We start from the raw sequence: 239,974 nt of genomic DNA, 5'->3' as shown, positions 1-239,974 counted from the left end.
AGCCTGACATTTAGATTGGCCGCTGAACATTTGAACATGGGCCAGTCTATTGACTTATCTACTGGTTTCCTCAGACCAGCACCATATGACTGTTTGCACTGGATCCTTGTCCCTCAGTTGCTGCTTCTTAGCCAAAGGCAGGAACAAAGCTTGATGGTCAGATTTTCCAAACTGCGGGCGACGATTGAAATGGTGGGCATCTTTGTTGGCTGTGTAGCGGAGGTATACATGTCAGTGGTTTGTACAGTTTAGCCTAATCCTATCCATTACACACACGCACACACATGCACATCACCCCCCCCCCCCACACACACACACCCAACACACTCAACACATCCAACACACACACACACACGCACACACACATGCACACACACACACACACCTCCCAATACATCCAACACACACACACACACACATTCACACACACACACACCCAATACATCCAACACACATACACACGCACACACACTCCCAATACATCCAACACATACACACACGCACACACACGCACACACACGCACACCCTCACCCAATACATCCAACACACACACACACACACACCCAATAGATCCAACACACACACACACACACCCAATAGATCCAACACACACACACAAACACACGCGCACACACACACACCCAATACATCACACACAAATACACACACACACACACACGCACACACACGCACACACACACACACACACCCAATACATCCAACACACACACACACACACACAAACGCGCACACACACACACACCCAACACATCTAACACATCCAGCACACACACACACGCACACACACACAGATACACCCACACACACACACACACATACATACACACACACACACAGTGGTGATTGCATGATTGTCATCAATGACTTTTCCTTTAGTCAATATCGCAAAATCCAAGACCAAGGTTGGTAGACACAAAGTGTTGGAGCAACTCAGCAGGTCAGGCAGCATCTCTGGAGAAAAGATATAGGTCCACTGCCTCCTTCACTGTCAGAGGCCACACAGAAATTGGAGGAAAATAACCTAATTTTTCACTTGGGCAGCTTATAACCCAGTGGCATAAATATTGATTTCTCTAATTTTAAGTAACCTATGCATTCACTCTCTCTCTCCACTCATCTTAGTCGTCTTGCTAGTTCCACTGTTTGCATCCATATTTCCCTTCGTTGTTAGCTCATCCATAGCTAACAATGGACCATTGTGAGTTTCACCTTTCCTTGGTTATCGGAGCTGGTCCTGATTTATCCTGAACCTTTTCAAACATCTGGATTCCCTCTCCCCTAACTCTCAATCTGAAGAAGGGTTTTGACCTGATGCGTCACCTATTCCTTTTCTCCAGAGATCCTGCCTGACCCGTTGAGTTATTCCAGCATTTTCAGTCTATCTTCGGTGTAAACCAGCTTCTGCAGATCCTTCCTACACAAGCCAAGGTTAATGGCCTTAGGCAAAAGAAAAACCGCTGGAGGAACTCAGCACTCAATGCTGTCTAGCGAACCAACACAGGACATGCTGGTCTGCACACATCTCCACAACTGATACGGGAATTTGATAAGGTTCCGCCTGAGCTGTTCTTGCATTTTAACTCACAGTTTGATTATCTGAAGTGTCTACTCACTATTATAACTTGGTCACGCAGATTATTCCAGTGGATAAATTGCTTCAAGAGTCATCTCTCTGTGCCGGCATTTATATGAGATGTGCATTATATATGTTAGCAAGGACAGCTAACAGCATTCAATTTAATTGCTGCCATTTGGATGCCTCCAAGTGAAAGTCTTCTATCATTTAGAAATTAAATAACAAAGAACTGATGGTTTCATTTTTCATATTTTTCTCCATCTATTTTGCATATTTCTATTCTTAATATTTCAAAAAAAAATTATGCTACAATTACCATTGGTTTTCTCAGGGCTTTGTCTTTTCTTAATGAGAAAATAGTGTGAAGGAGTTGAATTGATTTCAGATACAGTTATTAACCCAGTAGAGCTGTGGCATCAATTGTTTGTTATTCAGCGCTACTAAGCCTTTCATGCGAACACTTTTAATATATCTGCAGCATAACGCATGGGTGACCTTAATAAGGGAATAGTTAAAATACTTAATCTGACTAGCTTGTGAAAAATTAGCTGCTCTTAGCTGGGCAAATTACAGGCCTTTGCAATGAGATTGCTGCGATGTAAATGACCATTGAACAAGGCGGCAAACATGACAATCATAAGAGTGCAGATAGACACAAAATGCTGGAGTAACTCAGCGGGACAGGCAGCATCTCTGGAGAGAAGGAATGGGTGACGTTTCAGGTCGAGCCCCTTCTTCAGAATCATAAGAGTGCATCCAGTGCATAAGAGGGCGGCACGGTAGCGCAGCGGTAGAGTTGCTGCTTTACAGCGAATGCAGCGCCGGAGACTCAGGTTCGATCCTGACTACGGGTGCTGCACTGTAAGGAGTTTGTACGTTCTCCCCGTGACCTGCGTAGGTTTTCTCCGAGATCTTCGGTTTCCTCCCACACTCCAAAGACGTACAGGTATGTAGGTTAATTGGCTGGGTAAATGTAAAAATTGTCCCTAGTGGGTGTAGGATAAGTGTTAATCATATCATATCATATCATATCTACACAGCCGGAAACAGGCCTTTTCGGCCCTCCAAGTCCGTGCCGCCCAGCGATCCCCGTACATTAACACTATCCTACACCCACTACGGACAATTTTTACATTTCCCCAGCCAATTAACCTACATACCTGTACGTCTTTGGAGTGTGGGAGGAAACCGAAGATCTCGGAGAAAACCCACGCAGGTCACGGGGAGAACGTACAAACTCCTTACAGTGCAGCACCCGTAGTCAGGATCGAACCTGAGTCTCCGGCGCTGCATTCGCTGTAAAGCAGCAACTCTACCGCTGCGCTACCGTGCCGCCATGTACGGGGATCGCTGGGCGGCACGGACTTGGTGGGCCGAAAAGGCCTGTTTCCGGCTGTATATATATGATATGATATGATGATAGTCATTGACTGAAGCTTGCGCTCCCTCCACCACCCGTTGCACCAGCTTCTCGTTTTCACACAACAAACAGCAATGGCCTGCTTCCTTTATCATCGTAATTTTTTATCATATCTTTCATAAATCTTCCCAGCTGTCATCGGGCAACTGAACCATCCTATCACCAACTAGAGAGCGGTCCTGACATACCATCTACCTCATCGAAGACTCTCGGACTATCTTTAATCTGACTTTACTGGACTTTACCTTGCACTAAACGTTATTCCCTTTACCTGTGCAGGGTGGACAACTTGATTGTAACCATGTACAGTCTTTCCACTGACTAGATAGCACGCAACAGAAAAAGCTTTTCACTGTACGTGACAATAAACTAAACTCACCATTGGGTTCAGCCGACATCAGGAGCTCCGGCAGCGGCAGCGTGTTCGCCCGCCCCGGATCGCGGGGCTTGGGTCGCGGACATTTCACCGTCCGGCGCGGCCTAAGATAGGCCGCGGGATATTTCTCTGCTGGGCGGGGGCTTCAATGTCGGGAGCCACGACCGCCCCGACGTGCAGCAACAGCGGCAGCGTGTTCGCCCGCCCCGGATCGGACTTATCATCGGCGGAGCCGGCCGTCTTCGGAGGCTGCGGGAGCGGCTGCGACTCGCCTTAGGCTCGGGCCGCTGCGGACCGTCCGGCGCGGCCTGCAACCACAACAACCTGACTGCAGGAGAGGACGGCAGGAGACGGGAAAGACATTGTGGCCTTCCATCACAGTGAGGAGAGGACTGGAGGAGACTCACTGTGATGGATGTTTTCTTGATGGATGTTTCTTTTGTGTGTTTTGGGGGTTGTGTAATTTTAATGCCTATTTTGATGCTTTTGTTGTTGGACTGTGGGTGACTGAATTTCGTCCAATTTGGATGACAATAAAGCTATCTTGAATCTTGAATCTTGAATCTTGAAAAAAGATTAACTGCAATTAAGGTCAGGTAAACACCGCTTAATATTTGACCTGGTACCGTGACCCAATAATTTATGTGCACAGCCACTTCCTTGTTCTTCTCTACACACTGTGTACATAATTATTTTAGTAGCATCTTTAAATTCCTCCATTCATTATTTCAAACCCATCAGGAAGATTATAACACGCTGTCTCTATGTATTAGATGTGTGACCATGAAGTAAGAAGCATGGATAATGAAAGTAAGGCTCTTATTCATTGTGGATAATAGAGGGCTCAGTCAATGAATAAATTTGTACAGCAATATGGTGCTTGAAGAGACAGTTGGCATTTGGAACACCCACGCGCCTCTTTACAAGGAAAGAAAATGTTTATAGAAATGTTCTCATCAAAACTGCTAATTATATAAGCAGCACAGGTGGGAAAGGGGTTGAATTTGTGATTTATTTTCAACTTTCTCTGTTTTGACACTTTTTACTTTGTTGCAGTAAACTTTGTTTAATGCAGGAGACATTAATAAATTAATATAAATAAAATGATTACCATGGTATTTCTTTAAAGGGGATCACCTTGAAATTAGAAATAGGCTAAATGTCCACTTTATTTTTACCTTTGTTAGATGTGGTGCAATATGGAGAGATGGCATTTGAAGGGTTCTCCTTACTTAGAGACAATCTATTGCTGGTTTCTTTTGCACTTTGGTGGTGAAGATTGATAGCCTTTAGGGAAATGAAGCATTATCTCGTTAGATTAACGAAAGAGATGAAAGTTAAATTGGCCAACCTCCAAAAGTAAGTGCAGAGATCACTGCCTGTGATTTACCTGTAGCTGTTCATTAGAGGTGCTGCACAGAACCTAGCATCTAAGCTTTAGACTTTAGACTTTACTTTAAACTTTAGAGATTCAGCACAGAAACAGGCCCGTTAGCCCACTGAGTCCGCGCCTAACACAATAAGTCCTACACACGAAGGACAATTTATAATTTTACCAAAGTCAATTAACCTACAAACCAGTATGTCTTTGGAGTGTGGGAGGAAACCAGAGCACCCAAGTGGTCACAGGGAGAATGTAGAAACAGACAACATCCATAGTCAGGATGGAACCTGGGTTTCTGGCGCTGTAAGGCAGCAACTCTACCTTTGCCCCACTGTGCTGCCCAAAGCTGAGCTACATCCTGTCATCATTGGTGGACAGTCAGGACCTTTTTCCCAGGGTGGACATGTCTAAACGTAGAGGGCATAGCTAAAAGATGAGAGGGTTTAGTTTGGTTTATTATTGTCACGAGTGCTGGGATACATTAAAGTCCGATGGAGTCCAATTAAAGAAAGCGCTAAGGTCTCCAATGAGGTAGATGGCAGTTCAGGATCACACTCTAGATGATGAGATATTTAGTTTATATAGAGGAGTAAGAGACAATAACTCTCATAACACTGCGCCTAATTTAGAGAGTCATTGGAATAAATCGGGCATCACAGTGGTGCAGCTGATAGAGCTGTTGCTTCACAGCACCAGAGACCTGGGTTCAATCCTGACCATGGTTGCTATCTGTGTGGAGTCTACATGTTTTCCCCGTGACCATTTGGGTTTCAACCAGGTGCTCCAGTGTCCTCCCACATCCCAAAGACATGCGGGTTTATAGGTTAAGTTTACAATGTAAATTGCCCCTAACATGTAGGGAGCAGATGAGGTAGTAGGATAACATAGAACTAGTGTAAACGGGTGATTGATGGCCAGTGCGGACTCGGTGGGCCGAAGGACCTGTTTCCATGTTGTAGATTTAAACAAAACTAAACTAAAATATTCTATCTCTACCCGTCATGTTTCTTTCATTATTTGGAGGCCAATGGTACCAAGGGTCCCGACCCGAAACATCACCAATCCATGTTCACCAGCAATATAATATAAGAAAATAACTGCAGATGCTGGTACAAATCGATTTATTCACAAAATGCTGGAGTGACATCAGCATGTTCATCAGCAATGCTGCCTGACCTTTATGTCCTTTTGTACAAATCTATTATACCAGTAGATGTCACTAGTTCACTTCTTAGTAATGTCCACAAAGTAATTTACTGACACAAACCCAGTAAAGGCAACATTTTAGGAAAATAGAAAGAGTCTTGAACAACTTTCATGGTACATGTCTGTAAACAATTTCCAAATGTTCAATATGGTAGATAGGAAAAATAATCTTCCAATCTACTATATTGGTGGTTGCACTTGTCAGCATCAACAGCTGGGAAAAACCGAATGGATAACTTATTTAGTGTTCGTCAGTTTAGACTTTAGACTTTGGAGATACAGCGTGGTCCTTTGGCCCACCGAGTCCGCGCTGACCAGTGATCAGCCCGGTACACTTGGCAATACTACACACTCGGGACAATTTTGTTACCAAAGCCAAATAACTGCAAAACTGTATGTTTTAGAAGTGTGGGAGGAAACCAGAGCACCCAGAGAAATCCCAAGCGGTCACAGGAAGAAGGTACGGACTCCTCACAGACAACACCCGAGGTCAGTATCGAACTCGTGTCTCTGACGTTGTGAGGCAGTAACTCCACCGCTGCACCACTGTGCCACCCCGGTTCTTGCAAACTTGGTGTTGTCATCAGACTGATATGGCACTCAGCCACATGGGCAACACCAGAATGACCCTCTACGGCACAAGTTAAAGAGACCATGCTGAACTTTAAGATTAGTGGCAAATTTGTATTTTTAGATTGCTGACTAATTTCTAGATATTTTTCAATGGGTCTTATTACACTGGAAAGTTTATTTTATCTACTCAGATACAGGAAGTTCTGCCATAATGTGATAATTGAAATACTAAGAAAATGTGTGTAATGGAAAAATCGGGTTATATAAATAATTGTATCAATGGGAAAAGGGGGGGTCGGGGCCTGAGGGAATTCAGATTTGCAATAACCCCCCCCCAAACACACACACCTCCACAGGAGTTTCAAAGAATGGTATTATTTGAATAGTTGTAAGTTTATACAAGCAAAAAAGAACAAAAGGCTATTGTTTAACAAAGACCAGTTGGGCTAAAGGGCCTGTTTATATGCCATATGATTCTTATGATATTATGATCTTTGCACAAGTATCAATGGAAGTGATTACTTGTCAATTTCATTGCCCATGTGCTGTGAAACTGACAGACTGTGTTCATAAATGATAATGGTGCCTGATCACTGCATGAAAGTTACATAGAAGCAGTTTCTTTGTCCCAGACTGTTTTTTTAAAATAATTGCAAGGCAGTATTTTTTTCTGCTGTCAGGTTCGAAAGTAACCTTTCAGCGGTTCTCTACTTCTGATTAAAATTGTGTTATAACCAATTTGGCCTGCGTAATACTAATAGATTTTTTTCTAATTCATGAATTGCGTTGCACAGGATCGAATTTGTGATATGGAAACAGGCATCATAGATATTGTTGGCATTGCTCTGTTCAGTTTAACTTAGATGAGTTTTGATTATTGTCACGTGCATCGGGGGAGAGTGAAAAGCTTTTTGTTGCATGTTCTCCAGTCAACGGAAAGACCAATCACGATTACAATCACTGTCCACAGTGTCCAGATACAGGATAAAGGGAATAATGTTCAGTGCAAGATAAATAATATATTCCTTTATTTGTCCCACACCGGGGAAATTTACAGTAAAGTCTGATTTAAGATGGTCTGAGGTTCTCCAATGAGATTGACGGTAGTTCAGGACCACTCTCCAGTTGTTGATAGGACGGTTCACTTGCCTGATGACAGCTGTGAAGAAACTGTCCCTGAATCTGGATGGATTTTCGCACTTTAGTTTAGTTTAGAGATACAGTGTGGAAACAGGCCCTTCGGCCCACCAAGTCCACGGCAACCAGTGATCACTGTACACTACCCTACACTCTAAGGACAATTTTACAATTTTTACAGAAGCCAATTCACCTAGAAACCTGTATGTCTTTGAAGTGTGGGAGGAACCACACAAAAACCCACACAGTCACAGGGAGATCCTTCAAACTCTGTACAGACATCATCCGTAGTCAGGATCGAACCTGGGTGTCAGACACTGTTAGGCAGCAACTCTGCCGCTGTGCCACTGAGGCGCCCCAGCACGCCACACTTCTGTGCCTCTTGCCTGATGGAAGAGGGGAGAAGAGGGAGTGACCTGTCTGCCTCAGAGATAGTTTAACTGCAGTTATGATCGGTCCACAAAGGCAAAGGGATAGCAGCAAAGGGATGCCAGAGACCAGAAGGAGTGAGCACAAGGATATGGAGCAGGGAAGTACATCCTAAGCAGGTATCAGGGAGGATATCCCTTTCATTACCTTCAGCGAGGAGCAATGCCTGAGGTGGCACAGTGGTTGAGTTGCTGCCTTACAATTCCAGAGGCCCTTGTTCAATCCTGACGATGGGTGCTGTCTGTACAGAGTTTGTACGTTCTCCCTGTGACCCCGTGGGTTTTTTCAGGGAGCTCTGGTTTCTTCCCACACTCCAAAGACGTACAGATTTGTAGGTTAATTGGCTATGGTAAAATTGTAAATTGTCCCTAGTGTGTGGGATAGTGTTGGTGTACGGGGCGATCGCTGGTCAGAGTGGACTCAGTGGGCTGAAGGACCCATTTCCACGTTGTTTCTCTGTATCTCTAAATAAAACTGAACATTCTCTTCTCAACTGCTGCCAACATAATTCATAGGAATCCGTGTAGACATACATGTTCTTACTTAATTTTTATTAGCACCCTGGCATGGTCCGAAACCATCATGGTTTCTGTTCCCCTCAGTATTTAACTGGTTTGCAAACACAGGCAGCTCAGCATGAATGGTCATGCCAAGAGTAGCTAAGTATCAGTTATGGGGACAAGAGGTAAATATTCAAGGATACTCAACCATAGGAAGAGAGAGAAGAGATGGAAACAATGTGGCCCCTACATTAAAGAGTGGGATAAAGGTAGTGGAAAGGAAGGATTTTACCTCAAAAAAGTAGAATCAGTTTAGGTGGGTGAGGAATCAACAGGGGGCAGAAAACAGAGGAGGGGGTTACACGTTGTTTTCTGAACTATAACAAACTATATCAAACACATCACAAAGACAGCCTTCTTCCACCTCAAAAACATTGCCCGTCTCCGTCCATCCCTCTCCTCCACAGCTGCAGAAACCCTCATCCACGCCTTCATCACCTCCCGTCTGGACTACTGCAACAGCCTCCTCTATGGCGCACCCTCAAAAATCATCAGTAAACTTCAATACATTCAAAACTCCGCTGCCCGTCTACTCACCCACACCCCGATCCGTGACCATATCACCCCCGTCCTTTACAAGCTCCACTGGCTCCCCATCCCCCAGAGAATCCAGTACAAAATCCTCCTCATAACCTACAAAGCCCTCCATAACCTGGCCCCATCCTACCTGACCGACCTCCTCCACAGGCACACTCCCACCTGCACCCTCCGCTCTGCTGCTGCCAATCTCCTATCCCCCCGCATCCGGACCAAACTCAGATCCTGGGGGGACAGGGCTTTCTCCATCGCTGCTCCCACCCTATGGAACTCACTACCCCAAAACGTTAGAGACTCCTCCACACTCACCACATTCAAAACATCGCTGAAGTCTCACCTGTTCAGTACTGCCTTCAACCACTGAAGGTCACCTCACCTTCTGTCTCCTTTCTCTGTTCGTTTATTTATTTACTTATTTATCTATTTATTCATTTCCCTATGTTCTCTAAATCTCTGTAAAGCGTCTTTGAGTATATGAAAAGCGCTATATAAATAAAATACATTATTATTATTATTATTATTATAATGATAATACAGAGTATACAGTCAATAAGGAAACTAGAGCTTCATGTCACAAGGATAATACAACAATTAGACTGGAATTTAACTACATAGCCCAGGGAAGCCAATGATCATTTAGTCAAGTGGAAAATAAATGCATGGAGTCAACCCAAAATCATTTCCTAGATTAAGATGGTGAGGAAGCCTCGAGGAAACACAGTCTGACGAAGGATCCCAACCTCATCCATTCCTGCCACAGATGCTGCCTAAAGATGCTGAGTTCTTCCAGCACTTTATGTTGAGGCAAGCTTCGATATGGTACAGTCATCTCGCATTTCACACAGGGGTTACATGCTTGAAAAACAATCCATAATTCAAAAAGGCATAAATTGGCAATATATGTGACTACGCTCTCAGCAGTAAATTTGAGTGCATTATTCCAAAAATGCCAGCGTGTAAATCAAGCTTTGGTATTAAAGGAACAAGCGCATGCTTTCAAAACCCCATAAACCAAACACACGTAAAACTCGAGGTGCCTGTATTGTGTTTGAGAAATGGTTAATTAGACTTTAGACTTTAGAGATGCAGTGTGGAAACAGGACCCTCTGCCCACCGAGATCCAGCTGGCCAACAATCACCCCTTACATTATCACTATCCTACACACTAGGGACAATTTACAATTTTAACTGTAGCCAATTAGCCTACAAACCTGTCCGTCTTTGGAGTGTGGGAGGAATAAATGATCTGGCAGTTAAAGGGTCTTTCAGAAACAGAGATCATGGTGCACCAGAGTTTTACATAAAATATTAAATGTCATTTAGTTCAAACTAAAACCTAGGCATTGTTTTGAAATAGAAATTGCGAAGGTATGACCCATGATTTGGCTATGGTAGGTTAGAAAACTGCATTGAAAGTTATGGCGAGAAGCAAGCAAAAGCTAATATTTCATTTATTTGTAATATCTCTCACTTTAAGTCATAGAGTCATACAGTGTGGAAACAGGCCCTTTGGGCCAACTTGCCCATACCGACCACATATCCCATCTATACTAGTCCCCCTTGCCTGCATTTAGCCCGTATCTCTCTAAACCTGTCCTATGTATCTAACTAATTAAACATCGCAATGATCCCTGCCTCAACTACCTCCTCTGGCAGCTCGTTCCATACATCCACCACCCTTTGTCTGAAAAAGTTACACCTCAGATTCCTATAAAATATTTCCCCCTTCACCTTAAATCTATGTCCTCTGGTTCTCGATTCCCCAACTTTGGGAAAGAGACTCTGCATCGACCTCTCATGATATTATACGCCTCAATAAAACAAAATCCGACAAACAAGTTGTCCATCTCAGCCTTGTCCTCCTACACGTCCAATAAACAATGTTAGCTGCAAGAAGAGCTTCACATCTCTTGACTCGGAGGGGCAGCACAGTGGTGCAGCACAGTGGTGCAGCGGTAGAGCCACCGCCAGAGAGTGCAAGAGACCCAGGTTCGATCCCGACAGACCTCAGGTACTGCATTTGCAGATTTTGCACCTTCTCTCTATGACCACGTGGGTTTCCTCCATGTGCTCGGGTTTCTTCCCACATTCCAAAGGCGTGCAGGTTTGTACGTTAATGGAAATTGTCCCCAGTGTATAGGATAGAACTAGTGTTTGGGTGATCACTGTTCGGCGTCAAAAGGCCTGTTTCCATGCTGTATCTCTAAACTGAGCCAAGCTAAAATAAACGAAGTACACTGCTGCCTTTAGAACGGAGATGAGGAAGAACTTTTTCAGTCAGAGGGTGGTGAAGGTGTGGAATTCTCTGCCTCAGAAGGCAGTGGAGGCCAGTTCGTTGGATGCTTTCAAGAGAGAGCTGGATAGAGCTCTTAAGGATAGCGGAGTGAGGGGGTATGGGGAGAAGGCAGGAACGGGGTACTGATTGAGAGTGATCAGCCATGATCGCATTGAATGGCGGTGCTGGCTCGAAGGGCTGAATGGCCTACTCCTGCACCTATTGTCTATTGTCTATTGTCTATTTAATATTCACTTCAAATTTTTCAAATAATCAGCAATCTAGAGAGGTCCTTCTGCAGTTGTACAGGGCCCTAGTGAGACCGCACCTGGAGTACTGTGTGCAGTTTTGGTCTCCAAATTTGAGGAAGGATATTCTTGCTATTGAGGGCGTGCAGCATAGGTTTACTAGGTTTATTCCCAGAATGGCGGGACTGTCAAATGTTGAAAGACTGGAGCGACTAGGCTTGTATACACTGGAACATAGAAGGATGAGAGGAGATCTTATCGAAACGTATAAGATTATTAAGGGGTTGGGCACGTTAGAAGCAAGAAACATGTTCCCAATGTTGGGGGAGTCCAGAACAAGGGGCCACAGTTTAAGAATAAGGGGTAGGCCATTTAGAACTGAGATGAGGAAAATAAATTTCAGTCAGAGAGTTGTGAATCTGTGGAATTCTCTGCCTCAGAAGGCAGTGGAGGCCAATTCTCTGAATGCATTCAAGAGAGAGCTAGATAGAGCTCTTAAGGATAGCGGAGTCAGGGGGTATGGGGAGAAGGCAGGAACGGGGTACTGATTGAGAATGATCAGCCATGATCACATTGAATGGCGGTGCTGGCTCGAAGGGCCGAATGGCCTCCTCCTGCACCTATTGTCTATTGTCTATAATCTAGTAATTTTAGTTTGAATTTTTTGCATGCTTTGCTATTCATTTTTGGTCATTTCAAATTATCATTTTGGATTGCTACCCATGTTTTTCTCATGTTAGTTTACACAACCACGCCTTTGTCTCTTGAGCACTCCCATCTTCTATCCCACACTCCCATATTCATTCCCATTGTTCTTCCCTCACCTCTTTTTCTGCACCTTATAATCTATTTTTCCACCAAATTCACTCAGTTCTGGTATTTTACATTAACATTGTTTCTCTGTATAGATATTGGGTGGCAGGTATGTCCAGCATTTCCTATTGTTATTTTAGATTTCAAACATCTGTCGTATTTGGTTTTTAATGACATTCTAATCATACCCTCTCAGTTTACAAAGGGTTAGACTGAAGCCAAGACCCTGTGGTCTGCTCGTTTCAGTGTTGTACAAGCAAAGTACAGCGGTTCATAAATGTCATTTTAATTCATTGGTTCAGCTGAGCAAAAAGAAGCAGTATTTATTTGAACTGCGTTCGCTGGGACTAGAACATCCGCTTAAGTACACATCACACAACTTGTTGAATGCCCAGCATGATCATGGCCTCAGCCATTGCTTGTTTCGAAAATGTCCCTGCGTCATTTTGCATCAGTAAAGCAGCACTGGTTGCCCTGGGTACGAGACTGAAGGGACAGCAATGTGAAATGATTATTGATTGTACACTGATGGGAAACAGGTTAATACTTGATTTGTAAACCCCTTCGAGGAAGACAAAGGTTAAAAATATATAATTTTGAGAGCCCATCCTCTCTGCACTCGAGAGCTTGTGATGTGCTAACAGGAGGAAGCAACTTAGCAGAGAATCTGCTGGACTCTGGGTAAAGAGCTACAACAGGATTAGGTGAATGTTTCTCAGAATTCAGTGTATTCCAGGGGAATAATATGTGCCTTCCCTTTCATCCCAGCCCAGGGAAAGCTGGTTGAATCAGTGTGAAGAAAGGTCTCGACCAAAAATGTCACCTATCGATGTTCTCCACAGAGATGCTGCCTGACCCACTGAGTTACTCTAGCACTTTGGGTCTATCTCTGGGATTAGTTGAGCAAGGATTCTTTTAGACCTGGGGTGCCAATGAATCAAGAAATGTCCCGCTCCCAAAATATCTCCTCCAGAGATGCTGCCTGACCTGCTGAGATACTCCAGCACTTTGTGTTCTTTTGTGTTTCAACCAGCATCTGCAGTTCCATGTTTCTATTGCCTGAATACCAACACTTCATGCCAGAAAATGCACCCTTACACATAGCATAAATAAATAATCATAGGTTGTACATTCACTGCATCGGGTGGAGCTACTGTATTTTCGTCTATTTCTTTCTCAAACATTGAATTTGAAGTGAATATTTTAAAATAATTTGATCTCTTTATACCACATTGTCGAAAGATTCTTACGCGGTGCATTTAAGAACAGCAAAATGCAGTGTGGTTGTCTTAAGGTCCCAGTCAAGGACACTAATGAATGATGTCTCACAAGCTGTGAGAAGCGCTGGTAATGTCTATCGGTGTGGTGGAATGGGTAACATGATGAATCACTACTTATTGTACAATAAAATGCACTTTAATTATTTTGTCCATCATTTTTACATTGGTGCCTATCAATTCAATTTTATTTGCAGTATTGGATTTAGTAAAATCCAGCATCTAAATGAATAGTTCTGCACCGATATCACAGAGATTAAATTGAAACGCTGACGTACGTTGTTGGAAATGTGTAACTGCTGTTTTAAGCAATTGCCATATTGTGATTATGTAACCTAGCAACCAGTCCGACCTGTTGAAAATATCCATTATGCTAACCATCTCAGTGTATACTATTTTTCGCCGTTTTGTAGAATCCAACAGACTAGACTAAACCAGGCACGATTGGACATGTTAATCGCTTGCTGAAGCAATCCATATTAACTTTTGTTGGATTTTGCTCTCTCCAATCTAAGCAAGGCAAATTGCCATATCATTAAAGCATGAACACAACCATGCTGCCAGCTGGCCATTTCTGGCACTTGTTCAGCCTGAGCTCAGTAGGGTGGACACCATGTGTCGCCTCCATTGTAAAGATTATGGTTAGTGGCCAGGGCACCAGCAAATCTAGCATGTTACAGATAGTCAAACCATTCTCTGGGAATACAGGATCCCTGTGTAAGATGTAAAGACCAACTCACAGCTTATTACATATCCCAATTAAGACATGCAAAATAATTTAGATTTAATTGCATGGAATTGCATGCTAGATTTATTCTTTTGATACGAGGTTCCACATGAATTTTTAGCTTGAATTTGAATGGAAAACAATGTTTTTTATTCAAAAGATTTGCTAAGATCTCCATAAAACTCAGCTTAAAGATTGCAGATAAAGCCTTGGATCAGACAACATTTGGATACGGTTTATTTTTAAAAACCAAGAAAACAAAAAAAAAACGAGATGAGGTTTATTCAATTTCAAGACCTTTCTGCCGCAAATGCTGTGGTGGAAAGAATAGCGAGGGATAATGACTAATAATTAGGGATGTGGATTGTGCTAATGTGGTGATAGGCAACAGCAGACAAAGCCTAAAAGTAGAGATATGGAATGCAGCAATAACAAGACCCAAGCTCCAGGAACTTCATTGATCATGTTATAGCCTGCACCCATCGATGTAACAGAAAATTGGATCTACTGTCAACTAAGTTAGACTTGTGGATAATCATGAACTTAATTTGTTACCTGTTATCCCCATTCTGTCAGCAAGATCTAGTTTTATTGTTAATCAAGTTTCTGTGTAAGCTGAGAATATAAAAGCTGTACCAAAGTCGCGCTCAGTAAATCAGCCTTGACTGGTCTCCTGGTGCGCACCAGTTTTAATAAATCACCCCTTACTTCGAACACCAACTCCACGTGGCCTTTCCATTTGCTCCTACACAAATGGTCTGAATTCTGAAGTAGTTTACAATGTTAATAAGAGATGCTTTAATAGCTCATTCTGTTGAATATGTGCATCAAATTAGCATGGAGTTATATAGAATTTTAAAGCTCGTTCATTACAAATAAAGTAAGTAACTTAAAACCAGATTATGTGCTTGTTTGGGTTTACAACCATTCCAAATCATAGTTTAAGGTAGAGACACTGGTTCTGCAGGTACTGGAGTATTGAGTAAAACAAAGTGCTGAATCAACTCGGGAAGTCAGGCAGCATCTGTGGAGGGAATGGATTGGCGACATTTTGGATCGGGACCCTTTGATAGCCGTCAGGCTATGAAACACGACAACCTCAAATAAATTAAAATGAACTTCATGGACTTGGGGGCATTGTTTTTGTCTTTTTGCACTATTATTGTTTGTTTGTATGTCTCTATGTGAGTGAATAAAGAGGTATACATATACTGTATATGTATGTATATGTGTATAAATATACATATATATATATATACTGAACTTTTTTTTGTTTGTTATATTGTTTACAGTGTGCTGCAAGTGAACATTTCATTGTTCGGTTTGGGACATATGACAATAAAACAATTTTGACTCTTCACTATCTTCTTCAGTCTGAAGAAGGGTCTCGACTTGAAATGTCAACTTTCCATGTCCTCCAGATATGCAGCTTGGTCCATTATGCTACTCCAGCACATTGTGCTTTACTCCTAATTTAAAGTAGCCCAGATTGAGTTAAGGACAGTTCTTCAGAAGCCAGAAGGGTCTGGCCCAAAGAAGGACATTTTTGAAATGCTGTCTCCAAATCGCACACAAAATTCACATCGACTGGTTAAAACTAGTATACACCAAGTAAACGAGAAGTAGGAATGCATTTCTTTTGTAATACTATTGCTAAATCATGAGAGGAATAGATCAGAGTCTCATGTCCAGAGTAGAGGAATCAAGAACAAGAGGACATAGGTTTAGGGTGAAGGGGGAAAGATTTAATAGGAAGCTGAGGGGTAACTTTTTCACACAAAAGTTGGTGGGTTTATGGAATGAGCTGCCAGAGGAGGTAGTTGAGGCAGGTACTATCGCAATCTTTAAGAAATATTTGGATAGGTACATGGATAAGACAGGTTTAGAGGGATATGGGCCAAACACAGGCAGGTGGGACTTGGGTAGATGGGATTTGATGGTCGGTGTGGGCCGAAGGGCCTGTTTCCAGGCTGTATGATTCTATGACTCGATGACTCTCTACATCTGACATAATCCTTTCAGGGGAGAATCTAAAATGACTGGAAAATTAACAATCTGATTGCTACACATTTCCATTAAGGGATTCTCCTGTGTCAAGATAAGAAACATTAGTCATCAGACTAGTTAATTGCAGGTCACACTTCCAGGCCCAAGGTACCCAACTTAAAGCTCTCAGGAAACACTGCATGTAATTATGGGATAAGGCAAATCACCTGCCAGGTGCCAAGCTGTCTGTCTGATTTATCAGATCAAGTGTTACTTACATTATTAGAACTTGCAATGTTTTGCTTTGCTGTTTCATGTAGGAAGGGATATCAACATAACCTCTTTAATAGAAGAGGATAGAAACAAGGAAAAGCAGATGCTGGTTTACAAATAAAGGACACAAAAAGTGCTGGAGTAACAGCGGGTCATGTAGCATCCCTGGAGAACACAGATAGGTGATGGTTTTGGGGAGACTGTGGTTTGTATCAAAGACTTCTGTTATTCTTTCCATAGCAGTGCATCGTGCAATTACCTTTCATAAGGTCATAAGGTCATAAATGATAGGAGTAGAATTAGACCATTTGGTCCATCAAGTCTTCTCTGCCATGCAATCCTGGTTGATCTATCTCTCCCTCATAACCTCCTTCTCCTGCCTTCTCCCCATAACCTCTAACACCTGTACTAATCAAAAATCTATCTATCCTTGCATTCAAAATATCCACTGATGGCCTCCACAGCCTTCTGTGGCAAAGAATTCCACAGATTCACCACCCTCTGACTAAAGAAATGTCTCCTCGTCTCCTTCCTAAAAGAACATCCTTTAATTCTGAGGCTATGACCTCTAGTCCTAGACTCTCCCACTAGTGGAAACATCCTCTCCATATCTACTCTATCCAAACCTTTCACTATTCTGTACATTTCAATGAGGTCTCCCCTCATTCTTCTAAACTCCAGCGAGTATAGGCCCAGTGCTGATAAAAGCACATCATAAGTTAACCTACTCATTCCTTGGACCATTCTTATAAATCTCCTCCGGACCCTCTCCAGAGCCAGCACATCCTTCCTCAGATATGCTTCCCAAATTTGCCCTTCAGAAGAAGAATCCCGACCAGAAACGTGACTTATCCATGTTCGCCAGGGGCGCTGCCTGATCACTGAGTTACTACGGCACTTTGTGTCCTTGAATGGTTTTTATTGACTGGTATTTTCGACAGGTGGTGGGTGAGTCCAGCTATTGTTTTCAGGGTATGTGGAGACATCAAATATAAAGAAGGAGGAGAGAAAAAGTGGGCAGAATGTGGCATCATGCCCACTGGATGCTGCTCTTTGTGTTGGGTTAGGGCCACATGAATATGAGAACTATTCAATCATCGTGCTCGGGTTATAAAGAAATAGAACAATAAAGCCCAGAAACAGTGACTTCGCCCATGATGTCCGTGGTGAACACAATGCCAAGCTAAACTAATCTCCTCTGCCTGCATGTGATCCATATCCCTCCATTCATGGCATATGCATGTGCCTATCAAAATGCCTCTTAAACATGTTACTGTCATAGCTGCCTCCACCACCACCCCCAGCAGTGTGTTCCAGGTACCCTTCACCCTCTATGTAAAAAAACACTTGCCCCACACATCTCCTTTAAACTTTGCCTCTTTCAACTTAAAGCTATGCCCTCTAGTCTTTGACATTTCCACCCTGGGGAAAAGTTCTGACTGTGTACCATGTCTATGCCTCATCATTTTCTATACTTCTTTTATTCTTCCCATGGCAGAACTACTAGTGATTACCATCTTCATGCACCAAGAACTTTAGACTTGGAGTGAGGGAGATGGTGAAACAGTTTAAATCCAAGTTTCTGGTGGCTGCAACACTTCTAATAGTCACTGTATAGAAAACACTGGTGTTGAATGAACGCCATAATATTTCTCTCACAACTGAGATAAACTTGTTGTTTTAAGCCTTAACATTTCTACAATGCTGACTGCAATGTCAAAACTAGGAGAATTTTATGAAAATACAATTTTTCATGATCAAGGAACATCCTGCAGTGTTTTACGATCAAGTACTTTGAAGTGCAGATTTTGGGTTGAAGGGAAACGTGGCAGCCAATTTGCCTGGGGTGGAGCCCTGAAACAATAAATCAGATGTAAAGTCTGACATTCCACTTTGTGATAAAAAGGAACTGCAGATGCTGGTTTATCCCAACGATACGCACAAAATGGTGGGAGTAACTCGGCGGGTCAGGCAGCATCTCTGGAGAAAATGGCTAGATGACATTTCGGGTCAGGACCTCATCTACTGCATCCGGTGTGGGCTCCTGTACATCGGCGAGACCTAGCACGGCCTCGGTGACTGTTTCACTGAACACTTACACTCGGTCTGCCAAGGCCTACACGATCTCCCGGTTGCCAACAATTTTTAACTCTCCTTCCCACTCCCATACTGACCTTTCTCGCCTCCATTGCCAGAGTAAGGCCACAGGGAAAGTGGAGGAACAGCACCTCATATTTTGCTTGGGTAACTTACAACCCGGCGGTATGAATATTGAATTCTCTAATTTTCAGTGACATACAAAGACCCGCCTCCCCCTCTTCACCCGCCTTCCACGGTTATCAGTTCCACAGTCCTTCTTGGGATCACATCGACAGTCCCTAGCTAACAAAAGGCCTATGAGGGAACCACCCTGCCGGAGGTCATCTGTCGCTGACCCTGACCTGTCTTGGTCTTTTCTTGCTTCCAGTTTCTCCCTGCTTTCATTCTGAAGAAGGGTCTAAAAATGAAACGTCACCCATGCCTTCCACATTGTGATGATAATTGAGGGTGAAATGTGAAAAGTTAATTTGGCAGCCAGGAGACCACTGCTCTGTTTGTCGGCACTGGGCCTGTACTCACTGGAGTTTAGAAGGATGAGGGGGGACCTCATTGAAACTTACCGGATAGTTGAAGGCCTAGATAGAACGGATGTGGAGAGGATGTTTCCACTAGTGAGAGAGTCTAGGACCAGAGGCCATAGCTGCAGAATAAAAGGACGTACCTTTGGAAGGGAGATTAGGAGGAATTTCTTTAGCCAGAGGGTGGTAAATCTGTGGAATTCATTGCCACGGAGGACGTTAATGGATATTTTTAAGGCAAAGATTGACCGATTCTTGATTAGTAAGGGTGTCCATGTTTATGGTGAGAAGGCTGGAGAGTGGGGTTGAGAGAGAAAGACAGATCGGCCATGATTGAATGGTGGAGTAGACTTGATGGGCCAAATGGCCTAACCCTTCTCCTATAACTTATGAACTTATGACTGATGAACTTATGAAAAGACCCATTGTATCTTTTACAAGATTGTGTATTCGAGGTCTGGGTTTAACCTGTTGTCCACACGGCGGTCCTTGGACTGGGCAGCATTTCCCAGCACTGCATCAAGCCAGCTGAGACGAGAGGCTTGTGCCAAGTCTAAGGAGCTGAGCGAAGGAGCACTGAGCCAGGACGGCCACCGCAAATGTATGAAATCAAAGCAAAAATTGTGGAAGTGCACAGCAGGTGTGTGTACATTAGACGGAGGGGGAGGAAAGTTGTGTCGGGTTCCCAAAGGAGGTGAGATGGTTGAAGGGGTTTCCTGCCTGCCAGATGCAGCGTGGAAAATATTGGCCGAAATCCTTGAACAGCTTGCTTCGTATTGTTGATGCTACACCTCACAGTTATTTTGAAATTATGCGATATTTGATCATTTTCCCTATTACCGAGGGCATATTTATGCCTTTCATCTTCTTTTAAAACTATCTTCTGACATCTCCTATTTCCAAAGCTCCATTCATTTCTGTGTAATGATTCCCCCACCCCATTCCTCAAAAACATTAGGGGGAATAAAACGTAGACTGATGTTTGTGTAGGAAGGAACCGCAGATGCTGGTTTAAACCAAAGATAGACACAAAAAGTTGGAGTAACTCAGCGGGACAGGCAGCATCTCTGGAGAGAAGGAATGGGTGACGTTTCGGGGCGAGACCCTTCTTCAGACTTCAGACTGATGTTTAACAGCTGCGTGCGAATGGTAAATTGAGTGAATTTGGAAAGATGAGAGAATACATTCACAGATTATTCTGCTGGAAAAAACTGTCTTTAAGTCAGATTTAGACACTTGGACTAATCTGGACAAATGTTTTAGTTTTTCGTTGTTTATTTTTAGAGATACAGTGTGGAATCAGGCTATTAACACCATCCTATACACTAGGGACAATTGGCAATTTTTTTACCGGGGCCAATTAACCTACAAACCGGCATGTCTTTGGAGTGTGGGAGAAAACCAGAGCACCTGGGGAAAACCCACGAGGTCACTGGGAGGACGTGCAAACGTGCAAACGTACAGAGAATGTTCTAGAATAGTGCTGGAGGAACGCCAGCGGGCCAGGCTGTATCTGTGGAGGGAAATGGGCAGACAGCATTTCAGATGTGGGACCCTCATCTGGCCAGAAGGGTCTCAAACTCACAAGCTGTGTCCATTTCCCTCCATGGATGCTGCCTGAGCCACTGAGTTCCGCCAGCAGAACCCCTTTTGTTGCTGCGGACCCCAGCATCTGCAGTCTCGTGTGCCTCTTATAGAATAGGAGTTGTTTTGTGTGCTTAAAGACACTGTCAAAGGACCAAAAAAAGGCTCGCAGTGCAAAGAAAACAAACAAAAGCTGAGGTGAATTAAATAAGACCTATGGAGCAAATTAGAAGCCCTCTTCCTTTCAATTTAAAGGATTAACTCCAAGGAGCCAGCAATGCACAAAAGAGAAAAAAACAGGATTATTATTGACCAGATGGTGGCGTTTTACTACAGCTGATGAAGATTGACGATGCTGGTCCACAGTAAATGGATATAATTGCACTAAGGCAACACATATAAAGTGTGCGTGTGCCAAATGGAGGAAGTAGGATTTGACTAACACGATAATGAAAGAGTGATGAATGACCCAGCACAGTTCTGATTGGATTGTTGGGCACTCCAAAGCAAAGAAGTGACATTAAAGCCATTAGTAGCCAAGAGTCAAAAGATCACTGCTTTTAGATTTGAGTCTACTCACAAAGGTCAGACTGCAACACAGATTGATCTTTACTTTCCATCAAGTTTTTTTTTTAAACTGGTGACCAACTGTGAACAACGGAGATTGGGGATGTGAAATATTTGTTGTGGAATTATATACCTGGAAACTACCTCACGCAGGTTGGTGTCAATGTTTGACTGTCGATGTTTTGTGTACAAATTGAAGCTGTCAACCAAGAATCCAATAGTTATCGAGTCCTATAGTGATACAGTGTGGAAATAAGCCCTTCAACCCAACTTGCCCACACCGGCCAACATATCCCATCTACACTCGTCCCACCTGCTTGCGTTTAGCCCATATCCCTCTCAACCAGTCCTATCCATGTACCTGTCTAAATGTTTCTTAAGCATTACAATAAGACCTGCCTCAACTACCACTTCCGGTAGCTCTTTCCATTCACCCACCGCCCTCTGTGTGTTAAAGTTACCCCTCAGGTTCCAATTAAATATTTCCCCCCTCTCACCTTAAACCTCTGTCCTCTGCGTCTTGATTTCCCTACTCTGGGCAAGAAACTGTGCAAGAATCTAGTCCTCTCATGATTTTGTACACTTCTATATGATCATTCCTCGTTCTCCTGCGTGCCAAGGACCAAAGCCTTAGTCTGCTCAACCTCTCCCTATAGCGCAGGCCCCCATGTCCTGGCAACATCCTCGTAAATCTCCTCCGCACCCTTTCCAGCTTGACAACATCATGAAAATCATCCTCGTATGACAGGCATGGCAGGAAGTGTACCGAGCAATATCCGTCATGCCAAGGTTACATGGAGAGCCAAGTCATGCTTTCCTGATTAAAAATAAACTGAGAATCCTGTTTCCATGCCATCCCAACATTGCAATGTGAATAATACTCAGTCGCTTACACTACTTCAGGCTATTTGGTACATTGGGAGGCTGCTGCAAGTTTCCACAATGACTCTCGGCAGGATGCCTTTTGCCAGGGGCTGTGCAGTGGACCTGCCGATATTCTCATAAGATGAAGCTACAGGACAGGCAGGTCCAGATCCTTGAGGAAGGAAGGGCACGGTAGCGCAGCGGTAGAGTTGCTGCTTTACAGCGAATGCAGCGCCGGAGACTCAGGTTCGATCCTGACTACGGGTGCTGCACTGTAAGGAGTTTGTACGTTCTCCCCGTGACCTGCGTGGGTTTTCTCCGAGATCTTCGGTTTCCTCCCACACTCCAAAGACGTACAGGTATGTAGGTTAATTGGCTGGGTAAATGTAAAAAAATTGTCCCTAGTGGGTGTAGGATATGCGGGGATCGCTGGGCGGCACGGACTTGGAGGGCCGAAAAGGCCTGTTTCCGGCTGTATATATATGATATGATATGATATGATAAGACACACGTGTGTCCAAAAACTGCAACCCTCAACATTGTTCAGGAAGCCTTGTTCCCATCTTTTCATAGAACAATGTCTTCAGAAGCTGGGGCTTTCAAACTCAGTGATTTACTTTAGTTTAGAGATACAGCACAGAAACAGGCCCTTCGGCCCACTGAATCCACACTGACCAGCAATCACCCCATACACCAACACTACCCTACACACCAGGGACAAAGTTGGTTCAGAATTCAGAATTAAAGGACGTTATTTTAGGAAGGAGATGAGGAGAAATGTCTTCAGTCAGATGTTGGTGAATCTGTGGAATTCTTTACACAGAAGGCTGTGGAGGCCAAGTCAGTGGATATTTTTAAGGCAGAGATAGATAGATTCTTGATTAGTACAGGTGTCAGAGGTTACGGGGAGAAGACAGGAGAATTGGTATAGGAGGGAGAGATAAATCAGCCAAGATTGAATGGCGGAGTCGACTTGATGGGCCGAATGGCCTAATTCTACTCCTATCACCTTATGACAATTTACAATTTTTACCAAAGCCAATCAACCTTCAAAGATGTTCGTTTTTGGAGTGTCGGAGGACACCGGATCACTCGGGTAAAACCCACGCAGTCAGAGGGAGATCGTACAAAATCTGTACAGACAGTGCCCGTAGTCAGGATTGAACCCGGGTCTCTGGCGCTGTAAGGCACCAGCTCTACCGCTGTGCCACTGTGCCACCCATTGTGCAGAGCATCTTTGCCTACCTCAAGATACACTTCCAGTGTTGATTCCGTAGTGGGGACAGAGGGTATTTTTTGTCATTTTCCGCTACATCCTGTGGGCTATCAAATGGGATAAACCTCTGCCACAGGATCCCTAAGAGGTGAGAGAGAGGAACCGGCTGAGTAAGGGAAATGCAGCAGCAACACTCATTTGAATGCACCGTCAGGACCATTTAGGATTGGCTGGGAATTCTCTCAAGGACCTTATTCGTCAGGCACCTGACATCAGGGCGGCACAGTGGTGCAGCGGTAGATTTGCTGCTATACAGCGTTCCATCCTGACTACGGGTGGTGTCTGGGAGTTGTGCCGAGTTTGTACGTTCTCCCTGTGACTGTGTGGGCTTTCCCTGGTTTCCTCCCAAATGTACAGGTTTGTAGATTAGTTGGCTTTGGTAAAAATGGGAAGTTGTGGCTAGTGTTAGTGCACGGGGTGATCGCTGGTCAGCACGGAATCGGAGGGCCGAAGGGCCTGTTTCCACCCTGTATCTCTAAAGTTTAAAGTCTGAAAAACATTGGCAGGTACAAAACCTGCAGGTATTGGCAGGGTACAGGTCTGCAGGTTAATTGGTTTCTGTAAATTGTCCCTGGGGTGTAGGATAGAACTAGTGAAGAGGTGATCTCTGGTCGGTGCAGACCCGGTAGGCCGAAGGGCCTGTTTCCACGCTGTATCTCTAAAATAAAATATGCATGAGGTTAGCAACTGTGGAACTAATAGATTGCCATCACAACATCTGTTATTGGTATTCATTTACAACGCATCCATACCAGGGTTAGAGTTACTGTGTGATTCACATTCTACAATCCAATTGCATCAGACCTCTCTTGCGGCCAGTTTTATTTCATGAATGTTTTAACCCTAATCTAGAGTGAAACCTACAAATTTGCACAAAAGGGACCACGGTCATTGATGTGGATGTAACAAAACTACAGGAAAGAATGGGGACATTTTTTTAAATGAGGCGTTCAAAATCATGTAGAAAAATAACTGCAGATGCTGGTACAAATCGAAGGTATCACAAAATGCTGGAGTAACTCAGCAGGTCAGGTAGCAACTCGGAGAGAGGGAATGGGTGACGTTTCGGGTCGAGACCCTTCTTCAGACTGATGTCAGGGGGGCGGGACAAAGGAAGGATAGAGGTGGAGACAGGAAGACAGAGGGAGAACTGGGAAGGGGGAGGGGAAGAGAGGGACAGCACCTCATATTTCGCTTGGGCAGTTTGCAGCCCAGCAGTATGAACATTGACTTTTCCAACTTTAGATAGTTCCTCTGTCCCTCTCTTCCCCTCCCCCTTCCCAGTACTCCCTCTGTCTTCCTGTCTCCACCTATATCCTTTCTTTGTCCCGCCCCCCTGACATCAGTCTGAAGAAGGGTCTCGACCCGAAACGTCGCCCATTCCCTCTCTCCTAGATGCTGCCTGACCTGCTGAGTTACTCCAGCATTTTGTTCAAAATCATGAGAGGAATACATCGGGAGGATGCAGAGAGTCACTTGGCCATAGTAGGGGAATCGAGAACCAGAGGACATAGGTTTAAGGTGAGGGGTGATAGTTTAATAGGAACCTCAGGGGTAACTTTTTTACGTGAAGGGTGGTAGGTGTATGGAACGAGCTTCCAGAGGAGGGAGTTGAGGCAGGTATATCGCAATGTTTAAGAAACATTTATTCAGGTACATGGATAGGACAGGTTTAGAGGAATATGGGGCAAATGCGGGCAGGTGGGACCGGTGTAAATGGGACATGTTGGTTATGTGGGCAAGTTGGGCCGAAGGGCCTGCTTCCACACTGTATGACTATGATTCTAAATTCTAAATGGTCAATGGTTCTTTAGTGTCACGTACTTACAGCACATTGAAATTCGTTTGCACAACCCACACATGCACATCGCCATATTTTGGTGCTGTTTACAAAGAGTGCTTTACAAAATGCGTTTCTTCCTCCAGAATCCGGTCATTCCCGATAGTTGTAAATTAATGAAGGTCACCACAGAGATATTTTCGGCAGCTGCTATGTTCGTGAGGATTTCCCTGCACACCCAGAGCAATTGTTCGCTCCAATTAAGTGTCGTTATTAAGGATCATTACGTAGAAATGTTGTGATTAAAGTCTTACACCTGTTGTGGGAATAGTATCCATCCAGTTGCTGGTGTCAGGGCTGGTGAAGATCGCGAGGCCATACATCTGTGTCTCCTAGTTAAATGACAGCAGGTTCGAGTCATTCTGTTTCTTGTGTAGGAAAGGAACTGCAGATGCTGGTTTATACCGAAGTTCAACACAAAATGCTGGAGTAACTCAGCGAGTCAGGCAGCATCTCCGAAGGAAAGGGATGGGTGACATTTCGGTTCAGGACCAGTCTGAAGAAGGGTCCCAACCCGAAACATCACCCATCCTTTTTATCCAGAGATGCTGTCTGTCCCGCTGAGTTACTCCAGCTTTTCGTGTCTATCTTCGGTTTAAACCTACATCTGCAGTTCCTCCAGACACCAGCGAGCACTGCCCTGTTCTTTAAAACAGTGGCACATTCACCCAAGAGAGTACATGGGGCATTGGGATAACACTTCACTTGATAGACAGCAGTGCAGCAACTCCTCAGCACCGCAGTGGGGAAACAATCAGCAGTGTTCTGACCGGCTTCCAGAATGCACCGTTGAGACTCAAAGACTCTTAAATGAGGGATCAACAAGCTGTGTGACTTGATGCCAATCCTGGTGCTTACCAAGTCAAACTTGCAGTATTCACAGAATAGCAGAAACATTTGATGCAAAACGCCAGTTGTTCCATTGTGTCCACACTGGCCAACACTTGATTAATTGGTTAATTGTACTTCCGTCTGTTTTGTCCAATTGCCACATGGCCAATGGTTCTTAAAGTGTTTAAACAGGTACTTTGTAAACGTGGCGAGGCTTTTTTTTCCCTACTATCTGTACAGGCTGTAACTTATAGCCTTCTACCTGCCATTCAAACCACCTCCCTAACCTTTCTCTCAACTTCTACAATCAATCTGAAGAAGGGTACTGACCCTAACCCTAACCCATCACTTGCCTGGTTTCGTCCCACCCTCACCTCTCTTTTCCAGCTTTCTCTCGACTTCTACAATCAATCTGAAGAAGGTTACTGACCCGAAACCATGTCTGTCCAGCCCCTCCACAGATACTGCCTGACTCGCTGAGTTCCTCCAGCACTTTTTGTTTTGCTCCCACTTGCAATTGAAGTATGTTTTTCAACAAGTCAATATAAATCCATGTCCATCTGTTCAGAAATGTGAAGTTTTTCTGTTAACCAGTTGAGGACTCAATTTTCCACAACTCCAATTAACTCTTCTCAGTCTAAGTCGTACCTCTCTAAAAAAAACACTAGCCTTCCTATCTCTATCTGTAATTTTCCAGGCTTGGCAGTGTTTACTCCAACGTTTTGTGTCTATGTTTAGTAGCCTGACCCACTGAGTTGCTCCCGCGTTTTGAGTCTATCTTTGGTATGAACCAGCATCTGCAGTTCCTTCCTACACATTTTGTCTGCTCCTCTGCAAAATCTCCTCAAGGTATGTCTGCTTTCAAGAAGTTCTCCTCCTCTCCCTCTGCAACACCCTCTCTCGCTGCTCCCCCTCTGTGATTGTGGCATTTTCACACCTGCAGTTTATTCCCCACTCCCCCACCCCCACCCCCACCCCCCACCCCACGCATCCCCCCGACCTCTGCATTCAGTCTGAAGAAGGGTTCAGGGTCGAAACATCGCCTTTTATTTTTCTCCAGAGATGCTGCCAGACCCACTGAGTTACACCTGTGTTTTGTGTCTATCTCCTTGACAATCTGCTTTGTGTCTTTTCAATTGTTATTGCTTTCTTCTTGCAGTGTGGTACTGTACACAATACTCTAGCTACGAGTTTTATACCTTTGAGACACATCCTCCCTATTCTTGTCTTATGCCTCAGCAAATGAAGCGTGGCTGGTATTCCTTCCGAACCACCTTACTTACCAGGCCTGCGCATTCAGAGTTTTCTAAATATGCCCTCTAAGATCTCTCATTCCTCCACACTTCTAAGCTTCATACCATTTATTATGTATTCCATAGCCTTGTTTTCAGCTCCCCAAATACATCACTTTTCAAAGGACAGAAATCTATTTGCTATTTATATACTCATCTCATCGGTCAATTTAAGGACTTCCTGTAGCATGAAGCTCTCAATCTCACATTGAGGCACACTGGTAGTTTTGGTGTCATCTTGCAAACTCCTTAATTGTGATCCCATAATTTATTTACAAATTATACATTTATTGCATGAAAATGGTCCAAGCACTGAGCTTCACTGCATGCAGTCCTATAGTCATTGAAATTCCTGCTGAGCATTGCCCTGTTCAATTTTTCATTCAACTTGTCTCTTTGGGACTTTTTCTTTAGACTTTTGCATTCCTGATTAATCTGCCAATGGGGACTGTCGAATGCCTCACTAAAATCCATACATACTGCATCAACAACCCTTGCTACTGCCGCAAATGTAATTAAGTTGGTCAGACACATCCTTCCCTGAACAAATCCATGCTGACTGTCTTTCATTAACCAGTGTGCTTCCAAATGCTGATCTATGCAACCCTTCAGAATATTTTCCCAATTCGCACTCAACCAACATCAGACTGATTAGCCCCGAGTTTCTCAATCTATCCCTTTTTTAAACAATTGTGCCACATTCTCTGCATTGCCATCTTCCAGTCACGAGCGGGTAATCAAAGACTATTTGGAAAATCGCGACCTGTGCTATTTTCACTCCCTGCTTTTCAGAATCAGGTGTACACTTCAATGTTCAATTGTGGCACAGTGGTGCAGTGGTAGAGTTGCTGCCTTGTAGCACTAGTGACCCGAGTTTGATCCTGACAATGGGTGCTGGCTGTACGGAGTTTGTATGCTCTCCCTGTGACCGTGTGGGTTTTCTCCGGGTGCTCCGGTACCCTCCCACAATCCTTCTTCGTGGTTACATCTGTGTTCTGGGCCCTGGAAACAATGATCTGAGATGTTGACTGGCTGAAATTTGAAGTTGCTAACTCTCTGCATGCCAAGCCAGCAATGAACATTGGCACCGCGTGGGGTTTCTCCCGGCACTCCGGTTTCCTCTCACACTCCAAAGTCATGCAGGTTTGTAGGTTAATTGGCTTTGGTAAAAGCTGTAAATTGTCCCTAGTGTTAGTGTATGGGGTGATTGCTGGGCGTTGTGGAAGGTTCTGTTTCCATACGGTATCTCTGGTCCAAAGTCTAAAGTTACTCTATTGCCATATGCACCTGGATACTGCAAAATGCTTTGGTTTGCATTCACTCCAGTAAAATCATGCTATACATAAGCATAAAGACCTCCGTGACGTGTCCTTTCCTTGTTTATCAGTTACAATACTCTACCTTTAACTTACTGCTTCCAGCCCACGTCTGTAAGATGTACTTATTCCACTTCAGGAGCAAACTATTCAGGGTTTTACAATCTTCCTGCCTCTACATCAAGGCTGCTGCTATGGTCTCTGAAGTGAGTCTTTTTTGTAATATTCTTCCCTTTCATGGATTTGAAGAACATACCTTCTTTTCTCTGTGTTAATTTCACCTTTGTGTCTGTTAAACTATCCCAGGTTTTCTACAGTGCTGAGGTATGAATACATACCGGGTGGATACACAATGGCAGCCTCGCCTACAGTCCGTCTTTTTCATCTTTTGTTTGTTATTTTTGATATGTTTCGAAAGTATGTGCTAATGTTCTCTGGTTTGTTTTATGTGCGGGATGGGCGGGGGGGTCGGGGGAAACTTTTTTTCATTCTCTTACTTTGCCGGAGATGCGATTGTTTTCTGGATCGTATCTCCGGTCGCTCTGCGGCCTAACATCGTGGAGCTGGAGGCCTTGCTCAGAACTGACTTTGAACCCCACCATGGGGCTTACCTTTAGAGCGTGTGATCCCTTGCCTGGGATCGATGCTCCAACTGCGGCCTGCGGACTTTAACATCAAGGAGCTTGCAGTCTCGGGTAGAGACCGACGTCGGGAAACCGCACAAAAGCCGCACGATGTTCGAGTAGCCCCGACCCGGGAGAGATTGCCCAGCGCGGGGGAGCTGAGATTTCCCTCCCCCCCCAATGCAGGAGCTTGTTCGCCCTGACGAGGAAGCCCTGTCACCGGCTACGGGAGTCAAGATCATCCCGTCAACGGAAGGTTAGAGGCCCCCGACCGCGGGAGAACTGAGAAGTGAGATATTGAACTTTGTTTCGCCTTCCATCACAGTGAGGAATGTGGAGGAGGCACTGTGGTGGATGTTCATGTTAAAATGTATTTTGTGTGTTCTGTTGCTTTTCATTGATATGACTGTATGGCAAATAAAGTTCCTCATATGTTGCAAAACATACTTGGCTAATAAAATATGATTATGATTATGATTATACAAAAAACTGCTGTTTTATCACTTTTTGCTTTAACCTGCCCAGCAGAATCCTTTCCCACCAATATTCAATGGTTCAAAGGTGCTTTATTTGTCACACATGCAACTGCACAGAGAAATTCTTTATGCATATATTACACATGCAGGCATTGCCATTTTTGGCGCCATTATTCAAAGTCCAAAGTCCGGTCGGACTGCACGCTCGATGTACTGGAGCGGTACCCGTGGACCGACGCCCCTCTCCTCTCCTCACTCAGCCATCTTCGTGCAAACAGGTGCAAAGTATTTGTTTAGTACCTAGCCTTTATCCCCAGATTCCAAGCACAAATTCCCTTCTTCATCCTTGAGTTGTCCCATCTTCTCCCTGGGCACCCTCTTGTTTTTAATGTAAGTATGAAAAGCTTTAGGATTTTCATTATTCTGGCTCACCAAAGCCATTTTGTGGCCCCTTTTGGCCCTTCCAATCACTTGCTTGAGTTTTTTCCTCCTTTCTTTATATTTCTTCACGGCCCTGTCTGATTCCATCTTCTGAAACCTTGAATGAACTTCCTTTACTTTTTGATCCAATATGTACTTCTTTGGTCATCTAGGGTTCCCCTACTTTGCCCTCCCTATCCCTTCTCCTGACTGGAACATGCACCTTCATAACTTCCATCAACTGGTCTTCAAATCACTCCCACATGTCAGATGTGGGCATGTGCAATCACAATTGCTCTCAATATACCCTCCTGAGCTCCTGCCTAATAAATTCCCACAAGGTCCAGCCTTCTCCCTATCCAAAACAATCTTAAAACTTATGTGGCTGAAGAAGGGTCTCGACCCGAAACAATTCTATCCATCCTCTCTTGAGATGTTGCCTGATCTGCAGTTGCTTGTTTCTACTTTAAAATTTATGGATAGGAATGTGTAGGAAGGAACTGCAGATGCTGGTTTAAACCGAAGATAGACACCAAAAACTGGAGTAACTCAGCGGGACAGGCAGCATCTCAGGAGAGAAGGAATGGGTGACGTTTAAGGTTGAGACCCTTCTTCAGACGTCTCGACCCGAAACGTCACCTATCCCTTCTCTCCGGAGATGCTGCCTGTTCTGTTGAGTTACTCCAGCATTTTGTGTCTATCTTAAAATTTATGGAGTTATGATCACTATCCACAAAATGTTTCTCCACTGAAACAGCAGTCACCTGGCCAGGCTCATTTCCCAAAACAAGGTCCAGTATGTTCCCTTCTTGGGTTGAACTTTCCCCACCCTCTTTTACCCATGATGGCCTACACATTCAGAGGGAAAGCAATAGGCTACCAATGATCAATTTAAGTTCTTTAACATTTATATTGGCATTAACTCTAACAATACCAGCAACCACAAAAAACTATGGTCTCGTTGTGCCAATTATTTATTTAAACTTATTTGGCACAGTATGTCACCAACAAAAGTATAGTTGCACATCTGGTCTGAGTAAATTCATTCGACAAGGTCACAGCAGCAAATTGAGCCATTTTACCTCATTAATTTGCCAATATTTTGATCGCTGTTGAGAATTCCCTTGGTCTTTGCCATTCACTTTGTGTTCACTGTTTACATGAAGATGAATAGTCCATCTAAGGGCGTCGCTGCAGTAGAGTTGCTGCCTTACAGCGCCACGGACCCACATTCAATCCTGACTGCGGGTGCTGTCTTTACGGAGTTTGTACGTTCTCCCTGTTGCAGCGTGGGTTTGCTCCAGGTGCTCCAGTTTCTGCCCACCTTCCAAAGACATGCAGGTTTGTAGATTAATTGGTGTCTATAATTTGTCCCTAGTGTGTAGGATAGAACTAGTGTATGAGTGATCGCTGGTCAGCGCAGACTCAGTGGGCCAAAGGGTCTGTTTCCACACTGTACTCCAAACTAAGTTAAACTATCAGGCCTATTTTGGTACCTGTGTTCCGTTTTCTATTCATGTAATTTATTTTGAAATATTTTTTTCCTTTAGTTTCACGATGCTGTTACATCTCTGCAAGATCACCCTAGATATCTCCTTTCAAAGCAAAAACCACCTGATTCTTCCAATAATCTCTTGAAACTTGTCACTAATGCTGTTCTTTTTGCTGAAAGTCATGGACATCAAGTTTCCACAACTAGGTCACTGAGAAATAATTACAGTCTCTGTCCGTCTGCAGGGAAATGTGTCCCACTTGCACTGATCTAGGGAGTCTGGCAACGCCTAACTAGGGTCAAACATACAAAACATATAACTAGTACATGTTCATCCTTCCTTATACTGGGACCATCCTAAAAGAAACCGAGGGGAGATAATTAGGCTAAAATTGCCTCTGCAGTTGGTGTACGTACTTGTCCAACTGTGACAAGAACCTGGAGCTGGTTCCATAGATATTCTTGTGTATTAATAGCAAACGAGAGAACCTGAATGTATTGTGCGATGGGAATGGAGTCGCTGATAAATCCAGGGACAATCCAACCACTTTGTATTTCTTGCTGTTGTGTTGTTTTGTTGAACATGCCTACAAAGCCTGCACCAAGAATTTAATTGTTCCTGTTCATATCTGGTGCATTTGGCAAATAAATATTCTTAAACGTCTTGTTGGAGGTTCGGTTATCATCCATCAATGTATACCAATGTATATAATTTCACCTCCAAAAATCCCATACTTTGCAATATTCGGGAGCTTATGAGTAAACGTATTTTGAAATATTTGAAGAGAAAAAAGTTAGTGAAGGCACAGATAGATCCCCTAAGGTCAGAAATATTGGAAATTATAATTGGCACAAAAAACGGCAGCGCAGTTAAAAGCACATATGTATTTTTCTGTCTTCGGCATAGAAGGAACCAATAATCTCCCACATACCCGAGGCAACCAAGGCTGTGGTGGGAGGATGGAACCAAAGGAAATGTACATTCGTAAAGAAATAGTGCCAGGGAAATTAATAGGCTTGTGCTCAATGACTGTCTCAGGTCCGATCATATACATTTCGGAGTAGAAAAATAAATATAGAGGGTGCATTAGAAATATAGAGGGTTTTGTACAAAACGTCTGAAGAATATCAAAGTTAATAGTTAAACATTTTAAGAATGAAGAGTGTTTGTGGTCATATGTCTAAGAAATTAAATTCTTACTTGCAGCAGCATAACAGATATGTAAACATGTTACTCTGTAAAAACTCATAATATACAATAAAAAAGTTCAGGATATGTAAAAAATCACAGACAAATAAATAGTCCATAGAGGCGCAAAGTTAAACAAAAATGTCCCCGTCTATATATTTCTGAGCCTATTTAAAGGTTGTAGTGTTTAATAGACTGATAGCTGTAGGGAAGAAGCTGATCCTGAACCTGGATGTTACCGTTTTCAGGCTCCCATAACTCCTCCCCAATGGCAGGTTTGCAATGAGAGTGTGGCCAGGCTGGTGTGGGTTTCTGATGATGCTGGCTGCCTTCCTGAGGCATCGACTCCTGTAGATCGCTTTGATAATGGGGAGGCCAGTACCTGTGATGGATTGGGCAGTGTTCACCACCTTTTGCAATCTTCTTTGCTCATCAGTTGCTGAACCGGGCCCTGATGCAACCAATCAATATGCTCTTTACTGTACATTTATGAGTGAATTAACAAGGTTAAAAGGGGGGATGTGCCCCTTTAGGTAGAGAGGTGTAGAATTAATAAATGCAAATTAAAAAAAGTAATACTTGTTAATTAAATACATTGTGTCCCATTTACATTAAACAAAGCAGCCAAATTTAAGATTTTTTTTGATTTAGAGATACAGCGTGGAAACAGGCCCTTCGGCCCACCGAGTCCACGCCGCCCAGCGATCCCCGCACATTAACACTATCCTACACACACACTAGGGACAATTTTTACATTTACCCAGTCAATTAACCTACATACCTGTACGTCTTTGGAGTGTGGGAGGAAACCGAAGATATCGGAGAAAACCCACGCAGGTCACGGGGAGAATGTACAAACTCCGTACAGACGGCGTCCGTAGTCAGGATCGAACCTGAATCTCCGGCGCTGCATTCGCTGTAAGGCAGAAACTCTACCGCTGTGCCACCGTGCCGCCCGGTGTGTATGGGAACCAACTGTTAAGCCAATGATGGAGGAGCCTTTGTCTCACCTCATCGAGAGAACTGCAGTCCTTTTCAGTGGTAATTCTCACTAAGTCGGCAGCATGGTGGCACAGCAGTCGAGCTGCTGCCTAACAGCGCCAGAGACCCAGGTTCGATCCTGACTACGGGTGCTTGTCTGCACGACATTTGTACATTCTCCCCGTGACCTGCGTGTGTTTTCTCAGAGGTTTTTGGTTTCCTCCCAAATTCCAAAGACGTACAGGTTTGTAGGTTAACTGGCTTGGTATAAATGTATAAATGTAAAATTGTCCCTAGTGTGTGTAGGGTAGTATTAATGTGCAGGGATTGTTGGTCGGCATGTTCTCAGTGGGTCGAAGGGCCTGTTTCCGTGCTTTATCTATCTCTACACTAAACTAAAGTCAGTATTGCTCTTTTATAGAGACACCACAGAGATGTATTGGGACGCTGTTGGAGTTTAAATAGTTTCACCAATCAGGATAAGTTGCAAAAGGACACCACAGTGGCACAGCGGTTGAGTTGCTGTCTTACAGCACCAGAGACCCGGATTTGATCCTGACTACAGTATAGAGTTTGTACGTTCTCCCTGTGACCACGTGGGCTTCTTCTAGGTGCTCTAGTTTCCTCCCACATTCCAAAGACTTGTGGGTTTGTAGGTTAATTGGCTTCTGTAAATTGTTCCTAATGGATAGGATGGAACTAGTGTCTGGGTGATCACTGGTCGACACAGACTCAGTGGATCTGTTCCCATGCTGGATCTCCAAACTGAACTAAACTGAATTAAACTTGAGTCTGAAGAAGGGTTCTGACCTGGAACATCACCCATCCTTTTTCTCCAGAGATGCGGCCTGACCAGTTGAGTTACTCCGGCACTTTGTAGCTATAAACTAAACTAAACTTCTAATCACCCGAACTGAGCAGGTTGAGGGCTGATTGAACTGAAGAGTTTAAAAATGATTAAAAATCAGTTTGATAGGAAAAGTATAAATAAGTTACTTCAAAATAGTAGCTACAGAGAATTCAGAATAATGACTCCATTCTTAGAATGAGAATTACCAGAACTAAATTGGCAAAAACAGTTAATACAAAAGGTAAATCAGCTAATCTCTCTTTAGAAAGCTGCGGGTATCCAGTCGAATGAAATCTCAGGATGGAAATTAATGGACTTGCATGAGTTCAGGGTATTAAAGCCTTTAGATCAAAAGTCTATGGCCTTGGGAAGGAAAAACCATTAACAATTCAAGGTCAAAATATTGTTAGGAATGAATGTGTCATTCATATTCTTATCCTCATTCACACCGTGATTAACACTTTCCCATCAGTTTGATCCCCATCTTTGTCCACTGTTTCAGGCTGAACCAGACTGTTTGCATTTTTACCTAATATTTCATTATTAAATATCCCTATAATTAGTTTTGGTGGTCTGACTAAAACCTCAGATTATCACGAGGAACAGAATCTTGGTTTGCACGGTGGTGCAGCGGTAGTATTGCTGCCTTGCAGCACCAGAGACACGGGTTCGATCCTGGCTACGGGTGCTGTCAGAACAGTTTGTACGTTCTACCTGTGACAGCGTGGGTTTTCTCCTGATGCTCCCATACTTCAAAGGCATGTGGATTTGTAGGTTAATTGGCTTCAGTAAGATTGCAAATTATCCCTAATGTGTAGGCTAATGCTCGTGTGCAGGGATCGCTGGTCAGCGCAGATTCGGTGGGCTGAAGGACTTATTTCCATGCTGTATCTCTAAAACTAAAACTAAATATAAAAGTGTATTTCCATTCAGTGGTGACTACGCCTAGTTCAGTTAGGTTCACTTCAATACTATTTATAAAATAGAATGAAACTAGTTTATTTTTGCTTCTTCTCTCCCCTCCCTGTAACTGTTCTGAATATCCTTTTGCTTCCTTTCTCTCTAACACTGTTTCCTCTTGAAAGTATTTGACAGACATAAATGAATAAATTATTTCTCCCATGAGTCTCATTGATTCAAGTCCAAGCTGCAAACTGATGTATTAGTAGATTCTTCACTGATTTTATCACCCACTTCTTTCATAATAGTTATCTTTCTGAACATTTGCGAAAGTGGATTTGGTCTGTGGCAGTGCAGCCATGGATGTCCAAATGAGGCTGATACTGTCCTAATGGTTATGGCTGGTGACAAATGTCTGCTTAGGTGCTGTGAAGTCTCATTCTGAATAACCTCATTAAGACGTTCTTGCCTTAGAGGGAGTACAGGGAAGGTTCACCAGATTGATCCCTGGGATGGCGGGACTTTCATATGAGGAAAGACTGGATAGACTGGGCTTGTACTCGCTGGAATTTAGAAGACTGAGGGGGGATCTTATAGAAACATATAAAATTCTTAAGGGGTTGGAGAGGCTAGATGCGGGAAGATTGTTCCCGATGTTGGGGGAGTCCAGAACCAGGGGTCACAGCTTAAGGATAAGGGGGAAGTCTTTTAGGACCGAGATGAGAAAACATTTCTTCACACAGAGAGTGGTGAGTCTGTGGAATTCTCTGCCACAGAAGGTAGTTGAAGCCAGTTCATTGGCTATATTTAAGAGGGAGTTAGATGTGGCCCTTTTTGCTAAAGGGATCAGGGGGTATGGAGAGAAGGCAGGTACAGGCTACTGAGCTGGATGATCAGCCATGATCATATTGAATGGTGGTGCAGGCTCGAAGGGCCGAATGGCCTACTCCTGCACCTATTTTCTATGTTTCTATGTTTCTATGAAACTAACCGAATAGTGAAAGGCCTGGATAGAGTGGATGTGGAGAGGATGTTTCCACTAATTGGAGAGTCTAAGGCCAGGGGCCATGACCTCAAAATAAAAAGGGCATACATTTGGAAAGGAGATGAGGAGGAATTTCTTTACAAAGGGTGGTAAGTCTGTGGAATTCATTGCCACAGCCGGCTGTGGAGGCCAAGTCAATGGACCGTTGACAGATTCTTGATTTGTAAGGGTGTCAGGGGTTATGGGGAGAAGGCAGGGGAATGGGTTTGAGAGGGAAAGCTAGATCAGCCATGATTGAATGGCAGAGTAGACTTGATGGGCCAAATGGCCTAATTCTGCTCCTGTAAATTATGAATTTATGAACTAACCTCTAGTGAGGGTGCCAGCGATGTTTGGTTTACCTGTTCATTTGCCTGTAGTTGCAGCAGCACTTCTTTTCAGTTGATTTTTTGCCACAAGTTGTGTGGGTAACATTTTCACAGGGAAAGTTCCATCATTTGAATGAAATCAGTGAAGAGTGGTTCGTCCATATTTAAGTATTGTCTAGGGGGGAACTGCAGATACTGGTTCATATCGAAGATCGACACAAAGTGCTGGAGTAACTCAACGGGTCAGGCAGCATCTCTGGAGAAAAGGAATAGGTGACGTTTCAGAATGGAGCCCTTCTTTAGACTGAAAGTAGAGGGTGGGGGGGTGGAGGTGGAGGGGGACGGTGGGGAAACAAACTGGAGGCGAGAAAAGCCGAAACAATTCTGGGTCGGCAACAGAAGGCCTAAGAAAGGGTGGAGTCCATAATGGCCCATTGTTGTTCTGGGGAAGATGTGCTAACGACAGGAGTACAAGGATGCAAATAGTCGAACTAGTAGGATGACTAGGGTGGGGGAGAGGGGGAGAGAGGGAGAGAGGGATGAGGGTGGAAATGCAGGAGTTACTTGAAATGAGAGCAATCAATATTCACACTGTTGGGGTGTAAGCTGCCCATGCAAATTATGAGGTGCTGTTCCTGCAATTTGTGTGTGGCTTCACTCTGATAGTGGATGCCCAGGACAGAAAGGTCAGTGTGGGGATTGGAAGGAGAGTTAATATGTTTGGCAACCAGGATAGGCCAAGGTGGACTGAACATCGGTGTTGTTTGCTATTCCACTGAAACCGCCAAAATTGATCTTCTGTTCAGAGCTTATCATTTACAACAGTTCTCTTGGTTTTTCACATTGACCGCTGAATTTAAGAAATTCCCACAGAAAGTTAACTTCCTTATCTAAGTGTGTCATGAAGTCTGTTACATGGGCTTCTCTAGAGTTCTTTGTTTCAAAATGTCTCCTTCGTGGGTAGCACTAAATAAAATACGTAGTAACAAATGCATATCGTATCATGCTTCTGAAATTCATTCCATTCAAGACAATCTTCGCAGATCATGTCAACTTCTCTCAAGCTTTGTGTCAGCTCTTCCTGTTTTTGGAGGCATCCAACCTCAAGTGTGCCACAGGTTTTCACTTCATTTCCAAATTATGGGGGCGGCACAGTGGCACAGCGGTAGAGAAGGAGCCTTACAACGCCGGAGACCCAGGTTTGATCCTGACTACGGGTGCTGTCTGTGCAGAATTTGTACGTTCCCCTGTGACCGCATGGGTTTTCCCCAGGTGCTCCGGTTTCCTCCCGCATTCCAAGGAAGTGCAGGTTTGTAGGTTGATCGGCTTCTGTATATTTCCACAGGTAAGTAAGGATGTGAAACTTCCCGTAACTTCTCAAAAACAAGCTACAGAGTGGCATGACATTCTCAGAAGAACGTGATAATAGTCATAGAGTCTTACAGTGTGGAAACACGCCCTTCAGCCCAACTTGCCCACACTGACCAACATGTCCAATCCACATTAGTCCCACTTGCCTGTGTTTGGCCCATATCCCTCTAAACCTGTCCTATCTATGTAGCTGTCTAATTGCTCCTTTAACATTGCGATAGTCCCTGCCTCAACTACCTCCTCCGGCAGCTCGTTCCACACACCTGCCACCCTTTGTGTGACAAAGTTACCCCTCAGATTCCTATAAAATCTTTACCCCTTCACCTTAAACCTAGGGTAAGTTTTAGTTGGCATAATTACAGGGCCAAACTTTTAATTATTTAACAGACACAAAGTGCTGGGGTAACTCAGTGGGTCAGGCAGCATCTGTAGAGTATGGATATGTGACATCTTGGATGGGGACCTTCAGACTGCCTAATGATGTATATAGTTATCAAACATTCATTTGTGTCTGTGTAGAAAGGAACTGCAGCTGCTGGTTTATACCGAAGATAGACACAAAGTGTTGGAGTAATTCAGCAGGTCAGGCAACATCTGTGGAGAAAAAGGATGGGTAACTAAAGTCTAAAGAAGGGTTCTGACCCAAATTGCAGGAACAGCATCCTTTTTCTCCACAGATGCTGCCTGACCCGCTGTGTTACTCCAGCACTTTGTGTCTACATTCATTTGAGTCTGACAGTTTTGTAAATGCTCACTTTCTGTTATGCACAACTAATATTGTTATAAAACCTCACATTTTCTATGCTGTTTTTCACTTAACATGACAAAAAGGCAAATATTGGAAGGGGATGAAGAAACCGTATAAAAGAACATTTTACTAATAAATATCAATCGATTCTGTCTGGAGAGAAAGTTATACTTAAGAAGGAAACACCAAAGACGTCAATATTGTGAAGACTGGTGACTTTTATTTTTTCATTCTCCCCATTGTCTCTCTAACGTTTTGTGAAAAAAAGGCAGGCCACATTCTGCATCAGCCATCTTAGATGCCACACCAATTACACACACTCACAAATTCAGAATATCATTACTGCTGAGTAAAAATAATTTACCAGTACAAAAATACCAGCAATCAAGCACTACAGAACATCACAAGGACTCAACAGCACCAAGCAAGTAGATCAAGATTGCGTAAGGCAGTGGCCAATCAAGTAGGCAGGAAGGCAATCAAAAAATTCACTAAGGCTGAAAGAAATGTATGTTTCCAACTACAAACTCTGTGCTCTGAGGATGGTGAATTCGTAAAACACACTTATACATTGTCTGAGCCTTATGGTTAAGCATGATGACATTGGCGTTTATGGTGTGCAATTGGATTTACCAATCGGACACCTGGGGACTCATTTTAACATCCTCGTAAAATATATTCTCTGTACTTTGTGCAAGATCTTAAAGCCTAATTGGCACTGTACTGCAGTGGATTCAACATACCAACTTAGAAGGGGAAGGTTTTCCATACAAGATTATCACACTCTAAATTACACGATTATCACTGAGACAGATGTAAAATAGACTACGTGACATATAAGGTGGCTAATGATGGTTCTCACCTGTCATTTGATTATATTTGACCTGTTTTATGTATAGGTAGGCAACATACTGAGAAATTATCCATAACAGATTTATTATCTGCTGGAGTTTCATTTTGTGGCAATGCAGTTGGGAATATACACACAGCCTTTTTTAAAAACTTTTTAGCCTAAGCATCAATTTGGTCCAAGTCAAAAGTACAGCTCCAACAAATACAACATTGGTACAATTTGAAACCTAAGACCAGCATGCGTACATAATCTGAACTCTTCCTTAACTTAGTTTTGTTTTATTTTTTATTTTTAAAAAAGAGGAGACCGAGGGTTCTCAGCTTGCTTCCAATAGGGCTGAATTGTGACCCCATTTTAAATCCTACCTCTCACCACCAAATAATTGCTTTTGTTAAACAGTCGCCTGTTTTCCATGGCCTGTTTCACCATTGCCACCATCTTTGCCACTTATCCAGAAGCCTGTGAAGCCGATTATTAAGCGGTCAATTACTAAAATTGTTGACGGATGCCAACTATTGTAGCTACAGTGGTTCCCTGTGTTCTGATGAACAAACCTGTAAATTGCTACTTAGATTATTAGAAATATATGTGTTACAAATTACACCCACTTCCAGTCCCCTAACCATGATTCAATCTTGGTGAGGTTTAAGAGACTGCTTGATTAAAATTGGGAGGTGACCTCTAGTTATGCATTTAGTTCTTGCTACCACTGTAAACTGTCTTTCTAAGAAGACACTTAATGCAGTTGCTTCCGGTTTGGCAAAAAGCTTGCAGTCTATTCAAATGGCAAGGCATTTCATGCTCACATTAATGAATAGGATTATATTGATACAGCATTACAAAAAGTTACTTCAAGAACAATATTAAACGTCTCCTATGTTTTTTTATGTTCATCTTAAAAACAGTAGGTTCAAAACTTCATTTTAAACAACCATGTTATTGTTTGGTCTGACCTATGAAATCTCACTGCACTGGTATGCATTTTCCTTACATTTACTTTTGGGGCAGGAATCGTTATTAAAATTCAGTTTCCTTCATTTCCCTATTAACTTCAATTTGTGAATAATAAACTTCAGCCAAATACCTTGCAGAATAACCAAGGCAAAGCCAGTTAATATCTGATGTTGCAACCATTCTCTCCGGCAGCTACAAGGCTGAATAACAGCAAGTAGATTATATTATTTAGCCCAAGGTTAACAAAACAATGCCGCTGTACTGGAGGTGTAACATGTAAAAAAGTACAAGTAACTACCCATAGCAAAACCATTTTGTGGTATGGAAATACCAACCAGAAAGCTAATTTAATGCTGCTTATTTGCAAGCAAAGCTTGCCAATGTATTTAAGATGTATATTTCTTGTGCTGAGGTTCATAATATTTTCACAATGTATTTATTTAATCAAGCCAAGAAAAGTAGATTGGATTGTTTCCAGCCCCTTTCATGCTCCCCTCTGCATTTCCCACAGAAACTTAAGTAATTGGTATTTCCTTGTTGGCCTCTGTAGCCATTTTATCAATCCCTGGAGTTTTCACCGAACTTTCATGTATTTTCAAAATTGCAGTGACAATTATTGCAGGGAACAATTGCCAAGTTTAATTGTGGCTACAATAATCAATTGTCGAAAAGTAGAACTGTTTCTGAGAGATTGGGCATTCAAAGTGACAACTAATGGCATCAGAGATGAACACTAATTATGCACTTGGGTTAAATGTCAATAACTTTGGTTATATTTATGGTGCATCATCACAGATGACGCCGAGAGTCGGAAGCATTTAGATTTGGGTTTTAAAGCAACGAATGGAACTTTTACAAAAGTGAATTACATTTTGTTTTTGTTTGTCAGAAAGGGACACTGGCCAGAAAATCAACAACAATAGTAACTATTAGTTGCCAATGTGCATCGTAAATAGCTGGATTCCAGAGTCCAATGTTAAAAGTATTAAAAACGGTCACTGTCTCAGAGTTTTAGGTTAAATGACCAATTTTTCCAAGGAGGAAACGAGATGAAGATTTTTTTTTCAGTTTGTCAATCAAATTATTATTATAGATTTCAGAACCTACCTTTTGGGTATTTTTACAAAAATGTGTTTTCTCGCACCACCAATAGTAAAATATCGGAGTGCGAAGTTCAGGTGAGAACTGTTAAACAATTTCTCTGTGAAACTTGGTAAGAAGATTGGATCAACTCTGCTTCAATTAAGATTGTCATGAGTTGCACACATTTGTATAATCAGCCCAGGTGTAGGAATATGTTTTAGTGAATGCATTTTCCAGTCTTGATGTTTCCAATTAATAAAAAATAATATAACTATTATTTCTGCTGTTAAGTTAGGTACATCACCATGCCTTTAAAATTAATCACCAATTAAAATCACACTTGAGAAATGTTGGAAGTATTTATCAAAGTAAGATTCACACTTTTTGCTATGTATTTTAATTGTTTTTTGTTAGAAATGCTAGAAGTTAAAACAGATTGTGCATTCCTATCTATTTTGATATATCAAGTATTTTTTTTATTTTCTCAATATTATTTCAAACTAATGAATCCATTGAGCACTATGCAACTTGCATTTTAAGATATACTGAATTCAGATTTGCACAGTGAGGATATTGCCCATTGAGTAATAAATTGATGATATTATTCAGCAAGGAATATAAGTGTCTTGAAATGTGTTCAGGAAAAACTTTCATTTTTATCATTGGTGCAGAGATAGTTTTAATAGTATATTATTAAGACCTGATATGTTATATGCTACTTTTTGCTAAATTCTGAAGAAATCTGACTTATTCGATTTTGAAACTTGAGAATTTTGTTATACTTATAGAGCTTATGATTCCCAATGGAGGTGAACTTTTCAAAGCCAGGTTATTGCCTTAAAAGTAATGTGATCAAGTAAATGATTCAAATGTATTGTTCTGTAAGTGGGAGGAATGTGTGTAAACATGGATGGTCAATTTTGTCACATGCATCACTGCTTTGTAACATTCTCAGAATGTGTTACCAATGCTAACTCAACACTTTATATGGAATCTCAATAATAGCAATTCAGGCATTCTTACAGGCATAGGTATAACATTTTAAAAATTGTCCACAATTCTCTTTTGCTGAATATGTTAAAGCAACTGATAATGTAGTCAAGAATTTAAGAAAAGCTGCAAAAATTCTAGCGAAGGTATGTTCTAGCAATGACTGTATCACCAGAAGTGCTACAATAATAGTCAAGGATTTGAAATGCCCAGAGGCTAATCTGGGAGTCACAGCCCTGTAGACATTTGAAGAAGTCTGCAAGTGGAGATGGTTTGCAGGTTCGAGAGACACTGATGTGATTTTGGGTCTTTCATTGACTTCCAGTAGATGAACAAACTTACTCTTGCTCTCTTGTTTCCCCCACCCCAGATCACGCTTATGCTAATTCTTTCATACATGCTGCATGGCCAGATGGATGTGTCTTTGGAATGGTGTGAGGACCTGTAGTTAAGGCAGCAATGTGAATCAATTTCCCCGCAGTGCATTACTGGAGACAGTTTCTGTGCTAGCTAACCCTGTTGTGAATGAAATGAACATTTTCTCGAATGTGTAGTGAGTTGATGAGCTGGAATTGGAAATCTGTCCAGGAACTGTTGGAGATCTGCTAGCAAAGAAGAGTACTTTCACACATTTTAAACCCATTATTGGCATTTGTATTTGAGCATGGCACAATGGGTTTTGGTCTTTTTAAAATGTTTCCCAATGAATAAATGCATGGCTTTTTTTGTCTGGAATCATGTGCCAGTTGACTGTGGTGTTTGATACACACAGGCAGAAAGTTTATGTAAAATGGCGTACAATTCATGCAAAAATCCCCAAATGCATTATTTACTATGCATCATAATCAAATTATCCAGTGCCTTTTGAATTCTGTCCTGTCCTGTTAGGTCTTATTTTTCCCTATTTTTAGCTGCTTTCATAAAATCTAATGAGGGCCTTTCTTGCATTCTGTAAAATTTCCCCCTATTTAATGTGAATAGGCAAAATAGCAGACTTTGTTATCAGTATTATTACCGGATTACAGCTGAACAGCATAGGGCATGCATCAAGATGAACTGATAACAGTATTGCAGCAAATTGCAGGGCAGAGCAGAAAACATCAAAGAAAGAGGAATATAGAAGTCAGCTAGTCACATTTTATATCTGCAGGCTACTGTTGAATAGCAATTAAATAATCAATACACTCCTCTCCCAATTGCGTAATGTAATTCTGTCAAAGGTCATGCAACAAACATATGTCAACAGGACACTTGTGTATAAGTTACGAGGCAGTGACATAATCATCAAATATTCATGAATTGTTGGGTAAACTAAAATCAGATTAGTTAGACTGCAATTAGTTAGATTGCAATTAAATATTATTTGATCAATTAAATGGAGATTGCTGTGAAGATAAATAACAACCTCAAAGTTAGGATCAAAATGAGGCCTTACCCACCAATAATTGCCACTTTGCTTTATTCTTAAAACAAATGGATATTCATTCCAATCACATTTAAAAGGATACCATTTTCACTTACATTTTTACTTCGTAAAATAACATTGCAAACAGTGAGACAGAGAGCCAGAGAAATTTTGTACAGTGCAAAAAATTCCAAATGATGATCATCAAACTGCCAGAACAACACCAAGAACATTTAAATTAAGCCACACTGTTTGACTGGAAAACTTTCCCGCCTTTAGCCATACGGGGAATGGTCCACACATCAAAGGGGAGAGAGTAGTTGGGGCTGGGACCTTCCATCTTCAGGCATTTTCCACCGTGGCCTTCTTGTCATCTCCTTTAACCTCTTCAGTTTGGGCACTTTCAGAGGGTTTACTTTCATCTGCAGAATCTGAAAAGAGACACATTTATTTTGATAGAATCATATACTTTAAAAATGTAGTAGTGACATTATTCATAATTACAATTTTTTTGCTTTTTTTCATGAATGTCATAACTATTAATCAACACTACTTTGGGGCTCTTGTTGTCGACCTCCCCGTGGTGACCCCTGTCAACTGACCTCAGTCAGGCGAACGACAACAAACAGAGATAGCAGAAGCAGAAGCAGTTTCATAACTTCTGCTGCCTCAAACGCAAGAAGAAGAAGAACACTACTTTTGTAAATACAGAAAATGTATTTGTATTTTTCAGGATAATTGGTTTACCATTCACTGTATTCATTAACAGAATGCTTGCAATAAACAGATCAACATCCTCCATCTATTACTAGGCAAGAGGGAGTTCTGAAGAAATATTTTAATTTTAGCTTGGAAATCTTTATACAGCTAAACTGTGGGAAAAGTGAAGTTGTAATTCACATTCCCATTACAATTGTCTTTTCAGTAACTTGATTTCTTTGCCATTAACTGTCTGAGGTCATTCGGATTTTATTCCACTCTGAACTGAGTTGCTAATTCCGAAGAGTCTTCCCTCATACACCATAATTTTACCTTCTTACCCTGGGTTTTTAGTTAACTGTCTCTGGTATTCAGAACCACTTATCTTACTAAAGTTTTGGAACTAATTTAAAAAGCATTTCTAAAAGTGAAAAACTGCCTTCCAGCGGCAGGGACCCGGGTTTGATCCTGACTGCGGGTGGTGGCAGCACAGAGTTTGTATGTTCTCCCTGTGCGCGTGTGGGTTTTCTCCGGGTGATACAAGTTCCTCTCATATTCCAAAGCCATGCAGGTTTGTAGGTCAATTGGCTTCTGTAAATTGTGCTAGGTTGTAGCTTAGAACTAGTGTATAGGTGATCATCGGTTGGAGCGGATTTGGTGGGCAGAAGGGCCTGTTTCCACGCTGTATCACTAAACTAAACTGAACTAAGCTAAACTAAACTAAACTAAACTAAGCATCTGCTTAATAATCATTTTGAAGCGCAGGAGGATGAGGTGTACAAAATCATGAGAGGAATAAATCGGGTAAACGCAGAGTCTCTTGCCCAGAGTAGGGGAATCGAGAACCAGAAGACATAGGTTTAAGGTGAGGGGGAAAAAATTGAATAGGAACCTGAGTGGTAACTTTTTTTACACAAAGGATGGTGGGCGTATGTAACGAGCTTCTGGAGGAGGGAGTTGAGGCAGTACTATTGCAACATTTAAGAAGCATTTAGACAGATACATGGATAGGATAGGTTTGGAGGGATATGAATCGAATGCAGGGAGGTGGGGCTAATATAGATGGGACATATTGGTTGACGTGGGAAAGTTGGACCGAAGGGCCTGTTTCCACGCTGTGTAATGCTATGACTCTATAACTCTATAAGCAGGTTGCTATGTCTTTTATGGCATCAAGCTTCTGGAATGTCGTTGACCTGTTCATCTTTTTTTTTAGTTTAGTTTAGTTTATTTATTATCACATGTACCGAGATATATTGAAAAGCTCTTTTGTTACATGCTATCCAGTCTATCTGAATGGTGTCAAGTTAGGAAATGGAGAAGTACAAAGAGATCTGGGTGTCCTTGTTCATCAGTCACTTAAAGTTAGCATGCAGTGAAGAAAGCTAATGGCATGTTGGCCTCAATGCAAAAGGAGTTGATATAGGAGCAAAGAGGTCCTTCTACAGTTGTACAGGGCCCTCGTGAGACCACACCTGGAGTACTGTGTGCAGTTTTGGTCTCCAAATTTGAGGAAGGACATTCTTGCTATTGAGGGAGTGCAGCGTAGGTTCACTAGGTTAATTCCCGGAATGGCGGGACTGTCATATGTTGAAAGACTGGAGCGACTAGGCTTGTATACACTGGAATTTAGAAGGATGAGAGGGGATCTTATTGAAACATATAAGTTTATTAAGGGATTGGACATGTTAGAGGCAGGAAACATGTACCCAATGTTGGGGGAGTCCAGAACCAGGGGCCACAGTTTAAGAATAAGGAGTAGACTATTTAGAACAGAGATGAGGAAAAAAAAAATCATTCAAAGAGTTGTAAATCTGTGGAATTCTCTGCCTCAGAAGGCAGTGGAGGCCAATTCTCTGGATGCTTTCAAGAGAGAGCTAGATAGAGCTCTTAAAGATAGCGGAGTCAGGGGGTATGGGGAGAGGGCAGGGACGGGGTACTGATTGTGAATGATCAGCCATGATCACATTGAGTGGCGGTGCTGGCTCGAAGGGCCGAATGGCCTCCTCCTGCACCTATTGTCTATTGTCTATTGTCAGCGAAAAGACTCTACTTGATTAAAATCAAGCCACCCACTGTGCACAGATACAGGGTTAAGGTAATAAGTCCAGTAAAGTCCGATTAAAGATAGTCCAAGGATATTCTTCAGCCTTCTCCATTGCCATGGAGCAGCCAAATACAAATTGCAAGAATAACATCTTATATTCCACTATGCCCTGACAATCTTTCCTCAGTACTGAATCGGGGATCACAGCCCAAATGTCGACACTCACCTTTTCGCCTCCACAGTTATAGAGTCATAGAGTAATACAGTATGGGAACAGGTCTTCCGGCCAAACTTGCCCACACCGACCAACATGTCCCATTTACACTCGTCCCACTTGCCGCAATTTGGCCCATAACCCTCTAAACCTGTCCTATTCCAGCTTTCTGTGTTTTTTTAAATTCTTGATTTCAACATTTGCAATCTCTTTAGCCTTTAGTAATTTGCCTGTCTTTAGAAATGTAAGTGTTTCAAGTAAAATGATGTACAGCTGTGTACAGACTCTTCACTCCGTTTGCCAATGTGTCAAGATGAGATGACTGAAATTACACTGCATATATATTTTGCAAAAAAATCTAATCTAGGAGGAATTTGTTCGGCAGCATGGAAACACGAGGTTTAATTATTTTTTAGCAAACCTCAGCATAAGAAATAGCTCAGATAAATGGTTTCTCACAGGAACAGCAACTCTTGGCAACCAATCACAACTGAAATGTTTGAGAAAAGTATTGAAGGTTTGAGGCCTGGAAATGTAGGCGAAGAAAAAAATTGGGATACACATTAGAACTTTAACTTCATAAGTGTTTCATATATTTATAATTCAATTTAACAGATCTAGTTAAATATTATGAATAATATTTGTAAAATTTCTCCCATAAATAGTTCACCAGTGGGATATATATAAACATATATAAACATATATAAACATGTGTGTGTGTATGCGTGTGTGTATGTGTGTGTGTGTGTGTGTGTGTGTGTGTGTGTGTGTGTGTAAATATCCTCCCAAAATTTATACATGCGCACACACACACACAAATATATACAAAAGGCATTCATCAAAAAAGCTAGTATATACAAATTATGAGGTATAGATAGGGTATTCGGTATACAACAGAAAGTACTCGGTAAACAATATGATAAACAAAAAGTTCAGTATATTTATATATACTCACTGTGTGTGTGTGTATGTATATATATTACTATATGCTGGTTTACACTGAAGGTAGACACAAAATGCTAGAGTAATGCAGAGGGACGGGCAGCTTTTCTGGATAGAAGGAATGGGTGAGGTTTTGACCCAAAACGTCATTCATTCCTTCCATCCAGAGATGCTGCCTGTCCTGCTGAGTTACTCCAGCATTTTATGTCAGTTTCTACTCTGTATCTCTAAACTAAAACTAAACTATTATTCGAACGATTGTTGATCAGAATTTAAATCCCAGTCTTTGTGGTATGCAATTTTCTTAATAACTGCTAAGAAAATTGAGTTTGTTTCAATCCTACACCTCTTGGGGGCATTCGTGCACAAAGAATAGCTGTCAATATTTTAGCACTAATTGGCCATTTCACCAAGGGAGGCACTCACACTCAGTTGTGTGAGGATTCAAATGTCTTGCCAGTGATGTGGGAGCGCTGTTCTGAGACCAACTGGTGTTCGAGAACACGGAATGATTCATCCCTATTTTGGCTCCTACTACAGTGCATCCCAGTGTTTTTAAGGCAATTTATTCGTTTAAAATATTCTTCATTTAAATTTGTCCCAAATTTGTCAAAACAAAGAAAAATAGGCTTTAAGTGGGCTATTGGACTTTGGATAGAAATAGAATCAAATTTTATTTTAGCATTATGCATATTATATATATATATATTTTATAAAATTCATGCCTATTGTCAGGTCATTAGAAATGATGCAACACCACAATAGTTCCATGCCATTCTTATTCGCATTGCAATATTTTAAATAATTGAATAGACAAGTCTTGTTTTTTATTCATTCGTGGGATGTATTTAATTGCCCATGGCACAGATGTGTGTTGGGTGTCATCTACGTATATGGCAAGCATAGGAGCTGGGGCTCGTTCTGAGGAAAGGTCCTTACCCAAAACGTCGCCGGACCACTCCATTCCCAGCTGCTGCCTGACATGCAGAGTTCCTCTAGCACTGTGTGTGTTGTGTTTCATTAACAGCTTTAGTTAGTGGGATTTAGGGTACTGAAGTGAAAGGTGACACAGAATGTAAACTGGTAGTTGTGAACAAAGGAGAACAGATGCCTGGTAATTACGACCCATGGAATTCATGCATTTGAAAAGGAGCAGCAGTGGAAATTGTGTACCATTATTTGACCTTCTAAATATATTGTGATCTTTTCAATTGGTAGCTTTTGTGAAACCCTTGACATTTTCTTCTCTTTTGGCCACAGCATTAAGGCATTGTTCGTGGGTTTTCAGGAGATAAGATTCTTAACATCAAGATTTAATCTCTCTGAAGCAAAATGAATCTTTTTGCAGAAGCTTAGTTACTGAGGCATCAGATTCCTGATGACATTACCACCAAGTGCCTCACGGTGGTGCAGCGGTAGAGTTGCTGCCTTACAGCGCCAGAGACCTGGGTTCGATCCTGACTATGGGTGCTGTCCGTGTGGAGTTTGCACGTTCTTCCTGTGACCATGTGGATGTTCTCTGGGTGCTCCAGTTTTCTCCCACATCCCAAAGACGTGCAGGTGCAGGTGCAGGTTAATTGTCTTCCCTGCAGCAGCCTGGGGCTTACCTGGATCGGGAGCTGCTCCAGTACAGTGAGCGTGTGGAACGGAGTTTAGACTCCTTGTAAATGGCACCAAAATATGGTGGCTCGCACATGTGTGATCTATGCAAAAAGAATTTCACTGTACAGTGCATAGGTGAAAATAAAGCACCATTGCACCATTGCACCGTGAGGACAATGACAGTTATATCTCCAGTCAGTCATGAACTGTATGAATGCTTTTAGAAATGGTCATATCAAGCTCTCTTGTCCCATTCACATAGCCTGAAAGTGTAGACATTAGTTCTGATAAACCATCATCTATATTGCAACAATTAAGAGGATTTATCAGCATGCAGCCATTTTTTGTACTGAAGATATTAATGGACCACTTAATGGCTCATGGATGGAAGAGAGCATCATGAAGCTTGAACTGTAGGGCAAGAAATATATAAGTGTAGTCTTCCACAGTGGGGATGCATTGGAGGTTTCCAGGGCTGAAGCAGGCAAGTCGGTATGGATAACGTTCAAGTAGTCGGTAAGGGACTTGTCACTCTTACACTAAAGACTGAATGATGGAGATTAAGTTTAGTTTCAGTTTAGTTTTGTTTAGTTTATTATTGTCACATGTACCGAGGTACAGTGAAAAGCTTTTTTGTTGCATGCTTTCCAGTCAGTGGACAAACTATGCATGATTACAGTCAAGCCACCCGCAGGATAAAGGGAATAAAGTTTAGTGCAATATAAAGTCATCTAGTTATCTCTCCCGCTGTGTGTGTGTGGTGCGCAAGAGACGAGAATGTGAAGAGGGACAAGATACCAAAGATCAAATGATCATACAATGTGCCTGGATGATTTATTTCAACCAAGGTGACAGAACGTACTGCTACAGCAATGCCTCAAATCATTGATGTTCACTGCGGGAATCATACCGTGCCAGTGTAGTGACCATGGAAATGAGGTTACATTTCATGTTGAGCATAGAAACTGCCCAACAGCCCAACTAGTCTATTCTGGCATTTCCACTTCACACAAGCCACATTCCACCTTTATACGACTATATATTCTAAATCTTATATCCGTTATATTTGTTTATATGCTTCTACAGTATCATGACAATGAGTTCCAGATTCTGGTACATCCAGTTTAATTTATTGTCATGTGTACCGAGGTACAGTGAAAAGCTTTTGTTGCGTGCGAACCAGTCAGCAGAAAGACAATACATGATTATAATCGAGCCGTTTACGGTGTATAGATACTTGATAAGGGAATAATGTTTAGTGCAAGGTAAAGCCAGCAAAGTCTGATCAAGGATAGATCAAGTAACACCAAGGAGGTGGATGAGAGAATAACTTTTACCAAAATTCTCATAAGATTTATACGTTATTTTATATTTCTGTTCTACATTTTTTCTCCTTCTCAAGTCAAAATATTGTTATGCATATTACCTCATCCAAAATCTTCACCAAATCATTTTTCATTCTTCTCTGCTTTGATCTGCATTGTGGCACTGCTGCTGCCTCACAGAGACAATAAATCAGGTTCAATCCTGACCTTGGGTGCTGTCTGCATAGAGTTTGCACATTCTCCCTGACATCACCTGGGTCTTCTCTAGGTCCTTTGGTTTCCCCCCCACATCCCAAAGATGAGCAGGTTTGTAGCTTAATTGGCCTCTGTTAAATTGCCCCTAGTGTGTATGGAGTGGATGAAAAAGTGGGCTAATATAGAACTAATGTGAATGAGTGTTCAGTGGTTGGTGTTCACTCAATGCGCCAAAGGGCCTGTTTCCATTCAGTATCACTCAACTAAACTAAACGAAACTGAACTGAAATAAACTAAATTAATTTACATTAATTCACATCCAATCATTCTTGCCACTACATTCACAAAGTCATCCTACCTTTGTCCACCTTTTTTCTTCCTTTCCTTTGAGGTGGAGAAAGATTTGTTATTATGTTGATCAATAACATTGAACAATGTAAACAAATTGAGGAGCCACAAAATGCCTTGTCCCAAAGACAATGTTGCTGGCAACATTTGTCAAAGTGGCCTTGTTGCTTAGGGAGAAACAGACTTTAGGAGATGCATGCATACAGTTATGCACCTGTGGGTTAGAGATTAGGCAAGAAGGCGGCACAGTGGCGCAGCGGTAGATTTGCTGCCTTACAGAGCCAGAGACCCGGGTTCGATCCTTATTATAGGGTGCTGCCTGTACGGAGTTTGTACGTTCTCCCTGTGACCGTATGGGTTTTCTCCGGGTGCCTCCCACACTCCAAAGATGTACAGGTTTGTAGATTAATTGGCTTCGATAAAAAATTGTAAATTGTACCTAGTGTGTAGGATAGTGTTGGTGTGCGGGGATCGCTGGTTGGCACGGACTCGGTGGGCCGAAGGGCCTGTTTCCGCGTTGTATCTCTAAACTAAACTAAAAATATTAATGTATATGGGTGAATGAAGAAAGATGTTTTGGCAAGGGGAAGTTCATCAGTAATTCTCTGTATGAAATCTATATTTCTATTCAGTCTTTAATACTTATTGATATTACATATCAATTCTATTGGCATTCCTTCAATTTATTCATAGCCTGGCTGAAACTATATAATTGGGATTAAATTTTCAACACTCATTGGTGCTGTTTACTTTGATTGTATTTTCATGATTCTAGTTCATGTTGAAGACAAAGACTTCCCTGGAAAATGACCGCCTTTTAAGAGACAAGGGTAAATTTGATGATTTAGAGCAGGAATGAAATATGCCATTGATCCGTTTGCAGGCTAATTAGATCAGGAAATGGAAGTTTGACATGTCTTTTGATGAATGCTGCCGCCATGATTCTGTGCTGGTGAAGAAATACAGGACAGATTGCAAAAACGTTATTTGAAGTCATCGCATTTGAATCTGTATTTGGTCAAAGTGCCCATGCATATAATCAACCATCTCCCACATTCACTTCCACATGCCTGTTTGAGCTTTGGCTAAATGCTGAGGTGTCATTTGTGAAGTGAAATATGGTGCTTTATATTGCTGTCTGCAAGCACCATTATACTGCAATAAATCAGAGAGCAGGGCAGCGGGGGAATCAAACTGTTGTTTAATTGCAAAGCATGTCTGAGCCTGGCTAGACAGTGCAGTTGCCATAGTGACATTACACCAGTGGTTGGTAACTGAGGAGTCTCCAGAGACTGGGTGCTTCATTTAGTTTTTAAATTTAATCTTAAAGATACAGTAGAAGCATCTGCCGTGAGGTCCCAGTGACATGTTCATTGATTTTGTTGCTAGGGTAACACTAAATACCAGCCATTTTGCTGTCAAATCAGTTATATTGATGTTATCTCTTTATATCTTGCAGCCCCTGTCTATAATTTAATACAGATACCGTTTAAATTTGCTTCATCTTTGGTTGGTTGAAAATTATTTCTCTCAGTGATATCTTCGCAGAAAGAAAAAGCCTTCGTTAAAGCTTGTGCATTATTTCTGCTCCTCTTAATTGCCAATTAGGCTGGCACTGGATTGCCCCAGTGACATCAACCTAAATGAAAAATAATTTAATTAAAGTGCTCCCATTTGAAAGGGGTATAAAACAATAAACACACAAGTTATAAATTAAACATGGCAAATCTGTCGACTGCCCATTACAATACCACTGATAGAAGGCTTGAATGTCCAACTGGATACTGCATGCTCCTTCTCTGAGTTTATGGCAGAGAAGGAGCACTTTGTTGCAAGAGCAAACATTGGCCAATACCCGGAGAGGGGCCTCGTCCACCACCATTCCCACATCCCCATTCCGGCGGCACAGAGGCGCAGCAGTAGAGCTGCTGCCTTACAACACCGGAGACCCGGGTTCGATGCTAACTACAGGTGCTCGCTGTACGGAGTTTGTACGTTCTCCCTGTGACCACGTGGGTTTTCCCCAGGTGCCCTGGTTTCCTCCCACACTCCAAAGACGTGCGGGTTTATAGGTTAATTGTCGTAAGTCGTAAAATTGTAAAAAGTTGTACGTTTCAATGAGGTCCCCCCCTCATCCTTCCAAACTCCAGCAAATACAGGCCCAGTGCCAACAAATGCTTATCATATGTTAATCCAATCATTCCTGTCATCATTCTCTTAAACCTTCACTGGACCCTCTCCACTGCCAGCACATTCTGCCTCAGATATGGAGCCTAAGATATGTTGGCTGATCACACACATGATTTACTGGGCATATTTGGAGTATTGTGTGCAAGTTTGGTCTCCACATCTGAAGAAGGATGTCTAGGACCAGAGGCCATAGCGTACCTTTAGAAAGGAGATGAGAAGTATTTCTTTAGTCAGACGATGGTGAATTTGTAGAATTCATTGCTGCAGAAGGCTGCAGAGGCCAAAGCCATAGATATTTTTCAGGTGAAGATTGACTCTTGATAGGGGCCAGGGGTTATGGGGAGATGGCAGGAGAGTGGGGTTGAGAGGGAACAATAGACTAGCCATGATTGAATGGCAGAGGAGACTTGATGAGCTGAAAGGCCTGATTCTGCTCCTTTAACTTATGAACATTTGATATTTCAGTACAACACTTGCAGGTCTGCACTAGATTCAGATACAATACATATCCAAGGATTCCTACAATTACCTTAAGGTGTATAAAGATCGTACTGCATCCTGTGAGATGCAAGACCAATATTTTACCAACCTGGATTAGATATGTGTAGGAAGTAACTGCAGATGCTGGTTTATACTGAAGAAAGACACAAAGTGCTGGAGTAATTTAACAGGTCAGGCAGCATCTCTGGAGATAAGGATTAGGTGACGTTTCAGGTCGGGACCCTTCTTCAGGCTATGGGACCACTATCTAGATTAAAGCTGTAACTGCTTAAGAACAACCTGAAGAGGAACTAAATAAGTTTAACACCACAAGCACTGGTGAAGGTACAATGAAATAATTGGTTAGTAAATGGACTTTTTGAGTAAACTTAACTGATTCCATGTAAACATCCATTTTAATATGGACAGTTAATTGATGGTAAATGCTGGTAAAGGCTTGAATGTGTGGATAAAATTAGCATGTAGTGTAAAGTCAACCCTGAGGACTTTATAGGCTGACACAAACCTGGTGTTACAGGGCATTTTTCATTGCCTCTGTAATCAAGGTGATATATTGATTGCCCTAGAAAATGAGAAAAATCTCTTGACTGTGCTTGAAGAGGTTTTACACAGGCTCCATAAGCATAATTTCAAATTGAAACAGTACAAGTGTAGTTTCCTGCAACGTAAGGTTTGTTTCTGGACTTGAATCAGAAATAACTGCAGCCGTTCAGAGAGAAGGTGATCGCGATGTTAAGTGCACGCGCATGTGAAAATATCAGAGTATTCTGATTCTTCGTAAGGATGCAGGAAAATTATACCAAGATACAGCCAAATGTTACCACGACATTTGTAGAAGATGCTGTCTGATGAAGGGTTCCGACCCGAAACGTCACCCATCGTTTTTCTCCAGAGCATGCTGCCTGAACTGCTGAGTTACTCTAGTACTTTGTGTCCATCCTATTTACTACTACATTAATAGCGTTCCACCTGCTACTGGGGAGAATGAGTCCTGGCGTTGTGATGAAGAGTTCATGATAGGCAGGATTAGGGGACATAGGTTTATGGTGTGCGAGGAAAGATTTAATACGAAACTGAGGGGTAACATTTTTACACCAAGGGTGGTGGGTGCAAGGAACAAGCTGCCTGAGGAGGTAGTTGAGGCATGTATTATGGCAATGTTTAAAAAACATTTAGACAGGTACATGGTTAGGACAGGTTTAGAGGGATATGGGCCAAACGAAGGTGGGTGGGACTAGTGTAGATGGGACATGTGGTTGGTGTGGTTAAGTTGCTGCCTGACCCTTGATTCCTGATGCTTCTTGAGTAGTAAGGATGTCAAAGGTTATGGGGGAAGGCTGGAAAATAGGGTTGAGAGGGAGAGATAGATCAGCCATGATTGAATGGCGGAGTAGATTTGATGGGCTGCATGGTTTAATTCTGCTCCTGTGCACTTGTGACCGTATAAATCCTAAAGCACATACTTTTGCTTGAGGATTAAAATGGCTGGTCAAGAAACAGAGTTCTGCCTCTGTTCACTTGTGTTAAATGGGTGTTAAAGAATTATCCTTTCTACTCCCCTTTAACTGAACGGGTGAAGAGGAGCAGACGAGGCAGCTAATACACTGGCACATGTAGTACTGGCAAGCAAAGATGAATTTCTCCCCCATTGTTTTCTAATGACTCAATTAGCAGCTGATGTGCTAGAAAAGGAAAGAGCTTTTCCAGTTAAAAAATAGAGGGAAGGAAGACGAGAAGCTTCAGGGTATCAGTGATCAAAAAGCTTTTCTAATTTTAAAAACAAAAAGCCTTCTCATTGTTGTCAACTTAAGGGCAATTTGAAAAAGCTACCTCTTTAGGCAATGTCTTTCCTCCAGTACACAGCAGCACAGCGAAGTCATGGAAGTGGAAGGTGTAATTGAGCGTCTATCTTTTTGCCAGGAGCACGTAATTTGCTCCAGTCAATGACAGTCGATCTGGTGGCTGGCTGTGCAGCCTTCAAGTGTTATTTGATAATGCAGGGATGGTTACTAATGTGTAACAAACCCGCAGGTCTAATCCACAGACCCAGATGATTCACAGGAATACAAGCCCTGTTTTTACGAGGGTACACTATCACTGCCCAATCCTGAAGAATGTGCAATGCAAACAGATCAAAGAGCCACTATTAGAATAGCTACAATAAAGTGCTTAAACGGAGGAATAAATACACGTAATAACTACTGAATATTTGGTTGCCTGACCGAAACAATGAGATGTGGTTTCTAAAGATAGACACAAAATGCCAGAGTAACTCAGGCAGCATTGGACAGGCAGCATCTCTGGATATTCAGACTGAAGAAGGGTCTTGACCCAAAACATCATCCATTCCTTCCCTCCAGAGATGCTGCCTGTCCCGCTGAGTTACTCCAAAATTTTGTGTCTATCTTCGGTTTAAACCAGCATCTGCAGTTCCTTCCTACAGATATGGTTTCTAAGATCTCTTTGAAAGGGAAAAGCATGTGATGTCTGAAATACTTTAGATATGGTCTAAATGTCAGTGTGTATTGGCACACAATTGACATAATTGTAAGATGATAGAATATCTAAAGCAAATTAATATTTATTCCAAAGTAGACGGAAGATCATACTGCTATCAGTGCATCTAGCCACAAATTGGCTCCTCGCATTCATTGAGAATTTATAGTGCAAAATGGGTTGGATTATGCAGTCTTAGTTTTGTTTAGTTTAGAGATACAGTGCAGAAACAGGACCTTTGGCCCACTGAGTCTGCACTGACCAGCAATCCCCGTACACTAGCACTATCCTACACACCGGGGACAATTTACAATCTTCACTGAAGTCAATTATCCTACAACCCTGCACGTCCTTGGAGTGTGGGAGGAAACCGGAGCAACCGGAGAAAACCCACGCAGTCATGGGGAGAGAGTACAAACTCTAAACAGACAGCACCCGTAGTCAGGATCGAACCCAGGTCTCTAGCAGCAACTCTACTGCTCTGTAGTGCTCTGTACTGCTCTCTGCAGCAACTCTGTGAGGCAGCAACTCTACAGCTGCTCCACCGTGCTGGCCCAATTGCACAACAACATTCCTATGCTGCAGACTATGAAGAAAGCTGTGACAATGATCAAACTATTTCCTGCTGTGTGTTTTTGGGCTTATTTGCCATCAGGTGCTGTGAAGCATCAGATCAAAGGACCACTGGCCTCCAACAAAGACACCTGTCATTAATCATCTTGAAGAATTCCCACTAACAGCAGGCAGAATTTATAACGATCACACATATTTAATAAATGTGAAATAAAGACCAAAACATACGATAGTTTGAAGCTGAAATTCCATGAACATTGTGAAAAACGTTTTTAAATGTATTTTAATTTGAAATATTCATCTAAGGAAGATACGTCTGTACTTATTTTAGGCATAGAGCTTGATAGCAATCAAGATAGCTTACAAATCCATTAAAAGCTTAAACAGTGTAATATCTGTAAGTAGTAGAAACAAGAACTGCAGATAGACACAGTGCTGGAATAACTCAGTGGGTCAGGCAACATCTCTGAGAAAAAGGACATGTGACATTTTGGGTTGGGATCTTCTTCAGACTACAATATATTTTACAACCAGCAGATGCTGGTTTACAAAAATGGGCACAAAGTACTGGAGTGACACAGCGGGTCAGGCACCATCCCTGGAGAAGATGGACAGGTGACGTTATGTGTTGGGACCTTCGTTCAATAGACTATAATATATTATACCACTAATGTTTTACAAATACCAAAACCTATCTTCATTGTTTTATTTTGCTGGAGATTGTGTGGAGAAGAGTTGAATCATTGACATCGACTTTGCCATTTCTGTATTAAAATATGCATGAACGCAAATCCCCAAATTGCTGCCTCTTTCATTGTATGCCGGCAAGTGCCAAAACCTTTGTATGACGGTGATGGCAAGTGCCAAATTTTTTGCTGCTAAATCCCTGACTTTATTTTCTGCAGCATACTAGAAATGTACAGCTTTGTTTTAGATTTCAACTGCTGCATTATGTCCAGCTTGACAATGGCTGCCTTTCCACTGTGATTACTATCCATAGTAAGGTGGGGCAGCACAGTGGCACGGCGGTAGAGTTGCTGCCTTACAGCGCTAGAGACCTGGTTTCCATCCTGACTGCGGGTGTTGTCTGTATGGAGTTTGTATGTTCTCCCTGTGATTGCATGGGTTTTCTCCGAGTGCTCCGGTTTCCTCCCACACTCCAAAGACATACATGTTTGTAGGTTAATTGGCTACGGTAAAAAATTGTCAATTGTTCCCAGTGTGTAGTGTATTGCTGGTGGGGGCAGACTCGGTGGGCCGAAGGGCCTGTTTCTGTGCTGTATCCCTAAAGTCAGATGATTACCAGAGAAAGGACCTTCATTTGGTTCATTATATCCACCAATTTACTGAAGAAATCTAAAGCTCTTCACAAAACCATGTCATTTCTTGCTGCAAATATCTGTTAAATTTCCTTTAAAAGCTACAATTATCTATTTAACCTTTCCCTCTTGTAAGCCATTTTGTGCTTCAAAATAATATCTCCATGCTGATTATTTTAAGTAACCTCTTGTCACTATCACAGAGGAAAGAAAGCTCCCTGTCCATTATAATGTTCAAATATTCTCCTCTTGAACAAACTGTTCCTGAACAAATCCCCCAAAATGTCAAGAAATTACTGGTATCTATAGAATCCCTCCTCCTGTTACCATCCTGTTGGGCACCTGGAATTTACAAGAATGAGCGTGGATGCCGCATTTTTCAAGGAGGTTTTGAGCACATTCTGGAATCTTTTTTTCTTTGCCTATTTGGTCATCTGTTCTATTGCAGAGCTCGGAATGTAGTGTTTGCCTTGAGAGTCTGGTATCAGGCATACAAGTGACATGGCCCAGCTAATGGTGTTCACGAGGACCACAATGCTGGGGTTGTTGGCTTGAAGCAGGATACTGAGATGAGTTCATTTATCCTTCCAGTTAATTTGGAAGTTTTGAGGAGAAAGATTTGGTTGTGTCTTCCCCATGTCTTGATGAACCTGAGGGGCAGTTTTTTTAAACAAAGGGTGGTAGATACATGGAACGAGCTGTCGGAGGAAGTCGTACTATTACCATGTTTGAGAAACATTTAGACATGTACATGGATAGGATAGGTTTAGAGGGATATGGGTCAAACACAGGCAGGTGGGACTAGTGTAGATGGGGCGTATTGGTCGGTATAGGCAAGTTGGGCTCATGGGTCTGTTTCCAGGCTGTGTGACTCTAGTTGTGAAGTTATTTGAGTTGTCTTGGGATTGTTAAAGATGTTCTATATATTCAGGTTTCCCTCCATGTTCACTAGTTTGTCCTTGAATCAGTTAAGTCATCACTAGTATGAACAAAATGTCTAGTAACCCAACCTTCGCCGATGATATCCAGCTCCTCATCTCCACCAAGTCAATCTCCACCACCACACACTCTACACTGACAAACTGCATCACTGAAATAAAATCTTGGCTTCAATCAAATTTCCTCAAACTCAACTGCAACAAATCTGAAATCATCATCATTGGTCCAAAAACGCTCACCAAATCCACCCTAAACTTCATCCTCAATATTGATGGTCTCCCAGTATCCACCTCCCCTCACATCCGGAATCTTGGAATCATCTTTGATCAAACCCTCTCCTTCGACAAACACATCAAACACATCACCAAGACAGCCTTCTTCCACCTCAAAAACATCGCCCGTCTCCGTCCATCCCTCTCCTCCACAGCTGCAGAAACCCTCATCCACGCCTTCATCACCTCCCATCTGGACTACTGCAACAGCCTCCTCTATGGCTCACCCTCAAAAATCATCAGTAAACTTCAATACATTCAAAACTCCGCTGCCCGTCTACTCACCCACTCCCCGATCCGTGACCATATCACCCCCGTCCTTTACAAGCTCCACTGGCTCCCCATCCCCCAGAGAATCCAGTACAAAATCCTCCTCATGACCTACAAAGCCCTCCATAACCTGGCCCCATCCTACCTGACTGACCTCCTCCACAGACACACTCCCACCTGCACCCTCCGCTCTGCTGCTGCCAACCTCCTGTCCCCCCCCATCCGGACCAAACTCAGATCCTGGGGGAACAGGGCTTTCTCCATCGCTGCTCCCACCCTCTGGAACTCACTACCCCAAACCGTCAGAGACTCCTCCTCACTCACCACATTCAAAACATCACTGAAGTCTCACCTGTTCAGCACTGCCTTCAACCACTGACCGTCACCTCACCTTCTGTCTCCTTTTTCTGTTCGTTTACTTATTTATCTATTTATTTTCTTCTCTATGTTCTAGAAATCCCTGTAAAATGTCTTTGAGTGTTTGAAAAGTGCTATATAAATGTAATGCATTATTATTATTATTATTAAACAGGAGTTTGAGATACAAGGGATTTCAATAAAAGTGCTGGAGTAACTCAGCGGGTCAGATAGCCATTGAGGGAATCAACATTTCAAGTCGGGACCCTTCTTCAGACAGGAGGTCAGAATAGGAATTATTTGGAATGCATGATTCTACTTTGTTATTAAAGGTTAAATAAATCATCAACATTTTTAACGCAATTGACTTGCAGGATCTGCACTCGTCATGAGATGTTTCATTTACTATATTTGTGTCTTTTTTTACTCAGATGAACAAATTCACTTGGATACCATTAAAAGATTTATTTTTCCAATATGGACCCAACCATTTATTAAAATTAATTTATTTGCAGTCATTAGGACAAAGTTGAAAAGGAAATTACTAGTGAAAAGGCAATTTAATGCTTCAACTGATGCTTCAGTTTAATTCTTTAATGCTTTATAATTTACAACAGTGCGTGGGATGACCGGATGAGGGCAATGGCTGTAATGGGCCTTTATGGTCAGCTGGGATTTTATAAATGGCGCCAAAACCTGGCGACTCTTGTAAGTGGGCTCAGTGACCTGTTCCTGTGTGTACTGCACTTAATCGGGGATTGTACTTATGTATAATAATAATCCTACTGATCTGTATGCAAAAAGAAAATCCCACAAAAAAATTAAAACATTGAACCATTTAATTCATCAGTTGTTACTTTTGGCATTTTGAATATATATTGTGGGCTTACTAATGCAATTTTTGCAGTATTTTTTTAACTAATATTTTGCGGTCATTTCGCGGAATATTTATCACGTACAACAATGAGTGGAATAGAATGATTATAGGATCCGTGCACTTAGCTCTTCAGTCCATCAGATTCAGTGTTTGAACTCAAACTCTGAAGAGATTGTTCTCAAGGAAGGCTCCAAGAAAAACAGTACTGAAAGGAATACCAAGTAAAAGTTGAGAGTGTCCAATGACAATAAGCAGAAGGTTGTGATCTTGGCACAGAAGATGTGAAACCTTGGATTTGTGCAAGTTGCAACTTCTATGATGGGAAAAAGCTTATTCTGGAGACCTTAGAATCACAGTGAAGAAAGTGGGACAATTTAGTGTTGAACTATATTGTATTAATATTGATTTCTCTCACTTCAGGTAGCCCCGGCATACTATCTCTCTCTCTCCCTCCCCCACCCAAGTCGCACTAGCTTCTCGTTCTCACCCAATAAACAGCTCACAAATGGCCTGTCTCCTTTATCATCATGACTTTTTTTGCATATCTTTTATTCATTGGTCTTTATCTCTCTAAATCATCATCTATATCTCTCATTTCCCTTATCCCTAACCAGCCTGAAGAAGGGTCTCAACCTGAAACGTCACCCATTCCTTCTCTCCAGAGATGTTGCCTGTCCCGCTGAGTTACTCCAGCTTTTTGTGTCTATCTTCAGTTTAAACCAGCATTTGCAGTTCCTTCCTACACATATTGTTCCCCTTTAATCATTGTTGCTCGTTTGCTGGCCTGTTGTGTCCTGTCGGATGCACGTTTCTTTCTGGTGCTGTTATCTTTCTTTATTTTCTTGATGAAACTTGTTTGGCTGATTCTATCCAACCTTGGAAGACATGACCACAGGAATCAAAACTGCACATGTTCATAAGTTCATTGGGCCTACCATCTTTACTCCATCATTAAATCATGGCCGATCTATCTTTCCTTTTCAACCCCATTCTCCTGCCTTCTCCCCATAATCCCTGGCACCCATACTGATCAAGAATCTGTCAATTTCCTCCTTAAAAATATCCATTGATATATTGCTGGATGACCTCTACAGCCTTCTGTGGCAATGAACTTCACAGACTCACCACCCTCCGACTAACAAAATTCCTCCTCATCTCCTTTGTAAAGGTGCGTCCTTTTATTCTGCAGCTATGGTTTCTGGTCTTTGACTCTCCCACTAGTTGAAATGTCCTGTCCACATCCACCCCATCCAGGCCTTAGGATACCAGATGAATAGATTTCCTTGTAGAAATAAGGAACTGCAAATTCTGGTTTATATCAAAGATGACCACAAAGTGCTGGAGTAACTCAGCATCTCTGGAGAATAAGGATGGGTGGCATTTCAGGTCGAGTCCCTTCTTCAACAGTCTGAAGAAGAGTCCTGACCCAAAATGTGCCCCATCATTTTTCTCTGGAGATGCTACCTGATCTGTTGAGTTACTCCATCACTTTGTGTCCATCAATAGATTTTTCTGAAGAAGGGTCTCGACCCGAAACATCACCCATTCCTTCTCTCCTGAGATGCTGCCTGACCTGCTGAGTTACTCCAGCATTTTGTGATACCTTCGATTTGTACCAGCATCTGCAGTTATTTTCCTACAATAGATTTTTCTTTGTCGGTTTTGTCAAAAAGCTCTTAATCCACTTACTGGCAGTGTTACACTATTTAATGGAAGTTGATTAATGCTGGTGAAGTGGGGTGGTGAGGGTGCAGGAAATGTAGTCTTGAAGAAAGCTTGGGTATTTGCCTCATTATCCAACTTAACGTCAGAAAAAAGCCCGCTTTTGCAATCCACCTACTGCCCATTCACCCAACACCCCCGCAACCTTGGAAAAGTAGAGAATTCCAATTTTTTCAAGAGATGGAGTCTGAAAATCTGCTGTAACCTGGCTTAATAAAGTCATTGTAATGAGAGCTTTGGGGTCAGCGAGCAGACAGGTCTGAATGAATCCGTGGGTGTATTTTTGATTACGATGCTGGCAAAAATCTCAGGGGGCTGGTTGGCATTGGATTTATAGTTAATGAGGCAACTTCTGATTCTCGCCCTCTTCGCCCTTGTCCCTTTGAGTAAATTGTACAATTAAATAAGCTTTATTGGGAGTTACAGCTAAAACCACATGAGTATGGTGCGCAACCACTATGGGGAGGGATCATAAGTTATACACATCAGGAATGGGCGGCACAATGGTGCAGCTGATGGGGCCACCGCCTCACAGAGCCAGAGACCCGGGTTCGATCCTGACCTTGGGTGTGTCTGTGTAGTTTGCTTGCTGTTTCCGTGACCTCATGAGTTTCCCCTGAGCGCTCCGGTTCCCTCCCACCTCCCAAAGAGGATTTGCAGGCTAATTGGACCATAAATTGCCTCTAGTGCGTAGGGAATGCATGAGAAAGTAGGATAATATAGAACTAGTGTGAATAGGTAATCGATGGTCAGTGTGAACTCGATGGGCCGTAGGGAATGTTTTCATGGTGTATCGTTCAATTAATCATGTGCTAGATTTGGCCAATGCAGGAACATTCATCTCATCAGCTAGAGTATGAACCTGACCTCCCACTCACCGAAATTGAAACCTTTGAACTTTCTTTGAACGGGCTTTATCAGACTTCAATGTTATAACGTTGCCCTTAATGTTGTATCCTTCATCATTATCTGTGCACTGTGGATGTATTGTCTTTTCTTTGACTGGATAGCACACTAACAAAAGCTTTTCACCGTACCTTGGAAAATGTGACAATAATAAACTAAAATCTACCCAGTAAAGTGGTGCCGATAATAAAGCAGCCAAGAAGCTCCCAAAATCAGAAGAGAATTTGCACCGTTAAATCTTTGGTGTTTTCTAGGTTTCCACTAATCTTCTAGTTGAGTTGCAGCAATAGCCAAGTCAAGCCTTTAGTTATAGCTACATCTCAAGGAGCAAACTACCACAAGTGTGTGAGGCCTTGGGTACAAATTTTATTTGTGAGTGAGAAATAAACTAAGAAGTCTCATCAACCAATTCAACATATAATTGTGATTGTCTCATTTCAATGAATATGTGAATGGATTTTTCTACAAGAAGCCACTTTTCCTTCCAGTTGATCAAACTGTTCAACATTGGATTTCTTAGTTAATAACAAAATATATGTTTGATCTAAGTTAACCTCTAAGTTGGAATATCATATCATATCATATCATATCATATCATATCATATCATATCATATCATATATATACAGCCGGAAACAGGCCTTTTCGGCCCTCCAAGTACGTGCCGCCCAGTGATCCCCGCACATTAACACTATCCTACACCCACTAGGGACAATTTTTACCTTTACCCAGCCAATTAACCTACATACCTGTACGTCTTTGGAGTGTGGGAGGAAACCAAAGATCTCGGAGAAAACCCACACAGGTCATGGGGAGAACGTACAAACTACTTACAGTGCAGCACCCGTAGTCAGGATCGAACCTGAGTCTCCGGCGCTGCATTCGCTGTAAAGCAGCAACTCTACCGCTGCGCTACCGTGCCGCCCTATTCTGACATTCGCCCTATTCTGACATTCTAAGCACACCAAGAGTACGCAAAGTGTTGGAGTATCTCAGCGGATCAGTCTTCATCTGAAGAAGGATCTCAACCTGAAACATCACTTATCCATGTTCTCCAGGGAAACTGCCTGACCCGCAGTGTCCTTTTGTGTATTAACCAGCATCTGCAGTTCTTTGTTTCGACATTTGGGCATTCCAAGTGTGCACATATCACAACGTTACTGTGGCTTTCTGCACCTCATATTGTCAGAATATTTTCAGATGATTTGTCTTCATAAACGTTACATTTGGAGCAGAGTAACAAAGGGAAGTTTTGATATTTCATCTCATGCCAGTTTCAGCGCATAAAATTCTTGCCCTCTGGCTATTTTAAAATCCAGTTTATGAATACTATAGCACTATGGGTAATATCATATCATATCATATATATACAGCCGGAAACAGGCCTTTTCGGCCCACCAAGTCCGTGCCGCCCAGCGATCCCCGTATATTAACACTATCCTACACCCACTAGGGACAATTTTTTTTACATTTACCCAGCCAATTAACCTACATACCTGTACGTCTTTGGAGTGTGGGAGGAAACCGAAGATCTCGGAGAAAACCCACGCAGGTCACGGGGAGAACGTACAAACTCCTTACAGTGCAGCACCCGTAGTCAGGATCGAACCTGAGTCTCCGGCGCTGCATTTGCTGTAAAGCAGCAACTCTACCGCTGCGCTACCGTGCTGCCCTTTATCTACTTACTTTAACTTTCATTTGAATGTATTGTATGTTTAATACGACAATCATCTGGTAATATTAGCCTTTCACATCTGAATATTTATACATGCCTCCACTATGATTCAAATGCATCTCCATAATAATGGTGAAGAGGTTTATTAATCTCCACTCTTGTGAACATCAAGACTGGTCCGGCACAGTGGCGAAGCGGTAGAGTTGCTGCCGCACAGCGCCAGAGAACCGGGTTTCGATCCTGACTAGGGGTGCTGTCTGTGTATGTTCTCTCTGTGACACGCGTGGATTTTCTCTGGGTGCTCCAGTTTCCCCCCACACTCCAAAGACGTGCAGGTTTGTAGGCTAATTGGCTTTGGTAAAATTGGATATTGTCCCTAGTTTGTGTAGGATAGTGTTAGTGTGTTGGGATCACTGATCGGCGCAAACTCAGAGGAGCGAAGAGCCTGTTTCCACGCTGTATTTCTAAGTTAAACTAAACTAAAATACATTTTAGAAGTTTGGAGCTAAAGAATCAGACAGTGGCAGAAAGAGATGTCTTTTTGAGAGCTTCAAAAACAAAACTACTTTCAAAATATAACCTATTTATATCAACATTATACTTCTGAAATACAGAGTTTGTCTGAGACAACATGAATCTGCCAATTATATATCTATTTCTATACCTGAGAAAGTTTTTTTAAAAACTGGGGATCATCTGAGCAGTTAAGAGTTAAAAGAGTTTATGAGATGTGAACAGAATAATGGCAATTTCATCTTGAACTTTGCCTTTATCCTGCAGCACTGAGTTACAGTAAGTTAATCATCATCATGACAGAAGCCTACTTCTGTTTTCTGCAAAGCCTCAGGGAAAGCATGAACCTGAATCCCATGTTATAATTTTCCTCTTTTGCAAAGAAAAAAAACATATGATATTTGTACGTCATACCAAATAAAGCATATTCAGGGAAGATAAGGCTAAGACTATAAAGATAATAGAGTTTTGTTTCCAAAACGATCTCATCAGACTATTGAATATCATTCTACTTCACTCACTGAAAGAGTTTGAGCGTAATGAAGTTTTATTTCTAAAACTATCAATGTTTAGTTTAGTTTAGTTTAGAGATGCAGCATGGAAACAGGACTTTTGGCCTACCGAGTCCGTGCCGCCCAGCGATCCCCGCACACTGATGCTACCCTACACACACAATTTACAATTTTACCAAGCCAATTACGTACATGCCTGTACGTCCTTGGAGTGTGGGTGGAAACTGGAATTTCAGAGAAAATCCACGCAGGTCACGGGGAGAACATACAAACTCCATACAGACAACGCATGCAATCAGGATCGAACTCGGGTCTCTGGCGCTGTAGGGCAGCAACTCTAAAGCTGCACCACCTTACTCCCCTCAATGGTCCAATAGTACTTCATAGTTAAATGTAATGAGGTACAGTGAAATTCCTTTTTGTATACTGTTCAGTACAAGTGTTACTATACGTAAGCACTTAGATACATCTTAGATAAGCATCTCAAATACAGTTCAAGTGTATAGCAGTGGTACACTGAGACAATTGTATGTTCTCCCTTTGTTTTGGACACCATGTTCATAAGTTCATAAGTTGTAGGAGCAGAAGTAGGCCATTTGGCCCATCAAGTCTACTCCGCCATTCAATCATGGCTGATTTATCTTTCCTTCTCAACCCCATTCTCCTGTCTACTCCACATAACCCTTGACAACCGCACTGACCAACAATCTATCAATCTCCACCATAAAAATATCCATTGACTTGGCCTCCACAGCCATCTGTGGCAGTGAATTTCATTTACTCACCACCCTCTGATTAAAGAATTTCCTCCTCATGTATGTTGTAGGAAAGATGTTATCCAGCTGGAAAAGGTGCAGTGAAGATTTACAAGGATGTTACCAGGATTTGAGGGCCTGAGATATTGGGAGAGCTTGAGCAGGCTAGGACTTTATTCCTTGGAGCACAGGAAAATGATGGTGATCTTGTACAAAATCATGAGAGGAATAGAACAAGTGCACAGTGTCTTGCTCAGAGTAGGGAATCGAGAACCCGAGGACATAGATTTAAGGTAAGGAGGGAAAGATTGAATAAGAACTTGAGAGGTAACTTTTTTTACACAAAAGGTGGTGGGTGTATGGAACGAGCTGCCGGAGCAGGTAGCTGAGGCAGGTATTGCAATGTTTAAGAAATATTTAGACAGGAACATGGATAGGATAGGTATAGAGGAATATGGGCCAAACACAGACAGGTGGGATGAGTGCAGATGGGACTTGTTGGTCGTGTGGGCAAGTTGGGCCGATGGGGCTGTTTCCATGCTGTGTGACTATGGACTTTAAAATATCCTCCATGACCTACAATATTCCTTTGCTTATTAGACAGAAGAAACGTTAAACACAAGATAAAACTCAGAAGAATATAGTCTAAGGAGTAGCTGAAACCGGCGTGGTAGCTACATTCTAAGATGCAAAGAATAGGGAGGAGTATCATTTCTAAATCAGAAATCGGAGGTGCAAAGGGACTTGGGAATGTTGGTTCAGGACTCCCAAAAAGGTATTTTGCAAGTCGAATTGGTAGTAAGGAAGGCAAATTCAATGCTAGCATTTATATTAAAAGGACTGGAATACGAAAATAGTGATGTAATGCTGAGGCTCTATAAGCATCAAGCCACATTTGGAGCAAATTTGTGCCCGATATCTGAGGAAGGATGTGCCGTCTCTGGAGAAGGTCCAGAGGAGGTTTACAAGAATGATTCCAGGAATGAGTGGGTTAGCATCTGATGAGCGTTTGACAGCACTGGGCCTCGACTTGCTGGAGTTCAGTACGTTGTGGGGGGACCTCATTGAAACTTACAGAATAATGAAAGGGTTGGATAGAGTGGATGTGGAAAAGATGTTTCCACTGGTGGGAGAGTCTAGGACCAGAGGTCATAGCCTCAGAATTAAAGGGTGCTCTTTTAGAAAGGAGGTGAGGCAGCAACACTACTGCTGCACCACTGTGTACATTCAGAGCCAAAATAAAATCTTTGGTGATAAGTAATAAAGATGATGTTCATCCATTTGACTGAGCCTCCCCATTCTTCTGCCACTGGGTAAATTTAGAAGCACCACCATATTACACTTATTCAAACACTTTATATGGAAATAACTTGGTGGATATTTTTAAAGAAAATGTGCTGGCACTTCTGAATAGTACATGCGGATACTTTAATTAAAATTCTACCAAATGTTTCTCTTCAGCTGTGAAGTGGATGAAGAAACTTGAAAGTACTTTTATGGTAGAAAGAGAAGTGAGATATTGTGTTTTGCAAGGGGAACTTGATCCGTGGAATCCACCACCGCAGTTAAAAACCAGTACTCTTGTCCCTCCATGAGAGGGGATCTTATCGAAACATATAAGATTATTAAGGGGTTGGACACGTTAGAGGCAGGAAACATGGTCCCAATGTTGGGGGAGTCCAGAACCAGAGGCCACAGTTTAAGGATAAGGGGTAGGCCATTTAGAACGGAGATGAGGAAAACATTTTCAGTCAGAGAGTTGTAAATCTGTGGAATTCTCTGCCTCAGAAGGCAGTGGAGGCCAATACTCTGGATGCTTTCAAGAGAGAGCTAGATAAAGCTCTTAAGGATAGCGGAGTCAGGGGGTATGGGGGGAAGGCAGGAACAGGGTACTGATTGAGAATGATCAGCCATGATCACATTGAATGGTGGTGCTGGTTCGAAGGGCCGAATGGCCTACTACTGCACCTTTTGTCTAATGTCTATTTTCTATGAGCATATATTCACAGATTTAATTTCGAGGCCTCCAAACTAAATTGACACACTAGGAACATTTCCTAAGGTATTGGCTGGAGAAAAGAAAATTAAATTTTGTTTAATACATAAAACAGACTCATTGCTCATGCATAATACATTGGTGTCAGCATCATGCCTGCAATCTCAGCAGTTTTCTAATATTATTGTATGCCCATGCTAAATTGTTTGTAATTAAAAGAATAATGCTTGGTTAATTCTGAATTATCTTCGATTCAATCGACAGGCATCACAGTGAGAGCTGCAGTCTCTTTTAGATTATCATAGCTATGTATGTGCAGCATCATAAATTTCTGCAGAGCTTGACTGATTCAAAGAACTAATGTTAGATCTATCATTCTGGTAGTGTGTTCTCAATTTAGTAAACGAGCCTACAAATTCTATTAATGCCATTCAATGATCTTTTTTTAAATTTTTAATCAATATTGACATTTCTTTCAGTAAACTGGCTCATGCTTAGATTGGTATCCAATTGCACTTCCATAACTTTCACTGCAACTTGTGAATGGCGATGCATATTCATCCGGAAGTGACTGCGTTTTTTTACCCATCCCCTGCTCTACAACACTCCGCAGAGCCCTGCCATTCACTGTGTAGGTTCTGCCCATGTTAGGCTTCCCAAAATGTAATACCTCACATTTCTCTGTGTTAAATTTCATCAAATCATTCCTCAGCCCATCTGCCCAAAGGATCAAGTTCCTGTTGATAACTATCTACACTATCTACAATACCACCCACTTTCCTGTTATCTGTAAAATGGATATACATCTAGAAGACACTGTATTTTTTTGTACCCCTCTTTTGGGATTTAGGCATCATTAACAAGTTCCACATTTGGTCTCCAGCCCAAATTGTTAATTGCTCTTGAGGAGGTGAATTACATTATTAAACCATACGTAGTGGAGGAGTGGTTGATAGATTATTCAAAATAATTAGGATTGGAGGTGAAAAGGACAATATGTGAAGAGTTCAGAGGCATATTCTGCTCATTACAGAGGGAGAATTGTTAGTGTAGGAAGGAACCACAGATGCTGGTTTATACCGAAGATAGACACAAAGTGTTGGTGTAACTCAGTGGGCCAGGCAGCATCTCTGGAGAAAAGGAACAGGTGACATTTTGGGTCTTCAGAGTGAATGAAGACTGGAGGGGGGGGGGGACTCTACATCAGGTCAGATATACCATCTTTCAGATGAAATATTAAACAGGGGACTGTGCTTTCCTCCATCTTACCACCAGTGCTGTGCTGTTAATTAAGAATACCTTTTATTTTTAAAAGTTCATGATTATTACAAATTAAGTTAGGTCAACTAAAAAAAGGATGATGTAGAAATTGTGACAGAGTAGTCCCTAATTGTATATTAACCGAGAGATTTTTCACCTCCCACCAGTGCTTTATTGTAATGACGTATCAGAAACCCAGCTGCCAAAGTGAAACATCTCAAAAGAAATCCCATCCTGAGAGCTACCATTTAATAGTAGCTTTCTAATGCAACTATATCTATGTGATTTACTTCGTCAGTCAACGGTGTTGCCGAAGAGAGGCTAATTATTTGAGAACTAAATCTGGAATCTTCCAGAATTTGTGTAACTGTGACGTACCAGATAAATGTGCTAATATCAGTCAGTCAGTCAGTCAAGTTTATTTGTCACATACACATACACGATGTGCAGTGAAATGAAAGTGGCAATGCCTGCGGATTGTGCACAAAAAAGAATTACAGTTACAGCATATAAATAAAGTTAATAAAGTTAATATAGAGAAGACAAAATTTAGTCCCTGGAGTTATAAAAGTTAACAGTCCTGATGGCCTGTGGAAAGAAACTCCGTCTCATTCTCTCCGTTTTCACAGCGTGACAGCGGAGGCGTTTGCCTGACCGTAGCATCTGGAACAGTCCGTTGCTGGGGTGGTAGGGGTCCCCCATAATGTTGCTTGCTCTGGATCTGCACCTCCTGATGTATAGGTCCTGCAGGGGGGGACCTATCCTCCCTAATATGTCAGGGAGGATACTTACCTAGACGCTGTGTGTTACTATTTCCCTTAACACTGTGGAAATCAATGGCAGCAATCCTTTGAAATCCAGTCATTCACTGACCTTGAGATTCAAATAGCTACGTGTTTATTTCCTGGTAACAAACTAAACATGTTCTGAGGGTTTCAGCTACATGGAGAGGTTAGATAGACTTCAATTGTTTATTCTGAAACTGGAGGTTGAGGGAGGACGATAGAATGATATAAAATTATGAGAGGTAGAGAGTCGGAACCTTTTCCTCCAAGGTGGAAATGTCCAACACTTAGAGGGCATCGCTATAAGGTGAGAGGGGGCCAGTTTAATGTGCGATGCAAGTTATTTACACAGTGGTGAGGCCTGGAACGCATTGCCAGGGGTGGTGTTGGAGGCAGATACCATAGTGTGCTAAAAATAAAATATGCACAGAGAAAATATGCATATATCTATCCATTAGATATGACAGTGGCATTTAATAAGCTTTTGGATAACCACATGGAAGTGCAAGGAATAGAGGGATATGGTCATGTATAGGCAGATTAACTTGGCATCATGTTCGGCACAAACATTGTGGGCTGAAGGGCCCGTTCCTGTGCTGTACTGTTCTATTTTTCATGGTAATCAAGAAACTGCAGATGCTGGTTTACTAGAAAAAGAAACAAAGTGCTGGAGTAACTCAACGGGTCAGTCAGCCTGACCCATGGAGTTACTCCAGCATTTTGTTTTGAACAAAATATTCATGCACCCTTAACTAGAAACAATGCACACGCACACACAACTACGAACATACACACAAACACACACACCTATTCACGCGTGCGCACGTGTGTGCTCAAACAAAAATGCACACATACACACACACACAATCACACACAAACACTCACACATACACCAACATACGCATGCAAACACAAACACACACACACACACTCAAATGCGCACACACAAACACACACGCGCACACACACCCCCCGTTTTAGTGCATGAAATCACATGCTAAATGCCAGGCAGTACCACAAATATTTGGCCAATTTAACATAAATTTATATTGTTTAAAAATAAATTTTCATTCTGACACCATATGGTCAGTGATCAATCAACATCACACAGTCCATAAAAATACTCCTGAACGGCAGACTTATTAATACTTTAAACTAACAGCACTATCCTTCTCCTCTAGAAAGGAAAAAAACATTAAGGAGCCGTGTTTACCATGTTTATTTTTATTAATTTGTATAAATATTTTTGTTGTTACCTTGGGTGTAGATCAAGTATGTACGGTGATAATCTTATTTCTTCAGCAAAGCCGCTGAAGTGTTTAAGGTCGAGTGTAAAGATACAATGAACCAGCAAACTTCTCATCCACATCTCAGCTGTGCATCCTTGCCGTCAAATGCCTGATACACAATTTATTTAAACAACTCCCCCTTCCTATCTCGGCACCGTCACTTTAATGTTGTTTATAGGCTTTAAATAATCATTGAAAAACCAGCATAGCAGGACTGAGGCTTGTAGCTGTTTTAAGAACATCCGGGGATGTATTAAGCAGTGCATGGACCATAGAACAACACAGCACAGGAACAAGCCCTTTGGTCAATGGTGTCTATACTGACTATAGGTGCTGCCTGTAAGGAGCTTGCATGTTCTCCCTGTGACCGCGTGGATTTTTTCCGGGTGCTCCGGTTTCCTCCCGCATTCCAAAAGATGTGTGAGTTTGCAGATTAATTAATGTCAGTAACATTGTAAAATTGTCCCTAGTGTTTAGGATAGTGTTAGTGTGCGAGGATCGCTGGTCGGCACAGACTCGGTAGGCCGAAGGGCCAGTTTCCTTGCTGTATCTACACTATACTAAACTGGTTTCTTAAATTGTCCCTTCTGTGTAGGATTGCCCTAGTGTGCGGGTCTGCCTGGACTCGGTGGGCCGAAGGGCCTGTTTCCACGCTGCATCTCTGAACTAAACTAATGCAAATTGGTAGGAAAAGGTGAATAAAAATCATAATGTTGCCTCTATTTAACATGGTTTTTTAAAAAACTTGTGGGGTTTAAAAAAAACTCCACAGCTGCAAGCAAAACTGGCAGGAGACAGGGCCCAATGTTGGAACTTGCTGAGTAAGTTTGTTTTCTGCCAGTCTCACGGATCGAGTTATGAGGATACAGGGAGCATTCACAGCAGCTGCTCGTCTGTGAGCCTTTAAAACCACACCACTTGGATTTTTAAAGTAAAAGTAACAGCATGGAGCTCCGTGCAAGCCTTACAGTAGTGAAACAAGCTGAGCATTGAAGTGCAAACACAGTTAAAGCTTGAGTACTCCGACACCAGGTCACCAGGAAAAGAAATAAAAAGGCGAATGAGGGCATTGACACCTGGAGGTGTGTAGTAGGATGCATGAATACCGAGGATGGACATGTTTTTCAAGACCATTAATAACCTTGGCCTAAAGGATTAATAAACTTGAGTATGAAGAAGGGTCTCTACCCGAAACGTCACCCATTCCTTCTCTCCTGAGATGCTGCCTGACCTGCTGAGTTACTCCAGCATTTTGTGAATAAATACCTTCGATTTGTACCAGCATCTGCAGTTATTTTCTAACAATAACCTTGGCCTGTTCAACAGTGATCAACATGTGTAGGGGTTGTATGCTACATTGAGGGGATGCAAAAGTCCAGTAACACTTGTGGACATTAGCCTCAAAGTGTGTTCACAAATTACCACAGGCCCTTTATCCCAACTTGGCCACGCCGCCCAACCTAGTCCCACCTGCCCCCATTTGGCCCATATCCCTCTAAATCTACTCTATCAATGGAGCTGTCCAAATGTTTTTTAAACATTGTAACAGTACCTGCTTCAACTACCTCCTCCGGCAGCTCATTCCATATACCTGCCACCCTTTGTGTAAAGAAGTTGCCTCTCAAGTTCCTATTCAATCTTTCCCCCCTCACCTTAAACCTATGCCCTCTGGTTCTTGATTCCCATACACTGGGTAAAAAACTCTGTGTATTTACCATATTTCTTCCTCTCATGATCTTGTACACCTCTATAAGATCACCCCTCATCCACCGACACTCCAAGCAATAAAGCCCTAGCCTGCTCAGCCTCTCCCTATAGCTCAGGCCATTGAACAGTACAGCACAGGAACAAACGAGAACAGTTACGAGTTCTGGCAACATCCTCGTAAATTTTCCCTGCACCCTTTCCAGCTTAACAACATCTTTCTTATACCATCGTGACCAAAACTGAACACAATACTCTAAATATGGCCTCACCAATGTCTTGTACAACTGTAACATGACCTCCCAACTCTTATACTCAATCTTCTGACTGATGAAGGCCAATGTCCCAAAAGCCTTCTTCTCCTCCACTGGTGGAGAGTGGAGTCTAGGTATTTCTCCCCTTTGTGTGAGAGTTTTATCTGCCATCTTTTCTAAATGGCATTTTTGTAAGAGGAAACAGTATATTTATATCTACCCTGTCAAGGATTATTAATCATCTCAGACCACATTAAAATGACCTCTCAACCATCTGCACCTCAGGGAATACAATCCAGGGATGTACATTCTGCTCGTGCATGATCCTGGTGCAATTCAATTCAAGTAGTCCTGATACCAGTATTTTTGTAAGCATTCAAGGCACAAATCTGAAAGCAATACTCCATATGAGACCTGATTAAGATTCCCATCAATTGAAGTCCAACATTCTATACGTTCATACCACTGGAACTAAGTTTCACCGGGAACTTTCTACTCTGTAGAAGAAGGTGAAGGAGGCACTGAGTTAAGTCTTTGCACCGACTGCTTGCCTGAGGGATTGGTAGAGGAATGCAACTTGAACAAGTCCCGGACTACAAATGGAGACACAAGAGACGGCAGATGCTAGAAACTGGAGCAAAACACAAAGTACTGGAGGAACCCAACAGGCCAGGCCGCATCTCGGGATGGAAAGCACAGGCCACGTTTCAGGTCTTTTAGTTTAGTTTAGAAATACACCGCGGAAACAGGCCGTTTGGCCCACCGTGTCTGTGCCAACCAACAATCACCTGTACACTAGCTCCATGTTATTCCAGTTTCACACCCTACACACTGGGAGCAACTTACAGAAGCCAATTAACCTGTGTGTCTAAGCAATGTGGGAGGAATGTGGAGCACCCAAAGAAAACCCATGCGGTCACAGGGAGAACATACAAGCTCCGTACAAACAGCACCTGAGTTTAAATTTGAACCTGGGTCTCTGGCACCGTAAGGCAGCAGACTCTACTGCTGTGCCACGGTGCTGCCCTGTGTCAGCGCTATTCTTCAGGCTGATTGTAGTGAGGTTGGGTGCGGGGTGGGGGGAGAAAGCTGGAAAAGAGACGTGGGAGCAGGACAAAAGCTGGTAAGTGAGGGGTGGATGCAGGTAAGGGAGTGTTTGATTGGTAGATGGGGGAGTGAGGCTGGAGGTGTAACGGAGACAAAAGGGCCTCAGATAAGGAGAAAAGTGGAGGAGTGAAATGCAAAGCCAGAGGGAGAGGTGTGGGAGGGAAGGGAAAGAGTAGGGATAAAAGGGAAATAGGGGACCTAGGAATGGGAGAAGAGTGGAGAGTGACAGATTCTTGATTAGTACGGGTGTCAGGGGTTATGGGGAGAAGGCAGGAGAAAGGGGTTGAGAGGGAAAGATAGATCAGCCATGATTGAATGGCGGAGTAGACTTGATGGGACGAATGACTGAATTCTGCTCCTACAACTTATGAACTTATGAAGGGGAAAGAAACAGGGTGATTTGGGGCATAGGAGATGGTGGTAAAAAATAGGAAATGAGTCTTTAAGACTGATACCAATTCTCCTTCCAGCACAGCTTTGAGGGTTGCTACCCACTGTGAGTGCAGAAGTGCAGAACTATTTCCAACATATCAAAACGTCTCAATTTAATGCACATTTACTTAATCATCAGAAAATAGACAGTTAGAGATGTAGTTTTAATAGAAAATTCTATTATTTAAAAAATATTTTCATTGCATTTGGTAGGTTCCACATCAATACGTACTTTAAATTTACAAAACAGGTGTCCAATTATTTACCACAAAGTTACATTTCATTCCTGACTTGCATACAAATTCTTAAGATTCACAGCAAGATCCTTAGTCTATGAAATTAATTTTAAAAACTTTTGAATCGTGATGAAATATGGCCGCTCCTATGCTAATTCGACCATGTCACCATCATCTTTTGCAAGCAGCCGGCCAGGTTGGGATAGAAGTTGGATTTTGGACAAGTTTCTGCCGCTGCTCTGAGGGATGAGGAATGGGATCCAACGAGAAATAAGGCTGATTCTAACCATCCTTGACAGTCATGACCAACGAATCAAAACTGTTTCGAAAACCACAAGAATAGATTTCCTGGTAGAAAAACAAGGAACTGCAGATGCTGGTTGATACCAAAGATAGACACAAAAGTGCTGGAGTAACTCAGCGAGTCAGGCAGCATTTCTGGAGAAAAAGGACGGGTGATGTTCTGGGTCGAACCTTTCTTTAGACTCTTCAGACCAGTTTGAAGAAAAGTCCTGACCCAAAACGTCACCCATCCTTTTTCGCCATTGATGCCACCTGACCCACTGAGTTACTCCAGCTTTTTGTGTCTTTTGTTATTTTTTTTAACTGGACAGATTGAGAATGTCCTACTGAGAGGTTCTGAGAGGGAGTGGGCTCATTTTTTTGCTATCTCATATTCTCATAATGTGTTTGGCTAAAGGCATCCACAGTACAGCCATGTATCACGTCTGGTTGATTCATGAGCGTGAACTAGCCTGGGATTACACTGGCTGCAAAGGTGTACTGATCCAAAAATTATTTGTTGAAGTGTAAAGTGGTTGTTCTTGCTGGTTGTTCTTGCTGACCACAAAATAGTTTTTTGAACCTTCTGCTGTATTGTTCGAACGTTGAATACCCATTCACACTAGTTTTATGTTATCCTACTTTCGTATCCACTCCATACACACTAGGGGCCATTTAGACAGGCCAATTAACCCGAGGCTTTATAAGAGACTGGTCAGACTGCATTTCAAGTATTGTGAGCAGTTTTGAGGCCCATATCTGAGGAAGGATATGCTGGCGTTGGAAGAGGACAAAGGAGGTTTATGAGAATGATCCCGGTGATGCATTCAAGAGAGAGCTGGATAGAGCTCATAAGGATAGCAGAGTCAGGGGGTATGGGGAGAAGGCAGGAACGGGGTACTGATTGAGAATGATCAGCCATGATCACATTGAATGGCGGTGCTGGCTCGAAGGGCCGAATGGCCTCCTCCTGCTCCTATTGTCTATTGTCTATTGTCTATGACTGGTTTAATGTATGATGAGCCTTTGACGGCATTGGGCCTGTACTTACTGAATAATGAAAGGCCTGGATAGAGTGGATGTGGAGAGGATGTTTCCACTACTGGGAGAATCTCGGATCAGAATAAAAAGACATACCTTTAGAAAAGAGATGAGGAGGAATTTCTTTAATCAGAGGGTGGTGAATCTGTGGAATTCATTGCCACAGACATAAATTAGTAGGTATTTTTAAAGAGTCAAGTCAAGTCAAGTCAATTTATTTGTATAGCACATTTAAAAACAACCCACGTTGACCAAAGTGCTGCACATCTGACTAGGAAAAAAAGAAACATACAGTGGCAGGCAGCCAAACACAACGGCGCGGCCATCTTGAACAAAATGTTAATTCAATCACCCACAGTCCAACAATAAAAGCACTAAACAGGCACCCAAATTACCCAACCCCAAAAACCCCCCAAAACACAGTCCAACAATAGAAGCATTAAATAGGCATTCAAATCACACACCCCAAAACCCCCAAAAACACAGTCCAACAATAAAAGCATCAAACAGGCACTCAAACCACCCAACCCCAAAAACACACAAAAAAGAAACATCCATCAAAGAAACATCCATCACAGTGAGTCTCCTCCAGTCCTCTCTCTCCTCACTGTGATGGAAGGCCACAATGTCTTTCCCTTCTCCCGCTGTCCTCGCCCGCGGTCAGGTTGTTGTGGTTGCAGGCCGCACCGGACGGTCCACAGCGGGCCAAGCCCAAGGCGCGTCGCGTCGCAGCCACTCCCGCAGCCTCCGAAGACGGCCGGCTCCGCTGATGATAAGTCCGATCCGGGGCGGGCGAACACGCTGTCGCTGCCGCTGTTGCTGCACGTCGGGGCGGTCGTGGCTCCCGACATTGAAACCCCCGCCCAGCAGAGAAATATCCCGCGGCCATCTTAGGCCGTGCCGGACGGTGAAATGTCCGCGCCCCAAGCCCCACGATCCGGGGCGGGTGAACACGCTGCCGCTGCCGGAGCTCCCGATGTCGGAATCCACGCGGCCCGAACCTAAGGCAAGTCGCAGCCGCTCCCGCAGCCTCCGAAGACGGCCGGCTCCGGTGATGGTAAGTCCGATCCACGGACTTGGATGGTAAGTCCGATGGAGGCTGACAGCTCCAGGAGTTGGGCCGATGGTAGGCCGCAGCAGGAACGGAGACACGGCCCAGAACACAAAGGTCGGGTCTCCGTTCGGAAGGGACACATATTTACAGTGTTAGTTTCCCCCTCCCCCCCACATACACACATAGTACACAAACACAAAAAACACCACGTCACAACTACAATTAAGACAAAAAAAAAAACAACAAAAACACAAAGACAAATGGACCGCAGGTGAGCGGCAGCTGCTAGGGCAGTGCCGCCATTTAGATTCTTGATTAGTAAAGGTGTCAAGGGTTATGGGGGAAAAGCAAGAGAATGGGGTTGAGAGGGAAAGATAGATCAGCCATTGCGGAGTAGACTCGATGGGCCAAATGACCTCTTACGACTTATAAGCTTATAAACTGATGAACCTCCAAATTCACACATCTTTGGGACTGGGGTTAAACATTGGGAAAATGACAATTTCTAGTGATAATTGGATAGGAGTGGAACAAATAGCATTTGCCATTCAATAATTTTTCCCCCTCTTCCTGGGTGGACTGTTACCATTTGCCTTAAATTTTATACAGTAAAATACTTAATTAGCTTAGAAGACATGCATTGAAACAAAAGCAGCAAATGTTGCTGCCTACAGTTGGTAATTTCTCTCCACGCTGCCTTGGATTGTAAGTGTTCCCTTCAATTCTCTTCCTAAGAGCTACAATTTCTTAAAAATATTACTTGACTGACAGGTAAACTGCTGTACTCAAACGTTAGGAGATTTCCCTTGTCAAAAAACATGCACATTTAGACCATTCCATCTTGTTTATGTGCCACTATAGCATTCAATAATTTGATAATCTTCAGATGAACTGTAAAGCATCCCTCCATAATGCTTTTAAAGATATTCCAGCATTCAAAAACAGTTGCGAATATTGAACGCAATGGTTAATAATCTTCCAGTTGTGTAAATAGGCCATTCACCGCACAGTTTCATGTTGTTAGGCATCTATTTATTTGGCTTCGGGTGATGCATAACCTCAGCTTAAATCCTGCCCTGCAGTGTTGTATGTAGAAAATGAAAAATTGCCCCTAATGTATTTTCCGTCAGAGAGAAGGGTTTGCTAGTTAGATATTATGTTTTCCTTGTCCCTGAGAAATGTGACCCTGATTTTTTGCCTCAGCTCTTCCACTCACCCCGTGTGGGAGGAAACAAAGCGGAGGCAGAAAATTAAAATAAAAACTAAGAATGCTCCCAGCCACTTTGCATATAGTGGTTGTTGCATTAAAGGTGCTGCGTGGAGTCAGACTTGGATGGTTTTCCCTGGAACTACAAAAGTCGAGTGGAGGCCTGGTAGAAGTATATAAAATGATGAGCCTCCAAAATAGAGTAGACAGTTAGAACCTTTCTCCCAGGTTGGAAATGTCAAAGACTAGAGGACCTAGTTTTAAGGTGAAAGAGGCAAATTTTAAAGGAGATTTGTGGGGCAATTTTTTTACACATACGGTCATTGGTGCCTGAAACGTGCTGCTAGGGGTGGGGTGGAGGCAGATACGATTGTGCATTTAAAAGGCTTTTAGATAGGCACCTCGATGTACGGGGAATTGAGGGATTTGGATCAAGTACAGGCAAATGAGATTAGTTTAACTTATCTTGCTTGGCACAGACATTGTGGGCCGAATGGCCTGTTCCTGTGCTGTACTTTTCTATGTTCTATGGTCTAACTCTACTTTAGAGCTACACGGACACACTGACCAAGTCCGCACTGACCAGCGATCACCTCGCATGCTAGCACTATCAGACACACTAAGGACAATTTACAATTTTACCAAAGCCAATTAACCTCTCAAACCAGTATGTTTTTGGAGTGTGGGAGAAAACCGGAGCACCCGGAGAAAACCCACGTGGTCACAGGGAGAATGTACAGCACCCGTAGTCAGGATCGAACCTGGGTCTCTGGCGCACTAAGGCAGCAACCCTACCGCTGCACCACTGTGCCACCCTCACTGTTTTAGGTCAGGAACTGATTGCAAATTGTGAAAATATATATTTTTTAATGTCAAATATAAACCTTGTTAATAATAACATATATATATATATATATATATACAAGAAATAATAAGAAAGCAGTGTATGGCTTTCTTTACATTCACTGTATCGTTCAGTCCATAAATTTGTCATGTTAAACATTTGTAGTGTTAGCACACATTCTATGTACCGAGTGCGTTCACCACTCATGTGGCCTCTGGGGGTGTCCGAGAGGCTTTTTTACTGACTTTATCCCCTCCATATCCAGTGCCTGAAGGACTGTAGACTGCAGTCTTTCCCCACAAAGCATTTACGCTGCTGTACAAAGCTAGACACAACGTGCCAGAGTAACTCAGCGGGTCAGGCAGGATCTCTGAAGAACATGAAGAGATTACATTTCACGTCAGGACCCTTCATCAAACCCGAAACGTCACCCATCTATGCTCCCCAGAGATGCTGCCTGACCTGTTGAGTTATTCCACTACTTTGTGTCCTGTTGTGTATTAACCAGCGACGGCAGTTCTTTGTGACGGCTGTATCAAGCTGTTCAATGTATCCCTTCGCACGCACTCCTGTGTACAGATTTTTAATCATGCAGTTACAGCATCCATGGCTTAATGAATGTATCATTCTTCTTGCACTTGCCATGGCAACAGGAAGGAAGGAATGTCCATTAAATTGACGGTGAGTTAAGTGGTGATTTATCAATGGCAATATCCCAGCCCAATTATTAAGATTAGAACAGGAAACTACATCTTACAATTTACCATTTTCTGGAACAAATGCACACCCTACATCTTATGCTTGTTACAAATAAAGTAACCTTAAAATGGAGCCTGATCATTTGATGACTTCACAAAAAGCCATGGTTGCCTTGGCAACTCCTGCATGATTTTAATGAATAGTAAATTAAAATTAACAGACGAATTCCTCTTGTAATTCAAAGTTAGATGTCATTCCTATTATTTCCTTTGAACCTCAGATTTGGTTGAGAAGTTTATCGTTCACGAGGCTGATTATTCATGTGTGAATAAAGACTAAAGAGCCAGGGCAGGATCTTTACCGTGTCCTGCATTACCACAAGAATTCTACGTCTTCCTTCAACTGACAAACCAGAATAAACATTCTTAATAACTGAAGGCAGACTGTGAACCAATTATTATTGTTTATGATCTGGCTAAATAAATACTTCTCCTCGCAAAACATATTTCCCTAACCTCAGTCATCCAGGTGGAACTGAGAAGAAGAAGGCAGCTGGACTAAAGGGCATATTTGAGGTGTGTGTATAGTTTGTAAAAAAAAAGCTTGCGGGATAAGACACAATTAAGTGAGTATACAACAATATAAGGACCTATTCTGTAGTAGGTAATTGCTGTTGGACTAGATTAAGGTACCCGATCTTGGTTGGAAGCTCCTGTGTCTGTTTCCACACTGTATCTCTAAACTAAACTAATCTTTTATGCCCTCTTATCTCCTTCAGAGATCTGATCAGAATTATTCCAAGATCCCACTCCTTCCAATCTAGTCTTTATTAAGGTTTATCCTTTCTTAACCAGACAACTCTGTGTATCAAATTCTACCTGTGGACCCAACCATTCTTTTGATGATCCCTGCAGGCTACAACTTTCTTTCTTGCTAGGCTTAGGTTTATTATTGTCACATGTACTGATAAACAGTGAAAAGCTTTTTTGCTTGTGTCATCTTAGTTTATTGTATTGCTTTTATTTTTGTAAAGAACCCAACTCTCGCCCCATTATTACCCACGGCCTAGAATGACTGGAGCATTCTACACAAAAAAAACCCAAGGGTCACACTTGCTATCTAAACAGATCAAATATACCATGCAAAAAAACAATTAAGTCAAACTGAAGTACAATAAGTAGAACAAAGGGGAAGATGGTTAAAAATGCTGCTCAATGAAACAAGTATTCTGTGCCGGATATTTAAAGAGAAATTATTTTCATGGATTTCAGAGAATTATGTAGAAAATCACTATGGAAACAGGTTGTACAGCTAAGCAACCATGTAGCCCTGGTGATTTTTCTTGATTGAACTAATCCTCCTACATTTTTGTCTTCTTCCCATGGCATTTTATTCATCTTTTCTTCAAATACCTGTGCTATTTTTAATTCGTGAAATGGTCTGGGTCAGTCCCCAACTCCAGCAGTGCAATTCACAGCCTCAACTTGTTTGGTGAAAGATTTCCTTTGCCATTCTGCTCTTAATCATTTAAATTGAAGCTTGTTTCTCAGAGTCCTCATTATAGTTTCATTCATACGTAAGTGGTCTCTCTGAAGGGGAATGCGATCGCAACCATTTTTGAAATGAACTGAATAGCGAAATTGTTCCTCATTGACTACACTCAGCGTTCAACACCATCATGCCCTCCAAACCTGTTATCAAACTCGGGGAACTGGGTCTCCACTTATCCCTATGTAACCGGATCCTCAACTTCCTCATTGCCGGCCACACCCAAGAATGAATAGGAGGCAACACCATCCTGGTGATGAAGAGCATAATGATGATGATAAGTTATTGTCACATGTCCCCGTGTACCTGGGCACAATGGAAATCTTTGTTTTGCATACAATCCAGTAAAATCATACTATAGATCAGCACAATCATAGGTAAGTACAATAGTGGAACGAATGTGGTGGAATAGTAGAATTCACCAACACATTACACAAAGAGTCGGCATGTTTCTGGCGCCAACAAAATTTCAAAGTTCTTAGAGTGTAGTCTTATCTTGGCCTTAAAGGCCTGTTGCCCCGGCAGCACCGATCCTCTCCTCCATCTTGAAATCGGCCCTTTGTCCAGTATCCATGGTTGGAAGATGTAGGTAGGCCCAAGAACGGCCCTCATTGCGATTCCTTCCACTCTGGGTAGGAGAGCCGGGCCTTCTGCTCAGGTTCCCGGTCTGCGGCACGGATCTTTGGTCTGTGATGGGTGACGAGAGCCATCCTGGCAGGTCCTCTGTCTGCATTCCATGGAAGGCAAGGCCCGCCCAGCGGGTGAGCTGGCCATTCTGGGCGGGGCCTCAAGTAGTCATCAACACAGGAGCACTTGCCAACAATACCACCATTGTTAGACAAATAACGAGTGATGATGAATCAGAGTACAGGAGAGAGATTGAAAATCTGATGGAATGGTGCCAGATCAACAATCTTCTTCTCAAAGTCAGCAAGACCAAGGACTTCAGTATGGGAAAGCCAAGGATCCATGAACCTGTCTCCTGTCTTCATCGATGGGACAGTGGTGATAAGTGTCATCAGCTTCAGGTTGCAGGGCATGCACATACCTGCACATTTGTCCCGGGCCCAACACATTGATGTGACCAAAAAGATACCTTGAGCCTTGAAGCCTGATGAATTCTGCTATGACAGACCAACGATCTAAACAATCATACATCCAAAGTGCAACAAACACTTCAACTTACCTGCCCTGGCATCAATCGATTTGCACGCCAATGTGTTTCAATCAATGAAATTAGTCTGTTACTACCTACTCTGTGTAGGAGGAAACTGCAGATGTTGGTTTACACCAAAGATAGACACAAAATGCTGGAATAACTCAGCGGGACAGACAGCATCTCTGGATAGAAGGAATGGGTGACTTTTCGGGTCGAGACCCTTTTTTAACCTACTCTGTATTCCCTTCAATATTTTAGCACTTTTCCAATCACTTTAGTTGAATTTAATTTAGTTTAGTTAAGTTTATTATTATTGTCATGTGTACCAAGGTACAGTGAAAAGCTTTTATGTTGCGTGCTGCTATCCAGTCAGCCAAAAGTCTATACATGATTACAATCAACCTGCCCACTGTGTACAGATAGATACAGGGTGAAGGGTATAATGTTTAGTGCAAGATGAAGTCCAGTAAAGTCCGATTAAATGTTATCTGAAAGTCTCCAATGAGGTAGATTTGAGATCAGGACCTCTCTCTAGTTGGTGCTAGGATGGTTCAGTTGCCTGATAACAGTTGGAAATAAACTATCCCTGAATCTGGAATTTTTTTCAAATCCTATTTTTAATTTGTTTTCAAATCTTATTTTTCACTTTGATTTCAAATCTTATCTGCTCTGATTACTTCTCTCTCCATAGTATAAAAAAATAACTGCAGACGCTGGCACAAATCGAAGGTATTTATTCACAAAATGCTGGAGTAACTCAGCAGGTCAGGCAGCATCTCAGGAGAGAAGGAATGGGCAACGTTTCGGGTCGAGACCCTTCTTCAGTCTGAAGAAGCAGCAAATTCTTCTGGCCTTTCACCTCAATCAATAATCCCAAATACCCAAAATATAGTTATTTCTCTTTTCTCCCAGCATATCCCTCCTGGCTTCCCACCATTAGCCCCATTGTGCCTGTTCCATTGTGGAATTGATGACGTCTCGCTGCTTAGTTTTGGGAATTTATAGAGCCATAGAATCATACAGTGTGGAAACGGGCCCTTTGGCCCAACTTGCCCACACCGACCAACATGCCCCATCTACACTAGTCCCACCTGCCAGCATTTGGCCCATATCCCTCTAAACTTGTCCTGTCCATGTATCTGTCTAAATGCTTCTTAAACATTGTGATAGTACCTGCCTCAACTACCTCTTCTTGCAGCTCGTTCCCTTCATGTAAAATTATGTAAAGAAGTTACTTACCCCTCAGGTTTCTATTAAATATTTCCCCCTTCACTTTAAACCTATGCCCCCTGGTTCTCAATTCCCCAACTCTAGGCAAGGGACTCTGTGTGTTTACCTGATCTATTCCTCTCATGATTTTGTACACCTCTATAAGATCACTCCTTATCCTCCTGCGCTCCAAGGAATCGAGTCCTAGCCTGCTCAACCTTTCCCTATAGCTCAGCCCCCCCCCCCCCGAGACCTGGCAACATCCTTGTGAATCTTCTCTGCACTCTTTCCAGCTTGATAACATCATGACGGGATACGTTTTTTTATTCATACCATGTGTGTGATACTTTACTATGAATCACACTTGGTGAAACAATGAGATAGCAACAATTAAACAGGATCTCACAAAAGGTAGACAAAACATTGTCTGATTACTGCTCAGTCTGTACAAGTGACTTTGACTCCAGTACTTCCCAGTACCCTCTTCCCCCTCACCTGCCAATAACTGTTTAATTGTTGCTATCTCATTGTTTCACCAAGTGTGATTCATAGTAATCAGACAATGTTTGACAATGTCCCACTGACATCATTTTTTTTTTCCGATTTCAGGGTCACTTTATGTTTGGGTTTATTATTGTCATGCGTACCGAGGTACAGTGAAAAGGTTTGTTTTGCATGCAATCAGAACAGATCCGATAGACCAGGCATAAATACAATCAAGTCAAACTCAAGTACAATAGATGGGGCAGAGTGCAGAATGTACTTCATGCAACTATTAAACATATGTATAAAAATAAGACGTGTAACAATAAGATTGCCCTGAAAGTGAGAGAGCTTGAAGCTCTGGTCAAGATAAAGAGGGAGGTATGGGCTAGATGTAGGCAGCTGGAAACATGTATCCCTGGAGGACTTCAGGAGATTTAGGAGCATACGTAAGAAGGAAATAAGTCAGGCTAAAAGATGGCATGAGATAACTCCAGCACATCAGATAAAGTAGAACACTAAGAGATTTTCTAAATATATTTTGGGAATAATGGTAACTGGAGAGAGAATAGAGCCCCTCAGGAATGACTCTTTGGGGCATCTATGACTGGAGCCACAGAAGATAGTCATGAGCCTTAGTGAATATTTTGACTTTGTTTTTTACAATCGTGCAAGAAGGTGAGGAAACATGAAGAAAGTTAATTGTAATATCTTGAGGACTGTCTCTATTACTGCCGAGGAGGCACTAGATGTCCGAAAATGTATGAAGGTAGATAAACCTGTGCCTGACCAGGTATATCTGTGGTTTTATACACATGACATCCTGTCTCATTCCTGCTCTTCACTTTCTATGACCTCCAGGTCAGCTTCAGGAAACTTAACTCTGAAATTTCCGCCATAGACAGGTGAGATGGTGGTGGGGGAGATGGGTAAAATAAATGGATTGCTGTCTACAGTTTAGTTTTGTTTAGTCTATTATTGTCACGTGCACTGAGGTACAGTGAAGAGCTTTTTGTTGCATGCTATCCAGTCAGCATAAAGACTACATGATTACAATCAAGCCGCCCACAGTGTACAGATACAGGCGACACAGTGGCTCAGCGGTAAAGTTGCTGCCTTACAGTGCCAAAGACCTGGGTTCGATCTTGACAATGGGCGCTGTCTGTACAGAGTATATACGTTCTCCCAATGGACAACGTACAAACCTGCGTGGGGCTTCTCCGAGAACTCCGGTTTCCTTCCACATTCCAAAGACAGGCTTAATTGGCTTAGTAAAATTGTAAATTATACCTAGTGTGTCGGATAGTGCTACAGGGATTGCTGGTCGGCAAGGACTCGGTAGGCCAAATGGCCTGTTTCCATGCTGTATCTCTAAACTAAACTAAACAGAAAGTCTCACAAGTATTGGATCTTGAGGATTTTCCTTGCGTTACAATTTGACTTGAGATTCTCAATTCTGCTCCTCTCAGCCTCTTTTCCTAAAAGAGGCACGATGTTCTTCAATGGGATCTGGATGAGGCTTAATAGGTCCATTAGCCAGCTGCACAGGATGGTAATATGAGCCAGATGTTAGGCTGGATAACTCTACAAAACCATTCAGTGTTGGAAGAAGCTTTTTTAATTAAGCTGCTGAGAAGTTATGGAACATTTTACTTCTGCTAAAGTGAAATGTGCTAATTATTCGACAGATAATTATTCCTTATTTGCACCTTTCTGGCAAATTGATTAGTGACAGACATTTCCCCAACCTGAGTGGTATATAGGGCAATTACAGGAACATTAACTTTGAAGGTAATTGTCAACAGCAATAACGTACGAAGAATATAAATGTAAGAAGTTGATCATTTTATTTAATAGAAATGCAGGTGAAATCATGATGCATTTGTCTTGTTAAGTAGTGAATGTGTCAGATGGTGCTGTTGTTCAGAGTAGAGGCATTATGTTCTTCTGAACATGTAGTTCAGTTTATTATTGTCACCTGTACCGAGGTATAATAAAAAGCTTTTTTTATTGCGTGCTATTCAGTCAGCGAAAAGACGATACATGATTACAATCAAGCCGTCCATAGTGTACAGTTACAGGATAAAGGTTAGTGCAAGACAGAGTCCAGTAAAATCCCATTAAGGATAGTCCAAGGGTCTCCAGTGTGGTCAATGAGAGGTCAGGATTGCTTTTCATTTGGTGAGGGGATGTTTCAGTTGCCTGACAACAGCATTTTATAAGAGAATTCATGATCTCATGTTCATAAATTCTAGGACCAGAACTAGGTCATTCAGCCCATCAAGTCTACTCTGCCATTCAAGCATAGCTCATCGATCTTTCCCTCTCAACTCCATTCTTCTGCCTTCTCCCCACAACCCGACACGCTTACTAATCAAGAATGCGTCAATCTCCACCTTAAAAAATATCCATTGACTTGGCCTCCACAGCCTTCTGTCAGCACATCACGGACAAAGTAAGAGAAGGCATACCAAAGACTAAAGTTTAGATGGAACAACAGGTTCACCAGGCAGGGCACAGGGTACCGTACAACAGTTGCTAAAATTTAGATCAGCACCGTTCATGACCATACAGTGCAGACCTTGAGTGAACAAAACAGAGAAGACATTTTGAAAAGAAACTTAGTGAGAATGTGGGAGACAATAGAATTTAAAGGGGTCAAGAGGAAGGAAATACAAGGAGATGCTTGAAGAAGGTGTCATATGAAGGAGAGGAGAGGAAGAAGTGTGATGAGGTGAGAAGGATGCATAGATATCCCATTGCTTTTAGTGGGATGGCCAGAGGAAAAGTTAAATGCAAGTTGACACCAGAGTATGGCGACTCCTTGCATGCTCTTCCCAGAGTATCTACTATCATCCTCTACAATTGCTCTACTCTTTTATCTCTTTTACTTAAATCTCTTTTCCATTCTGTATCATTATGGAATGAGCTGCCAGAGGAGGTAGTTGAGGCAGGTGCTATTGCAACGCTTAAGAAACATTTAGAATGGTACATGAATAGCACAGATTTAGACAGATATGGCACAAACGTAGGCAGGTGAGACTAGTGTAGATGGGACCTGTTAGTCGGCGTGGGCAAGTTGAGCCAAAGGGCCTGTTTCCATACTGTGTGACTATAACTCAATTTCATTTTATTCACACCACGATCAGATTGGCTCTTGTAAAGGAAGAAATTATCTTCATTTTTTTAATTGACATTTGGATTAGAGGAAGCTTGAGGCCACTGAGGGTGTGGTGTTAGTGACCAATGGCATGGAAAGCAACCACCTTTGGTTTCTCAAAGGTATCACCAAATGCTGGAGTAACTCAGCGGGTCAGGCAGCATCTCAGGAGAGAAGGAATGGGTGAGGTTTCGGATCGAGATCCTTCTTCAGACTGATGTCAGGAGAGGGGGCGGGACAAAGATAGGATGTAGTTGGAGACAGGAAGACAGTGGGAGAACTGGGAAGAGGGAGGGGAAAGAGAGGGACGGAGGAACTATCCGGTTTGGTTTCTCTGTCTCTCTCAAAATGCCTTTGCTGAATTTCTCGTATTTATGCTTCTGCAGTCAATTTTTGTTGCTGAGCCATATATCGATAAAAGAACTCCATTGCATTGTAGATATAGATGTCTTTGCTCATTTGATGATTGAACCATTTGCTTTCTTTTCATGCAGCTTGTTTTCTGGGATCAGCTCGTTCCAATACCTACAGGTATTGATTCTGAAGTTTCCTCCGAAGTTTCCATTAAATAATAAATTAACAATGGAAGTAATAATAAAAATAAACCGCAGATACTGGTTTATACCGAAGATAGACACAAAATGCTGAAGTAACACAAAGGGTCAGGTAGGTTCTCTGGAGAAATTGGATGGGTGACGTTTTGGGTTGCAACCCTTCTTCAGACTGATTGTTGGGGGTGGAACTGGAAGTAAGAAAAGACCAGGAGAAATTAAGGCTGGCCAACAGGTGACATCAAGCAGGGTGGTTCCCTGTAAGGCCAATTGTGTCTAGGGATGGTGTGATCCCAAGTGGGATACATCGTGGAACTGGTTAACAGATTTTTAATGGAGGAAGGGGGAGGGGAGTGTTTTTGTGTAGGTTACTTAAAGTTAGAGAATTCAGCATTGATACTGCTGGGTTGTAAGCTACCCAGGCAAAATATGAGGTGCTGTCCCTCCAGTTTGCATGTGGATTATAATCAAACCGTCTGCTGTGTATGTCTGCAGGGCAAAGGGTGTAACAGATATAAAAGGCCCAGGATAAATTGCTTGGTTAAACAAAGTGTTTCAGCAGCATTTTAAAGGAGGGAGAGTAGAGAATGAGGTGGAATTTCCATAGCTAAGGGGGTCTTAACAATGGAAGGACCCATCCTTAACAGTGTGGGTTTAACAATCAGTGATCCTCAAGGAGTCAGAATCATAAGTGTATGGATATCTCTCAGTTATTGAACCGAAGGAAATTAGTGCAAGGGGAAGGCAAGACCCTGACGGGGGAATGGAACGGAGTAAGTCCTACATGCAAAAGAGACAACTTTTCAAATGAAATTGTACAAAATCATGATAGGAATAGATCAGGTGGACTTGTCCAGACTAGGGGAATCAAGAACCAAAGGACATAGGTTTAAGGTGAACAGGAACAGGAGAGGTAACTTTTTCACACAATGGATATTGGGTGTATGGAACGAGTTGCCGGAGGAAGTAGTTGAGGCAGGGACTATCACAATGTTTATGAAACGTTTAGACAGGTATATGGATAGGTCAGATTTTGAGGGATATGGGCCAAGCGCAGGAAGGTGGGACTAGTGTAGATGGGACATGTTGGTCGACGTGGGCAAGTTGGGTGGAAGGGCCTGTTTCCACACTGTATGGCTCTATGATTCTAAAGCACTCCATAACTGGGAATCAATATAGGTCAATGCAGGCTAAGGAGGCAGGTTGAAGTGTCATTTGAGGCTGTTCACAATTTGAATCTTTTTTATCTCTGCCCGTGGAAAGACAAAGTTTGGATGCTATCTCAACACAGTTGGTTTCCTGGGTTATTTCACGCTGGATTGAAACATAATCAATGAACGCCACAACTTTGCACCAGGAGTGTAAAACAGCAGAGGATTTCATTGGAGTTACGTAAAGCCGTGCTGTAAGGAAGCCAGCGGGACACTATTCTAATAATGCAAGTTGCTAAAAAGATTTCCCAACCAAGTTTTCAGTCTTTGGAAATATCATTCAACGCCTGTGCTCTGAACTGGAAAAAAAGCTGCATGCTAGAAATTTGCTGAGTGTTTCTATTACACAAATAGGATTATTGCAATCAGTGATTTTGTGAAAAGGTGCAGGTAAGCATATAACAGAAACAAGGAGCTGCAGATGCTGGTTTATAAAAAAGGACATCCTATCACCAACTCAACGATATCCTGACCATCCATTTACTCATTGGATACCCTTGGACTATCTTTAATTGGAAGTCTTTAATGAACTTTATCTTGCACTAAACGTTACTCCCTTTACCCTGTATCTGTATAGTAGGGACGGCTTGTATGTAATCATGTGACATAAACTGCGCGCTTAAAGAGACCGAGCACGTGGACCAGAAGCAACCTGCAACTACACGGAGCGGTGGAGCAGCAGTGGAGGACACCAACACCTATGTTTGGCCAAGAAGACACTGCCACGCCCCCAGGACAATGGGCATTTATGGCCAGTTAAGAAACTGAACATAGACACAAAAAGCTGGAGTAACTCAGCAGGTCAGACAGCACCTCTGGAGAAAAGGAATAGGTGACGTTCTGGATCGAGACCCTTCTTCAGACTGCTCTGAAACTCTGAACTTACAACTAGGGACTTGAAAATGGCACCAAACCTGGCGACTCTTGTGTACTATCACAGTGTACCTTTCCTATACAGTTGTACAGAATCTAAGATGTGCTTATATATAGTAATGCTTTTACTGAACTGTTTGCAAAATTTTTTTTTTGTTGTACCTCAGTACATGTCACAATAAAAGTACCATTGAACCATTGTAGGCTGTTCCAGCATGAATTCATGGCCCTCCACATTCCATCATTTTCCACTCAGAACACTTTATTTTTACTCCTTCACTGAGTCTGAAGAAGGGTCCTGACCCGAAACATTTGTCCATTTCCCTCTCCAAATGCTGCCCGAACCGTTGAGTTCATCCAGCACCTTGTGTTTTGCTCAAGATTCCAGCATCTGCAGTTTCTTGTGTCCTTATTTTTACTTTATCTTTACCACTACTATCTAGTTCCACATTTAAAGCTGGCTGGCTATCGATTTGGGAATTTATCTGCTGACCATGAATGCTCTTGTTTTATTCATTAATCTGATAGATGGCACCTATTCAAAGATCTTTAGGATATATTCATAAATAACAACTACTCCATAATTCTTGTCTGTTCATATTGTACCACTTCCAAGAATTGAAGTCAGTCAGGCAAGAATAGCCCTATTGAAATCTATGCTGACTGTTCAAAATACATGTGGTTTTCAGATGTTTCATTATTTTGCTTGTTGGTTTGCATTCCATTATATATTTTTATTATCTTTGCTGTTAAGCTGAACAGTCTGTGATGCAGTGCATGATTCCCAATGCTTCTTAAATGTTGAGCAATCATGTTAGCTAGTATCAGCCCCGCGCACACTCTTTTCTTTTGGTAATTGTAATGGTAATGGCATCCATATCTGCCCTTTGGATTCTTTTAATTTGACCAATATAATTTGTCTAGTCAAATGGTTTTATTCTTTGGGTTTAATTTGTTTATTTAACATCTCTCCTTCATTTTAAAGATCTCTTCTTTCAGAGTCATGGAGTCAAAGAGCACAGAAAGAGGCTCTTGTGTCCAACTCTTCCATGCCAACCATGATGCCCCATCTATGCCAGTCCCATTTACCTCTGTTTGACCCATATCCATCTAAACCTTAAAGCACACAAAGTGCTGGATTATCTCGGCAGCTCAGACAGCATCTGTGGAGAATGTGGAAAGGTGACATCTCTGGTCAAGACCCTTCTTCGGTCTCAACCCGAAACAAGACCTATCCATGTTCTCCAGAGATGCTGCCTGACCCATTGAGTTACTCAAGCCCTTTGTGTCCTTTTGTGTATTAACTAGAATCTGCAGTTGTTTATTTCTCTATCTAAACCTTTCATATCGATGTACCTGGCCAAATCTCTTTTAAATGTTGCTCTTGTCTCAGCTTCTTCCACTGGCAGCTTGTTCCATGTACTCACCACCCTCAGTGTGAATCCTTTCTCTATCTAGCATCCAACTGATTTATCTCCTGGTAAATAATGAAGCAACATAATATCTTATTTTCTCTTTTGTTTAGGAGTGACTGTAATTTTATCCTGTCCATCATTTTACGGCACTATTCTCTTCCTAACTTCATTTTATTTATCTGCCTGGGGTTCTTTTAGTACCTGCCTGTGGAATATATTACAATCTTAATGTGGAACGTAGCCTCAAGTCATTTTGCATAAGTGCACGGAGGAAATATAATACTGAGCCAGAGCGACAAATTTGCCTCAATAGCCTGAATTCTAAGGGGAATCTTAAAGAGGGAAAGTGCGGTGGAATGGATTAGGAAGAAAATTCCCCAGTGTGAACATGGCAACTAAAAGCAAGTTTGGCAGTCTTCTGAGAGCAACTTTAGGACCTGCAGTGATGCCTTTGATACTGAATAATCAATTGTTATTTAACATCAAAACCCACACATGACTAGTTAGCTGAGCGTGTTGCTGGAACTGGGCAGTGCCAGTCAGTTGCTTCCAGAAGACTGATGGGAAGACGTTCAAGACGGGAAATAAAGCAGGAATGGTTTTTTAAAAAAAATAATGCTGGAATACATGTAATAATGTGGTTTAAAAATTGTGTTCTGACTAAACGCCAAATAAAGGTGTGGTATGATTTCTTCAAAGATCATGAGGAGAATAAATAGGGTAGAAATGTCCATTCACTTGGCCTCCACAGCAGTCTGCGGCAATGAATTACACAGATTCACCACCCTTTTACTCAAGGAATTCCTCATCTCCTTTCCAAAGGTACTTCCTTTTATTCAGAGGCCATGGCCTCTGGTCCTGGACTCGCCCACAAGTGGAAACATCCTCCCCACATCCACTCTATCCAGGCCTTTCACTATCCGGTAGGTTTCAATGAGGTCCCCCTCATCCTTCCAAACTCCAGCGAGTACAGGCCCTGTGCTGTCAAATGCTCATCACATGTTAACCCAATCATTCTCCGGGATCATTCTCGTAAACCTCCTCTGGACCCTCTCCAATGCCAGCACATCCTTCCTCAGATATGAGGTCCAAAACAATTCACAATAGCCACTTCATTGTAATGCTGGATCTTTCAATGAATTTCTGTTTGCCTGTTCGAGTGCTCCCAATATGGTTGAATTCATTCTTCGAGGAACACCATCAAATGGATTATTTAGTCATGCAGCTCTGGGCTGCTGCCGACAATGGCTTTCTTGTGAATTACTTACTCACTGCAGTACTTCAATATCAAAGCACTCTTGGATTGTGCAAATCCAAAACCTCTGGGAAGGAAAGTGTTAAATTTCAATCTAGACAATTAGATGTTATACTCTGGCCCGCTCTGCAGTACAAGCACTTAAATATATGCTTCAGGAGGTAATTACACAGAGTCCTATTATCTCAGGGAAAGCCTTAATTAGTTTTGAGACAAGGTGCTCGGTTATTCAAGAAATAGTCCCTCTTCAAGTAATAACTGCGATGACAGGTTTCACAGAAAGTCAATATTGTAGCCAATTTTTTTTCATGCATTGTTAATTTGATGGTGTTTAGCAGTTAATAGTGGTTGAGTTCCCATATATGAGGGGTGATCTTATGGACGTGTATAAGACCATTAAATCGAATAAATAGGATAAATGCACAGTCTTTTACCCAGAGTAGGGTTATCGCGAATCAAAGGACATAGGTTTAAGGTGAAGAGGAGAGATTTAATAGGAACCTGAGGGGCTACTTTTTTTACACAAAGGGTGGTAGGTATATAGAACAAGCTGTCAGAGGAGATAGTTGAGGCAGGTACAGTGCCCTCCATAATGTTTGGGACAAAGACCCATCATTTATTTATTTGCCTCTGTACTCCACAATTTGAGATTTGTAATAGAAAAAAATCACATGTGGTTAAAGTGCACATTGTCAGATTTTATTAAAGAGTATTTTTTATATATTTTGGTTTCACCATGTAGAAATTACAGCTGTGTTTACACATAGTCGTCGTCCCCCCGTCCCCCCCCCCCCCCCCCCCCCCCCGCAGAAGGAACTGCCCAAGATCCAAAGCATACCACCTCATCTGTGAAATAGTGTGGTGGAGGTGTTATGGCCTGGGCACATATGGTTGTTGAAGGTACTGGCTCACTTATCTTCATTGATGATACAACTGCTGATGGTAGTAGCATAATGAATTCTGAAGTGTATAGACACATCCTATCTGCTCAAGTTCAAACAAATGCTTCAAAACTCATTGGCCAGCAGTTCATTCTACAGCAAGACAATGATCCCAAACATACTGCTAAAGCAACAAAGGAATTTTTCAAAGCTAAAAAATGATCAATTCTTGAGAGGCCAAGTCAATCACCCGATCTGAACCCAATTGAGCATGCCTTTTATATGCTGAAGAGAAAAATGAAGGGGACTAGCCCCCAAAACAAGCATACATTAAAGATGGCTGTAAGACATGCCTGGCAGAGCATCACCAGAGAAGACACCCAGCAACCGGTGATGTTCATGAATCGCAGACTTCAAGCAGTCATTGCATGCAAAGGATATACAACAAAATACTAAACATGGCTACTTTCATTTACATGACATTGCTGTGTCCCAAACATTATGGTGCCCTGAAATGGGGGGACTATGTATAAACACTACTGTAATTTCTACATGGTGAAACCAAAATGTGTAAAAATGGCCTTTATTAAAATCTGACAATGTGTACTTTAACCAAATGTGATTTTTTTCTAATACAAATCTCAAATTGTGGAGTACAGAGGCATATAAATAAATTATGGAACTTTGTCCCAAACATTATGGAGGGCACTGTATTATCATAAGATTTAAAAAACATTTGCACAGATACATGGATAGGATAGGTTTAGAAGGATATGAGCCAAACACAGACAGGTGGGACTAGTGTAGATGGGGCATCTTGGTCGACGTGGGCTAGTTGGACTGTAGTTGGATGTTTTCAGACTCTTGGGTGTGTGACTCTGTGGCTCTATATTAAGACTTACCAAAATTCACTTTTTAGGTCGAAAATTTTTCTACGGTACTTCATGAAGAACTGTTCATGTCTGACTGTAAACAAGTTCAGTTTGCTATAATATTAGCGATACTTCAAAGTGAAATTTAAAACCACCTCTTTTGCTAAATCTGATTTTTTTAATGGAGATAGTAAACATTTATTCTGATCAATTAAATATATCCTTAACTTCTGCTCTTTGGTTTAGGTTTTGCAGCCTTCTTTCAGAACTATTTTGCTGCTTAATTCACAACTAATGCTTTTTTACTTTAATTTATTGTCATGTGCAACGAGCAACAATGAAAAGCTTTTGTTGCGTGCCATCCAGTCTGCAGAAAGACTGTACGTGATTACAATCGGCATCCACAGTGTACGGATACAGGGTTAAGGGAGTAACGATTAGTGCAAGATAAAGTCCAGTAATGTCCGGCCAAGATAGTGTGAGGATCTCCAATAAGGTAGATGGTAGATAGACACAAAATGCTGGAGTAACTCAGCGAGACAGGCAGCATCACTGGAGAGAAGGAATAGGTGACGTTTCGGGTCGGGACCCTTCTTCAGACCTCAGGACCACTCTGATATTGGTGATAGTATAGTTCAGTTGCCTGAAAGCCATGTGGTGTTTATAGAAAGGCTTTTTCATGGGCCATCCATTTGTAGCATATCACTATGTTATATTGTCCACTGTATCTGTTGCAAGGACATGCATAGCAGAATCAGGGGTACGTTTTTGGCTTCTTGCACCTACTCCATCATTCAGTGAATTCATAGTTTACGTTTTAAATCAGCACTACTTTCCTGCAAGCGTTACATTATCCTCAATTCCCTTAATAACTAAAAAAAAATCTATCTCTATCATGAATATACTAAGCCCCTCAGCTCTTTTCAAGATTCTCTGCTCTGTTGAAGCAGAAATTTCCTTCAGTGTAGTTTAGAGATACAGCATGGAAACAGGCCCTTCTGCCCACCAATCACCTTATCACCCTAGTTCATAGAAACATAGAAACATAGAAAATAGGTGCAGGAGTAGGCCATTCGGCCCTTCGAGACTGCACTGCCATTCAATATGATCATGGCTGATCATCCAGCTCAGTAACCTGTACCTGCCTTCTCTCCATACCCCCTGATCCCTTTAGCCACAAGGGCCACATCTAACTCCCTCTTAAATATAGCCAATGAACTGGCCTCAACTACCTTCTGTGGCAGAGAATTCCACAGACTCACCACTCTCTGTGTGAAGAAATGTTTTCTCATCTCGGTCCTAAAAGACTTCCCCCTTATCCTTAAGCTGTGACCCCTGGTTCTGGACTCCCCCAACATCGGGAACAATCTTCCCACATCTAGCCTCTCCAACCCCTTAAGAATTTTATATGTTTCTATAAGATCCCCCCTCAGTCTTCTAAATTCCAGCGAGTACAAGCCTAGTCTATCCAGTCTTTCTTCATATGCAAGTCCCGCCATCCCAGGGATCAATCTGGTGAACCTTCGCTGTACTCCCTCTAAGGCAAGAACGTCTTTCCTCAGTTCAATGTTATCCCACTTTCTCATCCACTCCCTACACACTAGGGGTAATTTACAGAGTCCAATTAACCAACAAACCCACATGTCTTTGTGATGCAAGAGGAAATGGAGCATCTGAAGCAATCCCACACGGTCATAGGGAGAACGGGCAAACTCCACGCTGACAGCACCTGAGGTCAGGGTTGAACCCGGGTCTCTGGCGCTGTGAGGCAGCAGCTCTACCTGCTGCGCCACCTTGCTGCCCATTCTTCTTTTCTTCCATATCTTGCTTGGATGACCCCTCATTTTGAGCCCATAAAGCCAGATTCCCGACATCTCAGCTAAGGAAATCATCAATACTGCTTCGACAAAGATGTAAGAAAGACACAAAAAATAGATAGTATGTAACTAAAATTGAGACACAAAATGTTGGAGTAACTCAGCGGGACAGGCAGCATCTCTGGAGAACCATGTAAGACTTTTGTATCTTTCAAGGAGATCTTCTTACATTATTCTACCTATTGAATCTCAATTTTTAGTAGGAAAGAACTGCAGATGCTGGTTTAAATTGAAGATAGCCACAAAGTGCTGGAGTAACTCAACAGGTCAGGCAGCATCTCTGGAGAGAAGGAATGGGTGACGTTTCGGGTCGAGGCCCTTCTTCATACTGATGTCTGACATTTTGGGTCGAGACCCTTCTTCAGACTGATATAGTTTACACCCCAGCAGTATGAACATTGACTTCTCTAACTTCAGATAGCCCTTGCTTTCTCTCTCCATCCCCTCCCCCTCCCCCTTCCCAGTTCTCCCACTAATCTTACTGTCTCCAACTACATTCTATCTTTGTCAATAGACAACAGACAATAGGTGCAGGAATAGGCCATTCGGCCCTTCGAGCCAGCACCACAATTCAATGTGATCATAGCTGATCATTCTCAATCAGTACCCCGTTCCTGCCATCTCCCCATACCCCCTGACTCCGCTATCCTTAAGAGTATCTAGCTCTCTCTTGAAAGCATTCAGAGAACTGGCCTCCACTGCCTTCTGAGGCAGAGAATTCCACAGATTTACAACTCTCTGACTGAAAACATTTTTCCTCATCTCTGTTCTAAATGGCCTACCCCTTATTCTTAAACTGTGGCCCCTGGTTCTGGACTCCCCCAACATTGGGAACATGTTTCCTGCCTCTAACGTGTCCAACCCCTTAATAATCATATGTTTCAATAAGATCCCCTCTCGTCCTTCTAAATTCCAGTGTATATAAGTCTAGTCGCTCCAGTCTTTCAACATAGGACAGTCCCGCCATTCCGGGAATTAACCTAGTAAACCTACGCTGCACGCCCTCAATAGCAAGAATATCCTTCCTCAAATTTGGAGACCAAAACTGCACACAATACTCCAGGTGCGGTCTCACTAGGGCCCTGTACAACTGTAGAAGGACCTCTTTGCTCCTATACTCAACTCTTGTTATGAAGGCCAACATTCCATTGGCTTTCTTCACTGCCTGCTGAACCTGCATGCTTCCTTTCAGTGTCTGATGCACTAGGACACCCAGATCTCATTGTACGTCCCCTTTTCCTAACTTGACACCGTTCAGATAATAATCTCCCTTCCTATTCTTACCACCAAAGTGGATAACCTCACACTTATCCACATTAAACTGCATCTGCCATGCATCCGCCCACTCACACAGCTTGTCCAAGTCACCCTGCAACCTCATAGCATCTTCTTCACAGTTCACACTGCCCTCCAGCTTTGTGTCATCTGCAAATTTGCTAATGTTACTTTTAATCCCTTCATCCAAGTCATTAATGTATATTGTAAATAGCAGCGGTCCCAGCCCCGAGCCTTGCGGTACCCCACTAGTCACTGCCTGCCATTCTGAAAGGGACCCATTTATCCCCACTCTTTGCTTTCTGTCTGCCAACCAATTTTCTATCCATGTCAGTACCCTACTCCCAATACCATGTGCTCTAATTTTGCACACTAATCTCCTATGTGGGACCTTGTCGAAGGCTTTCTGAAAGTCAAGGTACACTACATCCACCGGCTCTCCCCTGTCCATTTTCCTAGTTACATCCTCAAAAAAATTCCAGAAGATTAGTCAAGCATAATTTCCCCTTGCTGACTCGGAACGATCCTGTTACTGCTATCCAAATGCTCCGCAATTTCGTCTTTTATAATTGACTCCAGCATCTTCCCCACCACTGATCTCAGACTAACAGGTCTATAATATCCTGTTTTCTCTCTCCCTCCTTTCTTAAAAAGTGGGATAACATTAGCTACCCTCCAATCCACAGGAACTGATCCTGAATCTATAGAACATTGGAAAATGATCATCAATGCGTCCATGATTTTTAGAGTCACCTCCTTATGTACCCTGGGATGCAGACCATCAGGCCCTGGGGATTTATCAGCCTTCAGTCCCATCAGTCTACCCAACACCATTTCCTGCATAATGTAAGTTTCCTTCAGTTCCTCCGTCACCCTAGGATCTCTGGCCACTAGAACATCTTGTCCCGCCCCCTTCCTTGACATCAGTCTGAAGAAGGGTCTCGACCCGAAACGTCACCCATTCCTTCTCTCCAGAGATGCTGCCTGACCCGCTGAGCTACTCCAGCATTTTGTGTCTAATTTCGATTTTTAGTTACATTAACTAAACTAACGTCAACTATCCCACTAGCCAAAGCCAATCGACACCAAAATTACCCATTTATTCCCACTCCCTAATTTCTGCGCATTAAGTATTCCTCGTTCCACAGTAGTCCATTAGAATTAATACTCCAAGCTCTAATTTTGTTTAATAAATTCTTTTGTGGCACATTACCATAGACCAGTTGAAAATCTAAATGAACCATAACAATCAATATTTCCATTATCAATTCTACTATTAGCAGCTCAAAAAACCTCAACAAATTTGTCTTTCATAAATCCATGTTGTTTCTGGCCAATCCTATTAATATTTTCTAAGTGCTTGTTAACAATTCCTTAATAATAAATGTCCGCATGTTCCAATCATTAATGTCAAAATAATTGATGGATAACTCTCTGTTTTCTAATCTCTTTAATTCTTAAATAGCAGGGCTGTATTTGGTACTGTCTCATCTGGGGAAACAGGATTAAAATCTACGGATTTTCCGAAAATGCAATCCAATTATCTCTATTGCCGTCTCTTGCGAAACACTAAGACGTGGGCCTTCAATCCTTGTGGATTCAATACTAATTTTTCACTAATGCTAATTTCTGTTCAGCTCGTTCTAGACCTGCAATTCTCCTCTGCTCCCAGGATCCTGTGCCCTCTTCCATGAAGGCAGATGTAAAATAATGCCCTTGGTATTTTCTTATTCTCCACCAATATTTCTCCTGCATTTCCTGTAAAGGGTTTCCCATTCACTCCCGCTCACCCCTTCTTTTTCTGCATGTGAATTAAAGCTTTCATGCTTCTTGCTAAGCTACTCGTGGATTCTAATATTTTTGTCGCCATCAATATTTTGGTGATTTCTGATATTTTTTGCAATCCTCAGGCATCCAGCTTTTTTAGGGCAATGTTATGCATCTTTCCCTTTGATCTAGTACCATCTTTTATTTTTCCTAATATAAGAAAACCAGACTACTTTTCTTGTTCGACAGAGGTTCACATGTACCTCCTCTAACCTCATCTATTGCATTACATGTGCCTGAGGTTATGGGGAGAAGGCAGGAGAATGGGGTTAGGAGGGAGAGATAGATCAGCCATGATTGAATGACGGAGTAGAATTGATGGGCCGAATGGCCTAATTCTACTCCTATCCCTTATGACCTTATTACCTTATGATCCCGTCTTCCCAATGTGGGCTCCTGCACAACGGCGAGACCAAACATAGACACGGCGACCGTTTCGCTGAACACTTATGCCTGATCTGCTTAGGCCTACAGGATCTCCCAGTTGCCAAATATTTGAACTCCCCTTCCCATTCCCATTCTCTCATGGGCCTCCTCCGTTGCCATAGTGAGGGCACAGGAAAATTGGAGGAACAGCACCTCATATTTTGTTTGGGTAGCTGACAATCCATCGGTGTGAACACTGAATTCTCTAATTTTAAGTAACCATCCCATACTCCCCTGCCTTCCCTCCTTGCCCCCTTCCTCCACCTCAGTTGTTTTACCAGTTCCATTGTTGTCCACATTGTTTCTCATGAGATCACACCTCGCCAACAATGGGTCTACCAGGTACCGCCTACCCAAGGTCATTTGTGGCCAGCCTTGATTGGTCCTAGACTTTTCTTGCCTCGTGCTCTCCTCCCACACCCTATAATATAATCTATACCAGTTCTATAAAGTGGAGACACAAGGGACTGCAGGTGGTGGAATCTTGAGGAAAACACAGAGTGCTAGAGCAACTCAGCGGGTCAGGCTGCATCTGTGGAGAGAATGGATAGGCGACAAAACTACAGGTTTGTTTCGTTCTGTAAGTGTTGGTCATTGCTTCTGATTTTCAGTTTTATTTCCCAACCATTATAACTAATTCACGCCTCATCCCCTTGAAGTTCGTTTTATTGTAATTTAACACCTCTGGGTTCAAATTGAGCTAAATTATTTTCAGGCTTTATATAACCAGAACTCTCTTCTCACTGAAGTAACCTACTCATCAAAAACACATCATTATGAACTTTGCATTCAGAGGATGTCGCACTAAAAAAAAACGCACTGTGCTTTTAGATGGTTCCACACATTTAATATTTCAGGCATCGTCACCTTTATTTTTAAAGAATTCAGTTAAGTTAGTCACGATGATGTTATTTTTTAGAAACCCATTTTTAATTACACTATCTTTTATTTTTTAATGAATTCCTTCAATTAGCAAAGATTTTCTACCTTTCATGAAAGTGAAGTTAAACAAATCAGCCTCAAGTTCTTCAATCTGAAGAAGGGTCTCGACCCGAAACGTCACCCATTCCTGCTCTCCCGAGATGCTGCCTGACCTGCTGAGTTACTCCAGCATTTTGTGAATAAATCAGCCTCAAGTTCGTTGGGTTAGTTAGCTCCATCTTCCTTTTTGAACAGAGGAATTTATTTTTTTCTTTTGGCAGTTTTGTAGTACCATTTCTTTTACCATTGAATAAGTAGGGAACACATCATCTATATACTAAAACTCTCGTTTGTTTGTTCCTGAACTACAGCTAAAACGGTACACAATAGCGCGACAATTTTAGGCCCACCTTACTCACTCCCTTTGGTGCTAATGGAAGAAGTTTCATTGAAATCGGTGTTATATTTTTAAAGTTATTCACATTTTAAAGTTTAAATTTACCTCCTAGGGAGGGAAGGAAGGAGGGGGGTGGAGGGAAGGGGGGAGGAAGGGAGGGGGGAGGGGAGGGGTGGAGGGAGGGGGAGAGGTGGAGGGAGGGGGAGGGGGAGGGAGGAGGTGAGGGGGGAGGGGGGAGGGGGAGAGAGAGGAGGGGGGAGGAGAGGGTGTTGCACCATTGCAGGAGAGGCTTGGCCCAACAGGAAAACAAATCTCACCCCAGTCACTCCCTCTTCTCCCCTCTCCTATCAGGCAAGAGGTACTGAAGTATGAAAAACGCACACCTGCAGATTCAGGGGCAGTTTCTTCCGAGCCGTTACCAGGCAACTAAACCATCCTCATCACCAACTAGAGAGCAGTCCTGATCTGCCATCTACCTCATTTGAGACCCTTGGACTATCTTTAATCGGACATTACTGGACAATCTTGCACCGAATGTTATTCCCTTTATCCTGTATCTGCACACTGTGGATTACTTTGTTGTAGTCTTTCCACTGACTGGATAGCATGCAACAAAAGCTTTTAACTGTACACATAACAATAAACTAAACTGATACTAAAAAATTCAAGCAGTGCGATCAAACGCTCACAAAGTAAAGCATGTCACAATTTTGCCTGCTATTATTTTAAATCTGGTCTCCATTCTCTTCTTTAAAGCCTCAATATAGTACTTCAATCATTATTTGTATTTTACATTCAACATTATCTCTTTGTGAGTTTCCAATATTCATAAGGAGAAACCAATCATGAATATCAATGTTCAAATAACGAGCCATGTAATTTAATTAACATAAAATTAATGAACACACTGGCGCCTGTTTAATGGCTAAACATGCAGAGTAAGTCAGGAATAACACTTGGCTTTCCTTTTAGAAATGCCATTGGCAACATTTACGAAAATGTTTGAGTTTAGTAATTTCCAAACAGACTGCATAAATATAGTAATATATATATATTTATTTGCAAAGCTTTTTATTTTCTTCTATTTTCTTACTGGCAAATATTATTTACACAGATTGATAGCCATGGAACTCACTACCAAAGTGAAGATTTGTAATTTAAAAGGCAAATGAAATTTTACTAAAATTGTTTTGAATTGAATAAAGCTCACATCTCTGAATAAAATCTTTTATCATGTTCCAATGCTATGTTTCTTTAAAAAGTTAATGAATTTCACTGCAAAAATTGTTATTTTGCTCAGCAATTGGTCAGAGTTCCCCTTTTTCGCCTTTTATTGTCTGCTGTTAAATATGATTCCATTGGACCAATTAAGAAAAGTAAAAGACAACTCATAATTGGAGAAGATATGAACAGAGATATGTAGAAAGGAACTGCAGATGTTGGTTTATACCAAAGATAGACACAAAGTGCTAGAGTAACCCAACGGATCAGGCAGCATCTCTGGAGAACAAGGATGGGTGACGTCTTGGGTCTGGACCCTTCTTCAGACTGAAAGTACAGGGGAGGGAACTGGAGGTAAGAAAAGGCCAGAACAAATCAGAGCCAGCAACAGATGACCAAGGTAGAGCCCATAATGTGCCATAGTTGGCTGGGAAAGAGGTGATGATGAAGCGGTACAAGGAAGAGAACAATGGAACTAGTAGGGTTACTTAAAATTAGAGAAATCAACGTTCAAACCGCTGGATTGTAAACTGTTCAGGGATTGAATTTAACCGTGTAACTTTAAAAACATATTAGTTTATTTGAAGACACAAGGAATTGCAGATGCTGGAATCTTAAGCAAAATACAAAGAGTTAGAGATATTCACCAGGTCTGGCAGCATCTGTCGAGGGAATGGACAGGCAACATTTCAGGTCAGGACCCATCTTTAAACTCAAGAAGGATCTTCAGAATCTAAAGTAGGCCCGAGACCGCAAACGTTATCTGTCCATTCTTGCCTGAGTTACTGCCTGGCCCATTGAGTTCCTCCGGCGCATTGAGTTAATGTCAGTTTACTTAACTGTTTGAAATTCTTGTGTGTGTTATTTTAGCATATTTATCAATCTGTTAATTTTGTGAATAGAGGAAATCTCCACAATCACCTACCCAATATATTAACTCGGAAACGATAAATTTCAGCATCTGTTGTGTTAATGTTACTGCTTAAATATGTAGTTGCGCAGGGGTAGAGTTGCTGCTTTACAGCGCCAGAGACCAGGGTTCAATCCTGACTACAGGTGTTGTCTGTATGGAGATTGCTCGTTCTCCTCCGTGACCTACGTGGGGTTTCCCTGGGTGCTCCGGTTTATTCCCTCACTCCAAGGTCATGTAGGTCTGTAGGTTCACTGGCTTCAGTAAAGATTGTAAATTGTCCCTAGTGTGCAGGGTAGTGCTAGCATACGGGTCGGCACGGACAGTGGTCCATTGGGTCTGTTTCCACGCTGTAGCTCTAAACTAAACTAAACATACCAATGACTGTATCTTACCGGAATGTGCATTTTGCTGGCTCAGGCGTCCTTGTGAAAACTTTAACTCGTCAAAGCAGATATGGTAAATGCAGAAAAAAATAGCATGCAAAACTAAGAATTCCCGACTCAAAGCTGTCCTGTTGCAGCAAGTACCTCAGAGTTTATTACACGCAACATTTAAACATATGGTTCCAAAATATATTTGCTGCTTCAGAAGTTCAGATTGTAATAAGTCAGTTCAGTGAAGTGATTCATGAAATTCATGTGCTGACCATTGATTCTACGCAATCTAATTTCAACAGAAAATTATAACGGTTATCCAATGATTAATGGTGTGAGTTTTCACCTCCGAGTTTCAATCCTGCTGAGTTGCAATCGTCAGCTTGCTGGAAAAAAAATTATTAGTGATGAAATGGTAACAATATTGGCAACAAAAAGTGTAATTTTGAGCCTGTTTTTGCAGATGCGTTCTGAAATGAAGCCCAGCATTTTTGCTTCATCATTTATAATTGCAATTAATCAATTGCAAATCTCGTCCAAAAGATTTGGGTTTTTTTGGATGACAATAAAGGTAATTCTGATTCTGATTCTGATTCTAGATGTTTAAAGAAAGGACAATATTGCTTTGCCTTTGTTTTGGAAAAATCTTCATGGCTGGCACTTACCTTGTCATCATTCTGAAAGACTGTGCAAATAAAACTTTGCACGCATCGTGAATGGCTACGTAAATCAGGTTTTACTTAAGTCGGAATCCCCATCCCCATCCCCATCCCCTGCCCATAATAACTCACTGAGAGTATGAACAACATCCAGGGCACTTTCTGAGGCGCGTGGCCTTCTGGGTAAGCACGCCTCCATTGCAGGCTTGTTTCCGATGTAAACTTGAGTGAGGGCACACAGTTGTGGAAATAACGAACTGCCTCGATTGCTCCAGGGCCTGAGCACAGAATTGTTTGCATATGTGCGAGTTTGAGCGAGTCTCCTATTGTGAATGCCGGGGGATGTCTGTGTTTTGAGACGTTCAATGACATTTCTTACCTGTTTTCTCTGGTGCTGTGGTGCTGGCAGCTGTCTCCGTTTGGGGCTTTGTTGCTCCTTCACTGGCCACAGTGGCAGGCGCCTCTGCTTGTTTCTTCTCCTTGTCCTGGCTGGAGCTGACGTTTGAAGACGGGGCACTTTCAGCGGCTGGACTTGCGGCACGGCCTGTCCCCTCAGCATCCTTCTTGCCAGGAGCAGCTTTGTCATCTGTCGCCGCTGCCGTCGCCTTCGCCGAGTTTTCCGTCGGCGCCTCCTTTGCCTCCGACGCTTTTCCAGCGTCCGAGGGGGTTGCTTCAGGGTTGCCCGCTGCCTTTTCTGCTTCCTCTGTCTTCTTTTTCGAATCAGTTGCTGCCGGCAATGTTGCTTTGGCCTCTTGCTCCTTGGTAGCTTCCGTTACTTTAGCTTCTTCCTTTTTCTCTCCACCTTCCACTTTCTTCACGGCGGCCGCTTCTCCTTTCTTCTCCCCCTTCAGCTTTTTTCGTGTTATGTGGCCACGGAAGCTGGCCTGGATTTTGGTGGCAGCCTTGTGGGCCTTGTCTTCTGGTTTGGCGGTCTCTTGGTCGGCTTTGGCATTGGCCTCATCATTCTTCTCAGCCTGGAATCAAAGTCACACCAAAAACATGGTCAAAACACCAAGTACTGAAATATTCTGCAAGACATTATTTTGTCATAATCCCCTTCCATTGCTTTCTGACTAATTTCTTGTGCTTTAAGTTTTGTGTAGCCACCAATGAGGAATACCTGTAAAGTATAAAAACCAGTTCTGTTCACATCCTGGTATCCCTCTCATTAGCACATCTTCCCTACAATGGACCATTATGGACTCCATCCTTCCTGAGGTCATCTGTTGCTGGTCCTTATTTGTGCTGGCCTTTTCTCGTCTCCAGTTCCCCCACCTCCACCACTCCCCCCTATCTTTCAGCCTTTTACCTATTCCTTTTCTCCAGAGATGCTACCTGACCCGTTGAGTTACTCCAGCATTTTGCGTCTATCTTGGGCTTCCTGTCACCTGCCACTTCCCCAATCCCACTCCCAACCTGATCTTTCTGTCTGTAGCCTCCTGCACTGTTACAATAAGGCCCAGCCTTGACATCTAGGCCTTAAACAGCCTGGGAGCCCCTATCTAACATATACAAGAGACTAATGCCTATCTGTGACCAACTACTGAAAATAAGGACTCCTTGGTTTCCATGCTTTCCGGGTATTCCTCATTGGAAGAGAGAAATCCAGGGTTGTTGGGAGGAAGGACGACATTCTAGACCCAGGTTCACAGAATATTCTGGAATTCAATGTTGCTGTATTGGTCTACACCCATTAATGTTGGCACATGTCCCCTATGTTGTTATTGTCTTTACTGAGTGCCACACCATTACTTGTCAAATCAATGCTTGACTACAATAGGAAGTTAACCATAAATGCACTATTAATGTATCATATGATATTTTGAGCTTTGACCTACTATTCATTTATTTAACAAATCGATATATATATTTATATATCAGTTGCCACATAAAATAATTCTAAAGCATTTCTCCAATCTAAATTGTAGGTTCTCCTTACCACGGTCCATGTGAGATTGGTTGTCATAGAAAACCTTTATTTCTGCTTATTTAGTGCAAGGCAAATAACAGATTTTATGCTGCAGTTTTAATCATAGGATCTCTGAAATTTCTAAGCATTGATTTTCTTATTTAAAGAAAGCCCAATAGTTTATATTCATGTCAAGATTACTATTGTAACGCCAATGAAGGTTCCTCTGCAAATCAACATTTTGACACCTTCAGAATTGTAGAGAGTAAAAAGATTCTATGAATTGGTGTTTTCAATATTAATCATGGACTTTTAAAATAATGTAAATATTATGGGTTACCATTTATATTTTCAAATTACTGTCATTATTTCAGAATTTCAAACCATTAAATTGTTGCATTTGGTCACAGGTCATTCATAAAATTGATAGTAGAAATGAAACTGGAAAACAAAATATTTTGAGAACACAAAGCATGAGTTACTCACTACACAAGTTGCTGCCTGGTTTAGAGAGTTTCAGCAAGGAGAGGTTGGATAAACTTGAATTGTTTTCTTGAAGGTTGAGGAGAGACTTGATAGGAGTATATAAAATTATGAGAGACATCGTTAGGACAGACAGCCTGAACATTTTTCTCAGAGTGGAAATGTTCAACACTAGAAATGTGGACGGCACAGTGGCGCAGTGGAAACCCACTGCCTCACAGCACCAGAGACTCAGGTTCAATCCTGTATGGGTGCTGTCTGTGTGGAGTTTGTATGTTCTCCCTGTGATGGCATGGGTTTTCCCCTGGTTCTCCGGTTTCCTCCCACACTCCAAAGACATGCAGGTTTCTACATCAATTGGCTTCTGTAGTGTAGGATGTTGCAGTGTAGTGTATTGTCTCTATGGTGTAGGAAAGAACTAGTGCACGGGTGATCATTGATCGGCAAGAAGAGTCTGTTTCCATGCATATCTCTTAAGGATAGTGGAGTCAGGGGGTATGGGGAGAAGGCAGGAACGGGGTACTGATTGAGAATGATCAGCCATGATCACATTGAATGGTGGTGCTGGCTCGAAGGGCCGAATGGGCTACTCCTGCAACTATTGTCTATTGTCTATTGTAAACTAAACTAAACTAAACTAAATATGAGAGTATAGCTACAAAGTGGGAGGAGACAGTTTAACGGAGGCATGCGGGCCAAGTTGTATTACACTGAGAGTGTGGGGACCTGGAACGCATTGCCAGGAGTGGTGGTAGTGGCAGATAACACAGGGGCATTTAGATAGGCGCATGGATATGTAGGAAATTAGAGTTCTTGATTACATGTCAGTAGGGGAAATTAATTTTATTTGGCATTATGTTCAGCACAGACATTGTGGGCTGAAAGGCCTGTTCCTGTTTATTCACAAAATGCTGGAGTAACTCAGCAGGTCAGGCAGCATCTCGGGAGAGAAGAAATGGGTGACGTTTCGGGTCGAGACCCTTCTTCAGACTGAAGAAGGGTCTCGAAACGTCACCCATTCCTTCTCTCCCGAGATGCTGCCTGTCCTGCTGAGTTACTCCAGCATTTTGAAGAAGGGTCTCGACCCGAAACGTTTAGAGATACAGCATAGAAACAGGCCCTTTGAGCAGTGATCACCCTTACACTAGTTCCATCCTACACACTAAGGAGAATTTACAGAAATCAATTAAGCTCCAAAGCTGCGCATTTTTGGAGTAGGGGAGGAAACCAGAGCACCCAGAGAAAACCCACATGCTCACAGGGAGAACGTACAAACTCCATACAGCAGCACCCATAGTCAGGATCGAAACTTGATCTCTGGCACTGTAAGGCAGCATCTCTACCACTGCACCACAGTACCGCCCTACATTCCTATTCTTGCCTATATAAAATCTTCCACATCCCCTTGCTTATCAAGTATTGATCTAACTGTCCTAAAAGACTCTCTTCGCACTAAATTTAAGGTTGGTAGAATTGTACACTTTACTGTAATAATTCTATTTTCTTCTTCTGTTTGAAATTGATAAAATTATATATAATATGAAGTATATCAACATGCAAAAATCATCTATGTATCCAACCAAGAGGTACAGAAGTATGAAAATGCACACCTCCAGATTCAGGGACAGTTTCTTCCCAGCTGTTATCATAGGATGCGATACGATAGAACTTATCAGGCAAGCGAACCATCCTATTAACAACTAGGCAGCGGTCCTGACCTACCATCTACCTCACTGGAGACCTTCAGACTATTTTTAATTGGACTTTACTGGACTTTATCATGCACTAAACGTTATTCCCTTCATCTTGTATATGTAGGCACGGGTTATTGATTGTGAACGATCAGCCATGATCACAATGAATGGCGGTGCTGGCTCGAAGGGCCGAATGGCCTCCTCCTGCACCTATTGTCTATGTTTCTATGTTTCTATGTACAATGTCAAAAGTCTGATTGTAATTATGTATTGTCTTTCCACTGACAATAAGCTAAACTAAACTAAACCTTTGTTTACAAAAAAGCTAATAAAGACCCTTACTATGTTAGTTAGTTAGTTAGCTTCAGCTAGTTTAGTTAAGTGAACAACAATCACTAGGAACAGTGCAGCTAAATATTTCTTCAGTCACCCCTCCTGCCTTGCACTGTGGGAACTAATCTTAAGTGTTGCAGTCGTATTTACAGCATTAAGTGATATAATAGAAAGCATAAAACTGCAAATTTAACTTCTGTTCTTTATGGTTCCACCTACCCTACCAAGCTGGATCTACATATTTTGTTTTTTGCTCTATCAAGATCTTATTCACTTAAAATACCTAATAATTTATTGTATGTTTAGTGTTGATGCATCTAATATGCCGGTAAAGCTGCACCAAGTAAGGATTTCATTGTTCTGGTTCATATCCGGTGCATCGGATAAACAAATTTACATTTCTTATTTTTTTTAACTGGAATTGACAATATTAGGAGAGATATGAATTATTCAAACTCAACAAAATGTCACAATTCTGTCAAAACATTTTTGGTAATAAATTAACAAAATGATTGTTTTTAATGATATGGGCTGAAAATGCATTTGTGTTAGCAGGACAGGCAGCATCTCTGGAGAGAAGGAATGGGTGACTTTTTGGGGTGAGAACCTTCCTCGAAACGTCACCCATTCTTTCTCTCCAGAGATGCTGCCTGTCCCGTTGGGTTACTCCAGCTTTTTGTGTCTATCTTCGGTTTAAACCAACATCCGCAGTTCCTTCCTACACAAAGGATGGATAACCCTGCTTCATACCTACCCATGTTCTCCAGAGATGCTGCCTGACCTGCTGAGTTACTCCACCTCAGTCCCAGCCCCAGCCAGCTGCGGAGGCCAAGTCACTGGATATTTTAAGGCAGAGATTGACTTGATTGGTAAGGGTTTCAAGGGTTATGGGAAGAAGGCAGGAGAATGGGGTTGAGAGGGAAAGATAGTTCAGCCATGATTGAATGGCAGAGTAGACTCAGTGGGCCAAATTGCCAACTTCTCCTCCTATAACATAAACTTATGAACTCCAACGCTTTATGTCTTTTTTTGATTGTGGACGATCAGCCATGATCACAATGAATGGCGGTCCTGGCGGTGAAGGTCATAATTTCTTGTTCATAAGTAATAGGAGCAGAATTAGGCCATTCGTCCCATTAAGTCTACTCCACCTTCCCCCCATTACCCCTGACACCCACACTATCAAGAATCTATCAATCTCCACCTTAAAATTATCCACTGACTTGGCCTCCACAGCCGTCTGTGGCGATGACTTCCAAAGGGTATCTGCAATTCCTTGTTTCAATAAAGAACGTTCACTTGGTGAAGTCTGGTATTCAAAATTATGATTCCAATTGTATCAGCAAATATTTTATTGCATGGATAAAACTGTGAACTGCATCTTTAAAATGATAATTTCAGGGTCATGTTGCCAATTCCTTCTTGCCTAGTTTTGATCACATCTCAGCGAACAAGGTGCTACAGATGGCACAGCAGAGCCCATGCCATTGTTTACTGTAGGTTTGATTGCAGCCTGCAGTGGAGGCTGAACTGTTGCGCTGCAAGATTCAGCCCTGAGCAGTGACTGTTTTGCAAACAGAATTAAATGCGCTGAATTGGACAATAGTGCTGCTAATGCACGATCTTGTAAGCAGGTAAACCCATTCATTATGTGTGAATGGATTTGCCACGTTCTAACCTTGCTATCAATTCAGAATGTTTTTATGACAACAGAACAATTAATTAGTGAAGAAGGTCAACAGTGTTAACTTTCCAAACACAGAAAATAGCTGCTTACCCACCACCAGATATTAAAGCAAAAAAAAGGAACACAGACATTTCTGTGTTTATATTTATCTGGAGCAAATGCACAATAAATTGAGGGGAACAGCAAATAATAATGTCAAAGATAGACATGAAGTGCTGGAGTAACTCAACGGGTTAAGCAGCACCTCTGAAGAAAAAGGATGGATGACGTTTCGGGTCTAAACCCTTCTTATGCTGTTTTTTTATAAATGCATATTAACATTGTCTTTTAGCTTCAAGAAATTTTCAGTCCGTTGGAAAACATTCTCCTGTTTTTATGTGCCTTCAGAATTCATTATCATCAATACATAGCTGTTGCTTTCTTTAGGTAAGATCTTTGGGGATATGGAGAAAAATCAAAATAAATGGAGCATTAAATTGTTCTAATAAACAACCTGAAAAACATTACTTTAAATTAGCTGTTAACATTACAGATTATTTAAGAGATTCAGATAAAAAGGAATCCCTTGAGTAATGAGTTCTTTTCACGGCTTTCAAAATACACATCATTATATGTGTGCCAATCCCCCAGCTTTTCATGTCTTTCCCTGCATTCGGCTTTCACACTTTACATGAGAAGCAGCCCCTCGGGTTGCTAATGATCCACACAGTCTTTTTTTACTCTTCAGTCATTGTGATTAATTCACTGACATCCATACAGGGCGTTACCTCCCATCCTTGACTGAACCAAAATCACGCCAACTCTTGGCTTTCCATTGAAGTGTTTACTCAATCGTATCAAAGCGTTTTTTCAGGGCAATCTAATTTGGACAATACGCAGCAACTTTGCCAGTGATTCTTGCAAACTGAGAATTAATCGGATTTCTTCACCACAGTATTATTCTCTTTTGGTCATGATATTCCTGCTTACCAAATGGATTTTTTGTTTGGAAGCAAAGCACTGCAGATGATGGTTTACACAAAAGGACCCTAAGTGCCAGAGTAACTCAGAGGGTCAGGCAGCATCTCTGGAGAACATGAATAGGTGATGTTTCGGGTTGAGGCCCTTCTTTTTTTTGTTGTTAATTTTGTGACCAGGTAGGTTTCTTTCAAGTGTAGACACAAAATGCTAGAGTAACTCAACAGGTCAAGCAGCATCTTCAGAGAAAAGGAATAGGTGATGTTTTGTGTCAGACCCGCTGAGTTACTCCAGCATTTTGTGTAAACCCGAAACGTCACCTATTTCTTTTCTCCAGAGTTGCTGCCTGACCCGCTCAGTTACTCCAGCATTTTGTGTCTTCCTTTGGTATAAACCAGCAGTTCCTTCCTGCACTTTCTTTCAAGTGTTCCAGCTTTCAGGAATGTGTGGGTTGGGTAGATTAATTGGTCGCTGAAAGTTAGCCATAGTGTGCAGGTGAGTGGTTTTGGCACAGACACAAAGCTGTACAGCACAGAAACAGGCCCTTCAGCCCTCCCTGACCATGCTGACTATGTTGGCATCTCGCGCTATTTGGTCCATATGCCTCTCAACTTCTCCACTGGGTATTTTTAAAGCGGAGATTGATAGGTTCTTGATTAGTAAGGGTGTCAAAGAAAAGGCATAGAAGGATGGAGAATTGGGTTGAGAGGGCAAAATAGATTAGCAAAGATCGAATGGCAGAGCAGATTCAATGGGCTGAATGGCCTAATTCTGCTCCTATGTCTTATGATCTTACAAACACCTCCTATCCATATATCTGTTCAAATGTCTTTTAAAAGTCATGACTGTATCCGCTTCTATAGCTTACTTTCGCAGCTCATTACAGATACCCACTTGGTAAAATTGTTGCCCCTGTAATCTTTCTTAAAAGTGCCTATACCCTCTTGTTTTTTAATTTTTTAATTTTATACCATGAGGAGAAAGACTGAGCATTATTTTCATGTTCATAAGCCTTGTGCAGAATTAGGCCATTCAGCCCATTGTCTATACCGACAATCAATCATGGCTGATCTATCTTTCCCTCTTAACTGAGGCCAGTTCATTGGCTATATTTAAGAGGGAGTTAGATGTGGCCCTTGTGGCTAAAGGGATCAGGGGGTATGGAGAGAAGGGAGGTACGGGATACTGAGTTGGATGATCAGCCATGATCATATTGAATGGCAGTGCAGGCTTGAAGGGCCGAATGGCCTACTCCTGCACCTATTTTCTATGTTTCTATGTAACCCCATCCCTTGCCTTCTCCCCATAACCCTTGACATCCTTACCAATCAAGAATCTGTCGATCTCCACCTTCAAAAATACCCAATAACAGCTTCCACTGCTATCTGTGGCAATGAATTCCACAAAATCACCACCCTTTGACAAAAGAATTTTATCCATATCTCCTCATCATCTTGGACACCTCAATATGGTCACACATCAGCTTCCTACACTCCAAAGAAAATAGTCCCTGCCTATCCAAACTCTCCATACAACCCAATCTGGTGCATCTCTTCTGCACGTTTTCCAACTTTATTGTTCTTCATTGTTCTCTACTAGAACTTGTATGAAGTGATGTTCCAATTTTTTTGGAAAGAGAGGCGACTGGGGAAGAAATGGGGGAGGGGTGGAGGCGGAAGTGGGGGGGGGGGGGGGGGGTTTGGGATGGTTTAGTTAGAGGTCAACGTTCATACCGTTGAATTGTAAGCTGCCCCAAGCTTAATATGAGGTGCATTTTTTCCAGTTTGCGTGTAGCCTTCCTGATTAATTACTTGCATTTTCCTAAGTGGCCAGCAGAGCGTGAAGAGAGAAAAAGATGCTTCCATACAAGCTGCAGACTTACAGTAGCTCATTTGCATGATTGTAGATTGTAGCTGAGTATAGAAGTTGGGAGGTTGAGTATAAAAGTTGGGAAGTCATGCTGCAGTTACATTGGTGAGGTCAGATTTAGAGTAACGTGTTCAATTTAGGTCAATATGTTATAGGAAAGATGTTGTCAAGCTGGAAAAGGTGCAGAGAAAATTTTCAAAGATGGTGCCAAGACTCGAGGGCCTGAGCTATAAGGAGAGGCTGAGCAGACTGGGAGTTTATTCCTTGGAGCATAGGAAAATGAGGAGTGATCTTACAGGTGTACAAAATCATGGGGTGAATAGTTCTGGTAAACACACAGAGCCTTTCATGCAGAATTGGGGAATCGAGAACGTGAGGACATAGGTTTAAAGTGAGGGGGAAGAGATTTAATAGGAACCTAAGTGGTAACTTTTTACACAAAAGATGGAAGGTATATGGAATGAGCTGCCAGAGGAAGTAATTGTGGAAGGAACTATCGCAACGTTTAACAAGCATTTAAACAGGTACATGGATTGGATAAGTTTAGAGGAATATAGGCCAAAGGCAGGCAGGTGGGACTAGTGTAGATGGGACAAGTTGGTCAGCGTGGGCAAGTTGAGCCGAAGGGCCTGTTTCCACGCTGTATGACTCTTTGAATCTATGACTCTAGATTCATCTGACTCAAATAATATTGTTCCTTAAATGCATGCTTAAGCAGGTGGTCAATGTCAAAGTTCACCCATATTGGTTAAAGCCACAGATGAAATGCATTGTGCCGCATGTGGGGTGGGGGCAGGCATTCTACAACTGAAGCTGATGTTGGAAGTTAGTAGACACAGCACAATACATGAGATGGTGGAATCATTAGTGTCCTGACTCTCTCTGGAGCTCCTCATAGAGGAAGTAACGATGGGGAGAGAAGCATGGTGGACAGCGGGTCCAGCAAAAGCGTGCTCAGAAGGTCATTGGAGTTGAGAGAATTTAGACTTACTGCGCGGGAACAGGCTCATCGGCCCACCAAGTCTGCGCCAACCAGTGATCACCCTGCACACTAACACTGCCCTGTACCCTAGGGAACATTTTACAATGTTACCGAAGCCAATTAACCTACAAATGTGTACATCTTTGGAGCGTGGGAGGAAAGCGGATCATAATACTCTGTTTGGCATTATCACCAATTTTTACATTTACAGCTGACAGTTCTGCTCCTGACCGCGCTTTTGCGGTTGCAGCTCCTAGACTGTGGAACAGCATCCCTCTCCCCATCAGAACTGCCCCCTCCATCGACTCCTTTAAGTCCAGGCTCAAAACCTATTTCTACTCCCTAGCGTTTGAGGCTCATTGAGGAGGCGCTGTGAACTGTTTGCGTGCTACTGTATGTTTCATTTTTTTTCCTTAGTACCTAATCAGATGTACAGCACTTTGGTCAACGTGGGTTGTTTTTAAATGTGCTATACAAATAAAATTGACTTGACTTGACTTGACTGTACATAATGAGATGACTTGCACTGGAGAATATTGTTTCTATTGCTTAGTCTACTCAATCACTGTGTGTGTGTGTGTGTATGTGTGTGTGTGTGTGTGTGTGTGTGTGTGTGTGTGTGTGTGTGTGTGTGTGTGTGTGTGTGTGTGTGTGTGTGTGTGTGTGTGAGTGAGGGCATTAACTCAAACATAGCAGAGCTGGTGACCGTTCTCCAGTTTATGGTATTGCACATTACACCATGTTGATACAATGACCAATATCATGGTCAACTTCACTTACCCTACACAGGTGCCCTCATAGTTTGCACCATTCGTGCCCTTGTAATACCCTAGTCATCCTAAGTCAATACTTTCTCACACACAAAAAAAAGACACAAATGTCGGGCGGCATCTATGGAGAACATGGTTAGATTGTTTCTGGTTGGGTCCCTTCTGGCCCAGACTGACTACAACAGCCACATGTGAGCTTCCGCACCTCTTGCCTGTGTTGCCTCTCTCACTTTCTTACTCACTGTTGATCCAGTTTCTAATGTAGTTACTTTGGTAATGTTTTATTGTCTAGTTAGGGATACAGCATAGAAACAGTCCCTTCGGCCCACCGAGTCCACATTAACCTTTGATCACCCTTTCACACTAGTTATCTCACTACACACCAAGAGCAATTTACGGAGACCAATTAATCTACAAACCCGCACGTTGTTGGGATGTGGGAGGAAACCAGAGCACCCTAATGAAACCCACACAGTCGCAGGGAGAACATGCAAACACCACATAGACAGCACTCGAGGCCAGGATCGAACCGGGGTCTCTGGGACTGGGAGGCAGCTGCTCTACCGCTGAACCATGTTTGACTTCTTGCAAGTAAGTAAATGATTAACATTGATTGCACATTCATTCCTCTTTAAAAACGCCTTCATTCTGAACATAGAGATGGGCCAAAAGGCCATCAAGAAATAGACATTTAATCAATAGGTTTGGTAGGTGTTCTTGGAAGCCAAATTACAAGCCATACAATAGGTACTTCTGTGCTTAGGTGATTGTGATGTTTGTCACTGCAATTTTAAATTTGCTGTACAAAATGATATTGGACAGATGAGAGCAAGTGAATAGATTGTTTCCATACGAGAAGGTAAAATTAATTTAATAGAGATGCTATAAACCACTTGTTCAGCCATTCTCATTACTGGCCTTTCACCTCCAACCCGATTTCAAATCCAGTCAGTTGATTTACAGCGACTGTTCATCAGCCGATCCCATTCAAAATTGGTTTTGGTAAAGTGAAATGAAACTCTGGAAGCGTCTAAGTTCACAAAAGAATGAGTAATTAGATATTAAATTAGCAATTTTGCTCTGCAAAATCTTGCAATCGGGACAAGAGAGTTGCCAACAATGAAAATTGGTGTCACAATGTGCAACACCAACCATATTTTGTTCTCCACAGACTGAAGGCTGTACTTTATCCTATCAATACATTTCCATGCAGCCTTTTTACAAAGTTATTTTATCCAAAGAAAAAAACCCAAGATTAAACTGAAGAAAGTGGTTCCCTCTACACAGCATACAACTTGGAGATGCAGAATAGAAAATTAGCTTAATAAAGATGGTAACATTGACAAGGGGCAAAAGGCCATCAATATATAGAAATTTATTCAATAGGTTTGGCTGGGGGAGGGGGAGGGGGAGGGGGAGGGGGAGGGGGAGGGGAGGGGGAGGGGAGAGAGAGGGGAAAGAGAGGGGAAAGAGAGGGGAGGAGGGTGTAAGGGAGGGGTGATAGGGAGGGAGGAGGGGGGAGAGAGGAGGGATGGAGGAGGGGGATGGGGAGAGGGGAGGGGGAGGGTGGAGTGGGGGAGGGAGGGGGGAGTGGGGGGGAGAGGGTGCTGCACCAATGCAGGAGAGGTTTGGACCCAATGAGTCCACTTTGTCTAGAATGACAATAAAACACTTTGATATTTCCACCTCGTCATCCATTTCATGGAGGCCTGTTGTAACTGCACATAGGTTCTGTATTCCCCAATAAGTGTGTCGAAAATGGAAATCCCAAACCTTTGCCCAATTAACCACTGGGACCACTACACTCCAGTGGGGTGGCAATTTAACGTTTGCACATTTTCTTGCCTACTGAATCTGCACTCTGAACTTAAATCAGCAGTCCCCTTCATTTGATCAGCCATGATGAAATGGCAGAGTAAACAATGGGCCTAATAGTCTAATTATGCTCCTGGACATATGGTCTTATGGTCTAATAATCTTATTTCAATGGAAAGGAATTAACCAGAGGGAGAAAGTTAAATTTCCAGTAATTTAGTCTTTTATCAATTTAAAGGTACTTATTTACTCCATTTTCCAATGGTTTTGAAACTTTTTATTTAATATTTTCAAATAGTAATTACTTAAAGACACATTTAACTTTTACTCATTCTTCAGTGTTTTTGACTCTCAGAGACATTCGGAAACTCTCCACCACTTTGACAGTTGGCTAAGCTCAGGCACGTGGGATTGGTGAGACCCTGATTTGTCCCTGACTAGGTCAGAGCCAGTTTCCTCAATCAATGTAATGCTGAGCCATCCAGCCCTGGTTCAAGTAGGTGTAGCAGGGAAACAGCTGGCCACCATGTGTGGTGAGTACCTGTGAAAAATTCAGAGCCAAAGTCTCCTAAACTATTCACAGCTCATACACACCGAAACTCCCACATCTCCACAGTTTAAAATGTTAAGGGACCAAGATGTACACGGCTTTGTTTCATTTCCAAATACTGACTAATTTGAATTAATTAGAACAAGGAATAGCAGTGATAAGAAGCCAAAATGTAATAATAGGTTTTTGAACCTCAGTCTCTGGTATGTTGCAGCTTAAACCTTGCCCTGTTTCCTCAGTGCCTCACAGAAGCTTGTTTTGATACTGAAATCTGAAAGAATGGAAAACTCAGCCTTACTTCAAAACTGTCAACTTTTAAAAGTATGTGTTATTAAGAACCTACCTTTTCTTGCATCATGATAGATTCCAGCGGTATTACGTATGATCAGAAAACAAGATATTGAAGAACCATATAGGACAAGTGTTATTGACACTAGGCCTTTAACATAGGAAAGATTGTCATCAATAAAACTTGAGTGTGAACCTAGTGACATAGAATGTGCTCAGATTTAGGTTTTAAGGAGTGCCAATGGAGAGGAGAGAAATAGAGGGGTTGAGTTTAATTTAGTTCGTTTATTTTTGTCACGTATACCAAGATGCAGTGAAAAACATTTTGTTGCGTGTGATCCAGGCAGCAAAAACACTATACATGATTAGAGTCAAGCCGACCACAGTGTACAGATACACGATAAAGGGTGTAATGTTTAGAGCAAGATAAACTCCTGTAAAGTCCGATTAAAAATAATTTGGAGGTCTCCAAAGGGGTAGATGGGAGGTCAGGACTGCTCTCTAGTTGGTGAGAGGATGGTTCAGTGGCCTGATAAGAGCAAGGAAGAAACTGTCCCTGAATCTGGAGGTACGGAGGATTCCAAAGATCAACGCACGTGTATTAAGGCACATTTGCAGTGTTGAAGCCCCGGAATTGGAGGAGGTCATATATTGCACGATTGCAGGACTGGACAGGGAGTTAAGCTTGAAAAGGAGTTTTTTTAATTGAGGCATTCTTGGACATGCATTATATTATAACAGGAAAGTAAATGGGCTGGCATTTAAAAACTCTTTCAGTGGAGAATCTATCAGGATCTCTCAGGCTAGACAACTAGATTGGCAGAAGTTTCATTTATCTGAGGAAGTTTGGAATCGAGAACCAGAGGACATTGGTTTAAGTTCAGAGGGGAAAGATTTAATGGCAACCTGAGGGATAAAGTTTACACTCAAAGGGTGGTGGGTGTATGGAACAAGCACAAGGGGTAGTTGAGACAGGTACTATCGCAACATTTAAGAAACATCTCGACAGGTACATGGATAGGGTAGGTTTAGAGGGATAAGGCCCAAAAGCAGGCAGATGGGGCATTTTGATCGGCGTGGGCAAATTGGACCAAAGGGCTTATTTCCATGCTGTATGACTCTGACTATAAGAGGGGTTTCCACAGCTAATATACTTCTGTGGCAGAAGGCACCTCAAATTATTGCTCTTTGCTGCCATTTGGCTTGATGGCTGGCTAGGTAGCAAAAGAAAGGCCTACAAATAGATACGGTTAATATAGTAAGTACAGTCATTGAGAGGTTGAGTAAATTGCTATATGTCTTGCTGCTGCCGTGTACAATCTATATTAAAGAATACTCACTGGAGAACTAACCTTCGAAAGAAACACATTATCATTCCACCTGCTTAATCTGGTGTGAACCCGACAAAAATGAGTACCTATGTCACATATGGTGACTAGAACTGTTGGTCAATAATATATATTTTCCAAGTTATATGCTATTACAGGCTCAGCAGGAATTGATGTCAGCCACCGTCCTTGCACCTAAATATTAGATCAGTGATGGCCACAGGGCAACCAGCCACAATAGCCTTGGTGGATTTTACTGTTTGGTATAAATTGTTAATGCGAATAAGCTGGTTTCTGAGTTAAATCCTGTTAAAGTACAATGTGAAGGTTATGCTAAGCTCCTTACGTACATAGCAATGTGTGCTCTTGTCCCAGTTTCTTGCAAGTGTATATTATTGTTACTATCCTATCGCCGTTGAGAGAGAGATAAATAATCCAGCCAGAGTAAGTGAGTGCAGAGAGCTTTCTTCAACGTTAGACACAAAATGCTGGGGTAACTCAGTGGGACAGGCAGCATCCCTGGAAAGAAGGAATGGCCGATGTTTCAGGTCGAGACCCTTCTTCAGACCCTTTTCTTCAACGTTAGTTCTTGACAGGGGCAGCACAATGGCGCAGCGGTAGAATTGCTGCCTTACAGTGCCAGGGACCCCGGTTTGATCCTGACTAAGGCTGCTGTCTGTGCACAGTTTGTAAATTCACCAGGTGACCACATGGGTTTCCTCTGAGTGCTCCAGTTTCAATGGACATTAGACAATAGGCAATAGGTGCAGGAGTAGGCCATTTGGCCCTTCGAGCCAGCACTGCCATTCGGCATTCATGGCTGATCATCCACACTCAGTACCCCGTTCCTGCCTTCTCCCCATATCCCTTGACTCCGCTATCATCAAGACCTCTATCTACCACATTTCCTACCACTTCTCAAAGACATGCAGGGCTGCAGGTTAATCATTGTAGATTTCACCCCATGATCTGGTCTCATCTGTAATCCCATAGAAGTGCAAGGTTGATTGGTCACTGCCAATGATCCGTTGTGTAGGTGGAAGAAAGTGGAATGGGGGAGGATGGAGTCAAAGGGCATGTGAGAAGGAATGGGCTCCAGGGAAATAGGTAGCGGAATGAGATTGATGGGGTCGCACTGAGATCTGGCAAAGATTTGATGGGGCAAGTGGCCTGCCATTTTGTGAGAAAATAAAATGAAACAACCTTCACCACGAAACACGTCAAGGGCAGAGGAGTGTGTAATACTATAGACAGCAACTATGGACATAGGTATCCATTATAGCTAGTCACTAGAGCCACAGACTATCCTTGTTTAGATATATATGTGTTGAAATTCATCCTAAATTAGTAATGCTATGCGTGCATCAGAGTTTTGCACTCTGTTTCTGAAATTTATTTCACTGAAGTTTTATGGTAAATTTCTAAATGTGGCAATCTTGGAAATTGACACATATCCATTATGTGATTCTGACTTTGCGACATGCAATGTTTCACTGATGCTTTTACAAGCCAACTCCAATGAAGAACAAATGCTGGCCTTTCAATTGAAAAGGAGCAGCTTGGTGGCACTACTGGTAGAGCTGCTGCCCCAGAAGCACCAGAGACCCAGGTTTGGTCCTGACCTCAGGTGCTGTCTGTTTTGAGTTTGCATGTTCTCCTTGTGACCGCATGGGTTTCCTCCAGGTGCTCCGGTTTCCTCCCACACCCCAAAGATGTGTGGCTTTGTGGGGTAAAAGGCCTCTGTAAATTGCCCCTGGAAGTGGATGAGTAAGTGGGATGACATAGAACTAGTGTGAACGGGTGATCAATGGTCTGTGTGGACTCGGTGGGCTAAAGGGCCTGTTTCCATGCTGTATCTTTCACTCAATTCAATCAATCAATCAAATTTGTCTCTCAAATCACATTGAAATAGATGTCCAATTTTGATTGATATAATTGGACACCAATCTGTATGAACATGAAGCTTAGAAGACCAAGTGCTGGTCTTTCAAGTGAACCCCAATCCCCAATCAGGAACAGAAGGGCCTTTAAGTCTTTATACCCTCACAGATCTTCCCTCCCTTCTTTCCCTCATTCTCTGACCACATCATTGTGGCTCTTTCTACTTGTGGCATTCTGTGTGTGTGATACCATTCCTTACAATTAGTTCACATAAAATTGGGCCAGCTTTCAAAGGAGCATCAATGCTATATCCTGACAGGCACATCTGCTCTGAGCACCCACTAACACACTCCTCTTGCTGAAGCTGCCAATTAAAGTCTGCTGAGTCTCATGTCCAAGTAGCACTACCGCCCACTCAAGCCTTCGCTCACACCTACACTGCTGCAGTTATGCATTCATGCTCCTTGAATTCCAACCACAACTCAATATTTCCTTTCGGCACGAGGAACTGCTGGTTTACAAAAAAAGACACAAATTGCGGGAGTAACTCAGCGGCTCAGGCAGCACCTTTGGAGAACATGGGTAGGTGACGTTTTGCGTTGGGCCCCTTCCTCTTCAGAAGAAGAACTCAACATTTCCTTTAGACACAAAGAACTGCAGATGCTGGTTTGCAAAAAAAGGCACAAATTGTTGGAATAACTCAGCAGGTCAGGCAGCACCTCGGGAGAACACAGACAAGCAAAATTTCAAGTCAGAAACTTTTTTCAAAAGAAGGGTCCTGACCTGAAATCTCATTGATCCATGTCCTCCAGAGATACTACCAGACTCGCTGTCTGATCCCAATACAATATTTCCTTTCTCACTTTAAAAAAAAGAAGTCTTTTTTTTGAAAAATCTGGTTGGATTCGATAATTTCCTGCATTGATACATATTGATCCATTTCCAGAAAGGTGTTAGTCTACAAATAGGATTTTATTTTCCTAGGAATCCCATTTCAATTTCCACTTTAAAGTATAATGTGTAGGAAGGAATTGCAGATGCTGGCTTATACTGAAGATGGAGTGACTCAGAGGGTCAGGCAGCATCCCTGGAGAAAAGGACAAGGTGACGTTTCGGGTCGGAACCCTTCTTCAGACTTAATGTCCGAGTCTGAATGTCCAGGAGGCCAAATGTTAAGCCCAAAATTTCCAACATACTTTCCTATACTTCTTCTATGTCAGAAGAAGATATACTGGGAAAATGGCAACAAATAAGATATATTAATGAGCTCTCCTCAAAGTGAATGTACTTTTTATGTACATTTATGTACTTTAATGTACATTTAACCAGGACAATGTTTGATTTCCGCCATAGTCTAATTCATCCCTGAATGTAGACAAAAAGTTGGAGTCACTCAGCATCTCTGGAGAGAAGGAATGGGTGACGTTTCAGGTCGGGACCCTTCTTCAGACTGATGTCAGGGGAGTGGGCGGGACAAAGATAGAATGTAGTCGGAGACAGTAAGACTGGTGGGATAACTGGGAAGAGGGAGGGGATAGAGAGGGAAAGCAAGGTTTATATGAAGTTAGAGAAGTTAGGTTCAGGATCCTGCAGCAATAACATCAAAGTGTCCGGCCTGAAACCATAACAAGGAAAAGGGGATGGATTTGAATTTGTGGTCCTTGTGGGCAACCTCAGATCATGATGTCACTTCATGCACAGCTTAAAACCAGGCACAGATAACTGCAGGCCAATTCCACTGTGGCTGAGAATGTCTGGCATTTTTGTAGAATTGGCCTGAAAGTTAATGTCATTATGTAACCGATCAGGTTAGGAATCCCAGTTTAATTTTAATTCTGTTTAATTCAGGCATAGCACAGCTTGATTTTGATAGTTTTAATAGTCACAGGTGAGGTGAGGTTTATGATAGATCATACTCTGAATATTTACTTATCCAATGCACATTTAGCTTATTATTTCAAAATGCAAGCACGGTGGAAGATTGAAAATTTTAAGCTGTGGTATCGCAATCATAATAGATTTCAATGCTCAAATATTACAATATTACTCAATTTGAGCAGTAAAGGTGCATTCTTAATTATTGTGTAAATGGGGAAGAAAGGGACTCTAAAGTGACACTGAACAATTTGAAACCAAGTTGCAAGATTTATAGAGCCGTAGAGTCATATCGCATGGAAACAGCCTCGATGTGTAGAAAGTAACTCCAAATGCTGGTTTATACCAAAGATAGACACAAAATGCTGGAGTATCTCAGCGGGTCAGACAACACATCTCTGGGGGAAAAGGATGGGTGACATTTCGGGTCGGAAGTCCGATTTCTGAAGAAGGGTTCTGACCCAAAACGTCACATCATACTTTTTCACCAGAGATGTTGTCTGGCCCGCTGAGATACTCCAGCACTTTGTGTCTATCTTCGACGGAAACAGGCCTTTTGGCCCAACTTTCTTTTGGTAAACCATCAACCGCAGTTCCTTGTATCTGCATAGAAGTCGTATGAGCGGGTGATCAATGGTCAGCGTGGACTCGGTGGGCTGAAGGGCCTGTTCCCATGCTGTACCTCTAACCTAAACTAAACTAACCCATGCCAAGCAAGATGCCTCATCTATACGTTCCACTTTAGTTTAGATTAGTTTGGGTTAGAGATACAGCGCAGAAACAGGCCCTTTAGCCCACCGATTCCATGCCAACCAGCGATCCCCACATGCTAACACTATCCTATCTATCTTAGGAACAATTTTTTTTTACATTCATACCAAGCCAATTAGCGTACAAACCTGTATGTCTTTGGAGTGTGGGAGGAAACTGGAGCTTCCTGGAGAAAACCCATGCAGGTCACTGGGAGAATATACAAGCTCCATACAGACACGCACCTGTAGTTAGGATCAAACTCGGGTAACTGGTGCTGCAAGGCAGCAACTTTACCGCTATGCCCCTTGTTTGGCCCATATCCCTCTAAACCTTTCCTATCCATATACCTGTCCAAATGTCGTTAGATTTGAATGGACAATGTTTGCCATAATGCCACATGACGTACTATTAAGTATTAAATACATTCTTGTTCATGTTAAATTTATACTCTATTTAAATGATCTTAAATTTGATATGGTAGGACCTGACATATGTGTGTCAGACCCTCTTAATAGTGAAGGATTATTTGTCCTCGTTTGCCCTTTACATCACCAAAATCTGTAAGAGTAAGGAGCTGAAGACCTATTAAGAGTAGCCTGTGTCAGATTCACTTGTCAACAAAATCCTGTTTGAAAATGCTCCTGACAATAGTTTGCTCCTAATTGAGAATTATGATTTCCTATTCTTTTGAGTGTAGGGAGGCAATGCAGAGATCTGTCTGGTAAACCATAGTTCTAACAATTCACAAGGCCCAAGGATCAATGAATGTGTCAAGCAGTAATAGATAGGGGCATTCGCAAATGCTAACGAGAAAATGCATCCATCTACAAAGAAGCAGGTTGCTGAAAATTGCACTGGTTTCCACATGTATTTGATTTGTGTTTGTAATTTTCACACGCTATGGCCTTCAGCAAAATTTCTGAAGTACCCGCTCAGAAATATTCAGGGTTGAGTTGGTTTTAGAGTGGTAATGTATCATCTTTTAGCATTACAGTTTTTATAAATAACAGGCACATTAAATAACTTCGCCAAGTGATACTTATTTTGTTCACTTAAGCCAGGTGCATATTAAAGTATTTAAATTTACATTCAATTTCATACCCTAGAAATTTGATGTTTTGCTGGAAAATCCTGGCATGTCAGTGTCCGACAGAGCAGGTGGAATATTGTTAAAACACCTAAAGTGCATTCGGAAAGTATTCAGACCCCTTCACTTTTTCCACATTGTTTTACGTTACAGCCTTATTTTAAAATGGATGACGTTTCAGGGCGAGACCTTTCTTCTTCGGGCTGAAAATAGGGGGGAGGGAACTGGAGGTAAAGAAAAAGTCCAGAACACAGCAGAGTCAGTGACAGATGATCAAGGAAGGGTGGAGCCCAAAATAGCCCATTGTTGGTTGGGGAAGAGGTAATAGCGGAGGGGTGCAAGGATTTGAATAGTGGAACTAGTAGGATGTCTACGCTGGGGGACGAGGGAAGGGGGAGAGAGGGAAGGCAGGGATTACTTAAAATTAAAGAAATTAACGTTCATACTGTGAGTTGTAAACTGCACAAGTGAAATATGAGGTGCTGTTCCTTCAATTTGGGTATGGATTATTTCCAGCCTGTGTCTTCTGCTTACAGTGGGATTATCATCATCCTCATGATATTCCACAACAGGCGGCACGGTGGCACAGTGGTAGACTTGCTGCCTCACAACGCCAGACACCCGGGTTTGATCCTGACTAGTAGTGGCTGTCTGTGCGGAATTTGTCCATTCTCCCTGTGACTGCATGCGTTTTCTCCTGGTGCTCTGGTTTCCTCCCACATTTCAAAGAAGTGCAGATCTGTAGGTTAATTGGCTTCGGTAAATGGCCTCTGGTGTGTAGGATGGAAAAGTGGGATAACAAAAAGGCCTACTCCTGCACCTATTGTCTATTGTCTATTGTCTAATTAGTGTACAGGTAATGAATAGTCGGTGTGGACTCGATGGGCCAAAGGGCATGTTTCCAGGCTGTTTCTCTAAACTAAACTAAATAGGTTGACAACCTTGCTCTTACTTTCTTTGGATTTCCAGTTGCTGCATTCCTAGTACAATTGCATTGTGTTGTTTTGAATGAATAAGAGAACAGTGGTCGTGTGTTGCTGAAGAGACATAAGTTCCTTATGCCAGTTGTCCTGCAGCCCAAGTTACACAGTGCTAAAAGTTCCCACATCGATCACCACGCCTTTCAACAACTACAAAGAAAGATAGGCATACATGTGGAATGGCACACAGCTGTCTGAGGTGGCTCAACTAAGGCTTTGAATTCCAGCATGTCCAGCTTCATTTGCATCAAACACAACTGAGTTCTTCTTTATTGTTAAAAAGGAATCCCTTATCTTATCACTCATCAGTGACAACACTTAATTCCCCAATATCGCAATATAAAAGATCTTATAAAGGATAAGCACAGTCATCATCAGTAATTACACTGAAGAGTTGAATAATGATTCTCACAACGGCATGGAAAAGTAGTAAGCTCACAGTTCAGACTAGAGCTTAAGATGTAGTAAAAGGGAACTGCATATGCCGGTTTTTAACCGAAGATGGACACAAAATGCTGGAATAACTCAGTGGGCCAGGCAGCATCCCTGGAGAAAATGGACAGGTGACCTTTCGGGTCAGGAACCTTCAGACCCGCAGTGGAGGAGACAAAATGTAATAAAAAGGAATAAATAAAGGTCTGAAGAAGGGTCCCAACCCGGAACATCACCTCTGATCGGACATTACTGGCTTTACCTTGCACGAAACGTTATTCACGTTATTCCCCTAATCATGTATCTGTACACTGTGGATGGCTTGATTATAATCATGTATTGTTTATCCACTGACTGACTAGCATGCAATAGACAATGGACAATAGACGATAGGTGCAGGAGTAGGCCATTCGGCCCTTCGAGCCAGCACCGCCAGTCAATGTGATCATGGCTGATCATTCTCAATCAGTACCCCGTTCCTGCCTTCTCCCCATACCCCCTGACTCCGCTATCCTTAAGAGCTCTATCTAGCTCTCTCTTGAATGCATTCAGAGAATTGGCCTCCACTGTCTTCTGAGGCAGAGAATTCCACAGATTCATAACTCTCTGACTGAAAAAGTTTTTCCTCATCTCCGTTCTAAATGGCCTACCCCTTATTCTTAAAGTGTGACCCCTGGTTCTGGACTCCCCCAACATTGGGAACATGTTTCCTGCCTCTAACATGTCCAACCCCTTAATAATCTTATACGTTTCGATAAGATCCCCTCTCATCCTTCTAAATGCAATAAAAGCTTTTCACTGTACTTCGGTACACGTGACAATAAACTAAACTTAAACTCTCCAGACTCACTGAGTTACTCCAGCATTTTGTGCTTATCTTTAATACTTATGATGGCCTTTCATTTTCAGCAGTACTGATATGCCAGGTATAAATCTTTTCTTTATCTAAGAATATCAATCACGAGGCTAGCAATAAACAAGTCAGACTTGTTTTATGACTTTTGTTTCCTGTGGCTTAAGATGTGCCACATCTAAAACCATTTCTTATTTTAAAAGGAAATACCTGCAGTGATTCAACCCCATTCACACCTCTTTGAGAATGTTCCAAATTGCATTGCAGACAATGAGATACTGGGTTCTCTGGTGCTGTAAGGCAGCACCTCCACTGCTGCGATACCATGTAGCCCGTTTTAGATTAGAGAACAGCTATTTAGAGAACAACTTTTTTATGTCATCCTGTTTTATTATAAACATGGATTTATAAATCCTGGACATCATTGTGATCAAAGTAACCTTTAAAGGTAGCATGAACCATGATATTTTAAAATGTCTTGCCCCCGTGGATTTAGAGAAGATCAATGGATGTGACGCAAATAATATCTGACCGCTAAGAGGAAAGTTTGACTGTCTCCCTGCAGCAGTTTTAAAGAAAGATTGAACAAAGGTGCTTCGATGGTGGCAACATTAATGGATTGATTGTCTAGTTGAAGGATTCCAAATTGTTAGATCATATTTAGCCTAGAAAGAAAGTCCAATGCCAGAGGAACACTTCTACGCTTGTTCACATTTGCAGATTGAAACCTTTACAAAGGACAAGGTTCAGCTGGTTTGTGTAGGAAGGAACTGCAGATGCCGGTTTAAACCGAAGATAGACACAAATTGCTGGAGTAACTCAGCGGGTCAGGCAACATCTCTGGAGAGAAGGAATGGGTGATGTTTCGGATCGAGACCCTTCTTCAGCTGGGAGTTCCATGTGTTATTTGACTGCCAGAATTCTTTTAAGTTATTAAAAGCACTGTAAGAAGAAGGCGGTTCACTTAGAAGGGAAGGATAAGTTGCTCTTTTTGGTGATTTGTACTTAGATGATTTGATTCTCAGTATGAAACCGAAAACACTCAGCAAAATTGGGCACAATAGATGGATTGATTATTTAACAGGGAAACTAATTGAAGGCATGTTGAAGGTAGAATCTTTGTTTCAGAACATTTTCGTTGCAAGGAACAAAAATTAAAAACCTTAATTCATTTTATAAAGATATCTGAAACTGACACAGACTAATTCTGAAATATATAAATTAATGAAGTTCATTAATTCTGAATGGAGTTTGATATGTAACTAAACTAAACAAAGGTTGATAAACTCCAAAATAAAAGTTGGCAAGACGCACGTGATGGTATAAGTTTGTATGTCAATATATATCTAGTTTGCCTCAGGTTTTTACACTTATAATAATAGGTGAATGACCTAATGGGAGTTAGACACAGTGTCAAGTTTATTAAAAAAAACACACCCATTGCTAGAGTAACTCAACGGGTCAGGCAGCATCTTCAGAGAACATGGAAGTGACGTTTCGGGTCAGGGCTCCTCTTTAGACCTATTGTGGTGGGGGAGGGAGAAACCAAGCTGGAAGACAGGAGGTTGACAAAGCCTGGGCAAATGAAAGGTAGATGCAAAATACTGGAGTAACTCAGCGGGTCAGGCAGCATCTCTGGAGAAATGGAATAGGTGACGTTTCGGGTCGAGACCCTTCTACAGACTGAGAGTCAGGGGAGGGAGAAAGTAGAGATATGAAAAGGTACAAAGAACAAATGAATGAAAGGCAGGAAAAGAACAAACCAAAACCAGCTACGATGATTAAGGAAAGGTGGAGCCCACAATGGTCCATTGGTGGCTGTAGAAAAGGTGATAATGTGTGGATACAAAGTGAAACTAAGCAGGACTGCAGTGAAATGAGGAGGATGAGTAGGGTGGGAGAGGGACAGAGAGAGAGGGAATACAAGGATTACTTGAAATTAGAGTAATCAATATTCATACCGCTGGTAAGTGAAAGGTGGATACAGGTGAGGGGAGTTTTTGATAGCCTGATGGTTGGACAAAGAGCCGAGCTGAAAAGACAAAAGGTGGGAGATTGGAATGGAAGTGAGATTGATAATGCAGAAGATCGTCTCAGACCCTAACTCTGCCTTGGTGGCAGCTTGCATGCCTGTGCGTCCTGCAAGTTGAGGTGGAGAATAGAATTACATGCATTTAATTCCTGGCATAAGAACAATCACTAGGCGGGCACATTACCCTGTGGATAAAAGAAGATTACATGCCAGTGCGAGAGAGATTGAAACCAGATCTTTAGATTTGTCTTCTCAGATAGTTTGGATTCTCACTGATGCTGTTTCATCTTTGAACCGCCCCAACTGGATATAATTGTGTGTCCAACTTCACAGCATGTGAGTCTGTGTAAACAGAAGTTTCTCAGTGCCAGCCAACACTTCCTGGTGATACAATCCTTTTAAACTGGCAACCCAACTTAGTTAATTGGTCCCTTCGCTCCTGTTTGGTCAGCGTGTAGAAAGCACATCTTCAATTCTCTTAACATTGATTAATTTCTGCTGGCTGGTTAGTCAGAGCTACAGTGGGTGGAATCTCTTCCAGCACTTCACCAAGACAAATGCATGAATTAGTGTTGATCGAATTGAAGAGAGAGATCCAGGCAAATCACTTTAGAAAATGTTGAGAAAATCTGATTCAAGTTCTTATCATGTGTTATTATTGCTGCAATGAATTGTCCATCATGCAACGCACTGCAAAAGTTAAATCCGTTTATGATGGCCTTTATGCTGTACATTAATGAACCCAGCTGCAAGGAGTGACATTCCTACCCATATTCTCCAAATCATTACAGATCATTGTTACAGCAAGAGACCCTTTGATCCAAAAATAATCGCAGTACATTCACCCACAGAAGAAGGTACTTGCGTTCTGTTTAAGAATTCTTCTATTTAAGAAGAATTAGGTCTCTGGAAAGATAAATGACACCCTAATATTGGATGCCTTTTGCCTGCAATAATATATGCAAAATACATTGATACATAGGACCAGCATGGTTGCACAGCAGTAGAGTTGCTGCCTCACAGCACCAGAGGCCCGGGTTCGATCCTGACCATGGAGCTGTCTGTATGGAATTTGTACGTTCACCCCTGACCTGTATGGGTTTTCTCCGGGTGCCCCAGCTTCCCCCCACACTCCAAAGACATGCAGCTTTGTAGGTTAATTGGCTAAATGGTAAATTGGTAAAATGTTAAAGTGTCCCTAGTGAGTGTAGGATAGTGTTAGTGTGTGGGGATCGCTGGTTGGCGCAGACTTGGTGGGCCGAAGGACCTGTTTCCTCGCTGTATCTCTAAACTAAACTAAAACTAAACATTAAAATTAACTAAATACCTTGATTCTTTGCATTGATATTAGTCTTTATTCCACAATGGCATCAATAGAAAAAGCACTTGTTGTGTTTATATTTGTTCGTCTTTTATCGTCCTGCCACTTGTCAGTATTATATGTAACCTAGCTCTTATATGTAAACTAAAATTAAATAAACCATCCCATCCAATGAGTAGGGCGCCGTTTATCCAGGTGGATGTTAAAATATGATATTACCTGAAAAAGAACAAGGAATTATTTTAATGTCTTGACTTGGACTAATATACAATTCTCAACAAGAATCACTGAAAGTAGCTTTGCTCATCTGAAATCTAATTTGCTTAAGTGTTTATAGCTTAAGACTGGCTGCTAAATATCTCTCTAACTCCTATAAAACTTCAAAAGTGTTTCATTGGACTTGATGCACTTTGAGCAGTTAAGTACTGTTGTTAATTTATTTACATAGGACAGGGAACAGTATAGCACAGGAATGGGCCCTTTGGCCCACAATGTTAGTGCCGAACATGATGTCAAGATAAACTGATCTCATCTGCCTGTACATGATGCATATCGCCCGATTTCCTGCACTCCCATGTGCTTCTCTAAAAGCCTCTTCAACACTACTATCGTGTCTCTCTCCACCACCACCCCTGGCAATGCGTTCCAGGCCCCCACAACTCTCTATGTAAAAAAACTTGCCCGGCACATCTCCATTAAACTTTCCCCCTCTCATCATATGGCTATGCCCTCAGGTGGTGGACATTTTCACCTCACGTACAGCATGTGAGTGCAGGCGACATGTAGAATCATATGAATGTTTAGCCAGAAGGGCCGAGTGGATGAACCATCTCAGCATCTTCCTGAGATCCCCACTATCATGGGAGCCAAATTCCAGCCAATTGAATGAATGAATGAATGAATGAATGAATGAATGAATGAATGAATAAGTTTATTGGCCAAGAATGCATATACAAGGAATGTATATTTGATTCATTTCCACGGTGACTGAAATACAGAAAAGGCAAAGGGACCTGAACTGACAAGGGACCCAGACCCAATGGTTTCAGGTCAGGACTGTTGTCTGTCTGTCTGCCCCTTTCCCTCCACAGAAGCTGCCTGATCTGCTGACTTCCTCCAGCAGTTTGTTTTATGCTCAAGATTCTAGCAGCTGCAGTCTCTCTCTCATGCCTCAACATAGCTAAAGGCCTGCGTTCCAGAATCACCCGTGCCACTAGCTGGTCTGTTCTCACACAGTGATAACACTGATTCTCCCTGACAATACTGATAATTGGCCCGTTTGTCCTGTTCACAAGAAGCAGAACAAATCCAATCCATCTAATTACTGACTGTTCGTCAGTGATGTGATGAAAGATGTCGCTGAGAGTGCAAGCAAGGAGCACTTACTTACTCGTCAATGCCTTGCATGGGTCCCCCCCAAACCACCCCTCCCCATACCTCATGCTAACTTTGAACATAGAACAGTACAGCGTAGAAGCAGGCCCTTCGGCCCACGATGCTTGTGTTAAACATGGTGCCGTTAAACCTATCGCATCTGTCTTGTATATGATCCATATCCGTACAGACAGCACATAGTCAGGATCGAATTCAGGTTTCTGGTGCTGTAAGGCAGAAACTCTACCACTGCACCACTGTGCCATCTTACTGGCCTTTGAGGCAGAACGTCATAGAGTCAAGGAGTCATGCAGCATAGACGTATGTCGTTAGGCCCACCATGCACTGACCTGTAGGCACAAATCAATACGAATCCCATCTTAGCTTTTACTTGGGGGGAAACGACTACATACCATCTGCAACCATCCACAAACTAGTTTTAATCTACACCCTAGGGCCAATTTACAGAAGCCAATTAACCTACAAACCTGCATGTCTGGAATGTGGGAGGAAACTGGAGAAAACCAACGCAATCACGGGGATAGACAGTACCCGTAGTCAGGATCAAACCCAGGTCTCTGGTACTTTAAGGCAGCAACTCTACCACTGTGCCACTGTGCCACTCCAAGAGGGGAAGAGGGAAAGAAATCTCATGAAATGAGATCTCAATTGCATCCATGTTGAAGTGCAAACTAAAACGGCATATGGCTTCACAGTCATGGTGGGAGAATGCAGAGGTGATTACTGTGTGTTGCTGCTTGTTTTTCAGTGATCATTCTGCAGTCTGGTCTCTTGTTGACCATTTGAGTGTGGCTGATGTACTAGTATGATGCACCTATCAAAATGCAAGGAGATAAGTGACACTTGCTCAACACAGAATATATTTATTAGTCAAAACATTTTCCATTGAACCTCAACTAACATAGTAATAAAGGTTGAGATGATATCAAAAGCTAAACATCTTGTGCTGATGCACAACACATGGCTAACCAAGTAAAAAATATATGTGCCATTAAACAGCATTTTGGTACCAAATCGCCTATCTGTTTTCAAACGAAAAGGCTGAGAAACAGGATCTAAGCATAATATTTGAAAAGACAAATACAACCTGCTGGAGTAACTCAGCAGGGCATCTCTGGAGAACATAGATAGGTGACATTTTGGGTTGGATCTGAAGAAGGATCCTGACCGAAAACGTCACCAAGCTCTATTTGAGAATTTTTTGTAAACTAGCATCTGCAGTTCCTTGTTTCTACCTCTTTCACCCTCTTCCCAAAGATGCTGCTATGTACTCATACTCTTAACTCTAATTATTCAGCTATTGCACTTTAATATTTTTTTGCACTACTTCAGATTGCACAACAATTTTTGCACCATTCTGCTGTTTTGTACTCATCATATTTATTGTTTTTTTTAGTGATACAGCATGGAAACAGGCCCTTCGGCCCACTGAGTCTGCACTGACCAGCGATCACCCCTACACACTAGTTCTACCATACACACCAGGGCCAAATTTCAGAGGCCAATTAACTTGCAAACCTGCACGTCGCTGGAATGTGGGAGGAAACCGGAGCACCTGGAGTAAACCCATGTGGTCACAGGGAATAGGTACTCCATACAGACTCCATACAGACAGCACCCGTAGTCAGGGTCTAACCCGGTCCCTGGCGCTGTAAGGCATAAATTCTACTACTGTGCCGCCATGCGCCCTACTGTATTTATTGTTGCCATATTATGTATTTGTTATTGCCAGGTACACCTTGGACTCAATGAGATTCATAAGAATAAGGAATTTCATTGCACCCTGGTATTTATGATAATAAACTAATCCAAATACGATTTTTTTTAAATATGCCTGTTCCTTCTGTTATTCTAGTCAAAGAATGTTATTCCAGCGAAGAAAGACACAAAATGCTGAAGTAACAATGGGTGAGGCAGCATCTCTGGAGAAAAGGAATCGGTGATGTTTCCGGTCGAGACCATCCATCGCGTTATTTCAGTACAGTTTTAAACCTCATTCTGGGTAAAATGTTATTGCTGACTCAACCAATGTTCACTCCAGTTGCCCTGAACATCCTTTTTGGAGTTGCTCATGAATGATAGACACAAAATGCTGGAGTAACTCAGCGGGTCAGGCAGCATCTCTGGAGAAAAGGAATAGGTGACGTTTCCGTTCGGGACCTTTCGAGACCTGACCCGAAACGTCACCCATCCTTTTTCTCCAGAGATGCTGCCTGACCCGCTGAGTCACTCCAGCACTTTGTGTCTATCTTTGGTATAAACCAGCTTCTGCAGTTCTGCAGTTCCCACATTCTGCTCATGAATGAAATTGGGTGAAAGTGGCAGATATATTCTTCAGTGGAGCAGCTGAGTTTGACAGGGTTGACAGTTTTACCACTGAAGACTATTTCATATATTGAGGGCATGGAATCACAAAACAGGATATAATCCCACTAACTCCAAGTATATAAAATTATTGGAGGCGTAGATAAGGTAGACAGTCAGAACCATTTTCCCAGGGAGCACATGTCCAACACTAGAGGGCACAGCTATAAGGTGAGAAAGGGAAGGGTTAATGGCAATGCACGAATCAGTTTGTTACAGAGTAGTGGGGGCCTGGAACACATTGCCAGGGGTGGTGGTGGAGGCAGATATCATAGTGGTATTTAAGAGGTTTTATGTACATGGAAGTGCAGGGAATAGAGGGATATGGATCATGTACAGGCAGATGAGATTAGTTTAACACTGCATCGTGTTCAGCACAAACACTGTGGGCTGAATGGCCCATTACTGTGCTGTACTCTTCTATGTTCTCTGTTCTAACTCCCCCCACCTCTCTTGTTATTAACCATGATTTCACCTCTAACCTTCCTTTATTTTTACATAGTGCATGACATTTTGGACCAAATCATGTTGGACACTGCCTGCAGCCGGGATCTGTCCAGTGCAGTCCCATCAAGGCTGCTCTTATCTAGGCCAGGCGCTGAGTCTCAATTTCACTGATCTTTGCCACCAGCAAGGCCTAAAGGATGATTAGGCGATGGCAGCATGGCACAGAGGTCCTGCTCCCAGAATAAATGATCATTTCTAATCGAGTATCTGCTCAAAACAGAGTTACAAAGTTATAGAGTAATATAATGGCCGAGGCAAAATGACCAGAGTATTTTGTGATGCTGCCTCTTCGTGACCCTTGGCCTTACTTATGGTGGGGTATGGTACAGCTGGACTGACCAATCAAGGATATGAAGAGCAATGGAAGCAATGTGATAGCTGTGAGATGGACACAAAATGCTGGAGCAACTCAGTGGGTCAGGCGGCATCTCTGAAGAAAAAGGAATAGGTGACGCTTCGGATTGTGACCCCTCTTCAGACTAAAATGGTGCCTATTCCTTCTCTCCAGAGATGCTGCCTGCCCCACTGAGTTACTCCAGCATTTTGTGTCCATCTTCGGTGTAAATCAACATCTGCAGTTCCTTCCTACACACCTGTGACAGTTGTGTCAATTAATGCAATAGGTACACTTTGGAAAGATGAAAATTCAAAAAGTCCCATTAGCTACAATTTAGACTTCAACATTATTTGAAATAATAACTCAGTAAATTGTGACCCATATAATTGCAGTAATTATTTTACCGAATGACATGCAGCTTTTCTGTATCAAACCAAGACTAATGTGGTACTCAGAGTCACTTGATGATTTTACAAAAGAAGTGCTGACCAGTTACTCAGCTAGTACATAGATTTTGAATAATTTTCCCTTTACTTAAACAGAACACAATTCTTCAGAGTATATTCTGTGAATATTGATGGTAAGTGTAAGTTTATTTCCTTTAAATTGGTTTGTTCTTTCAGGGATATATTTATCATCAATTGCTTTCAGAATTCATAGCATGTGCCACAGAATGCGTTTATTACTTTTGTTTTTCTATTATCAGGAGCACACTCATTAATGTAACCTTCAGAATGCAGACAGGTTGGACTAGTGTAGACGGGACATGTTGGTCAGTGTAGGTAAGCTGGGCTGAAGGGCCTGTTTCCATGCTGTATGACTACGACTCTGGGACTCTTAAGTTCTGATTACAGAAGAGATTCATGAATAAAAATCACTTCAGTAATAGTATTTTACATTTGTCATTGATAATTATCATTTTTGATCTGTTCAGTGAATCTGCGTTGTGTCAAGAGACAAGTCTATCTAGTTTAATTTAGTTTAGTTTAGTTCAGAGATCACTTGCATTAGATGGTTACACACACCCTGTGAATGAATAATATAAAATATATTTTAGTTTAGTTTAGTTCAGAGATACAGCGCGAAACAGGCCCCTCGGCCCACCGACTCCGCGCCAACCAGCGTTCCCGCACACTAACACTATCCTACATACTAAGTACAATTTACAATTTTACCAAGCCAATTAGCCTACAAACCTGCGATCAGCGATTCCCCATACACCAGTTCTACCCTACCCACCAGAGACAATTTACAGAAGCCAATTAACCTACAAACGTGCACATCTTTGGAGTGTGGGAGGAACCCGGAGTACCCGGGTAAAACCCACGCGGCCACAGGGAAAATGTACAAACTTCATAAAGACAGCACCTGTACTCCGGATCGGACCTGGGTCTCTGGCACTGTTAGGCAGCAACTCTATCACTGTACCACTGTGCCACCCATTTTGTTTGGATTGAAACCCAAAACATGGTACTGGAATAGCATTCAAGGCATGAAGGAATATTAACCGGACAATTTCTTCCTACATTTATCTCGAAAATGGCAGTCAACAAAAGGTGAGTCGATGTGGATATTTTAGGAAGTGAGTCAATCCACAAGAGACACACTTACCATTCGGAAACGTATGTGTTTAACTTTTATTGAAATCCAGTCATTGATTTCTGTTTTCTTTTTTGGCAGCAGCTCTTTCCTCCCACAGAGCAACTGGCAAACAAAGTAACAGAAGCAACTGCAAGCTCGAGAGACTGGGGGAGGGGAACAGTTTAGTGGCCTGGAAATGGAAAGGAATGGCCAGGGCAGTGAGAGGTCCAAGTGAGGGGGCGATGTTGGGGTGATCAGGAAGGAGCCATAGATTGGACCAGAAGTTGGAGAACTAGATAGAGCTCTTAAGGATAGCGGAGTCAGGGGATATGGGGAGAAGGCAGGAACGGGGTACTGATTGAGAATGATCAGCCATGATCACATTGAATGGTGGTGCTGGCTCGAAGGGCCGAATGGCCTACACCTGCACCTATTGTCTATTGTCTATTGTCTATTATCTATTGGACATTTAGATCACATTGTGGAGAGTTCAATCCACTTCCAGGAGAATTCATGTAGAAACAAAGAACTTGCAGATGCTGGTTAAGACGCAAAAGGACACATCGTGCTGGAGTGACTCATAAGGTCAGGCAGTTTCTCTGGAGAACATGGATAGGTAACGAAGGGTCCCTACCCAAAATGTCAGCTATCCATGTTCTCCAGAGATGCTGCCTGACCCGTTGAGTTGCTCTTGCACTTTGTGTCCAGAAGAATCCACTCCTGGTCTGTGAGTTGGTAGGGTGAGGAGCTGGGGACATTGCCCTTGGATGATCATACCCCCACCAAAAGAGGGGAGTCTGACGAAGGGTCCCAACGTGGAAGGTCACACATCCTTTTTCTCCGGAGATACTGCCTGACCCGCAGAGTCACTCCAGCACTATGTGCCTATCTTCGGTATAAACCAGCATCTGCTGTTCCTTTGTAAACATTTGGGGAACTTCAAAATTTGGTTGAAGATTAGTTTTGCTATTTTTGATTTCTTTAAACCAGTGTGCCTATCCTCAAAGTTAAAATCCCCTCTTCTCCCTCCAAGCAAAAGCACGCACATGCGCGCACGCACGCACCTGCACGCGCCTCTCGGTTCAGAAAATGGACAGATTTTTCCAGGAGAAATGTAAAAGTTATAGAAACAGTCTGAACAAAGCACAGTGTTATCACACTTGAAGGCATTAAGATACGAAGGCTTCACAGAGGTCTCCAGCATCATCACCACATTGAGAAATATTGCAAACTATAAATGCAGGGCTTAATAAGTCAGAATGTAGTGCAAATCCTTTTAAGTGTACTCAAGGTTTCAACATATTAGACACTGAGAAGTGAAACACTTAAGACAGTTGATATTTATGCAGGTTTTCATAGCCCTGATGGGGACTGGAAATTGGCTGGACTGAACCGGTTGGGAAGGCAGCCAGGGAGAGGAATCGAGGTTATAAATATTCACATTTCATAGCTTTTAGCAGCAAGACTTCTGCTGCAGTCCATGGAATTTCCCTTGAATGAATTTCACAGAGTCCCTACTGCAGGTAATTGTTCCTTCCATGAAATACTCCACAAATGACTTCTGCCCAATAAAACCATTGCCAAAATGCCGAGTACAATTTATTAGTCTACTATGGTGTCTTGAATGTAAAATATTGATATAGTTGAATGAAGCATTTCAATCTTAATAGAATAATTTGATGACCAGCCTCTGCATCGTGCTTCCAGTGACTCCAGCCACTATCAGACCAGTCCACTGTCCAGGTACAGTAATGGACCGAAAGATGGAACAGCATCTCATATCTCACTTGAACAGCTTACAACCCAGTGGTATGAATTTGATTTCTCTAACTTCAAGTAACTCTTGCATTCCCTCGCTCTCTATCCCTCACCCACCCAAGTGCACCAGGTTCTCATTCTCCCCCAGCAAACAGCTAGCAATGGTCTGTTTCCTTCATCATCATCACTTTGTTGTATATCTTTCATTAATTTGTTCTATATCTCTCTACATCACTGCCTATATATCTCCCGTTTTCCTCTCCCCTGACTAGTCTGAAGAAGGGTCTTGACTTGAAACGTCACCCATTCCTTCTCTTCAAAGATACTGCCTGTCCCAGTTACTCAATCATTTTGTGTCTATCTTCGGTTTATACCAGCATCTGCAGTTCCTTCCTACACAGTAAAGGACAAGTTCGCTTAACAATACCCACATATTGTATGCGAACAGTGGCCTGGTTCTTTATCATCGGTACTTTTTTGCATATCTTTCCTTCATTTGTTCGATATCTCGCTACATCACTGTCTTTATCTCTCATTTCCCTTTCCCCTGAATAGTCTGAAGGGGCTCAGCCCAAAACATCACCCATTCCTTTTCTCCAGAGGTGCTGCCTGTCCCGCTGAGTTATTCTGTACTGTTCTGTACAGAAGGGGATATTTTACAAAGTTCCATAAACACACTCGGCATACATGAAATGTTACTTCACATAAGCAAATGTGGTACATACAAGAATACGTAACACGCTTATATGATTTCTCACATATACTTATCAATTTCTCACACACTTTGCAAGTGCACAACACCCACACACTGACAAACACCAAATAGAAAGATCATATCATTATGAGCACCTATCCATTTGAATTCTCTTCAAAGTGAATCCATACATTCACACACAAGGCACAAACAATTCCAATACTCACACTGCTCCATATATTTATCCTTTCTTCCCAAGATTTATTTTTGAAAAATGTACATTAAAAAGAAATAAACCTCATCAGTTAAAAGTCAGAATTAAAAGAGCAGAAACATTTGTGCGCACAAATGAAAAGTTCATCAGTTAAATGTCAAACATCTAGCTTTTCTCAATTTATTAAACTGTACAATGGATAAAAGTGCAAGCTTTTCCTGATACAAGGGCATTGAATTGAATTAAAAGATAGAGCATTGAAATAGGCCCTTCAGCCGACCAAGTCCACACTGACCACACTGACCCATTCACATTACGTTCTATGTTATCCCACATTTGCATCCTGTCCTTCTACACTAGGGCCAATTTACACCGGCCAACTAATCCACAAACCCAGACGTCTTTGGGATGTGTGAGGAAACCAGAGTACCCGGAGGTAACCCACATGGTCACAGAGAGGACATGCAAACGTCACACAGGCAGCACCCAAGGTTAGGACCGAACCCGGGTCTTTGACGCTGTGAGGCAACGGCACTACCAGCTGTACCACTGTGCCACCCCTCATTAACCCCCATTGTCTGACTGACTGACTAATAAATAAACATGGACAACCATGCCCCTTTACAGATCACCATACACTAAACTTAACAATACCGGGTATTTCTTGCCCCTCATTATCGTTGCCAATTGTTACAATTTTCCTGTGTGCGTGAAGCATCTCCACCATGAGTGTAATAATATTAGTTCATGACTTTAAACCTTCATTCACCCACTTCATCTGGATTGAATGGAATGGAAGATTTTGAAATCATCAGTAAAAATCCCTACTTCTGAGTTTAAGATGGAGGAAAGGTCTTTAATGGAGTTGCTCACAATGGTCCAGTGCAGGACGCTACTTTGAGGAAATCTGGCAGCATTGAGATCATTGGTTTCCAGCAATCCCACCATCTTCTTTTATGCTAAAGATAGACACAAAATGCTGGAGTAACTCAGCGGGTCAGGCATCATCTCTGGTGAAAAGGAATAGGAGGCGTTTTGGGTCAGAACCCCTCTTCAGACTTCTTCTATGCCAGCCACAGCAACAAGCCCCATGTTTACTCCATGTTTCCATGAAACAACAATCAGGAAAATACCTCCCCATAGTCAGAGGCAATTTCTTTGACATCACATCTGGAATTAATCTTCTCTGCCTACATTTGGACCAAGGTGAGATGATGTTTGTGGTAGTATGAGCCTCGTAAGTACTTTACTGTTGACCAAGTGTCACAAATGGCATAGTGGGCACAGCTGGTAGATCTACTGACTCACAGCGCCAGACACCCGGGTTCAATCCGGTGCTGTCTGTGTGGAGTTTGCATGTTCTCTCCGTGACCAAGTGGGTTTCCTCCAGCTCCCCACCCTCGACCCTCTCCCCACATCACAATGTCGTGCGTGTAGGCAGACTAATTGGCCACTGTAAATTTCCCCTGGCGTGTGGGAGAGTGGGAGAATCTGGGGGGAGTTAAACTTAATGAAAGTGGATTAGTGTAATTGAATGGGTGAAGGGTGGCGTGCACTCGGTGGGCTGAAGGGCTTATTTTCATGCTGCATTCCTCTATGATTCTAAGTGTCACTTGATAGCGTTGTTGAAGCCACTTTGCATTACTTTGATCATTGAAAGCAGGCTGTTGGAGTGATAATTGTCTGCCGTTGATTCTCCCTGCCTTTGTGTGAAGGTTTTGGGCTATTTATACCTTGTCAGGTGGATGACATCCTTGCAGCATGCCTGCACTAGATTTCCTGGAAGCAGTGTGAATTTTGGAGCACATTGCTTTAGTACTGTCTATGTAGGCCACCAACATTTGTTCTATCTAATTATCTCATTCATTTCCAGTTATCAAATGAATGATTTGAAATGACTAAAGACAGTCACCTATTTGTTGTTTGGAGAAGGGTCTCGACCCAAAACGTCACCCATTCCTTTTTTTCCAGAGATGCAGCCTGTCATGCTGTTACTCCAGCAATTTCTGTCTATCTTCGGTGTAAACCAGCATCTGCAGTTCCTTCCAACCTATTTATTGGTGTTGGAGATGGTCCAGAGGAAGTTTAGGAGAATGATCCCAGGAATGATTGGGTTAATGTACGATGAGCATTTGACAGCATTGGGCCTGCACTCGCTGGAGTTTAGAAGGATGAGAGGGAACTACATTGAAACTTTCTGAATAGTGAAAGGCCAGGATCGAGTGAATCTGGAGAGGATGTTTCCACTAGTGGGAGAGTTCAGGGCCAGAGGCCATAGCCTCAGAATAAAAGGATTAGGAAAAGAGACGAGGAGGAACTTCTTTGGTCAGAGGGTGGTGAATCTTTGGAATTCATTGCCATAGACATGTATTTTTAAAGCGGAGATTGACAGATTCTTGATTAGTACGAGTGTCAGGGGTTCTGAGGAGAAGTCAGGGGAATGGGGTTGAGAGGGAAAGATAGATCAGCCATGATTGAATGGCAGAGTAGACTCGAAGGGCCGAATGGCCTAATTCTGCTCCTATGATTTATGAACTTATGAACTTATTCATTGCCAATCACTCGGTCTAGTATAAGAAAATAACTGCAGATGCTGGTACAAATCGAAGGTATTTATTCACAAAATGCTGGAGTAACTCAGCAGGTCAGGCAGCATCTCGGGAGAGAAGGAATGGGTGACGTTTCGGGTCGAGACCCGAAGGGTCTGAAGAAGGGTCTCGACCTGAAACGTCACCCATTCCTTCTCACTCGGTCTAGTATTATTGATCTCCTCATGGCTCTTTATCCCTCCAGGAGGAATCCTGTGAAGGACATCCTTTAACATGGGGAGGCTGACAAATGGAAGATCAGCACACAGTCCTTGACAGAGGGTATGGACTCTACGATGGTTGGGAGTCTCTCCCTGCTGAAGCCTTTTTCAGCCATTGCAATACTCCACCTACTGGCCGGCCTCCATCCTACACCTGTTCCACCATTGAGATCTTCTTGGGCCACACTTTATCAGGAACCCCACGCTCAACATGCCTGCCATGGGCAACCCTACCAGTGGCACAAATCTCCAGAGTTTAACTCTCAGTATCTAACGTGCATGTAGTCCTCCCCACCATGACAAGGTGGTGACAAGTTATTGTAAGGACTTCAGGGTGACACTGAGATGAATCAACCACTCAGGAATTTCTGGTTCAAAATGGTGGCAAGTATTCTGGGTGGAAAATGTGGCTCATGCCAATCTTCCTTCTCCATGTGCAAGGCTAACCTCGGAGCAAGGCAAGGACTGCATTGTTAATGGTTAGACTTTAAAGTTGCAATATGGTAATGGAATTTGTATCTTCTCCCTTTGACCGCGTGGGTTTTCTCGAGGTGTTACGGTTTCCTCCCACACTCCAAAGACGTACAGGTTTGCAGGTTAATTGGCTTTGGTTAAGTTGTAAATTATCCCTAGTGTGTAGGGTAGTGCCTGTGTACAGGGTGATCGATGTTTAACGCAGACTCGGTGGGTCGAAGGCCCTGTTTCCAGGCTGTATCTCTAAAGTCTAAAGTGTGGGAACATACACAATGGCAGCGTGGACAAGTGAAGGGTGGAGACCAATCTGTTTCCCGTTGAATAGTTAATGGTCAGATAACTGTTTACACCTTTTATTAGGTGCAATGATATCAAGAAATGTTTTGTTAATTCCCTTTAAGTCCTTACGGTATAGATGAAAGGATTACATGCTTTCTTAAGGAAACCTTGAAGTGCTTCTTATTCAATTATCGTACAAGGTCACATTCTACTCCTGGATTTAACACAGCAGAGCTGTTGATGTGAGTTTATTGGTTTTCAGATTATCAAGAAAATGAAATAATATCAGTTGAAATGAAAACAAAATCCTGATTTGACACAGGGTGCGAGGAGAGGTACTTCAGACAATACAAGCAAGTGAAGACCAATGAACAAGGAGCAAACAGGAGGTAGAAACAAAGAACTACAGATGCTGGTTTCCCAAGGAAGGATACAAAATGCTGAGGAGGAAATATGGCTATGGGATTTTGGTGGGACAGTACCAGTCTGACATATGAAACATTATCTTGTGTAACTTGAAGGGAAAGTCGGAAGATTCCATGCTGACCAAAAGATGTCAGCAAGAAAGAGAATAAATCTTTTTAGAGAAATAAAACAAGAGTTTAAGGGCAGCACAGTGGTACAGCGGTAGAGTTGCTGCCTCACAGCGCCAGGGACCCGGGTTCGACCCTGACTACGGGTACTGTTTGTATGAAGTATGTGTGTTCTCCCTGTGACCATGTGTATTTTCTTTTGGGTGCTCCAGTTTCCTCCCACACTTCAAAGCCATACAGGTTTGTAGGCTAATTGGCTTCCATAGGTTGTAAAAAAAAATTGTCCCCAATGTGTGCAGGTTAGTGTATGTGGTGATCGCTGGTTGGAACAGACTGGGTGGGCTGAAGAGCCTGTATCTCTAAAATCTGGTCTAATGTTTATTGCAGAAATGGATACAAAGTCTCCAAGTGAAAAGGAGAAGCAAGTCAACGTAAGGGGTCAAAATGTCTCTTATTTATCACATCAAGAAATAACTACATCTCCAGAGACTCAGTCACCTTTAAGAATCTAAGACATTGGACAGGTACATGGATAGGAAAGTTTTAAAAGGATGTGGGCAGGCAGGCAGGCAGGTGGGACTAGTGTAGATGGGGCATCTTGATCGGCACTGGCAAGTCTCCGTGCTGTATGAATCTATGACTCTATCTGAGAAGAGAATGGACTGAATCCCTCATTGTTGTATTACACCAATGAGGGAGAAGCCGTGTGATATCTGTGTAAATGAGTCACATGAGTGTCTGAGATAAATGTGTCATTTGTGAATAATTAATTAATTGATCATGAAGGGCGGCAAGGAGGCACAGCGGTTGAGTTGCTGCCTTACAGCATCATCGAGCCGGGTTCAATACTGACTACGGGTGATGTCTGTACAGAGTTTGTACGTTCTTCCTGTGACCCACGTGGTTTTCCCCGGGTGTGGCTTCCTCCTACACTCCAAAGACGTACAGGTTTCTAGGTTAATTGGCTTTGGTAAAAATTGTAAATTATCCCTAGTGTGTAGGATAGTGGTTGTGTGCGGGGAATGTTGGTCGGCATGGACAAGGGTGGGCCGCAAGGCCTGTTTCCGCACTGTATCTCTAAACTAAACTAAACTAAACTAAGTGGTCTGTTATTCCTCTTGGAAAACATTTCCTTCCGGAGATGCACTGTGCTCTTGTGGTTTTCAGTTTTCAATTCCATTTGCAGAGCTTGTCACTTGGCTTCTGATATGCTCAAATTATCAATTAAACCACAGTCACGTTGGGTCCAACTTTAATAGAAATATGTCAGACTATCAGACCATCTACAGAAACACTTCAAAGGTGGCAGGTGTATTCTACCTGAATCACTGAAACCGCAAGGTCAAATCTTTAATACTGTCCTTAAATTATGCAATGTTCCTAAAAAGCTTCTTGACAATCTATATCCAGTTTGTATTACTACCTTACATCGCTCATTAGAGGAATAAGAAAGCACTTTGCAGTTAATGGATTAATTTTCATCTGTAGTTAAAACAATTTGCTGGACAACTGTGCAAGAAAGCTTGCACAGTTTATGAGATGAGTGGCCATTTTATAAGTAGTTTAGAAATATTACTTGATAGATTAATGTTGGGCAGGTTATTAAGAAATCTCCCCACTCTTCGCTACTTTGGTTTTAAGATTTAATTTGTAAAATGGCACTTCATTATTGAAGTGAAGAGTCAGCTGAGATCATGTGCTCAATTCTAGTGTTCGGATTTATGTCCATACGACCAGGCTCTGAATGGGCGGACCACAAAAAGTTACAATTGGAAAGCATGTTTGCACAAAGTAAAGTAAACTTGCCAACTCCTTTTCTTTTCGACTAGACAGGTAAGACAGTCCCATGTGCATTACTACTGTACAATCTTATGTACAAGAACAAATGTTGCCTGCCAGTCATTTATGGTACATGTGGCTGCTTTATGTTGGAAGATTGACTCCATGCATAGGAATTGGGGTGGCACCATGATGCAGCAGTAGAGTTGCTGCCTTTCAGTGCCAGAGACCCGGGTTCGATCCTGACTATGGGAGCTGTCTGTAAGGAGTTTGCACGTTCTCCCTGTAACTGCGTGGGTCTCCTCCGGGTGCTCCAGTTTCCTCCCACATCTCAAAGACGTGCAGGTTTGTAGGTTATTTGTCCTCTGTAAATTGTCCTTAGTGCGTGGGATAGAATCAGAGTACGAATGATCGGTGATCGGCATGGATTTGGTGGGCCGAAGGGCTTGTTTCCACGCTGTATCTCTAAACTAAACTAAACTAAACTAAAATTGCATTTCTGTGTAATGTAGTTTATGGACCTTGTGTTATCATGTCAAGAAAATGGAATTATTCTTTACATGGATACAATTGGGGGACAATAAAAAAGGCAGGTCATAAGATCATAAGTGATTGGAGCAGAATTAGGCCATTTGGCCTACTCCGCCAGTCAATCACGCCTGATCTATCTTTCATTCTCAACCCCATTCTCCTGACTTTTTCCCATAGCCCCTGACACCCTTACTAATCAAGAATCTTTTCATCTCCGCCTTAAAAATACCCATTGACTTGCACTCCACAGCCGTCTGTGGCAATGAATTCCATGGATCCACCACCCTCTCACTAAAGAAATTCCTCCTCATCTCTTTTCCAAATCCTTTTATTCTGAGGCCTCCTCATCCACTCTATCCAGGCCTTTCACTAGTCGGAAAGTTTCAAATGAGGTTCCCCCTCATCCTTCTAAAATAAATAAGTGAAATAAAAACAGAAAATGCAGGAAATGCTGAGCAGTTCAGACAACATCAATGGGATGAGAAACAGAGTTTACACTTCACGTTGAAAACCCTTCATCGGATTTAGGGCGGCACAGTGGCACAGCAGTAGAGTCGCTGCCTTGCAGGGTCAGGGGTTCGATCCTGACTATGGTTTCCATGCTATCTCTCTAACAGTGAACAGAAGCAAAGAGAGAGTGAGGACATAGACGAAAGACAGTAGGCAAAAGAATGTAGGGTTTGCTGAATGCAGAACAGACAAGCTTGCCCAACAGGTCAGGCATTCCCAAAGACATCCCCCTTCCTTTTTATCCTGTTAAACTCCCTCTGGGAGTGGATGACTTGCCCAGCCTGCCAACTGCAAGGAATCCTCTCAATTTACCCTTGTTGCTTTCCCAAAGCTGACAGCACAGGGCACAACCCTCTGCCAGGTTAGTTCTTCATTTCAATTTGATGGGAAGGAAGGTCAAAAAATTGGACCGTAAATATTTGTAATTTAATGGACAATTTGAGCAGATCAGAAGGCAGGTGGGAAACTCTGCAGATGGAAGTGAAAACTAAAATTCACAAGAGCACGGTGCGCCTACAGAAGGAAATGGTTTCCATGGGAGTCATCAGGGGGATAACAAAGCACTTCATGGTCAAAAGGGTGTGGTGGTTGGTGTATGGTGAGAAGGAGTGACAGGCAAACCTTATATTCCCATTGGCATCTGCTGCAGGACAGATGCATTGCCCATTGGGGAGCTGGGATAAAACTTGCTTCTGAATATAGAGATATAAAAACTATCCACAGGCAGGGTGCACTAGTTCCTCTCTGATACACTGGAGACTTAAGAATGCCATGGTAGGATATCATGATAGGCATGCAAAATTAAGTTCACATTTGAGTTCACATGCTCAGGATTTTTTTTTTTTTGCCTTGTTATCTAACAAGACTCACTTTCAGGAACTTACTTGAAGTGTTAGGTTGATGGGACTGGTGTTGTCCATCGATTTCAAAGGGAACGGCAAGTGCTCAACTATTCACAAGTAAGTCACAGACTTACACAATCTGCAGTAAAGGACACAAAGTGCTGGATTAACTCAGCGGGATGGGCAGCATCTCTGGAGAACATGAATAGGTGCCGTTTCGAGTCGACACCCTTCTTCAGATTGAGTCTCAACCCGAAACGTCACCTATCCATGTTCTCCAGAGATGCTGCCTGACCCGTTGAGTTACTCCAACATTTTGTGCTCTTTTGTGTAAACCAGCATTTGCAGTTCCTTGTTTCTCCATTGAAACTCCCTTGGTATTGGGGGGGGGGGGGGGCATAGTCGGGGGGGTAGTGGGTGGGGGGGGTTAGTGGGGGGGGTAGTGGGGGGTGTATTGGGGGGTAGTGGGTGGGGGGGTAGTGGGGGGGGGTAGTGGGGGTATTGGGGGGGATAGTGGGGGTGTTAGTGGGGGGGTAGTGGGGGGGGTAGTGGGAAGGGTAGTGGGGGGGTATTGGGGGGTAGTGGGGGAGGGCAGCAATATTCATGGCAACAATGCAATTGAAGTTTTTATTTTTTTTAATCAAATTTAATTTTTGAGTGATGTGGAGCTGAAAATTTTAAGGCTCCACAAGGAGATATCTTTGCACAAAACTGCAACTACAACAGTAGTTCCCAACGGGAGATGCCAGCAACCCTTTCTTCACCCACTCACTATCTGCCCAACAACTCACCCAGAGTTGGATTTCCATTAGATTCAATAGTTGAAATAAAACTTGGCCTTATTTTTGCATTTCACTTACTCCGTGCTTGCAGAGAAAAACTGGTTCAAAGTCAAAATGGAAACACAAGCGCCTTTCTGCTATAATTCTTTTTTAATGGGATTTGTGTGAAATTTTAAAGCAATTTTACAACGGTTGTCACAAAACTGATTTCCATAAAGTATTGTAAAAGCACTGCTCTACATATGCCTTGCTTTAGCTGAATCCAAGTGGATAATTCATGTATTTTTCAAAACCATTTTTATTCATTGTTCAACTATGTGAGTGTTCTGTGCTTGAAGGTAAAACATGGTGCCAAACAACATCAGGATTGCAGCTCTTATATTGTTACTACTACTAAATCCCTCGAATTATAGAACAATGTCATTAGTAAGATTACTTCTTTTTGTGCCTTTGTGCTAATAAATTGGATTTCACCCTTCTTTGGCACATTTACAGTTTGTTAAGTGTGACACTGATATCCAGTCCCATTTCCTGCTCATAAACATCAGGAAGCTGATCAAAAATTTAATATTTAATTTTTAAGGCGGAAATTGACAGATACCTGATTGGCAAGGGGTTTCAAAGGGCACGGGGAGAAGGCAGGAGAATGGAGTTTAGAGGAAAAGATAGATCACCCATGATTGAATGGTGGAGTAGACTCCATGGGCTGAATAGCCTACTTCTAACTTATGAACATGAAAAATGTAATAAAGAGGAAAGTATACACTAAGATAGTACTGTGGGGTTCCCAAAGGAAATCGCATGAGGAACTCCCAAAGAACTGTACTACTCTCTACTTCCTTGAGCAGGCTAGGACTCTATTTTTGAAGAGCAGGAGGATGAGGGGTGATCTTATAGAAGTGTACAAAATCGGGAGAGGTATAGATCAGGTAAACACACATCTGGCTTAGAGTTGGGGAATTGAGAACTAGAGGAACTAGGTTTCAGGTGAGGGTGGCAAAGATCTAATAGGAACCTGAGAGGTAACTTTCTTTACACAAAGGATGGTGGGTGTATGATATGAGCTGCCAGAGGAGGTAGTTGAGGCAGGTACTATCGCAACATTTAAGGAACATTTAGACAGGGTGCACATAACTTAAAAAGTCTGGACAAAGGTTCAAAAGCCTTAAGAACTGAGGCTGGCAGATGACATAGACACAAAGAAAAAGAATAGCTTCAGATTGGAATAGCTGAAATAGTTTCAGATTGGAATCCTTCATCAGACCGAAAATAGAGATAATAATAATAATAATAATAATGTATTTTATTTATATAGCGCTTTTCATATACTCAAAGACGCTTTACAGAGATTTAGAGAACATAGGGAAATGAATAAATAGATAAATAAGTAAATAAATAAACGAACAGAGAAAGGAGACAGAGGGTGAGGTGACCTTCAGTGGTTGTCATGTGGAATAGTCATGTGAAGTCAAGTGGTTGAAGGCAGTACTGAACAGGTGAGACTTCAGCGATGTTTTGAATGTGGTGAGTGTGGAGGAGTCTCTAACGGTTTGGGGTAGTGAGTTCCGTAGGGTGGGAGCAGCGATGGAGAAAGCCCTGTCCCCCCAGGATCTGAGTTTGGTCCGGATGTGGGGGGATAGGAGATTGGCAGCAGCAGAGCGGAGGGTGCAGGTGGGAGTGTGCCTGTGGAGGAGGTCAGTCAGGTAGGATGGGGCCAGGTTATGGAGGGCTTTGTATGTTATGAGGAGGATTTTGTACTGGATTCTCTGGGGGATGGGGAGCCAGTGGAATTTGTAAAGGACGGGGGTGATATGGTCACGGATCGGGGTGTGGGTGAGTAGACGGGCAGCGGAGTTTTGAATGTATTGAAGTTTACTGATGATTTTTGAGGGTGCGCCATAGAGGAAGGAGGCTGTTGCAGTAGTCCAGACGGGAGGTGATGAAGGCGTGGAGAGGGTTTCTGCAGCTGTGGAGGAGAGGGATGGACGGAGACGGGCAATGTTTTTGAGGTGGAAGAAGGCTGTCTTTGTGATGTGTTTGATGTGTTTGTCGAAGGAGAGGGTTTGATCAAAGATGATTCCAAGATTCCGGATGTGAGGTGAGGTGGATACTGGGAGATGGTGGGGGTGGAGGGGGGGGGGGGAGTAGGGGGAGGGGGGGGGGGAGTAGGGGGAGGGGGGGAGTAGGGGGAGGGGGGGGGGGAAATAAACCGGAGGTGAGAAGAGGCCAGAACAATTTAGGGCCGTCAACTGATGACCTCAGAAAGGGTGGAGCCCATAATGGCCCATTGTTAGCTGGGGAAGATGTGATAACAAGTGGGATGCAAGGATGCGACCAGTGGGACTGGTAGGACGATTAGGGTGGGGGAGGAGATGGGGGCGAGGGGGGAAAAGAGAGGGGAGGGGAGAGAATGCAGGAGTATCAGAATAGAGACCCTGAAAACTGATGCATTTTTAGTGATCTCGCCAATTTTTCGTTCAGTGAAGGTGAAGATGAAGATGATAGAATTGCTGCCAAAAGCTACAGTGGATGGTGGTCTAGTGGGAGAGGTGGGGAGAGGAAGAAATTCAAGTTCAATTCTATCCTGCATATGACCGTCTATAGAAATATATATATATATATATTTGTGTGTGTGTATGTGTATATACATACATATATACATTCTGCTGGAAGTAAGAATTTCATTGTTCTGTTTGGGACATATAACAATAAAACACTCTTGACTCTTGATGCTTCTTCTGAGCAGATGGTATTGGAGTGAGTGGAGTTCATTTGGTGTTGACCAAGACCAGATTTTTTGCAGCATAGCTCTAGATGATGAAACCAAAAGTGACAAGGTGTCAAGTGTGCACGAGATATATCGGTGTGAACACTGACATCATGTATCAAAAATATTAGTCTTGGGAAAAAATATCCCGTGCTTGTGTTTAACGATGGTATGACAGTATAAGAGTTGTGGGGTCTGTTGCTTCCTTCAAATGTAATGCAGAATCTGCTTAAACCTTGTAGATATTGCCGCAACTGAAGCATCTCAATAGATTTCATATCTAAATTCAGGGCCAGACAATAATTTAGAAGCATCAATGCATTACTATTAAACTTAAAAGATAGGCTTGCTTTAAAAGCATGGGCAGCTGTTAAAATCTCAGTCCAGCACTGGGCTTTAGTTTATTCAGTAAACCAGAATCTTAATATGGACAATTGCTTAATCACTTTCTACAGATTTAAAGGTCAGCCTCCTACTTCTATTCTAAATACTTAGTGCTGCATGCAGTCTCATTTATATAATTATTGTTGTGTAGCTTCTGTAGGGTTACAAACACCTAAACATCGATTCAAGCGTCTTTTTGGTTAAAAGAAATAATGATTTAAAAAAAAAAGATTTATGAAATGAGAATTAATTCAGCCAATTTGAAAAGTGTGGAAGTGGATTTCATTCACTTACAAATATAACATAATGTTAAAAATCTATTTATTGAACAGCACAAAATGCAAATGAAATCCATAAAGACTAAGAGAATTTTATTTCACAGCATTATCATCGGAAAAATATAACAGCATATATGTCAAAAATTAGTTAATTTTGAAAATTATCTTGCTTTCTGCATATATGTATATATATGATATATATATATATGTGTGTGTGTGCGTGTGTGCAGAATATGAAAATATATATATGTATATATACATACACAGACACACACACGTATATATATATAGACGTTTATATTCTACGTGTGTGTCTGTATGTATGTGTGTATATATATATATATATATATATATATATATATATATATATATATATATATATATATATATATAAATTGGACACACGTATATATTTACACATATATACACACACACACACACATCTTATAAAGCTTTAATGCCTTCTTTGTCCTCCTAATACTCTCCCTTTACTAGCGTTGCCTGAGGACACACCTTACAACAGCAGCATACTTCCAGGTCTCCAATAATGTAGGTCTTGGCTGTCTGCCAGAAGGCACACAACCAACTTTTCTTTCCCTCCCACTGGGAGGCGTCTGCCCTCAGCTGGGATGTGTTTTCCAATATAATTAGAAACCAGAGACATAAAATAGAGTTTATTGCAGTTGTCTGTTTTCCTTTATATGTCTACCTGTACACAGAAAGGTCAGTGCTCCAGAATGACCATTCTGTGATGCACGACCGTGTGGGTTAGTTACACTTTTTTTTTACATGCCATGGCAACTAATTTCTGAAGATGGCAGCTAAAAATATCTTCCAAACAAAAATGAAATATTGATTATACTTAATTATGTAAATGGGAGAAAATTACATTTTATTCATGCCTAAAATATCCAAGTTGAAATCAAATTGGACTAAGCAGGTGTCAAAACTGCCTTTCCTATTTAAGTATGTATAATGCTGATAGTTGTCAGATTGTAGGACATTAAAGGTTTAAGCACAGATTGTTATGAAGTAATTCTTTAAGCCCCAATGTATGTAGTGTCAGTGGACGAGAGAGGGCAAAATAAGAGGCGGATCGATAGCTGACCAATGTCATCATATACTACACATTCTGGTTCAAGTTGGCATTACTAAGTTGGCAAAAATAAATGTGAAGCATGGCTACTCCTGGCTGTCTGTGGGCCAAGACTTCTTGGAAAACCATTTGGAGATCAGCATTAGATTTACAGCTTTGCAAATGTTTAATGATTAACATCCTCAATAGATTCAAAGTGAATGAATGATTTCGAGTACGGAAACCTACAATAAATATTTTATCTATTTTGTTCTGATTAATTTAGAATGTTGCACAGAACAAAACCACTTGATAATTCAGAAATAATTCATCTTGCTTTTGAGAAGACATATAGGTACGCCAGCACACAAAGGCGATCATGTTATTTTGTTTTTGCATGGAAAACTGATATGATGACTTGATCATATTTAAATGACACATTTGGCCTATTGTGTAACAAAAGCTCATCACAAAGCACAAAGGTTTACATCATCAAAATGATTCAGAAATGATGATGCTAATTCCCTAGAGGGCTGCCAACCCACTTTCCTCCAGATACAGAGAACACTCCCTACATCCATCGCTTTACAGGAATAACAATTACGTTGTAATACAATTAAGATTGCCCAGAAGTCAGCCTTTTATTGTCTTTCTGGGCAGTCTTTTTGCAGTCGTAAAAGGAATGAATAATAAACTTTTCTATTTGATCAATCAAAAGCCTTACCCTACTTACTTACTAATAGACACTGCAGATATTAGGAACTCTTTAAAAATTCAGTAGTTATCATGATGTTTAGGTGTTTCGAACTATTGCTGTTGTCCACCTAGCCTTATATATAACCTAGTGCGTGTGTATACCCTAGTGTGTGCATAAATGAATATATATGGTGCTTCAAACTATTGCTGTGTGCCTTATATATATGTGTGCGTGCGGGTGTATATGCATATACACTGAATTTTTAAGTTCCTAATATCTGCAGTGTGTATTAGTAAGTAGGTGGGGTAAGGCTATATATATATATATATATATATATATATATATATATACTTCTATACAAGGAAGTGGATGTGCGTGTGTGTACACATATATATATATATATATATATATATATATATGCACACACTTCCTAGTATAGAACAAAGCTTTTCTGCAAAGCCATATTAGCTGAGCAGTTAAAGCCTATTTAGTGGAATTACAATAGACTACTAAAATACTATCTTTCCAAATTGTTTCTGCAGAATACATTGTACAGAGTCCCTGCACAAATGATTTAAGTGTTCCTATCTAGCAATTTGATTTGTGTGTGTTATTACATTAAAAAAATATACAAATTATCTTTTTAGTTTTAAATTCCTGCTTTTAGAAAGGGAGGTTTTTTTCCTGCAATTTACAAATTAAATTTTGAAAGAGATTTAGGAGGGTTGATATTTCTACAATAGTGCATCTCTCTTAGCAAATCTGATTTCGGAGATAATATCGCCTGATTTTTGGGTGAGGCAGTGGATGCACTTTGAAGAATATTGGCAGCATTAGATTCTAAATTTAATTTTGCCTTATCCTTCAGTTTCAAATTAATTTTGCTATAATTCAATTATATCATTACAGACAGCATTGATTAATGAAACCTCTATTGTATATTCTAAATGAAACTTTAAAAAAATCAAATAAAAGACAAGAAAGCATTCATTCTATTCTGTAAATCCACCGAGTCAGAATATTCAGGTTAACTTGAAAGTTGATCTTTTCAAGAATATCTCACTACTTTTTCAACATAATTATTGTAAAAATACAATAATTGGTTGCCAATTGTGGGTATTTAATCCAGCAATCCATTAACTAGACTGAGACATATAAGAGTGTCGCTCATGCTGTGATCACCCATCCAAATCCTCATTTTAAAGTTGGCATAGGTCACCAGTCCACAAGATGCTTTACCCAAAAATCTTATTGTCTTCGCAACACTTGCAAAGATTATTGTATCATACAGCAGAATGGTGGTAGTGATATTCCTTCCATGTCAAATTAAAATTAAGAATTGAACATCCTTTCACATGTTCCTGGGCATTGTTCTTTGTTTTCTTCAATTCATTTTCATCACCCTTAAAATGTTTAGGGTTTAAGTGTAAAACAATCTTTTTTTTTTTCATGCATTTACAATTAAAAACGATCCTGTATGTTAAATAAAATTTCTGCACACAAAGAGTTTGGAAAGACTCCACCACAAGGACCAGTATACTAGGTGCCACTCCCAAAGCTAGACATCTGCAGCCAAACAGTATGATCACAGGTTGAAATTCCAGTGCAAGATTCAGCTAATTAGCTGAAAATCTGCCCATTTAAAAAAAAAACATTCTCTGTCCATCCCGATTAATACAGGAACGCAATATCCATGAATACTATTTTTTTTTCCTGGTTAAAGCAGCAGCAATTGCCTTTGTACAAAACTGTGGAATTGTTTTAGGTACATTTGTTCTAATTCTTAGTTGTCTCCAACTAATGTGTAATTTCAACCAGCCACTGGCTAAAATCCCAGAGACTTAGAATTATGCTTGTTGAATATCAAACCAAAAGGCATTCTCGAATGGAAGCACTGGCAGAATTCAAATGCTGTGCTGAACCTGATGCATTTCAGGTATTTTAACTCCTTTAGCTGTAGGAAAGGAAATCCTTAAAATTTTACATCCAGAATTTCAAAACCATACATGGATAGTAACAATCTCTCAATTCCGAACTCACTTGCAATTAGTAAAAGGTGCAATTATTCACTGGGCTAGAATTTATTATCAGATCTCAGTAAAATGAAACAAAGCACTATCACATACAAAGCATCATGTATAAATTTTTCTTTTTATCCATTTCATAATTTAATCTTCAATCAAGAAATAGTCATGCAAACATATCATGTATTGAAGTAACAAAATTTTAAGTCAAGCAGTTTTTTTTTCAGATATAAATTTCACACATTTATTTTGCTAAAAGTACTTCAATTTCTATTCCTAATAAGATAGCTAGATCACCGCAGAAATGTTGCTCCAAGAACCGAAAAAAAAGACAATTTTTTTGTACCTGTTTAGTTCTTCTAATGCAGCACAACATGATGCCTGTATCCCTTTCTTTTCCTCTCCCTTGCTATTCTCTTTCTTGCTGCTCTCTCACTCCCTCTCTTCCTGTCTCTCACACCCTTTCTCTGCCTCTCTTGCACACACAGGCACTCCCGTCAGCTGCACAGTCAAATGCTGCTGATACCACTTCTGCTAGCAGTTCACCCCCCCCTCCTCATCCTCACCCCCACCCCCACCACCAAAACCACCACCTCCCACCCATCCGTGCCACCACTCTCAGACAGCTCATTAAATATTAAACATCTCTTCTGCACCCTCAGTGGCCACTGTCTAAGTGTTCACGTTTCTGGAGTATTAACAATTTAAGTGCCGAATGCCTTTCAGCATGCTGTCGCACACATACACGGATATCTTACCACAATTTATAACGAGAATACTTTGTACTTTCGGGATAATATATAATTTTTTCAATTGGCAATACCTTCCTTATTTTTATTATTTGGCTTCTCGCAACAATAGGCAAACATTTGATCTGTGTTACATATTTTTTTGAAATGTTGCCAAAACGTTACAAGAGTATCACACAATTATTGAAGTGAATTGCCACACCCAAGCTGTGTTGCCAGTCTGACAAATTGATTTTAACCCTCTCAGGAATAATGAAAATGGCAGAATTTTGGGACATCTTTGAACACTTCTTTATGAATGCTTTTTTTTTTAACCCAGCTGCTGAACAATACCGTCAGCATGCTTTAACCCTTTGAAAACTGCATGTTTTTTTTGGTCCCAACAAAGCAATTAATGTCTGCGAATTGCAACAAAGAGTAAAAAGAAATGGTCACTAATTTCATTTTAAATTTATCAACCCTGTGCTGGATTTTTGCTTTCCAGAGTAACTACAAACCAAAGCGAGGTTGCAGATATATTTTATATAAGATTTTTTTTTAAAATACCATTCACAAAATGGAATCTCCTGCAGCACTCACCCATTCTTACTCCTTATCACAGCTGGAACATAAAAATTAAACTGCAATCTTAAACCTACAGCTCAGGTTAGAGTGTTTTCATATAAACAGTATTCTATTAGCCACAAATAATTTTAAAGTCAGTCTTACAGCAGCTTATTAATTATTTGATGATGTGAAATAATGTGAATAAATCCGTGAAAATAGAAGATTTAAAGAAAGAGAAACCAATGTGTTCCTCGAGGTTCAATAATAAAATACAGAGAACATTATCGTATCTCAGATATTAATAGATGAACCAGAGAAACACCTACAATTTTAGATTATTAGAATATTTTTGGCATGAATGCGGACCCATTTCATTTCAATTAGCTTGGCATGTAAGATGGAGATTCTGGGTGATAGTGAGAGACGGGTACGATGAACTACTGTAATGGAAGTGGGAGATACTGGGTGAGGTATGGAGGGTCAGTGATATTTGGGTTGTTGACACTGCGTGAAATGATCAGACTACATACTCAACCAGGGATAATATAAAAGGTTTGAAGTCCTATTTTGCAGTATTAAAATTTCTTTTGATGCTTGTGGAAGAATGTTATCCAAAATCTAATGACATTTGTAATGTTTTCTGGGCTCTAAATCTGGGTCTTCTGCTCTCCTGAAGAGCAAATGTATGGAGACACAGTAATGTCAAATGGCACAGAATGCTGGATTGTTAACACTTGGGCAATATTCTAACACGAACATGAAGCTCACTGAGAACAAAGACCTCAAGCAAGGTCTTAATGGCCTGAGGCCTGCCTTAGTATCATGCTTCTTTGGCTACATCAAAGTGACTGCTTACCCCATCCTCCAGCACCACCTCCAGCACCACATCCCGCCCTCTCTCCCACTCCCTCACCCCCACCCCCTCCACGTCACCTTCTCTTCACATGCTTTTCTAGTGGCTGACACCTGTTACACTTTGGAGACGCCGTCTTGTGCTAGAACTTTAGACTATAGAGATAACAGCGTGCAAAAAAGATATTTGGCCCACCGAGTCCGCGCTGACTGCCAATCACCCCGTACACTAGCACTATCCTATTTACTAGGGACAATTTACAATTTTTACTGAAGCCATTAACCTATGGACCTGTATGTCTTGTGTGGGAGGAAACCGGAGCTCCTGGAGAAAACCCACGCCGTCACGGGGAGAACTGTACTTCTGCGCTACTCTGCTGTCCGACTGCCCTAGTTATTTTTGCCTGTTGTATTGCCTATGTTCTGTAGTGCTCATTCTTTGCCAGTGCCTGGGCAACGTGGAATTTATACGCTTCATGACATCTAAATTGGTGGCCTTATTCCGCCAGGAGTTGCCTGAGATGCATTAGAGGTAATGAAGGTGGAAACTGCTAAGCCTTTTCAGAAAACTAACATATGTTGTCCATGTTGTCATGACTACAGAAGATTCCAATGAACATCTACGCTCAGTCTGCCTTGGCCTACGTGATCTCCCTGTTGCAAAACATTTTAACTCCCCTTCCCATTCCCATGTTGACCATTCTGTCCTGGGCCTCCTCCATTGTCAGCGTGAGACCACATGCAAACTAGAGGAACACCACCTCATATTTTGCTTGTGCAGCTTATGACACAACAGTATGCACATTGGTTTCTCTGTTGAAGTAACCTCTGCATTCCCTCTCCCCCCCCCCCCCTCCCCCTCCCCCATCCTAGTCATCCTCCTGTCCACAGTTCGCATTCTAATATCCACAAGTTCACAAGTTCACAAGTTATAGGAGTAGAATTAGGCCATTTCGGCCCATCGAGTCTACTCTGCCATTCAACCATGGCTGATCTCTGCCTCCTAATCCCATTTTCCTGCCTTCTCCGCATAACCTGTGTAACCCATCCAAAACAAGAATTTGTCTATCTCTGCAATAAAAATATCCACTGACTTGGCCTCCACAGCCCTCTGTGGCAATGAGTTCTACAGATTAACTACCCTCTGACGAAAGAAGTTCCTCCCTACCTCCTTTCTAAAAGAGGGCCCTTAAATTCTGCAGCTATGAGCTCTGGTCCTAGACTCTCCCACCAGTGGAAACATCCTTTCCACATCCTCTATCTACGCCTTTCATTATTCTGTACGTTTCAATAAGGTCCTCCCTCAACCTTAAAAAATCCAGCTGGTAGAGGCGCAGTGCTGTCAAATCCCTTCATTACCACCACTTCCCCAGCCAACAGATGCAGTCCTCAGCGACACTGGAAGTCTCTCTGTCTTCCCACATCCCACGGGAGTAGCATAACAACTGTAATTTGCACTATACCACCACAGGAATATTTTGTCTGTCGTACACACTACAGCCACCCTCTCTGATGGTTGAGGAATTCAACTTTAGGGCGGTTGGACGGGGTGCCAACCAGGTTGGCAGCTTTGTCCTGGATGGTGTTGAATTTATTGTGCATTGTTGCACTTATGCAGGCAAATGAAAAGTATTCCTGACTTGTTTAGTTTAGTTTAGTTAACTTAGTTTAATGTCACATGCACCGAGGTACAGTGAAAAGCTTTTTATTGTTGCGTACTATTCAAACAGCGGAAAAACTACAGATGGTTACCATGAAGCCATTCACAGTGCACAGGTACAGGATAAAGGGAGTAAAGTTTAGTGCAAGATGGAGTCCAGTAAAGTCAGATTAAAGGTAGTCCGAGGGTTTACAATGAGGTAGATGGTAGCTCAGGACCGCTCTCTAGTTGAAGATAAGATAGTTCAGTTGCCTGATAACAGCTGGGAAGGAACTTGTCCCTGAATCTACAGGTGTGCGTTTTCATACTTTTGAACCTCTTGATGGTGGGGGAAATGCTGGAGAGGCCCTGAAGTGAGTCACTCACCATAATTCACCTCACGTCAAACCCGTTTCTGCAGCCACTGTATTAATGTGACTGGTCCACTTGAATTTCTGGTCAATGTTAAGAGACCAGGCAGCCGGCATGGAGCCTTGCATTCCCCTACATTCCCTCTCTCCTCCCCCCCCCCCCCCCCTTAATAGTCACCGTCTTGAAGTCATTGCCTACAACCGGGGAGAGGTGTTGGACCATATGGGTGAATAGGACAAGCTAAATTTAAGATGCAGCAGGTACCTGAGTTGTTGATGAGCACATTTATTGCAATCACATAATTTCTCACTCAAACGTAGGCACAAATTTGGTTCTACTGCGATCCTCCACTTCTGCTTGCTTGAATGTATTAAGTCATCTAAACAGTGGAGACTTTTCCATACAAGAGTTACGAGACAGATTCTTTTCATATGAGATTTAGTTTAGTTTAGAAATGCAGTGTGGAAACAGGCCCTTCGGCCCATCGAGTCCACGCCGACCATCTATCACCTGTACACCAGTTCCATCCTTCACAACAGGGGCAATTTACAGAATTAACCTACAAACCTGTGGGGGGGAAACCGAGCACGCGGAGGAAACACATATTTGAAACGTGAGGAAAGAATGGAGAAACCAATCTAATTGGGCGGCACGGTGGCGCAGCGGTGGAATTGTTGCCCTACAACTCTTGCAGCGCCAGAGACCCGGGTTCGATCCCGACTACGGGTGCTGTCTGTAAGGAGTTTGTATGTTCTCCCCATCCCCATGGGTTCGCCAAAATCTTCGGTTTCCTCCCATACTCCAAAGTTGTAGAGGTTTGTAGGTTAATTGGCTTGGGTTTGTGTACCTGGTACAAGTGTAAATTGCCCCTAGTGTGTGTAGGGTAGTGTTAATGTGTGGGGATCGCTGGTCGGTGCGGACTCGGTGGGCCAAAGGGCGTGTTTCAGTGCTGTATCTCTAAACTAAACTAAACTAAACTGAAAACGTTTGATGGAAAGATGATCTTTTAGAGGAATAAGACAAAGATCTATCAAAATAAGAAACAGTGGCTATAAGCGGTATAGGATCAAATTGCAGTTCCAATCGATATAAATTAATTGTGTAAACTTCCCATTATTAAACATAAGAATCCACAAAATATTGAACTGTGTTGTAATAAATCATGAGTGTACTGCAGGTTACTCAATAAACCTTAAAATGTCACAACATTCTAATCCATTCACTATATTAATCTTCAGCAATGATATCTATTGCAGGCAGTCTTGAAGCCAAAGTGTGAAATGTCAGTGGTGGAAGGAGAATATACAAATGATTTTGAACTTAAGTTAATATCTAAAGTGGAGCAAGTCTGCATCCTAATTGCAGAAAATGTTTGCCTTTTGAGCATAGGATAATGTTTAAAATTTAAACAAGACACAGATATCAATTCATTAATATTTAAAATGGCAGCAATTCATTCTTCCCAAAAGGTAACCTTAAGCCCTGATTTAAATGGTCATTGAATTCAAACAGCGACAATTTAATTTTTTCGGAGAGTGCTGATTATCGTACAATTTTCTTTTAAGCTTGCTTTTTGAGCCACCTCTCAATGTCTTGGATTTACACTGCCTATTGGATTCAGGTGAGTCAATTTGTGGACTCATAAGGTCATAAGGAATACGACTAGAATTAGGCCATTTGGCCCATCAAGTCTACTCCGCCAATCAATCATGGCTGATCTATCTCTCCCTCCTACGGTAGCGCAGCGGTAGAGTTGCTGCTTTACAGCGAATGCAGCGCCGGAGACTCAGGTTCGATCCTGACTACGGGTGCTGCACTGTAAGGAGTTTGTACGTTCTCCCCGTGACCTGCGTGGGTTTTCTCCGAGATCTTCGGTTTCCTCCCACACTCCAAAGACGTACAGGTATGTAGGTTAATTGGCTGGGTAAATGTAAAAATTGTCCCTAGTGGGTGTAGGATAGTGTTAATGTGCGGGGATCGCTGGGCGGCACGGACTTGGAGGGCCGAAAAGGCCTGTTTCCGGCTGTATATATATGATATGATATGATAACCCCATGCTCCTGCCTTCTCCCCATAACCTCTCGTTTGACACCGTGATGTTGTTGTTAGGAATTTGTACATAAGTTCAGGATATCCAGGTAAAATTGAGTGTCAGCCAAACAGTCTAGAGTTGTCTTTTTTTCAATTGAAAAAAATAACAAAGGCCAGTTGAAAAAGAAGAAACATGCTGCAGTACGCATTGCATGCATCACAGCCTGGTTTGGGAACAGCTCCATCCAGGACCGCAAGAAATTGCAGAGAGATGTGGATGTCGATCAGACCTTTGCAAAACCTAACCTCCTTTCCAATGACTCCAACTGCACTCCATCTTCCATTGACTCCAACTACACTCCTCGGCAAGGCCACCAGCATAATCGAGAACCAGTCTCACCCCGGTCACTCCCTCTTCTCCGCTCTCTCATCAGGCAAGAAGTACAGGAGCGTGAAAAAGCATACCTCCCGATTCAGGAACAATTTTTTCCCATCTGTCATCAGGCAACTGAAAAGTCCTCTCATCAGCTAGAGTGCAGTCCTGACTTCCCATCTACCTCATTGGAGACCTTTGAACTATCTTTAATCTGACTTTATTGGACTCCAATGTCATATCCTGCATTAAATTATTGTATCCTTTATCCTTTATCTGTGCACGGTGGACAGCTTGAGTGTTTTCATGCTTAGTGTTTTCTTTGACTGGATAGCATGCAAACAAAAGCTTTTCACTGTACTTCAGTACATGTGACAAGAATAAACTAAACTAAAAGGGCCTGTCCCACTTAGGCGATTTTTTAGGCGACTGCCGGCGACTGTCGCCAAAATTTTCTTTTACCCTACGACAATGACCTCGACAATGGTTGATACAAGTTACTTTTTTTGTGAAACTAGCACCTGGCTAAGAGATTACACCGTCTTCGGAAACATAGCGAAATTCCCACGCTTATCAATGCTTCTTCGGCATCCTAATTTTCGCTGAAATCACTGACAAGTCTGTAATTACTTGAGAGTTTTGAAATATAACATCTTGCCCGGGTTACTTGAAAACCAAGCTTCACGGTAACAAGGCATAAACTGGATTGACTTCCAGTTTACTGATAGCAGTATTAAGAAAGTTAATTTTAAACGTGGTTAAATGGATTTTTGTGCGAGAGCGGGCATTCTATGAAAATGTACGGGAGATACATATTTGGTTTCTGGGTTGCATATCTGGGTTGGGAGCCTACTTTAAAAGTAATCGCTGATGGCCATAAACATCGCGAAATTCCCACGCTTCCTGACCGTCAAACTGTCGCCTCCAATCCACCTGTCAAATGTCCTGACGGTAAATAAATTGGTTAAACACAAGTATTTTATGGTATCTTCAAATGACTTTACTTAATTTGATATTTCGTGCTTCTAAAAGCATCTGCGACAACATAGCAAACCTGGGGACAGCATGCGACAGCGCCCGCAATAAGCAACAATACCTGGCGACAAGCCAGCTGTTGCCGAGAAATTTTAATCCAGTTAATTTCTCAGCGACGCGTCGAGATCCACAACGATAAATCAACATCAGAAAGTCCAAATTTCCTGCTCCATTTATATATCAATTTTACTCTCTATGTATATTGATATATTGTTATTGATATAGTCTAAACAATTATTGGCTACTTAATGCATATACCAACTTTTTACTTATACTTTTACTAAAATATTTAATGTTTTCCAATGGTGAATGTATATTCATCATGCCCGCGACATCCCGGCGAACTGTCGGCGACAGCCTAGTCACCGGCAGTCGCATTAAAATCGCCTAAGTGGGACAGGCCCTTAAGGTAGCAAGTAGTGTCCCAGGCTTGTATCTATTTGGAACAATAATTATCTGGGTAGATATTGCTTTGCTGCTTCACCATAAAGTTGCTAACAGGGGATACTGGTTTTGACATCATCTAACATGTTACAAAGAACATTAGTCTTTACTTTACATTAGACTTTAGAGATACAGCGCAGAAACAGGCCTTTTGGCCTACCGAGTACACACCGACAATCGATCACCCGATACACTAGTACTATCCTACACGCACCAAGGATAATTTAGAATTTCTTTTTATCAAAGCCAATTAGCTTACAAACCCGTATGTCTGGAGTGTGGAGGAAACTGGAGCACCTGGAGAAAACCCATGCGGTTACAGGTAGAACAAACTCTGTACAGACAGCACCTGTAGTCAGGATCAAACCAGGGCTTCTGAAGCTGAAAGGCAGCAATTCTACCGCTGCGCCACTGTGCCGCAATTAGTACTGAACACAAAGCTATGGATCAAATCCAAGCAGCTAGATAAAGATCTCATCTGCCTTGGTTGATGGCCCTCATGAAGTTGGTTTGGGTTGGTATTAAATTACTTCTAGATTTAAACAGCGCAGACAAATTTTAATCCATCTTACCCTTTGTCTGGCCCAACGAACCAGCACCATCCCACCTCTCTCCAAAGGCATATGTGGGTCCACCTCCAAAGAATTCACCCAATATCCTTCATACAATAATGATTGAATCAACTTCCAACACTATTTCAGCCAGTGGATTTCAGGTGAGACAAACGAATTACAAACAAATTCAAGACTATTCAAAACGGCCTCGTTTGACCCCAACTGGGCAAATTGTAAACATTGTAAACATACGTAAATAAGGAAAATGGGCATATGCTGCTATTATGGAAGATGGTTATTGTTTTTATGGATGAGGTAAGATACATTGTTGGGTATAAAGCTTCATGCATCAGAAGAGGGTGAGGCTGAGAGAAGGTCTCGTTCAAGTTGACTGGAGCAGGTTATTTGAGAGGAAAGGAACATCAGGCAAGTGGGATGTTTTTAAAAGTCTGCTGACAAAAGCTCAGGATATGTATGTCCCTGTTGGAGTGAAGGGCAAATATTGGCTGTATTGAGTGAAGGGCAAAGCACGCAAACAGAAGGAAGCTTGGCTGATGAGGGAAGTTGAGGCATTGGTCAAAAACAAGAAGGATGCATGGGACAGGTATAGGCAGCTGGGATCAAGTGCATCCCTACAGGTGTGTCAGGAACTAAGGTGTAAACTGAAAAAGGAAATCAGAAGGTCAAAAAGGGGCAGGAGATTTTATAAATACATAAAGGGGGAAAGGGTAACTAGAGAGAGAGTGGGGCCTCTCAGGAATCAAAGTGGTCACCTCTGTGAGTAGCCACAGGAGATGGGCAAGGTCCTCAATTAGTATTTCTCCTCTGCCTTTACCGAGGAGAAAGACAATAGGACGGACGAACTTGGGGCAGTCAATGGAAGTGTCTTGAGAGCAGTCAGTGTTAACGCCCTAGAAGAACTGAAGGTATGAAGTGTATGAAGATAAATCTCTGGGGCCTGATCAGATATATCCAAGGACATTGTGGGAAAATTGAGAGAAATTTGCGGGAGCCCTGGTTGAAATTTATGAGTCGTCCTTAAATACAGGAGAAGTGCCGGAAGACTGGAGGGTGGCAAATGTTGTGCCTCTATTCAAAAAGGGCTGCAGGGAAAATGTTGGGAACTATAGGCCGGTGAGCTTAACATCTGTTGTTGGAAAGTTACTAAAGAGTATTCTGAGGGATAGGTTATACAGGCATTTGGATGGGCAAAGGCTGATTAGGGATAGTCAGCATGGTTTTGTACGTGGGAGGTCGTGTCTCACATCTGATTGAGTTTTTGAAGACATGACCAAAAAGGTCAATGAGGGCAGAGCTATAGATGTATACATAGGTTTCAATAAGGCATTCGACAAGGTTCCGCATGGTAGGCTGCTCTGGAAGGTTAGATTGCACGGGATCCAAGGAGAGATAGCTGAATAGATAGCAAATTGCCTTCACGGAAGGAAGCAGAGGGTGATGGTGGCAGGTTGCTTCTCAGACTGGAGGCCTGTGACTAGTGGTGTGCCTCAGGGTTCGGTGCTGGGCCCATTACTGTTTGCCATCTCCATCAATGATTTGGATGAGAACATGCAGGGCAAGATTAGCAAGTTTGCTCATGATACAAAAGTGGGTGGTTTTGCAGATAGTGAAGATGGGTGCGAAAGATTGCAGCAGAACCTTGATCGTTTGGCCAGGTGGGCTGAGGAATGGTTGATAGAATTTAATACAGAGAAGTGTGAGGTGTTGCATTTTTGGACATCTAACAAGGGCAGGACCTACACAGTGAATGGTAGGCCTCTACAGAGTGTTGTGGAGCAGAGGGATCTAAGAGTGTAGATGCATGGTTCCTTAAAGGTTGAGTCGCAGGTAGATAACGTGGTCAAAAAGGCTTTTGGCACATTGGCCTTCATCAGTCAGAGTATAGGAGTTGGGAGGTTATGTTGCAGTTATATAAGACATTGGTGAGACCGCATTTAGGGTATTGTGTTGAGTTCTGGGCACCATGTTATACGAAATATATTGTCAAGCTGGAAATGGTTCAGAGAAGATTTACGAGGATGTTGCCAGGAGGTTGTGAGGCAGAGGTTGAGTGGGCTGGCTCTCTATTCCTTGGAGCGCAGGAGGATGAGGGGTGATCTTTGTAGAGGTGTATAAAATCATGAGAGGAATAAATTGGGCAGATTCACAGAATCTCTTGCCCAGAGTAGGGGAACCAATGACCAGAGGACATAGGTTGAAGGTGAAGGAGAAAAGATTTAATAGAAATCTGAGGGGTAACTTTTTCACACAAAGGATGGTGAATGTATGGAACAAGCTGCCAGAGGAGGTAGTTGAGGCTGGGACTATCCCAACGTTTAAGAACCAGTTAGACAGGTACATGGATAGGACAAGTTTGGAGGGATATGGACCAAACGCAGGCAGGTGGGACTAGTGTAGCTGGGACATGTTGGCCGGTGTGGGCAAGTTGAGCCAAAGGGCCTGTTTCCACACTGTATCACTCTATGACACTATTGCTAAATTTTGAGAAAAATGCTCCTCACTAAATATACATTCACCATTGGAAAACATTAAATATTTTAGTAAAAGTATAAAGTAAAAAGTTGGTATATGCATTAAGTAGCCAATAATTGTTTAGAACTATATCAATAACAATATATCAATGTACATAGAGTAAAATTGATATATAAATGGAGCAGGAAATTTGGACTTTCTGATGTTGATTTATTATTGAAACATGTATTGAGATATAGTGAAAACTTTGCTATCCGGGTAAATCATCCATACATGAATATAATCAAACCATACAGAATATGTTGCTACTGCTACACAGAAAGTGCAGATAACAGAAAGAGTGCAAGAGTCGGAATGAGGTAGATTGGGGGATCGGGGATCGGATAGTATGTTCAGATTAAGATAAAGGGGGTCAGAGATCCGCTGAATAATATCAGAGCAGAATATCAGGGCTTTTTTTAATTGAATATCTGCTTTTTATTGAAACTATTTTTAGTTGTTATTATATTATCTAATGATGCATATACAAACCTGGTGTGCGGCTATAAGCAAGAATATAATTGTTCTGTTTTGATACATACGACTATAAAACACACTTGACTCTCTCTTGATACTCCCCCGACTTTAGACTTTAGACTCTAGAGATACAACGTGGAAACAAGCCCTTTGGTGCACCGAGTCCGCGCCGACCAGCGATCACCCTGTACACTAACACTATCCTACATACTAGGGACAATTTACAATTTTACCGCAGCCAATTAACCTACAAACCTGCATGTCTTTGGAGTGTGGGAGGAAATCAGAGCACCCGGAGAAAACCCACGCAGTCACAGGGAGAATGTACAAACTCCATACTGCAGCAGCTGTAGTCAGGATCGAACCCGGGTCTCCAGCACCATGAGGCAGCAACTCAACCGCTGCGCCACCGTGCCGACTTTTGACACTCCATGCTGCCTATGTGTTGTCTCACATCCATGTTTCTGTCAGACGATTGGAATACAGTGGAGTCTGTGCCTACTATTGAGATAAAATGTTTGGAAGAGGGTGGATGGAAGCTTGCCATCTCATTTTACTGTACACATGGCCTTGGGGTACCCGAGTTCTGGGCTGTAATAATGAATCTGCCACCGGAGACTTATGGTGGGGCAATCAACAGCTTGGGGCATTAAATGGACCTGGCATCCAACGGAAAGTAATCTGAATGTTAGCGGGCTTTTGTGTTTTAAATCAGCAGCCAGGAATGTTACAAGCAGCACAGCGGGGCAACAACAATAGAGCTGCTGCCTTACAGCGCCAGAGACCCGGGTTCAATCCTGACGAGGGATGCTGTCTGTACAGAGTTTGTACGTTCTCCCTGTGACTGCGTGGGTTTTCTCCAGATGCTCCGGCTTCCTACCATATTCCAATGACATGCAGGTCTGTAGGTTAATTGGCTTTGGGAAATTGTAAATTGTCCCTGGTGTGTAGGATAGTGTTAGGATAGTGTTAGTGTACAGGGTAATCGCTGGTCAGCTAGAACTCAGGCCTGTTTCCGCGCTGTATCTCTAAAGTCTAAAGTCTGTAAGTCTAAAGCCTAAAGATCCAAAAGCCAGGAACACAAGAGCTAGCCTCCTATTTCTTTCCCATTATACCAACTCACGACCCTGCCAGGCTGGTAACTCTACACTAGTAGTTCTGGGCTATGTTCATAACCCTAGGTACAAGAATCAGCCAAAGCTGTGCTATTATTGATGAGATATGTCCAAATACTATGGACATTATTTAGTTTAGAGATACAGCGCGGAAACAGGCCCTTCAGCGCACCGGGTCCACACCGACCACCGATCCCCGCATATTAACACTATCCTACACCCACTATGGACAATCTTTACATTTTACAAAGCCAATTAACCTACAAATCTGTACGTCTTTGGAGTGTGAGAGGAAACCGAAGATCTCGGAGAAAACCCACGCAGGTCACGGGGAGAACATACAAACTCCGTACAGACAGCACCCGTAGTCGGGATCGAACCCGGGTCTCCGGCATTGCATTCGTTGTAAGGCAGCAACTCTACCGCTGCGCCACCATGCCACCCTTTCAATAGCAGGAGTGAGCTTGAATCACACAGAATTTCATTATGCTTACTCATATTTGCACTAAAAAAAATTTAAATGTGATATTAATAAAATAAGGCTTTCCCATACGATCATCATAATAATGATAGGTTTTGAACTGAGACCTCAGTGGCAACGTTTTCGTGGCTGGATTTTAATTCCTTGCAAGTGAGAGACACAATGGTGTTGGGCTGGCGAACCAAAGGTTTCTGCAGGCGATTTGTCAGACCCGCTTGAACACCTTAATTACATTAACATGGTATTAGCATGTTATCCCCAGGTTTCCCAAGCAATTAGACTGAGTAAGCATAATGAAATTCTGTGTGATTCAAGCTCACTCCTGCTATTGAAAGGTTCATTGCAAGCGTGACACGTCATGGAATCTGGAGTTGGCAGCATAATGAATTGGGAAGTGACAAAGGTTGATTTAAAAGGCCACAAAGTGATGGAATAAATCAACGAGTCAGGCAGCATATCTGGAGAACATGGATAGGTGACGTTTCGGGTCAGAAGGAAATCTAGATTTTGGTTTACACAAATAGGCACAAAGTGCTGGAATAACTCAGCGGGTCAGGCAGCGTCTCTGGAGAACATGGATAGGTGGCGTTGAGACCCTTTTTTGGGACTATTTGGTATGTTGTCCATTTGGAGTATTGCATTCAGTTTCATTCGCCCTGCTACAGAAAAGATGCCATTAAACTTGGAAGCGTCGACAAGATTTCCAAAGATGTTACCAGGACTCAGCTATAAGGAGAGGGAGGAGCTGAGGCACCACAACACTCACATTTGGATATGTCCAGGAAACTCAGCCACGACCATTGGATACATTGGAGACACTAATGATCTCCTGCCTCCTGCACACTTACAAAAATGTCGGCACATCCGAAATGCAAAATCAACCTGCCGACAACAGATTTAACTTGAATGCATTTAGCTGCAATGATGCAACTTTGGTGGGTGACGCGCTATGAGGAGCTCCTGAGGCCTCTGTCATCCTCCTTTGGGTCAGACGCGTGCTTTGCCTTGGTGGCACTCATGGTGGTGTGGGTTTAGCAACTGGTTAAGTGCAAGGCCAAACGCCATCATTCAGCAACTGGTGACATTTGTTTTCTAAATGAGAAACCAACCGCATTCCTTTAAAGTGTAAGAAAATAACTGCAGATGCTGGTACAAATCGAAGGTATTTATTTCACAAAATGCTGGAGTAACTCAGCAGGTCAGGCAGCATCTCAGGAGAGAAGGAATGGGTGACGTTTCGGGTCGAGACCCTTCTTCAGACTGATTCCTTTAAAGAACACCTTTCAAAGACTCCCTCTTGAAAGTGGTAATAAAATAGCAATATTTTTCCTCGCCCTCATCCTTTCAGTGTTCTTGCCTTGAATTTGGGCGGCACGGTGACACAGCGGTATGGTTGTTGCCTCACTGGGCCGGAGACATGGGTTTGATCCACATTACGGGTGTTCTCCGTTCAGAGTTTGTACGTTCTCCCTGTGACCGTGTGGGTTTTCTCCAGGTGCTCTGGTTTCTTCCCTCATTCCAAAGATGTGCAGGTTTGTAGGTTAATTGGCTTCTGGTAATTGTCCCCGGTGTGTAGGATAGAAATAGTGTACGGGTGATCATTAGTTGGCGCGGAGTCGGTGGATCGAAGGGCCTGTTTCCACGCTGTAACTGTAAACTAAAACTAAACTAACCATGAAATTCAGGAAGCCTGAGTGTGTCAGTTAAATTCCAAATCTGCTCTAAATGAATGACTAATATGTTTAATTTGCCAACCGCCTCATCCATCGAAGTGGCATCATTGCAGCTAAATGCATTTGAGTTATATCTGGTGTTAGCAGGTTGATTTTGCATTTTGGATGTGCCAACATTTTTTGTCAGGTTGACTCCTTATCGTCTCACAGAGCTTAATGTTGCTACATTAGGATCATATCTTTCTCATGTAGTAAGTCACAAGGACTGACTGAATCGGAATGATGCATTTCTACTTTTAAATCTGAGCCAAATCCACCCTAAGCCAACTAAGAAAAGTTCCCAAGAGTCAAGCGTCAAGAGTGTTTTGTTGTCATATGTACCGAAGTGGCATAATGAAATTCTTATTTCAATGTTATCCCATTGTTTCACCCATTCCCTGCATTCTAGGGGCAATTTACAGCCAATTAGCCTATAAAACCGCCATGTCATTGGGATGTTGGGATCTAATAGAAACATATACAATTCTTAAGGGATTGGACAGGCTGGATGCGGGAAAAATGTTCCCAGGGGCCACAGTTTAAGAATAAGGGGTAGGCCATTTAGGACTGAATTGAGGAAAAACTTTTTCACCCAGAGAGTTATGAATCTGTGGAATGCTCTGCCACAGAAGGCAGTGGAGGCCAATTCACTGGATGTTTTCAAGAGAGTTAGATGTAGCTCTTAGGGCTAATGGCATCAAGGGATATGGGGGGGAAAGCAGGAATGGGGTACTGATTTTGGATGATCATATTGAATTGCGATGCTGGCTCGAAGGGCCAAAATGGCCTAATCCTGCAGCTATTTTCTATGTTTTAGGAAACTGGAGCACCTAGAAGAAACCCATACAGTCACAGGAGAAACATACAAACTCCACACAGACAGTATCGGCGATCAGGGTGAAACCCATGTCTCTGGTGCCGCAAAGCAATGGCCCTACCATTTGTGCCAGAAATTGTGTGGGTGGATCTGAAGAAGGATTTTGTCCGAAGAAGAGTTCCGACCTGAAACGCCACCTATTCCTTTTCTCCAGAGATGCTGCCTGCCCCGCTGCGCTATCTTCAGTATAAACCAGCATCTGCAGTTCCTTTCTACAAAGTTGGAAGAAGGGTTCCGACCCGAAACGTCACCACTCCTTTTATCCAGAGATGCTGCCTGACCCACTATGTTACTCCTGAATTTTGTTGTGTCTATCATTGGTATAAATCAGCACCTGCAGTTCCTTCCTACGCATTTTGTAAGTGATACGTTCCCAGCAGTCAGTGTGAGGTGGTGATGGTGGGAATGAATATTCCAGATGGGAGATGAGGTCCAGCTAAGTGAGCTGTCTTGCCCTGGACGGTGTAAACCTCCTGAGAGTTGTTGGAGCTGCAATCATTCAGGCAAGTGGTCTGTATTCTATCACATTCCTGGCACGTGTCTTGTAGATGGAAGATATCCGGTCTCTGCTTTCATAGACATGGTATGTGTGTGGCTGCTCCAACTGAACGCCTAGTCAATGAAGGCGCCCCACCCATCTTTCTTTCTTCTTCCTCTCTTTCCTCTTTTTTCTAACTGGGGGGTGGTGGGGAGGGGGGTTGTGGGGGGGGGAGATAATACAGAACAATACATGTATAATTGAATTTATAATGTAGGTATCATTGGGTACTATGAGTTGTAACATGTATGTGCTTTGTTAAAATTTAAATAAAATAAAAGAATAAAATTTAAAAAATGATGGCGCCCAGAAGATTGATAGTGTGGGACTCAGCAATGGTAATGTCATTGAATGTTAAGGTTAGACTGTCTCTTGCCGGAGATTATTTCTTGACACATTAGCGGTGCAAATATTCCTGCCATTTAACAGCCAATGCCTGAATGTTAATAGGTCTTAAATATATTAATGAAATCAGAGGCTATCTAAATTCTGGAACTGTGTCTATCACAGTAAGCTGTTTTCCTCCAGAGATCTTTGTAGATGTTGCATATTTATAGCATCCGCCAATTAATGTAATTAGACATTTCTGAACAAAATGCTAAAATGGATCTCCAACACTGATCTGACTGCAGTTACGTCTGGCTAGTTTTATTTATATATTTTTTGCAAATTAATTAATTTATAAATTAACTGCATGTGGCCGCGTGGGATTTCTCTGGCAATTTATTTAATCGCAAAGGCTCTATTTACAGACACATGCACAACCTTCAGGGTGTACGGGGACATCCCTAAATCACCTGGCCCAAAGCTACATTTTCCAAGCTCGGACCAGTGACATGCAATGTCCGAAGACCCTACACATAACCACATAATTTTGGATCCAGTTGCCAGGCCAGAGACTATTGAGACATTGAGATATCATTGAAGACATTTGAAGTGAAATGGCCGTTGTTACACAGTGCAAAGATTTCACAGCTTACTGATTCTATAGTCTGGAAACACCCATGTGTGATTTAAAAACATATATTTTTAGAGATACAGGGTGGAAACAGGCCCTTCGGCCCTCCGAGTCCACGCCGACCGACGATCGTTTGTACACTTGTTCTACCCTACACAATCGCGGCAATTTACAGGTCAATTAACCTACAAACTTGCACGTCTTCGGAATGAGGGAGGAAGCTGGAGCAGCCGGAGAAAACCCGTTTTACAATGTATTCGAAAATTGAAAGCAATTGCTGGATGCATTTGCATGTGAATGTTACACACAGTGGGGAATTGCATCTCGATCCCTCTTCTATGAGACTCTTATGCAAAGTGTTTACTCTGAGCACAGTGAACCAGTGAGTCCGAAGAAAGGTCCCGAACCAAAACATCACCTGTCCATTCAGGCTGCACAATGTTTAAAAAACATGTGGATAGGTAAATGGATGTGATAAGTTTGAAGGGATATGGGCCAAACACAGGCAGGTGGGACTAGTGAAGATGGGGCATGTAGGTCGGTGTGGGCAGGTTGGGCTGAAGGGCCTGATTCCATGCTGTATGACTCTATGACTCTATAGATGCTACCTGACCCCCTGCAGCACCTTGTGTTATGCTCAAGAGTGCAGTATCTGCAGTTCCTTGTGTAACCAGTGTACTATGCATGTTTTGACACCACAGATACAATTTCGAACTACCAGAAGCCAAATGGGTTTCTGTTGCAGGAACATGCTTGAAAGGAGCAAGCATAGAATATACCACAGGAACGGGCCCTTTGGCCCACAACGTTTGTGTCAAACATGAAGCTGTTAAACTCATCTCATCTGCCTGCACATGATCCATAGGATAGGCTTGCGCGTGCCTATCCTAAAGCCTCTTAAAAACAACTATCAAAGGTGTCTCCACCACCAACCCTGGTGGCAGTGCGTTCCAGGCCACCACCATTGCCTGTGTAAATAGGCCAGTAGTTCCCATGAATCATACATGAAATAAAGGGCCCAAACCCCTTTGAGGAGTCTACCATTTCAAATAACCAAGTAACCTTGGGATCCAATATCCTTGATTTTCAAGGAAGAAACTGCAGATAGAAACAAAATGCTGGAGTAACTCAACGGGTCAGGCAGCATCTCGGGAGAGAAGTAATGGGTGACATTTCGGGTCAAGACCCATCAGTCTGACGAAGGTTCTCGACCCGAAACGCCATTCATTCCTTGTCTCCAGAGATGCTGCCTGTCCCATTGAGTTACTCCAGCATTTTGTGTCGATCCTTGATTTTGCAGATGAGGTCCTTTACTTTCTGCCCAACCAGTTGATCTTCTGGTGGTTGTGCAGCTTGTATCCAAGATGTACAATTACATATTGCTGCCACATTCAACCCAACTACTTCAAGTGACTATCCCCTTCATGAACCATCATTTCCAGAGCTCCTGTCCTTAGTCTGGTTTGGTTTATTTTAGTTTAGAGAAACTGCATGGAAACAGGTTCTTTGGCCCACCGAGTCCACATCGACCGTCGATCACCTGTTCTCACTGCTTCTATGTCGTCCCCACTTTCTCATTGTCAATTAACCATCAAGCCCGCATGTCTTTGGGATGTTTGGGAAAAATGGGGCACCCGGAGATGAACCTACAGGGAGAATGTGCAAATGGGCAGCACCCGATGTCAGGATCGAACTGGGTTCAGGTGCTGTGAGGCAGCAACTCTGCCAGCTGCGGCTCTGTGCCGCCCACTGAGGTGGGGCTTAAGCTTTCAGCTTGCTCTTCTTGACCATCAGAAATATCATTTGGTCAGTACATATAATCAACGCAGATGCTTAAGTTTTACTGCCTTGTTCATCATAAGGTTCTTATCTGGAATATCCCGCTGCAAGATTCCATGAGGTCTGAACTGAGGATGGCGTTAATAGTTTAGTTTAGTTTAGAGATACAGCACAGAAACAGGCCCTTCGTCCCACTGAGTCCGGGCCGACCAGTGATCACCCCACACACTAGCATTATCCTACATACCAGGGACGATTTACATTTTACCGAAGCCAATTACAAACCTGTACGTCTTTGGAATGTGGGAGGAAACTGGAGCTCCCGGAGAAAATCCACGTGGTTATGAAGAGAACCTACAATCTCCATACAGACAGCATCCGTAGTCGAGTATCGAACCCGGGTCTCTGGTGCTGTAAGGCAGCAACTCTACCGTTGTGCCACCGTGCCACTCATTTTTTTAATGACGATTTAGGTAGAATAGGTAGAACAGAAAATGCTGGAACAAGTCAGCGGGTCAGGCAACATCTTTGGAGAACATGAATAGGCGACTTTTGGGTGACCCAAAACCTTGCCTATCCATATCCTCCAGAGATGCTGCCTGACTGATGAGTTACTCCAGTGTTTTGTGTTCTACACAAGATTCCAGCATCGGCAGTTCCCTGTGTCTACATCTGATTAAAAGGGCTAGTTCATAAGCTCATAGGTCCATAGGTTCTAGAAGCAGAATTAGGCTATTCGGCCCATCAGGTATTCTCCGCCATTCAATCATGGGTGATTTATCTTTCCCTCTCAATCCCATTCTCCTGTCTTCTCCCCATAACCCCTGACAATTCAATTTCAAATTCAATAAAAACTGTTGTTTTGCACTGTAAACCTCATAAAATATTATTTATGTGTCCAATCAGATACTTTAATTCATGATCCTTATCATAAAATAATCAATGAATTTCACAGTGAAATTAAATTATTGAAATTACTTCCTTGTGCCTCCCCCACCTCTCATCCCAAAAATTCATTAACTGAATCAAATAATGGATTACGTTTTTTAAGAATATGATTGTGCAAAATGCAAATCAGAAGAGGAATTCAATAAATAACTAGATTGGGGGAAAATTAAATATGAATACATTTAAACATAGACTGGTATAAACCACCTAACCTGAAGATAGCTCAACCATTATTTCATAGACCATCTTAGTCAAATATGATTTAATATTACTCTTGAAGTCCAGTCATATCATATGCTGTGCCAACATATTAAAATCTTGCTTAATCATCAGGTTTAGGGTTAATATAAATTAATCTAATGGGAGTAATATGTTAATTCATTTAACAGCCATTCATTTTAATCCAATTGGTTGTATTGTGCCAGTCCTAATGCATTGTAAGTTCCAAAAAAATTATTGGCAATTAATGTGGCTGGAGTGGCTGATTTGCAAAGATTCTGTGCAGATTATTCATCTCAATGTCTCCTTTCCATAACAAACTGATTCAAAGCTATTCATTGGCATTGGTGCTGGATAGGAGCTTGGCTGAGAATGAAGATAAATCCCAGAAAAGAAAAATTGTAGAGATTAATATCATGATATATAGACAACATGGAGAACTCGAAGTTCATTCATCTAAGTGCAAAAGCAAGCAGCACTGTACTGTTGGAAATTTGGTTGCCCTAGAAAAGAGCAATTTTGCACATATTTCTAGGTGCTTTAGCGTCTTTTCTTGAAAATGGACTCCTCATTTTCAGCCATATTTTTACTCCCACGGGCTTTTTGTTTCCAGCATAACAAATCCCGACATTATATTAACAATAATGCAACAGTCATCTGCACAGAAGTGTTCAACCTGACTTGGCTGAAAAATGACGGGTCTTTCATGGTCACAGAATCATCGTGTTTCACTCAATTCATATAGAGTCATAGATTCATACAGCATGGAAACAGGCTCTTCCACCCAATTGCCCACACTGAGCAACATGTCCCAAATATAGGTTCCACCTGACTGTGTTTGGCCCATATCCCTCTAAACCTGTCCTATCCAAGTACCTGTCTAATTGTTTCTGAAATATAGTCCCTGACTTAGCTATCTCCTCTGGCAATCTATCTACTAAAGGAAGACTCAAAATGCTGGAGCAACTCAACGGGTCAGACAGCGTCTCTGGAGGACATGGATAGGCAACGTTTCGGGTTGGGACCATTCTTCAAACTAATTGTAATCGGGGGGGGGGGGATGAAGAAAGGTGGAAGAGAGGTGGGGCAGGACAAAGCCTGGTAGGTGATAGGAGGTACTGGCGAGGGTGGGATTGATTGGCAGACGGTTGGACAAAGACTAGCATCTACAGATCCTTGTTTCTTCAACAGGAAGTTTCACTGATTTTGCCAATGCCAACTTCAGTCTGAATTTACGCAAGGAAGACAATTGATGCAGTAATGAGAACCTTGCAAGTAAGAATCTTTCTCTTTACATAACTTTCACACTATTAGTTACACACAATGCTGCTTATGCAAACAAAAGGAATGTGTCAGATTCTAGCCATATGGTGTCATCACTCACAATTGACCATATCATTGTTTATTGGCAAAGAAATGGACATGACTTTAAAAATGGTTTTGAACCATTTATCAAGGCATAGATTCATACCGCACAGAATCAGGCCCTTGAACCATGCCAACTAGGTTTTAGCATTGGGTTCTTCCTAAATTTCACCCATATATCTCAAACCTTTCCTATCTATGTCCCTGTCTAAATATTTTTTAAACATTGCCATTGCCGGTGCCTCTCCAGCTTTGTTGGGCAGCTTGCTTAGTTTTTAGTTCGGTTTCATTTATTATTGTCACGTGTACCAAGGTAGAGTATAGAGCATTTTGTTGCGTGCTATCCAGTCAAAGAAAAAACTACACCTGATTATGTCAAGCCATTCACAGTGTGCAGATAAAGGATAAAGGGTACTGCATTTAGAGCAAGATAAAGTCTGATTAAAGATAGTTCCAAAGTCTCCAATTAGGTAGATGGGAGGTCAAGAACATACACTAGCTGGTGAGAGGACGGTTCAGTTGTCTGATAACAGTTGGGAAGAAACTGTCTCTGAATTTGGAGGTGTGCATGTTCAAACTTCTGTACCTCTTGCCTGATGAGTGAGGGGAGCAGAGGGAGTGACCGGGGCGAGACCCAGTCCTTGATTATGCCACTGGCCTTGCCAAGGCAGCGTGAATTGTAGATGGAGTCAATGGAAGGGAGGATGGTTTGTGTGATGGTCTGGGCTGCATTCATACTCTCTGCTATTTCTTGTGGTCTTACATGGAGCTGTTCCCAAACCTTGCTGTGATGTATTCCGATAAAATGCTTTCTACGGCTCACCTGCTGAAATTGGGGACGTGCCGAACTAAGGAAGTAGAGGCATTGGTGTGCTTTCTTGGCCATAGCTTCAATAAGGCTGGTCCAGGGCAAGTTGCTGGTGATATTTATTCCTAAGAATTTGAAGCATTCGACCATTGATGCCATCAGTGTTACCAGGGTATGTGTACTGCTTCACTTCCTGGTTAATCTCAATCTCCTTTGCCTTGCTACATTGAGGGAGACTTTGTTGTATTGCCACCAGGATATGAGGTTCTCAATCTCCTTCTTGGACTCTGCCCATATGCCCTGCCCCAACCCCCCCACCCCCCCCCCCCCCCCCCCCCCCCCCTCATGTATTTTAAAAATAATTTCCTCTCATCTTAGATCTATGTCCTCTAGTTCTGGACCGCTCTACCTTGAGAAGAAGACTGTGATCATTCAACTTATTCAAGCCTCGGGCCCTGGCAACATCCTGGAGAATATCTTCTGCACTGTTCATCACAGTTTAGATAGCATAGAGTGACACTCAGGTAGGGTTGTGGGTTGGTGCCTGAAATTTGGATTTGATTCTGACCCTGGGTGTTACAATTAGTTTAGGGATACAGTGTGGAAATAGGCCCTTCGGCCCATCGAGTCCACGCCGACCGATGATCACCCGTACGCCAGTTCTATGTTATCCCACTTTCACATCCTACACACGAGGGGCAATTTACTGCTGCCAATTAACCTACAAACCTGCACGTCTTTGGGATGTGGAAGAAAACTGGAGCACCCGGAGAAAACCCATAGGATCACAAGGAAAACATACAAACTCCACGCAGGGCGGCATGGTAGCGCAGCGGTAGAGTTGCTGCTTTACAGCGAATGCAGCGCCGGAGACTCAGGTTCGATCCTGACTACGGGTGCTGCACTGTAAGGAGTTTGTACGTTCTCCCCGTGACCTGCGTGGGTTTTCTCCGAGATCTTCGGTTTCCTCCCACACTCCAAAGACGTACAGGTATGTAGGTCAATTGGCTGGGTAAAGGTAAAAATTGTCCCTAGTGGGTGTAGGATAGTGTTAATGTGCGGGGATCGCTGGGCGGCACGGACTTGGTGGGCCGAAAAGGCCTGTTTCCGGCTGTATATATATGATATGATGATATGATGATATGATAATCAAGATCGAATATGTTCCTGGTGTTGTGAGGCAGCAACTCGACCGCTGTGCCACTCTGAATTTTAATTTTATTTTGTGTTTATTTTCCATTTCAACCCTTCCATTGTCAAATCTTCATGCATAGTTATAAGAATAAAGTTAGCTTGTACATTTGAATGAAAGTCACACTTTCAATGCAATGAAATGAACATTTATGGTCATACATAGAGATGTACAGCATTGAAACAGGCCCTTCGGCCCAACTCAACCACTGCGCCATGGTGCCACATTCCCCTTGTGACCACGCGGGTTTTCTCCATGTGCTGAGATTTCAGCCTTTGTTCCAAAGATGTGTGGATTAGTAGGTTAATTGGCCAATATAAATTGGCCCCTTGTCTGCAGTTGACTGGTAAAATCTGGAAAGAGTTAATAGGAATTTGGGAAGAATAGTGTAGGATTAGTGTCGGCTTTGTGTAAAATTAGTGCCTGACGGTTGGCAGAGACCCAGTGGGCCGTAGGGCCTGTTCCAGTGCTGTTTAATTCTACGATTTATAACATTATGAATCAATAAGTTGTTAAGTCTGATCAAAAATATGATGTTAGGTTATATGTACACTATGATGTGAGTACAATGTTTCTCCTGTGCATTTTTTTCTGCAACTGAACAGTAGATTTCATTAATTTTTCAACACTTTTATGATGCTGATATAATCAATTTTGACTCATGTTTTTAAATGAAAAGTCATGTTAGGTTTGCTGACTTTGCATGGCTCTGAAAAACGGATGCAGTCCTCATTTATTGAGCATGCGGAACAGTGGAACAACGGTAGAGTTGTAGCCTCACATCGCCAGAAACCCGGGTTCAATCCTGATTATGGGTGCTGTCTGTACAGAGTTTGTATGCTCTCCCTGTGACCTGCGTGGGTTTTCTCCGGGTGCTCTGGTTTCCTAACACGCTCCAAAGACGCACAGGTTTGTAGGTTAATTGGCTTAGTAAAATTGTAAAAATTGTCCCTAGTGTGTGCAGGATAGTGTGAGAGTGTGGGGATTGCTAGTCGGCGTGGACTCTATGGGCCGAAGGGCCTGTTTCTGCGCTGTATCTCTAAACTAAACTAAATTAAATTATCTTAACCCAGAGTAAACCAATACTACGTTGTTTCTGGGAAATTTAACTGTTGCCCTTTGAGCAGGATTTTCCTGTTACCTTTTTTGTGTATAAAACTCCCCCAAATGGCATTCATGGTGTGCCACACATCAAAGCTGTCCCCTGAGTCATTTTTGATCTTGTTGATATGTAAAATGAAGGTTCCTATTTACACACAGAACAGCCAGGTTTTAGAAATTCCATCTCCCCGAAAATCATGCTATTAAAATAGCCACCACACACTGTGGGTGACACAGTGGTGTAGCCAGTAGAGCTGCTGCCTCACAGTACCAGAGACCCAGGATCGACCCTGACCTCAGGTGCTGTCTGTGTGGATTTTGCACGTTCTCCTTGTGACAGCGTGGGTTTCCTCTGGGTGCTCTGGTTTCCTCCCACATCCCAAAGACGCGGGGGGTTTGTAGGTCAATTGTCCTCTGTAAATTGCCCCTAGTGTATAGAGAGTGGATGGGAAAATGAGATAACATAGAACTCATGTGAACAGGTGATCGATGGTTGGCATGAAGGGCCAGTTTCTATGCTTTATCTCTAAAACTAAAACATTGTGTTCTTTGCTCTCCATCAGATATTTGGCTTGTTGTAATCTAAAAAAAAGCCTTACACATGTTCTTTCACGGTTTTGAGTACAAGACCACAGTAACCCGAAGGCTTCAGTTTCCCTGAAGGCTGCCGATTCAGATATATGCTACATCTCACAGCTTGCTTTCCACTGCTGTTCTAGAGAGGTCACCTATGGACAGGAGACTTTATTTATGGTGGTACAGGAGTGGCACCGTGGTACAGCGGTAGAGTTGCTGCCTCTGTGCCAGAGGTCCGGGTTTGATCCAGACTAAAGGTGCTGTCTGTATGGAGTTCGTACGTTCTCCCAGTGACCGCATGGGCTTTGTCCGAGTGCTCTAGTTTCCTTCCACACTCCAAAGACATACAGGTTTGTAGGGTAATTGGCTTTGATAAAAATTGTAAATTGTCCCTAGTGTGTGTAGGATAAAGGCTAGTAGGGGATAGCTCACTGGTCGTCACGGACTCAGTGGGCCGAAGGGCCTGTTTCCGTGCTGTATCTCTAAACTCTTCTAATTATTGTACATCTATTCATTTGGCTGTGACATCCCTGATGTTACAATGTATTTTTGTTATGTCATGTTCTTTTAAGAGCTATGTGCCGTGATCACACTTGTGAAGGTAAGTATAAGCAACTGTGAACATTTGCAATAAACCAGTGGGGTGTGTGGTGCAGAAATTGATTTAATGTGACATGATACACAGTATGTTGGTCTGTGCAGCCTAGGGCTAACCCTGGCTTATCTGGATCGGGAGCCGCTCCAGTACATTCAGCACATGGACCGCACTTTGAACTTTCTCCTATTGTAAATGGTGCCAAAACACAGTGAGTTGCACATGTTTTAGTTTAGTTTTAGCTTTAGTTTTATAGTTTTAGTTTTAGTTTAGAGATACAACATGGAAACAGGCTGTTCCACCCTCTGGGCCCGCACTGACCAGCGATCCTCATACACTAGCACCATCCTACACATTAGGGACAATTTACAATCTTTAACAGAGCCAATTAACCTACAAATCCGTACATCTTTGGAATGTGAGAGGAAACTGGAGCTCCCTGGAAAAACCCACCCGGTTACGGAGAGAATGTACAGCCAGCACCCATAGTCTGAATCGAACCCTGGTCTCTGGCGCTGTAAGGCAGCAACTCTACCGCTGCGCCAGTCTGCCGTCTCATGCATGTGTGTGCCATGAAAAGAACAATTTTGCCTTGCAGTGCATACATGACAATGAAGAACCATTGCAATTGAGGATCTTGTTCTTTATGGGACTTCAACAAAAAAAATGCCAGAGTGAATCCTAATGCATCTGTAAAAGTGTAGACTTATTAGTGATGACCAGCATGGCTTTTTTTGCGGGTGGGGGCGGGGGGAGTCACGACTTACAAACTTGATTGAGTTTTTGAGGAGCTGATGAAGACGAATGGTCAGGCAATATATGTTGTGTATGTGGATTTTTGTGATGCTTTTGACATGGTAGACTGACCTAGATGATTAAGGCTCAGGGGATCCATGGAGACTTGGTAGATTTGATTCAAAGCTTGGCCGTAGAAGACAGGGGGCAGTGGTGGAGAGGTGTTATTCTGACTGCAGGTCCATGATCAGTGGTGTTCTGCAAGGACCTCTGTTGTTTGTGATCTGGGTAATTGATTTGAATGAAAATGTAGGTACACCATTTAGTACGCTTGCAGATGACACCAAAATTGGTGGAGCTGAGCACAGTGAGGAAGGTCATCAAAAGATTCAGCAGGATATAAACCATTTGGAAATGTGGGCAGAGAAATGGCCAATAGAGTTTAATCTGGACAAGCATAAGATGGTGTACTTTGGGATGTTTGGGGGTGGCCTGGTGGCGCAGCAGTAGAGTTGCTGCCTACAGCGCCAGAGATCCGGGTTCGTCTGTACGGAGTTTGCACGTTCTCCCTGTGACGCTATGGGTTTTCTCTGAGGTTTTTAGATTAATGGGCTCCGGTAAAAATTGTAAGTTTTCCCTAGTGTGTAGGATAGTGATAGTGTACGGGGTAATCGCTGGTCAGCGCGGACTCAGTGGGTCAAAGGGCCTGTTTCTGCACTGTATTTCTAAACTAAACTAAACTAATTACCTGCAGGTGAAGGGCTAAACCTTTTTATTTATTGAAAAAGTTTAATATTTGTGATTAATTATTTTTTAAACTGTTTTAATTAAATTGTTTTGAGGAATATGTTTTAATTGTAGAAACATTAATTGTAAGCCACTTTGTAAAATACTGCCTGATTACACCAACCCATGGCATGCACAATCAAAAAGGACTTTAGAAAACGAACACAATTCTGAGCGCCTGAATGTGGCTGGATCATCACTAGTGTCTAATACTGAGACCGGTGATGCTGATTTGAGTTCCCCACTGAATGCCAAGGGCAGGGATATCATTTAGGCTGAGACTGGTTTACTTCGTGCAAATTGAGAACCCAGATTGCAACATCTATACTCCAACACAGACACTCAGCAAGTGTTTTGCCAAGACTATAAGCCTTCAGAGAACACATGGCAATCATAATGCTGAAATTTGACCTAATAGTTGCATTTTCCGACAGAATAGAAATGAAATTAGTGAATTTTAAAATGATCTTTTCTTTTACCGTTCTGAGAGACAATCTTTCCCCCACAAGTCTCAGGAAAGGTACAAAAAAATGTTTGAAGCATTAAAGACTCACAATTGGGTTAAAAAAATATTTTTATATGCCTCAAAAACTTATTTAAATCTAACTGGTGAGAATAGAACCTTTTCTTTAAAAGGAGAGAATTCATTTTGTAATTCGATGTAGCGTGAATTTTAAATGAGTTCTAACAATTGTAATTGTAATTGTTAGATATCAATTGCATGTTATCCTGACCGCAAAGACCCCTGTAAATTGCTTTAAGAGAATTGTAGTTGTCTTAGTGCTGAACATCTTTAAAGAATCAATGCGGGGAGGAAAAAAATAGTTGTTGGCTGAGCACTGCCGTTCTATTGTCAGCTACATGGCAAACAATGAAAGACCTGTTTGCAAGGTTGCAGAAATACGCAGTCGCCGTGAATGCTGAGTTAATTGCACGGGTTCCTTTCTCCCCCCCCCCCCCCCCATTGAATTTAGAGTTGATTTATTTTTCTGATGGAACGTTGCCAGTATTTCTTCGACCCGTTTTCTTCAGTTGCTTCAAAAATGTTGCTTCAGTGCTCAGTGTATTGACTCTGCATGGCTGCACTGTACATCGTACCGGCGTCGCCATGGCAACTGGAAAAGGGAGCAGCTGCCGTTATGTCAGCCAAGAGTTGGAAGATGGAAGGAAGCAAGGCGAGGAGCAGCCCTTAACCCTTGTCAAATCCACACCCAGCAACCTGACAAACGTTAGCCCAATGACGAATAAAAAACATCGCGTGGGTTACACTGGGTGAATGGATGGCATTCTGAACGTGGCACGAAATAAAGGCGAATGGAACTGATGAGGAGCAACAATCGGCAAAGGATCAATTTAGGAAGCCCTTCGAATCTCGCCCATGACCAGTTGCCAAAAGCAGACACTGCGGATTGTGGGTAATGGAGCCCTTGGAGCCGATGGATTGGGGCTAACAGCAGTCTGACATGAGGCACTTTATGTTTTTATCATGCACTCTACGTTTTTATTTTGTTAAAAAAGGGAAAACCTTCATCTACCTTCTGTTTAGCAGTTGTATGATGATACAGTCCTGCAAAGAAACAGGGTGCAATACATCTATAAAAGGATATGAGATGTATTAATATAGTAAAAATCAACAGGATGCAACTTCACATCCATCCTCGCAGCTGCTGGTTTAAACAGCTTAACCCTTTCAGTGCCGGATAGCTCTTTGCACCACAACCACTCCCAATTCAGAATCATGTCCATATTACTAAGAATTGTAGACTGTTTGAATTTCCAGTGATCACTGGATTTTTTTCAGCCAACATGCATAAAGCAGTAAAATCACAATCTTACATGTAGACTATTTAACAGACTGACAGATAAAAAAAAATGTTTCAATTGTTCTAGCACCTTAAAAGGGTTTGTTGAATCAGATACATGAGTTCGTCTTTTCTGCACTCTGTAGCTTCATCTATTGTAGTTAAGGTTGACTTGATTGTATTTATGTATAGTATTATCTGATCTGTTTGGATAGAATGTAAAACAAAGCTCTTCACAGTGCCGTGGTGCATGCGACAATAATAATAAACCTAAACCCGTCTAAACCTTGAGCTAATTATCACAAATTTGTTCTGAAGGAGACAATAATCTTAATATAGAGCTGTGATTGCTCTCGTCTTTATTGATTGTGCATGTGAACAATTATCTCAGACCTAAATAACTCATCTCAGCATCTCCCAGCCTGTGTGCAGATAAAGTTATGCCAGTTATTTTATGCAAAGAGAAATAATTGCAATGAAAATTGAGCTTAAAAGAGCTGATGGAAAATGGCCTTGTTCACTTTTGAGTTACTTAAAGATGGGGTGGCAAAGTGGCGCAGCAGTAGAGCTGCTGCCTTACAGTGCGAGAGACCCGGGTTTGATGCCGACCACGGGTGTCATCTGTACGGAGTTTGCACGTTCTCACTGTGACCGCGTGGGTTTTCTCTGGGTGCTTGGGTTTCCTCCCACACTCCAAAGACGTACAGGTTTGTAGGTTAATTGCCATCAGCAAAAATTGTAAAATGTCCCTAGTGTGTCGGGTAATGTTAGTGCACAGGGTGTACTCAGTGGGCAAAAGGGCTTGTTTCCGCGCTGCATCTCTAAAGTCTAAATTAAAGATCCAGTGTGATATTTGAATCCATAATCCACATCCACATGAGGAAATGCTTCTATCTTTCATAGGTGATTTTAAACAAAGGGCTCATCCTATCATTCTTTTAAAAATAGATAGGGAATTTCATGCCTTGGTCAAACAGCCCCAGATGAGCTGAACATTATTTTGCTGCTAGCTGCAGAACACTGCTGTAATCAAATTGACTGCTGTTTCCGTACAATAGGAAACTTCAAAAGCACGTCACTGGGTGTTGGATGCATCGAAGATCGGAAAGCTGTCTTAGAAATACAAGTTCTTTTCTTCCATTCCCATGGATACATTGGCCTCCATTCTCATTTACTGAAAATTGACAATTGCATTGAGCAATGAAATCGCAAGCATTGGGATGTTTCGGATAGTAACGTGGTATTCTTTATTAACTAGCTTGAGAAATAAGTTCACTGGAGCCACTGATTATGAATGTTTTGCAAGGCAGAGGGAGGAAGTTTGGGTGTGTGTCGCAATGTGTGATATTCTTTTCAAATGTTTGAATAGCTAGAAATACACAGCAGGCCTGAGACAGAGTATTTGAGCACTGAAATGGTGGTGAGTGCGCACATGGTTGTCTGAATGCGAGCTCAGATGGTTCATTATAAAGTCATAGAGTCGTAGAGTCATACAGCGTGGGAACAGGCCCTTCGGCCCAACTTGCTCACACCAACTAAACTAGTCCCACCTGGCTGCGTTTGGCCTGTATCCCTCTAAACCTAACCTATCCATGCACCTGTCTACATGTTTCTTAAATGTTGCAATAGTACCCGTGTCAACTACCTTCTCCAGCAGCTCGTTCCATACTCCCACCACTCTTTGTGTAAAAATGTTACCCCTCAGTTTCCTATTAAATCTATCCCCACTTCCCTTAAACCTATGTCCTCTGGTTCTCGATTCCCCAACTCGGGGCAAGAGACTCTGCATCTACCCGATCTATTCCTCTCATGATTTTGTACACCTCCATAAGATCACCCCTCAACCTCCTGTGCTCCAAGGAATAGCATCCTAGCTGGCTCAGCCTCTCCCTACAGCTCAGGCCCTCGAGTCCTGGCAACATCCAAGTAAATCTTCTTTGCACCCTTTCCCGCTTGTCAACATCTTTCTTATAACATGGTGACCAAAACCGAACACAATACTCCAAATGCGGCCTCACCAACATCTTATATAACTGTATATCCCAACGTCTATACTCATATGAAGAAAGACTGGATAGACTGGGCTTATACTCGCTGGAATTTAGAAGACTGAGGGGGGATCTTATTGAAACATATAAAATTCTTAAGGGGTTGGAGAGGCTAGATGCGGGAAGATTGTTCCCGATGTTGGGGAAGTCCAGAACCAGGGGTCACAGCTTAAGGATAAGGGGGAAGTCTTTTAGGACCGAGATGAGAATACATTTCTTCACACAGAGAGTGGTGAGTCTGTGGAATTCTCTGCCACAGAAGGTAGTTGAGGCCAGTTCATTGGCTATATTTAAGAGGGAGTTAGATGTGGCCCTTGTGGCTAAAGGGATCAGGGGGTATGGAGAGAAGGCAGGTACAGGTTACTGAGCTGGATGATCAGCCATGATCATATTGAATGGCGGTGCAGGCTCAAAGGGCCGAATGGCCTACTCCTGCACCTATTTTCTATGTTTCTATGTCTATACCCTTTAAAATTCTTACTTTTCAAATATGTTTACGTCTTTGTTTTCACTCACTGTTTTCCTTCACTTTACTTTCTCTCACTATTTCCAGCTGTGCATGTCTTGTTTCCACACCTCTCTGCATAATGAAATAAATCATCCCAACTCCCTCACGGTTGTCAGAGTCACAGACAGAAGGAGATGGCAGCAGACCCTTTGGACCATTGAGTCTCATCCACCCATTTGAACTAATTGTACGTTAATCCGTTTTTTGATTCTCCCCGCATTCTCATCTCATCATTCCCCGCAGAGGCCAATTAACCCACCAAACAACACATCTTGGGAACGTGGGAGGAAATCGGAGCACCCGGATGAAACCCACACGGTCACGGGGAGAACGTGCAAACTCCCTTTAGGATCAAACCCTGGTCTCTGGCGCTGTAAGGCAGCAACTCTATCGCTGCGCCACTGTGCCGCCCAGTTCTAGTTCCGATATAATTGAGAGTTAGTGAAGTTTCATTTTCACATGTGTGTGAAACGGGAAAAATTCTGTTCGATGGCCTTTGTACAGTGAAGATTTGTGACAGGTGATAAATCAATAGCAGTCACTTTATACTGTAATGTGAAGTCAAAATGAAAAACTAATTAAGCTCTAAAAATGTAGTGAGATGCTTAGCCCCAGGATACTTCACTGCAGAAGAGGAACGACTGATTCAAACACCACACACTTCTTTAGAGAGAAGGCAAGGCAGTGCAGAGAATGAGCTGCAGTATTTTATTTTGTTTATTGTCACATGTACTGAGGTGCATGTGAATAGCGTTTGATACATGCTGACCAGTCTGCAGAAAGGCAATACATGATTCCAATCGAGCCATTCACAGTGTACAATTTCATGATAAGAGAATAACGTTCAATACAAGGTAAATCCAGTAAAGTCCAATCAAAGATAGTCTGAGGGTCACCAATGAGGTAGATCGTAATTCAGCACTGCTCTCTAGTTGTGGTAGGATGGTTCAGTTGTCTGATAACAGCTGGGAAGAAACTGTCCCTGAATCTGGAGGTGTGCGTTTTCACACTTCTGTACCTTTTGCCCGATGGGAGAGGGGAAAAGAGGGAGTGGCCAGGTTGTGATTCATCCTTGATTATGCAGCTGGCCTTGCCGAGGCAACGTGAGGTGTAAATGGAGTCAATGGAAGGGAGGTTGGTGTGTATAATGGTCTGGGCAGTGTCCACAATTTGCTGCAATTTCTTGCGGTTTTGGATGGAGCTGTTCCCAAACCAAGCTGTGATCCATCCTGATAAAATGCTTCCTACAGCACATCTTTAGACGTTGTTGAGGGTTTTGGGGACATGCTGAACTTCTTAAGCCTTCTAAGGAGGTAGAGGCGTTGGCCTTCAATGGTGACCTGCACTTTCATCCAACTAAACTCACAAACATGTGTGATATGCCATGAAAAGTGAGCCTCACATCAGACAATGGCTCAGGAGTATCTGCTTGGCTCACATCCATCATCAGGTGAGCAGACATTCCTTCCACTTAAATAGGCTGAACAATCGCATTTGGTCCCTTTCACAAACTCATCGCCATGGTCTCCAGAGGGGGAGAGAGGGGGAGGGAGGGGAAGGGAGGGAGAGAAGCTGTTTTACAAAAAGAGACAAATTGCTGGAGTAACTCAGTAGACCAGGCAACAACTCTGCAGAACATGACTGGCTGACATTTTGGGTGGGGTCAGACCCTTCTTCAGATTACTTCTTCAGATACTGGGGGGGGGGGGGGATAAAGCTGGAAGAGAGGTTGGGGTGGGACAAACTTCAGCAAGAGAAAGGTGGATACAGGTGAGGGAGTGCTTTGATTGGCATACGGTTGGACGAAGGTCCAAGACAAAAAGATAAAAAGACGGGTGCTGTCTGCACGGAGTTTGCACATTTGCCCTGTGACCTTGTGGGTTTTCCCCGGGTGCTCCAGTTTCCACCCGCACTACAAAAATATGCAGATTTGGAGTCTAATTGTCTTGGTAAAATTGTAAATTGTAAATGGTGTGATAGTGTTAGTGTGCAGGAATCGCTGGTCGTCACAGATTAGGTGGGCTGATGGGCCCGTTTCAGCACTCTATCTCCAATACTAAAGCTAAAAACTAAACCCTATTTAAATGATTACTGCTGATATGATTTCTATATAATTAGCTACAGCTGAATGTCGGCACTAGGAAAAAATAATAGCAGGGAGGTAAATGGACTGATAAATTAACATTACCTATTTACACCATTAACTGATATCAAAATAACCCCTGTGGGTTTGAATTATCGACTTGAAATCTGGCTAAACGTAAACTGGTTAATGTGCAAATTAGTGAAAATGGAAGATTAACATTTCAATAGACCAACTGTACATCAGCTTCCGACAAAATGTTTTATACTCATACAAGCTTGTTGCTTTCACATGTGTCTATCAGGATTTTTTTGCAAATGAGAGATGAGTTGAGGTTAAGATTGATCACTGATCAGTACTTGAAGCAAGCATAACAACATTTACATGGATACATCAGAATCCTTAGCTTCGTTACTATGGCAATTGATGCTCTGAATTTGCAGGGCAATATATGATGTTCCTAATGGGCGGGGGAGGGGGAGGGCGAGGGCGAGGGCGAGGGCGAGGGCGAGGGCGAGGGCGAGGGCGAGGGCGAGGGCGAAGGCGAGGGCGAGGGCGAGGGCGAGGGCAAGGGCGAGGGCAAGGGCGAAGGGGAAAAGCAGGAGAATGGGGTTGAGAGAGAAAGAAAGATCAGCCATGATTGAATGGTGGAGTGGACCTGATGGGCCGAATGGCCTAATTCTGCTCCTATAACTTATGAATTTATGAACGTATATATTGTATGGGGTCTGGGAAAGCAAAATGCTGAACAATGTGAGCAAATGATCAAATCAAATTAACTAATAAATTGGAAAACAAAAATGTTTATTTATTTTGTGTTATTGCTTGAAATTGTTTTCTGCATTAAAGGGACTGTACAGATTAATAAAGATAGACACAAAAGGCTGGAGTAACTAAGCAGCATCTCTGGAGAAAAGGAATATGTGACTTTTCGGGTCGAGACCCTTCTTCAGACTGAGAGTCAGGGGAGAGGGAAACTAGAGATATGAAAAGATACATAGAAAAAATGAATGAAAGGCATGCAATAGGTCAAATCAAAGCCAGCAACGATGATCAAGGAAATGTGGAGCCTACAATGGTCTATTGTTGGCTGTGGAGAATGTGATAAGGAGTGATACAAACAGTGAAACTCAGCAGGGCGACAATGAAACTAGTACAACGACTAGGGTTGGGGGGAATGAGAGAGAGGGGATGTAAGGATTATGAAATTAGAAAAAACAATATTCATACCACTGGGTTGTAAGCTGCTCATCAAAATATGAGGTGCTATTCCTCCAATTTGCATTTGGCCTCACTCTGACAGTGGTGGAGGCCCTGGACAGAAAGGTCAGTGTGGGAATGGGAAGGGGAGTAAAAAGTTTGACAGTCGAGAGATCGCGTAGGCCAAGGTTATTATTAACTTGGTTTCTTTCTTTATATTTCACTGGACTTCATGCTAATGAAAATACTGTCGGTGTAAGCTTGGATTTAATCACATTCATGGACGGATGATTACACGTGGTTCTGCATCTCAAGTCATCAGCTGAGTGCAGCAATAACGTTGAATAAATGTTGGAGATTAGCATGTGTAGGAAAGGCTATGGAGATAATTTATTGCTCTGTTTAGAACTAGATGCACCATTCAATCTCGCATATGCCATAAATTAATTAAAAGTGATCATTACTGATGGCACAACTGGAAAAATGATTAATTCCCGGCATTTTCATTCCTAATTTTGATGAATACAGTGCACAGTGCCGAAAAGTAAATTTTGTTGTGGTATTTTGACAGCACAATCTAATTCCAGTTGGAATGATTCACTGTCTTGAAAGATGCCATGACACGCAGTTTTATTTGCCCTAAATGGAAGTACGTATCAGGATTTCCAGTAAGTAATACGACAATTAAAATAAAACATGAAACATTAAAGTAGTTTCATCTTTATATTAATGTTGCATTGTGTCAGCACTTGCAAATGAAAATGCTTAATCCTTTACGAAAAGTTCTGCACGTTAAAGTGATTAGATGTTGGAGATTGGCTATGATACAGATTGCAACATCACGTGAGTGTTCTGATTTTTAGTTTAGAAACACAGCATGGAAACAGGCCCTTCGGCCCACCATGTCCACGCAGACCATCGATCACCTGTTCGGACTAGTTCTATGTTATTCCACTTTTGCATCCACCCCTTACACACACTAGGGGCAATTTACACAGGTCAATTAACCTACAAACCTGCATGTCTTTGGGACGTGTGAGGAAACCACATCCAATGTGCAAACTTCCCACATGGAGCACCCGAGGTCAGGATTGAACCCGGGTCTCCAGCGCTGTGAAGCAGCAGCTATACCAGCTGCACCATTGCGGCATTGTGCAGTACATTCACCGGTAATGATGATAATGAAACTAATAGATGCCAGCCATGTGAAAGACCCTGCTGGTGATGCTGACTCCATGGTATTCAGTAGACCATGAGGGGTAACCAGATCTTAGGCGGTGGACAATAATGTCCTGCCCACAGATTGCCCTGATAGCCTGCTGGTGATCAAAGGTATGAAATGGTTGAAAAAAATCTAAAATTAGAAAACAAAGAATGATATCTACGAATGATGAATGTATTACAAACATTTGAAACATTGAACAACAGCACAGTACTGGGCAGTACAGTTGGGTAGGGTTGCTGCCTTATGGTGCCAGAGACCCGGGTTCGATCCTGACTACAGGTACCGTGAGTACGGAGTTTGTACGTTCTCCCTGTGACAATACGTGTTTTCTCTGGGTGCTCCGGTTTCCTCCCACACTTCAAAAACGTAGTGGTTTGTAGATTAATTGACTTCGGTACATTGTAAAATTGTCCCTAGTGTTTGGGCTGATGTCTGGTCAGTGTGGACTCAGTGGGCCAAAGGGCCTGTTTCAAGATTATATCTCGAAGGTCTAAAGCACAGCAACAGGCACAATGTTTGTGCCGAACATGATGCCAGGTTAAACTAATCTCCTCTAACTAGATGTGATCCATATTCCACCATTCCCTTCAAATCCATGTGCCTATCTAAAAGCCTCTTAAATGCCACTATCCTATCTGCCTCCACCACCACCCCTGGCAATGCATTCCAGGCACCCATGACTCTCTCTGCAAGAAACATGCCCCACACATCTCCTTTAAACATTGACTCTCTCACTTTAAAACTATACCCTCTAGTCTTTATCATTTCCACCTTGGGAAAAAATGGTTCTGATTGTCTACCCTATCTATGTCTCTCATTAAAAAATATACTTATATTAGGTCTCCACCTGTTAATTAATTAAATACTGATGCAAAATAAAAGAAACATGGCAACTCTTTTGTACTGTCTCAGTGTAATCTACTATTCTTACAGTCTTGTACTTAAGTATGATTGCGCCGATGAAAAGTAACATTTGAAACAAGAGAGAGCTAGATAGAGCTCTTAAGGATAGCGGAGTCAGGGGGTATGGGGAGAAGGCAGGAACGGGGTACTGATTGAGAATGATCAGCCATGATCACATTGAATGGCGGTGCTGGCTCGAAGGGCCAAATGGCCTACTCCTGCACCTATTGTCTATTGTCTATTGTCTATTGAAACTGAAGTGTATGCAAAAGGAATTTCACCGTGCCTGGGTAGGTGTGACAATGAAGTGCCATTGAGCCATTGAACAAATGGGGTCATGCTAGAGGTTCCAGGCAATGCTGGTGTTAATTTGAGGAAACTGAACATATTCCACAACATATGCAGGTCAGCAACATGAAGAGTACCATTGAGGTTAATGGTGAGTCCATGTGGAACGAGAGTTCAGGGTGCATGCAGTGTATACCTGACCACCAGTGTATTCCTGACCTTTCATGCTGTGGTGCTCAGGTGCAGGATATGCTGCTACCTTCATTACAACTGGATAGAGGTTTCCTAGCAATCAGCTAGCCAGCTCTCACTGTATTCCATCCCATATTTTGAACTGTGCTATATATATATATATATATATTTTTTTTTAATTTTATTTTAATTTTATATATTTTATTCTGTGTTAAAATAATGAATATAATGGGTTATTTTTTGCAAGAAAAGCAATATGACAACATTATTTCTGATTATGTACAGGAAGGAACTGCTGATGTTGGTTTATACCGAAGATAGACACAAAATGCTGGAGTAACTCAGCGGGTCAGACAGCCTCTCTGGAGAGAAGGAATCCGTTTCGGATTGGAACCCTTCATTATTTCTGATTAGATAGCAAATTCGAAGATTGTTATGTTGTAACCCATTAATCATCCCGGTACCCTTAAAGTTATTGCTCAAGTATTCTATATGGGAAATGGTCTAACTGGGCATTTTTTAAGGTAAATGTCTTAATTATTACTATGGTTAGGCTGAGAGTGCAGGCGAGATCACTGGAGGTAGTTAAAGAGAAAGTACATGCCTTTTTTAAATACCACACAGACCAAACTTCCCACCATTGACTCCATTTACACTTAACAATGCCTCAGAAAAGCAGCTAATATAATCAGACTTGACCCACCCCAGACTTTCCTCTTCTTCCAACTCCTGTCAGGCAGAGGGTACAGAAGCTTGAAAGCACGCACCACCAGACTAAGGAACAGCTTCTACCCCTCTGTCAGCAGACTTCCGAATGGTCCTTCAATAAGCTAGGGCATTGTCCGGTTCATCTCTTACCCATTGTGGACATTGGTCTCTGGAACCGATGCACTACAATGCTGAGAACCACATTCTGCACTCTGTATTTTCTCCCCCTTTGCTCTATCTATTGAACTTGAGTTTGACTTGATTGTATTTATGTATAATATTACCTGATCTGATTTGATAGTATGCAAGACGAAGCTTTTCACTGTACTTTGGTACAGTTGGCAATAATAGGGCAGCATGTGGCACAGCGGTAAAGTTACTGCCTTACAGCACCAGAGACTCAGGCTCCATCCTGACCACGGGTGCTTGTCTGTATGGAGTTTGTAAGTTCTCCCTGTGACCTGCATGGGTTTTCGCCAGAAGCTCCGGTTTCTTCCCACACTCCAAAGACGTACAGCTTTGCAGCTTAGTTGGCTTCGATAAAGATTGTAAATTGTCCCTAGTGTGTAGGATAGTGTAAGGGTATGGGGTATTCGCTGGTCGGCGCTGACTCGGTGGATTGAAGAGCCTGTTTCTGCACTATATCTCTAAACTGAACGACTGTAAAACGAAATAAACCTAAACATAAACCTAAACCTAAAGATTGGGGGTGACACGTAACATGAACACTATCCTCCATCTGAAGATTATAACAGCGTTTGGCCAAATAACTCCAGTAGTTGGCTGGAGCTTCAAAACTGATCATCCTATAATCTTGCTGTTACATTACGCTTGAAGATAGGACTCTTCAGAGACTTGGAAGCTGCAAGAAGGTGCCGTAACATGGTGACTCTTTGCATGTTGTTCCAGAGGAGGTTCCATTGTACTCATGTATGGTATAATTTGATCGATTGCACACAGAACAAGAATTTTTACCGTATCTTTGTACACGTGAAAATAAATAAAAAACACTGAACTGTTAACTTACACAAAATAAGGGTTGAGTTCTAGGACAGCTTTGCCACAATCGCAATGAATGGAGGGGTGGGCTTGCAGGGCCAAACGGCCTATTCCTGCTCCTATTTTCCTGTCTGCCTGAGATCTTGACAGCTGCTTAGATCCTGTCCTTGTTATCTGACAATTGCTGTGGGTTATTACGAGGGCAGTAAAAATCACGGCAGGAAATACATTTCTGTTAAACAGGCTCAGTTTTGATTTGTTGATGTTTATGGAGGCACTAAAACAGTAGATCTCCCATGGTGCACTTTATAGCCTTGGTTTGTCTTCTACATTGTAATGATAGGGATTATACCATGCATTGTGTAACGCAAAGTGCTAATGTAAAGCTGTTTTACTTTGAGGCCTTCAAAATGGCTATTGAAATTATGTAAACTCGAAGTGAGATCTGTTCCACTCTATCATTTTAAACTACTTGTTGATTTTGCTTCTCCAATCAGTGTTTTAATTTCATATTGTTGCACATCTATAACAACTTGCTGTGTCTATTATGTGATGCATGCACATCAGGTGCAAGACTAGTTAAACATATGTTTGCAACAAAATGTAAGTTTTACATAACTTAAGCAAAATAGCACATTTTCTAACCAAACTAATTCAGTCATGTTAGTTGCCTCTTGATTTCTTATGCACATCAATGTTCTACTTTAACAAGCGAGACCATGATTCATTTTTGATTAAACTCATCTCACTGAATTCCCACAGATAAGGAGTGGCACAATGGCACAGCAGTAGAGTTGCTACCTTATTGCGCCGGAGACCCAAGTTCAACCCAGTGCTGTCTGTACAGAGTTTGTACGTTCTCCCTATGACTGCGTGGGTTTTCTTTGGGTGCTCCGGTTTCCTCCCACATTCAAAAGACGTGCAGGTTTGTAGGTCAATTGACTTTTGTAAATTGTCCTTAGTGTGAAGGATAGAATTGTAGGATAGAATTGTAGGATAGAACTAGATGCGCAGAAGGGCCTGTTTCCACTCTGTATCTCTAAACTAAAATAATTTAGTCCTTGACTTGACTGTATTAAAATTTTCTGATGTCCAATCTCATTAAGGGTCCAAGCAACCATTTGCGCCGTTTAGTTTAGAGAAAGAGCATGGAAACAGGCCCGAATCCGCACCAACCAGTCATCTCCGTACACTAACACTATCCTACACACTAGGGACAATTTGTACAATTTTTACTGTCGTACAATCAACCTGCACATCTTTGGAATGTGGGAGGAAACCGGAGCACCTGAGGAAAACCCACGCGGTCACAGGGAGAACGTACAAACTCTGTACAGGCAGCACCCATAGACAGGATCGAACCCAGGTCTCTGGCGCTGTAAGACAGCAAATTTACCGCTGCGCTACTGTGCCACCCTTATCCTTTAGCAGCGAAAAACATGAAAGAGCTAAGAGATGACGCTGGAACGGTACATAAGATGACTTGGGCTTTAGCTGGTGTACTGCATGCAGTTCTTGTTACTACTCTACAAGTAATTCATGACTGCAGGAGAGAGTGCAGGGGAGATTTAGTGAAGTTTGCCAGGACTGACAAACTGCAGCTCTGTGAAAAGATTTTATAGGCCAGGATTGTTTCCTCTGAAACAGAAGAGGCATAGGGGAGACTTAGTTGAGATATACAGTGCACTCAGTGCACCCCTTCACTATTTCCAAATTTTGTACGTTACAACCTTATTTTAAAATGGATTAAATTCTTTTTTCTAATCATCAATCCACACACAATACCCCATAATAAAAAAGCCAAAACAGGTGTTTAGAAATTTTTGCAAAGTAATTAAAAAGAAATAACTGAAATATCACATTTACATAAGTATTCAGACCCTTTACTCAGTACTTTGTTGAGGTACCTTTGGCAGCGATTACCAGCCTCAAGTCTTCTCGGGTATGATGCTACAAGCTTGGCATACCTGTACTTGGGTAATTTCTCCCATTCTTCTCTGCAGATCCTCTCAAGCTCTGTCAGGTTGGATGGGGAGTGTCGATGCACAGCTATTTTCAGGTCCCTCCAGAGATGTTCGATCGGGTTCAAGTCCGGGCTCTGGCTGGGCCACTCAAGGACATTCACAGACTTGTCACAAAGCCACTCCTGCGTTGTCTTGGCTGTGTGCTTAGGGTCATTGTCCTGTTGGAAGGTGAACCTCCGCCCCAGAACGCTCTGAAGCAGATTTTCATCAAGGATCTCTCTGTACTTTGCTCCGTTCATCTTTCCCTCAATCCTGACTAGTCTCCCAATTCCTGCCACTGAAAAACATCCCCACAGTATGATGTTGCCACTACCATGCTTCACCATACGTATGGTATTGACCAGGTGATGAACGGTGCCTGGTTTCCTCCAGACGTGATGCTTGGCATTCAGGCCAAAGAGTTTAATCTTGGTTTCATCAGACCAGAGAATCTTGTTTAGGTGCCTTTTGGCAAACTCCAAGCGGGCTGTCATGTGCCTTTTACTGAGGAGTGGCTTCCATCTGGCCACTCCACCATAAAGGCCTGATTGGTGGAGTGCTGCAGATATAGTTGTCCTCTGGAAGGTTCTCCCATCTTCACAGAGGAACTCTGAAGCTGTCAGAGTGACCATTGGGTTCTTGGTCACTTCCCTGACCAAGGCCCTTCTCCCCCGATTGCTCAGTTTGGCCAGGCGGCCAGCTCGATGAAGAGTCCCGGTGGTTCCAAAGTTCTTCCATTTAAGAATGACGGAGGCCACTGTGCTCTTCAAGACCTGCAATGCTGCAGAAATTATTTTATACCCTTCCCCAGATCTATGCCTCGACACAATCCTGTCTCGGAGGTCTACAGACAATTCCCTCATCTTCATGGCATGGTTTTTGCTCTGTCATGCACTGTCAACTGTGGGACCTTTATAGACAGGTGTGTGCCTTTCTAAATCGTGTTCAATCAATTCAATTTACCACTGGTGGACTCCAATCAAGTTGTAGAAACATCTCAAGTATAATCAATGGAAACAGGATGAACCTAAGCTCAATTTTGAGTGCTATAGTAAAGGATCTGAATACTATGTAAATGGGATATTTCAGTTATTTCTTTTTAATTACTTTGCAAAAAAATTTAAACACCTGTTTTCACTTCTTCATTCTGGGGTATTGTGTGTCGATTAATGATTAAAAAAATAATTTAATCCATTTTAAAATAAGGCTGTAATGTAACAAAATGTGGAAAAAGTGAAGGGGTCTGAATTCTTTCTGAATGCACTGTATATAGTTATGAAGGCTCCAGATTAATGCAGTGGCCCTATTTCCCTTGGCAATTAATAGAAACATTAGAGAGGTGATGTGGAAAAGTTTATCTTATACCCAGAGGTTGGTGGTTCTGCAACTTACTGCCTGGAAGTGTGATAGAGGCAAAAACATTCACGACATTTAAAATGTGCTTGGGTGTGTACTTGAAGAGCTGTGTTTAGGCCTCAAATCTAATGCTGTAAAGTCAGATTAGGCAGAGTAATAGAGTCTTGGAGCACGTAAACAGCCCCTTTGGCCCAACTTGCCCATGCCAACAAACATGCCCCATCTATCTACGTGCCTTCTTCAGTCTGAAGAAGGGTCTCGACCCGAAACGTCACCCATTCCTTCTCTCCCGTGATGCTGCCTGACCTGCTGAGTTACTCCAGCATTTTGTGAATAAATCCATCTATCTACGTGTTTGGCTCATATGCCTCGAAACCTAGCCCATCCATGTACCTGTCTAAATGTTTCTAAAATATTTCTTCACCGGGTCATCTGCAGAGCGCAGAGGATCATTGGGATACAGCTATCAGCCCTGGAGGACATCTACAATGCACACTGCCTCAGGAAAGCCACCAGCATCTACAAGGACTCCACACACCCATGCCATCCTCTGTTTGAACTCCTTCCATCTGGCAGACATTACAAGGCCTTCTACGCCCGCACCTCCAGACTAAGAAACAGTTTTATCCCTAGAGCTATAGCTGCTCTGAATCAGACCTGCTGAGAGCACGCCATGATCTCCCTCTGCCCCCAGGGTCATCTGGCACAACTGACCCCTGCATAAACCTTTTTTTGCACTTTACCTTGTTCCCTTTTTCCCCCCCACCCCCATGTTGTTTTCGTTTTTGCCGTGATTTATTTATTTATTTTTTAGCATCAATATGGAAGTGGCATTCTTAATCTCGTTGTACTTGTACAATTACCATAAAGATATTGTATTGTATTGTATTGTATTGTCTTGTATTGTACTGTCATAGTACCTGCCTCAATTACTTGCTCCGGCAGCTCATTCCAAATACCCACCACCCTTTGTGGAAAAAATGTGCCCCTCAGATTCCTATTAAATCTTTCCCCACTCACCTATAACCTATGTCCTTTGGTTCTCAATCGCCCTACTCTGGGTAAAAGACTGTACCCTATCTATTCTTCCCATGACCTCTATATGATCATCCCTCGTCATCCTGAACTCCAAGAATTAGAGTCCTAACCTGCTCAATCCTTCCTGCACCCTTTCCAGTTTAACAACATCTCTTTTCTAACAAGCACAAAAGCAATTAATTGAATTATCTCCTCTTGTGTTGCCACACAGTGGCCAATTTAGAAGACTGAGGGGGGATCATATATCATATCATATCATATATCATATATATACAGCCGGAAACAGGCCTTTTCGGCCCACCAAGACCGTGCCGCCCTGCGATCCCCGCACATTAACACTATCCTACACCCACTAGGGACAATTTTTACATTTACCCAGCCAATTAACCTACATACCTGTACGTCTTTGGAGTGTGGGAGGAAACCGAAGATCTCGGAGAAAACCCACGCAGGTCACGGGGAGAACGTACAAACTCCTTACAGTGCAGCACCCGTAGTCAGGATCGAACCTGAGTCTCCGGCGCTGCATTCGCTGTAAAGCAGCAACTCTACCGCAGCGCTACCGTGCCGCCCTATATATAGAAACATATAGAAACATATAAAAACATATAGAAACATATAAAATTCTTAAAGGGTTGGAGAGGCTAGATGCGGGAAGATTGTTCCCGGTGTTGGGGAAGTCCAGAACCAGGGGTCACAGCTTAAGGATAAGGGGGAAGTCTTTTAGGACCGAGATGAGAAAACATTTCTTCACACAGAGAGTGGTGAGTCTGTGGAATTCTCTGCCACAGAAGGTAGTTGAGGCCAGTTCATTGGCTATATTTAAGAGGGAGTTAGATGTGGCCCTTGTGGTTAAAGGGATCAGGGGGTATGGAGAGAAGGCAGGTACAGGTTACTGAGCTGGATGATCAGCTATGATCATATTGAATGGCGGTGCAGGCTCGAAGGGACGAATGGCCTACTCCTGCACCTATTTTCTATGTTTCTATGTTTCTAAGTGTTCTACGATCCTATAGCATGGAAACACGTAGGAAATCCACATAGTCACAGGGAGAACATGCAAACTCCAGCATGGAAACAGGTCCTTCAGCCCAGCGAGTCCACTCCGACCATCGATCACCTATACACACTAGTTCTACGTTGTCCCAATTCAACTCCCTAAATTAGAGGGAATTTACAGCGGCCAATTAACCTACAAACCCGCACATCTTAGGGTGCGGGAGGAAACTAGAGCACCTGTAAATTGTGGGAGAACGTGCAAACGCTACACATACAGTACCTGAAGTCAGGATTAAAACCTATGTTTCTGGCGCTGTGTAGTTTCTAAAGAAGGCTGATAAACAATCTGAATACTGATCATTCTACAAAACTAGGTCCCAACCCAAAGCTAACTTGCTCTTTAGGCAATCTTGGACACAATGCAAGGTTTTTATTGCCATTATTCTATCTGCTTTCAATCCCTCGTTCCTGAGATAGGCTTAGGTGAGTGTCGGTGTGTGAGAACTTGGTTTACATTTATCAAAATATGACCCTTTCAGATTGTCCTCTCTTGGCAGTTAATACACAACTGTTTTTTTCTGTAGTGCCTTGGGTTGATAGATGTAAGGACCTTATCTAGATAGTGAAGGTATAAATATGGAATTATGTTTCATTGCTGAAAGAAAATATAACAAAAACAGGCTGCAAATTCAGCAATCTGTCAATATTTTACTGCAAGATGTCTAAAATAAGATTTATGTCTTTAATTTGAAAGACTTTATCTCTTTCGCACTTCAGTCAAGAGTGAAGTCACTTGATCTTTTTGAACACTAATTTACTTTTGTAATGTATTTTATGTATTTTAAAAGAGCTTGAAAGGTAGAAATGTAACAAGGCAAATATGCACTTTATTTCCTCTGATTAATAATAAAGAGATATGGATGGAACTGCAAGATTGAATGTAATATTTAATCAATAAATAACTACTGTAGTTATTTAAAATCCCAGTGAATCTACTTGGCCAATTTAATTTTTCTATGGAGGGAGCAGAGGATGATATTCTAAATTGAGTACAACAGTGGGGTAAGCAGAGAGGTGCGGGAGTGGTGGGGAAGATAAAGATTGAGCACAACAGTGGGGTCAGCAGAGAGGTGCGGGAGTGGTGGGGAAGATAAAGATTGACGCTTCCATTATGGTGTTAGAGTCAAAAGGTCAAAAGCCAAGAAGGACGTACTTTTACAAAGGAGATGAGGAGGAATTTCTTTAATCAGATGGTGGTGAATCTGTAGAATTCTATGCCACAGAAGGCTGTGGAGGCCAAGTCAATGGATATTTTTAAGGTGAAGATTGATAGGTTATTGCTTAGTGCGGGTGTCAGGTGTTATGGGGAGAAGGCAGGAGAATGGGGTTGAGAGTGAAAGATAGATCAGTCATGATTGAATGGCAGAGTAGACTTGATGGGCCAAATGGCCAAATTCTGCTCCTATAACTTATGAACTTATGAAAGAAAAGCATCAAGTGGTAGAGGGGCTGTTGGTAGAATGAGGGGGCTGGAAAAATAATTAATGTAATGGACATATCCAGTAGAAGTCCTGAACCAGTATAACCTTGGAGGGCCGAACTGCTGAAAGAATGACCAGCGATTGAAACTCCTGGGACATTTGGACGTTAATTCTGTGAAATCTGTAAAATCGTAACGGGATAGATATGGTGACTGCATAGAGTCTTATACTCAGGGTTAGAATCAAAAATATGAGGACATATGATTAAGGTGAGAAGGGCAAGATTTAATACAAACCTGAGGGGCAACTTTTTCTCTCAGAGGACAGTGGATATATGGAACAAGCTGCCAGTGGAGGTAGTTTAGTCAGGTACAGTAACAGCATTGAAAAGACAATTGGCCAGGTACATGGATAGGATAGGTTTAGAGGTAAATGGACCAAACACAGGCAAATGGGACTAGATTAGACGAGGCATCTTGGTTGGCATGGGCAAATTGAGCAAAAGGGCCTGTTTTCGTGCCATTTAGCTCTATGATTATGAAAGCCTGGTCCAAATTCTCACCCACTTCACTAAGAGGAGTGTTGTATGGTAAGTGACTCACTAGTACATCCCTGATCTGACATCAGTGACAGAAGGATGACTACAGCATGGAAGGCTGAATAAATTCTGGAGGTGACCTAAGACAATCTAGAAAAAGCCATTACCTCATTTCAATCAGGAAGAAATCAATATTTACTGGCATACTGCTATAAAATAATGTAATGCGATGGAATTTATCAGCACCCATATTCTCAAAAACAATAAATCATTTCCCAGTTACTAATCGTACCTCGAATGAGAACATTATCATCAACTCTGTTAACTCTTTCAAAAAGGTATATTTTAATTCAATTTCAAGAGGAAACAGAAAAGGACTATTCTGAAGACTATTCTCCAGTCTGAAGGACCTCGACCTGAAACGTCACCTATTCCTTTTCTCCAGAGATGCCGCCTAACTCGCTGAGTTACTCCAGCACTTTGTGTCTATTTTAGGACTATTCCAAAGTTTAACAATCCCTTAAATTTGCCCTGAGGCCAGTAATAAATCGCAAACTCTCTATCAGAAGGTTAAACGTTCATTCTCAGGAGACATATGAGAAGATGATTAAGGTTGAAGTCCGAATGCACCATAGAGACTGGTGTTACAGTGCATTCAGAAAGTATTCATTTTTTCCACATTTTGTTATGTTACAGCCTTATTTTAAAATGGATTAAATTAATTTTTTTAAATCATTAATCTACACACAATACCCCAAAATAAAAAGCAAAAACAGGTATTTAGAAATTTCTGCAAAGTAATTAAAAAGAAATGACTGAAATATCACATTTACATAAGTATTCAGACCCTTTACTCAGTACTTTGTTGAGGCACCTTTGGCAGCAATTACTGCCTCAAGTTTTCTTGGGTATGACGCCACAACCTTGGCACACCTGTATTTGGGTAATTTCTCCCATTCTTCTCTGCAGATCCTCTCAGGTTCTGTCAGGTTGGATGGGGAGCGTCGATGCACAGCTATTTTCAGGTCTCTCCAGAGATGTTCGATCGGGTTCAAGTCCGGGCTTTGGCTGGGCCACTCAAAGACATTCACAGACTTGTCACAAAGCCACTCCTGCATGGTCTTGGCTGTGTGCTTAGGGTCGTTGTCCTGTTGGAAGGTGAACCTCCGCCCCAGTCTGAGATCCAGAACACTCTGGAGCAAGTTTTCATCAAGGATCTCTCTGTACTTTGCTCTGTTCATCTTTCCCTCAATCCTGACTAGTCTCAATGTTCCTGCCGCTGAAAAACATCCCCACGGCATGATGCAGCCACCACCATGCTTCAGCGTAGGTATGATATTGGCCAGGTGATGAGAAGTGATGCTTGGCATTCAGGCCAAAAAGTTCAATCTTGGTTTCATCAGACCAGAGAATCTTGTTTCTCATGGCCTGAGAGTCCTTTAGGTGCCTTTAGGAGCTGTCATGTGCCTTTTACTGAGGAGTGGCTTCCGTCTGGACACTCTACCATAAAGGTCTGATTGGTGGAGTGCTGCAGATATAGTTGTCCTTCTGAAAGGTTCTCCCATTTTCACTGAGGAACTCTGGAGCTCTGTCAGAGTGACCATCGGGTTCTTGGTCATTTCCCTGACCAAGGCCCTTCTCCCTCGATTGCTCAGTTTGGCCGGGTGGCCAGCTCTCTGAAGAGTCCTGGTGGTTCCAAAGTTCGTCCATTTAAGAATGACGGAGGCCACTGTGCTCTTCAGGACCTGCAATGCTGCAGAAATTGTTTTATACCCTTCCCCAGATCTGTATCACGACACAATCCTGTCTCGTAGGTCTACGACAATTCCTTTGTCTTCATGGCTTGGTTTTTGCTCTGACTTGCACTGTCAACGGTGGGACCTTATATAGACAGATGTGTGCCTTTCCAAATCATGTCCAATCAATTTAATTTATCACTGGTGGACACCAATCAAGTTGTAGAAACATCTCAAGGATAATCAATGGAAACATCCAGCTCAATTTTGAGTGTCATAGCAAAGGGTCTGAATACTTATGTAAATGTGATATTTTAGTTATTTCTTTTTAATTACTTTACAAAAATTTCTTAACACCTGTTTTCACTTTTTTGTTATGGGGTATTGTGTATAGATTGATGATTAAAAAAAGAGAATTTAATCCATTTTAAAATTAGGCTGTAACGTAACAAAATGTGGCATAAGTGAAAGGAGACTGAATACTTTCTGAATGCACTGGATACTGGAAAGGCATTAAACCAAACCCATCTGCACTTTCCAGTTACCTTAAGTACTCAATGAAATAAAAAGGAACTGCAGTACCTCATGATAATGAGAGAGAGAGGGAAAGCAGAGAGTTATAGACCAGTTAGCCTTACATCGGTAGTGGGGAAGATGCTGGAATCGATTATTAAAGATGTTATAGCAGCGCATTTGGAAAGCAGTGGCAGGATCGGTCAAAGTCAGCATGGATTTATGAAGGGAAAATCATGCTTGACTAATCTTTTGGAATCTTTTGAGGATATAACAAGTAGAATGGATAATGGAGAACCAGTGGATGTGGTGTATCTGGACTCAAAAAGCCTTTGACAAGATCCCACACAAGAGATTAGTGTGCAAAATTAGTGTGCATTATTGACATGGATAGAGAACAATTTGGCAGACAGGAAGCAAAGAGGAGGAATTAACAGATCCTTTTCAGAATGGCAGGCAATGACGAGTGGGGTGCCGCAAGGCTCGGTGCTGGGACGCCAGTTGCTTACAATATATATTAACAATTTAGACGAGGGAATTAAATGTAACATCTCTAAGTTTGCAGATGACACAAAGCTGGGTGGCAGTGTGAGCTGTGATGAGGATGCTAGGAGCCTGCAGGGCAACTTGGATAGGTTGGGTGAGTGGGCGGAAGCATGGCAGATGCAGTATAATCTGGATAGATGTGAGGTTATCCACTTTGGTGGCAAGAACAAGTAGGCAGATTACTATCTGAATGGTGTCAGATTAGAAGAAGGGGAGGTGCAACGAGACCTGGATGTGCTTGTACATCAGTCACTGAAAGTAAGCATGCAGGTACAGCAGGCAGTGAAGAAAGCTAATGGCATGTTGGCCTTCATTGCAAGAGGATTTAAGTTTAGGAGCAAGGAGGTTCTACTGCAGTTGTACAGGGCCCTGGTGAGTGCTCCTTGAGTATTGTGTGCAATTTTGGTCTCCTAATTTGAAGAAGGACATTATTGCTATTGAGGGAGTGCAGCGCAGGTTCACCAGGTTAATTCTCGGGATGGCGGGACTGATGTACGATGAAAGAATGGGTCGACTGGGCTTGTATTTGCTGGAATTTAGGATGAGAGGGGATCTTATAGACATAGAAACATAGAAACATAGAAAATAGGTGCAGGAGGCCATTCGGCCCTTTGAGCCAGCACCGCCATTCATTGTGATCATGGCAGATCATCCACAATTAATAACCCGTGCCTGCCTTCTCCCCATATCCCTTGATTCCACTAGCCCCTAGAGCTCTATCTAACTCTCTCTTAAATCCATCAGTGATTTGGCTTCCACTGCCCTCTGCGGCAGAGAATTCCACAAATTCACAACACTCTGGGTGAAAAAGTTCCTTCTCACCTCAGTTTTAAATGGCCTTCCCTTTATTCTAAGACTGTGGCCCCTGGTTCTGGACTCCCCCAACATTGGGAACATTTTTCCTGCATCAAGTCCAGTCCTTTTATAATTTTATTTGTTTCTAGAAGATCTTTATAGAAACCTTATATCCATATAGATCCTTATATCCATATAAAATTCTTAGAGGATTGGACAGGGTAGATGCAGGAAAAATGTTCCTGATGTTAGGGGAGTCCAGAACCAGAGGTCACAGTTTAAGAATAAGGGGTTGGCCATCTTGAACCGAGATGAGGAAAAACTTTTTTACCCAGAGAGTTGTGAATCTGTGGAATTCTCTGCCACAGTAAACAGTGGAGGCCAATTCACTGGATGTGTTCAAGAGAGAGTTAGATTTAGCACTTAGGGCTAAGGGAATCAAGGGATATGGGGAAAAATCCAGAATGGGGTACTGATTTTGGATGATGAGTCATGATCATATTGAATGGTGGTGCAGGCTCGAAGGGCCAAATGCCCTACTCCTGCACCTATTTTCTATGTTTCTATTATGTCTATCTTCACCTTAAGAACTCCCTCGGCACTGTTTGATGGAGTGCTCATACGTTCTGCACAGGCCTTTGGCGATATTCATGTCTCAACTAAGAGCACAGACTATTTCACCATTAAAATCAGCAGCATTTGTGGAATTTCGTAGTGTCAAAGTAGGTTGTCATCTTTGCCGGTAATGCAGTAAGGTCTCTGACTCAATGTTATTCATTTAGTTTTGAAGCACATTGGGATGTGAGAGGCAACATATAATGTTTTCATTCTTCCTCTGCCTCAAGGATAGGTTCTATTGCACTCAAGAACAGATTTGGAGAAGATGAAATGGTTTTATTTTTGCCTGTTGGCCTTCCGCCATGTGATTTACTAAATGATCAAATATTAACAGGAAGTGAACAGTGAATTCGGGTCCATCAACTTCACCAACATATCGCCAAAAGCCAACAGAAACACTTCATTCACAGCATTTTTATTTTTGTGAGTTAATGATCAAGCGGAGAAAGAGGATGAAAGTCATTCAAGATTCAAAGTTTGCGGAATAAACGTTTCAGATGATGATTTGCTCCTGTCAGAGTGACTGGTTCAGTGTGATGGAGAAGCAGTTCAGGCTGCCTCTCCGGTTTAGCAGGTTGGCCATTTGGCGCAGCGGTAGAGTTGCTGCCTTACAAGGCCAGAGACCTGAGTTTGATCCTAACTACGGGTGCTGTCTGTACGGAGTTTGAACGTTCTCTCCATGACCGCCTAGTTCGGTTTCCTCCCACACTCCAAAGACATACAGGTTTGTAGGTTAATTGGCTTCGGTAAAATTGTAAATTGTCCCTGGTGTGTAGGATAGTGCTAGAATATGGGGATCGCTGGCGGCGTGGACTCAGTGGGCCAAAGGGCCTGTTTCCACGCTGTATCTCTAAAGTATAAAGTCTAAAATAACTAAGATGGACAACTCAGTCCATGAACATCTTCTAAAAAATCTGCTGCATTCTACAGTGACAGTGGATTAGTCACCATTATTAGTCATTTTATTGTAGTGGCTTTCCAGTGGTCTAAACCATTGCTTTACACTCTGAGCTTTCCCACTTTGGCACAGCTGTTAGAGTTTAGATTAGTATAGATTAGTTTAGTTTAGTTTAGAGATACAACATAGAAGGGGGTCCACTGAGTCACCCGCCAACAATCGATCACCCGTTCACACTAGTTCTATGTTATCACACTTTCTCATGCATTCCCAACACATTAGCAGCAACTGCACAGCGGCCAATTACTGTACTCTGCAAACCCACATGTCTTTAGGATGTGGGAAGAAACCAGAACACCCAGAGGAAACACACATGTTCAGAGGGAGATGTTCCCTTATAGCGCCAGAGACCCTGGTTCGATCCCGACCTCGGGTGCTGTCTGTGTGGAGTTTGCATGTTCTCCCTGTGAGCACGTGGGTTTCCTCCAGGTGCTCGGGTTTCTTCCCTCATTCAAAAGATGGGAAGGTTTGTAGGTTAATTGGCCTCTGTAAAATTGCCACTAGTGTGTAGGGAATGGATGAGAAAGTCAGATAACATAGCACTGGTGTGAAAGGGTGACCGGTGGTCGGTATGGACCTGATGGGCCGAAGGGCTATTTCCATGACATATCGCAAAGAAATTTGCTGTGTGCTGATCAATAAGGAAGTTATCGACAGTGAGCCTAATCGCACACTAACCTATCCATATATGGAAGCAGACAGCTGCAGTAACTGTTTTCCTTAGATGTGCAATTTTTATGCGATCTATGTGTATACTGGAACTGAAGAGATTGTAATAATATTTTTTTAATTCAAAATGAATTTGGCAATATCCTGTCGGCTTCAGGAAATGAATCTGAATAGAGGCTGATGAAATATTTGAATTTGGACTTTTAGAATTAAAGTCAAACAATCTAATGACATAAAAATTAATTTATGGACCAAATCTCCATCTAAAATCCCAACAGTTCAATTTTTAACTCTGGATAAGAACATAGAACAGTGCAACACAGGTACAGATCCTTCGGCCCACAATGTTTGTGCCAAACTTGATGCCAAGTTGAATTGATCTTATCTGTCTGCACATGATCCATGTCCATCAATTCCCTGCATATTCAGTAGAAACAAGGAACTGCAGATGCTGGTTATACCAAAGATAGACACAAAGTGCTGGAGTAACTCAGCGGCATCTCCAGAGAAAAAGGATGGGTGACGTTTCAGGTCGATACCCTTCTTTAGACTGGGACCCATCCAATGTTATCCAGAGATGCTGTCTGACCCGCTGAGTTACTCCAGCATTTTGTGTCTATCCCTGCATACGAGTGCCTATCTCCATTATCTTATCTGCCTCCAATAACACCCCTGGCAGCACGTTCCAGGCACCCATCACTCCATGTGTAAAAATTGTGCCCTGCACATCTCCTTTAAACTCTCCACCTTTCACTTTACAGCTCTTCCTTCTAGTCTTTGACATTTCTGCCTTGGAGGAAAAAGATTCTGACTGTCGACCCTATCTATGCCCCTCATAAGTTTGTACACTTCTAATCTTTGACATTTCCACCTTGGGGGAAAAGGCTCTGACTGTCTACCCTATCTACGCCTCTCATAATTTTATATACTTCTCAGGTCTCCCCTCCCCTCCCCTCCCCTCCCCTCCCATCCCCTCCCCTCCCCTCCCAGAATACCACAGAGATGATCAATACTTTCCAGTTCACAGCAATGGTCCAACTCAGGACTTTGATAGTTTCTTTGTGCTTACACTAGAATATCTGTCCACTATTCTTCACCTAGGTACAGGATAAATGAGCCCTTTCATTTGTATAAAATAATGTACTTTAAAAAAAAAACTTAATGTAGTCAATTTAAATGTTTATTTTTGTGTTTTCAACAATGTTTTTAGTGTACGCTTTTATCAATCTGTTTAATTTCTAGTTTTTCTGAATCTGATTGTCTGAAATATTTTAAGCTTTTCATTGCTTTGCCAATTTTTTTAAAGTCTGGTAAGTCTGGAGAAATGACTCAGTTTTGTCAAGCACTTTTGAGAGTAAGACTTGCTACGTATGATCAGAAGGGCCCACACAAGTCAGACCCAGCCTGAGGAAGGAAGTTCGTGATGGGACCCAGGTCAGGGAAGAATCAGTTTAATGGGTCAGTGAGCAATAGCTCACTGCTCTCCGCCGAAGATTAATTCAACTTATTTGCATTTATACTGTGCTTTATTAGTTTTAGTTTAGTTTAGTTGGCCCCTCAAGTCCGCGCCGACCAACGATCACCTGCACACTGGTTCTATGTTATTCCAGTTTTGCGTCCTACACACTAAGGGCAATTTACAGAAGTTAATTAGCCTACAAACCTGAATGTCTTTGGAATGTGGGAGGAAACCGCAGCACTTGGAGAAAACCCACACGGTCACAGTAAGAACGTACAAACTCTGCATAGACTGCACCCGTAGTCGGGATTGAACCCGGGTGTTTGGCACTGAAGGGAACAACTCAACCCTTGTGCCATGTTGTTGAAATTATCCATAGTTCTGATAATGTCAACTGATAACCAAAAACAATTGTGAAAGGTGATACTTACTTAATCTCAGCAATATCCCCCAAAACAAGCCATGAAATAGTTGATCCATTGATCTGTTCTTTTTTTGCAGGACACATGTATCAACAAATGGATTCATGTCTACAAAACCACGCCTGTCAGATTGAAGTGGTTAACAACCTTTTTGTTTATGGGCAATTCCCATTACATTGCAATTAGCCTCACACAAGGAATGGTCTCTCCTTTACACAGCCTGTGGTGATTGATTGAATGAATGAATGAATGAATGAATAAGTTTATTGGCCAAGTATGTGCATATACAAGGAATGTGCCTTGGTGCTCTGCTCACAAATAACAACACAAAACATACAGTTAACAGTTAAGAATAAAGCATAAACACATCAAAACAATAAGGATACAACATTACGGTCTAAACATGTGGGTGAAAATAAACCAGAGCAAAAAAGAGACTACAGACTTTGGTTATTGAGTAGAACTAACACTCGTGGGGAAAAAAGCTGTTTTTATGTCTGGCTGTGGCTGCCTTCCGGAGGGAAGTGTTTCAAAGATTTTGTGGCCAGGGTGAGAGAGGTCAGAGATGATCTTGCCCGCTCGCTTCCTGGCCCTTGCAGTGTACAGTTCGTCAATGGGGGAAAGTTGCAGCCAACCCTCAGCTGATCGAATGATCCATTGCAGCCTCCAGATGTCGTGCTTGGTGGCTGAGCCAAACCAGACCATGATGGAGAAGGTGAGGACGGACTCAATGATAGCAGTATAGAATTGGACCATCATTGCCTGTGGCAGATTGTGTTTCCTCAGCTGCCGCAGGAAGTACATCCTCTTTTGGGCCTGCTTGACTGTGGAGTCGATGGTGGCCCCCCATTTAAGTTCCCGGGAGATGATGGTTCCAAGGAACTTAAATGACTTCACAGATGTGACTGTGGTGTTGTTGATGGTGAGTGGGGTGGGGGGAGGGGAGGGGGAGCTCTTTGAAAAGAATTGGTGGGTACTGGTGAGCTTTTCGTGGTCAGAGGTGTAGGGGAGAGAGATGCAAGCAGGAGAGGTTTTTTTAGGTGAGATCGGGTTAACAAGGTAGGATTTGGGGTGAATCAATTTAAATTTTCTGAAGGGGGAAGAAGGGTTTCATACCAGGGGATGGAGTTGCGAGTAAAAGAGACTGTCATATGCTGAAAGACTGGAGCGACTAGGCTTGTATGGACTGGAATTTAGACGGATGAGAGGAGATCTTATCGAAACATATAAGATTATTAAGGGGTTGGACACGTTAGAGGCAGGAAACATGTTCCCAATGTTGGGGGAGTCCAGAACCAGGGGCCACAGTTTAAGAATAAGGGGTAGGCCATTTAGAACGGAGATGAGGAAAACCTTTTTCAGTCAGAGAGTTGTAAATCTGTGGAATTCTCTGCCTCAGAAGGCAGTAGAGGCCAATTCTCTGAATGCTTTCAAGAGAGAGCTAGATAGAGCTCTTAAGGATAGCGGAGTGAGGGGGTATGGGGAGAAGGCAGGAACGGGGTACTGATTGAGAATGATCAGCCATGATCACATTGAATGGTGGTGCTGGCTCGAAGAGCCGAATGGCCTACTCCTGCACCTATTGTCTATTGTCTAACTAGGTGCTAACTCATTTGAAGTGGGCCTAGTTGAGTCAGGTCCCCAAAGTTACATCAAGCTCTTGAAAATGACACAACATTAACGTCAACAATGGACTATGGACGGCCTTTGGTTGCACTAAAGACTTGGACGTTTTTGAAGTAATAGAATCATACCCATACAGGATGGAAACAGCCCAACTTGCCCACGCCGACTAAGGTGCCCCATTTACTCTAGTCCCACCTTCCCACGTTTGGCCCATATCCCTTTACAAGGGTGTATCCAGGACTTGAGAGCCTGAGGTATAGGGAGAGATTGGGCAGGCTAGGTCTTTATTCCGCAAGGAGCGCAAGAGGATGAGGGCTGTTCTTGTAAAGGTGTATAAGATCACAAGGGGGATAGATAGGGTAAATGCAGTCTTTTACCCAGAGTAGAGGAATCAAGAACCAGAGTACACAGGTTTAAGGTGAGAGGGGAAAGATTTTAATAGAAATCTGAGGGGCAATGTTATCACACAGAGGGTGATGGTTATATGGAATGAGTTGCCAGAGGAGGTAGTTGATGCAGATATTATAACAACATTTAAAAGATATTTGGACAGGTGCATGGATATGAAAGATTTAGAGGGATGGTGGGACTACTGTAGATGGGACACCTTGGTCGGCATGGGCCAATTGGGCCGAAGGACCTGTTTCCGGGCCGAATGACACAATGACCACATCTATTCAAAAGTCCCCGATTGTCAAGTGATATTTTATTTTTTCACGAAACTCAATTATGTTGTGCAGAGAATCATGCTGGACATAATTTCTAGGTAATGGTCTTTTTCAAATAGTTCCATGGGTTTTTTTTGATAAATTATCGTCAGAAGAGGAAAAAGAGGGATGAGAATATGAAGAGCATGGGAGCAAACAAGATATACTTCTCGCTTATGAGGTGATCTGCTCGTGCTGTTTCCCCTTCATTATTGCACAGCGTGGTCTGTTTACATTTTGTGCTCAGTCCAATGACAGTATTGGAAGAACAGCCGACTGAACCAAAACACCACCTTTATAACAATCTTCAACAGAATTGATTTTTTAGTGTGCAGGAAGGAACTGCAGACACTGGTATAGACCACAGATAGACACAAAGTGCTGGAGTAACTGAAGAAGGGCTCAGACTGAAGAAGGGTTCCGACCCAAAACGTCACCTATTCCTTTTCTCCAGAGATGCTGTCTGACCCACTGAGTTATTCCAACACTCCATTCTATCTTCATGTTGAATCTTTATCTTTGATTAATACTATTCATACTATTCTATTACTATTCATTCATTTTTCTCCCTTATTAATTCCTTCTACTATCTGCCCTGCAGTTAATCTTTCAAAGAGTGACCGGATCTTTAAGCTATTTCTTGATGCTTTGCCTCTATTTTTATTATTGAAATTATTGGCTGATGACAGCAAGCGCGGAGCAGAAGTATTAAATGTCACCATTTACTGAAGGTGAGAATTCCCATTCAAATGACTCATACTCCTTATTGAGACCTTTAATACTTTTCACAGCTTTGGTTTGATTTATTTTCCCAGGAGTAAAAACATATCCTAAAAGTAAGACATCAGTGCAACTGCAATAATATCTATCTATCTGTCTGCCTGCCTGTCTGTCTGTCTGTCTGTCTGTCTGTCTGTCTGTCTGTCTGTCTGTCTGTCTGTCTGTCTGTCTGTCTGTCTGTCTGTCTGTCTGTCTGTCTGTCTGTCTGTCTGTCTGTCTGTCTGTCTCTCCATATGTGTGTGTGTGTGTGTGTGTGTGTGTGTGTGTGTGTGTGTGTGTGTGTTTGTGTGTGTGTGTGTGTGTTTGTGTTTGTGTGTGTGTGTTTGTGTGTGTGTGTTTGTTTGTGTGTGTGTGTGTGTGTGTGTGTGTCAAATTCCTCAGCAAATCCTAGATGTGGTATCCTAGATGAGCTATTCTTCACAGGTAAAATTAGCTTCAGAAATGCATTTCATACTTGTAGCCTCTTGGCCAAAAATAGGTTGTGAATAGTAATGAGGTGTGACTGCCACTAGCGTAGCATTTATCATTATGTTTTTCTGTCGTGTTTGTGCAAGTCCATGTGCCTGTGATGCTGCTCAAAAGCAAGATTTCCATTGTACCTGTACCTCACCATATTTGTCCACATGAAAATAAGCTTGACTTGACAAGGAACTGGAGATGCTGGTTAGCAAAAGTGCTTGAGTAACTCAGGCAGCATCCCTGGAGAACATGGATAGGTAACATTTCAGGTCGGTAGAATGGGGGTCGTGGGGGTGAAAGAAAGCTGAAAGTCTCGCCAGGGATTTTGCCTGTCCCACTGAGTCACTCCAATACTTTGCGTCTTTTTTCATGTCTTGTGTCTTATTTTGCTTTGACTTGACATGACGTTGACCATGAAATGGCAAAAGAACCAAAGTATCCAAAGGACCCTTAAGGCCATCATATACCGTACGTAGATGAATGGGCCCTCGCACGCTGTTGGAAATAAAGTCCTATCTTGAGATCAACCTCGTAGCCTAATGTTTTATGTAGCACCACCATTGGACAGGTACATGGACAGGAAAGGTTGAGTGGGATTATGGGCCAAACATGGGCAAGTGGGACTAGTGTAGATGGAGCACCTTGGTCGGTATGGGAAAATTGGGCCGAAGGACCTGTTTCCATGCTGTATGACTCTATGATTCTATAACAACAGGGCAAAATGGAATGTATCCAGAACAGATTACAAAGTTCAAAACCAGGCATGAGAAATTGTGGAACATCAGAGATAACAAAACTGATTTCGACCGCATCTGTATCTTAGTTTCACTAAGTCCCCTTTCATTATCATCAAGCTAAGGGGTTCAATGAGGTGTGTAGAAGAGTGCATCAGGTGCATCCTCTGATTGGAAATGCGGTTTAGTTTGATTTAGTTTAGAGATACAGAGTGGAAACAGTCCCTTCGGCCCACTGAGTCCATGCCGACCAGAACGGGTTATAGAGTCATAGTCATACAGTGTGAAAACAGGCCCTTTGGCCCAACTTGCCCACACCAGCCAACATGTCCTGTCTACACTAGTCCCATCTGCCTTGAGTTGGCCTGTATCCCTCTAAACCTGGCCTATACATGTATCTAAACCTGTCCGATCCATGTTAAAGCCTCCTACACACAGTTCAGTCCGACACACGAGGGACAATTTACAAAAACCAATTAACCTACAAACCTGCATGTCTTTGGAATTTGGGATGAAAGCAGAGCACCCGGAGAAAACCCACAAGGTCACAGGAAGAATGTACAAACTCTGTACAGGCAGCACCCGCAGTCAGGATCGAACCCGAGTTCCTGGCACTGTAAGGCAACACCTCTACCGATGCGCCACTGTGCCGCAAAACTGCATCACACACTTAGTGAGATACGGCGCGGAAACAGGCCCTTCGGCCCACCGAGTCCGCACCGACCAGCGATCCCCGCACACTAACACTGTCCTACACGCGCTAAGGACAATTTACATATACACCAAGCCAATTAACCTACAAACCTGTGCGTCTTTGGAGTGTGGGAGGAAACCCAAGATCTCGGAGAAAACCCATGCAGGTCACGGGGAGAACGTACAAACTCCATACAGACAGCACCCATAGTCGGGATCGAACCCGGCTCTCTGGCGCTACAAGCGCTGTAAGGCAGCAACTCTACCGCTGCGCCACCGTGGCCGCCCATGCTAAACAGTGGAAACGACGCACTGGGAACACAGCTAGGTAATCCATCAGAGAATGGATTAGACCAATGGTTCAAGTCCTCCCACACCTACTTGCGTATGGTCACAGATAATTGAGCAATTAATGGAGGAGGAAGCTCCATTATCATTCCCACACTCGATGATGGATCCACTATAAAAGTGCAACAAACAAACTGAAGCAGTTTTATCTATCTTTAGCTCAAGTGCCAAGAAGGGTCGTGCTGAGATATTTAAATTGGACTTGTTTTGAGCATATTTTAAGCAGACGCGTGTTACATCTGTTGTGTGTCACTGCTAGACTTGGCAACATTGTTCAGGGGAAGCACGACCCTGCTAGCCCCTCACCAGCCCCCACACCTCGGCGTGTCCCTGGCATGACAGAGGGCACCATTCATTCAATCCAGTTCCCTCCACGTAATATCAAGAAATGGTTCAAACCAGTTGATGCAGCAAAAACTGTTCCCCAGACCTGGGCAGCAGAGGTTGACGAGCTGTTTGAAAGCATAGAACGTAGGACAATGCAGCACAGGAACAGGTCTTGCAGCCCACCACCTGCATGGTACCAAGTGAACGACACAGTGGCGCAGCTGGTACAGCGGCTGCCTCACAGCACCAGAGACCCGGGTTCCATCCCGACTATGGGTGCTGTCTGTGTGGAGTTTGCACGCTATCCCTGTGACTGCATGGGTTTTCTCCAGGTGTTCTGGTTTCCTCCCACATCCCAAAGACTTACAGGTTTGGAAGTTAAATGGCTTCGGTAAATTGCGAATCGTGTGTAGGATAGAACTAGTGTATGGGCGACACTGGTCGACACGGACTCAGTGGGCTTAAGGACCTGTTTAATAAACTAAAATACACTAAATGCCAAAGACGTGCGGGTTTGGCCTCTGTAAAATTGCCCCTAGTGTGCAGGGAGTGGATGAGAACGTGGAATAATGTAGAACTATTGTGAATGGATGTTTGAAGGTTGGCGGGGAGTGGGTGGGCCAAAGTGCCTGTGTCCATTTTGTGCCTCTAAACTAAAACTCCAAACCAAGTTAAATTAATCTCCTCTCTCTCTGCATGTGATCCAAAGCCTTCCATTCCATGTGCCCATCTGAAAGTCTCTTAAATGCCACTATCATCGCTGCCTCCTTGGTGAATACTGTTACAACATTGGCATTTACCCAACAATATGATAAATTGTCCAGGCTCACCCTGTTTATTAGAAGCAGAGCAAATATAAACCCCATTTATCACAACATCGGATTATTCTCAGACATCAGCGAACTGATGGAAGGTTTCAACTGCTTTGCTATTCAATGGCATGTGCCACTAATTGGCTCCAATTTGCATAGTTTGTGCTCTGCCAAGATTATTCAGTTCAAGACCACATAACTGTTTGGGTTCAAATATAAATTTTGGACCCGACTTCCATAAAACACAGAGCAGTAAAGCACAGGAACAGACCCTTCAGGCCACAATGTCTGTGTCGAAGATAATGTCAAGATAAACTATTCTCAGCTGCCTACACGTGATTCACACCCCTCTATTACCTTTAAGATTTAGATTTAGAGATACAGCGCGGAAACAGGCCCTTTGGCCCACCGAGTCCGCGCCGCCCAGCGATCCCCGCACATTAACACTATCCTACACACACACTAGGGACAATTTTTACATTTACCCAGTCAATTAACCTACATACCTGTACGTCTTTGGAGTCTTTATATACAAGTGCCTATCTAAAAGCCTCTTAAACACCACTATTGTACCTGCCTCAACCACCATCTGTGGCAGCACATTCCAGGCACACCCCACCCTCTGTGTAAAAACCTTACCCACACATCTCCTTTAAACTTTGTCCCTCTCACCTTAAAGCTATGCCCTTTAGTTTTTGACATTTACACCTTTGGTAAACGGATCTGACCGATTATCTTCTCCACGCCCTTCATATACGTCTATCAAGTCTCCCCTCAACCTCTGGCTTTCTCGAGAAAACAATCCAGGTTTTTCCAAATCCAGGAGGCATTGTAGTAAGTCTTCTCCACCCTCTCCAAAGCCTTGGGTCACTCAAAATGTGACCCTACCAAAGTCTTGTAGAGCTGCACCATGACCTCCTGGCTTTTATACTCAATGCTCCGACCAATGAAGGCCAGCATACCGTACGCCTCCTTTACCCACTCTGTGTCCTTGTGTTTCCACTGTCAGGGAGCTAAGGACATGGGCCCCAAGATCCCAATGCACATAAATGTTATAAGCAAATGTAAGTCCCTGTGCATGAAGTGTAGCCTTTAGAAATCTGAGTAATCGTGAAGTTAGTGAGAATCGGAAGGAAACTTCTCCATTGTCTAGACAAAAGACAAAGTGCTGGAGTAACTCAGCAGGTCAGGCAGAATTCCTGGAGAACATTTTTGGGTGACATTTCAGTTTGAGACCCCTCTTCACTAGTCTAGAGCATAAGAATTAAAGGACGTACATTTCAAAAGGAGATGAGGAAGGAATTTCTTTAGGTAGAAGGTGGTGAATTTGTGGAATTCATTGCCACAGACGGCTGTGCATGCCAAGTCATTGGATATTTTTAAGGTGGAAATTGACACGTTCTTGTTCAGTAAGAGTGTCAGGGGTAATGGGGAGAAAGCAGGAGAATTTGCTTGAGAGGGAAAGACAGATCAGCCATGATTGACTGTTGGAGTAGACTTGATGGCCTAATTAAGTTCCTGTATATGGCCTAATTCTGCTCCTATAACTTATGAATTTATCACTCAATCAATACTTCTGCTCCTATGATATGAACTTCTGAACTTTACTTCATCTTTGTTTCAAAACAAAGGAAGAATGTTTCGAATGCCAATCATTCTAATGCTTGGACATTACTTCAGGAATTATTTAGACCATTTACCACAATCCATGCACATTTCCCCCCTTTATTAGCTTTGTTAATCATCGACTCTCCACCATGTCGTACAGGTTTGTACACTCCAAAGACGTACAGGTTTGTAGGTTAATTGGCTGGGCAAATGTAAAAATTGTCCCTAGTGTGTGTAGGATAGTGTTAATGTGCAGGGATCGCTGGGCGGCGCGGACTCGGTGGGCCGAAGGGCCTGTCTCCGCGCTGTATCTCTAAATCTAAATCTAAAATAAAAATGTCAGAGGTGGAGAATCAGTCTAACGGGGGGGGCTCCAACCCAAAATATTGCCAGTCCGTTCCATATGTTCCTCCAGCGCTTTGTAATTTTCTGAGGATGTTAACGGATAGTTGACGAGTGTACAGTTTCATTGCCAATCCTTAGATGAAGACACTATTCTTGCACAATATACCTCCACAATATTCAGGCCTGGGCAAATAAGTGACAAATAGCATTAATCTCACACATGGCCCAGACAATGACTACCTCCTCATTCTTACCCTTGGCATTCAATAACATTCCTGTCATTTAATTCTGTGCCCTATGCCTGTGCCACTACAAAGTGAATTTACAGAAAACTGCTTCAAGTACCAAATAAGTCAGTGGGGGGGGGGGGGGGCACATTATTGGCAACAATGCTGAATACAAGCATTGATCAAGATTTGGATCAATCTAACAATGATCAGATTTTAAGTAATCGAGCCGCAAACGAAAAACTATGGTTACAACAGAAAACGATTGACCTCCTAATGCACCAAAGCCTTTATCTCATCTACTCATGCAACCTAGATGTTGGATGGATGAGAACTTATTTTGCAGAACTCTCATCTGAAGAAGGGTCTCGATCCGAAATGTCACCCATTCCTTCTCTCCAGAGATGCTGCCTGTCCCACTGTTTTACGCCAACTTTTTGTTGGATCTTCTGTTGGATGGATGAGTTGGATTTGAGTGAGTGTGTTTCCAAGGGCATTGAGGAAATTCTGAATGATCCAAGACACAGCAATCTAGTTGATTAGAAATGTTCTCACCGCTCAAAACTTTCATGTCCTCTATCATTACGTAAGACTGTGTTGGCCCAGTCGATCACACCTCACAATGAAACACGCACCCGCCTCTGCAATGCACACTTCTTGCTATTTTCTTCCAATGACATCCTAAAATGGACACACAAGGAACTGCAGATGGCAGAATCTTGAGCAAGAACACAAAGTGCTGATGGAACTCAGCGGGTCAGGCAACATCTGTGTCGGAAATATCCAGGACACATCTTGGATTGGCACCCTTCTTCACACTGATAGTAGTAGGGCAGAGAATGCTGTAGAAGAGAGGTGGAGGCAGGACAAAGCCTGGCAGGTGATAGGTGGATGCGGGTGAAGGGGGGGGGGGGGTTGGGGGTTTGGTTGAGGTGAAAAGGAGACAAAGGATGTCAGATAAGGAGAGGAGAGGAGTGAAATGTAAAACCAGAGGGAAAGAGATAAAGATGGAAAGGAACAAGAAAGGGAAAAAGCGGGGATAAAAAGAAATGAAAAGCTCAGGGATAGGAGATAAGTGTACAAAGCAGAGCAAAGGAGCAGGGCAATTTGGAGGTGGGGGCTAGTGGGAGACTTAGTAAGAGGGGGGACCACAAGGAAGAGAGAGAGATTAGACAAAAGACAATTGGAAATGTGGAATTCAATGCTCATAATGTTGGGTTGAAAGCTAGCCAAGCGGCATATGTGGCGCCATCTGAAAGTTTTCATTTATATTTTTAGTTTTGGAGATGCAGTGTGGAAACAGGCCCTTAGGCCTATTACGCCCGTGACAACCAGAAGTCACCCATACATCAGTTCTACCCTACACACTAGGGACAATTTACAGAAGCAAATTAACATAAAAATCTGCACGTCTTTGGAATGTGGGAGGAAACCGGAGCACCCGGAAAAACCCACGTGGTCACAGGGAGAACGTACCAATTACATTAAATAAACAACACCCACAATCAGGATCAAACCTGGGTCTCTAGTGCTATTAGGCTGCAACTCTACTGCTGTGCCATGGTGCCACCCTTCCCTATATTTTGGCTGCTTTTAGTTTAATTTAGTTTAGTTTAGTTTAGCTTAGTTTAGCTTAGCTTAGAGATGCAGAGTGGAAACAGGCCCTTCGGCCCTCTGCACTACCTTCTCCACAAAATGGCTACCTTCTCCATAAATTTTGTCAGTCGTCCTCAATCACCCCAAGTGTATGCTCATGTCAGCCAACCTGTTGTTGCTTTCAAAGTCTATCAACAAGGAACTGCAGATGCTGGTTTACACAAAAGTACACAATGTGCTGGAGTAACTCAGCGGGTCAGGCAGCATCTCTGGAGAACATGGATAGGTGACATTCCAGGCCAGGATCCTTCTTCCGACTGAGTGTGGCTGGGGGAGGCGAAAGAAAGCTGGAAGCGAGAAGAGGCAGGACAATAATATGGCAGGTAATAGGTGAACACTGGTGAGGTGGGGTGGGGGGGGGGGGCGGGGGGGTGATAGGTAGATGGTTGGAACAGGCCAGGAATAAAAGCAGAAGGTGAGAGATACAATTGATGAGTTGCAAATTGTGAAGCAAGAGGAAGGAATGTAGTGGGCGAGGGGAGAAATATGTGGGAGTCTCAGTGGGGCACAGGAAGGGAGGGCAGAGAAAGCGGGGGTGGGGGGCAGAAATGGGATGGGGGTCTTTTGTCATGTTATTTCAGTTAAGTATCTTACCATCAGGAGAGGATGTGGCCCAATTTAGTTTTAGTTTAATTTAAAGATACAGCGCGGAAACTGGCCCTTCAGCCCACCGAGTCGGCACCAACCAGCGAGCACCCCGTACACTAGCACTATCATAGACATAGAAAATAAGTGCAGGAGGAGGCCATTCGGCCCTTCGAGCCAGCACCGCCATTCATTGTGATCATGGCTGATCGTCCCCAATCAATAACACATGCCTGCCTTCTCCCCATATCCCTCGATTCCACTAGCCCCTAGACCTCTATCTAACTCTCTCTTAAATCCATCCAGTGATTTGACTTCCACTGCCCTCTGTGGCAGAGAATTCCACAAATTCACAACTCTCTGGTATCCTACACATTCTGAAGCCAATTAATGTGGGAGGAAACTGGAGCACCTGGAGAAAACCCAGGCAGTCACAAGGAGAACATACAAACTCCCTGCAGTCAACACCCCTAGCCAGGATGGAACCCGGGTCTCTGCCGCTGTAAGGCAGCAACTCTACTGCTGCGCCATCGTGCCTCCCTCTGTTAGCATACCTTTAATCTTACTCTCTTCACACCACCTACTTCTGCTAATCTGTTGGAAACTCAGTGGGAAAGAAAATTCACATTGTGATAATCACTCCCCGGCAGCCACAGTGTGTGTTATTTAAGATTTTCAGGCCTTTAATGCAATGTCTGTGAAGGATTGCGAATTAGATGCATGCCTGGATTTTGAAGACACTATTCATTAAATCTTTCTTTCAAGCACCCCTTCAAGCTGCAGGTTACCTTTTTTTCTGCCTTGGCCTACGCGATCTTCCGGTTGCCAAACATTGTAACTCCCCTTCCCATTCCCACACTGACTTTGCTGCTGTGCACCTTCTCTATTGCCAGAGTGAGACCAAACGCAAATTAGAGAACCACCACCTTGTATTTCACTTGGGCAACTTACAACCCAGCAGTATGAATTTGATTTCTCTAATTTCAAGTAACCTTGCATTCCCTCTCTCTCTCTCTCTCTCTCTCTCTCTCTCTCACTCTGTCCCTCCCCCACCCCAGTCATCCTGTGAATTTCACTGTTCATGTCCTTTCATTATCACCTCCTCCACAGCTAACAATGGACCATTGTCTGCTCCTTGCCATCCGTGCTGGCTGTGATTTCCCTCTCCCCTGACTCTCGGTATGAAAAAAGGTCTTGACCCGAAACGTCACCTATTCCTTTTCTCCAGAGATGCTGCCTGACCCGCTGAGTTACTCCAGCATTTTGTGTCTATCTTCAGTATTATCCAGCATCTGCTGTTCCTTCCTAAACACTATGGCTTTTTTTTCATTACTGCCTTTTGCTTGAAAATCCGCCCAGACTTCATGGAAGATTTGATAAAGATTGCCACTGTCTCCCACCTGAATTGTCTTAATACCTATTCCTTGTGTGGCAAACTGAGATTCACATATCCAGTTGTAGGACTCTTTCTCCTTTGGTTCAAGAAAACATATTTGCTTCAGCAAAAACGAGCATATCAGCATTTGTCCATTGGCAGCCATTTTCATGTCAACTTACAAACGCTTCCTTTTATGCCATTGCAGATAACAGATACAGGGATGGTATTTGCTCGTTTTCTGAAAAAAAAAGCTTTGCAATAAAAATTACAGTAGTAGAATCAGAACTGGAGAAAGATTATTTACGAGGTCTATGAACAGTTATTTAACAGCTCCTGCTCTGCCTTAGTCATGGTAATAATATTGACTGAGCAGCCTATAAATTCAGTAGCTGTCTGCTTAAGGTGCAAACGTGCCCAGTAAACCTTTTATACAGGAAGAGTGAATGTATTTCTGGTCTTAAATATATTACCTGCCTTATCGGTGAAGGACAATATATGGACAGGTTATGTTTTCACATGTTCGCGAAGTGTTTAATACCAGTTTGAATCCTACATTTCAAGGCTGATGCTATGCCTACAAAATCAGACTGTGCACAATGCGACCTTTAGGGATAAGCTTTCTACTTTTGACTAGAATATGGTTCTGGGTGAAGGAAGATATTTTCCTCTATCTCAGCATTTTTTGAGCTCAGCTCTCAAAGTTCCTCTCCTCTCCTGTTACCCCTCACCCAACCCTTTAATGTTCAGTCTAAAGAAGGGTGCTAACCTGAAACATTGCCTGTCCATGTTCTCCTGAGATGCTTCCCCAGCACTCTGTGTCTTCCTTTAAAGTTCTCGCTCTCTTCTGTGCTAGAAATCTGTTCACAGCACAGCAACCCTGATGAATATGGCAGAAGAGATCACTTTAACTTGGCATCATGTTCAGCATGCACAATGTGGGTTGAAGGGCCTTTTCCTGTGCTTGCTGTTCTAAGTCTAAGTTATAAAACCTGATATATAAACGCAGCAATCTTCAAAATACATATGTAAACAACGTTATTACCAATCTTGAAACATAAAGAGCCAAGTTCCAACAGGGAGTTGAGAACGAATATTCACAACATCAAGATAGCATTTGACTAAGTGCGACATAAGTTCATAAGTCATACGAGCAGCATTAAGCCATTCGGCCCATCAAGTCTACTCTTCCATTCAATGTGTAGGAGGGGACTGCAGATGCTGGTTTAAACCAATGATAGATGCAAAAAGCTGGAGTAACTCAGTGGGTCAGACAGCATCTCTGGAGAAACGTAATAGGTGACGTTTTGGTTCGAGACCCTTCATCAGACAGAGAGTCAGGGGAAAGGGAAACAAGAGATATGGAAGGCAGACAAGACAGATGGATATTTATTCTAGGTACCTATATCTCTTGTCTCCCTTTCCCCTGAATCTTCGCCATTCAATCAAGGCAGATCTATGTTTTCCCTCTCAACCCCATTCTCCTGCCTTCTCCCCAATATTGTATAGATTTTGTTTCTGTATTTCATCTGATTAGCTTTTAACCTTAAAATAATTAAAGGGAGAGGAACATCAAGGTAATCGTTAAGGAAAATGGATATAATTTTAATGTTTACAGTTTATTATTTTGCATTGATAACTCTTGGCATTATCTTCATACCAGAAGCAATCCTCCCCTCCCCTCCCCCCAACTCCCTATTTTACAGTGATTGTAGGTGGCACAGTGGTAGAGCTGCTGCCTTACAGCGCCAGAGACCCAGGTTCAATCCTGACTACAGCGCCAGAGACCCAGGTTCAATCCTGACTGCGGGTGCTGACTGTATGGAGTTTGTACGTTCCTATTGTCCATTGTGTGTTGGATAGTGCTAGTGTACGAGGTGATTGTAGGTCGGCACAGACTTGTTGGGCCAAAGGGCCTGCGTCATGCTGTATCGCCAAAGTCTAAAGTCTAACGATTCAGCAAATGTAAATATGCCCTTACAGAATTCACACATCGCCACCAAAATTATGAGATAAGAAATAAAATTCACGGAATTCTCGTGAAGAAAAGCAAAAAAATTAATGTGATTTCTTTTTCAACTCACGTTTCTTGAAACATGCGCAGATTATGCGGTTTTGCATTTCGCAATGCGAGCTGTTTTGTGAACGTGTCTCCCACCCTCACTCCCTATAATGGGGGACACATGTATTCACTTCCAAGGGCGGTACAGTGGCGCATAGAATTGCTGCCTTACAGTGCCAGAGATCTGAGCTCGACTACGGGTGCTGTCTGTACAGAGTTTGTACATTCTTAGTCTGACCGTCCCACATTCCAAAGACGTGCAGGTTTGTAGGTTAATTGTGTTCAGTAAAATTGTAAACTATCCTTAGTGTGCAGGATAGTGTAGCGTTAGTGTACCGAGATCGCTGGTCAGCACGGACCTGGTGGTCTAAAGGGCCTGTTTCCGTGCTGTAACTCTAAACTAAATTAAACGATTTGAATGAGTGAATTTAATAATTTAATAAAGACAGAAATTCCATTTTGTGGGGAATTTAAAAGACATTGCCAATAGCTGCAATTACAATATTATTATAGAAATATATCAGCCATCTTCACTCATTGTCTTCCACTTTGGCAAAGCCAAATTATGCTTTCAAACCTGTTTACGAGTCAAAGTTCTTTGTGATCTGATAAATAGTGAAGAAAACATTTGTCACTAAAACAAGGCATCTATTTAAACACCACTCACACTCTGGTCAACTGTTTTTTTAAATCTGTATTACCATGGCGACTGACGTGAGATGAATGTGAAAGGATAAAACATTTCCAATCCAGGATGTTGTGGCAATTGTAAAACAGAGCAAAGCAGGTCAATGTCTGAAGAAGGGTCTCGACCCGAAACATCACATCCCTTCTCTCCAGAGATGCTGCCTGTCCCGCTGAGTTACTCCAGCATTTTGTGTCTAGCTTAGGTCAATTTCTGAGTTTGTAGGAAGATCTGAGAAATAAACCTTTATTATATAGCTTTCCAATGTTACTTTCATTTTCAATTTCCCTTCCCTGCATTACCAGAGCAATCTTCGTGTTACCATTGCCTTGCAGTCTGTGCAGAAATCTTCATGGTATCTACTCAGAGCGTCTGAAATTACAGAAACATAACCTGCATCCTAATTTCTTTATGCATTTTAGTTTAGAGATATAGCGTTGAAACGTGTCCTTCGGCCCACCAAGTCTACACCGACCAGCGATCTCCTTACACTAGCATTAACCTATACACTGGGGACAATTTACAATTCTTACCGAAGCAAATGAACCTTCCAACCTGTACGTCTTGGGAGTGTGGGAGGAAACTAAAGCACCCGGAGAAAACCCACGCAGTCACAGGGAAACCGTACAAACTCCGTACAGACAGCACCCGTCGCCAAGGTCATACCCGGGTCTCTGACCCTGAAAGGCAGCAACTCTACTTCTGCGCTACCGTGCCGCCCAAAAAGGAATTTTAAAAGGAAAATGACTCTGTTCAAAATTGCAGGTTCTGTTCCTTAAAAAGGAAGATGACTCTGTTCCTACATTGTTGGAAAAACTCCTGGCAAACAATTTATTTTATTTCTAGATCTACGAAAATAAAAATAGTTTTATGAATGGGCTTTTTTCAGTACAAAGAGGAATCCTTGAAGTAGAATTGTGTTGTGTTTCTTCAGATTTTGCAACAGGATTATCTAAGGATTTTTATATTTCGTAATACTTGAAATATCAAGTTGACCTGATGAAACTTAAGTTTAATGTGGTCTAGTTTTAAAAGAAATCTTATTGAAATTGTTCGTGCATAGACAAGGGTGCATTTGTTTACGGACAAACTGGCGTGACAGGATGCCACAAATGGTGAAGAACTTCAGATTCCTTGGTGTTAATATTATCAATGATCTGTCATAGACCAGCCACATTGATAGGACAGCCTTTATTTCATGAGCAGACTGAGGAAATTCAACATCTCTCCAGTGGATTTGCACTAACGTCTACACAGGCACCATAGAAAGCACAGTGTGGGGATGCATCACAGCTTGCCCTGGGAACAGCTCTGCCCAAGACTGCAAGAAAATACTTGTTCCATCCCGGTCATTCCTTCTTCTCCCTGCTCCCGTCCAGCAGAATGTATAGAAGCTTGAAAGCACGAGCCATCAGACTCAGGATCAGCTTCATTCCCTCTGTAATCAGGCTTCTGAATGACCCTTCCATAAGCTCGGGTACTGTCTGATTCACCTCAACCCCTGTGTGGACATTGGACTTTATCTATGGAACTATAGACAACAATAGGTTGGTTTTAGAGCAAGATTTAAAAGACATTTGCACAAGTACATGGATAGGAGGGGTTGCGAGAGACATGCGCTAAATGCAGGAGGGTGGGACTAGTGTAGATGGGACATCATGGTCAGCATGGGCAAGTTGGGCCGAAAAGCCTGTTTCCATGCTGCATCATTCTATTGACTCCATAACTAATGCGCTGCATTGCTGAAAACTATATTCTGTACTCTGTATCATCCCCTTGCTCTATCTATTGTACTTAAGTTTGACTTGTTTGTATTTATTTATGATATAGCTAATCTATTTGGATAGCATGCAAAGCAAAGCTGTTTACTGTACCTTGGTACACGTGACAATAATAAACCTAAACCTGTGGCGCAGCAGTAGAGTTGTTGCCTTACAGTACCAGAGACCTGTGTTCGATCCTGATGACAGGTGCTATCTGTAGGGAGTTTGTACATTCTCACTCTGACCATGTGGGTTTTCTCTGGGTACTCCGGTTTCCTCCACACTCCAAAGACGTACAGGTTTGTCGGTTAATTGGCTTCGGTAATTTTTTAATTGTCCCTAGTGTGTATTGTAGTGCTAGTGTACGGAATGAATGCTGTTCGACGTGGACTCAGTTGGCCAAAGGGCTTGTTTCCACACTGTATCTTTAACAAAAGGGAAAAATTTCAAAGCCCTACACACCATCACCCACCACCGACCTCTCTCCACCATGTTATTGCAGAAAGTCACCACTGAACAGATACTGGCATTGCATCGAAGATAAGCACAAAATACTGGAGAAAGTCGGCATCTTTGGAGAAAAGGATTAGGTGACGTTTAGGTCAAAACCCTTCCTCAGACTGGTGTTGCACCAGATCTCTATTCAGTGAACCTACAGATGGGTGGAGGATAGGAGGTTTGGGAGAAGTCGGAGAATTTTGATCGAGAATACTGAAGGTTACCATTAATGATATCCTCTGGCATTGCTTATAATTAGAGAGTATGCACTTTAAAAGACACTCACAAGTAACTCATTAACAGGGCACCGACTTATAGAAATAGATTTCTAATTTCTAATTTGCACCACATCAGTAAATTAATGGTTTTGATTTTTTTTAATGTGTTAGGGATTTTAACTGGAACCCTGGTCACTAATTTATAAGCTCCATGCAAATACATAATTCAATGTAGTTCTCTTATTAAAGCCAGGAAAATAAAATAACTTTAATAATATAGTGAAGAATCACAATGCATTTCCCAGGAGTGTAATCTGGCAAAGATCAGCACCAAGCCAAATCAGGGGCCATTAAAATAGTTGACCGAACCCTTGGTCAGATGAATGTTTTAAGATCCATTTTAAAGAGAGCTAGAAATTCTCCATCCTCACAGATTCATCCCTTTCTGCATCTCTTTATGTCCATGATCCGTGCTGTGCGCTCCTGGTACACTAGGTAACTGTCCCATCTGTTACCATTTCTGACTGGGTCCCAACACCATTTTGCTCAGTGGCACAGCTGTAGAGTTGCTTCCTCACAGCCCCAGAGACTCGGGATCAATCCTGACCTTGGCTGCTGTCTGGGCGGAGGATGCTCGTTCTCCCTGTGACTGCCTGGGTTTTCTCCAGGCACTCCGGTCTCCTCCCATATCCCAAAGATGTGCGGGATTGTAGGTTAACTGGCTTCTGTAAATTATCCCTAGTGTGTAGGATGGAACTAGTGTATGGGATGATTGCTGGTCGACGCGGGCTCAGTGGACCGAAGGGCCTGTTTCCACACTGTATGTCTAAAATTAAACTAAACTGATGGTTTATATGACTGACCCATACTGACTTTTCTGTCCTGGGCCTCTTCCACTATCACAATGAGGCCACAAGCAAATTGGAGGAAGTGCACCTCACATTTCGTTTGGGCAGCTTACAACTCAACGGTACGAGCATTGATCTCTCTCATTTCAAGAAACTCCTGCATTCTTTCCCCTCCCCTCTCCCCCCTCCTCAACCTCAGTTATCCTACTGGTTCCACTGTTCGTATCCTTGTATCCCTCTCATTATCACCTCTTCCCCAGCCAACAATGGACCATTATGGGCTCCACCCACCCTGAGGTCATCTGTTACTGGTCCCGATTTGTTCTGGCCTTTGCTCGCCTCCAGTTTTCTACCCCTCCCTGACCTCTATCTCTCAGTCGGAAAAGGTTGTTCTGACCCAAAATGTCACCTATTCCTTTTCTCCAGAGATGCTGCCTGACCCGCTGTTACTCCAGCATTTTGGGTCTATCCTTGGTATAAACCAGCATCTGCAGTTCCTTCCTAAAAGTAAACTTTTATCTGTGATACAAGAAACTGAACCTTCATGAGTTAAAAACAAAGGAAATGGTTCAACTGGAAGCAAGCAGCCCCTGCAGGATTCCAGTGAGCTCAATCCCTTCTGAGCTGAAATATCACTAGCATCCTCTTCCCCCACCACACCCCATTCATAACAGGTTACATTCACTCCACCTGATGGCAACCCACCTATCTTTAAAGGATTAAGTCCCAACACCTACTCCTTCCCATCACCTAACCGTTTAATAGTCAGCAGGAACTAAATAAACGGCACAAATTAATTTCAACCTGTTCTGGTCTAAAGGCACACCACTGTGGGGAAAAAAACCCCATCTTTCCTGATTAAAGATTACTGAAATGAATTGGGCTGGGCTATGGGGAGAAGGCAGGAGAATGGGGTTAGGAGGGAGAGATAGATCTGCCAAGATTGAATGGCGGAGTAGATTTGATGGGCCGAATGGCCTAATTTTGCTCCTATTACATATGACATGACCTGATGGTAAAAATGTTACTGCCCATTACATTTTGCGTCAGTGATTTTAATTTATTTAGGATAGACACAAAGTGCTGGAGTAACTCAACGGGTCAGGCAGCATTTCTGGAGAAAAAGAATTGGTGGTGTTTCGGGTCAGAACCCTACTTCAGACTAAGTATGGGGGGGGAGGGGGGAATAAACTGGAGGGGAGAAAAGGCCAAAATAAATCTGGGCCGGGAAGAGATGACCTCAGGAAGGATGGAGACCACAATGGCCCAATGTTGGCTGGGCTAACGAGAGGGAGACAAGGATGTGAACAGCAGAACTGGTAGGACGACTATGGATGGAGAAGGGGAAGAGAGGAGGAGAGGGAATGCAGGAGTTACTTGAAATTAGAGAATTGATTTAATTAATTGAATGTTTGGTCAGCCCTGGGAAGAAGCACGTCCAGTTACTTTGTTCCTTCCAATGACATGACTGCTTTCAGTTGAGGGTGCATCATTTGACGTTCACTTCTGATGCACACAAGCTTCAGTTCAGTGAGGGTAACACAGCGGTGCAGCTGGTAGAGCTGCTGCCTCACAGTGCCAGAGACCCGGGCTCGATCCAAACTACAGGTGCTGTGTGTACAGAGTTTGCACGTTCCCCCTGGGTTTCCTCCGGGCACTCCGGTTTCCTCCTCCATTCCAAAGATGTACAGGTTTGTAGGTTAGAAACAAAGTACTGCAGATGCTGGTTTATACAAAAGATAAATTCAATGTGCTTGAGTGGTTCAGCGGATCAGGCAGCACCTCTGGAGGAAAAGGATGGGTGATGTTTCGGGGCAGGGTTAGGGTGAGTCTGAAGATGGGTTGCAACCCAAAACATCACCCATCCTTTTTCTCCAGGTTACAAGGTTAATTGACTTCTGTAAAATTTGCCTCTGGTGTGAAGGATGCAAAGCTGTGATAACATAGAACCAGAGTGTGGGTGACCATTGCTAAACCTCTAAACTAAACATAAAATGCAACTGTGTACATATTGTACTACCTTATTGGATCAGATGCCTTGCTTTAGCATCTTGCTCCTTGTGCAGTATTGCCTGATCTGGAATAAATCTGGAACAGAAATTGAATTGATTTTCATGGCAGTGAACTCTGATCCACCGCTATAAAACAATATCTGAACTACATTTACAACATCCTTCAGGGACCAACTGGAGCTACAATGCACTTAATATGTGAATAACCCTTCGATCGGATGTATCTTACACTGTAGAGGTACAGTGTGGAAACAGGCCCTTCTGCCAAGTGCTTGGTCAGTGTGGGCAAGTTGGGCCTGATGGGCCTGTTCCCACACTCTCTGACTAGGACTCCAAAGGCACCACATGCTGGAGTAACTCAACAGGTCAGCCAGCATCCTTGGAGAACATGGATGGGTGACGTTTGGGGTAATCCCGAACTGAAATGTCACCTATCCATGTTCGCCAGAGATGCTGCCTGGCCTGCTGAGTTACTCCAGCATTTTTTAGTCTTTCCTCAGTAAACCAGCATCTGCAGCTCAATGGTTCAATGGTCCTTTATTGTCACGTGTACCGAGGTACAGTGAAATTTGATTTACCATAGTCATACAAAAAAAGCAAACAAGATGCATAACTACATAAAGATTAAACATAGACTTAAACAGTCACCACAGCGGCGTGTGAAAATCCCGAAGGCACACAGCATAAGTGATCCTACAAGGAACAATGCACTAGCAGCATTGCAGAAGGGATTCGATGATGGCCCATCTGAAGAGGAATGAAAACCATCTAAACCATGGTCTGTGTAGGAAGGAACTGCAGATGCTGGTTTAAACCGATGATAGACACAAAATGCTGGAGTAACTCAGCGAGCCAGGCAGCATCTCTGGAGAAAAGGAATGGGTGACGTTTCGGGTCGAGACCCTTCTTCAGACTCAAACAACGGGCTGGGCACCCGAGCTTCCTGGGAGACGCTAAATCGTCAGTTTCACCAACATTCGCACAGGTAGCGTGCTACAGAGATTACAAAATGATGAAGTAACATAAAGCTAAGGGCTGTGGTGGAACTGCATGTTAATGAAGGGGAATAATACATCCTGAGAAATAGGTTTGCAATACATCCTGGCATTTTCAGCAAATAAGTCACCTTAATAAAGAGAATAGTAATAGTATTGGATGTATGTCAGAGATTAACATTGCTGATGGGTGGTGTAGCCTGCCTGCAAAGTCTGGGCACATGAACACTTCACTCTGGGTCATGAAGTGCAGCAAATGTTGCCATATAATGGCAATGAGAGATTAGAGCAGAAGACGCAGACACAAGGATTTTACTTTAGACTTTAAACTTTAGAGATACAGCGCGGAAACAGGCCCTTCGGCCCACCGAGTCTGTGACGACCAGTGAACACCCTGTGTACTAACACACCAGGGACAATTTACAATTTTACTGATGCCAAATAATCTACAATCCTGTACGTCTTTGAAGTGTGGGAGGAAACATGGAAACACGGAGAAAACCCACACGGTCACGGGGAGAACGTACAAGCTCCGTAGCCAGGCTCGAACCCGGGCCATTGGTGCTCCTGCACATAGTTCATTCATGGCAAGATTGGTGATGATTTGTGTGGGTTTATTACTTATTTTAAGAGAAGAAATACAGCGTACATGACGATTAATGCACCTTAAAGAACTCAGTGGGTGACCTTTGATGCCTTGTTGTGAATGTCACTTCAATAAAGAATGTTTTGGTGACAGCACTACCTTTGTTATTTGCCTTAAGAAGCAGCAAAATCGAACAACCTGCAAGCTGCAGTGCCACCACCATTCCTTCCCCTCTGCTACATTTCCCTCCCCCTCCATTGTCCTTCATCTCTATGGCAGCCTCTGTAGTTACATGGAGAAAGCAATGTAACTGAACTGTCCCACTTCCCTGCATTAATGATTTCGGATGGTGAGGTTTTCTCAATTTAACTGTTATTTTGGTCCCCTTATTCTGCACCAAACATGCCAAAAAAGGGAGAAATCCAACTACTAGAAAATAGTCTTATCGAGATGTTACAGGACACAAAGGAACCATTCAGCCCATTGACTCCATTATAACCATCTGTAAAACAATCCAGTTAATACATTCAACATCACACAAACCAACCTCCCTTCTATTGACTCCTTCTCTATCCCCTCCCCCTTCCCAGTTTTCCTACTAGTCTTCCTGTCTCCGACTACATCCTATCTTTGTCCCGCACCCTCCCCCGACATCAGTCTGAAGAAGGGTCTCGACCCGAAATGTCACCCATTCTTTCGCTCCTGAGATGCTGCCTGACCCGTTGAGTTACTCCAGCATTGTGTGTCTACCTCCCTTCTATTGACTCCATCTACAATTTATGCTGCCTTGGCAAGGACACCAGCATTATCAAGGCGAATCTCATACCTTCTCCCATCAGGCAAGAGTTACAGAAGTTTGAAAATGCATACCTCCAAATTCAGGGAGAGTTTCTTCCCAACTGTTATCAGGCAAATGAACCATCAACAACTAGAGAGGGGCCCAAAGCTAACATATACCTCATTGGAGACCCTTGGACTATCATTAATTGGACTTTACTGGAGTTTATCTTACACTATGTTATTTCCTTCATCCTGTATCTGTACACTGTGGACGGCTTGATTGTAATCAAATATAGTCTTTCCGCTGACTGGGTAGCACGCAATAAAAAGCTTTTCACTGTACCTCAGTGCACGTGACAATAAACTAAACTAAAAATACATTCCTCCATTCCATCCTTCTAGGCCTGCAAGCTTATTTCCTCGGTATCTATAGAAATTCCATTTGATCTCATTGATCATCTATGTATTCACTACCCTTGTAGGCATTGAGTTCCAATTATTGCCATTCACTGTATAAAATACTATTCTTCACATTGGTCTGAATCTGTTGGCCAGATGTGTGATTGTTGATCGTCGTGGACTCGGTGGGCTGATACTGTGTTTCCACGCAGTATCTCTAATCTAAACTCGACCCGAAACGTCACCCATTCCTTCTCTCCTGAGATGCTGCCTGACCTGCTGAGTTACTCCAGCATTTTGTGAATAAATACCTTTGATTTGTACCAGCATCTGCAGTTATTTTCTTAAACTAACCCTAAACCCTAAACACTCAAAGCCACTTCCTTGACCAAGCTTTTATTCATCCGCTCTAATATCTCCACAATCAACATTTTGTTTGATTACTTTTTATGAAGTATGATAGTGCAAGATCTTATCTTAAGTATATTTAATTAATTATATTTCATTATGATTTTATTTACTTTCCTTCATCAGTACTTTTCATCAAGAAGCATATATGATTAACATTGATCCTACGATTGCTGGAGTAACTGGAATGTAGCCAGTTACCCAACGTAGTTCTGTTCAATTAAATTCACAAGGATCTCAGAACTCTCGTAATTTCTTTCCTTCCTTTCTGAAATGTTTCTGGATTCATTCTATTTAGCCATATTATGTTCCTCCAGTTTTCTTCAACTATTTTTTTTACCAAACTCTCCTTAATATCAGACATTGTCATGTAACAGGTAGCACAGTGATGCATCGGTAGAGTTGCTGACTCACAGCACCAGAGACCCCGGTTCAATCCTGATTGCGTGCACTGTCTGTACAGAGTTTGCACCTTCTCCCCGTGACCGTGTCTGTTACCTCCGCGTGCTCCGATATCCTCTCACATCCCAAAGACGTGCGGATTGGTAGGTTAATTGGCTTCTGTAAATTGCCCCTAGTATGTAGGATAGAACTAGTGTACTTGGTCGGTGCGGACTCAGTGGGCCGAAGGACCTGTTTCCATGCTGTATCTCTAAAAATTAACAGTTCCTGGAAAAATGACCTTCACAATATCTCCTACGGTAATAACAATTTGTCATTAGAGTTTAAAGATTTTATTTTTCTTTCTTGCATAGAAATCCCACATTTTATGTTAGTTCTCCAGAAGGTACAAGACTATCTTTTGAATAGTCCCTGAACTCCAGCACTCTAGTTTAGTTTAGTTTAGTTTAGTTTAGAGATACAAGGTGGGAACATGGTCTTCAGCCCACCGAGTCCATGAAAAACCTACGATCACCCGTAAACCATTCTATGTTATCCCACTTTTGCCGACATGCGATCTCCGTACACTAGTTTTATCCTACATACTAGGAACAATTTACAAATTTTACAGAAGCCAAATAACCTGCAAACCTGTACGTCATTGGATTGTGGGAGGAAACTGGAGCACCCGGGGAAAACCCACGCAATCACGGGGAGAACGTACAAACTCCACACAGACAGCATCTGTAGTCAGGATCGAACCCAGGTCACTGGCACTGCAAGGTAGCAACTCCACTGCCTCGCCACAAACACTATAAACTATTCTCCCCAAACTAAGCTCTCAAGTTCCTTCTGCAGCTCCCTTGAAAGAGCAATGCACCGATGGTTTGACAAGATTGCTGTGGGGAACAGATCTAAGTGTCAGAACTATGCAAGTTCTCAGCATTTCAATGATTAAAGCTTGAATTCTAAAGACACTCCTCATTTAAAACCGCTACGCGAGGCTTCAGGAGTCTAAATGAATTTAATTGTAAAAGTGGCATGATGGCCGCTGAAATTCCTGGCAAAAATATTTATCCTACTTAACAACCACACCATTGTTCATCGGTTGCTGGATTTTTTACTTCATCAAAACAGCTTTTCGTCTAATTGTTGATTGTGCTCCATTAAACTCTTGGTTCAGTATTATTCGTGATGTACACCGCTGCATAAGGGCTGATAGCAGTACTGTACTTAATGCGAAAGCGAATGCATTGAACATTCAAGTGGTCTCTCACTCCAGAGCTTACACTCCCTGCAATAGTTTCTTTGACGATGTGCTCTGCATCTTTTATATTAATGAGTCATCCATGTTCACCGTGTGTTTGCGTGTCCAAAATCTAAAAATGGCACCCACAGATTATTTTGCAGACAATAAATAACATTTACAGCGCCAGTAAATCATAGCATGGTTAATTCCAGTTCCATGTTGAATGCACTGCCGAGATTAGCATCAACAGAATTATTTTAAAGTGATTGCTTCAGCAACATAGTAAAGTTACGGAATAATTGGGTTGAAGATTGTGTGTAATCTCTCTTTTTGCAAACCAAGTATTTAAAAAATAATCTTTCATGTAGATTTACTTTCTAATACTGAGGGTGTTTTCATGTTTAATATAACAGCAGGTCATTAAGCTGTGTGAGCCACAAAATCATTTCCTCTTCCTTTATTTCATTCACATTCCCGATGCATCCAAAAGGGAACCAAGCCCAAACTGCATCTTTTGCTGCATTATTTATGTCCCTCACCATCCTTCTCCTGTGATGTTCACATTCCTGTGATCACGTCAGAACGTTTCTGCCTCCCTTGGTTGCATGGCAACTCTTTCTTGCTGAGAAGACCGGGCGTAGCAGAGAGATATGTGTGGCTTCATGGCAGCGCTCTTACTCCTAGCTACTATTTCAAAGGGTCAATACAAACACTCAAATCAACACCTTCAGCCAGGTGAGCCTACACACAAGCATAAGGATAAGGAAGAATAACAATAGAACTTTTATTTAAAATATTCATTTTATTAACAATATTAAACATTAATATTAGTAATACTAAATATTAAATATGGTTAAAAGAAGAGGAGAAATGTCAAATTTGAAATATAACCAGGTCATCCTAACTTTATAAATGAAATAGGTTACATTAATGCACATAGTTACAAATATATATATCAATACCAGTCTATTTTTCTGAGCATCCATGTCATTCTTCTGAATATGGTTCCACCCAATTGAAGCCACTGTTAGAAATGCATGTTGTAGTGTACAATATTTTATATTACTCAAATCACACTGAAAGTGGGTAATAAATGCCCAGCCATGCGATTGTCTGTAATCATACCCCATGGCATCAATGGTGATGATACAACTATTACCTTCTGTCTCCTTTTTCTGTTCGTTTACTTACTTATCTATTTATTTTCTTCTCTATGTTCTAGTAATCCCTGTAAAGCGTCTTTGAGTGTTTGAAAAGCGCTATATAAATGTAATGCGTTATTATTATTATTATTATTATTACTACAATGTATGATGTAAATGCCTCAGTTAAGTTATCTTCCACCATTGGTTCTGACCCCATGTGCATCTTTCTATAGAAAGATACCAATGTTACATTCAGTTTAGAGATACTGCATGGAACCAGGCCCTTTGGCCCGCCGAGTCCAAGCCTACCCTCGATCACCCCTTCACACTAGTTCCATGTTGTCCCGTTTTCTCATCCACTCCATACACACAGGATAATTTTTTGTTTTACAGAAGGCAAATAACCTACAAATTCACGCACGTCTTTGCAATGTGGGAGGAAACTGGAGCACCTGGAGGAAACCCACACGATCACTGGGGTGCAAAAGTCCACATAGACAACACCCGAGGTCAGGATCGAACCCGGGTCTCTGGTGCTTTGACGCAGCTGCTCTACCAGCTGCGCCAACGCGCCGCCCCCATGCTCCTCTGTGCCGCCCCAGGTAGCACTTGTGGCCTGAGTGATTCAGGCGCTGAAGCATCAAGCTGAGCAAAGGACCCTACTAAACCAGCAGACTGCAGTGGCTGTGAGGATGGAATATCGGTATCCGCGTGGACAAACATCGATCGTAAGACAGAACAAGCTGCCCCTGACTTACCTGAATCTTTCTCATTCTGAACATCCACCCGAGGTGTGAGGAAACAGGCAGGTTCTGTAGTCACAATCCAGCACTTGGTGTTCAGCACACCAGTGATGAGTGAAGAGTGGGCGTGCAAAACTCTGGCATAGTGAGAGAGAAATGTAGGCAGCAGAGAGAGGCAGAAAAGGCAGCAGGATGCGAGTCTGAGTGGCTGCATTAATTTTAAAAAATATATCAAGTGAGAAATATGTGGGCAGGAGATTCTGGAGAGCAGTACAGTTAATGAAGTGAGTGACTGGTGGACATTTTGTATGGAAAGTGAACGGTGGACATTTTGTTCTTGCACAGGAAGCTTATATTTGGCGAGCACCAGGAAGCAACATGAAATGGTAGTTCTACCACCAACAGCCTACTCTTGGAAACTTTGGACCTCTTAATAGAATTTCACTGGGGACACAAGGAACTGCAGATGCTGAAATCTTAAGCAAAACACAAAGCGCTGGAGGAACTCAACAGGTAAGGCACTGTCAGGACCATTCTTCAGACTAATTTGAAGGGTCCCAACCCAAAACATAATTTCTCCATTCTCTCTACAAATGTTGCCTGGTCCACTGAGTTCCTCCAGCAGTTTGTACTCTGCAATAGATTTTAACTGATCCTTATAGGTTCAGTTTTACTATTGTCACATGTTTATCATATCATATCATATCATATATATACAGCCGGAAACAGGCCTTTTCGGCCCACCAAGTCCGTGCCGCCCTGCGATCCCCGCACATTAACACTATCCTACACCCACTAGGGACAATTTTTACATTTTACCCAGCCAATTTACCTACATACCTGTACGTCTTTGGAGTGTGGGAGGAAACCGAAGATCTCGGAGAAAACCCACGCAGGTCAAGGGGAGAACGTACAAACTCCTTACAGTGCAGCACCCGTAGTCAGGATCGAACCTGAGTCTCCGGCGCTGCATTCGCTGTAAAGCAGCAACTGTACCGCTGCGCTACCGTGCCGCCCTATTATACCAAGCCAATTAACCTGCAAACCCATACGTTTTTAGAGTGTGGGAGGAAACCAGAGCACCCACAAAAGACCCATGCAGGTCAAGGGGATAATGTATAAACTCCATACAGACAGCACCCACAGTCAGGACCGAACCTGGGTCTCCAGCGCTGTAAAGGCAGTGACTCTACCACTGCACCATCTGCCACCCATCAATTTGTTTTGCATGCTAAGCAGTCAGCAGAAAGATTATACATGATTACAATCTAGACATCTGCATCGGAGACCCGGGTTCGAGAAGAGACATAG

At 42.5% G+C, this 239,974-nt stretch overlaps 1 protein-coding gene across 2 annotated transcripts; it reads right to left on the bottom strand.

Annotated features, from left to right (window-relative positions):
* Positions 1-39,608: 39,608 nt before the first annotated feature.
* Positions 39,609-238,834, bottom strand: gap43 (growth associated protein 43). 2 transcript variants are annotated; one of them, XM_078409125.1, is made up of 3 exons: positions 238,679-238,834; positions 107,020-107,614; positions 39,609-45,126 (listed from the first exon to the last, which is right to left on the bottom strand). In XM_078409125.1, the coding sequence occupies exons 1-3, from the start codon at positions 238,700-238,702 to the stop codon at positions 45,038-45,040; spliced, it is 708 nt and encodes a 235-aa protein (XP_078265251.1). In that variant the 5' UTR covers positions 238,703-238,834; the 3' UTR covers positions 39,609-45,037. The 2 variants fall into 2 exon arrangements, with proteins under 2 accessions (XP_078265251.1, XP_078265250.1); XM_078409124.1 differs by lacking the exon at positions 238,679-238,834 and adding an exon at positions 157,480-157,679.
* Between the last annotated feature and the right edge of the window lie 1,140 nt (positions 238,835-239,974).

The sequence above is a fragment of the Rhinoraja longicauda genome, chromosome 12 (assembly GCF_053455715.1).
Source record: "Rhinoraja longicauda isolate Sanriku21f chromosome 12, sRhiLon1.1, whole genome shotgun sequence".
In the NCBI taxonomy this organism is placed as follows: domain Eukaryota; kingdom Metazoa; phylum Chordata; class Chondrichthyes; order Rajiformes; family Arhynchobatidae; genus Rhinoraja; species Rhinoraja longicauda.
This window is presented reverse-complemented; position numbering and strand designations above follow the sequence as displayed.

Bases quoted from the DNA above. Each gene is read 5' to 3' on its own strand.
- gap43 (XM_078409124.1), bottom strand. From the start codon at position 157,509: ATGTTGTGCTGCATTAGAAGAACTAAACAG. The intron at 107,615-157,479 runs GTACAAAAAAAT...CTTTGATTCCAG, and splicing joins GCATTAGAAGAACTAAACAG to GCTGAGAAGAATGATGAGGC. The intron at 45,127-107,019 runs GTAAGAAATGTC...GTCTCTTTTCAG, and splicing joins CACAGCACCAGAGAAAACAG to ATTCTGCAGATGAAAGTAAA.